At 43.1% G+C, this 288358-nt stretch overlaps 6 protein-coding genes and 1 pseudogene across 10 annotated transcripts; 4 read left to right on the forward strand and 3 right to left on the reverse strand.

The window, feature by feature from the left end:
- Window positions 1-42978: 42978 nt before the first annotated feature.
- Window positions 42979-64709, forward strand: LOC119088230. The gene is made up of 4 exons (XM_037207136.1): window positions 42979-43100; window positions 55878-55931; window positions 63532-63616; window positions 64061-64709. Exons 3-4 carry the CDS (start codon window positions 63609-63611, stop codon window positions 64683-64685), a joined length of 633 nt encoding a protein of 210 aa, XP_037063031.1. The 5' UTR covers window positions 42979-43100; window positions 55878-55931; window positions 63532-63608; the 3' UTR covers window positions 64686-64709.
- Window positions 64615-66939, forward strand: LOC114683296 (histone H2A.Z). Its single transcript, XM_028857532.1, has 5 exons — window positions 64615-64819; window positions 65269-65346; window positions 65638-65751; window positions 66106-66235; window positions 66500-66939. Exons 1-5 carry the CDS (start codon window positions 64817-64819, stop codon window positions 66559-66561), a joined length of 387 nt encoding a protein of 128 aa, XP_028713365.1. The 5' UTR covers window positions 64615-64816; the 3' UTR covers window positions 66562-66939.
- A 1080-nt stretch (window positions 66940-68019) lies between these two features.
- Window positions 68020-110462, forward strand: Dnajb14 (DnaJ heat shock protein family (Hsp40) member B14). Its single transcript, XM_028857542.2, is given in 9 exon segments — window positions 68020-68242; window positions 83330-83501; window positions 91620-91765; window positions 102684-102773; window positions 102776-102868; window positions 104330-104424; window positions 105116-105225; window positions 105687-105859; window positions 109096-110462. Coding segments are annotated over 9 exon segments (1137 nt in total). The 5' UTR covers window positions 68020-68109; the 3' UTR covers window positions 109221-110462.
- Window positions 110463-113464: 3002 nt separating this feature from the next.
- On the reverse strand, window positions 113465-113564 carry LOC114683602 (annotated as a pseudogene).
- A 6206-nt stretch (window positions 113565-119770) lies between these two features.
- On the forward strand, window positions 119771-129571 carry Lamtor3 (late endosomal/lysosomal adaptor, MAPK and MTOR activator 3). Of its 5 annotated transcripts, none has more exons than XM_028857593.2 (7): window positions 119771-119862; window positions 120116-120161; window positions 121264-121298; window positions 126143-126201; window positions 127605-127738; window positions 128186-128249; window positions 128846-129571. In XM_028857593.2, the coding sequence occupies exons 2-7, from the start codon at window positions 120153-120155 to the stop codon at window positions 128917-128919; spliced, it is 375 nt and encodes a 124-aa protein (XP_028713426.1). In that variant the 5' UTR covers window positions 119771-119862; window positions 120116-120152; the 3' UTR covers window positions 128920-129571. The 5 variants fall into 5 exon arrangements, with proteins under 5 accessions (XP_028713426.1, XP_028713406.1, XP_028713388.1 ...); XM_028857573.2 differs by having other exon boundaries at window positions 119793-119884; XM_028857555.2 differs by having other exon boundaries at window positions 119795-119898.
- A 5731-nt stretch (window positions 129572-135302) lies between these two features.
- Window positions 135303-191284, reverse strand: Dapp1 (dual adaptor of phosphotyrosine and 3-phosphoinositides 1). Its single transcript, XM_028857608.2, is given in 10 exon segments — window positions 135303-136062; window positions 144571-144658; window positions 146695-146780; window positions 148472-148534; window positions 149966-150013; window positions 156604-156734; window positions 171307-171391; window positions 171393-171441; window positions 175805-175927; window positions 191039-191284. Coding segments are annotated over 10 exon segments (843 nt in total). The 5' UTR covers window positions 191140-191284; the 3' UTR covers window positions 135303-135993.
- Window positions 191285-212772: 21488 nt separating this feature from the next.
- LOC114683477 (keratin-associated protein 5-4-like) lies at window positions 212773-213708 on the reverse strand. The gene has a single exon (XM_028857804.1). It carries the CDS (start codon window positions 213706-213708, stop codon window positions 212773-212775), a length of 936 nt encoding a protein of 311 aa, XP_028713637.1.
- Window positions 213709-288358: the final 74650 nt, after the last annotated feature.

Consider the following 288358-nt stretch of genomic DNA (forward strand, 5'->3'; position numbering starts at 1 on the left):
CCTAGAATCGTATGTAACACCTGATGCTCTCTTCTCTTTGAAGTAAATCCTAGAACTTTTTTTTTTTCAAGTTCCATAGACCATAAATCTGCCTCTCTGGCAACTATATAACAGTGTATGTTGACATAGTTGCCTGTAGATAGTAATTTTAAATCTTCATTAGTCAAATTATCTGGGCTGGAGATATAGCTCAGTAGCCAAATGCCTGCTTAGACTGTGAGCCTCCTACTTCTATTCTCTGGTTGTTGAGCATACAGACGTATGCTACCATGTCCGGACAAATAATCTTTGATTTTTACATTTATGTGTGTATTTTTCCTTTGTATGCCACAGCATCCATGTGGATGTCAGAGGGCAACTTTTTGAAGTCAGTCCTCTCCTACCACGTGAGAGTTTCAGGAACTGAACTCAGGTCTCCAGGCCAGGAAAACAAGAGCCTTTACCTGCTGAGCCATGGCTCTGGTTTTCCATATCCTTTTATATAGTGATATCTAACATAAGAATGCTAAGATGCAATAAGCCTTAAGGCTAAAGTGGACATGACTTCTTAGTTTAACCATCTTCCTTTTCCAGCTAAACCTACAACTTTCTGAGACTTACAAGATGATGGCCTTCGTTTATAGTCAGAACATAGGTCTTAAATGTCTTGTGGCCTCCCATAGTAAGGGTTGCTTCCATTCCTACAGTTTTATCTTATCACCCTGCACTCCTGATCAGTGCACCTGAGGAAAAGAAGGGGAAGGAAGAAAAGGGAAGGAGGGAGGGAGGGAGGAGGGAGGGAGAAAGGGAGAAGAAACAATTTCCCTAAGTCAGCATGGTGACTCATGCCTGTAATCCCAGGATTTGAGAGACTAAGGTGGGAGGACCTGTGAGGCCAGTTTGGGCGACAGTGAAGAGAGACTCTGCCTCAAAAAACAGAAGGGGAAAATGTTCCCTAAAATCACCTTAAACAATGTAGTGTCAGAAGCCACCAAAATGATAATATGGCTCCTGCCAAGACATGAATGCATGACTCTTGAGAAGCCAGCACCCACACTGGGCACTGCCCTTTCCTTAGGCAACACTCTCTCCTTTAATGCCTGAGATTAAATTTATATTAAAACTGTTTGCTGAGGAACTCCAACTTTGCTTCCTACTGACTCGTCTTGGAATCCTTTAATGTGGCATAGTCGGGTAGTCTCTGAAAAGACTAGGGCTGCAGCAGCCATGACAAAAATGTCATCATGCCTACTCATCTCAGGCTCAGGGAATGTCTTCAGAATATGGGTCTATGGCCATACCACCTTGAATGCACTCCATCTCGTCTGATCTCAGAATATGGTCCGTGGCTGTATGCACACACATGAACCTTGACTCCCTTGCTTTGTGACTATGGGCATAACTCAGCAGAGCACAGAAAGAGAGGAAGTAAGCCACACAGAAAATGGTGCCTGTCAATTGCAGATAGTACATGGGGGCAGGTTCGGGGGGAATGTCATTGCCCTACTTTCCAGGACTCAGCCATACTTCTCTGTTTTCCTACAGTGATGTTAAAGGTCCTTGGGTCATCATGCTGTGAAGCTTGTCTGGAGGAAAAAAAAGCAGAAAAGAGACTGGTGCCAAGAGGGTGGGCAAACAGAAAGTGCACACCATGAGAAAGGCATCCCAGCCAGACTCGGTAGTGGCGCACACCTTTAATCCCAGCACTCAGGAGGCAGAGGCAGGCGGATCTCTGTGAGTTTGAGGCCAGCCTGGTCTACATAGTGAGTTCCAGGAGAGCCAGGGCTATACACAGAGAAACCTTGTCTTGAAAAACAAAGCATCCACATGGCAAGGAGGGTGGGAAAACAGAAAATACCCTGTGACTGGTCTTTCTTTGGACCTCCAACTTCCAAATAATGACTCGGAGACTTCTTAGTAAGTATGAAAGCTTAGCCTTAGCTTAGGTTTGTTCTCAACTAGCCCTTAAAACTCAAGTTAACCCATTTATATTAATTTGTGTTCTGTCACATGGATCGTTACCTCTCCTCAGTACCTTATGTCCAACTTCCTCTGAGTCTCACCAAATCTCCTGCCTTCCCAGATTACTTCCCAGAGTTCCTATTTCTGCCCAGAAGTTCTGTCTATCCTCTACTTCCTAGCTATTGGCCATTCAGCTCTTTATTAAGCCAATCAGAAGGCACCTTAGGCAGCTGAGGTAAGATAGAGACACATCTTCATGGTGTACAAAAAGATGATCCCACAATGGCATGCACCACGATAAAGCATCCCCTAGAAAACCAAGCACAGAGCCAATAAGAAGACGTACCCAATACTGGAAAACATGACTCCTGCATTACCTCATATCTAGACAACAAGCCTCCATCACTGAAAAAGCTTCTCTCAAATGGGCCAGACATGGTGGTACATGCCTGTAAACTCCAGTGCTTGGGAGTTCTAGCCAGGAGGATTAGTGCTTGAAAGCCAGTTTGGACTGCATAATAAAAACCTATCCAAAACAAATTTTCTTCTGAGTTATAACAAATACTTTTTAAGAAATGAATCACCTAATTGTCTTAAACTCACTCTGCAGCTTTTTCAGATATTAATATCATTATTCTCTTCCCTTCAAAGTACACAGGAAATAGAAACACAGGAAGGATCATCTAGGAATTTCAGACTTAGTGACATGTAACCTGATCCTTCGGCACTATTTCTGGTTGCTGAATGTGGGTGTAATGTACCAGGTCTGTTCAAAAGGACCTTCACCTAAGGCGGAATGACCTCATGACCTCTACCTGCACAGTCCAACAGAATAGGTACCCGCATACGAGGCTGTTGAAATGTGGACCTAATTCCACTCACTGACCTTGAACTCACTATGTAGACAAGGTTGCCTTTGAACATGTGGCGATCCTCTTACCTCACTGCCTTGAGTGTTGGAATTATAGGCATATACCATCACTACACCAGGCAGTTCACTTAAAATCCATATGACCTTGTATAGCTAGTAGGTACAAACTATGTACTTATTAGCTATTTTACAATTATATACACATTCATGGTGACTAATTAGGAAAAAAGTGTTGGAAATAAAGATAAAGGAATAAAATTTTACTGTCACCGATAAACAAAAATTCTAACTCAAGAAAAGTACAGGCTCAGTGGGTACAGGCAGCTACCACCAAGCTTGATTACTGGCCTTTGATTCCTGGGACCCATGTGATCCGAGGAGAGACCTGACTTCAGAAAGTTGCCCTCTGACCTGCACAGGTGCACCATAGCACAGGTGCTCCTGTGTGTGCATGCAAATAAATAAAGTGTAATAAAAAAGAAAGCGTGAAAGCAAGATGGCCCGCACCTGTAATCCAGGGCCCAGGAAGCTGAGGCAGGGGAAGTGCAACCATTTCACAGTCAGCAGGACAGACTGCATGGTATATTCCATTTTCCTAGGGCTAAAGAGTGCGATGCTGCCTTAGAAAACAAATACAAAAAAGGGAGGATTGGATGCATAGGCAATTGGCTTAAAAAGAAGTAAGAGTTGTCAAGGAAAACAGAGAAAACAGTTGAGTTTCACAAATGATATAAAACGAGCACTTGAGTTTTCAGAGATTCACAAATGCTGAAGAATAATATAGTTTATAAATAAAATACCATTGATCCTAGAATAGTCTTTCAGAACAGCGGCAACATTTATCCAATATCTTAACGATTCTTTTCTCTCTTGGTCTCTGTCTCTCTGTCTCTCTGTAGCTGAAGTTTTCCTGGTCCTGCCTGGCCCACGGTCGGGACAAATCTCTCTTACCCACCAGTTCCACAGCCACTCAGACCCAAGTAAACACACAGAGGCTTATATTATTTACAAACTCTTTGCCCTAATGGCTCAGGTTTCTTGCTAGCTAGATCGTATGTCTTAAATTAACCCATGATTCTTATTTATGTTTAGTCACGTGTCTTGGTACCTTTCCCAGTTCTGCCTTCACATCTTGCTTCTCATGACAGCAGTGGCTGGCAGCGTCTCCTGACTCAGCCTTCCACTTCCCAGACTTCTCCTCTCTCTTTATCCCGCCTACAATATACTTCCTACGGAGCTACTGGCCAATCAGCATTTTATTTATCAATCAATCAGAGCAACACCTTCACAGCATACAGAGCATGTCCACAGCACTTCCCCTTTTCTTTTTTTTTTTCAAAAAGAAGGTTTTAACTTTAACATAGTAAAATTACATATAACAAAACAATTATCAAGCAAGAATTACAGTTACATTTCTCTCTCCCTCCCTTTCTCTCTCCTTGTAAGGCAGGGACTCATGTAGATCAGACTGACCTCAAACTCTATGTAGCTAGAGGTAACCTTGAGTTTCCTGATGCTATATCTCCCAAATGCTGCATTACAGGTGTGAGGCAGCTTGGCTAGCACAGAAGACTCTTCTATCTTACCTCCTCCCACTCTGCCCCCGTGGCTCTCTGTGTGTGTGTGTACTGAAAACTGAAACAAGGCCTTGTGAGTGCTTCTAATGTGTCTTCCAGTGAACTACCTCCCTGGCTAGGAGGAGCTCTGCTCTGCTATCACTGTTCCATTTTCAGTGATTTTTTTTTATGAAAAAAAAATAGAGGGAATAAAAGCTGTATATGACAGGTGTATTACAACATCACATTGTGCTAGGAGAAAGACCATGTGCTGGTTAGTTTGTCATTGTAACACAAGATAGAGTCATCTGGGAAGAGGAAACCTAAGTTGAAAAGATGCTTCCATAAGACTGGTCTGTAGGCAAGACTGTGGATAGAACATCATCGTGATGGATGATTGGTGGGGTGGCCCAGGCAACTGTGGGTGGTGCCACTCTTGAGCAGGTGGTCCTGGATTCTGTAAGAAAGCAGGCTGAGCAAACCCTGGGGAGCGAGCCAGTAAGCAGCTACCTTCATGGCCTCTGCTTTAGTTCCTGCCTCGAGTTCCTGCCCTGACTCTATGGTGGGCTGCGACTAGGTGTGAAAGCCAATCAAACCCTTTCCTTCCTAAGTTGATTCTGGTTAGAATATTTTCTCCCAGAGATAGAAAGCAAAGTAGGACAGAGGAGCCGTAAAACTGAGCTGAAAGCAAAACGTCAGAAAGTGTTTTCTATGGCCTGTCATAGAAGCTGGTTGTTGTTTGAGACAGGGTCTTATGTATCCTAGGCTGGCCTCAAACTCAATATGTATCCAAGGAAGACCTTAAACTTCTCATCCTCCTGCCTTTACCTTCTGAGGGCTGGTAACTCCCAGCATGCATTGCCAAGCCCAGTTTATGTGATGCTGAAGAGCAAACCCAAGGCTTCACTCACGCAGAAAAGCACTCGGCCAACTGAGCTTCCTTCCCAGCCTACAGGTGACACTTTTTTTTTCTTGGAAATTTTTAAAGATTTATTTATGAGTGTATGAGTGCTTGACTGCATATATCTAAATTCACCATACCTGGGCCTGCTACCTCAGCGATCAGAAGACAGCATTGGATCCCTGGAAACTGGAGTTACAGGCAGCTGTGACCTGCCAAATGAATGTAGGGAACCCAACCCAGGCTGTCTCCCAGAGCACTAAGTGCTCTTAACCACTAAGCCATGTCTCCAGCCCTCATTCTCTTGTTTTTTGTTTGTTGTTGTTGTTATTTTTGTTTTTGTTTTTTTCTGAGACAGGGTTTCTCTGTGTAGTTTTGGTGCCTGTCCTGATTCTCACTCTGTAGACCAGGCTGACTTTGACCTCACCAAGACCCGCCTGGCTCTGTCTCCCAGTACTGGGATTAAAGGCGTGCGCCACCACCCCGGCCTCTCTTGGGTTTTTAAGGCAGCATCTAACTGAAATGCAGTTTGGCTTGGGACGGGTAACAACCCTCTCGCCTCTTCCAAAGAGCTGGGTTTACAGATGTGATATGGTTGGGTTTTATTTCTCAGGTTTTGCTGTTTTCTTCCTCTCCGTAAACTATCTTGTGAGTCAAAAGGAACCACAAATTCTGTTTTTAAAACACATAGAGGGAAATCAGTTTTCGAAAATGTTTTTTGCACCACATCTATGAAAGATGAAAATAATTTTCAAACTGGTTCTTAATCTTATCTTGCCAGAGAGGTACTGGGCTTACAAAATGTCTAGGGCAATGATTCTAAAACTTCAAAGCACACACTAGTCTTCCCAGAACTCGTAACAGTGAGTATGACGCTGTCTCGGGTCTGTTAGAGTCACAGTAGCAGCATTTCAAACAGGGACTCCCCGACTGGTGCAGAAGCTGCTGTGGCATGGCCTAGAGCCCCACAGTCATGACCTCAGCCAAGTGGAGTTAAACCACACCCACAGCGGCTGCTCTGGAGCCACACACATCCCCCTGTACTCTTCACTAGCAAAGGTGCTTCAGCAGCTGACAGGCAGATTTTATCAGGATCCCATTTTAAGCTTCCCTTCCCATTGGAATGCATTCCTGAAACGGCTTTTTCTGCTGGCCGGTGTTTACTTCTATCGACTTCCAGAGCGTGGGTTGAACTGGCTTCCTGTTATGGTCAACCCGGAATCTTTCTTTGCTCAATTAAGTCAATCTGGAACTCAGCATCAATTTTTCAAGTTTGCCAGGAATCCTAAAATATAGCTCCGTTTATAACTTTGAAATTAATGACTGTTTTATCAGTAAGAACTCTAACCATGAATTGAGAAGATAGTTCTGATACATTACTTTTAATAAAGTAATTATAATGGTTATTAGAGATGAGGTCTCGCTGTGGTGCAGGGGATGCCTCAAACTTCTGTGCTCAAGCTATCTTATTGCCTTAGCCGGCACGTAGTAGTGTCTAAAGACACACACTACAGTGTGTAGCTCAATAAAATCCTGATGTTCTGCCTCTTAACCTAGAGTACAACATGTTCCCTGGGTTAAAGGGTACTGGCCCCATTACCTCTCTTCTCCCAATCCTAGCTCATCACGAAACAGAGACGTTCCAAGAATAGATCATTACTTTAGTTTGGTTCCAGTGAGAACACCACAAAATCTGTTAAGCTTGCTGAGACACTTGTAATTCCAGCATTTGGAAGATAGAGGCAGGAAGATCAGGAGTTCAAGGTCATCTTCAACTACTTCATGAGTTGGAACCCAGCCTGCTCACCGAGAGACAAACCAAGCCCAGGTCTTCTGTGAGAAGCCATCCTTCTCCAGCCCCAGCACTAAGGTTTTCTGTCTCGGCATTTCCTGATGTTTTCTCACCTAAACCACTGCATTGTCCGCTCTTCACCTCTCACCACACAGCTCCTGGATAACTCCAAAAGAGATCACAGGAAAACTGGATCCCCTGAACAAAGGAACTGCTTCTCTGTCGTTGGTTGGTTGAGTGTTGTTCTTTGTTCTTATTTTTATTTGTTTTGTGATCTTAAATTTTCTAGCATTCACATCTTAAAAAATTAAAAGTGTCAAGTGACACTGGATGTAGTAACCAAATGTATTTTTGAAATATCATTTGTAATGTGGTTAACGCGAAATTGCTCATACGGTAGATATCTCTGGGTACTGAATCTGATGGCCTCCTTCTGTTTTAAGCCTCCAGCATATCTCATTCCATAATAGGCACTTTCTCCCTTTGAGGAATGGACTCGGTCAGGAAAGCAAATAGCCCAACTCCTTCCCTTGTGAGCCAGAAGTGAGAGCCTTCCATTCCATAACAGCATCTCTCCTCAGCCCCAAGAAGGGTGAGGACCAGGCCCTGAAAAAGCAGGGAGCTGCAAGCAAGAAATAGATAAACTCTTCTCAATAAAGCATTTGTTTTGATTATTTAAAGGGGGGATTGCTTACTGCCATGACCTATAACCCTGTAGATGTCGACATCTCAGCAGCAGGCCCCTCCACCCTGCACCCCCCCTGAAAAATGGCACCAGAAGCATGTAACACCGAGCACTATGATATCCAAGTTGAGCTGAGCTGTGTGACTCAGAAGTGGAAGTTCCGGGAACACAGCCAGGGGGAAAGGAGAGAAACCAGTGTCTCCTGGGCCAGGACCTGCAAAATGAGAAGAGGAGGATGCCTGCTGATACTCTTCAGATAGGCACTAGTACATTCTTTAAAAGAAGCATCCAAAGATGCTTCTGTGGGTGGGTGGGTTGGTGACAGGGTCTCATATAGTCCAGGTTGGCCTAGAATATACTAGGTAGCCAAGGATAACCTTGAACTCCTGTCCTCCTGCCTCTACCTCCCAAGGGCTGCTGGGATTGCAGGCATGCACCACCTATGGAAACAGATGCTTGTGACTTAAATATGCAAACTTCCTGTGTAGGTGATTTGGAGTAGGGGGCGGGAAACATTCAGGGTCTCTAGTCTTTTCACTTACTTGTAGTTACTTAGGCAAGCATTCTTCCTTGATGACGTAACTGGATTGGGCAAGGAGGTATTAGGTGTTGACCAATAGGATCAGCATTGAGCAGAAGCAGAAGGAGAAAAGCAAAAGGGAGTCAGGTGTGCTTGTTTGACCAGCTGCTTGGCTGAGGGGCTATAATCATGGGCTGTTGCAACATCCTTATACAGCCTCAGGGGCTTAGACCAGAAGACACAGACCAAGCAGAAAAGCTGGGGTCAGGTGGGCTGGGCTCTCTTATGGAGAAGCTGCTGCACTCTCCTCCCTTCTCCAAGCTCAGCATGTTTATTATATATAGTTGAACAGGGAGGCAAATAGATTTAGATGATCTTAGTGGGGACAGTCTCTGGAGGGGAGCAGTCTTCAGGCCGTAAACAACCCGGGGTCAGGGGGTAGGGGGTGGGGGAGCCATAGTGCATACTTTCTACAATATTAACATCTGCATATGAGCCAGAGGAAGGCTTTGCCACCCCACTGAGCCTCACCCAGGGTGGAGGAAGGCTTTGCCACCCCACTGAGCCTCACCCAGGGTGGAGGAAGGCTTGCCACTTTCACATGGGTCTGAGGCTAGGGCCCTGGACATGGCCATGTCCATTCAACAGCACACATTTCCTCAGAACTGTATTCACTCAGGGCTTCCTCCACTCCCCCCAGGCTGTGACATCTAGCAGTTTGAACCTGCCACCCTGTTCTCTTCAGAGGCCCTTTCCCACCATGGGAAGCAAGCCTGTCAATGGACTAGTGCCCTCAAACAAGTTCACATTGTCCAGCAGTCAAATCAGCAAGGTCATTATTATTTTCAGAGAAGCAGCAAAATATCTTCTGTGATGTCAGTCCATACTGGGCAATACCTCTCGTGGGACAGCCTTGAAATGCAGCAAGTCTCCTCAGTTCACAGGCAGCTCACAAGCCAATCATCTTGCTCGGGCCAAACTGGCTTTCTGAGAAGGACCTTGTCCTCCTTAGAAACAGAGTGCATTCCACCACTGTGGTGATTGAGTGAGAAACAAGGCCCCATAGGCTCGCGTTTGAGTACTTGGTCTCCAGTTGGTGGAGCTATTTGAGAAGAATTAGGGGTGTGGCCTTGTTGGAGGAGGTGGGTCACAGGGGTTGGGCTTTGAGGTTTCAAAAGACTTGCCATTTCCCAGTGTGCTCTCTGCCTCCTGCTTGCTGGTCAGGATGTGAACTCTCAGCTGCTTCTGCCTTTGCTCCACCGCCATAGACTCCAGCTCTCTGAAACAGTGAGCCAGACTAAACGCTTTCTTCATAATGTGCCTTGGTCATGGCGTTTGGTCACAGGACTAGAAAAGCGACTGGGACCATCACCTTCCCTTTCGGGCATGTTTCCCCTACTCGGAAAGACAAGGATGCCGCTTCTATCCCCAAAACCAAGCTCAGTGGTGCTGTCCTTGACTCTAAGACCAAAAGCTGCAATTGGAAATTAATGATTATTTGTAACCATGTTGCCATGTTTGTGTCAATCTGCTTGAGGGAGCCTGGGAGGCAGTCGTGACATTTGCACGTTGTCGCTTTAGGTTGGGGTGTGTTGGGTGGAGGTGTGCCGTAATTCACCCCACCCCTTAGTCTGCTTCAAGAACACACTATAGGCTCTTACAAGATGTCTGTGTGCCTCCGGTTACACAGCCAAGAGATGTCTTATTTTTATTATGGATTTGGTTGTATAGGGGGTTGCTTTTGTTTTGTTTGAGATAGGGTCTCTTGTAGCCCAGGCTAGTTTTGAACTCGAATGACCATAAACTTCTAATCCTTCTGCATTGTATCATCCCAGCCAGGTTTTTATGTGGAACTGAGTGAGCATTGAACCCAGACCTCTGTGCATGATAAGCTACATCTTCTTGTTTTGTTTGATACGGAATCTAACTATGGAGCCCAGGATGGCCTGAAGCTCCTTATCTTATATAACCTAGGCCGTGGCCTCAAGCTTGTGGCCATACTTCTGCCTCAGCCTCCCAAGTGCTAGGATTACAGATATGTGTCACCATTCCTGGCCTTAGATTTCTGTTTTTGAGACTCCTCAAATCTGATTTCTTTTTTAACTTTTATTTATTTGTTTGTTTGTTTGTTTTTATTTGTTTGAGGCAAGGTCTCGTGTAGCTCAGGTTGGCTAATGGTTGCAGATAAAATAAGAAACAAAATAAATACAATTTCCTGTCCCATTGTCCCATCCATCCTTATTATAATTGGGATGGATGGAGAAATTAGGAAAGACAATATGTAAAAAAGCAGAGCAGAGTTGGGGCTTTGGCTGCATGAGAGAGCACTTTCCGAGCAAGCCAAAGGCCCCGTGTTCAGTCCCCAGCACCAGGAAAGAAAATCAATCATACATAATATTCCAAATAGTAATAAATTTCCCAGCGAAGTTTAAAGATTCCAAAGGCAACAGGGAATCACTCACATTCTCTCTCTCTCTCTCTCTCTCTCTCTCTCTCTCTCTCTCTCTTTTTTTCTCTTTTTTTTTTTTCTCTCTGTCTCTCTGTCTCTGTCTCTCTGTCTCTGTCTCTGTCTCTCTCTCTCTCTGTCTGTCTCACGCATACACACATGTGCACGGCACACTCTCATTACCACATTGTTCTAAGCTAGACCACATGATAAACAACTGATGTCTCCAGCCTCCACTCAGCAGAGGCCCTTGCCTGCCAGCAGACCCGTGAGCCTGGAGTCAGGCCATCCCTCATTCAGACCTTGAGAAGAAACAGCTCCTGAAAACACACTCACGAGGGCGCATGGCCGTGGACCCAGATCCCTAAACGGATAAGATCCAGCATGTTTTATCGGTAGCATTCCCATCTCTGCGGGAACACAGGAGAGGGGGAAGGGCAGAAACTGGACAGCCCCGAGCAAATGGTTGGATGAACGCAGGCCACAGTGTGGAGACGGAGCAGCTGGATCAGCTGTGGAACAAAGCGATAGTGAAGGAGCTGGATTCTGAACGCACCGATGTTTCTGCTATTTGGATGTGGGGCGTGAGAGAAAGGGAGACCGTGCTTTTTTCCCCATCTCTTTTGCGGTTTTATTTCATTCAAGGTGGCAGTCTCTGCAGCAGAGTAATGACCCCTGGGAGACCGAAGGCAGTTTGGTTCAACACAGCGAAGTAGCCAGTGTTGGTTCAAAGCTCAGGAGTCTGACAGCCCCCGCCTCATAGTTTATTTTAGCCATATTGTAAGCACAACACAATTTGGTAAAAACATGCCTGGTGATGATGCACTCAATCCTGTGTACACAACAAAGCATACATAGAGGAATTAAATAAGCTAAATAAAGACTAGGGGTGACTGCATTGAAACTCTTTGTAGAATACATGTGACACCATCCATAAAGATAAGTTCTATAGATTGACTGAGAAAAACAAACTTACCATAGGGTCTGATGGGGAGATTCCAGTGTCGTCTCCACCACACAGATACTGCGTCACCAGGCTATTAACCATGTCTGCTCCCAGTCTTCTGGCTGGATAACAGTTTGTGTATTCCTTCTTTTGAGGAACAACTTTGTGTATATTTAACATTCCAGGTTCCCGTAATGCTTATCTGTGAGCTCAGGACCTCCGTGCCTCCTACAAGTAACTGTAGTGGGTAGCCATTCCAGCTTTGATCTGGAAGTTCCAAGCCCCATTGAGGCTTCAGTAACTGTCACGCCTACGAGGCGAGGCCAAGAGCGGGCCCTGAAGACCCGAAATCCGGATGCATTGCCTTCTCTTGGTTCCTGGACCCTGGACGCTAGAGGGTAGACCCAGCAGAGTTCTCCAGAGAATACCACCGGACTGTACTACATCTTCCCCAGACCCTGCAACCTACCTATCCCTTCATTTGTAAGTTATGCCACTAAATAAACCTCCCTTTTAACTACGTGGAGTGGCCTTAATAATTTCCCCAATAAATAACACCCAATTTATATTTCTTCATCTTGTCTTCTCAGTGTCATGAGACATGTTGACTAAAAGCTAAAAACAATACTATACATCTTGCCTGCTAATAGCTATAACACAGCTGTGAGTCCCGTTAGCTCATTCATGGACTTTGACATACTGGTTGTATTTCTATTTATATATATGACAAGTTAAGTGGATGTAGGGACATAATGCTAGTTTCACTAAAAGAATCTTTATAAAATAGTAACACTCGTAAATAGCATCTTAATAAGGCCCAGCAGATTCTCAGTGTGGAAGGCACTTGCCACCAGGCCTGGTGACCTGAGTTGGACTCCCAGACCCACATGGTAGATGGACAAAAAAGACTCCTGCAGGTTGTCTTTTGATGTCCATGTCTCCATCATGGCATGTAAACTTAGCACCACACACACATTCTCTCTCTCTCTCTCTCTCTCTCTCTCTCTCTCTCTCTCTCTCTCTCTCTCACACACACACACACACACACACACACACACACACACACACACACATATCTTTAAAGACTTATAAAGAAACCATTATCTTGATATATAGTGCACTCCTATAACAGCACTTGGGAGACAGGCAGGATGGTCAAGAGTTCGAGGCCAGCCTGGGCTAAATAGTAATATCTTATCAAAAGAAGGAAGGAGAGAAAAAACAAAAGGAAAAAATGATTATGTTAACAATAACATTGTGTATGTAGATTGATAGGCAAGAGATTTTCTCTAGGTTTATTACTCACAGGACTTCAGTCACCAAAATAAGAAGACTAGGTGTAGCTTTGGCTTGGGGAGAGAGAGCAGGGACCAACGCCTTGGTCTGGACCACACTGGCTCAAAGAATGCAGCAAGACAAGCTGTTGAAATGAGTATCTAGATTTCACAGATGCTGGCACTAAAATTTGGGTTGCCTGAGTAAAGATGATTACATTGCCTCCATGCATATTACATTTCACATATAAAAATTCCCACTTTCCTTTTGAGGAAGGGTCTTGTGGAGCTCAGGCTAGCCTTGAACTTGCTATGTAGCCAGTGACCTTCAACTCTGACCCTCTTGTCCCTACCGCCTATGTGCTGATATAACAGCATTGTGCCACAACACCCAGCTGAATAGATTTTAATTAAGTTTGTAGAGATGGACCTGTAATTCCAGCACCCATGAGATGATAGCATCAGGATCAGGTGTTCAAGCCTAGTCTAAATATAAAGTGAGTTTGAGGCCAGCCTGAATATATAAGACCTTATCTCAATAAATAAATAAATAAATAAATAAATAAATATAAAGCATCTAAAATCCCTTTAACTATCAATCATACAAATCACACAAAGTACAGTTTAGAGATGAAACTGCCCCACGTGTGCTGCTGAAGATTTGCTCCCTAGCTGATGGTACTGTAAGGGATGTGGTGGAGCTTCAGGAAGCAGCCCTGCCTGAAGGATGCAGGCCACTGAGGTCACACTTCTATGAGCGTATGTCTTAGCCCTGGGCCCCTCCTGTCTTCACATCTCTGTCTTTGTTTCTCAGTTAGCATCAAGTAAATAGCCTTCTCCTCTGCATATTCCTGCCACCAAAATGTTCTGCCTCTCCTCGGGCCCAAAGGAATAAAGCCAGCCACACATGGATTGATGCCTCAGAAATGTGAGCCAAAATCATTCTTTCCTTCCTTGAAGTTATTTCTCCCAGTTATTTGTCATGGGAATGAGAAACAAATACACTTGCTGTTTGGGTTCAGGCACCAGGCAGATGATTCCAAAGAATGCGACTACATCAGCAGTATGTTTATGTTCCCTGCTCTCTTCCCTCAGCCCTAGTCCCTTGCTTGTCTCCAAACCAGCCAGGGCTACATAGTAAGATCCCGTGTACAAAACAAACAGCAACCACAACAGAAAAGGGAAGCACAATGAAGATATCCCTGCCACCCACCTCTGGCCTCCACGGATGCACCCTCACTCTCATGTGCTCACACACAAAAACAAAATAGACAAATGAACAAACAAACAAAACCACTTAACTGTAAACAACTCAGAGATATTAATAGGCCATGCAGAGTCAGGGAAGACTCCTAGGTGAAGATAATCCATGTATAATTTGCATAATAGAGTTGTCACATGGAACAGGATCAGACCTGAATTCATCTTCTGCCACTTACCAGCTGTGTGATTTGGGGCAAGTTACTTAAGCCCTAAGCTTTATCTGCCTCATTCACTGAGTGGGGATGATAGAGTCGACACATCCATGGCATCTAGATTTGAAAATCAAGTGTGGTAACACTCAGAGCACTTGGTACAGTGTCAGCCCATGGTGAGTGTGTGTTCCGCTGTCTGTGCTCTCTGTTCAGGACAGCTCCACTCCGAATATGTGCTGAATGCCTAGATTTGCTCAGCCATGGAGGCACACATCTATAATCCTGTACTCTCAGGAGATGGAGGAATGATGACCAGGAATTCAAGGTCATCGTTAGCTGGATGGTGAGATAGAGGCCAGGCTTGGCTACATGAAATGGTAAGTAACAAAAAGAAAGATGGGCTAACAAGATGACTCAGTAGGTAAAGGCACTTGACACCATGGCTGGTAACCTAAATTCAATTACAGAACCCACGTGGTAGAAGGAACAGGCTGACTCCTTTGAGTTGTCCTCTGACCTCCACGCAAGCACTGTGGCATATGAATGCTTGTACACACACACGTGGTGGTATTGTGTTCCCCAAAATATTGTGCACCCTAATAAACGTATCTGGTGTCAGAGACAGAGCAGCCACTAGATACAAAGGCTAGAAAATGGTGGCACTTTAATCCTAGCATTCCAGAGACAGAAATCCCTCTGGATCTCTGTGAGTTCAAGGCCACATTGGAAAGAGCCAGGCATGGTGACTCATGCCTTTAATCCCAGCAAGTGGTGGTAGAAAGCAGAAAGGTATATAAGGCGTGAGGACCAGAAACTAGAAGCATTTGACTGGTTAAGCTTTCAGGCTTCTAGCAGCACAGTTCAGCTGAGAGCCATTGGGATGAGGACACAGAGGCTTCCAGTCTGAGGAAACAGGATCAGCTGAGAAGTTGGTGAGGTGAGGTAGCTGTGGTTTGTTCTGTCTCTCTGACCATCCAGCATTTCACCCCAATAACTGGCCCGGGTTTGATTTTATTAATAAGAACTTTTAAGATTCATGCTACACACACACACACACACACACACACACACACACACACACACACACACACACGGCCGGTCCCCCCCCGCACAAAACAAAACCTAGATTTACTTTTAACATTTGTTACCTTAAACAAATACCCCCACCAAAGAAAAGGGAAGCCTCTGCTCACAGCTCCAATGATTCTTATGTCTTTGGTAGTGAAAATGATTGGTCAACAGATAAGGAAATTGGAAGGACTCCCAAAGCCACGAAAAGAGATTAAATAAAAAGTGTGTGTGTGTGTGTGTGTGTGTGTGTGTGTGTGTGTGTGTGACAAAGTATTGTTCAAATGTAAAATGGTGACTTCTCTTGAGCTGGCTCCTGTCTCCATCCCTCTTCTCTTGATGCCTGTTAATCTCAATGTTCCCAACATCAAACCTCTGACCTTTTTCTTCTTGAGTTGGTATGTTTTCCTCCTGGGATCTCAATTCATATTCTATACAGATGGTAACATGAAGTATCTATTTCAAAAGCATGTCCCTTCAGAGCGTTCGGTTCAAATCCTTACTTGATATCCCTCACAAACTCAAAATTTCCTAAATTAAGTTCGCTCTCCCTTCCCTCCTGACAGAGCCCCTCCTCACCTCCCCCACGTCCAATCGATTCCAAGTCCCAGTCCCTAAATGTCTCTCAGATGTTCACACTTCCTCCCGTCTGTCACAGACCTCGTTTAGACAGAGCTCCTGTCACCTGAATTGCTCAGCAGTCTCTCTGGAGACAGGGTTTTCCATGTCCCCAGGCTGGCCTTGAATTCTCTATATCTGAGAAAGACCTTGAACTCTTGATGCTCTGGACTCTGCCTCCAGAGTACTGAAATTACAAGTGCATACCACCACGCCTGATTTATACCATGCTGGGGTTTGCACCCAGGCCTTTGAAAATTTTAGGCAGGAGTCCCACCAACTGAGCTACATCTCTAACCCCTTAGCAGTCATTTTCTTGTTTACTTATTTATTTATTGTATGTATGCGTGATGTATTGATTATTTGTGTTGTGTATGTTGTGTGTGATATGTTTGGTTGTGTGTGTGTGTGTGTGTGTGTGAGTGGGTTTGTGTGCATGTGTACTCTTGCACGTGTGCAAGTAAACTAATTTTTTTTTTAATACATGCTGATCCTCTGTTTCCTTTCTTTGGGGTGGGGGGTATCAGGTATACAGTGTCCACTAGCCATTAGATAAGAAAAAATGCAAAGAATGTATGTCAGTGAGCACAAGGAACATATAAATCTGACTGCATCTCTAAAAGCCCTGGCTATATTCTAGCTGCCACAGAGCTCAGATAAGCCTGACTTGTATTTTTCCATCTGTTGAGAAAATGCCATCTTGACTTGACCATCACAGAAATTGTGGTGCTTGCTACCTGAGTTTGAGTCCCAGGACCCATATAGACAAACAGGATAATCAGCTTGCAAAAATTGTATATATAATATATATATATATATATATATATATATATATATGTATATATATATATATATTATAAATATACAGTACAGATACAAGCCAAGCCTACTGAGGCATTCCTATGATCCTAAGACACCACAGACTGAGACATGAGAATGGCAAGTTTGAGGCCAGGTTTAACTACATAGATTAAAAAAAAAAAAAAAAAAAAACACATAGAAATAAAATTTCAACCTGTCAACACTCCCTCATGGAAGGGGGATGGGTTCACGTGGCCCCACCCCTTCCTGAAGATTATCTGCTCAGGTTGATGGGAGAGAAACATTTTCTCCAGTGGCACAGCCATCGGTAAGGTACACGGCTACCCGCAAACAAACTCCCACCCATGCTCTGGTAACCAAATCTAAGGAAAAGCTCTGGGCCACACACAAGACACACGAACATGGAAGGAAACTGCTAGTTGCGAAAAGGAAGAGAAATTATGGGACTAGGCGGAGGACAAGAAAGGGTAGGCAATGAGTATAATAAAAATACATCATGTACATGTATGACCATGTCAAAATGAAACACACTATTATGAATAATTAACATGCCGATGAAAGAATTTTTCAGAATGTTTGAGGTTTTTCTTTTGGTAATGTATTATAACCTTGAATGAATCTATCTTCAATACATTTCCCAGAGACTGACAAAAATCCATTTATAAACTCAATTCTGGAGCCCTGTGGGAAACACAATATAGTTCTCATTCTATGTGCCTGGTTTAAAAAATGATGGCACCAGGTGGTGATGGCGCTCAACTTTAATCCCAGCACTCGGAAGGCAGAGACAGGTGGATTTCTGTAAGTTCGAGGCCAGCCTGGGTTACAGAGTGAGTTCCAGGAAAGGCTCCAAAACTACACAGAGAAACCCTGTCTCGAAAAAGCCAAAAAGAAAAGAAAAAGAAAAACAAAACAAAATGATGGCATTCCTAGACCTTGCCCAGGTTTGTCACATGTCCTGGAGTTAAACAATTACCTCCCATTTAATCCTTGGGTCAGACAGGTGCAACTCTGAACTTCCAGGGAAGACTGTGCCAACACTGAGTGTGTCAGTTGCCTGAATTCTTTCTCTCTGCTTCCGAAGACTCCAGAACACCATTGTTCTCTGTAGTTAGACTCTCCACTAGTATGTGTTCACCAAACCAGTTAGTGTTTCTGACCTGGCATGCCCCGCAAGGAGCATATTCTTCTACAGTCCAGGCGCCTTCCATCTTCTCTCCAGGCCCGGGTTTCACTGGCTAGCTGATTTCTCCTCTTTTAATTTAGGGCTGAGGCACAGCAGCTGTCTTTGAATGGTCAGCCCCAGAACAGAGAAAGGAACAGACACCCAGGGAAACAGGAAAGACAAAGAGACCCTTTCCTTAAAACTAACGTTGTCGTTGGCAGTTTTTTATGCTGAACACCCAGCTACAGTCCCAATTTTTTTGTCCTTGGGCTTGATAGAAACAGATCCAGCAGGCTACCTCACCTGAACAGTGAAAGGAAGTCTTGGCCCCAGGCTATTTTAATCAAAGTAATTGTGCTAGCTAGTCTCTATCACATGAACTAGACTGAGCAACCAGAGAAAGCTATGAGTCTAATGGATTCTTGTGAAAGTAGTGAGAACTCTTTCTACATTGTAGTAGTGAATCACAAGATGCCTGCCTCCCGATGCTGGATAGCATGCCCAATTGTAAGGCATTTTCTTAACTAGTGATTGATGCGGGGAGGGCCCAACCCATTGAGGGCAGTGCCATCCCTGGTCTGTTGGTCCTGGGCTCTATAGGAAAGCAGGTTGAGCAAACCATGGGGAGCAAGCCAGTAAGCAGCACCCCTCCATGGCCTCTACATCAGCTCCTGTCTCCAAGTTCCTGCCCGGTTTGAGTTCCTGTCCTGACTTCCTTCATGATGGACTACAATGTAGAAGTGTAAGTCAAATAAACCCTTTTCTCCTCAACTTGCTTTTGATCATAGTGTTTTCTCACAGCAATAGAAACACAAACTAAGAAAGCATGAAATGTGGCTAATTGGCTGTTCTTTAGGGAGGTGTGTGTGAGTGCTGTTGGGCTTGCCTTGGTTTGGTTTTTTGAAACAGGGTCTCACTGTGTAGTCCTGGATGGCCTTGAACTCACAATGTAGCGGGGAATTGAACTTGAGATGACCCTCTCATCTTTGCCTCCTCAGTGCAGGGATTACAGGCGTGTGCTACCATACCTAACTCTTTCTTTTTTAGTGTATGTTATAACTATAACACCACAGAAGGAAGTGCAGGTAAATCAGAGTGTAGTGGCATATACCTGGAATCCCAACACTTGGAAGCAGAAGCAGAAGGATCAGGAGTTTAAGGCCAGCCTCAACTACAGAGCAAGTTTAAGACCAGCTTGAGCTATCTGAAAGCCCATCTGAAACAAACAAACAACAAACAAAAAAAAACCAGCAACAGAAGACGAGTCAGAATAAACCTATGAACACAAGGAAAATGAAACATAACTGGATAAAATATTAATTTATATGCACTTACTTAAACTTCATTAAAAAAGAAACAAACATTATATATGTAATTAAATATGCTATTGAAAGTGTACACATATATAAAACAAGGTAGAGTTGAGATGCTAAGGCACATGATATAAGACCTTTCTATTCAATGTGTGGCTCACACATTGAATAGAAAGGTCTTATAGTGTTGACTTTTACCTGGAGCCGGTTAAAATGGAGCAGCAGGGGCCAGAGAGATGGCTCAGCCGTACAGAAGACCCAAGTTGGGTTCTTAGCACCCATGTCAGGTGACTCAGAACTGCCTCAGCTCCAGCTGCAGGAGATCCCGTGCCTCTGACCACTTGGAACACTAGCACTCATCCCAAGCTGGGTATAGTAGTACATACCTACACTCCTGGCAATCAAGAGATGAAGGCAGGAGGATCAGGGTTCAAATCCCCCTCAGCTAACAGTGGGTGTGATACTAGCTTGGGCTATAGGAGATCCTGTCTCGATGATTTTTAAAAATAAAAGTAGAATGGCTATTCCCACCCTTGACTTACCATGTCGGGATTTACATATTAACAAAACCACTCTGGTGGGGACATCTTAGCACAGTCTGGGGTGAGTTCTAGAATGCATTTATATAGATGTAACCAACCGTCTTATTAAATAAGAAACACAGAGCCAATACAGAGATGAAAGCCAACAGGTCAGAGCAATAGCTAAGAGCTAAAACCTTACCCTTCACTGTCGCTGTGGTCCTACCTCTCTGAAAGAGACCTACTTCCTGTGTCTGTCTTTTTATAGTGTTTCTGTTCTGCCTTATCATTGGTTGTAAACCCAACCACATGACCTCCTAGTCACTGCCTGACTGTACAGACCTCCAGGTCTTCTATAGTTGGTATTGAGATTAAAAGTGTGTGTCTCCATGCTGGCTGTATCCTTGAACACACAGAGATCCGCTTAGCTCTGCCTCCCAAGAGCTGGGATTAAAGGCGTGCACCACCACCGCCCAGCTTCTGCTAAGGCTTGCTATTAGCTCTGACTCCCAGGCATCTTTATTTATTAACATACAAATCACATTTAATTACAAATGAAATGTCACCATACATTTATGTTCTGCTTTCTCCATTTATAAAATGGGCACACTGACACCTGCTTCTTAGGGTACTAAAGATGACATGTCCAAGGCATGTAGAGAGAGATAGTAAGTATCCATAACTGCTAATAAAGACAAGACATAAAATATGCCTTAGGACTCCAAAATTGAATTCTAAGCTCTGGTGCACACACAATTAAATGTAACAGAAGCTATTTTAATCATGGATGCTCATTCACTTTCATGACCATTTCCCTAAATGAAACAGTCATTCAAAAGTGAGTAGTTTTGAAGATTACCAATGCTGATTGGTCCAGTTGGGCAAATCTTCACTTTTGAGGAAGTGGATTTCCTTATCAAGACACAAAGGAAATTCACCCACAGCCTTTCTTAACTAAGTTTTAATTTTTAAGGTATTTACTATGAAAATGAATACATAAGGCTGGAGAGATGGCTCAGTGGTTAAGAGCACACTGAATGCTCCTCTAGAGGACCCGGGTTCAATTCCAGCACCCACAGAGCAGTTAACAACTGTCTATAACTCCAAGATCTGATACCACATAGAGACATACATGCAGGCAAAATACCAATGGAAATAAAAATAAATTAATTTAAAAAAAAGAATACACTTGGATACTCACTAACATGGAATGTCACAAATTAAGTGTAATGATTGCATACTTTTGAGACTTTTTAATTGACAGGTGTTTTTACTTACAAGAAACAGCAAATAATAATAATGGGTCCATGTTATTTTTATCAAAATCTCTATCATTTGATTTTACCAATAAAGACTCAGGAGCCACATGCTGGGATGAAAACCTGCTAGCTCAGAGAGGCAGAGAAAGTACCTCTCTGACCTTCCTCCTCCACTGACATCTCAGAAAGAGAGCTCTCTCCTATACCATCTCAAATAAAACTTCTCCAACCATATGCCCCTCCCGTCTACTTCCTGTGCACCTCTCTGTGTCCTCCTGGCTTCCTCTTTCTCTCTATGGCTATTTCCTATCAACTGGATGCTTGCTCTGCCTCTTGACCTCCTATGGTTGATTTTATTTAATTCTGTTTACAATAGTCAAGCAGAAAGCTCTTTGATTAAAAGTGTGTGCTAGTGCTGAACCACACCACAACTAGAAACAGGTTTTTCCAGTAAAAACACAATCTCAGGGTTCACAGTGTGATCAAATATCCTACAACAGGTTCAGAGCAAGCCATAAAACCCGAAGGCAGTCCTGGGAAGACTCCTGTGTCTGCAGAAAGTTCTCTTGTGTTTATTCTAATGCAGGTGGTGACTGTGTCTTACTCCATTGGTGGGAGTTTGGCCTTACTGTCTGATGTGATTGCCTAATCTTTGAAGATAAGAAAAGTGTGAATATTAAAAGGGTTAAGTCAAGTTTTAGGGGTCAGGCGAACAGGCACATGACAGGATTGGGAAGGTTTGTGGAATAATTCTTCTTGGTGAGCTAGCTACCCTTGATTTAAGAAAATGTTTCTCATATACTAGAAGGTAAGATTTGGAGTTTTTAAACTTCGTCACTGGGTAGCTATGGTTCCTAACTGCCTGGCATTCCTTTTCTCCTTAAGCACACTGGTTTTCCCTTTGGAGACCTGGTCAAGGATTCTCAGTCTGTGACCTTGAGAGGAAGGAAAGAGGTTTACCAAGGGAAACCAGACCCCAGGTCTCCGACCCTCCCTTCATCCCTCCCTCCTGTATCAATGAGTAAGCTCATGGTGGAGTTCTCCCTCTTCCTACCTCAGCCTCCTGAGCACTAGGCTAAGTTGCTTGACAATTAAAGAAGGAGGGGAGGAGGGAGGGAGGGAGGGAGGGAGGGAGGGAGGGAGGGAGATGATGAGCTAGCTCCCCTTAAGCAGTAAGGCCCATGGTATATCCAAAGTAACCACTCACCTACTAGATCCCCTCAGGCCTAGAACACATGTATAGACACCTCATTGGCTGAGCTTCCATGTCCCCGAAAACGAACAATCCTAATAAAGATTTCCTCCATCTCCTCATCCAACTCCAGCCAGAAGACCCATAAAAGGTGCTGGGCAGAGCAGCGCCTATGCATCCCTAATTCCTCTCATTCTCTGACATTTTCCGCTCTTTTCCTTAACAAATCTGTTTGCTCTGATCGCTCCTTGTCTGTGTTTTCTAATTTGGGAATGTGAGACCGCAGACTGGGAAGCCACAGACTCAGGGTGGCCTTGGTGACTGATCACTGACACTCTAACTCCCTGAGTTAAGCTCATCAAGAGCCAAGAAAGGCTCTGTCCTGTCAAAGAACATACTTCACACCCATGCCTGTAATCCCAGCACTCAAGAGGTAGAAGAGGAAGGGCAGAAGTTCAAAGTTTTCCTTAGCTGCAGAGCAAGTTTGATGCCCACCCAGGATATGTGAGACCCCCATCTGAAAAAAAAAAGCAAACAAAAATCTTCAGCCAAAGATAATAAAGCAAAGAGCTGTATAAACCCATTATTGCAATATTTTAGTTAGTCATTCAAAGTGCATAGCACATGTCTGAATGTACCTAGGACACTTTTTATGCCATCAGAAAAACAATCAGATCATTTTACATAAATTCTGTATATTAATATCAGAGACCATCTTAAGTTACCTTGTATTTTCCTTATAGTTCATCAGATATGCCCATACTGATTACCAAAACCATTCCATTTGAAGTATCAATCAGTCTGATTGTTTGATTCCCAATTAAAGATCTAAGAACAACTGGATTCTGATCTCTTCTACCTTGCTATTTTAGGACCTGAGATCTGATCACTTATTTATCTCCTGCATCTAGAAGAGTTGCTGGACTTTGTGGCACAATCCTATAATCTCAGCGCTTGAAGATGGCAGCAGCAGGGTCAGGATCCAAAGCCAGCCTCATCCGCATTGCAAATTTGAGTCCAGCCTCAGCTATGTGAGACCCTGTTCCAAAAAAACAAAACAAAAACAGTTGACATGAGTCAGGGATTTGGGAATCAGCCTTTCTTCTTTGTTCAAGCAGATTTCTAAAACAGTTTTTAAAAAGCCTTCTTAATTCTTCAGTCTTTCAGCACGCTGCCATCGTGTGGTTGTTTTGCCCACTCACACGCAAATCAATGAACCCTGCTTCACCAGGCACTAAGAAGGAGCCCCACTAGACGCTGAGACCAAATAGAAGAAGGGTTCCCATAATTCTTCTAGGTTATGATAGAAATGTGTGTGTAATTTGCTAAATTTGTTATGTATGTATGACTTGCTAAAATGCAAGAAGGAATGTTAAGAAGGAATATGAAGGTACTGGGAATAGAAAGAAGACTTGAATGCCATGTCTGGCCAAAACACTAGAAGAAGGTTGAGACAGGACAATCATCAAGTCAGCCTGAGCTGTATAGGGAGAGCCAGTCTCACTAAAATAATAATAATAGTAGTAGTAGTAATAATAATAATAATAATAATAATAATAATAAATTGCAATGTAATTTAAACAAAGTTTTTCATAAAATACTTACCATGAGTTTTGGGATTTTTGTTCATAAGATAGAATTTTATATATGATTTTGTATATGGTTTCCTGTAAACACAGGTAAACTCAGAGAAATTAAAAGAAGTAAATTTTATCATATTTGTGGGTGTGGCAGAATGGATCTGCATCCCAACACTTGGAAGGCAAAAACAGGAGACCAGAAATCCTCCTCTTCAGTGGCTGCATAGTGGGTTCCAGGTTAGACTGGATAGTGTTCAATAAAAATTAAAAGAGCTGTTGTTTGAGGGCTGACTTCCTGTACTGGGTCCAAGCAGACCAGACAGAAAACCCAAACAGTGTCATTCACATTCCAAGTTGTTTATCCGTGCTCCTGAGACATCAGGATTAGAGAGCTAACAGCCCAATTTCCCAAGCAGGTCTCCATGTCAATCAAGAATTTCCCTCTGTTTACTTCTCACAGAAAGTAGAACCGGATGTCAACCGGTTAGCATTCTCATTGGCCTTAGAAGGAAATCGGCTTCACAACAGCCTGTCCGCTCATCGTTCTCTTTCATTTTCTTCCTGCTTCCTCCAGTCTCTCCCTGTCTATAAAACCAACTTCTGCCAGACAGGCGGAACACGCACTCCAGCTTGTGGAATTCAGTGTTGCCCTATCCCAGAAAGACTCTGCTGTAATTTTGTCCTTGACAGAGTTAAGAGGTCTCAGGTCTGCCCACATTTGGGGATGCTGTCATCTTGGTCCTTGGCCCTGCTTTTTTCCCAGCTAAGAAGCCAGTACAGCCAATGGGATTGTTGGCAGTTTCCTGGGCACCACTACTGCACACTCATTATTTTAGATCACCCACCAGATTAGAGTCATGGTTTGATGGCATCACCCTTCCCCCAAATTCGTATGTTGAAGTCCTAATCTCAAATACCTCAGAGTGTAGCCTTATTTGGGAAAAGGTTCTTTACAGAGGTAATAAAGTTCAAATGAGATCATTAGGATGGGCCCAAATCCAATACAACTGGTGTCTTTACAAAAAGAATAAATTTGGACATAGTGACATTTACAAAGAGAAGATGATATGTAGACACAGAGAAAAGATGCCATCTTCAAGTCCAGGGTAGAGGCCAGAATCAAACCTCCCCCTCACCCGCCCGAGGAACCCATCCATCTCACACTTGATCATGAAATGTCTTGATCTCTAAGATCATAGACTTCTGTTGTTCACTTTCTCCTGAGTCTTAAAAACAATTTTTTTAAATGTATGTGTTTTTCTCTCATGTGTATGGATGTTTTACCAGCATGTATGTCTGTACCCTGTGTGTACACCAGGTGCCCGTGGTGGAGGCCAAAAGAGGGCATGGGATACCCTGGGATTGTAATTACAGTATGAGCCATTGTAAGGGTGTTCAGAACTGAGCTTGGATCCCTGGCAAGAGCAACAGGTGCTCTTAACCACAGAGCCATCACTCCAGCACCAGTTTCTCCCAACTCCTGACTTGTAAGGAGAAACTAAAGCCAAAAAACCAGACACACCCAAAGCCAAAGAACGCAAATACAGCAAAATCAGGTTGTTTCCTCCGTTAACCTTCATCTGTAACTCCAAGTGCTGTGCTATTTCAAGCATTCTCCTCGTCGCCTTCCTCTCCTGAAACAGTCCTTCCTCACGTGCAAGGCACTGCTTCCTCCATACTCCACATCCAGAAGACTCGCAGGGAAGGGAACTCTCCCCCCTTTCTATAGTCTCCGGTAAGGTTTTTCATTGGGGAGAACTCCTTTAGGCTGGCCGCCTGCCTGCAAGTGGAGAACGTGTGAAGTAAGGTGAAGCCCAGTTAAGTTAATGTGCTCTAGCCAAAGCTGCTTTGAGCATACTGATCAGAAACCAGCTCAAGCCAGCTGGGAGAGCTAACACCAGGGGGTGCAGAAGTGCTCTTCTTGGGTTGCGTATGATGCAAGCTTGGGTTTTCTATGACATGGGAACTTGCAGGCAATAATGTTTTCTTTTTCCGCTTTTGCATCTGACAGGACAAAATCTACAAGAAATAGACTGAATCTGTGCAACTGAATCTTTCAAAGCTGTTACAGAGAAATGGAATGGGTAAAGGGTAAACATGTCTCAACCATCTGTTCCTCTTTTTAAAAAGGAGTCAAGATTTTGGCTTAATTCTTTAATAAGAGCGTAAGACATTAATAGAAAGTTAGGGCTCGGGAGAAGGGAAATTATTGTCCCTATATTACTCATAGCATGGGTTAGAATATTGGACTGCGTTCTAGACACCATCGAGGCATAAATAAACAAAGAACCCCTTGGCAGTTGTCAGACCAGCAACGGTGTTGAATACCACTAAGTATAAAGTAATGACAGTGGTTAACTCCTGGGTTACCTGAGAACATTTAGTTGTGGATATTCGAATATTCGGTGTGGCTGGGAGAGACACACTGGCATTCCCTCTCCCCACAGGTCTGGGGCAGGATGTAAAGGAGATTCCTGTGCTTCAGGAAAAAATAATTTATAGAATACAGCTTTCTGTTAGCTAGAAATTGCTTCCTTGGATTCCCTCAGGGAAGATTTGTACAACATAGGTTACATCTTTTTTCTTTTCTTTTTTTTTTTTTAAGACAGGGTTTCATTACATAGCACAGGCTTGCCTGAGACTCACTATGTAAACCAGGCTAGCCTCAGACTCGGGTGTTGACCTGCTCCTGTCTTCTGAGTGCTGGAGTCAAAGGCGTGTGCCACCATGCCCAGCATAGGTTCAGTTCTTTAACAAACAAAGTGTGGGGAGAGTCTGTCACCCCAGAAGAGCTGCTGGACTTTAATGTCGGGCATTTGCAGATAGCAACCTCTTTCACTGCTCACATTGGTAGGGGCTGGAGTTTGCAAAGCTCTTTCTTATGCAGTCTCTTTCCATGCTTCAAGCGTGGCTGCAAAGCAGACCTGGGAAACAACTCTATCAGCAAAGGCCTTGCCAATGATCCTATCAAAATGTTCTCTCCACACCAACTTTAACCAAGTCATTGGTTGCCCTGGAGACCCCGCCCCCTTCGTAATCTCTCTGCTTGTAAAGATTCTAAAGAGCGCCCCAGCGGCCACAAGCCAGCTGTCCCTGCTCCTCCAGCCCCAAGTGAATCCTGAGGTCAGCTTGAGCTCACTGACAGGACTCCAGCACTCTGCGTGCACCTCAGAGGTGTTGCTAGAAAGGAGCATTGTCACTCAGATGTTAAAAACTCTGCAGTAGTAAGATTCCTCTCAATATTTTATGAGAAAATGCCCTATATACTTTGCTTTTAATCCCCAAATCCATCAGTTTCAGCATCGTCCATTTTGACTGCCAATTAGCTGTGTCATAACCAACATTTTTTGTGTTTCCTTTCTCTCTCTCTCTCTCACCCCCCCCCCGTGTGTGTGTGTGTGTGTGTGTGTGTGTGTGTGTGTGTGTGTGTGTTAGTATGTGTGTGCAGTGTATACACACATGTGTTCCGCTCTCTCACTCTCTGCCTTATTCCTTTAAAACCAGATCTATCACAGAAGCTGGAGACTGGTAGCCAGGAAACTTCAGCAATGCTCTTTTCTCCATAAAGTTGGTGAATATTAAAATTAAAGATAATAACAATGATGATGATACTATGGACAGCATAGGGAAAATACCCAATACTGATCACTAGCTTCTCACATGCACTTTCAGGCAAAAACACCTGCACACACATAACCCACACACATGAAAATCCCTTCAATTTAAAATAATTTATTATTAAGATTGTTACTATTTCTGAGAAATAGGTTGAAGGTTATCAAGGCATGAAAGAAACAATCTTTTCCCATAACTGAAAATTAAACTCTCAATAAGCACAAATGCTTAATTCATTTGGACTTTCAAAGTTATGAAGATATAATTTAATGTATGAGTATGGTAGAGGAGGCAGCAAAAGTTATTTGCCAAAATGCATGAAGAAATTTAGAAAGAATATTTCATTTTTTTAAAATTTTTTTAATTTATTTTTTTATTTTTCCGGAGCTGAGTACTAAACCCAGGGCCTTGTGCTTGCTAGGCAAGTGCTCTACCACTGAGCTAAATCCCCAAAACCCCCTTTTTTAAAATTTTTTTAAATTTTTTTTTATTTTCCAGAGCTGAGGACCCAGCCCAGGGCCTTGAACTTTTAAAAATTAATTTGAATTTGAATTATCTATCAAATGTTTTAAATATTTCAAAAAGAAAAGAAAGTATTTAATAAATCACAGCAAATATACACACACTTAAAAATAATAAAAAAATATTTTAAAAAATTATTTCCCACATGGGAAGAAAGAATCAAGTCCTGAAAATAGTCCTTTGACCTCTACAAGTACCCTGTGGCTCTCCAGCATGTACACACACACACACACACACACACACACACACACACACACACACACAAACACACACACACAGAGTAAATAAATAAATGTAATTTTAAAAATACAGCTATTTTGTAACATTGGAAGAATTTTCTGTAGTTAGGGGACCAGTCCTAAACAAGGGTAAGGTCTGTTGGTGCTTACAGAGTTCCACATATTGAAGAGGTGAAATGCCAAGGGTAAGATGGATTTGACTTTGGGTTAGGCCCATAGTACATGGACAGTTATCTGACAGCAACCTCAGTCAAATCTGCAGACCTGGGGTAGGGACCAGACTTAACTGTGGGTAAGACATACAGGCCCACTGTGTGAAAAGTGCCACGGCCACAAGAGCTGCAGACCCAGGCAGGAGACCTGAGCTACACAAGACCATAACTGACCCTTGAAAGGAGACTTCAGATAATGCCTCCAACCTGAAATAACCCCCAGTCCCCCAGAGGGAAGCCAGTAGTTCAGCTCTACTGTGTCTTTTCCTTTACTGAACATGGAAAATGCCACCACTGAAAGAAAAAAGTGGGGGGGAGGGGAGCTGGAGAGATGGCTGAGCAGTTAAGAGCACTTGTTCTTACAGAAGATCATTCTTAACTCCAGCTCCAGAGGATCTGACATCCTTTTTTGATCTCTGTGGGTACCAGGCATGCACATGGCAGGCAGACACACATGTAATCAAAACACCTATATACATAAAATAAGTAAGTACAAAATTATTTTTTAAAAAGGAGAGAGGTTTGAATTTAAACAGAGAAAGAGAATAATTTAATATTTTAAGTTAATAATTTAATCAAGAAACTAACAGCAGCTGAGCAAGTCCCAGAAAAGAGGCTGAAAGAACACGAAAGTCCAAATATAGGGGCGCCACCGCCAACAACTAATCCTGTAGTGATGGCACCTAAGGAAAATGAAGTATAAGAACTTCTAGACAAATAATACGAAAGACTGATACATGTGTTCAAACAATTCCAAGAAGACATGAATATACTCCAAGAAAACAAAAGGAAATAGCTGAATGAAATAAGGAAGCCAATCCAATATGTGAAAATAGAATTCAACAAAGAGATAGGAAGAATTGCTGAAGAAAACCCAAACTGAAATGATTCTGGAAATGAAAGTCTCAATAAGCCAAGGGACTGGATAATGGAGAAAACAGACCATGTAGAATGGGGGTGGAAGATAAAGTACAGGGATTGGTTGGGTCACTTGATAAAGGTCAATGATAAAGTTTTGAAAATATGGATGCACAGAATATGAGAGAGCTCTGTGATACCATGAAGAGAACTAACTTTCAAGTTATGAGCAAGAGAGAGAATAACATAATGAAGGCATAGAGAATATTTTCCTAGGAGAAAAACTTCCAAACCTAAAGAAAGAGATGTTCTTCTGGGCACCAGAGGCCTACAGAAACACAAATAGGACCAGAAAAGAAACTCTTATATTAGAGTTAAAGCACAGACTAAAGAAAGGGTATTAAAAGCTGTAAGAAGGGCCAAGTCACTTGTAAAAACAGACTCATCAGCATAATATCTGCCCCAACCCCCTGCATGTCCTCAAATACTAAAATTGAAGGAAAAATCTAAACTTTCCATGGTGAAGACAGATTAAAGAAATTTATGACCACTAGGACAGTTCTATAGAGAATACTGGAAGAGACACCAGTTTGAAGAGAAGAATTAAAAACACCCAATTATCCACAGGAATAAGTAAAAAATTCCACAACAATTAATCAGAAGAGATCTAAATAGCACCCAAAACAAGAAAAGAACAGATATTAATGCACACTGTTCAATTACTCTTAATATTAATAGTCTCATTCCCCTGATAAAGAGGCAGGATTAGAAGACTGGATCCACCTCATTAATGCCTTCAAAAATCATACCTCACCATCAAAGACAGACGCCCCCTTAGGGTAAAAGGATGGGAAAAGATTAGTGCATCTCTCAAACTTCACCAGAGAATACTCTTTTTGTAGTAGATGACAATCAATACAGAAACACACAACTGGTCAAGGTGCAGAGAATAAGAGCCTGTGGAGCATCCATCTCTAAATGGGATGTCAGTATCATACCTTTCTCCCCAAGGCTCAGGGATCTTTAAGGAAGAGGTAGTAAAAAGGTTATAATAGCCAGAAGGAGTGAGTGTCTGTGGTAAAACAGTATTTACTGGATACCATAGGGCCATTGTGCACATCAACTCACATGGACTGTAGCAGCATGCACAAGACCTGTACAAGATCAAGCTATCCAAAATCCAAGCATGAACAGGGGAAGGCCTCATGAAGTCCCACCCCTACCTGAAAAGCTCTTGGCAATGAATGACAGCCAGGGAAGAGAGTCAGCTTTCTTCAAGGGTATAGTTGATCACTTTAATCCGTGCACAGACAGAGCTACTGGATTCAATGTGTTGGGGGGGGAGGGGCAGGAAGGGGGACACGGGACACAAACATGAAGTTAGAGTTGGATGTGGGGAAATGGTCAGAAGGACAAGGAAGGAATTGGAGGGAAGAATTGGGGTTGGATTTGATCAAAACACACCATATGCACATATGAAATTCTCAGTAAAAATATATATATTATATTATATTTTTATAATATATTTGATATACATGTGTGTGCATTTATTTAATCAATATGGCTATGCTTGATTCCATGAGAAATAATCTAATTTTGAGATTATTCTCTAAAAGTAAAACAACCTATATAAAAGGACAGAACCAATTGTAAGTTCAGCCTTAACTGTTATGAAGTAACATTGTTCCTTACAAAAATGTGCTTGATGGATGTGTGTAGGCCGTAGCCTTTATGGCTCAGAAAATAGCATTCACTGAGAAACATCAAGAACAGGTAAGATAGATACCTGTTTTTCCTGACCTGTGCCACTGACTTATTCTGCTCTGCAGAAGGACTCTCCAATGCAGTGAGTGCTCTGCCAGCAGGATCAGACCTCCTTCCTCCTTAGCATCCATGGTTACCATACATGAGAGTGTCATCGCCCACAGATGTTGCCATCCTCAGCTGACTCTCCACCTGCTGTGATGTCTGTCCCTGCCTGAACTAACAATAAACATTAGCTGTCCCTCAGCTATCCCATCCCTGACAGGATGTTTGATGTAAGCTGTTGTTTTATTGGTCGACAACTTAAAAGGAGAAAAGCAGTCCATGACAGGGGCAGCAAAGAGGTGGAAGGCACTTCTTGGTTGTCTGGAAGCGCAGCAGGGTGGAGCAGGAACAGAAGGGAGCCAGACAAGACAGCCCCCAGGACACACCTCCAACAGGCCCTACCTTCCACAGTCCACCATGTCCCCCTTAGTCTGTTAAAATTTATATTCACTCACCCAACCTTTAGGCCAGAGTTCTCTTTATGTACTTACGTCTCGTATGTTCGAGGATGTTCCTGAGGTGTCGGACTTATTAAAATCAACCATGATAACCAGGTTGTAAGTCTTCACTTGGTGATCCTGAGCTTAATCCTTAGTTTCCTCGATTTCAGCAAATACTTGGGATTTGTTTGATCCAGCCAAAGTTTCCTTTGATGAATCATCTTTCATTATCTAATTCTCCTCCATTACTTTAGCCATCCAGTGTTATAAATCTTCTAATAATCATGTAATATCATTTGCCTTGGTGTTTTATCAGTGCCAGAGAACTAAAATGCGTTCTATCCTATTTCATCTGTGATTATCTATAAGTTGTGTTAAGTGTATAGTGATAAAATATTTATTTAGCATGTTACTCTACCTTTTGTTTATTTGTTATTTTTGAGACAGGAGTCTCACACAGCCTAGGCTTGCTTGTTTGTTTGTTTGTCTGGTGGTGGTGGTGGTGGTGGTGGTGGTAGGAGTTGTTCGTTGACACAAGCTAGAGTCATCTATCAGCGAGGAGGGAACCTTAACTGAGAAAAACACCTCCGTACAATCAGTCTACAGACAGGCCTCTTGGGAATTTTCTTGACTAACAATCGATATGGGACAGCACTGTGGGTGGTGACAGCCACCCTTAGGCAAGTGGTCCTGAGTTGGACAAGAAAGTTGAGCAAGCCATGGGAGCAGGTCAGTAAGCAGCACTTCTTGGTCTCTGGGGCAGTTCTTGCCTCAAGATTTCCGATTTGAGTTCCCTCAATAATGGACTCTAACCTGTAAACCGAAATAAACCCTTTTTAGTCAATGTTTGTTTTTTGGTTTTCACACACCTTTTTATTTTATTTTATTTTATTTTATTTTATTTTATTTTATTTTATTTTATTTTATTTTCCAGAGCTGAGGACCGAACCTAGGGCCTTGCCTTTGCTAGGCAAGTGCTCTACCACTGAGCTAAGTCCCCAACCCCTTTAGTCAATGTTTTATCATAACAATAGAAAGCAAGCCACAACAGGTGCCAAAACCGGAGCCTCCTGCATGCTAGGCAAGCATGCTATCAGTGTGCCATCCCCAGCCCTGATCGGAATTCTCAGTGGATGAAGAGGGAGATCTATTACAGCCCAAAGCTGGCAAAAACTTTCTCTAAAAGCCCAAACAGCAAATCCTTGAGGCTTCATATGATGTATGGTCTCAGTTATTACCAGTTGAAGATACTTTGGCACGATGAGGCCAAAGGCTCAGATCCAACAAGCATCCTGTACAGAGCAGGCTGTGGGCTCTGCAGTAGCCTGAAGGCAAGTTGCTGCCACCAAAATTCATGTTAAGACTTAGGTCACAAAGCAACAGTATTGAGGGAAGCCATTTACAGGAATTGCTACTTTTCTCCTAAAAGTAAGTTCTCATTCTCACAGGACTGGATCAGTTACAAAGTGAAAGAGGCTGTGATAAAAATAATACACGGCTCTCACCAGATATGGCTGCCCAATCACACACGTTGCAGCCTTCCAGAACCATGAGAGTCAAAAGTAAACCTCTTGTCTTTATAAATTAGTCTCTGGAGTTCTGTTATAGCAACAGAAAACAGACTAAGGTGGAGGCATGGCTTGACAGTCCCTATTATAGATAATAAAAGCCAACAGAGATTAGAGAACAAATCCATAAATGCCCATCGCATCGACCAGACAGAGTGCTTAGAAATCAGGCGGAGGGGAGATCTCGGCATACCTGGGCTATAAAACAACATCCTAGGCAGCAGGCACAAACGTGGCAGTGACAGCAAGCAGGTCCTCTAAGCAGCCTCCTCGAAGGAAGAATGCTCTTGGGCCCCAGGAAGAAGAAGAAGCTGGAGGATGTTTAGAGAAAGGTTATAAATCATAGTGACAAATGACCCGCGGTCTTGATGCTCTGCTTGCAATGGAACTTGATGCTCTGCTTGCAATGGAACCTTGCGGGTTATAAAATCCTCCTTACACTGTTGTTTTATTAGAAGTATTAGCAGAGACTAAGGGATCTGCTTGAAGTTTGGCATGAGACAGCTTTTAACATTAACTAAAATATTAAGAATTTCAACAATTTCAGAGATGGGGAAAAGTCCTTAGAAGCAGAGCCGAGTGAGAATCACAGCCCAGCTGCTTCAAGGATATTCTGTGTAGAAGGAAGTTTCTTTGTGTCCCGCCCAGCCCTGCAGTCAGAACAAATCTCTCTTACCTATAGTCTCGCAGCTGCTTATAAAATAATTACTCAGAGGCTTATATTAACTACAAACTGTATGGCCTATGGCTCAAGCTTCTTGCTAGTTGGCTCTTTTATCTTAAATTAACCCATTCCTATTAATCTATATATTGTCATGTGGCCATGGTGTTACTGGTCTGCTGGCATCTTGTTGCTCCTTTGGTGGCAGCTGGCGTCTTCTCCAACTCCACCCTTCTTCTCTCTTTCTCTGCTTTGATTTCCTGCCCAACTAACATGGGGAGATGCAAAAGATCCAGCCATCTGCATAGGGGAACATGCAAAAGCAGCTAATTCCAGCATGTTTGGAACCTGAGTCTGGGCCTGGGCCTGAGCCTGGGCCTGAGCCTGGGCCTGTGGAGTCAGCTGTCTGAACAGGGAAATGTGCAAAAGTGGCTAACTCCTGCAGTTTTTGGAGCCCATAAACCTATGGGGTTTTCTGCAGAGGGGCTGCAACAAAAATTTAGACGACAGGGCAGGAACTTCAGTAATGGTGGGCTGGAGACTCCTGCCACGTCTAGCTCCAGTCTGTGCCAGTGGCTGCAAAGCCACAGGCAAGCAGCCTTTTCATGAATTCTTGCCCCACATTGGGTGCCAGATGTTGCATGAATCATAAATATCCTGCAGCCAGATGTTGGGGTAAATGCTGAAAGATCAGAGGAAACAAGCCACAGCCACTTCTCACCTCACCAACTCCTCAGCCAAAAAGAGAAAATCCTGTCTCCATGAATCCTCAGACTGAATGCCTCTCAGTCCTCAGCCGAAAGGGGCCTCTAGTTCCTGTCTCCTCACACCTTATATGACTTTCTCCACTCAGCCATTTCACTTTTTATCTCAACCTTCCTAGTGCTGGGATTAAAGACATGTGTGCTTCCCAAATACTGGTAGCAAAGGCATGAGATCTCAAGTGCTGGGATTAAAAGGTGTGTGCCACCACTGCCTGATCTCTATGTTTAACTCTGTGGCTGGCTCTGTCCTCTGATCTTCAGGCAAGCTTTATTTCTTAGATACAAATATCACCACAATTCTAGCTTTTACAAACCACCTTATGATTGACACACAAAGAGCTGTAATCCTTAATATACATAATTGAATGAGTTTACACTTGTGAGCCATTACCATAGTCTATGCCTTAAACTTCTGTGGCCTTTTCCTCCTGCTCTGTTGATAAACAGTCATTATTTTTTTTCATTTGTGTTGTTTTCAAAGCCACTCAGACTACATTCTCGAATGTCAACAGCAATGCCAAGAGCCTGCTTCAGATTCTGGAGAGTCCCCTGTGCCTCTGCCTCATCGTTCCCAGTACTCTACACAGCCAGAGATTCTTGTCTTACGACAAATTATAGAAATGATCCCTGTCACAGTCAGCTTCAGCTGCCAACTTGACACAAATCTGGAGTCACTCAGGAAGAGGGAACCTCAGGTAATGAATTGCCCAAGTTCAAACTGGCCCATGGCCAAATTGGTGAGGCATTTTCTTAGCTGCTTGTTGATGTAGGAGGCAAGTGCATCTAGGCTAGACAAGAAAGGAAGCTGAGCAAGCCAGCAAGCAATGTACCTCCGTGGTCTCTGCTTTAGTTCCTGCCTCCAGGTTCCTGTTTGAGTTCTTCCCCTGGCTTCTCTTGATGATAGACTGTAATCTGTAGGCTTGAAATAAATCTTTGCCTTCCCCAGTTGGTTTTGGTCAATGTTTCATCACAGGAACAGAAAGCAAACCAGGATAGGCCCTGAAAATGTGGTCTTTTTTTTTTTTAAGATTAATTTTTATCATGTGTCTCTGTGTGTGCCACATATGTGCAGGTGACCACAGAGTCAAGAAGAAAGCTGTAGCTATTTTGTTGTTGATTTTTAACTCTTCGCTCTTTGGAGGCATGCCACCCAACTCCCAAATAAATACACAGAGACTTCTTCTTACTGATGAGTGTCCAGCCTTAGCTTTGCTTGTTTCTAGCCAGCTTTTCTTAAATTACCCTGAATACCTTTTGCCTCTGGCTTTTACCTTTCTCTATTCTATATTCCTTCCTTTCCTTCTCACTACATGGCTGGTTGTGTGGCTGGGTGCCTAGCCCAGGCTTCCTCCTCTCCTTCCCTTTTTCTTGCTCCTCCCCTTCTCTTCTTCTATTTATTCTCTCTGCCTGCCAGCCCTGCCTGCCCCTTCTCCTGCCTTGCTATTGGCCATTTAGCTCTTTATTAGATCAATTGGGTGTTTTAGACAGGCAAAGTAACACAGCTTCACAGAATTAAACAAATGCAACATAAAAAAATGCAACACATATTTGATCATTAAATGAATATTCCATATCATAAACAAATGTAACACATCTTCAACTAATGTTCCACAACAGAAGGCATCGGATCCCCTGGAGCTAGAGTTACAAGCAGCTGTGAGCCACTCAATATGAATGCTTAGAAATCAACTCTGGTCCTCTAGAAGAACAGAATGCACTCTTAACTACTTGGCCATCTCTCCAGCTCCTGAAAGAATAGTCTGAATCACTGCCATGCTATACTTTGGATCTAAAAAGACCACCTGGAGCCCATGTGCTAAAGGCTTGTTCTCTGGCCTTTGGTGCCCTTAGGTGGTGGAAACTTTGGAAGACTGGTCTAGTTGGAAGTAGTTAGCTCACAAGGAGCATGATAATGAAGGCTATGCTGTTATCTTTACCCCTTTGCTCTGCACACCTCTTGTTTACTTCCCAGCTGCCATGAGGTGAACAACCTCTTCCATCAAACACAGCAATCACTGTGCACTGCCCACACACCAGTCTGACCACCAGAGTCCAATGACCACGGTCTGAGGTCTCTAAAAACATAAGCTAACATAAACCTTTCTTCCACTTATTAGGTTGATTCTGTCAGGTATTTGATACAGCTCACAAAGGTCACTAACAATTTGTTTTCTGTTATAACATAATACCTGAGTGTAGGCAGAAGTCTCTGATCTGCAAGCTGCTCCCAAGTAACCACACAGACAGAGTCTTAAGATTAATTATAAATGCTCAGTCAATAGCTCAGCTGTTACTTTTGGCTTGGTAACTTTTCTCAGTACGGTATGCCCACCTTCCTTCTCTGTGTCTGCTTGCTACTCCTGACTCTGCCCTTCTTCTTCCCAGCATTCTATTTGGCTCTCCCCAACCTTTTCCTGTCCAGCTATTGGCCAGTCAGCTTTTTTATTAAAGCAATCACAGCAACACATATTCACACAATGTAAAGGAATGTTCCACACCTGAGGCTGAGTAATTTACAAAGATAGAAGGTTTGGGCTGGTGAGATGGTTCATCAAGTAAAAGTGCACGCCACTCAGCCCGATGACCTGAGTTTGGTCCCTGAGAGAGTCACACAGTGGTAGGAAAGAACTGACAAGTTGTTCCCTGACCTCGGCAAGTGTACAGATACACACATGCACACCCTGCTCCCCCCCCCCCCCCTACACATACAGATTCTGAATGCATAAATGTAATGTTCAGGACATGTTTCTAGAGACTGTTGCATACAAGAGTGTGCTGTGGCATCTGTAATGGCCTTCTCTTGGAGGTAGAGGAGTGACGGACTTGAGCTGGAGGCCTCACAAAAACGAGACAATGCTACACTTGTCTAGCAATTTCCCCTGCCTCTGCCTCCCCAGTAGCTGGGAGGTCGGGCTTGTGGCACAGTCTTGGCTTTTTGGAGTTCTTTTGGTATTCCGTAATAAGGTAAAGGTTATGAGACGAGAAAGAGCTAGCAGGCTAGCATGAATCTTTGCACCTCTACAACGCTCCCCAACTTGACCAACCTAACCTCATTGACCTCCAAAGGCCCTACCTTCAAAACCCACCACCATAGGAATCTTGGGATTAAATTTCCATCACACAAGCTTTGGGGGGACACACGTAAGCTATAATATGCACCTAACGCTCATGAAATCTATCCTCTTAGCAAAGCATATACTCTTCATTTGTTTTTTATGGCACTGTTACAAGAACTAAATGGTTAGAAAAATCACATGTCACTGTCCTTTTATGAACTAATCAACACAAGAAGAAACAAGATACTTAGGCAGTGCTAAAAACAACTCCATCAGATAGGGAAAGGCTTATTCTTTGCATGGCGCTTTGCAGACCTGAGCATCAAAGGCATTAACTTTCCAAAAATCATAGGCTAACTAAGAGCAGAACCAGAACTGAGGAGCCAAAATTAAATCAGATGCCCAAAGGTTAGTAACCCCACGTGACTCCAACCTTGCGGAGGAAGCCAGTCATTCCTTTTCTTCTGATTGGTCTCTTCATTCCTAAACTGCTGCTGGCAATAATAATGTGACACTCACAGAGTTGCTGTGAAAATAAATGGAGGTGATGCATGTGTCTCTACTCTGCCACACTCAGTTCCTGTCTCCTCTTCCCTTGGCTTTGTTTCACTTTGCTTATTTAAGACAGGGTGTCATGTAGTCCTCAAGCTCACTACATGGCTGAAGATGGCCTTGAATTCTCTGTTTTCCTGTCTCTACCTCTCCAGGATTGCAGGCCTGTACCACCACGCCTAACTCTCAAGTTAATCATTTTTGGAAATTTAGTTTATTATTGGAAGAGCACTTACTATGCATTCTACTTGCTGAACACATTTTTAACTGTACAACACGATCTTGTTGACTAGGGGTAGGATGTTACACAGCACATCTCTACAGCTTATTTAGCTTGCATAACTGAAACTTCAGCAGTTGGCCACTCCCACTACCTCCTCCCAATAGCCACCCAGAACTGGAAAGGGTAAGCCAGGGTCTAGGAGACATGGCTTAGTTGATAAAGTGTTTGCCTCGCAAGTACAGGGACCAGGGTTTGATCGACGGCTACTATGTTTAAAAAAACTTTTTTTAAGTCTGGTATGGTGGTACCATGCTTGCACTCCTGGTGCTGAGGAGACAGAGGCAGATAGGTCTCTAAGGCTCACTAACCATCCAGCCTAGCCGAGTTGGCAAGCTCCAGGCCAGAGAAACAGAGCTGTGTAAGCAAACCAGGAAGATGGGCAGCACTGAATGAAGGACTACAGGTTATATCAGGCATACACACACACACACACACACACACACACACACACACACGCTCATGTGCACACCTGAAGATGCATGAGCAGACAAACATATAACTAAGGAAAGAGAGCCAGAAATATGCTTCAGTGGCCAAGTTACCCAAACCTGACCACATGAGTTAGATGACCCAGGATCCACAAGGTAAATGGTTCTCAAAAGTTGTCTTCTGAACCTCCATCCCTGCACCATGCAGGCATGTACACATGTATGCATGCTCAATAAATAAATGCAATAATTAAAAGAATTTAAAAAGTAAAGGTAGAATTCTATTTCATATGTAACCCTTCCCTGTCTATGAGACAGCGTCTTAATGTGTAGCCTAGACTCTCCTTGGTATGGTGATTTTTTTTCAGCCTCCATCCCCTCTAGTACTGGGACTGCAGGTCTACACCACTTTGCGTGACTCATTTTCTAATTTCCTCGGTTTAATGTCTCAGGTCGGCAACATGATTGCTTTAAGTCCTAGAAAAACTCAAAGACAATTTGGGACTGCCAGGCTGAGTATGTGCACTTTAAGTAGGAAGAGGGAAGCTGGGAGGGAGTCCTGACCCCAGAAGCACTGTACCCAGCAGACGCTAGGTGCCTCATGGAGTTAGTTTGGAGTGCAGCCTTCTAATTGGCCATACACTGAGAAAGCACTGGGAAATTACCTTCTGGGGAATCCCAGCAGCCTCCTTCAAATGCTAATTAGTTACTGGACTCAGTACCTAGTATTCAGATGCAGTACCAGTGGAGAGAAAGCCACGCCTTATTCTTAGAGTCCTGTGGGTGTCTCACCATTAGATCTCATTTCTGGCCAGCTACTCTTGCCCTCCTTTGGAGATTCTCCAATGAGGAGTAAAGTGTTTTACCCTTTACTGACATATATACTTAAAATTCTTCTTTTTTTTCAGGAGATAAAATGCTTCCCCTACTCCCATGATATTGGATTTTAGAGTTAGCAATCATCTTTGAGCCAATTTAGACCCTCCCCCTCTCATAAAATAGGTGAGGTACTATGAACTACAAGGACTATGCTGGGCGATAAGTTTACTTTTGTTTTAATGCATCTAAAAAAAAAAAAAAAAAAAAGGCCACTGTCCTTCCTTCCTCGAAGGAGGAAGATGGTCCACCCGGAGACCTCTGGGGTGACACCATGTAGTTGATGCCACTCTGAAGAAGTAGGAGTTCAAGGGAGGATGAGGGAGTGCCGAACGAGGAAAAAGGGCCGCAGCAAACTCCACCCAGCTGGGACCTCTGAGGCATGCTAGCGATCCATGGCAGTGAAAACATAGGGTGCAGTAGATAAAATGGGTTCTAGTTACTTTTCTCTTGTTGTGATAAAACACTCATCAAAAGCAGCCCGGGAAGGAAAGCTTTGTTTGGCTTACTCTTCCAGGTCACAGTCCATCTTGATGGAATGCGAGCTGAGGAAGTCATGGAGGAATACTGTTGTTAGTGGCTTGCTTGCGGCCAGACTCTTGCTCAGCTAGCTAGCTTGTTTGCCCTCCTCTTCCGTCCTTACCTTCTTTCCTTCTTCCTTTCTCCTCCCTCCCCTTCTTTCTTTCTCTTTCTTCCTTCTGTAAGAGCCAAAGTTACATTTTAAGTTTTAGTTGCTATGCCTTAGAGATCCATGAAACAAAAATGCCTCTGATCCGCAAGCCTCTTGCCCAAGGACAGATAGCTCCTGAAGTGCTGGGGGCTCTGGTTTATGGGAGATAAGAAGTCACACGTTTTTCACTCCCCTGAACAAGTTTGTTTGACCCATCTCTACCGGATGTGCTTGATCACATTGTGGGCGGGAGGTTCACAGGCAGGAAATAGGTCAGGATATGTGCTTGCCCCTGGTTGGATGTATGCTTTCTTATGATTGAACCTGATGGGAAACACAGTGAATTATGGGTTTTCCTTCTTAAGCTGATGCAAACTATGACTCAGGGCCATTTTCCAGGCTCTTGGGTATGGACCTGGCCAGAGTCCATCTACCTGGCCAGTATTTATTTAAAGCTTTCTTCAAATTTGGCTTTAAACTGTGGTACTGGTCTTATTCTCCATCAGTGGAATTAACACTTCCTTCCTTCTTTTCTTCCTTCCTTCCTTCCTTCCTCTCTTTCTTTTTGAGACAGTTTCACTATGTGTCCCCTCAAATTCAAAGAGATAGATACACCTCATCCTCTTCCCTAGTTCTGGGACTGAAAAAATGCACCATGTCTTGCTTAGCTTTCATATACCTGCCTGGGGACAGTGCTGCCCACAGTAGGCTAGGCCCATGTGCATCAATTAATAATTAATAATCAAGACATAATCCAGAGACATGCCCACAAAGTAATATGGTCTAGGGAATTCCTTAATTCAAGCTTTCCTCTCATATGTGTCAAGTTGACAATTAAAGCTAACGAGGACAATGTTATATGAATAAATAAGTGGTTGTATAAAATTTAGGTGAGAAATAGGGTGTGAAAGAAAGTTTCGCCAGGCACAGTGGCGCACGCCTTTAATTGCAGCACTCAGGAAGCAGAGTTAGGCAAATCTGTGTGAGTTAGAGGCCAGCCTGGTCTACAGAGTGAGATCTAGGACAGCCAGGGCTATGTAGAGAGGCTCTGTCTCAAAAAAAAAAAAAACAAAGCAGAAAAGAGAAAGAATTATAAGCTACATAGAATGTGATGAGGTTGCAACATTCTTGCCAAAGATGGAAAACACAGGATGAATAGAAATTGAAAGCCATTTGACAGAGTTAGCATCAAAATCCAAAGAGGCTGAGGGGTGGTCCCAAGTGACTAGATACAACAGAGACGTGCACTCCATGCTTCAGAACTGAATGGATTCTCTCACAGTAAAGTACATGACTAGGACAAATGTCGACACTTGAATGGGGTCTGTGGACTTGACACAGCTCGGAGGGCGGTAACACAGGAGTGCTAACTTCCTGGTGGTGACCCTGTGGCTTAGTTAGGGCAGCGCCTGTGCTTACCTAACATGCACAAGGCTCTAGTTGTGATCTCAGGCACACACACAGAGTTTCCTGATAGACCCGAGCATCTACTTCTTTGCAAAAGTGTGTATATCACTTGTAGTTACAGAATACTGTGTCAGCAAGGTAAGTGCCACAGTCATGCCTATGGCTAAGGAGCCATACTTGACAGTCTGCCCCTCACAATACAACTGAATTTAGCTAGATACAGTACTAGCCAAGCATGTTGTTGACTCTTTGAATTACTATAAAAATTTAGATATTACCTGATAGACAGTACAAATTATGTCACGACAGATAATAATCATAAGCAAACCAACCCATTATAATGTATAAACATGATATGTAAAACCAAGTTTCACTATTAAACCACAGCATCACTTAAGCACTTTTTGCTAAGAGTAGGGATGTAGTTCTGTGGTAGAGCACTTGCCCAGCAAGTATGCAGCCCAGGATTCTACTCCAGTGATAGAAAGAATTTTAAAAAAAGAACCTCACTTAAATTTCTAGATATTATTGCTTCCTCAAAGAGAAATTTGAGCCAATTAAAATTACTTAAATTTTTTGATACTTTCATACATATATTTGATGAATTTTAGTTATCTTTGCCCAATTGCCCTTCTTTTCAGTGACTTCTAGATTGTGTCAAATTGACATAAAACTAGCTAGAACAGTGGGAAAGTACATTTTACTCAACTATTTGTCAATTTTCTACAAGTAAGCATTCAAGAATATAGTGTTGCAAGGTAAGCTCACCAGAGAACACACATGACCACTCTTAAGCCGAATAGAAAGTCTTTATTTGAGCAGGGAACTTGCAAATCATGCAGCCCTGGTCCTCGCAGCTCTTTGACTTTTATGCACAAAAACCATATCCTGGGTGACATGGCAAAAACAGTTATCCAGCAGCAGAACGACAGAAGCCAAAAGGCAAGATTAGTCATTTAGGGACTTTCCTCGGTTCTGAAACTATGGACTTAGGTCTTTGATGGAGTAGATTTTTGTTCCCATTTTGGCAGATGCTGGGGCCTACGTGCTGGGTTCTAAGGTCAGAATGTAACATGGCATCAGTTGTGCTAAGGTCTGAGGGCCCATTACAATCATCTTCTAATGATGTGACCCTTGGCAGGTCCCACACACTCCAGGACAGTTCCTGCTCCCAATACTAAATGGGCAACACAAGTTGGACTCTGTGGACTTTTAAAGGGAGAGGAGGAAGAGGAGAAGCAGCTGTTGTTGTTAGGTAAGTAGGGAGCTGGGGATAGAGAGGGTTGATGTGGGAGAAGTAGGGAGTGAATATGATCAAAATACATTCTGTGAAATCATCAAAGAATTAATAAAAATACAGTTAGAAAGAAGCCAGCACTGCATTTGTCAGCCGATCCAATCATTTCACTGATGAAGATTTGTTAGACACATAACACTTGGTTCTTGTTGACTGACAGGAGAAAAAAGTTTGGTTTTATCTCCAAGATACTTTGTAGTTTTTAAATCATCAATTAAGTAAATGAACTTTTCTTTTTACATTAAAAAAGATTCATTTTTTAAAATAAAAAATTTATTTATTTAGTGTATGTGTATATGTGTGTACCTACCTGAATTCATGTGTATCATGTGTGTATCTGGTGTCCAAGGAGGCTAGAAGAGGGTGCTGGATTCTCTGGAGTTACAGGAGGCTGTGAGTTGCTACAGGGGTTGTTGTGGAACAATCTTTGTACACTGTAAATATCTATTACTCTGAGGAGTCTGGAGCCAGATGCAGAAGAAACAACATGGGAAGTTCATAGATGAGGTAAATGAGCCTCAGAGCAGCACACAGATGAATACAAATGGGTTACTTTAAGTCGTAAGAGCTGGCTGGAGACAAGCCTAAGCTATTATTAATTAATATTAAGTCTCTGTGTGGTTATTTGGGAAGCAGTTGGCAAGACAGAGATGATTGACGGTCCTGATGAAAAAAATCTGCCTACAGTGGGTGCTGTGAAGTGAACTCTGGCCCTCTGCAAGAGTAGCATGTGTTCTAAATGGCTGAGCCTTCTCTCCAGCCTCTTACACTTACTTATGCGTGGGTGTGGGTGGGGTGCACACAGAGATGTGGTTTTTTTCTTCTACTATATAGGTTGCAGAGATCTAACTCAGGTCATCAGGGATGGCAGCAAGTGTCTTTACTCACTAGGCTATCTTTCCATGCCATGAATGAATATCTTTAGAGTGATCAGAGTACTGCCTGTGGCCTCTTTCTCAAAGAGGGTATGTAAAAAGTTCAGGTTTTCCCTTAGTGACTCAAAATTATGTTGTAAGAACAACTTTTCTATTAATGAAGGTTAACTAAGTATCTCAAACAATTTCTTAGAAAGCTGAGCACAAATAAGTAACAACGCTGAGTATTTACTTCAAATTGAAATATAAAATACCAAAAAAGCAGTCCAAACAACAGTTAACATGACCTGGGACTTCTCAGTGTGGGACTTGATTTACCTACAAAATTTTTAAGACATAAAACTGTATTTCATGGGAGCTGGAGAGATGGCTCAGTGGTTAAGAGCACTGACTGTTTTTCCAGGGGATCCAGGTTCAGTTCCCAGTACCCACATGGCAACTCATAGCTGTCTGTAACTCCAGTTCCAGGGGATCCGACTCCCTCACATGGAAATAGATGCAGAAAAAACACCAATGCACATAAAGTAAAAATAAATATAAATAAAAACTGTGTTTTGTGCTGAAATTAATTAAAGTCAACATGGAAAGCTAGGCATGGTGGAACATGCCTTAAATCCTAGCACTTGGGAGGCACAGGCAGGTGGATCTCTATAAGTTTGATGCCAGCCTGGTCTACAAAATGATTTCCAAGACTGTTACATAGAGAAACCTTGCCAAAAAAAGGTCAACAAAGATACTAACTTGCTATATTAAAAATAAGGGACTTCTGGCACTATAACTCATAATTCTAACACCTGGGAGGTAGAGGCAGGAGAATGAGACATCCAAGGCTATCCTTGGCTACACAATGAGTGCCAGGCCAGCCTGGGGTGCTGGAGACCAGAACAAACAAGAAAAGAATGAGGCAGTAAAGTGAGTCATTTTCAGCATTCTCAAGTTATTTCAGGTATATTTTAAAGGAAATTTTGTGTTTAACTACTTGGTTTTATTTTAAAAATGAATGTGGGGTCTGGATAGTTAGCTGAGAGGTTAAGAGCACTTGCTGCTCTTGCTGAGGACCTTGGTGTGGTTCCTAGCACCCACACAGTGGCTGGCAACCATCGGTATCTCCACTTCCAGAGGTCTGACTCCCTCTTCTGACTTCCATGGGCACAAGGCATGTGTGTGGTGCACATACACACATACAATCAGGCAAACATTCATACACATAAAATAAGTGAATGTCAAAGAATTTTTTTAAATCAATGTGAATAATTCTTTACCTGTATAGAATGGAAATTTGTCAGCTCGTCAACACTCATTCAGGGTGGATTTGATTTTGGTTTGGTCTTGTCATTGTTGTTGGTATCTTGTGATTTTATTTGGCATTGGGCAGCTCATATCCACATCCACTGTAGAGTTTTGAACATGGTGATAGGGACATAAGTCACCAAAGCACAGAGCTTGTTTGCTGAATCATGTCCACCATGTTTGTGGGACAAATGCTATCAGAAAGGATATGGAGTAGTCCCCATTCTTTGACCCAAACAGCTTTGTTGCACCTGTTATCAATACACATATCTGAAGTTCCCATTTCCTTTGTGGCAAATTTCCAGACCTCTATGGGGGGCTGCGGGGCATGCTGCCCAAAGCTCACACCACGGGTGTGCCTGTGAAGTCACTATTGCATTCCCAGGAACATCTCACTGATGCCACAGCTGCCATCCTTTCTCTCTCTTTATCTTCTGTGCAGGAGCCATTGTGCAAGTTATGCTACATATTCTTTCTTATTTACTTATTTTTGAGACAGGATCTTACTGTGATGTGCTGTGATATATATATATATATATATATATATATATATTTATATATATATATCCACAGCACATATAAATATATGTGCTCTATATAAATAAAACACTGATGGCCAGTGACCAGGCAGGAAGTATAGGCGGGACAAAGAGAGAGGAGAATTGGGGAAACAGGAAGAAGGAGGAGAGACACTGCAGCCACTGCGAGGACAAGCAACTTGTAAAGACGCCGGTGAGCCACCAGCCACGTGGCAAGGTATAGATTTATAAAAATGGGTTAATTTAAGATATAAGAACAGTTAGCAAGAAGCCTGCCATGGCCATACAATTTGTAAGTAATATAAGCGTCTGAGTGATTATTTTATACATGGATTGTGGGACTATGGGGCTTGGTGGATCCCGGAGAGAAGCCCTCCAGCAACAGTGATGTATCCCAGGTTAGCCTCAACCCCATAGTCGTGCTTCTGTCTCCTGAGTTCTAAGATTACAGATGTGTCCACCACACTTGCCTACTTGTCTTCCACCCATTTTGCTATTTCATCTTGGTATGATGAATGCATTAGGGTTGACAAAGCACTTCCTGTAGTTTATGCAAACATATTTTGCTCAACAGAGGTATTATTCATAGGGTTAATTAAACCAGTGTGTCTTAGCTGAGAAGTGTCAATGTCAAATCTGGGTTGTCCGACTTCAGGTTTCCTCTTTTGTTTCTTACTGCACCAATTCTTCTTGTCTTTCATGGTCTACAATGGTTCCCTATGTGAATGTTTGCACAAGGTTCCTGTGTGTTGTTTTAGTATAGCTCAAGCAAAATAATAGTTGCAACAAATATATTTACACAGATGAATATTAGCTTTTCAAGACAGTTAACCCAGCCTCAAACAATTAAATATCCTTTATGTGGTAAAGCCCAGAGGGGCTGCAAAGCTAGCCTAGCTGGTTTAATTCAGATAATGAGTTTGTTCTTCATAAGAAAAGGAAGAAGGAAAAGGAAGAGGAGGAAGAGGAGGAGGAGGAAGATGATGAGGAGGAGCAGGTGGTGGTGGTCAAGCTAAAATCCAAGAATAAAGTTCTCAAGAAAGGGCAAACTGTGCGACCATGTGGCAGAGCTGGTTTTTTCATCCCTGAACAATACCATCTCCAACAGTTCCACTATCTACCCCTCCATTTTGAACTCCTCTGAAAATTTTAAATCATGAGTATAATACTCAACAATCATCAATATTTTTCCATGTTTTTACTTTTCCTGCACCTAATTTTTTTAAGTTGGTATCTTTGTTTTTTTTTTTAATATAATATTTTAACTAATTCTTTGAAAATGTCATACAATGTATCTTGAGCATACTTGCTCCCGCTGCTCACCCCAATTCTTCCCAGAGTCAACCCTACCTCTCTATCCCTCCACCTCTGTCCTGGCTCGATTTTGTAAACTTGACACAAGCTGGAGTTATCTGGAAGAGGAACCATTATTAAGAAAATGCCTCTATTAGATTGGCCAGTAGACAAGTTTGTATGGGTATTTTCTTGATTAATGATTGATGTGGAAGGGTCCTATCCCTGTGGGCCATGCCATCCCTAGTCAAGTGGGCCTAGGGTATATAAAAAGATAGCTAAGAAATCCATGGGAAGCAAGCCAGTAAGTAATGTCCATCTATGGCTTCTACATCAGCTTCTGTCTCCAGGTTCCAGCCCTGAGTTTTTGACCCAACTCTTTATTCATGATGGACTACAACTTCCCTCCCCAAGTTGCTTTGGGTCATGATGTTTATCATAGTCATAAAAACCTAATGAAGATGACTTCCTTGTCTTCTTTTTTAACAGGTTAGAACATTTTAAAACAAAAATCAAGAAGCTGTTTAATCTCATCTTTAAATATTTTAGTGTATTTTTTTCTTTTTTGTGTTTTTGAGGCACAGTCCTGGTATGGAGCTGGAACTTACAATCTTCTGCTCTCGTCTCCAGAGTGCTAGGTTAACTGCTGTGAGCCACTGGGCACCACGCTATAGATATCGTTAAAAATACAACAAATGCCAGGTGTGCTGGCACACATTTTTAATCCCAGCACTTGGGAGGCAGAAGCAGGTGGATCTCTGTGAGTTCAAGGCCAGCCTGGTCTACATACTGAGTTCCAGATCAACTAGGGCACACAGGGAGACCCTGTTTCAAAAATTAAATAAGTGAATAATTTATTCACTTAAATTATTTATTCACTTAAATCTTTATTCAGAGACAGAAGCTGATGTTTTGTTCTGTCTTTTTAATTTGTGCTGGAGGTTGAACCCAAGATTTCAAGCATGAGGTTTGACTCCTAATAATAACAGAGTTCATAGGTACAAATCTTTCAAAACTACCTTCACATGTTTTATTAGTTGGGAAGGCTAAACACCGTACCACACAAAATCCTAGTGGTCTAACACACGGAAGGGTTGCTCTTCCTGCTTGTGAGATTCCCCTCTCTGAACTCAGTCTCAGAGATGCGCCCTTGTCTGCTGCTGTTTTACTGACTTTCCTTCTTCCAGTGAGAAAACACCCTGACCAAAGCCACTGGGAGAGAAAGGCTTAGTTGGGTTCTGTTCAAGTGTACACAGTCCATCACAGTGAGGAAGGTGGAAAGTTAGGATTGAGCAGCTGAGGGGTCCAGTTTTGTGGCATCCACCATCAGGAAGCAGATTGCTAATATCCTCAGGCCACTTTCTACTTTTTACTGGATCTGAGATCCCAGCTGTGAAATAGTTCCACCCACTTGTAGGGTGGGTCTCACCTCAATTAACATAATCTAGACAATCCCTTACAAACATGCTCAGACTTGTTTCCATGGTAATTCTAAATCCCATCAAGTAGAAAATCAAGACTAACCACCACATCTGCCTCAGAGTCACAGGGGCGGGCGCCAGTCTCAAATACAGAAGGGGGCAGGGAGGCCTGCTTATTTCCTAAAGCTTTGATGTAGAAACAGCACATCAGCATGAGCCAATCACGTGCTGCCCCTCTCTGCAAGGCATAGTCCCCAGGGAATGGTTAGAAAGAGGACAGGTTAACAATGGTTAGTAATGACCTGGTCTCAGCCACTCAGGACTTTCATTATCTACTTCCCATTCTTTGGTCTATTTACACTGGCAATTATGTTCATAACCCACGGAATGATCACCTAAGTGAGAAGGTGCTTTGCCCTGTATTCAAAATCTCCCATGGAAATGTGTGAAACAGACTGAGCCAGAAAGTTTACGACAGACATAATCTTACAAATACATGTATTTGCACACCAGCATTCAAGGACAGTTCAGCTTCTAGGGGTGAGTTTTGGGGAGATTTGGCTTCCCCCCAAAATATGCAGTGTGAATAAAAATGCTTTTCAATAAATATGTAAATGAATAAATATGCCATTTCAAAACCTGCCCCCCAGTCTTACAGGCAACGGAGAGTAGGAGGCCAGTACTTCAGGTCCTAATCGTGTGAAAGTCCAACGACGTTAGAAACGGATCTTAGAGTTTGAACTACTCGTAAACAACATTTGGAAACCAACTTAGTAGAAAACACAACAGGTAGACCCCATTCATTAATTTATAGTTGTATTCAGTATGTGTGGTATGTGTGTGAGTTCAGATGTGTGAGTGGCTCTGGCATTAGTGTGCCACAGCAGCGTGTGAGTGGAGGTCAGAGAATGTGATGGTGTGGATGAAAAGTGCCCTCAGAGTCTAAGGCATTTGGATACTTGGTCCCAGTTGGTGGCACAGTTTGAGTAGGTTTAAGAGGTGTGGTCTTGCTGGAGAAAGTGTGGCACTGAGGGCAGGCTTTAAGAGTAAAAAGCCTCACCCAGGTCTAGTTTTGCTCTGTCTGCTTCCTGCTTGTGGTTGGAGATGTGAGCGCCCAGCAGCCATGCCTGGTCACTTCTCTGTCATGATGGATTCTTATCTCTCTGGAACCATAAGTTCAAATAAACTCTTTCTTCTACAAGTTGCCTTGGGTCATGGAGTTTGATCATAGCAATAGAAAATGATGACTACAGAGAACAACTTTTTGGAGTTGACTTTCTCCCTCCACTGTTCCTGGGGAACTCAGGTCATCAGGTTTGTGCAAGAAGAGCTTTTGCTAGCTGGGCCATCACACCAGCCCCAGGTAGACATTTTGTAAAGTTCTTCAGCCTTGATACATACATAGATGATGCTACTATAAACGCCTTTTTAATTTAATGCTATTGTCCATAATCCCTTTCCTTTATCAGTGTTTGTTGTTGAATTAGATCAGTGGTTCTCAACCTGTGGTGGGTCATGACCCTTCTAAAGATCAAAGGTCCTTTTCACAGGGAATCACCTAAGACCATCAGAAAACACAGATCTTTACATTATGATTCATAATGGTAGCAACATTACAGTTAGGAAGTAGCAACAAAAATAATTTTATGGTTGGGAGTCCCCACAACATGAGGAACTATATTAAAGGGTCACAGCATTAGGGAGGCTGAGGACCACTGCTTTGGATGGTTGTATGCAAAAGTATACATTTATACTATGCATCTCATATACACATACATTGTCTTCAAGTTTTCTGTAATTTACAATGTTAACAGACCAATCCCTTTCTTCAAATGAATAAGGTTTTTACTATGTCACAAAATTGGGGGCTGGAGAGAAGTGAAGAGCACTTGATGCTCTCCCAGAGGACCAAAGCTCAGTTCCCAGCATCCACATCATGTGGTTCACAACTGCCTCTTGCTCCAGCTCTGAGGGATTCAATGTCCTATTCTGGACTCTTCTGGCATCTGCATACATATGGCATACATTCATGCAGATACACACATGTGCACATCAATACAAATAGGAAATAAATCTTTTTAAAAAGTCAAGAATTAATGACATGAAACAAGCACTTCTACATTAGAATGATACAATAGCATGTACTTACCTGGTTTTTCCCACAGTTTATAAAATTTATAAATTTTCAGCATAGTTTGGTGGGAAAATGAATTGTCCCGTGTTTTCGTGTTTTTTGCTTTGGCGGAGAGAAGAGTCTGGCATGGTCTCAAGAGTCCAGGCTGCCCTTGAACTTCATATAGCTAAGGACAGCCTTGAACTCCTGATCCTCCCATTTCCTAAATACTGGGATTGAAGGCATATGCCATTGTGTCCAGCTTTGTTCATTGTTATTTTTGTTTTATTTTTTGAGACAGGGTTTCTCTGTGCATCCCTGGCTGTCCTGGTTCTCACTATGTAGACCAGGTTGGCCTCAAACTCAGAGATGCCTCCCTGCCTCCCAAGTGCTGGGATTAAAGGCATGTGCCATAACTGCCCAGCTCCTTTGTTTTTGTTTTCTGAGGTCTCTCCACATAGCCCTGGATGGACTGGAACTCACTCTGTAGACTAGGCTGGCCTCAAACCCACAGAGATCTGCCTGCCTCTGCCTCTAGAGTGTTGGGATTAAAGATGTGTGCCACCTCACCCATATGTTGTTGTTTTTAAAGATAAGTTTTAGATTCTTTTTTGAGACAGGGTCGCATTGTGTATCCCTGGTTGACCTGGAATTCCCTATATAGATCAGGCTGATGTTGAACTCAGGGATCGTCCTGACTCCTGAGTTTTATAATTAAAAGCATATACCACCAGGCATTTATTTGTTTTAAAAATGTGTGTGTGTGTGTGTGTGTGTGTGTGTGTGTGTGTGTGTGTGTGTGTGTGTACATATCAGTGTAGATATCTTGGAGACTAAAAGAAGACATTGGATCCCCTGGAACAAAACTTACAGGCAGTTGTGAACTGCCCAACATGGGTGCTGAACACTGAACTCCAGTCCTCCAAAAGTGCAACAAACTGTCTTAACCTCTGAGCCAGCCCTCATTGTTTTATTATTAAGATAAGCATGCTGTTTTAAGATAGGATATTAAAAAAGAACAAAGAGACAGTGTAAATTTCCACATCCTGTGGTGAAATATGATAAATGGTCTAGACAGTTCCTGCCTAGAGGAGTTGGACTAATCTATTAATGGAGGAAAAAAATCTCTGCTTCCAGTTAGGATTCTGAGCAGTTGAGGTTTGCTGAAGAAATTAATGACTATTTTTGAAAAATTAGGACAGACACCAGAGGACAATGTAAACAACGTTCCTCTGAAAACTGGCACAGATCTCTTAAAAGTTGTTTAGCTGTATGCTTTGCAGATTTTGTTTACACTGAGAGGGCTGGGCGTGGTAGCATATGCATGCACGCACACGCACACACACACACACACACACACACACACATACACATATACACACACACATCTGTAATCCCAGCAAGTAGAAGGTGTAAGCAGAAGGATCCACAGCTCAAAGTCATCCTTGGGTACTTACCAAGTTGTGGGTCAACCTGGGTTGTATGAGTACTGGGGCTTCAGATGTAAGAAGCAAGTATTCTGCCACCCAGTTGCAGCCCCAGCTTATGGCTTTCCTATTTCTACAGATGGCTTGCTGCTGTGCACACTAGACCAACTGTCAGCTCTATTCTGAAAGGTGGCAGAAACTCTAGAAGGTGGGCTTAACAGGAGAGAGCAGACCACAGGAACAGGTTTTGAGGTTTATGGGCCACCCTTTTATCTCTCTCCTTTCTGATCTGCACCATGCAGTAAGCTGGCCTCGCTGTAAGCTTCCTTGGTGCTTAGCAGCCAAGGCCTCCCTGCCACGACATCACCTCAAGCCATGAGCCATAATGAAACCTCCCTTAAGTAGTTTCTTGTCTGGTGTTTGGTGAGAGCAATGAGAAAAGTATCCAATACACATTTGTGGTGATATTTTATTTGTGCTGAAATGTGATTTTATTTGTATGTTAATAAATAAAGTTTGTCTGAAGATCAGAGGTCAAAGTGAACCAATAAGCAGAGTCAGGCAGTGGTGACACACGTCCTTAGTCCAATCACATGGCAGGCAGAGTCTCTGTGTGGTCAAGGAAACAGCCAAGCATGGTGACAGGAACCTTTAATCCCAGTACCAACCATAGAGATCTGGAGGTCTGTATAGACAGGCAGTGATGAGAAAGTCATGTGGTTGAGTTTAGAGCCAATTAGAAGGCAGAACAGAAAGGCAATAAAAAGACAAGTCAGACAGGAAGAAGCTCTCTCTCTACTGCTGGTGGTAAGCTAAAGTTAGTCGTGGCTATTGCTCTGATCTCTTTCGCTATTTCCTCTGTATTTGGCTCTGTGTTTCTTATTTACTAAGACTGTTTAGAAATTTGTCTGCACACATTATAAAAACTAAGTAATTTGATTGAAATGTTTTTGATCCCTCTCAACTCACTGCTGAAATTTAACCTCTGTGGTAGTTAGATTTTTGACATCTTGACAAAAACTAGAGTGACCTAGGAAAAGGGAGACTCAATTTAGGAACCGCCTTCACTGAACTGGTCTGTGGGCATGCCAATAGGGGTTTTCTTGATTAATGATCGATATGAAAGGACCCATCCCATGACACTCCTAGGCATGTGGTCCTAGGTTGTATAAGAAAGCAAGCTGATCCAGACATGAGGAGTGAGCCAGTAGTCAGCATTCCTCGATGGTCTCTGGGTCAGCTCCTGCCTTGGTTTCCTGCCTTGGCTTCCCTTACGATGCACTGTGACAGGCAAGTAAAGCCACATAAATCCTTTCCTCCCCGGTGTAGGTTTTGACTAGTATTTTATCTCAGCAACAGAAACCAATGGAACAGTCCCCAGTGCAGGAGTGGGAGTGATTGTGTCGTGACGAATCTGTCCTCACAAATACAATCAGGAGCACTTAGGAAAGGTCTTCCCGAGGAAGCTCATCTACTTTCACTTTGTCCACTGGACACAGTGCTCCTTCCTACCAGGGGATGCAGCCTGGTGGTGCCAACTTGGAATTAAGAAGCCTCTATCATCAGATAATTTAACATCCTGGAGTCTTACTGTCATCTTTCCAGCTTCCAGAACTATAAGGAATTGAGAGGAAGACATACGGAGAGAAGTTGGGGGGATGAATATGAGCAAAATGCCACATATATGTATGTGTGTGTGTATATATATATATATATCTGTGTGTGAAAATGTCATAATGAATTTATTGAAAGTCAGCCCTTGATATAGGGGTTTATCAATAAGTAAAAATATAATGGAAATAACCAACTCATTATTTTGTGTACTAACTGAAAATATTAATAAGCACAATTAAATTACTCAATCTCAGGCATTTTTCTGTAGCAGCAAGCAGTGGATGAAGACATCCTATGTCCTAGTCAAGTATGGCGGTGTTCTAGCTGTAATCTCAGGATTTGGGAGACTAAGGCAGGAGGATGTAGATGTAACCAATCGTTTTATTAAAATAAAAAACACAGAGCCAATGTAAAAGAGAAAGCCGAGAGGTCAGAGCTCAGAGATAAAATCTTACCTCCTGCAGTGCTCCTAACTTCCCCGCGAGAGCTACTTCCTGTTTGTCTGTGTTTAAATAGTCTTTCTGTTCTACCTTCTCATTGGTTGTAAACCCAACCACATGACTGCCTCATCACTGCCTGTAAGTACCGCCCTCCAGGTCTTAAAGGCGTATGTCTCCAATACTGGCTGTATCCCTGAACATACAGAAATCTACTAGCTCTTCTAACCACCACACTCTTGCTATGGCTCTAATAGCTCTGACCCAGGCAACTTTATTTATTAACATAAAATTAAAATTACATTTCAGTACAAATAAAATATCACCATAGGAGGATCAAGAGTTCGAGGCCATCTTGGGATACATGAAACCTTATCTCGAAAAACAAACATAGCAGCCGGGCGGTGGTGACGCATGACTTTAATCCCAGAAGCAGAGGCAGAGGCAGGCGGATCTCTGTGAGTTCCAGGACAGGCTCCAAAGCTACATGGAGAAACCCTGTCTTGAAAAAAAAAAAAAAAAAAAAAACAAAAAAACAAAAAACAAACATACCTTATGTCCTGCTGAAAACTGTAAGTTCTAAGGCTGAAGAAGATAGGAAAGCAGACATGGCTCAGAGAATGAACACTGTAGCCATGTGTGTCAGGGTTCTCTAAAGGAACAGACCCAATAGACTGACCATATGTATATGGCTTGGGCTGTGGTCTGAGTAGTGCATCAATGGCTGTCTCCTGACAGAAGGGCCAAGGACCTGGTAGCTCTTCAGCCCTTGATACTGGATGTCTCTCTCGGCAGTCTCGGTCTGGTGCTGGAGTCCCAGGGAGGTCCTAGAGAGCTGTCACATTTCAGTCTGGGGTAGAATCCTAAAGAAGTAGGTTCCAGCCAAGCGGTGGTGGTGCACGCCTTTAATCCCAGCACTTAGGAGGCAGAGGCAGGCAGATCTCAGTGAGTTCGAGGCCAGCCTGGTGTACAGAGTGAGTTCTAGGACTGCCAGGACTGTTACACAGAGAAACCCCGTCTAGGAAAACCAAAAAAAGAAAAAAGAAGAAGAAGTAGGTTGGAATTCTAACTGCTACGAAGGAATGCCTCAGGAACAGGACAGATGAACTTGCCAGTGAGACAGTGAGAGTGAGGGCGAGCAGGCAAAGGCAACCGCTTCCTTCTTCCATGTCCTTTCATGCTGGCTGCCACCAGAAGGTCTGGCCAAGACTTCGGATAGTTCTCCCAACTTCAAATGATCCAGGTTTAGGGTGGGTCTTCCCACCTCAAATAATTCAAGAAAACCCCTCATGATGTGTCGAGGTGCTTGGGTTTTATTTATTTCCAGATATAGTGAAGTTGGCAACCACGATGAACCACTACAGCATGCTTTCAGTGTCCAGGGAGCAAGTTTATCAAAGATGTGACAAGCAACAGTAAAAGGACAAATAGCAGGTAGCAGATAGACAGCAAAGCATCATCAAATCGGGTACTTACAACGTCCATCAGAGATGACTGGGGAAGCCTAGTTGAGACAGCTATGCCAGTGTCTGACTGAGAGAGAATACAGGCAGAGCAGAGCACTCTCTGGATGAGCTTAGGGATTTCCAACCCCACAGGGGTGTTTTTATACCCCTGCACAAACAATGGCAACCTCACCAGAGCTGTTTGCCTTCTGGCTGTTTCCAAGGGCACAATGTTTTCAATAGCCTTAGGTGTTTGCTGTTCTCCTTTCTCTCTGTTACAGCGCCAGGGAGCCAGTCTGCTCCAGGACAAGGGAGACTTGGGGACTACTTGAAGTAAGACACATTTGCTTGTTCTCAGAGTCAGCCCTCAGTAAGAATACACAGCATGTGACAATTTACTAATTTATACTACAAACAGGAAATCTCTACCACACCTACCTTCCAACTGCCACTTCCTCTGACCAACCTGCCCCTCCAGCCACACTAACACAGTTAAACATAGTCTTCAAAAGCACCCCCTACACTTGCTCTGTTCTTTGAACTAGAGATGCCGTCCACCTGGTGTCCCATCAACTCTGTAGTCTGTAACAGCCTTGTCAATATGGTCTTAATGACTGAATCATTGTTTGAAGTTTCCTCCTGGTCTGATGTCCTCAGCTAGACCTCTGACCAGTATGTCCTTTCTCCCAGCTGCTATTGCTTGGCAGAATGCCTGACACAGAACAACTGGCTAACCGTGCCTTGCTGTAGCAAACAGATTGGCGGAGCCAATCTGGTGCTGTCATATATTCCATTGCTAGGGAGTGTTGCGTATCCTATGCTGTAACATATGTCTCTGTATTCCATCTTGATTATATGGAGACAAAAGGAGTCACGAGAACAATCAAAACATGTTGAGAATCTGCAATCATCTCCTTGTTGTTACGTGGGTTTGTTAAATTACCTGGAGAGAGAAGAGTTATAAAATACTAATATAGGCAATTAAGATCTAATTTAAGAAAATAATATCAATGCATACACATATTTCCCTATATCACATAACTCCTAAAGATCAGCATTAATATCTATTCACAATATTAGATAATTAAATATCATGAGAAGGAAACACCATTCACTTTTGTTAAAACAGTAAATGTCCAAAACCTCTGAAACTCTGATATGAATTGTTTACTGAGTTAAAAGAGATGGTAGAGGGGGTTGCAGACTTGGATCAGTAGCTAAATGCGCTGATGGCTTTTCCAGAGGACTGGGGTTCAATTCCCAGCATACACATAGTGGCTAACAACCATCTGTAACTCCAGTGCCCCAGGACTCAGTACCATCTTCTGGCCTTCATGAGCACCAGGCACACACAGGGTACATGAACATACATACAGACAACATTCCCATACACATAGATAAAAATAAAATTAAGAAAACAATAAGTATTAAAAATTAAAAGGATACAATGGAATCCATAGCCTATCAATTTCTTTTCCTGATGTGAAAGTCTGGGTTGAGTAGATTTTGCTGGTTATGTTTACAACTTATGCCCTACATTTGTGAATTAGTGTTGTATCAGGAGTCAGGAGAAGTGTGCTATAAACACATGGCTTTAGTTTTACCACTGAATTAAATGGCTCTCTTAGGACCCAAGGCATCTCTTAATTACGTTTATGTGAGGAATTTGGAAGAGCTATGGCTACTGTGACAAGGATATTAATGTATCAGCGTGTATGTTCTCACCTTAGTAAGCCTTTTCACAATTATGCAGTGTTGGTTTATCTGATTCTGTGAGCTATTTAATAAATGCAAAAACCATGGCTCAAGTACTTTGCTTTCTTGAAGCCATGTAGAATGTAAGTGACTACTTCTTTTATTCTCAGTCAACATTTTGTACATATCACATTGGAATTCAGTTACTAACAGATGAATGAGTCTTAAAGTCCCTCCACCCCATGTCCTATGAGAATCAAGATTCTGACATGAATTTTCTGGTTAGAAATTCTGCCATTGTCTATAAATGTTAATATCCTTTGAAATAGCTTGGAAATCTGTTCCTCTCTGCTTAAAAATACATTTAAAGCAATATGTATTGAGAAATTTAGAATTTCCAAGTGTGACATTATCTCAAATTCTTTCTATGAGAAGCTAAGGACAATGCTGGCCCCGAGAGAAGATAGTAGCTGCTAATGGACTCTGTCTATTAGGAGAAAGCTGTAAAGTCCACAATAGAGGGACCATCTACTTCCTACTGCTTTATATTTTTTTGTGATAAGAGTATTTATTATATTGGTAATTGTGGGGTTGGGACGTAGCTCTGTGTAGAGTCCTTGCCTACCCTGTGGGAGGCCCTAGGTTTGATCCTCAGCACCACACACTACAAAAATTGGTATTGCTTTGAACAATGTACACATGTATACATGTGTTATCATGACCACAACTACAGCAAAGATAACCCCCAAATAGTAACACAGTTGCATCATATCCTTTTCAGCCCAGGAAAGGGACTGGGGAGATCATCACACAAATACAGTGAAAAGAAGATAAACCAATACTGGCTTCTTCTTGGAGAGAAAAGGAAAACTTTTGTTACTGTATTAAACTAATGGGGTTTTAGTTGGGAGGGTGGGTGACCTGGTTGTGCATATTAGTTACTTTCCTGTTGCTGTGATAAAAGACTGTGACCAAAAGCAGCTTAAGAAAGCGTTTACTTTGGCTTACAGTTCCAGAGGGGTGAAAGTCCATCATGGCAGGGAAGTATACCAGCAAGTGACAGGCATGAGTGCAGGGGCAGGAAGTCAAGAGTTCACCTTGTCAAGTGCGAGCATAAAGCAGAGACAGTGGACCCCAGTGACATATTTCCCCCAACAAGGCTGAACTACCTAAACCTCCCCTGACTGCACTACCAAACTGGACCATGTGTTCAATGCCTGAGACTACGAGGGACTGTGCTGGTTAGTTTTACAGCAAATTGACAAAGCTAGAGTCATTTGGGGAAAGGGACTCTAAATTGAGAATATGCCTCCATATGATCTGCCTGTAAGCAAGTCTATAGTGCATATGAGTGACTGATGTGGCAGGGACCAGCTCACTGTGGGTGATGCCAACCCTAGGCTGGTGGTCCTGGTTTCTATAAGAAAGCACATTGAACAAGCCATGGGGAGCAAGCCAGTAAGCAGCACTCCTCCATGGCCTCAGCATCAGCTCCTGCCTCAGGTTCCTGCCTTGAGTCTCTTCCCTGACTTCTTTGGATGACTGACTAAGCTGAAATAAACCCTTTCCTCTCCAAGTTGCCTTTGGTTGTGGTGTTTTATCACAGCAATAGAAACCCTAACTAAAACAGGGACATTTTCATTCAAATCATAATGTCCCACTTCCTGGTCCCCATCAGCTTGTGACAAATCGTTATGTAAAATATGTTTAGTCTAACTTTTAAAGTCCCACAGTCTTTCACGGTCTCAACACAATTTAAAAGTCCAAAGTCTCTTCTAAGACTCAAGGAAATCTCTTTATTGTAACACCCTGTAAAATTAAAAAAACAAATTACATACTTCCAACATATGATAGTACAGAGAACCCTGTAAACTTAAAAAACAAATTACACACTTCCAATATATAATGCTACAGAGTATACATTACCATTCCAAAAGAGAGGAGTAGGGACATTGTGGGGGCTAAAATTATGTTTTAAATTTTAATTACTGTACTTAAGAGATCAAGAAAACCAAAACGCCTCTAACCTGTAAGTCCCAGTTGCCCAAGGACAGATAACTTCCTAGAATGCTGGGGGCTGTTGTTCGTGTAAGATAATAAGCCACGCGTTTTCACTTCTGTAAACAAGGTTGGTTGCTCCAACCACACAGGATGTGCTTCACCACATGTAGGTGGGAGGTATATAGGCAGGAAGTATGTCAGGAAGTATGCTTGCCCCTCATTGGACAAAAGCAGGAAGTATGTAGGCTTGTGGAGTTTGCCTTTATAAGCCCCTGACTAATGTAATTCAAAGCTATACTCTGGGAATCCCAGCTATAGATCTGGCCGGTGTCCATCGTCCTGGACAGTATTTAATAAAGCTTGCTTCAAATTTGGTAAGAAAATTGTGGTAGTGTTCTTATTCTCACCCAGTGGGATTAGCAACATAATGAGGAAATAGTGGCCTGTAGCACAAATCCTGAGGTTTTTATTAAAACTAATTAGGATTCATGCTACACTGGCTCAATGGAAGACCAAACTCAACAGGGCAAATACCAAATTCTGTAGTTCTATTCCTGGTATCAAAGGTTCTGCCCTCCAGCTCTCCTGTCTACAAAACAGCTCTTTCTTGGGCTGGCTCTGCTCCATGGATGCAGTTCTCCTTGGCAGGTGACCCACAGTCCATGTGGCTCTCAGCACTACTGTCTTCCAGGCTCCTACTTTGATGGTCTGTTAAGCTCTACTTATATCATGCAACCACGATGCAAGTAGTCCAAAGTCTCACGGTCTTTTACATTCCTCCACTGACATGGTTATGTTCTTGAGCAGCACCCCATTCTCAGTACCAACTTTTGTATCAGGAACCTTTCTGTTGCTGTGATAAACACCATGACCATGGCAACTTACATGTGATGCTGGAGAGTTTCTCTCCAGATCCCACAAAGCCCCCGCAAGATCCCATAGCCCACTTGTAAAATAAACACACAGATGCTTATATTTATTTAAACTGTTTGGCCTAATGGCTCGGGCTTCTAGCTAGCTGTTCTTATATCTTAAATTAGCCCATTTCTATTCACCTATAAGTTGCCACGTGGCTCGTGGCTTACCAGTATCTTAACATCTTCTCATGGCGACAGCCTCAGCCTTCCACTTCCCAGACCTCTCCTCTCTCTTTGTCCTGCCTATACTTCCTATCTGGCTACTGGCCAATCAGCGTTTTATTTATCAATCAATCATCCACAGCATACATGAGGAGTTTGTTTTGACTTAAGAGTTCCAATGGGCATATCTCTATCAGCATGGAAAGGCACAGAAGCAAATGGCAGGGACGGCAGGAGGAAAAGGTAGACAAGAACTCACATCTTTGTGGTGATATTTGTGCTGAAATGTGATTTTATTTATATGTTAATAAATAGTTTGCCTGGAGATCAGAGGTCATAGCAAGCCAGGAACAGCAGTCAGGCGGTGGTAGCCCATGCCCTTAATGCAATTACATGGCTGGCAGAGTCTCTGTGTGGTCAAGGGTACAGCCAAGCGTGGTGACATGAACCTTTAATCCCAGTACCAACCATAGAGAACTGGAGGTCTGTATAGACAGGCAGTGATGAGGAAGTCATGTGGTTGAGTTTAGAGCCAATTAGAAGGCAGAACAAAAAGGCAATTAAAAACACAAGTCGACAGGAAGAAGGTCTCTCTGGGGAAGTGATGGCAGCAAGGTGGTAATATAAGGTAGTCGTGACTCTCTGATCTCTTCGGGTATTTCCTCTGTATTTGGCTCTGTGTTTCTTTTTTTTTGTTTTTTTTTGTTTTTTGTTTTTTGTTTTTCAAGACAGGGTTTCTCTGTGTAGCTTTGCGCCTTTCCTGGAACTCACTTGGTAGTCCAGGCTGGCCTCGAACTCACAGAGATCCGCCTGGCTCTGCCTCCCAAGTGCTGGGATTAAAGGCGTGCGCCACCACCGCCCGGCGGCTCTGTGTTTCTTATTTACTAGGACTATTTAGAATTTCATCTACACATCTTTAATCGTAGGCACTGTGAACTGGATAGAAGTGGTGTGAAGCTTTGAACCTCAAAGCCTGCAGAGTGGCATACTTCCTCCAGCAAGGCTGCACCACCTATATCTCCCCAAACTTGGGACAAAGTATTTGAATGTCCTAGACTATGAGCAACATTTTTCATTCAACCACACTTTTGGTTGCTGTTTCTACATCAAAAGAAGCAAAACTACTAGTCAGGACAAACAGATTAGGAATATAAGTTACTTTATTTATCCCTCTTCTATTTTTCTATTGCGATGAAGAGACACCATGACCAAAGCAAGTCTTATCAAAGAAAGCATTCAACTTGGGGCTTGCTTACAGTTTCAGGGGCTTAGTCCATGATCACCTAGGCAGCAGGCAGGCAGGCTTGGGGCTATTACAGCCTGATCTGCATGCACACAGGCCAAGAGACTATGGCTGGCATAGTTTTACTTTCCTCAAAGCTCATCCCTAGTCAACACCTCCTCTAACAAGGCCATACCTTCTAATCCTTTCCAAACAGTTCCACTAAGTGGGGACCAACCATTCAAATATATAAGCCTACAGGGCCATTCTCTTTCAAACCACTGAACCTTCCCTACTATCTTTATAGTTGTTTATTAAGCATTTACTATGTGTCAGTCAAGCACATGTTATCATGTACTTTGCATACCCTTTTCCTTAATCTTTAAACAGCTATGTGAAAACAGAACAGATGGTGTAAACTTGAGCTTTCAGAAGTTAATAATCTTTTTGAAAAGCATGGTAGTATGAACCTAGAGGGCAGAGGCAGGGGGATCACAGGAACTCAGCCTGATATATATAGAAGGTCCCAGGCTACCCTAGGCTACAGAATTAAGATAGTGTTTTATTGTTTGTTTGTTTTTTTTTTAACAACAAAAACCAGGTATGACAGTGCACACCTTTAATACCAACACTCCTGAGGCAGAGTCAGGCAGATCTCTGTGAGTTTGATGCCAGCCTGGTCTACAAATGGAGTTACAGGACAGCCAGGGCTGTTACAAAGTGAAACCCTGTCTCAAAAAATTAAAAAAAAAAAATGGGCAGTGGTGGCGCACGCCTTTAATCCCAGCACTCAGGAGGCAGAGGCAGGAGGATCTCTGTGAGTTTGAGGCCCACTTGAGCTACAGAGTGAGATCCAGGAAAGGCGCAAAGCTACACAGAGAAACCCTGTCTCGGAAAAACCAAAAGGGGGGGGGCAGTTGAGGACTAAGATGATATAATGAGGAGGAGGTGTTGCAGAATTCATGTGTACTTGATAGTGAGCTTATTTTCTCTACCACTCTTCAATGAAGAAACAGTAAATTCTTTTAGCTGAATTTTATAGCAAAAAAAAGATTGCCCAGAATTATCTGAGGAATGCAATGATGCTGGCTGTGAGGTAAACATCAAGAAATCTCACCAGAAGCCAAGGTTAACTGCCATTTGGGCTTGGCTCTATAATTTTCTTTCTTTCGTTCTCTGTCAGTGCTGGGCTATAAGTTCCGGGCTAAGCTATTATTGCTCTACCAATGAAATTGCTTTGAGATATTTGGTTGTGGTTTTTTTGTTTTGTTTTTTGAGACAGGGTCTCACTCTGTAACTCTACATGACCTGGAACTCATTGTATAGACCATGCTGTCCTGGAATTCACAAAGATCAGCCTGCCTCTGCCTCCCTAGTGATGGAATTAAGGGTGTGGGCTGCCACCACAGCAGACCAGTCCTTACTCTTTTTGTTTTTTTGGTCCGGGCTGAGGACCGAACCCAGGGCCTCGCACTTCCTAGGCAAGCGCTCTACCACTGAGCTAAATCCCCAACCCCAGTCCTTACTTCTTGAAATAGAATCTGTGTGTAGTTCAAACTGGCCTTCTGCTTGTGATTCTCCTGATGCAGCCTACTAAGTACTGGGATTGCAGGAGATTCGCAGTTTTGTTTTGTTTCTATTGTTATCACGTGATAGCATCATGATAATTCTTTAGTTCCAAATAAGCCTTGGCATCAAAATCGTTGGGAGCCTCTCCTCTAGCATTAATCTCTGAGTACCAGGGGGGCCTCAAATTTCATAAAATCTTTCAAACTGAAGCCCAATATAATGCAGTGTTTATGCTTCAAAATTTTCTTCACATTACTATTCAGTTACATAAAAAGTATAATATACTGTTGAGCTGGCGATATGACTCAATGGGTAAAAAAAGTACTTGCCGAGCAAACTTGACTACCTGTGTTTCCCATGTTCAGGTAGCGAGAGAGAACCCATTCCACAAGCTGTCATCTGATTTCCACAACATCGTCACGGCATGCGCACCTGCATCCACCCACATGACCACGCAAGTCTTTTAAAATTTAAAAGTGTTACATATTACATACTATAAATATGAAAGCTTTAGATCATTATGGTCTCCAAGCCATTAGTGATGTAAACGGGTATTGTCAACGTGCTAACCGCAAGTCTAAGTGGCTGGCTTCAGGACAGTACCGTGCGTACAGTCCCTTTTTTTTTTTTTTTTAAACTTAGCATTTGTAATTGATTACATGAACCATCTGTAACTGCTTGTGAATCATGTTACAGTTACCCCACTGACATTTACCCAACATTTTTCATGTGGCAAAATGTTTAGTGTAAGCAAGCTGACACATAATAGCTTCAATGTTTCAATAAATCAACTTTAGACACTAGGCTATAGGCGCATCCCATTGATGTGGAGTCTCCGCAAAATTATGGCTGATGATTTCATTATAACAACGCTTCATCCTAAGCTTCCTGTGTGTAGACAAAATCAGTCGAAGTGGAGGAAGATGAAAAACAACCTCGGGGTAAGAGTCTACCAGGGAAGTGGTTCGCCAAGTAGAGGCCGACCTGAGCTCCTCTCCCTGGATAAGCCACCTGTCACAAAGGAGGAGCCTGAAGGGACCCCCGATCGGTGGAGGGGAACGGGCCAGGCCGGAGCGAAGCTGCGAGGCCCAGGCTGTCAGCCAGGGGCCAGGCTAGACCGGGAGGGGAGCTCACGTGGTCTCCCGAACACCGCCGGGAGTCGGAGGGGGTGGTGCGGTGGAGAGGAGGCCAGCGCGGCCCTCCCCGGCCGTCCAGCTCCTCCCTCCGGGCACGTGACGCCTGCGTCCGTCCGCCCGCTCGCTCGCTCGCTCGCTCGGTGGCGCAGCGCTCTGTTTCTGCCCTCCCGCCGTGGCGCCCTTCTTCTCCCGGTCCCGTCCCGCCGCCTCCCCCACTCCTCCCCCCGCGCGCCAATCACTGCTCGAGCTCGCGAGCGCCCGCCCCTCCAGCCCGCTCCGCCCGCTCCCATTGGCTGCAGCCTCAAGGACGCGTCCCGAAGGCGGGCGGCCACCATTGGTGGGCCGAGCCAGCCGAGTTCCCGGATGAGGGAACATTCTGCGGTATAAAGGGCGCGAGGAAGGCGGGAGACGGCGCAGTTTGAATCGCGGTACGACGGAGGAGTGGGCGCCGGGATCTCGCTGTGCGTCCGCCTGGCCTCGTCTCTTCCCCTCTTGTCCGATCTGCAGCACGGTCCGAGATGGTAACGTGAGAGTGACGCCGGGCGGCCGCGGGCCGTGGGCTCGGAGCGGGCGGGGCCGCCGTCCCCGGGGCTCGGGGCGAGGCGGCGGCGGGCGGGAGCGTGCGGAGACGGGGTCGGGACGAGCCGAGGGCGGTGTGTTTTTTGTGAGCCCGGAGCCGCCGGGCCGGAGGCGACGGTTGGGTGGCGCGCGCGGGCGCGCGGGCGCGCGGCGCAGCTGGGAGCCGCCGCCGCGGGGGCGCGCCGCCGCCGCGGGCGCGCGGCCGGGGGTCGGCGGGGAGAGGGCGGGGGCGCGCGGCGGGCCCGGGGACCCCGGCGGGCGGGCGGGCGGGCGGGCCTCGGGCGCGCGCCTGCCTCCGGGACGCCGCCGTGGGGGGAGGGGTGCGGCGGCGCCCGGGTAATTCTATCCTCTCCCGTCCCTCCCGGGCTCGCGGGCGTCGGCGGCGCCGCAGGCTGGCGGTAAGGCTGGAAAGGACTCCGGAAAGGCCAAGACAAAGGCGGTTTCCCGCTCGCAGCGAGCCGGCTTGCAGGTAGGTTGCTTGCTGCCGCAGCCGCAGCCGGCTGACCCGGCCTTTATCTTTGCACCCCCTTGCTTGTTTGTCGGCGCCTTGCATGGGTGTTCCAGCTTTGCGTGGGTGATGTGTCGCGACTTGGCCTGCAGAGGCTGAATGTTGGGGTTTGGGGGGGGGGCGCGTCGATCGCGTGTTGCTGCCAGGGCGCGTTGGCGCACCGCCGTCCTTGGCTTTGGCGCGCACATCATCTTTTCATCTTTGAATCTCCTATCTTTGTGCGTTTTTGTTTGTGTGCGCATGAAAATCAAGTTCCCTGTGGGCCGTATTCATCGACACCTGAAATCTAGGACAACCAGCCACGGACGTGTGGGCGCGACCGCCGCTGTGTACAGCGCAGCCATCCTGGAGTACCTCACCGCAGAGGTAAACCGGGAGTACGCCTGTGATCTGGAAAAGGTTTGGGGGGCGGGGGAAAGTGGCGAGAGGGAAGGAGGAAAGTGATGCAAGAAAACTCCCAGGCCCTAAACCCCGCGCGGAGGCCGAGGGAGCGCTAGAGGGAGCTAGTGTTCAGGCGAGGATCCTGCTGAGCCAGAGTTTGCTGCTCTTGCAAAAGCAATTGAGTGGCCCTTCAGTCCTTTGCATAATTTGCATAATTTTGTCATTCAGGTAGTAGGGGGATGACGACAGTTGGTAGATTAAACACCACTGAGGTTTGGCCAGCTTCATGGATCCTGCCCGAAGGGAAGTTGGGAAAGTGATCAGAATTTTGCCTTTTAGGTACTAGAGTTGGCAGGAAATGCATCAAAAGACTTGAAGGTAAAGCGTATTACCCCTCGTCACTTGCAACTTGCTATTCGTGGAGATGAAGAATTGGACTCTCTGATCAAGGCTACAATTGCTGGTGGTGGTATGTTAACACTGAAACTCATTACATTTCCATTAAGACAATTCTTAAATTTTCATTACTTCTAGAAGACGTTTAAGTATATTCTGATAAATCATGGTGGGTTTATGAAATTTGGTTTACATTTACATCACTCAGTTTTTGCTTTTCTATTTGAACGTATGTCTTTTAAAGACCTTTGAATGTTGTAGAGTTGTTCTGATTTATTTCATGTACTGTTTTAAAATGTTTCTACAGAAAGTACAATTAATCCTGTCACTCTCCTAGGTGTCATCCCACACATCCACAAGTCTCTGATTGGGAAGAAAGGACAACAGAAGACTGTCTAAGGATGCCTGGATTCCTTATTATCTCAGGACTCTAAATATTCTTAACAGCTGTCCAGTGTCGGTGATTCCAGTGGACTGTATCTCTGTGAAAAACACAATTTTGCCTTTTTGTAATTCTATTTGAGCAAGTTGGAGGCTTAATTAACCTTCCAACCAACCAAATTTCTGCATTCGAGTCTTAACCATATTTAAGTGTTACTGTGGCTTCAAAGAAGCTATTGATTCTGAAGTAGTGGGTTTTGATTGAGTTGACTGTTTTTAAAAAACTGTTTGGATTTTAATTGTGATGCAGAAGTTATAGTAACAAACATTTGGTTTTGTACAGACATTATTTCCACTCTGGTGGATAAGCTCAATAAAGGTCATATCCCAAAACTAGTTTTAAACTTGCTTAATGAATGTGTCTCCTAGATCTCCTTCAGCTCTCAAGTACATTCTGTGCTTACTAATTAAACAGTTCATCTGTAGATCAACAAGTCATAACCAATTTTGTCATACAATGAACTGTTAAAACTTCCGAAATTTGGCAGAATGGGGAGGGGGCATCCTGTTTACTGTCTTTTGGACAGTTCCAGTTATGTGAGAAAGGCACTGTATCACAATGTGAGACAGCTGGACCGGTAGAGACCCTCAGGGTGTAGCAATGTCCCCACTGATTGGACTTGATGTGGAAGATAATCCTGCTTTAAGTGACCAGACCCTGCTGTTTAGTGTGAAATGCCAGTCAGCACTGTTTTCATAGACTAAGGTAACATGATGAAAACATTGATTGAATACACACCAGGCATGTATGTTCCTTAAGAACTTAGGAAAATGTAGACCTTTATTTACCCCTTTCCCCTTCAAACGGGTAACGCGTACTTGCTGAGGCAAAACAAACACTGGAACAGGAGGTGCTAGGCAGCCTGTACAGGTGAAAAGCGCTTCCTGCTATTAGTTACAGCTGATTGTGAGTTGCCGGAAGAGCTGCATTGTACCTGCGAGGCAGCAGGAGAGATGTGGGTCAGAAGTGCCACTGGGAAGGGCAGGGCAGCGCGGGGTTGGGGGGGGGGGTGGAGGTCGGGGGTTCCACTGCTCCCAATGGCCTGCAGGACCCGGGCAGCGATCGTGCCCCTAACAGGCCTGAGGCCTCTCCAGACCTCCGGGCCCAGAGGCGGGGCCTCGGGTCCTTGGGGATCTAACCGAAAGTGCGGGTCCCCTGTCCCCGCCCCGATGGCGCGGAAGGCGGGCTCCGGGGCCGCGCCTGAGGTTAGGGGCCGGGACCTCGCCCCCCTCCCACCCCGATCGGCCCGCTTCGGCCGGCCCCGGAGTGCGGCAGGCCCGGCAGGGACGCGGCTGGCGCCGCTGCGGCCGCGGGGGGCGGGGAGGCGGCCGTGAGGAGGCGGAGCTGCGAGGCCGCCCGTCGCCCGGCCGCCGCCGCCGCCGCCGCCGCGGTGCCCGCTCCTCCCCGCGCCGTGCCGCGCCGCGCCCCGCCCGGCCGCCTCGCCTCCTCCGCGGCGGGCCCCCCTCGCAGCTGCGCGGCCGCCGACACCCAGGCAGGCGCGAGCCATGGAGGGCAACCGCGACGAGGCGGAGAAATGCGTGCAGATCGCTCGCGAGGCCCTGAGCGCCGGCAACCGCGACAAGGCCCAGCGCTTCCTGCAGAAGGCCGAGAAGCTGTACCCGCTGCCGGCCGCGCGCGGTGAGCCCCGGCCTCCGCCGTGACCCCGGCCCCCCCGCGCCCTCCGCCCCGCGGGCCGCGGCCGCTCCAGCCCTCGGGGACACTGGCGGGGCGCTGCGGGGTGCTGGGTGACGGGTCCCCTCCCCAGATCAGCCTAGGCCCCTCTGAAGTGACAGGAGCGGGACTCCAGTGGCTTATGGGCATCACCATCCCTGGGCTCTGTATGTAGCTGTTCCTTCAGTCTCTTCGAATACCTTAGATGACACTGCTTTTCCCAGGGACAGGGAGAGTCCTTTGCAAGACAGCTCCACTTTTGACAGGGATGGTGAAGTTATTAGTGATTTCGAGTGTCTGGCTTGATAGGACACCGTAAGTACCCGCAAGTTCCGTATGGACTTACCCCACTTTAATTCACCTTATTCATTGTCTAACTCTCTAGGCTTCGAGGTAATACAGTCAACACAACACTCACAAAGCGCCAAGAGTTGTGCCTAGTATTTTAATGACCCTCATTTATTCCTCAGAACAGTCCCATGTACAGGTACAGGATTATTTGACCAGGTTAACCCATGTGCAGAGACTTTGGCAAAAGAGTGAATGAATGAGTGAATGAAAATATTTTGCCCAAGGTCGTACAGTAAGTGGCAAAGTCAGAAGAGTAAGCTGAGTTTTATCTCCAAACGGCCTTTAACTACTGTCGTTTTGCCTTGCGGATGGGATGACATTTTACTGCGGGTTAAAGTATTTCCAGGTTAAGAGAATTAAGAGGAAACTTAATAAACAGGGCCTCTGTTTGTCTTTATTGTTTTCTTACTTCTTTTTACATTGTTGAAGCTTTTTGTTTCTGCTGGTTTTCACTTTATCTTTTTGTTACATTGGATTAGGACAGAAGAAAAGTTCATTTTCATTGTAAAAAGTGCAACATAAAATTTGTTATTCTAATCATTTTTAGGTGTACAATTTAGTAGTGTTAAGTATTTTCACATCGTGCACCACAGGATCTGTACTTTTTTATCTACACCCTGGAAACTGTACCAGTTAAACAGCCCCTTTCCTCTTTCCTCTATTGCCCCTTTCCATAGGTTAGACTAATCAGTATCTGATCTAAGAGAAACCATACAGAATTTGACCCTGTGTGCCTGCCTTATTTCACTTAGTAACTTCAGAGTTCATCTATATTGCAACATTCGACAGATTTCCATTTTAAAAAATGCTAAACAACACTCCACTATTTATACACGTGTGGGCATTGGTGTGAGTGTGCACACTCATATTCACATCACATTTTTTGGGGTAGATACTTATTGTGGGGGGGTGGGGGGGTGGGGGAGTGTTATGTATACATGTGCCATAACACACGCGTGAAGATCAGATGGCGACTTGTGGGGGGGGGGAGGTTCTCTCCCTATACAGTGGAGGGGTTGACACAATCTGAGCCCTCTCACGCTACATCACAGGTTTTTATTCACTCACCTGTCAGTTTGGGTTTCTTCCACTTCTTGTCTATTGTGAATAATGCTCCTGTGAGCATGAGTGTCTACAGCCTATTTTCACTTCTGCATATATACCCAGAAGTGGGATCATTGGGTCATGTATTAATTCTAATTTTGATTTTTGAGGAACTATCACATTGTTTTCCAGAGCGCCTGCACCATTTTGTACACATGCACTGGGTTCCAGTTTCCCAGTGTCTGATACAACAGGACACCCCCAGTTTTTGTTTGTTTTGATAGTGACTCTTCCTTCTAGTGACTATCAGGCGGTACCTCACTGTATATTTCATTGCATTTCCCTGATGATGAATAATGTTGAACAATTTTCATGTGTTTATTTGGCCATTTGTATATTTTTTGGAGAAATGTCTTAAGTTGTTTGTCCAGTTAAAAATCAGACCGTTTTCGTTGATGTGGTTATGGGCTTTTTATATATTTGGAACATTAACTCCTGGACATTTATAGCTTGCATCTTTTCCCTCCTTCTGTAGGTCATCTTTCCTTCCTGTCAGTTGTTGTCATTGGGAGCTCGAGCTTCGTGGAGTCAGTCTCATTGGTCAATTTTTGCTGTTGTCTGGGCTTTTGGTACCATATCCAGGAAATTATTCTTGAATCCCTTCTACTGTGTAGCTCTATTTCAATGAGTTGTCATCTGGTCCTGGAGGAACAATTTTAACATTAAAGAAGTAGATACCCTAGGCAAGGTAACCTGCTTTGCAGGCCTGATTCTTCACCAGCCAGCTTGCACCCTTAGTCAAGGTAGACAGCCTAGTCCTTCCTTTCTCACTCATGCGCAGTGACAGTGTACTGATCCACGCCACTCTGGGGATAAAATGAGCTGATAAAAAGCATCTAATAAATTTTTACTATTCCTCTCCATTTTACAAGTGGAGTCATCTAAGGATCTTTAAAACTAGCCCAGACTTACAGCCGGTCATGCTTCTGACATGCAAACAGCTGGAATGAATCTCCTAAAGGACACTGTAAAAGTACAGCATCATTATTGCTCTGAAAGTCATGAATGTAGGGGAAATGAAGAAATGGAAGAGAGAAAGTCAGGTACAAAGATATTACAAGGATGATGGGTAATTATCAAATGAAGTGGTAGGGTGTAATTGTGGAGTAGTCTAAAAACAGTTCAGATGCAGACTTTGTCTGCCGTCTCCACAACCAGGGACAAGATATTTAGCTATTCTAAGCTTTAATTATATGCGAAATGAAGATGTCATCCCAGAGTTGATGTGACCCAAAATAAAAGCAGTGTGACTGTTCTGTGAAAAATGTCTTTACATAGAGTATTCCCAGGAGATGTTTATGGGAATTAAATAAGAACTCAGGAGAGAGAAACATCTGGAATCTTCATGAAAGACCCTGATAGAGGTTTTGTATAGCAGGAAATTGGAGTTTTTGGGTGATGACTACCAAACAGCTCAGAAGTTGACTGGATGGTCTTTGGATCTGCTTGTACTGAGGCCAAAGAAAACACTGTACTTTCACTTCCATAATTCTTCCATTATGATGAGTGGGGAACCACAAGAATAAATTCTAGTTATACTCCAGGACTTTCATCCTCTTAGAATTTCCTATCAAGTAAGAAGGTATTCTGATAAAACACTTTAATAAACTGACAAGCTTTTTCCTTGAAGAAAAGTTTGATATCGAGATGGATGAAGGATGCTATTGCTTTCCATGTTTTAGTTGAGACTGTTCTTTTCAGTGTGGTTATTGACTAGCACACATTTCAAATGCTCATACTCTGAGTTACATTTGTATATTTGCTTAATGGATATGATTTAGCATTTAGTAGAAGGATACAGTATTACCGTTTTGAGGTTTTATGCACATTGTTTTGTTTTTTTTTAATTTATCTTTATTTTATGTGTGTGAGTGTTTTGCCTACATGGGCCCAAGGATGTCAGAAGAGGGCATCAGATTCTCCGGGACTGAATTTAAGGATAGTTGTGAGCCATTATGTGGGTGCTGAAACCAAACCCAGGTCTTTTGCAAAAGCTACAAGTGCACTTGACCACTGATTTTCATAGTAATTGGGAGATAGTTTGAAGTGTAGATTTTTTTCTTTTCTATTTGCCTTCTTCCCTCCCTCCCTCCTTTCCTTTCTTTTTCTTTCTTTCTTTTTAATGAGACAGATCTCACTCACTGTATCTTTGGCTGGCCTGCAACTCACTATGTAGACCTTGAACTCACAGAGATCCACCTGCTGCTGCCTCCCAAGTGCTGGGATTAAAAGCATGTGTGCACAACCATGTCTGGCAAGTATAGATTTTTCTTTTTCTTTTTTTTTTTTTTTAAGAGAAGAGCATTTTTATTCTTTTCAAGAACATGGTAGCAATTTGAATGAAATGATGGCTTACAACCACAGAAAAGCTCATTCAGTATCTGCTGTAATGAATGAACAGATAAGTTTAAGTGCATGGATAATCTGTACATGCTACCTGCTTAATAACAGTTAATGTAATCCTTTTAGTTTATTTTCAGCCATATGAGAAATGATGAATTTTTTTCTGCCTTTTTTTTTTGTCCTGTTACTTTGTATTTAATACAAAATTGAAAATTGTTTCTCCTTTTGTCTCACCTAAACTGATAAGGCTTTTTAAACATCATGTGTGTCTGAATCATTATACATCCTATTTCCTTTAAGATCATTCTATTCTTTTCCTAATTGGCTTAATTAAAATTCAGTGATGAGAACATTTAAAACAATTATTTCTGTATCATCCAGTTAAGTGTTAGAAAATGACTTTCAAATTTCCATTAGTAGTAAAACTATTTCAGATTGGAGTGCTGAGGAAAGAGCATTGAGTTGATTTTGGGTTTGAATTTATGCTTTCCATATAAATCTCCACTTCTCTTCTAAACAATGAGAGTTTATTTATTCAACAGATATTTATTGGACACATACTTCTCTGTGCCATGGAGCATTTTGGTTTTTTTGTTTGTTTGTTTGTTTTTAATGTTATGTGTTGGGACGTCTTTCCTGTATGTATGTATGTCTGCACCATGTGTGTGCCTGGTGCTCTCAACAGACACTTGTGAGATGAGCCATCTCCCTAGTTCCTGGCAGTATTTTAGGCACTAGGGAGTAAGTAGATAATATGACAAAAATCTTTTTTCCTGGCATTTACATTCTAGAGGAGAATTAAGTATCTGGTGGATATAACTGTGATTTCCATAGTTCCATATTCCTTTTTTTTTTTTTTTACATGGGATCTAGCCTCCAACTCTTAGGTAGCTGAGGATAACCTTTAACTTCTGATCCTCCTGCCTCCACTTTTGCGCTGCTGGGATTATATATGAGCACCACCACACCTGGTTTGTGTGGTTGCTGGGGGTCAAACTTAGAGCTTCATGCATGCTTGGCAAGCACACTACCAAATTAGTCATGCTCCCAGCCCACCTTCCATTTTTGAGCCTCATATTTCTTTTAAAAAATTGTTTACTTATTTAGTTGTGTGAGTTTGCCCATGTGTGGGAGTACACGTGTATGCATGTGTAGAGCAGAAGAGGACTTCTGGAGTTAGAGATGGTTGTGAGCCGCCATTCAGGAGCTGGGAATCGATCTCAGGTTCCCTGGAAGAGCAGCCGGTGCTCCTAAATGTTGAGCCATCTTTCCAGCCCGAAATAAAACTTCCATAGTTACATGTAATGTGTTCTATATTGATACGCCCGCAGATAAAGCATGTCCAAAATTAAATTAACTGTAAAATTTATATAATAATGATTATGACCAATTTTTATCAAAGAATGTAGATGCCTACAAGTGAGAATTGACAACAAGCTCATTTCACCTGTGAAAATGATTATTAGGCCATATATTTATTGCTGTAAAAGGATTCAGCATGTCAACCATAGAATAAAGTTTGTTTGTTTATTTACTTATTTTCTTGTTTGACTTATTTTCTTATTTGAGATAGATAGGGTCTCACTATGTAGCCTTGGCTGCCCTGAAACTTATTTTGTAGATCAGACTGGCCTCGAATTCACAGAGACCCTTCTGCTTCTGCTTGACTCCTCGCCCCCCCCCCATTATCATAGAAGTAGATAATAGTTCTAAATCATTATTTTCTCATAAATGCAATAATTGCTAATATAAAGGTCTTCCTAATTCCATTTTTTTAATTAATAAAACTGGATTTTGAGCTCCAGAGTAGTAGAATTTGTCCCAATTTTTTTAATTAAAAAGATTTATTTGCCGGGTGGCAGTGGTGCCCGCCTTTAATCCCAGCACTCAGGAGTTAGAGCCAGGAGGATCTCTGTGAGTTCAAGGCTAGCCTAGTCTACAGAGTGAGATCCAGGACAGACATTAAAGCTACACAGAGAAACCCTGTCTTGAAAAAACAAGCAAACAACAACAATAACAGATTTATTTACTTACACATGTATATGTGTGCTTGCTTAAGTTTACAAGTCCTGTGTGTGTACTGGAGCCCATGGAGGCCAGAGGGAGTTTCAGATCCCCTGAAACTGGAGTTACAGGCAGTTGTGAGCATCCCCCAGTACAGGTGATTGAGTCCTCTTCCTAAACCCTGTTCTGATTTTTAACTTAGTGGATCCAAGGAGTGTTTAGCGCATGTGTGCGCACATACACACACCCTGCCGTACTGCCATTGTTAGGCAGAGAGCCTATATGCATAGTATTATAGAAAAGTTTTCATTTGTCATCATAACTACTGAAAACCTAAAGCAGCTCCATATAAGCCTATTTTAACACTGTCCCATATCTAACTGTAAATCCAGATGTCTAGCATGCCAGGAACAATTTTTTAGCTAAGAATGAGACAATGAAGAGATAGCCTTTAACTCCATTCATAGAAATTTTGTGGCCTCCTATAAATGTCCAACATATGACCATTTTCATCACTGGCTCCACAACTTTTGAAAGTACTTTCTTCGTTTGTTATTTGAAACATGTCTATAAAGAAATACTCAGTTCATATTGGAAATGTATGCTAAAGGTTTGATTGTTTTCATTGTTTTTCATTTTTTGAGGCAGGGTTTCACCATGTAGCTATGGCTAGCCTGGAACTCAATTGGTAGACTAGTCTGACCTTGAACCACAAAGATCCACCTGCCTTTGCCTCCCAAGCGCTGGGATTAAAGGCATGTGCCACCACTGCCTGGCTAACCCTGTGTTTTATAATCTTGGTTTCTTTTAGTGGAAAATGGTGTTTCAGCATCACAGGACAGGTACTAGGAACACTGCAACTACTAGGTTGTTCATCGTCTGGGGCTCTATTCAAAGCATAGGGTTGGGAAATGCAGCGTGTGTGTGTGTGTGTGTGTGTGTGTGTGTGTGTGTGTGTGTGTGTGTGTTCATCTGTCTGTTTTTGTTTGTTTATTTTTTGAGCCTGACCTGGAACTCACAGATGACTGCCTGCCTCTGTCTCCTGAGAGCTGGGATTAAAGCATGCGCATTATGCTTAGCTAGTATGTTGTCTTTTGTTTGTTTTTCGAGACAGGGTTACTCTGTGTAGTTTTGGTGCCTGTCCTGGATCTCGCAATGTAGCCCAGGCTGGCCTCGAACTCACAGAGATCCACCTGGCTCTGCCTCCCGAGTGCTGGGATTAAAGGCGTGCGCCACCACCGCCCAGCGTGTGTTGTCTTTTTAAAGGTAGTCATCTTATGAGTGTATATCGTTCCTTCCAATTTAAGGTAAACATTCAGTCTTTGCTGAAACGTTTTTTAGCCTGTGTTTCTGTCTTCCTTAGCTGTAGTCCTGGTTCTTGAGATCCCATGGCATCATATTTGCAGAGCTGGGCCTGAGCTTGTGTAAATATGCTCTGTGTTCCCACAATGATGAAACTGCCTAATGACACTGGAGGACATATCCTTATAATTACGTAGTGCTGACTGTAAAATAATGCAAGGCTCTCCTGAATAACATGAACCCCCAAAATGTTTAAGTTAGGGTTCAGGTTTTCATGAATTTTCTTTGCCATAGTCATCCTCTGTTTTACACACACACATACAGTTTGTTTGTTCCCTGAACCAATGGCTGTCCCACTGCTGAACAATTCTGCATATATTTTATAAGATAAAGACATCCACGCATAACCCCATTATAATAATCACATTTAGGCCATTAGTTCATGCATTCATTTAAATTCTGTCAATGAACCCATTGTATCTCATATAAAGATGGGGGCATGTGTTGTGTTTTAACATTTAAAAATGTTTTTATTAATTGATTTTTATATTACACATATTTATATGTGTAAGTCTGTGTGAGTTACACCATGTGTATTGAAGAGCCTTCAGCGGATAGAAGAAAGTGTCAGATCCCCTGGAAATGGAGTTACAGGCAGTTGTGAACAGTCACGTGGGTGCTGGGAATCACACCCAGGCCCTCGGCAAGAGCAGCAGGCACTCCCCACCACTGAACTGCCTCTGCGGCCCTTTTAAACATTTAAAAAAGATTTGTCCTTAGATTTTTGTGTGCATGAGTGTCTTGCCTACTTGAATGTCTGTGCACCGTGTTCATTGGTACCTGCAGAGACCAAAAGGGGGCATCAGCTCCTCTGGAACTGGTGTTATGAATGGTTATTAGCCACCTTATGGGTGCTGGGACCCAAACCCGGGTCCTCTGTAAGAGCACCCTGTGCTCTCAACCACCTAGCCGCCAGCTCTCCAACCCTGTGTTACTTTTTTTTTTTTTGGGGGGGGGAGGCAGGATATTCTGTAAACATCATCATTCTTTTTGTTTCTTGACTTTGGCATTTTTGATGACTGTAGTTAGCTATTTTATAGAATTCCCTGAAAATTGGGTTTGTTTGACATTTTCTCATATCAGTTGTTTTGCAGGAAAACCATAGAAGTGATGTTTTGTTACTTGGTATAACTTATCAAGAGACACATGATTTTGATTCAGCCTTTCCTAGTGAACTCACGTAATCTCCCAGTTCAACTGTTGATTGCCACATTTTTCTACTATAAAGTTGACTGTTCCCCATTGTAATTACAAATATTTTGTGGGAGAAATCATTGAAACTATATAAATATATTCCTTAACAAACTTTCCATCTCTTTGTAGTATACACTGATGTTTGTTTGTTTTTTTTTTGTTTGTTTTTTCCTGAAATAAGTTCTGGTAGTTGTTTAAAAGGGGGTTTTAATTCCAATCACTCTTTCTGCATTTATTAGTTGCCCTTTAGTCTTTCTGTCCTGAATGGATTCATGGATTCCCACTGAACCTCTTATCATCATTTTGGTGCTCGGGTGGTGTCCTTTTAAATCTGGCTCCTAAGTCTTTTTGACATACCTCCATAATTTATTGAACTTCTTTACCTTGTAGCCCAAAAGAGTTTTATATTTCCTGCCCAAAGAAATCAGATCCCCATCATGCCTGACTCCTTTTAGTACAGTGGTATACAGAAACTGAGATAGATGCTAGGTGAGTGCATTGCTGTAGCAGTATCATGTGTCTGCTCCTCTTAGTAGACAGAGCTGGGAAATACATACGTGTGTGTGTGTGTGTGTGTGTGTGTGTGTGTGTATGGTTTGTGTTGGCATTCCATTACAGGTAATGATTATTTTAATTTATATATGTTCTGGTATCTGTAACACACATGTACACGTACTCACCCCTCATCTTCAGTCTGGTGCAACACTGTTCATTCTCACTCTCTTAGCCACTGTTCTGTTGTTGTGAAGAGACACCATGACCATAACAACTCTTTAAGTGAGAACGTTTAACCGGGGACATGCTTACAGTTTCAGAGGCTTAGTCCATTGTCATAAGGGCAGGAAGCATGGCGGCCAGCAGGACAGGCATAGTGCTGGAGAAGTAGCCAAGAGCTCCATACTGACCTGCAGGCAGAGAGAGACACGGGCTTGACATGTCTTTTGAAACCTCAAAGCTCACCCCCAGTGGCACACTTCTTCCAACATGGCCTCACTAATCCTTCTAATCCTTTCAAATGGTGTCACCCCCTGTTGACCAGGCATTCAAATAGATGAGCCTGTGGGGTCATTCTTTTTCAGACCACCACACTCACATTCTTTATTTCCAGGTCACTTGTGTTGTTCACCGAGCAATGTCACCTATTTGTTCATTTGTTGTGTGTCGTCAGTCAGCTCCTCTACCTCATAGATGCAGGCTGTGTCAACCTCAGCCATGTCTTTGGCAGTGACTGCCAGTTTGATCCAAAAAATGTTTCTCGGCCCAAGCCTGTAGCCCTGCAAACCTTAGCTGACAAAAGGATCAGAAGGAATGAGAAACCTCCTAACTTTCTAGCCCACTAGTTCAAGAGTATCTGGAGAGTATGTATAGAATCAGAACACAGTGTTGTTACACACCATCTTCTCTCAACTATAGTTCAGTCTTAATTCTATAAGTATCCATGTGATGGTTGCCACCAGTCCCCATGCCAAGGTATATGTCGTTAGTTTGGATTTCTGAAGCTTGTTTCTTAGTGGGTCACAGGGAGAGTTTGTAGAACTATGTTCCTTAAGTTCTAGAATGCTGAAGAAAGCTTACTTGTGACTCTACTGTTGAAGTTTGGTGTCTGTATTAAGTTACTCTACATGTTACGGGGATAAAATATCCAACAAAAGCAATTTAAGGAAGGGGGTGTATTTTGGCTCACTAGTCTGTGGAATAGCTCATCGTAGCAGAGAAGGCCTGGCTGCCGGAGCTGGAGGTTGCTCGGTCACGTGCTTCTGCTCAGGAAGCAGGGAGAGATGGATGCTGGTGCTCAGCTTGCTTTCCCCTTTTTATGGAGTGAAGGACCTGTGCCCATGGCATGGGACCATGCCGCCCAGATGTAGAGTGACTTTGCCTACCCCAGTTAAGCTCATCTAGAGAATCCCTCACAGACATATCCAAAGGCTTGTCAGTCATCCTAGAGCCTGTCAAGTAGACCACCAAGGTTGACCAGTCAGTAGCTCACACTCCATTTTTGGGGTATACAAGTAGGCTACTCCAAGGTCTTGTGCAAGTGCTAGTGACGGACAAAGTCTGAGGACAGTCTAACTTTTTTCCATTGAAGTCATTTGAGTTTTTGGTGTTTTGTTTTTGTGTGAATACCCAGCTAACTTTACTTGAGTGTATCTCAAGTGTCATTTATTCTTAAGATTTCTGATATTTTATTATGTCATTTAGATGTTTTTGTTTATATGCCAGAAGTCATCTAATTACTGTATGCTTGTTTTATTTCTCGTTATATTTCCTCTGGGATGTCTATTTTCCATGTGTTAGCTTTTCTTCATCTTCAGTATTCGCCACTTTCCTTCAAAATTTTTTATTTTTCAGTTTTGAAATTTTCAACCTTTATATGTCTTATTTCTCTGTATGGTACTATCTGTTGTTTTAAGTAACTTTATTTCTTGTAGCTTGGCCTTTTTTCAGTGACAGGGCTGTGTAGCCCAGGCTGGCCTTGAACTTGAGACCCTCCTGCTGCAGCTGCCGAAGCACTGGTGTTACAGGTGTGCCCTCATGCCCAACTTAGCTGACTTAGTCTTTTCGTTTTAATTATAGTCTCACTGTTAGCGTGGGCTGGCCCAGAACTCACTGTGTAGACCAGGCTGGCCTTGAGCAAGTGCTGATTTTCCTGACTCTGACTCTGCTTTCTGAGTGCCGGCGTTACAGGCCTGTGCTGCTATGCTCAGCCAACCCTGTCTTTTTGGATGGATTTTTACCCCCTTTGATTTCATATTTTTTTAGCGTGTGTGTGTGTGTGTGTGTGTGTGTGTGTGTGTGTGTGTGTACACATGTGTATGAATATGTATATGTTTGTGCATGCCAACTTTATGGAGTTCTGTGGATTCTGGGATTTGAACTCAGGCGGCCAGGCTGGATTGGCAGCATCTGCATCTGCTGAGCCATCCGTCCCTCACTCTACCTGTATTTTCACATCTGTGATCTGGTCAGTGGTTTCTGCATTGCTCCCATGGAGCAGTGTCTCCCCCTTAGCCACTGGCTTGACAAGTCCTGTGGTGCACGCTGATTACCTTCATGGTCACACTCAGTTACTTTCCCATACCAATCCTTTGCATTGCTGGAGCTCTATCATTTTCTTTACTGTTTATTTACTTTACTATTTTATTACTTACTTACATTACTTACTTATGCAATGTTTGTTTATTTAGCTTTTCCAAATATACAGAGATCCTTCCACTTTTATATGTTTAAAGTATGTCACCTAGCTAGGAAGGAATCCCTCACTTGCGCCCTCCCCATTTATCTCTGCAGTTACCCTTTCGTTTGCGGATTTTGTTGTGCCTTTCCCTTTAGTCTGGATTCTGTTCCCTGCAGTTCCCCCCTTAAGTGTGGACCAGGCACTCCTGCGATTATAAGTGGGTAAACCCATCATTTGCACGGATTTTCTCAGCTTTGCCTACAAGACCTCTTGGTTATTTGGTTTCCCTTTTTCTGTTCTGTGAGCTTGGCAAATGCCCATTCACTGTTCTGTGCTTCTCTCACACACTTACTACCCAAACATACATTTTTAGCAGTTCATGCTTCGTTCCTGTCATCATGTAATAGGGGGTTTTGTGCATGAGGTTATGATTTTGGTACTTAATTCTCTTTGGTTTTATTCAAGATTTAAATTTTAAGTTCCTGACATGGTGGTACACTCTGTAATCCCAGCACCAAGGAGCAGAGGCAGGAGGATTTGGGTTTGAAGCCACTTCATCTACATTTGCTTTTTTTATTTTTTTAAGTTTTGCTATTTACATGTTGTGGATCACCACTTGCTACACAGACTGTTCTGATTCCGTTGTGGTTATATTAAATGCAGGCTGAACTCCAGCTGAAAGCTAGCTATATGGTATGTCTTACATTTTTCTTGTTAATAACTAATAGATACTATATCACCTACAATTAGATTATCATAAAGTAGTTTCTTTCTTTGGTGACCTCTTATCTTTTAGCCATGGGAAAAGAATAGTATAAGTAATAGTGTGTTTTTGCAAATTTGCCAACAGCAGTTGGAATTTTTAATATATAACTAAAATTATGTATGTATAGTAGCTTTCTGGATATAATGTGCATACTAAATAATTGACTCATTTAAAGTACACAGTTAAATGGGTTTTAGTGGATTCACAGAATTATACAACTATTGCCATAATTTTGGAACACTTCCCAACCTTGGAGATAAAGCAGTTCTTTGGATGCCTTGTCTTATTTCAGTTTCCTCTGAAATAAGTTTCCTCCACCAATCCCTGCCCTTAAAAACCAGTCTACTTTCTAAGTGTTCGAGTACCTGCTCTGTTCTTGTTTTCTCTCCTTCCCTCTCTCCTTCCTCTGAGTTCCCAGCCTCCCTCCCCACCTCAGTGATCCTGAGATTAAATCAAGGCTAGCTAGGCCAGGGCTCTGCCTATGAGCCACATCTCCAGGCTTTGTGCTTTTCATATGAATGGAATCATGTAGTGTACGGTCTTTGGCGCCTGGCTTCATTGGCTTAGCATAGTGTGTTGTCAGTCATCTGTGTGACAGGCATGTTAATATTTAGTGTCATTTTATTCCAAATAGCATTTCACTGTCTGGATGGTTCATTTTGTGCTAGATATTTGTCTCTACTTTTCATTATTATGCATGATGATTTGTGTTTCTGCTTTCCAGCCTACTTGTAATTTAAGTTACTTTTCTCTTCCTTCTCCCTCCCTCCTTCCCTCCTTCTCTTCCTTTCAAATCAAGGTCCCACTTTGTAGCCCTGGCTGGCCCAGAATTTGCTATGTAGACCAGACTGGCCTCAAACTCACAGAGATCCTCCTGCCTTTACATCCAGAGTGCTAGAATTAAAGGTGTGAACCACTCCCAATTTTAAGTTACATTTTTATAATTGACTTTTTCCTAAAGGTGAGCACAGCTGCTCCTAGATTGTAGTTCATATGACACTAGTTTATTGAGATTTGAAGAAATAACTTTATCATCTAGATATAATGCTATCAATTTTCACTCTTTTGCACTTATAGAAGGAGAGAGAGAGAGAGAGAGAGAAGAGAGAAGAGAGAGAGAGAGAGAGAGAGAGAGCTGAAGATATACCTCAGTGGGTAGGTAGAGTGCTTGCCTCCCATGCAAAAGCTTAAATCCCGAGCACAGCTTAAGTGGCATGGTGTAATTCAAACACTAGGTGGCTGAGGCAGGATTATCAGTTCAAAGTCATCCTTTGTGCAAGTTCTAGGCCAGTTTAGGCTACATCAGTCTCTGTCTCCAAAAACGCAAAACATCAGTTGGATTTCATGTCTCTTAATTCAAGCTGGATAAATTTGAAGTTATCCCATCCTTAGTAATTTGTCAGTTATTGGATTGAGATGTGTTAAAACTACCATTGTGGTGAATTTTTCTGTTTTCTTTTGTCCTTTTGCTAAGTGTAATTATTTACTGATTAATTTTAATTTTTATGGAAAATTTCATAACACACACACACACACACACACACACACACTAATAGCGTGATTAATCATATTGCACCATGTATCTGTAACCACTGAGAATACATTGACCAACCTTACCTCATCATTCCTTCTACCCTACTGTTAATCCGCTTTCTCAGATTATTTCAAGTAAACCGTCAACATTATTGCTGTTTTGTCAGAGTGACTGTGAGCTTCGTGATGTGGGTGCTGGGAGCTGAAACTGGGTCCCCCCCAAGAGCAGCAAGCACTCCTAACTGCTGTGCTCTCTCTCCAGCCTCTTTAAAATGGTTTTATTTTGTATATTTGAAAGAATATTACTGCTCAACTCAAGTTGACAATTGTTTTTTTCTGCTTTAAAGATCGTATTCCAGTGTTCTATGGTTCCTCTTGTTGCTGCTGAAAAATAAACAGAAGTCTAATTTCTGTTTCTTTTGTTGTTGTTGTTTTTGGTTTTTCCAGACAGGATTTCTCTGTGTAGCCCTGGCTGTCCTGGAACTCACTCTGTAGACCACGCTGGCCTCCAATTCAGAAAAATCCGGCTGCCTTTTTATTTTATTTTTTTTATTTTATTTATTTTTTAATAGTCTCATTAACTACTTTGAATGTTATCTTTTGGGGGGTATTCTGCAGTTTCACTGTGTGATAAGCATGTCATAACAATTAGATGATAGTGATTTCTAGTTATTAACTTTACGTATCTTTGAACTCTCCTAAATGACAGTTAATGTTCTATAGACAATTATGTAATTAAAGAATCACCAGTATTTATTATTTGTTTTGTTTTGTTTTTGAGACAGGGTTTCACTGTGTAGCTCTGGCTGGCCTGGAGCTCACAGAGATCTGCCTGCCTCTGTGCCCAAGTACTGGGATTAAAGGCCTGTGCCACCGGGCCCAGCAAGAGGCTGGTTATTTAAAGAAACATTATGGCATTTGAATTGGTGGTTTGTGCCTGTAATCCTGGCACTGGGAAACTTAGGCCGAATTGAGAGTTCAAAGCCAGCGTGGGCCACATAATTCTAGGTCAGCCCAACTGCATAGCAAGATCCTGTCTAAACAAAGGGAAAAACAAAACAATAGCCACCCCACCTCCCACCCCCACCTCGCCCAAAAGGAAAGGAGGGGGAGGCCATGTTAAACCTTTTTAGAAGACAACAGTGTAGTTTGCTTTACTTTATGTGGAGTGGTGTATCTGCGTCCTGATGTAAGTAGGTACGGTTCCCTTTGCTTTCCACAGCATTACTGGAAATAATTATGAAAAATGGAAGCACTGCCGGAAACAGCACACATTGCCGGAAACCTCCAGGGAGCAGCGACCAGAGCAAGCCCACCTGCGCCAAGGACAGCGCACCCAGCAGTGGCGAAGGTGGAAAAGTCTATACCAAAGACCAAGTAGACGGAGTTCTCAGGTAGAGTGAATGGAATTCTGTCTCCTCCCTGATCATTGATTCCCATCGGACCTAACTGATGTTTAATGCCTAAGACAGGTGTTTGAAGCACAGTTTACTAGGAAGGAAATGGAGGTGCAACCTGCGTGTCCTGGGTGTCTATTCTTTGTGAGATTAGTCTGTAAGAAGCCAACTCTCTGGAAGGTTTCACTCTTCCAAATCAACGATAAGCCACAACTGTAAACTAATGATGCCAGCGGTGATTCTGTGCATTGTGTGTATAGTAGTGAAAGACATTTCAAAGAATGAGTTGCTTTGCTGTGATGTATAGCCGGAAATGGGCACGTTTCCTAGGAAACACTTTTTCCCCTTTCATTGCAAGGCTGCCCCTGTGTACAGACACCACAGTGCCCCTCTGTCCCCCTCAGTGATTCCCTCTGCCTTCCGAGCCTCTCCACACACTCCTGCGTGCAGCAGAGTTGGCTGGGGCTGAACAGCCAGAGACTTGGTTTTAGAAATACAGTGTTACTAATTTTATAAATAAAAAAAGGGTTTTCTTGAAAAAAAAAAAAAAAAAGCTAAGCTTTTAGGTATGAAATACTTCAGAATAGATTGTTTTGTTTTTCTGCTGGATGTTAAGGAAAGTGTGCTGATGTTGCTCTTCTGGGCAGCTGGAGTTTACAAGCGATGGGCTCTGAAGATGATGTATCAGAGCTCTCAGGGCGAGTGGTTCCATGGTATTGGGAACTCATGTAAGAAAGCATAGTTGAAGCAGCAGAGTGGGTGAATTCACTACGAGGAAAACCTATTCCCTAGTCAGGGTAAAGCCGTGAAGGAGGACATTTGACTGGTGTGGATGGTCACAAGCATTTCAAAGGCATAAGTGAAGTCACTGACCACTTCATAGTGCTGCACTTGCCAAATTTGACTGAAAGAGTGAGTGAGAGACTCTTTTGGGATTCTTCTGGGGACAAGCTATAAGGAAACAGTATGCTGGAAACTAGATCCTAAAACAAGTTGTGTTTTCCTGCAGGCATTACATTATACTAGAAGAACATTCTCCATAAATCCTTTCTCTTTGGCTTGTATGTGTACATGTACATTACAAACATGCCTGGTGCCTGAGGCCAGAAAAGTGTCTGATCCCCAGGAACTGAAGTTACAGGAGGTTGTTAGTGCTTGGAACGGAACCTAGGTCCTCTGGAGGAGCAGCAAGTACTTTTAACCGCTAAGGCATCTCTTCAGCTCCTCCATGACTTTTCTGATTACAAATTTAATTATATTGTATGTGTTTTTTCTGAGCCCCCTCTCCTAGAATAGAATCACCTATCTGCTTAGAAGGGTCACCAACAAACAACAACAATTGTCAATTTCGGAAAATATTATTCCTGATTTGGTGGTTTTTTGTTGTTTTTTTTTAAATCTATATTTCCTCTCCCCTACCTTGGAGTGTGTGTGTGTGTGTGTGTGTGTGTGTGTGTGTGTGTGTGTGTGTGTTGTCAGACAGACAGACAGAACACAGAGAGAGAACACGTGTGAGAACACACACAAGAGGAACTTAAAGGAATAGATGAGCACTGGTGTGAGTGTGCCTGTGTGCATGCATGTGTATTTGTTTTTGTTCTCTCCAAGGCCAAAGGACGTGCCTTTGGGACGGATGTCTTGAGGATGAAGGAGTGAGCACTGAGAGAGGTGTGCGAGCAGAGATGCTATCAGAGCGGGGCAGGTGGAGACTCGAGGGCCTTCTGTCTGGCGCTTCCGTCAGGGCTGTGAGATTGGAGGAAAGCTGTTGGTGAAGTTGAAAGCTTGAGGAGACTAGTACCAGTGTGGGCCCTGCGCAGATGGGATAGAATGAATGCAGATTTAGCATTGACTGAGGGTCCAGCTATTTACGGTCACAGTTCCTTATGGACAGATGGATTACTGTAGAAGCATTATCTCCTGCATTATAGACTGATTCTCTAAACCAGTAACTCTACTGCATCCTTTAAATTCTATATAATGTAATCATATCTATCTATATAATATAAATTGTATATATAAAGTCCCCTTCTGGGACCAATTATGGAACATTCTTTTAAGTGAAATCCCTAAGTTATTTGAAATGTTTCAGTCAGTCCCTTGTATGTAAGTTGCCTGGTTGTAGAGTATATATAAATATATATTCATAGTAGACTTCATAAATGTGGCTCTAGTGAGGCAGCAGATTAGAGGCCAGAACTTGTACCTTGTCATTTTGTGTTTGGTTTTATTTATACACAAGGGATTTTCCTCAGGAAAGTGCACTGTCTTGATAGAGAAGATGATTATGCAAACAAGTTGCTCAGTAACAGTTTGGCTCAGTGGGGAGAAGCCACGCAATGATGCTGCACCCATTGCGTAAGGGCAGAGTTACAGTAAGACTGAAGAAAAATTGTGTAACTTCGCAAGCGAGCAAGCAGCCTGTGCAGCTAGGCTCTGGGTCTTTGAGTTGAAATAGGTTTTAAAAATAGAGGAAAGTGAATTTCATTTGAAGTTTTTAATACATCATTGTAAAACCATTTTGTATTTTAACATGTCCAGTCAGTGTGCAATCTAGCAGGCAGTGATAGTCAGTGCCTGCCACTGCTGTTCAGCTCTGTCTTACTTGAATAACAGAGACCGGAATTCAGATTTGGTGTAGGCTTCAGTCTCCGCTGTCTTCCTCTGCCCGTTTGTTTGTTTGTTTGTTTGTTTGTTTGTTTAGACCAGCTCATGCTGGATAGCCTAGACTGATCTTGCACTCATGTTCCTTCTGCTTCAGCCTCCCTGCAGAGTGCTGGGATTGCAAGTGCCAGACTATAGTGCCTGGTCCGTTCAGTTTCAGTTCTTTAAATTAGAGGAAGAGGAATTACAGTTGTTAGACACATCAAAGGAACGGTGCCTTGACCCAGAAGTGTTTCCCTAAACACCAGTTAGTTGTGGGGCCTGTTTATTTATTTGAGACAAGGTCTCACATAGCTCAGGCTGGTTTAGAACTCTCTGCAGCTGAAGATGACCCTGATTTCCTGATCTGTCTCTGCCTCCTGAATGCCGGGGTCATAGGTGTTTGCCACCATGCCCAGTTTATGCCATGCTGGAGACTGAACCCAGGGCTTCATGCATGTTAGGCAAGCACTCTACCAACTGAGGTATATCCCCAGCCACTGGAATCAATTGAAATGAACATCTATAACACATTTAAAAAGAGAGCGGGAATTAAAAAATGACTTTCCTCTCCAGCCACTATATTTCCAATCCACCAAAGGAGGCATCAACAGTGGACGAGGCAGGTCTAGTGGGCCTCCCTTTATAATATTTTCTTCCCAGGTAGGTGACAGGGACCCCTGTCTTTTAAAGTTGTTCAGAAAGGAGATTTACTTTGGTTTATGTTTCTGGTCCAGTGGGTGGTGTGCATCTATGTGTGCTTTTCTTGCTGGCAGAGTTCCAAAACAGCACGGGGGAGAATGCACATGTGTGTAAATGACCTGTCCTTTGAAGCTTCTTTTTAAATGTTTGTTTTATTATTAAGGACACAGAAAGTTTGACTCTTTCAGAAAAGAATGAACTAAACACATGGCAAACGCTTATTTCAGCTAGCAACTTTACAGGACCTAGAATCACCCTGGAGACAGACTCATCTGGGCACATCTGTGAGGGATTTTCTAGAGTAGGTTAATTGCGGTGGGCAGATCCTCTCTGTCTGGGCAGTACCCTTCCCCAGGCTGGACTGCATAAGAAGGAGGAGGCTGAGCAGTGAGCAGTCATTGCCCTCTGCTCTTCAGTGTGGTTAGGCTCCGCATCTTCCCTGCTGTGACAGGCTTCCCCACCAGTGTGAGTCAAAATTGCTTTCTAAGCTGCTGTAGTCAGGCATTTGACCACATTAACAAGAAAAATAACACATAGCTGATGAAAAAGCTGTGATGTGAGAAAGTAGGGTGTCTTAATCATTGTTCTGTTGCTATGAAGAGACACCATGACCACAGCAACTCTTTTAAAAGAAAGCATTTAATTGGGGCTGGCTTACAGTTTCAAAGGTTTAGTCCAATGTTTTCATAGTGGGAAACTTTCAGCAGGCAGGCAGACATGGTGCTGGAGAAGGAGCTGAGAGTTCTACATCCAGATCTGCAGGCAGCAGGAAGCAAGACTCTGGGCCTGACTGGAGCATTTGACACCCAAAGCCCACCCCCAGTAATATACTTCTACCAACAAGGCCACACCCACTCCAACAAAGCCACACCTCCTAATCCCTGTCAAGTAGCACTTTTCCCTAATGACCCAGCATTCAAATATATGAGCCTATATGGAGCATTTCTGTTCAGACCACCACATATGGTAAAGAGTATATGATGGAGCACTACTTGAAGTGTGTAATTGTCCTGGCTAGTTGTATGGCCAGCTTGACACAACCGAAAAGAAAGAAGGAATCACAATGGAGGGTTTGCCCAGATAAGATTGGCCTGTGGCCATATCTGTGGGAATCATCTTGACTGTTCATTGGTGTGGGAGAACCTATTGTACTGGTTAGTTTTATGCCAGATTGACACAAGCTAGAGTGATCTAAAAGGAAAGAATCTCATTTGAGAAAATGCATCCATAAAATCCATTTTAAAAACTAGTGACTGATGGGAGAGTCCAGCCCATGGTGGGTGGGGCCATCACTGGACTGATGGTCCTGGGTTCTCTAAGAAAGCGGGCTGAGCAAGTCACGAGGAACAAGGCAGTAAGCAGCCCCCTCCATGGCCTCTGCATCAGTTCCTGCCTCCAGGTTCCTGCCCTGCATGAGTTCCTGCCCTCACTGCTTTTGATGATGAACTGTTAAACGAACTGTGAGTGAAATAAACCCTTTCCTCCCCAACTTTCTTTTGGTCATGGTGTTTCATCACAGCAATAGTTATTCTACCTAAGACACCAGCCTTCGAGGGGCAGTGCCACCCCTGGGCTGGTGGTCTTAGGTTATATTATGAAAGCTGGCTGATGATGAGTAAGCCAGGGTGAGTGAGCTCATAAGCAGTGTTCCTGTGTGGTCTCCGCTTCAGTTCCTGCTCCAGTGCAGGGTTTCCCTCTGTAACAGACTTACCTGGAAGTGTAAGCCAAGATGAACCCTTTCCTCCTCAGGTTCCCTTTGGTCCCGCAGCAGAAAGCAAACTAGAGTGACAATGTGCAGCCAATCCCTGTCTTCACCTGTAGTCGTCATGGACTGCACCTGGTACATAGTGGATGCTCTCCAAAGGACTTCATTTAGACTGTTTGTTGCTTTAAAAATGATAAGCGGTGCTGGTTACCATGCAGTAAGATCATGAGGCACGAGCCACGATAAAACCCAGTATCAGCTTTATTGGGGTTGGGGGAAGCTCATGCAGAAAGCAGAGAGAGAGAGAGAGAGAGAGAGAGAGAGAGAGAGAGAGAGAGAGAGAGAGAGAGAGAGAGAGGAGGAGAGAACAGAGAGGAGAGAGGAGGAGTCTGTGTTTGGCTTTTTAAGGATTCCCATACACATGTGCAGATAGGCTTACAGAGCTACGCCACACATGCGCTGATTGTGTGACTGCCTTGCACACAATGGGCAATCACAAAGCACGTGGATGACGTAAGATGCAAGACCTCTTGCTTAGCTCCTGAACTGCGCATATGCAGTCATACAGCTGGAGTGGCGGCAGAATCCTAACACTGTGGCCTTAGTTAGGGCTTCTGTTGCTATGATAAAGACCACGACAAAAAGCAACCTGCAGAGGAGAGGTTTTATTTTACCTTAGAGCTTTTAGTCCATCGTCCAGGGACCTTAGGATAGGAACTTGGAGACAGGAACTTGATGCAGAAGCCTGGAGGAATGCTTCTTACTGGCTTGCTCCTCATGGCTTGCTCAGCTTGCTTTCTTATAGAACCCAGGACCACCAGCCTAGGGATGGCACCACCCATGGTGAGCTGAGTCCTCCCCACCAGTCATCAATCAAGAAAATGTACCACGGGCTTGCCCACAGGCCGATCTGATGGGGACATTGTCTTGGTTGAGGTTCCCTCTTCTGAAATGACTGTAGCTTGTGTCAAGTTGATATAAAACTATCCAGCACAATTGACCCTTTTTCAACCTAATGCACAAACACATCACTGTGAAGCCATAACTTTTCTTATTGTCCCCAAGATATCATTAATATCAATATCACAACATAAAACACATTCCAAGCTTTAAGTGTCTCAAAATCTTTAAAAATTCAAGCCTTAAAAATTCAGTCTCGGGGCTGGAGAGATGACTCAGAGGTTAAGAGCACTGACTGCTTTTCCAGAGGTCCTGAGTTCAATTCCCAGCAACCACATGGTGGCTTACAACCATCTGTAATGAGATCTGGTGCCCTCTTCTGGCCTGCAGTCATACATGCTGTATACATAATAAATAAATAAATATTTTTAAAAAAATTCAGTCTCTTTAAAATGTCCAAAATCAGCCAGGCATAGTGCTGAATGCCTTTAATCTTAGCACTCTGGAAACAGGGGCAGGCAGATCTCTGTAAGTTTGAGGCTAGCCTGGTCTACATAGAGAGTTCCAGGAAACCAGGCCTACATAGAGAGACCCTATCTCAAAAAATAAAATATCCAAAGTGTCTATAAAAGTTCAAATTCTGGCCGGGTGGTGGTGGCGCACGCCTTTAATCCCAGCACTCGGGAGGCAGAGCCAGGCGGATCTCTGTGAGTTCGAGGCCAGCCTGGGCTACCAAGTGAGTTCCAGGAAAGGCGCAAAGCTACACAGAGAAACCCTGTCTCAAAAAACCAAAAAAAAAAAAAAAAAAAAGTTCAAATTCTGTCAACCGTGGGCTCCTATAAAATAAAAAAAATAAGTTCATTACTTTTCTTATTCCAAAAGGAAAGAATCGAGGCACAGTCAAAATCAGATCAAAGCAAAACCAAAGTCCCTCCCACACTGTAAAGTTCAGAGTCAGGCTTCTGGGACTTACAATCTTGTAGGCTCCAATGAGCTTGCCACGGCACATGTAGGGTGTCTCCTAGACTAAGGCCAGCTCCATGCCACAGCTGCTGCTGTCCTTGGTGATCATCTCCAAGGAAACCAATTTCTGTAACTGTACCCTTTTCCTGTTTCCTCTCATGTACACACTGCATCATGGGTACTTTCATTAGAAAGGGAGAGACAAGGTGCCTGTTGAGTACCAACCACTGTGATGGTAAAAACCTGGCTCAGTTCTTTTTGAATTGGTCTGTGAGGTTTTTTCTTCTTGGGCTCCCCCCTCCCCGCTCTTTCCCTTTTCTCCCCCATCTCTTACCAGTTTTGCCCCTAGTGACTAGCTCTCCCAGTTAGCTTATCTGTGGTCATGCTCTCAAGACACAGAATATGGAACACAACTAAGGTTATAAAATATTGTACAAAGAAATGCACGTTTCCTAAAAAACGAGCCCAGAGCCTCACCCATGCATGCTGTGTGCTCTCTGCCACTGAGCTCCGCTCCCGTCCCTTACATCTGCCTTGGCTTTGGGGATGTCAGGTAATTTGGTTATTGGATGTTGTCATCCTAGAGTTTTCAGTGTTCTCCATTCCCTTCAGTATTTCTCCGCTTTCCTGATGGTTTTCAACACTCCAGACTTCAGTGTATAAACCTTTGTAAAGACAAAGTACATTAAGTAATCTCTAGGAATAGACTGATGAAAATTGGATGTAGCATGTCTTCTTTAATCCCCGTTATTAATTTTGAATGATTTATTAACACAGGACCCTGGGTCTGTTTTAGAGTAACTCATGTAAAATCTCGGTAGCCATGGTGTGGAGTTAGCTTGGCTTGGCTTCGGATGGGAGACCGCGTAGCTTTGCTCCTGTGCTTGGCTAGATCTGCACTGTGCGCTAAGACTTCTTACCGTGTTTACTCCTTAGCTGTGACGTGCTGTCGAGAGTCTCTTCCACTCTAGTTACAGTGAGTGCACTGCCCTTCACCTGCACTCACCATGGGCTATACTTCTGGAGCTTCGATAAACTATGATATGGACATTCTCATGGCTGGAGGAATTGTCTGTTTACCAAAGAGAATGGCACAAACAGCCTCGATAGGTCATCACACCAACAGATATTCCTTATACCATTCTAATAGAGAGTGACATCATGCTCTTGCTTGAAATTTATATCATACCCTTTCTTGTCCACAGCATAAACAAGTGTAAAAATTACTATGAAGTTCTTGGAGTTACAAAAGATGCTGGTGATGAAGATTTGAAAAAAGCTTATAGGAAGCTTGCTTTGAAGTTTCATCCAGACAAAAATCACGCCCCTGGAGCCACGGATGCTTTCAAAAGTAAAGTAACTTGTAAAGCTTCACTAAGGTCTTTTCTAGACTGCACTTACAGTGTTTCACAATGTGGGATTCTGCTTTTCTTCTGGTGCATTTAGAAACCAACTTAGGGATGTCTACAATCCTTTGGAACTTTAGTACTAGCTTCCACTCCCAGCCAAGTCAATGCAGAATGGCTGGTATTTGCAATGCTAAGTAACTTTTCTTTGTAGCATGCGTGCCTTGTAGTTTAGTTTGAGGAGGTAGATTGATGGTGTGCATTCACTTCCAGTGCTGACATCTGGCTCCAAGTCAACTGGAAGTGACAGTTTTAATGAGTTTTTCCTGGACACGGTCTAGAACCAGGATTTCCTAGACAGTCTGTTCTAGGGATGTTGGTATATCTAGGAATGTTTTTATATTTCTATGACACCTGGTCAGGTTTTAGGATGCTAGAGTTTAAACTCAGGGCCATGTACATATTAGACAAGCATTCAGCTGCTGAGATGCATCTCCAGCCCTGGGGTTTATGAGCTCGGATCTTGCTGTGCAACTCAGGTTGGCCTTGAATTTAACAGTCTTCCTGCTTTGCCTCTGAGTGCTGAGGTCACAGGCATGCACAGCCAGGCACAGCACAATTCTCCATTCTTTGTGTGCGTTTCTAGTAATATGATTCCTTTTGTTTCTTCAAAATTGATTTCTTATCTCTAAGTTTTGGTGAGTTTAGTAAGTGTTATATAAAATGTGAATAAATATTAGGTAACTGATTTTGTAATTTTCTACTTTGCATGTTGTAATGAAAGAGACATGACTATCTCTTCTCTCCATTACCCTTCCCTCCTCCTGTTTGCACATCCTTCCTTTAACTTTACCTTTCCAGGGAAGCACTCTGTGGCTTCTTGCTGGCAGATAGAGTTGCTGGCAGTAGGACTCCCGTGCCTTGGCCTTATTATTAAATAAATGAACAATAGCAATAATTTCATGGTTTGTTATGGTTTCATTGTAGCCGTTAATGCGTTATCCATAGTGAAACATGTAACTTGGTGATTGTTGAGTCTTGTGAACTTGATATTCATAGAGCCAGTGTTTTGGTGGTTTCAGTAGCATGCTGGGGTCTTAGAATGGAACAAAGGGAGTACTTGTGTTTTAAATGTTCCAAAAAAGAAGACTTGATTGGTCCTTCATAAAAAAAATACCATTGCTGGGCGGTGGTGGCGCACGCCTTTAATCCCAGCACTTGGGAGGCAGAGGCAGGCAGATCTCTATGAGTTCAAGGCCAACCTCGTCTACAGAGTGAGATCCAGGACAGGCAACAAATCTACAGAGAAACCCTGTCTTGAAAAAGAAAGCAAAAAAAACCCAACTGCTCTTGGGGATTTAGCTCAGTGGTAGAGCGCTTGCCTAGCAAGCGCAAGGCCCTGGGTTCAGTCCTCAGCTCTGGGGGAAAAAAAAAACTTAAAATTGTTTACAATCCAGGCATTGTGGAGCATGCTTATAAACCCCAGCTTTCAGGAGGATCACAAGTTTGAGGCCAGCCTGTTCTACGTAGCAATTTCCAGGTCAGCAGAGCTATGCACTATAAAATTGTCTTTCTTTTCCCATCATAGCCGGAGAGAGAGGTGGGGAGGGGAGGGAGGGTATTTGTTTACAGAACAGTTTTATTTGTTGAAAGAAGTTGCCAAGGACATGCATTTGGGAATTGGTAATGTACTCCAAGGAAAGCATTGCCAAAGCTGTGCTTGTGGAAAAGCACAGCGGAGTTTCCTTAACAGTGGCGTGTTGAAAGTGTGGTGAACTGGGGGCGAGCCAGCGCACCCAGCAGGTAAAGGCACTGCCACCAAGCCTGGCAGCCTGTGTGTGAGTCCGGGACTCATGTGGTGGAAGGAGAGAACTGATTCCCACAGGCCGTCCTATGAGCTGCACACACACAGAAATAAAGGAAATAAAAAGTTAAAAAAAAAAGAAGTGATAGGAAACTGTATTTTAACAGTTCAACATTATGAGTTAAAATGGTTTCATTTAAACATTTTCTTGTGGTCTCATGAGCTCACCAGACTCTGGTGGTTAGTTCCAACCCCATGACCACACAGGTGGCCCTCCTTAAACTCAGTGCTTCACACACAAGAGAGATACAGTGTAGACTTTCCAGAGGAGGAGCATCCAGAGGCCGGGGAGTGTCAGCACTCAGCACGCATTCTACAGGTGTATAAAAGTGTCAGGACCAATTTAATACAATTACAACAGACTTTCTGTTTCAAAAGAGTTAGGAATATTTGTGTGATCCAAATGTTTGCCGTCACCTGGTGTTGTTAATAATCCTTCCTGAACTGGAGAGATGGTGCTGTGGTTCAAGAATGATGCTCTTCCAGAGGACCTAGGTGGAATTACTACCTGTAACTCCAGTTCTAGAGGATCTGACACCCTCTTGTGGTCCTCACAGGCACTGCACCCATGCGGTACCAGCACCCAGGCAAAATACTCACACACAGGAAAGTAAGCAGTAGTGATTCTTCCTGATGCTAAGAATGTTAGGCTTGGCACCAGGCGTGGTAGTGCACACCTAGAATCCCAGCACTCGGGAGGTAGAAGCAGGTGAAACAGGAACAGGAATTCAGGGTCTCCTTGGTTACATAGTGAGTTCAAGGTCAGTCAGAGCTACATGAGAAACTATGTCAAAAATAACAAATAAGCCAAGTGGTGGTGGCACATGCCTTTAATCTCAGCACTCAGCAGGCAGTGGCAGGTAGATTTCTGTGAGTTCGAGGCCACCCTGGTCTACAGAGCAAGATCCAAGACAGGCAGGACTCCACAGAGAAACCCTGTCTCAAAAAAAAAAAAATACAAAAATTAAAAAAGAAAGAAAGAATAATAAACAAACATGGAGAAATGGCTTAGTGGTTAAGAGCACTGGCTACTCTTCCAAAAGACCCAGGTTCGAGTCCTAGATCTTGTATGATGGTTCATAACCCATATGCCGTCTATAACTTCAGTCTTATGGTACCTGTCGCCCTCTTCTGGCTCCTGTGAGCACCAGTCATGCACAAGGTGCGCAGATACATGCAGGCAAGACACTTAGACACGTAAAATAAAAGTAACTTTAAAACAAACAAAAAAGAGCATTAGGCTGTCTGTCGCTGTGGTGCTGTAGCAGGGTGGTAGAATGTTTGCCTCGTGTGCACAAGGCCTTGTATTTGGTCTCTAGTCACACACACACACACACACACACACACACACACACACGCACATGCATACACACGCACGAACGCACGCGCGCGCGCACACACGCGCGCACACACACCCTCAAAACCCTGAAGGATGTTAAACTGGTTTCTCCCACTTGTGCGTCAAGGTCATGTGAGCATTATTGGTCTTATAAAAACACTAAGAGTATAGGTGCTTGTATTGCAGTAGTTGCCGTGGCCCTTTTGAAGCAGCCCACAGCACCAATGTCCCAGCCAAAGCCAGCCATGCACTCAGTGGGGTCTCAACAATGGTTTTAAAGGTTGAATGTTATATATTCATGGGTTAATGCCCTGCTTTGTAAAGAGAAATGATACTGACTGATCAGCATGCTGGGAGATGATGCTCTCCAGGGAGAGGCTCACTTAGCCAGTATATGGGGTTATCTATACATCAGGACGCCAACTCACTAGCTCAGGCAAGATCAGGATTGGGAGTGACAGAAACTCCAAACTGTCACCCACAGATTTTCAGTGAGCAAATGGAATTAGCTGGCTTGCAGCCATGGCAGGCTTCATTCCTGTGCACTTCCTGAATATCTGATTGTATTCTTCACCAGTCTCCCGTTTGGAGATATCACACTGTTTCTCCTAAGCAGAGGCAATGTTTTATTGTTTTCTTCTTTGTAAAAAAAAAAATCTCCATTTATTTATTTATTTGTGTGTGTGTGTGTGTGTGTGTGTTTGCACCCACATGCCTGCACATGTGTTCAAGTGTGCTCACATTAGTATGTGGATATCAGAGGACGGTTTTCAGCAATGGATTCCCTCCTTGCACCATGTGAGTCCTGGGATTGTGGCAGATGCCTTTACGTGCTGAGCCATCTCACTGGCCTCCACCTCGGTCTTCTAAATGAAAACTAAAGTAGAGTTTGATCACATTGAGACTTTTTTTTAGCAAGTGGAAATCATTTGCATTTGATTTTCCTCATGAATAGAAAAATAAATATGTTTAGATTAGGGACTTAAGTTAAATGTTACATTTGTGTTTTTGTAAGGCAAACAAATGCTCCTAAGGACAGTAGACTAAATGTGGCTCTTTTGTTTTTCCACGAAACTTGTTCAGTTTACCAAAGCAGAGAAATATTTACTGTGCAGGAGAGCTTTCACAACACACCTAAACGTGTTTTTACAGACTATTCTAGCGCCAGGGATTCCCTCTGTTCTCTCTGACATGAATACCATTAAAGCATAGCCGGACTTGAGTCGGGGGTAGCTCAGTGGTGCTTGTCTCTCATTCACAAAGCCTTTAGTTCATTATCCGCTGTCACCGACAAACAAGCAAAACACAACACAACACAACCCCACCAACCGAGTGCAGATTATCTTCAAAGACAGAGGTATGTCAGAGATTATTTGAATGCACTGTTACATCGTCAGCATATATATGAGTGTCATAGCAGAGGGCATTAGCTGTTTGTTTCATAAATAATTATGATCATGTGCTCTGACTAGTGCTAGGTTTGGTAGTTTAATATTAACATTGTAGACTCAAGAGCAAGTCTTTCAGAACGAAGAAGTTAGTTCTACCTTTGGGACTTTTTCTTATCTTAAGTGAGGGATTTGAGGTCCTCTCATCCCCACAGAATTTGTAACTCATAAAAGGGAGATTTGCTTCACACAGAACATTCGCAGCGTAGTGAAGCCTAAGATCTGGCAAGCATTTTGTTGTTTTTCATTTCTGTTTTTTTTTTCCTTTTTGTTTTCATTTAATGTTCATTAAAATTTTTGTGAGACCATACTTCATGCCGCATATCTATAATATCAGCACTTGGGTGATAGAGACAAGAGGGTCAGGAATTCAAGGTCACCCTCAGACACACACGGGCCGGCCTAGGTCACACGAGGCCTGTCTTAACCACGTCTTCTCCCACGAAGTGAAATAATCATGGGGCTAGCATCATCCTTGTTTCATAAAGGAGAAAATGGAAACTTAGAGAGATTGACTTATTCCATTTCTCCCAGGAGACTGACAGTAATTAAATACCCAAACAGAAAAGGATGACTGAGGAAAAGTCAGAAAGACGAACAATGCTGGGCCTGTTGTGAAAACTGTGATCACAGGTCCTTGAGAGACTAAGGCAGGGGGGTCTGCAGAATGCAGAATGCGTCCAAGGCAGCTTGAGTAACTTATTGAGAGCCCCCACCCCCTTTATATTGTTAAAGAACGGGGTATAGAGCTAATTGTTCAGTACCTAGCTAGCATTTATGAGTAATCTATCCCCAGTACCATAAAAGAGAAAAGAAGATGAAAAAGGAAGAATCGTTAGGATGAGAGTCATTGGAGAATCATTCATGTTGTAGGTGAGAACTGTTTGATTTTTATGGTTAGAGAAGAGAGGCAGGGTAAAGGCTTGGATGTGAGAATGAGGCAGAGTAGTGTAAACACCAGTGGCCTTTTGGATAGAGTAGATAATTATGTTTTTATTCCTCACATGAGGCAGATGACAAGCTTGAACGTTATACAATGAACAGGTCAAGTGGGCATAGGAAGACTGAAAGGTGGTGAGAAGATCTGGGAACACAGTACTCGGGACTTGGGAGCAGTGTGGCGGGGACACCTGAGTGTCTGGTAGATCTGTCCTTACATAGTCCAGATTAGTGATGGGGGACTTAGCAACCCCCAAACACCGAGAAATACGGAAGGAAAAAGAGTAATAACTGTTCCATAGTGTTCAAATACTACAGAAGAAACTGGCCGCACAGTGACCCATACTAGACCACCGCCCTTTCCATGAGGTAACAGATGTTCTAATCCTCTTAAGGGACAGTGACAGAGGAGGAGTTGAGGGCTTCACTTTCCTTCCTTCCTCTCTTGCTCCCTCCCTCCCTCCCTTCCTTCCTTTTTTTTTTTTTAACTATTTATTTATTACGTGTAAGTGTTTTGCCTTTGTGTATGTATGTGCACCACGTACGTGCCTGGTGTCCTCATCAGATCCCTGGAACTCACTTAGAGATGGTTGTGAGCTACCGTGTGGGTGCTGGGAACTGAGCCCAGGTCCTCTGTAAGAACAAGTGCTCTTCACTGCTGCACCTCCTCTCCAGCCTCAGTTTCCATTCATGCTGCACAGTCTCTTTTACCTTTCCCACCCTTCCGCAGTGTCAGTGGGGTGATGTGGGGGCCGCACCCCTGCTTCTCTAGAGGTGAACAGCCGTCCTCCTTCCCACTGGAGTGGCGTATTAGTTACTTTCACACAAGCTTGACCAAATAACTTAAGGGGAGGCAAGATTTATTGGCGTATATGGCTTAAGAAGTGTGTAGAGTCTGTCGTGAAGGGAAAGTGCATGGCATGCCAAGGCTGCTCACATAACGGTAGCTAGAAAGCAAAGAAAAGAGGTAGGAAGCCAGGATAAGATACAGCTCCAAGGCATGACTCACATGGGGCCCCACCTCCTACCTCAGCACCTACCAATAGTATCAACGCGTGACTCCGTCAGAGGCTAATCTATGCATTCAGTCAGAGCCTTCATGTAGTTGTGGAAGGTCAGCACAGACATTGGTGTGCTTTACCAGTCCCCTAGGCAGTTTTCAGTCCAATCACATTGGCAGTTTAGGTTCACCATCACAAGGGGAATTAGAGATGGCATGGTGACCACCATCCAGAAGGACCAAAGCTCATGGTGTCAGTAAAACCCCATGGAAAGCAGCCATGAGGCACCCTTTTCTTTCTAGTCAGGAGATAACTATAGTCCTAATATGAGTCTGGAGACCCCATGTCTTCCCAGTATTAGTGAGGAGCTCCCCACACCCTCACCTACTGTGGATGATTGATTAATAAATAAAACGCTGATTGGCCAGTAGCCAGGCAGGAAGTATAGGTGGGACAAAGAGGGAGGAGAATTCTGGGAAGTGGAAGGCTGAGGCAGAGAGACACTGCCAGCTGCTGTGATGAGAAACAAGATGTAAGATACCAGTAAGCCACAAGCCACGTGGCAAGGTATAGATGAATAGAAATGGGTTAATTTAAGGTAGAAGAACTAGATAGCAAGAAGCCTGCCATGGCCATACAGTTTATAAGTAATATAAGTGTCTGAGTGATCATTTTATAAGTGGGCTGTGGGACTGTGGGGGCTTGGCCGGAACTGGAGAGAGACTCTCCAGCTGCACTCACCTCACGTCCTCAGAGTCTGAGGGGGAAGGGACCTGGATGTTTTTCCTGCCTGAAAGCAGTGAGGTAGTGTCCCCTCACCACTGGAAGAAGTTAAAGTGTGATGTTCAAGACTCAGAGCCTCACAATAGACAAACAACAGCAGTGCACTTGGAAATCTCTTGTTCCAAGAACCAGGACTCCCATGGAACTTTGAAACTCAGTCTGTTAGACACCCACATGGAGAGGACAGAAAAGTCAGAGCTGCTTAGCTAAGATGTTACTGTAGCAATGATACAGATGTTCTGAAGAAGGCTTGTAAGTGAGCTAAAAACAAACAAGATCAGGAAAGAAATACAGAATCTGAACAAAGTGGAAATTCATTATCAAAAGTAATGATCTGAAATGCCTCCTAATGAATGAAGGAAAGAAAAGGCAGAATGGGTAAAGAATGGACGAACTGTAAAACAGAATGTGATAGAGAATGTGATGGAGAGCTGAAGAAGAGGCCTCAAAGAACATGAAGCTGTAACAGAAGATCTAATACTCAAGTCAGCGGGGCTCTGAGAATGGGAGAGACAGGGCTGAAAGTGCTAACAATCAAAGTTTGGAGACTTCTCAAACTTGACCAAAAAATGCAAGGTTTTATACATGAGAAACTGAATGATCCCTAAGCAGTTAAAGCAAAAGAAATCTACAGCAGAGACATCACAGTTAACCTTCTGGAGATTGAGATACAGAGTTGTCCTCTGACTTCCATGTGTGCACATCACACGCACACGCACACGCACACACACACACAACAAAATAAGTTTAAAAAATTTAAGACATAAAAGTAGAAATGGGACCAGTTGGGAAGAAAAAAGGATTAGTGGGAGTGGGTGGGGACAAGAGGAAGTGGGTAGGGACAAGAGGAAGTGGGTGGGGACAAGAGGGGGTGGGTGGGGACAAGAGGGGGTGGGTGGGACAAGAGGGAGTGGGTGGCTAATGGGGATGGATGTGATCAAAATACATTATGTTTACACATATGGAAATGTCACAGTGAAACCCATTATTATTTATAGTTAATGGATGCTAATAAAAGCTTTTAAAATTATTTAAAAAGTTGTGAAGGGGCTGGGGAGGGGACTCAGTAAGTGCCCTGAGTTAGATCCCTGGCGCCCATGTTAAGCATGGATGGCAGCACACTCTCAGAATCCCTGCTGGGTCCCTATGCCTACTGGTGTTGAGTCCAGCTTACATGGGAGCTCAGGTCAGGGAGACTATCTCAGAATCTAAGATGGACTGTAGCTGAGAAACAACGCCCAAAGGTTATCGTCTGGCCTTTACACAGATGCAGACACAGATGCTTGCACATGCACAGATCCATCCATCCATGTGCCACACAACACACACACACACACACACACACACACACACACACACGTGCACACACACACACACACACACACACACGTGCACACGCACACGCGTGCGGAGTGACATGTTGCTGAAGATGACTTGCACATGGCAAAGGCCCATGAAAAGATTTCAGCATCATTAGCCACTAGAGAAATGCAGAGTGAAGCCAATATCCGGTAGTGCTGTGCACCTATCATAATGGCTCTCACGGAAAAGTGCACTGGCTCCCTTTAAAGGCTCTGGGTACAGAGAATGGATTATTCATGCATTGCTGAGGAGAAGTAAAATGAGAATCATTTTGCAGAACAGCTTTGGAAGTTGATCAAAAAACTAATTCTAAGCTATCATACAATTGAGCAATGCACTCCTGGCGTTTATCCCAGAGCATTGAATATTTACATCTATCCATAAGCCTGTAGTAAAGGCATATAGGAGCTTTAGTGTAATAGCCCAAACTAGAAAGAGCCCAGCTGTCATTGAGGGGACGGGGAGTTGAGCCAACAGTGCTATAGCTACACCATGGAGTACTATGTAGTACTAAAAATGAACACACTTCTGACATGCAACTAGCTGGATCTGTCTGGATACTGTGCTCATTGGAAGGAGCCAGTTCTAAAGAGTTTCACTTATATGAAGAAGTCTTATTTTTATATTGTGTTATTTATACAACATATATAGATATAGATATATTTGTGTGACAGTCTTTACATATAACCCAGGCTGGCTTTGAACTCATGGTCCCACTGTCTCAGTTTCTCACATGCTGACATTATAGGCATGCATCCCCAATTGGGCCTTCAACATCCTCCAAATGATAAAATTAGAGAAATGGCCAATGTTCAGTAGTTATCAGGGATTGAAGAGAGGCAGGATGAGCAGGAATTGGATGTGGCTATAAAGAGGCCCCCTTAGTGCCAGTGAGATGGTTCAGCTAGTATGAAGGTGCTTGCCATGCAAACCCAGTAACCCAAGTTCCATTCCCAGAACCCACAGAAAGGAGCTCAGAAAGATCCGACTTGATCAGGTTGTAGCCATGGCCTACGTGTCCACAGCACACACCATGCACACACACAAAGTGAAGAATTAGAGTACTTGAAAGATGTCTATAGAATGTTCTATGTTTATTGACTTAATGTCAGTACTCCATTTAGGATATTTTGCTATAATTGATAAGATATTATAACTAGGAGAAATTAGGAAAAAGGTGTAGAGGATCGCTATTTCATATTTTAAAACTGTGTGTGAATCTATAATTACCACAAAGTAAAAATTAATTGAAAGGTCTTTTTATGTGCAAAAAATGACAGTGAGGTAGAAATGACCTTTATAAAGTTTTGAACACCAAAATAAAATTTATATTTAATTCTCTAAATAACAAGATGCTGCAAGCATTCCTGATTTTTGCACATGTACTAACTAAATGAGTGAATAGTTCAAGGCTAGCCTGGGCTATATTGTGAGACCCAGCTACAAAACTAAACACAACAGCAACAGCACGTAAGACTTTCTGCTGGACCCTTGAGCACTGTAACAGGCACAGACAGTCCCTCCTCTCACATGGGCTTCCTATGTAAGGAAAATAAGTTGATCAGAAATAAAATGGGTGGCAGTGTGCAAAACGAAGACGGAGATTTCCATCAGAAATGGCTTGGAGTAGTAGATACGCATATTATGCTCAGTGTTTGACCTCAAACAATTTACTTAGCAAGTGAGCCTTGGAAGGTGGAAATACTAACCAGCAAAGTGCAGAAATAGTAGGTTCTCAATACATGATGGATACCACTTCCATTGTTTTGAACGGTCTTGTTTGTAAGGGTGGCCTTGGACTTTTAATCCTCCTGCCTTAGCTTCCCAAGTGCTGGGATTAAAATTATGTGCCCTCCATCTGTGATGTGTGGGTTGAACAACCTTGAATGGCTCAGCTTGAGAACTCGAATTGGGGATGGGGCTTTAGAGGCCATGGTGCAATGGTGCGGGGAGATAAATGGGAATTCCTTTGTTTCCAAGGCAGTGGGAAGATTTGGCTAGCACTCAAAGCTTTATTGAGAGATAACATGATGTTGCAAAATATACATATAACACTGAAAAATAGTTACTGTTTTGTGATTTTTCTCAGTTGGTTTCAACTCATATTTGAGTTGATGATGCTGAATGTGGGAGAATTTTCTACTGACTAAAGACATTGCTTTCCAATGCTACTACTTGCTTTTTTAGAGATTGGAAATGCTTATGCAGTTTTAAGCAATCCAGAGAAACGAAAACAGTATGACCTCACAGGCAATGAAGAGCAAGCTTGTAATCACCAAACAATGGCAGGTTCAACTTCCACCGAGGCTGTGAAGCTGACATAACACCAGAGGACCTGTTCAACATCTTCTTCGGTGGTGGATTCCCTTCAGGTATTCCGAGTTCATTCTATTTCCTCAGCTAAACTTCCTAAAGATCTCCAGCGTTCTCATCTGGGCTTTGTTCTGTTTTAAGACAGAGTTTCACTCTAGTCTGGAACTCACTGTGAAACCTGGGCTAATCTCTAATTTACAGCAACCCTCCTGCGTCTCTTTCCCAAGTGTTGGGGTTACAGGTTTGAGCATGAGGATCTCCCCTGCTTTTTTCTACAGTGTTGGCTTCCTATCAAAGGAGGGATAACATTAAGGGTTGCCATTGTTACTAAGTCCGTCTTTTTCCTAAAGAATAATTATAAGAGTTGAAGAGTGCAGATGACTTGTCTTATAAAAAACTGATGAAAAGGAGTCTAGGCGGGAGAGCCAGAGGCAGCATTGTGACGGTTACTATTAGGGGAAGCATCTGGTACCCGGGCTGAGTGATTGACATATGTGCCCTAGACTGTTAATGCCAATGTGTGTAAAAATCTTCATCTGCATTTTCACTCAAGTAGTAGACAGTCTGATTAATACATAAACTTTCTAGGTGCCTTTTTATTATGTTACAGTAGGAGCAACCACTTAAACAAGGCTGACAGGAAATGTAGTTTTCCACTAAATGAGTAGATCTTGCAGTGCTGGCATAAGTAGTATAAACTCATGTTTTCACTCACTGCGAGTTGTTTGTGTGGAGATACATTTAAGAGTAGTTTCTTTAAGCTCCAGGCTTGTTTATGGCATTGACTTAAGGTACTGAGTAAAATGTCCCATTCAAAATGAGAATTTGACCCCAGAGCATTTCTTAGTATCATAGAGAAAGACAGTTATCATTGAAGGACATTTTTGCAGAGCATCCCTGAGTTGTAAAAATACAAGTGAATGATCAAAACTTTAATCTGTGTTTGACAAAATAGAATATATTACCTCTGAGAAAAGTTACTAAAACTAAGAATTTTGACTGGAAATATGTTGGGAACAGTCAGAAATCTTTGAAGCGATAATTTTCTCCTTAATAGTTAATTTGCAGTTTTCTGTTAGTTAAAACATGGTTTATTTTGTCAACAACAGCCGTTTCTGCTTCTTCACCCCAATTGAAAACAAATTGAATGTCCATCTGTGATCGCTTATACTTTAATATGTTAGCATTTAAAAACATTCATTGTTAAGCTCTTTGGATTTCCAGATGTGTTTGATTTTTTTAAGTGCAGCAATCAGAATTTTCAGAATAAAGACCTAAGGTTTGTAGGAACAATCACCAACAATGATGGCCCTTCATGTATGTAGCATTATTGAGGAACTCTTATCCACATCTTCACAAAGAAATTTAGAAAGTTGGGTATGGTAGCTCATATCTGATTTGGAAGGTGGAGGCACGATCAGGCAGTAAACATTCATTGCCCAAAACAAACAGCCATTAATTTTGTTACTTTTTTAAAAAAAAAAAAACTTGTTAATTTAACCTTGTTTTGAATTTTCTAGGTAGTGTACACTCATTTTCAAATGGCCGGGCTGCTTACAGCCATCAACATCAGCACCGACACAGTGGACACGAAAGAGAAGAAGAAAGAGCAGATGTATGTTTATAATGTGATTGTAAATCTCAAAATGACAAATTCTAGTTCAGGAAAGCAATTAGAATTGACTAAAAATAGGGCAAGTTGTTTTAAGAAATAATGAGTTTTCTCTTAGCAAGTGTTCAAAAGAGACTCAGAAGTCCTGGGAGAATAATGTAGGTGCAGGAGTAGAGGTCAGGGTCAGGGTGGTGGCAGTGTGGTCCTTCTGATATTGCAGAATTCTGACAAAGGTGTATCTCTAGTTTGCATGTTCTGAAGGTGGTTTCTTTTTATCAGTCCTGAAAGATTTAGAAATGATGCTGCAAAACCTTAGAAGTACCTTTGCCTTTGCTTGGCTCTAATGCAGGCATGCCTGATGGCCTGTACTAATAATGAAGCTCTTTGTGTGGAAAGCTGAACTAGACAGGAAGAGGCCTGAGCCCAGCTCCGGCATGGATGGACTCCCCTGCTAAACCCAGGTGTCTCGGTGTGTGACAGGAGGGGCTTCCTTATCTCTAAAACGAGGTCAGAGGAGTTGTGCTGCCCTGGGGAGTTTGGATTTTAGAGATTATAACAGGAAGTTGAGTTTATTCAGCAGGTGTGAAGGGACTGCCCTAGATGGCCACAGACGTCCTTTGTACCTGTAAGAATGTATGGCAACCACTGGATTCTGACAGTCATGCGACACTGTTGTTCTCTCATCTCTTTATAGGGAGGGTTTTCTGTGTTTATCCAGCTGATGCCCATTATTGTATTGATCCTCGTGTCCTTGTTAAGCCAGTTGATGGTCTCGAACCCTCCTTACTCTTTATATCCCAGATCGTAAGTAGCTAAGTGAAATTTTACAAAATTTAGTTGTTGCTGTTTCTTTTCTTCCCTTGAAGGGTCCTTTGATGCTTTTAAGTGCCAACTCTTTTACAAGAAAATCTCTAATTTTAAAAATAGTTAACATAAGTAGTCCACTATGAGTAAGGACAAAAGTGCTATGTTTGAATTTGAATTTATTGTAGTTAATTCATTGATATGAAAGACAAAAAGGGAAAGGGGAAATAATTGGTCTTAGGCTCCTGTCAAAAGGTGGGCAATGACTTAATTAAGTGATGGGAAGATGAAGGAAGCTTCACCAAAAACAGTGTACTCTGTTTTTGAAAAGTGGTTTGAAGCAGTTTTCACGAATGTAACTAATGCTGATGTTAACTTTAAATTACTTTTATTTTTGCTTCTTGATTTGCATATTAGGATGTAGCCTTAATTAAAAGAATGATTATGTATCTCTTTTGCAGTGGATCAGGACAAACTATTAAAATGCAGACAGAAAACTTGGGCGTCGTTTATTACGTCAGTAAGGACTTTAAAAGCGAATATAAAGGAACACTATTACAGAAGGTAGAAAAGAGTGTGGAAGAGGATTATGTGACTAATATTCGAAATAACTGTTGGAAAGAAAGGCAGCAAAGTAAGTCTATCAAATATTCTTAACAGTTTAGAAAATGTTTTAGAGTCTTTGGAATTATTGTTGTAGATTTTGCTACTTAAGAAGGGAAATTCCCTGGTTTATAATTGGAACCCAGTACATGACTGAGCAGTCAGCCCTCACCCATGGATTCAGTCAGTTGTCAATCAAAACTGTGCAGAAAAAGAGCAGCTGCATCTGTCCTGGACGTGTGCCAGTGTTTCTTGTCATTGTTCTCGAAGCCATCCACTGTAACAACTGTTTGCATGACATCTCCACCGAATTAGGCAACCTTAGTAAGATGGAGGCAACAGACACAGGAGCATATGTGTAGGGTATGCAAACACAGATGTTTTGTGTAAGAGACTTAAACATCCTTGTATCTTAGCATCTGGAACCTAGCATCAATCTAACATGTCTATTGTGGGTTGATTGTAATGATTTTTATACATGCAGCAAAACATAAAAATTGGCACAGTGTAAGAACTTACTAAATGGTTCTTGTCTTACTGTGTTTTTTTGTTGTTGAGTAGATAGCCTTACACTATGCTTCTTCCAATCACACATTATCTAGAGGACCAAGTTACTTGCTAAACTAGTTGCCTTATCATCATAACATATTATTCAGTAAGCATTTAACATAGTAACTTGTACCAGTCAGTGTTAAGTCTTATTTAGTATTTAGTTATGGTTTATTTTTGTTAGCATATGTCTTAGTTAGGGTTTCTATTGCTGTTAAGAGACATCATGACCATAGCAACTCCTATAAAGAAAACATTTAATTGGGGCTGGCAACAGGTTCAGAGGTTTAGTGCATTATCACCTTGGCAGTAAGCATGGTGGCATGCAGGCAGACATGGTGCTGGAGAGGTAGCTGAGAGTTCTACATCCAAATTGGCAGGCAGTAGGAAGAGAGAGTGACACTGGGCCTGGCTTGAACACTTGAAACCTCAAAGGCCACCTCCAGTGACACACTTCCCCAACAAGGCCACACCTCCACCAGCAAGGCCACACCTCCTAATTGTGCCACTCCTTGTGAGCCTTTGGGGGCCATTTTCATTCAAACCACCACAGCATATATTAATTATGTATAATACTGGGTCTCACTGTGACATTTAATGCATGTATATAAAGTATTTTGATCATATTCACCTCCCATTACCAACCTTGTTCTCCTCACACTCCTGCTGATCCCTCCCTCTTTTCTTCCCAGTTAATCCTCCTGTGTTCCTCTCTCTCTCTCTCTCTCTCTCTCTCTCTCTCTCTCTCTCTCTCTCTCTCTCTCTCTCTCTCTCTCGTGTGTGGGTATTTACAGAAACTTGGACATCTTAGCAGTGGTTCTGTAACACCACTGAAGAGAATCTTATTCTCCCTCAGCAACCATTAACTGCAAATAGCCCCTCCTGGAGGGGTAGGGTCTTATGATGCTCTCCCCCTACCAACTGTTAACTGGGTATAGCTCCTCAGAGAGGGGTGGGGCTTCCCTCTCCCTCCATGCAAAAATACTGATGGACCCAATGTTGTGCAGATCTCGGAGACAACAGCTACTGTGAGTTCATGAGAGCATCAGTGATATCATGCCTGGTGACATTGTTCCACAGCCCTCCAACCTTTCTAGCTCTTCATTCCTTCTATTCTCCCTGAGCTTCAGAGAGGATGATAGAAATGCCCTGTGGTGGGCTAAGTCTTCAGCAGTCACTTAGGCTCACTATTTTGATCATTTATGAGTCCATAGTAACCACCACCCATTGCAAGTAGGAGCTTTCTTTTCAAAGTTGATGGCATGTTAGTCACTGGGTGTAAACAAGTGTTTAAAGACAAGTTTGTTGTATCCATTTAGCAAAACAACAGCATAGCTTCTCCAGTTGGGCCTATGATCTCGCAGCCACAGGTTTTTTTTTACCAGGTTTACATTCCAGATGTGAATTCTTTCCTGTGGAGTAGACCTCAACTCCAATCAGAAAGTGGTTAGTTACCCCGTAACAACCATGGCACTATTGTATGATGAGCACATACTGCCTAGTGGATTAGCGGAGCAGTACCCAGCATCTACAGCTGAATAAGACTGTTCCTAATAATTCTCCATCAGCTTGTATAGCTCCTTTTGTCATTATGAAAGGTATCTGGGAAGGAGGAGGCTTCCAGCTCAATTATAGTTTGATTCACCTATGACCAAACCATGTAATATGTTCAGCTGTAGGGTCTTATCATCTAGCAGAATTATGGTTATTTTTTCAGGTTGTGTGGAGGCAGTATTTGCATATATGTGGAGGAATGCTGTATGTTCCAGTATTTCCCCATGTGTGAAAGCACACACAATGCTGGCACTTAGGGTGCTGATGCAGAAGAACCACAAGTTTGAGGCCAGCTGGGGCTATGTAATGAAACCTATTCTCATGAAGAAAAAGAAAGCGGTGGCGGCGGCAGAAGAGGGGGAGGAGGAGTTTGCTTTAATTGTGTTCTTTTGGGGGGAGGTGAGACACAGTTTCTCTGTGTAGCCCTGGCAGCTCTTCATCTATGGACCAAGCTGGCCTCAAACTCAGAGGTCTATCTGCCTCTGCCTCCTGAGTGCTAGGATTAAAGGCATGTTCCACCACCACCACCACCACCACCACCACCACCACCACCGACTTAAGTTGTACTCTCAACTGTTGGAATTATCACAAACCACAACCGACGGAGCCTGGTGCAGTCCTGGCTTTCAGGAGATGTTTTAGAAAAGGCTGAGGGGTTATTCCGGAGCAGTGCCTTAGCCGCTGGCGCAGGGGTGAAGGGGAAGGGCTCTGGGAGGAGAGGGCGGCTCCAACCTTATTTCTTGTTGGTGCTGGTTCTGTGAGCTAAGCTCAAAGTGAAGTTACATAAAGAAAAAGCCTGATGGGTGTGGTGGCGCACGCCTTTAATCATAGCACTCAGAGGCAAAGGCAGGAGGATCTTCGAGTTCAAGGCCAGCTTGGTCTACATAGTGAGCTGTAGGGAAGCCAGGTCTGTGTAGAAGACCCTGTCCAAAAAAAATTTTTAAAAGAAAAAGTCCAAGTGAAATGGTTTATAGGAATTATTCTTTCTTTCTTTCTCTTTCTTTCTTTCTTTCTTTCTTTCTTTCTTTCTTTCTTTCTTTCTTTCTTTCTTGTCAGTTCAGAAAAATATTTATGTATAGATATAAACTTCTCAAAAGTGGTTTTTAAATTGAAGCAGCTGAGGTGATGTCACTTGTTATTAACTAGCGAACCTTTTGTGTACAGAAACAGATATGCAGTATGCAGCAAAGGTGTACCGTGACGAGCGGCTGCGGAGGAAGGCGGATGCTCTAAGCATGGACAACTGCAAGGAACTTGAGCGACTGACCAGTCTCTACAAGGGGGGATGAGCGGGGTCCCGCCGCTCCTTCCCATGTACTCTGTCTTTTCTGTAAATTTCATGTCGCCGTGAAGCCGAAGAGGATTTGATTAAAGACTAAGCTGAGTAGTTGATTTCTGAAATTTCGGACTGTTAATGATCTACTGGCTCATTTCAATAGTAAGAACTGAAAACTAAATATTTTAGTATGCTTCCGCAATTACTTTCACTTTAAAATCTTACATGATTCCTTATGATGTCTGGAGAGGATTGTCACACCTGTAGCAATTGCCAGTTTTAGTGATTCTCCATTATTCCTTTGCCATGTAAATATTTTTAGAATGATTTTGTGTATATAGGAGCGCTTGCCTTTTATTTAAATTATTTTAGTGTTTAGCTCCATGAGACACTTCGTTTAGACTGATGGAATAAATGTCTATGACACAGCCACATTTCCCATTAGGTGACTGGGTATGTGGAGTTGAAACAATGAATTTTTTTCAAAAAGGAAAAACAAAACTTTATGTAAAATCTGATATCAGTGTAGAAGGAATTGGCATTTTTAATATTGTTCTTGTATTCCAGAATCTGTAATGAGATAAATGATCTGGTGTATACTATCAGTATGCTCTTTAGTCTTATGAATTGCTAAGCCATACATAGGAACAAAATGCTATAAGATAGATTTTAAAGAAAATATGACGATAAATATTATGCTAAATGAGTTTTCAATGGTAAGTTGCAATTTTTCCATTTACAATTTCGGTAATTAAAAGTTAGCCCCAAATGTTCATTAATGTGTCTTTCAAGGCTACTGAAGTTTATGAAGCAAAAGATGAACTTTCTTCCCGTGGAAATTCAGTTTCATGGAGATGACTGAAGCAGGACCTCAAAGCAAATGAATTCTTCTACAAATAAGTAATAAGAACACAATGACCACTAATACCCAGCTTCGTGCCTTTACAAATGTGGCTGGCTTACTTGATGGAGCATTATCTGTTGGGCCACACACAGCCCTGAGCAGCAGCTAGAGCAGTGATTGACAAAGTCGGCATCGGCATTCTGAGTAAGCTCCACTGACCACCAGGCAACTCATCAGCTCTTTAGAATGAACTCCTCCTCCTAACAAAATCTGTGACATATGGCGGGAAAACAGAGCTGGGGTTTGAAGCTTTGGTGCTTACTGGGTTTGAGTTGATCTCTGGTCTTGGGTGTCTCAGTGGTAGTCATGGCTTACTGGTTTTGCTACATACAGTTAAAGAATTGCAAATTACATTTACATTCTCGTAGTTCGTTGTCGCCCCCCCATCCCTTGCTCAAGAACGAGACTGTTAGGTAGAGTGGCTTTGTGCTTTTGCTTAAGGATTCTTTTCTAAATATTGCTCATTTATGTCCTCTGTTGAATTTTCTTTAAAATGGTCTCTTGTATTCTGTTGTCAGATTCTTCAGTAGAAATACCTGATTATAATAGTGGGTTAAATTACACACATTGTTTTAGGAGTCTGGACAACCCAACCATGTCTAGAAACACGACCTTTAAAAATAGGAGTGCTACAGAGAAAGGAAAGGTTCATTTTAAAGTTTTCACATAATACATTTAATGTGAAACTATTAACATGCTGCATATCTAGTCATCTTCAGTAAAAACCCTTTCCTCGCTGTCTAAACATATTTTGTTACTCTCTAGAGAGAACCTTGACTTTCCTAGATTCTGAGGAATAACTTCAAAGGACCACGCTCCGCGGTGACTGCTTCTACCTCTTGTGTCTGTGTTGGTCAGTTTTAGTTGCCTCTTGCTTGGATTCTTCTGCATGCTCCCACGAAGGCGGAGGGCTTGGTATAGGAATCACTGCTCTTTACTTGGAACAAACCTGGGGTTGAGTTTCACACCAGTGTCACCCTCACAATCCCAGGGCACTCTGGGCCTCGTTCCCACAGCCTTCCGAGTTCTGAGCTGCTTCCTTCAGCAACCTTCCTGTCTGACAGTTAGCCTGAATTAGTGCTGTTTCGTTCATGTGAATGCTTGTCTAAGGTTGCACGCCTCTACATAGTTGTTTGTATTTCTACTTCTCTCTCATTACAATCTTCTCCAGCTGTCATTTCAGCGTTCAGTTGCACATTTCTGAATCGCACCGAACCATTATTACCCCTTTAAGTTCTCTGCATTTCCGTCACCGCGGATCTTGTTCTCTGGTACAAGATGATGAGTCTTAGTGTGTCTCTTCCCAGAGTCCTCTGGTCCTCAAGGAGGCCGCCATGCCGCTTTAGTGATGCTTTAGTGCTTGCTCATTGGGTCACTTTCTTTTTTTATTTTGAGTCTCACTGTGTAGCCCTGGCTGGCTGGAACTCAGTATAGACCAGGCTGGCCTGGAACGCAGAGATTGGCCTGCACCCCACCCTACCCATGCTGGGATTAATGGCATATGCTCCCACACCTGGTAGTAAAGTGGGGTGGGTTTTTTGTTTGTTTTTTGTTTTTTGGTTTTTTTGTTTGTTTTTTTTTTTGTTTTTTTTTTTAAGAGAGTTTCTCTGTGTTACCCTGCCTGCTCTGTAGACTAGGCTGGCCTCGAACTCACAGAGATCTGTCTGTCTCTGATTCCTGAGTGCTGGGATTAAAGGTGTGCATGTGCACCACCACCCAGCTATAACGTGTATTTTCATTCAGAGGAAACATACTTTTTCATTTCCCATGAAGATCATGAATCTCCTGTTTAATTAAACATAGACATTGAAATATCCGTTTCAAATCTCTAGTTTTTAAACTGTGACAACTACATTTTTAAGTTTCTTGTTCATGTAAGTCCTCTGCTCTTCTAAGAGTGTTATAAATCCAATGCACTGTTTTAAGTCTTCTTTTTTTTCTGTATTTTATCTAAAGAATGACATGTTATCACACCGTTTCAACTCAGTAACTTTCCTTAGTTGTTCCCTCTCATCTCCAGCCAGATTTGCACCGATCAGCCCAGTCTGCTCAGCATTCCCCCTTGCCCTGTTAGCACGGCCTTTAGCTTAGAACAGTCAACTCCAGGCTCTGTAAGTGACTCAGCCTCTGGTCATTCCTGTGATTCTTGCAACTGTTTGAAATTGTTTTATTATACATTTTATTTATTCTTATATTTATAGTGTGTGTGTGTGTGTGTGTGTGTGTGTGTGTGTGTGTGTGTACGTGTGCCAAGGCGCACATGTAGAGGTTAGAGAACAACTTGTAGGAGTTAGTTTTCCTTTTATACCTTGTTCAGTTCTGTGCATTGAACTGGAGTCTTCAGACTTGTTCGGGAAGTACTCTACTGCTGAGCCGTCTCGCCAGCCCTCACATTCTGTTTTATATCTTCATTCCATAGGTAGTGTCTTCAGAGAGACTTCACCTCTTTGTTATATAGCTCTTTATCCCTGGTAACTATGTTGAATTTTTTTCACTTTCTCCCTTCTTTTTTCAAAAACTGTTTTATTAGCACATATTAATTACATATGACAATGGGTTTCATTGTGACATTTTCATACACACGTGTATAATCCAGTCCATCATCTTCACCTCCTGTGACCCTCTCTTGTTCCCTCCTACTCCACTGATCCTCTTCCCTTCAGTCTTTTTGGGTTGGTGGTGATGATGATGATGATTACGACGACGACCCAAAAAGTTTTCCTTACGGTTGAATGTAGGGCATAGGTGAAGAGTTATTGACAGGAACACAGGCACATTACCAGTCCTGCAACCCTGAAGAAAATGTCTCCCTCCCTCATCAACCACTAACTGCCTAGAGATGCTCACGGTGGGGTGCAGCCTTGTGATTTGGATGGGCCCAACCTTATAGAGACCATGTGCAGAATCACAGTGTGATGACTGTCATGGCCAGAAAGCAGTGTTCCCAACTTCACCACTTCTTGCATCATTTCCACCCCTGGTCTGTGCTGTTCTCTGCGCCTCAGAGTGAGTAATGTCGCTCGCTGTCCCACTCAGCCTCAGTGGTCATGTCTTCCCATTACTGTGACCATTATGAGCTCCAAAGTCACTTCTGCCCATCCCAAAAATAAGTTTCTCTGACAAAAGCCGGCTGTAGCACTCACCTACGGGCACAAAACATAACAACCAGTTTGTCATCTTTTTATTTGAACGGAAATCTGCAATTGCAAAGGTCTGTCTCCACTTTCACGTGGTCTGTGATCCTCATGGTTTTACATTTGCTGGTCTTGATGTTCACTGGTCTTATTTCCCACTTTTTCTTTAGAATAGTTCACTGTGCCTATTTTTAGTTGCTAGTTGCCTCTTATTGGATTAAAAAATATAGAAACTTCATGAATTTCGTGTCATCCTTGCACAGGGGCCATGTGAATCTCTGTATTGTTCCGCTGTTAGTGCATTGCTGCAGAATGAGCATACATCATAGAATTTTAAGTTATTTTCTTGAGCCTGTAGAATAAATCACTTAAAATCACTGTAGCATTCTAATTAACTTTGAAAGCTCACATCTATCAAGAAATTTGTAGAAACTGGAGTGAAAGTTTTTAAGCTATTTTTCCAGTTTTATTAGGAAATTTACATTAATATGATCGATAGTTACATGAGCCAAACCTACGTAAATCCCACCGTTACAGGATGGAGAAGATAGGTGAGGTTATCAGACTGAGAGAAACTAACACAGCATAGAGTTGCACATGGCTTTGGACAGTATTGTTTCAGGTTTGTTGCTGCATCCCATCACATTTATGACATTTATGGGTTAGATTAAACAAAACTTGGAAGTAGCTGTGGGCATGGTTGGCTGAGTGCCAGGTATCTTAAGCTATGTATAAAGTATGTAAGTAAAGACTGAATTCTTAATGATGCCTGTATTGTGGAAAGAACTAGTTAGTGGCTTTGAATTTAATTTCATGTGTATTTGGATGACTTGAACTGAAAGATTTTTGTGTTTGCTACCTACTCTTATGATGCAAATCCCAGTATTTTCCTGTCTTATAGCTACATGAAGTTTCTTACTTTCATTGATCACTTTCATCTTCACCCAGCAGCTCTTTACCTTTGCATACTAATTAGGTTTCTAAATAAGTTTTTGGAAGTTTGGGAACAGTAGTTATATTTATTAGTAATTGACGTTTTATCCCTTTAGACACAGAGAAGCACATGCGCACACACACACACACACACACACTTTGGGAGGAAAGAAAACAGCACTTTTCCTCCTTTTGAGTCTCTTCTTCCTGAATACACTGACATTAGTTATTTAGTCATCCTGAAATCTTAGAATTTTTTTTTTAATCAAATAGGTTAATGGAACACAGAGAAATTTCAAGTTTTCCATCTAATAAGTGAAAACAATATTTTGAGACCTGATTGCATTTGAGTGCATAATCATTTCATAACCACTACATGCTTATTTATGATTTTCAAATAATCAGTAAGGAAAATCAAGGTCCTTACAGTATAAAGGGTGTGTGTGTGTGTGTGTGTGTGTGTGTGTGTGTGTGTGTACACGCGCGTGCATGCGCACACGCACCAGTGTGTGTAAGTACTCTGTTTTGTGTCAGCTCAGGTGTTTCCAAGAACAGGAATGTGGAGTGCTAGCCCTTAACTTCAAATGCACTTTTATGCTTAATTTTTCTTGCTGTTTAAACTTTTACACTGATATGTAAAATAAAATGAGTTTTTACTCTCCTTATCTTTATTAGTAATATTGGAAATGAAGCTATTTAGCACATGGTACAGTTGTTGCTGCGTTCTGAAATACTTAATTTTAAAAACTCCCACTTTTTAAAGCAGTAAACTATTGATTGGTGAGCCAGAGGGCCACATGACCATCTTTTCAATCTGACAGGTGTTGTAACCAAGGACCAAATAGTTTAAGGAGGAATGAGTGTCTCTGCTTAGCTTCTCCACGTGATGCTCGAGCTTAGTCCTGAATGTCTTGCTAGCCATCTGTTTATTGAGTGAGGCAAACTGAAAAGAAACCCATAAAATTTTTTATTATCTGTATAGAATAATTATGAAAATGAATTTTGATCATGAGATAGCTAAAAATCCTTGTTTAGTAGCCATATCAGAGTCGATAAAATCCTTAAAATTCTCTGTAAACCAATGAAAATAAAAGAATAGCCTGACAATAACCTCCATGTTTTGTTTTTTTCTAAAATCCACTTTTCCATTACAAACAGAAGTCAGGCATGGTAGCTCACACATGTTGTCCCAACACTTAGGAGACCAAGTGAGGCAGGGGGATTATAGATTTGAGGCTAGCCTGGATACCTTGTAAGACTGTCTCAACTGCAATAAAAAACGAAAACAAAAGCAGATAGAACCAGGTTATTCAAGCAATTCTTGCGCAACCTTTAATAATCTGGCAGGCTTCACAGTCCTGAATCCAGGTTCCCATTTCAATTTCAATCCTCTAACACAGACACTTTCATACCGATGGCAACATTTCTTCCTCAGAGCAGTTACTCAAAAGTGCTCCTTATATTAAGGATTATGTGACGACATTTTTGTAAATGCCCCCATGTAACTTTTTCCTATTATGTGATTCTTTTTCAATTAATTTGATCTTCTGCTGGTGTAGGGGCCAATAGTTTTGTGAATATTCTGTGGATGTGTCCATGTATAAGTGTATATATATATATATATAAATGTATATATTTTCCAGCTAATACCTCAGATATGTGATTGTTTAATAAATACCATACTGTTTGCACAGAGCAGGGCTTCCATTAGCAGTAGGTACTCTTGTTTCAAAGTTTGACCATTAGTCAGTAGAATTGCATTGGTGTGAAATCTTTCAGTTGATTTCCACGTTTTAATGCAGATTTCCTATTACAAGGCCCGTGTGTCAAGTAAAATTGTATCTTTCCGAGTCTGGTAATCCAGAAGTGGTTCTTGAAGTGTCCTGGTTTAATAAGTTATTAAAACTTGGGGTGACTGGTTGCTGAGATATTTAGTAACTGTATAAAGGCAATAGACACCTGCTGGAAATGCCGGCAAGTCTTGCTGGTTTCATCCCAAGATTCTACTTAGCCTTTCAATGGCACCGTTAACATCGGAAGGACTTTTGAGTGACACTATAGCATTTTAATCATTACCTTCAAAATGAATTGTTTCTGAGTTGGGAGACAACAGTAAGGAAGAAACAACTGGAGTTTATAGTTTATTTATATTCAAATGTGAGTCATTTCTGCCTTGTTTTTGGTCTTTAGATTGCTGTGTGAGACTTTCCATTCAAAGTTTTAGTTTGTTTGTTTTTAAAGCTGCAGGTAATTTCCAAGGTGTGATACAGATTTTCAGGTCTGGTGACATTTTAATGGAAGCCTTGTGTTAGTAAAATGAAGTGCTATTGGTAAAGGAGATCTTCATAGTGCATTCAAGATCACATAATTAGGTTTAAAAGTAAAAGGTCTGATTTGTAAAAATTTAATGTTATATCAGACTTATATAAGATTTCCTGTGAGAACTCTTAAGCTGCTTTTGATTTTTAATGAATGTTGTAATGAATGATTTATGAATTTTTGTCTTTCAGTCTCTGTAATTTATCTCAACATATTAATAAAAAGGGATGTTCTCACCATAAAAGGCTTGTCTTCATTATATTTTATCCTTTTGTTTTTTTGAGACAGTCTTACTCTGTAGCTCTTGCCATCCTGGAACTCACTATGTAGACCAATCTGGCCTCACACTCACAGAGATCCACATTCCTCTGCCTCCCAAGTGCTGGGATCAAAGGCATGTGCCACCATGCCTGGCATATTTTATACTCCTTATATGGCTCATTCTTTCATTCATTTAACCATTCAGTAAATGTATGAATCCCTGCCATGTCACAGATAGTGAGCTAAGAGATTTGAGAATTAGTCACTGATCAAGAAAAAGCTCAGTGTCAATTTAATCAAGAAAATATTATTGTCAAGGAAATAAATCTAGTTTTCATTTTGATACATGTGAGAGGATCACAAAGTACAATGAGAACATTTATCTAGAATACCTAAACTATTCTGGAAAGGTCCAGGAAGATTTCACTGAGAAAGTAAACTTAGGTTAAAACCCAAAAGATGAAAAAAGAGTGAGGTGAAATACTAGAGAAAAACATGCCGTGTGAGCCAACTGATGTTATCATGAAAATGTTAGGATTCGCAGCCGCTGAAGCTGCTTGCGCGCGATCGAGCCAGTCAACATTCTAGCAGGGAGTTCTAGAATGGGGAGGGGTTCATGGGCCCTACCCATAACTCAGGAGCTATGGGCAGTTGATGGCTTCTGAGAGGGGGAGTGCCCGTTTTCTTTAGCAGTGGTCCCTGGTAGGTTGACCACGCTCTATTGACCAGTCCCACAGGCCCAGGAGTACAGGAGCAGCGCAAACTGCACTTGATGGATTATTGGGGGATGGGGGAGGACACAAAGTTTGGAGGGTACAGATATGGGGGTGGACCTACGAGGCGTTCGAGAGAGGAATCGGGGGTGAACGTTATCAAATTACATTGTATGACATTCTCAAAGAATAAAAGCATTAAAACCTTATGAAAAATAAAAATAAACTTGTGTGATGATTTAGTATAAGAATTCCCAAGTATTTGAAAGACTTAAAATAGGGTCCTAATCTTCAGAAGACGATATAGAAATCATGGCGATGGTATTGCACCTCAAGTCAGTTGTCAAAAAACTTAGGTTTTTAAGGAGGGAATCAAGTGTCAGATTTGGGTTTTTAGAGTTTCTATTTGAAGGCTGCATCAATATATTCCTAGCAACTTGTTGAGCAGCTGGTAATGTGTATGCTTTTAGCAGTTTTGTTTGCTATTATTAAGTGAGTAGTGGTGTAGCTTGGGTCTTCAGTCTCTCCCAATGGTTTATACATGAAGGCCTTGATCACTTGTCCCCCAGCATGCCCACATCTTGATGTGCCGACACCAAGTAATGGAGCCAGTCAGTCACGGAAAGAAACTTCTAATGCTGAGTCAAAGCTAAGTTGACTACTAGACTGGTAATAAACTGATTAATGCAGATGGATATTGATTTAGTCTCATTGAACAGAAGTAAGGGCTTCAATCAAGAACTGAAAGATGAACGTGCAAAAGTCATTGTTAGAGAAAACAGGGTGCAAAGAAGAGGTCAACAAATATGACTGCGGACTGAGAGTCATGATTCCAGTGCAACGAGAAGGAGAAGCAGGCTCATGGGCGTTTTGAGAGCTTCTGAGTTGGAGCAGAGAGTGAGACAGGAAAGAAGAGTTTCAGCTTTCAGTAAGCAAGAGAAAATGAAGACAGAACATTTGAAAAGTGTAGGTTCAGAACAAATTCATTGTGGAATGAGTAAAACTGCAAAATAATAATATTATAATAAAAATAAAAATGCCATCACTTGAAGAATCAGGAGACCAGAGAGATTGGGAACCTGAATCCTGTTATGCAGTATCCCACAGGTATGAAATTGGGCTGGGTGTGTTGACCAGCCCTCTATTTAGACCCAGCACTCTGGACAAAGGCAGGTAGATTTCTGTGAGGTTGAGGCCATTTTGGTCTACATAGCAAATTCTATGCCAGCCAGATATACAATGAGACCCTATCTCATAATAATAATTTTTAATTGACGTATTTCAATAATGAAAAGGGGAAGTGACTTTTAAGAATGTCCCTTTCAATTTCTCATGTCACTTGTAACAATCTAATGACTAGGAGGGGGTCATTTGTTGAGCTGAGTAGTTAACAGTTCCATCCTCTCACACAACTGTAGATAATACATTTACAACATTTCCACTATGTCTTTAAGTGTTCACGCCCCTGCTTTTAGGGACTGGAAACGAAGGTTAGGTATGTGTTCCCATACATCTTACTTGTTTTCAAGGTACACTACTGTTAAGAATACACGAGGTAAGAGAAAATCTGAAGCAAAAGCCATCAACTTCAAATTTCCTGAGAAGATCAGGCAGTCGGCCACTGGGTCGTGACTTTGATCCCAGGCGATTTCCATTTGTCTCTGGGTTTCTACAGAAGTCCATTAAGCTAACCTTAGTGCAGTCCTTTACCACAAAGAATGACCAAAGCGTCAATAGTGAGAAACATTGGGCCGAAGCAATTGGAGAGTCCTCCTTTTTGCTAGCATTTTAGTCTTCCCCATACTGTAGGCTTTCTTGAATGTACAAACACCAGACCAAAGAAACCGTTTTTAGAAGACACAACCAATGCAGATTCAGAGCCAAAGAGGCAGCCCAGTATGTGCATGTTTAAAACAGACTTGACAAACATGAGCCCACCGCCCACGGCTCCTGCATGGACTCTAGGTGAAAACTCAAGTGAAGAGCACGCGGGAAACCGGCGAGTCATGAAAATGGGGTCATCTAGGGACCTGGGACTTCTAACAAGTAGGCTATCCAGTTCGTGCTCCTCAAATGTCTTCATTCATCAGGGAAGATTTAAGATAATTGGCCTGGAAAGGCTATGTATGCATACTCTGCAGAGGAACCTCTTCCACAGAAGGTGTGTTGGGTGGAAACGAGGGCGCAGTGACCTCGGGTGCAAGCCCCGCGGCTCTTGGCGCAGCGCGCAGGCGCAGTTTCCGCCAGGCCTCCCCGGAACTTCCGAATCGTCGGTAGCGGAGGAGGGTGTAGCAAGTTCTTCCTGGAGCACCGCGGAGGTCACGAGTCATGTGACAGAGGCTTGACAGGCGGCTTCCGAGAAGCGACTGAGCTGCGGGGACACCCGGGCAGGTCGCCCCAGGCTGGAGCGCGCGTGGGTCTGCAGAGGTCGCCCCGTCTCTCGGCGCGGGGACAGGGTGGGTGGGCGGAGGGGGGCTGTCGGGGCTGGCCACCCGGCGGGGTTGAAGGACCCCCTGACTCCTGGACGGAGCCCCAGAACTGCGGCGCCTCGCCGGCCTCGGGCGAGGGTGGATCTTGTGATGCTGGGTCTGGGGAGGGTCCCTAAGCCCGGGGTGCTGGAGAGTCACCGAAGTTTCTCTTCCAGGCGTGGAGATTGATCCTGCGGGAGAAAGGGGTTCATCATGGCGGATGTGAGTTGACACCCCTTCCCAATCGAAAGGGGATGTGGGAGGTTTGCATGAGGCGTGGTGAGAGGTAGAAATTTGTTTCGTCCTTAGCCCCGCCCCTCTTCCCGGATCTGCTGTAGGGGATTGATAGGAGAGTGGACTTGCGGGGTCCTGAGTTTCTATCAGGAATGGTTGTGGTGGGCCACTAAGGTGCCTTAGACTGAGAAAACTGTATTCGTCCCACCTCCCAATCCTATTGAATCCTACAAGAACTCCGTGTAGTTAACATTTGAAGTTCTAAAGGATGATTTCCTGCCTTTCCTGTCAGTACCTGTTCCATAGGACAGTGCTCTGATTCCTTTCCCACTAAGTGCTCGTGATGTCTCTAAGTTCATTGTTGAAATCTAAAAGGATTTCTAACGGGTGCCCCTTTTGCAACCTATGTTCCGTTTTTGTGTGTGTGTTTAAGACGGGAGCACAAGTAAGTTCGTGGTGACATGAATAAGATACTCGTTCAGGTTTGGAGATGAAGGTTCAAAACAGCACACATTTAGGGTGGAGCTCATAATTGATACTTGAATTGTCAGTGAATGTTTCCAGATGAGTTTGTAATGAGACAAGATCACCTTCTGTTCTCTTAGTCTGAACTATGTTCCATGTTAAATACATCACATTGTCATTAGCTTTGGTCAAGAAACAGAATACTAGAGTAGTTTATCTAACTTAGTCTGGGTCATTAAAAAACAGTCATGGAAAATCTGTATGGACATGGGAAGAAGTTTATAGACTGTACCCAAGTGAATACAGTATTATCAGGATGTAAATGATGAAACACGTGATCTTGTTTTACAGCAAATATATATTTGTGTTTCCCTACTCCAGGTACACTAACATACACACCTTACTAAAATTTTATAGCATTCTTATGATGTAGGGTCTGTGATTATCCCTGTATACATATAATGAAACTGAGGCCTAGAAAAAAGGTTAGTTAACCTCTTCCAAGTTATACAAGTAAAAGATGAAACACCAATTAAAAATGATTTCACGTTCTTTAAAGGGGGATGTGGACAGGGCTAAAAAAAGTATATCATAATATGATTTTTAAAAAATTATTCTCTTTCAGGATCTAAAGCGATTCCTGTACAAAAAGTTGCCAAGGTAAGAAAATACTAATTTGTTAATGAATACATCCTGTAACATTAATCTTACAAAGTATTCTGTTTCACCTTTTTAGATTAGTATTTTATGTGTCATGGTAGTTATTTCCCACACTTAAATTCATAACTAACCCCAACTATCATGTGTAGTGACTTGAGTTTATGGATAGATAACATAAAGTTAGAGCTGTCACATGACTTGTTCAATAGGAAATAGTGCTAGAGCCAGAACTTAGGTTTCTTGCCACTTTCAAGTTTTTTAAAACACACTATGATAGTTGTTTATTGGAATATAGTTTAAAGTTCTTAGGTAAATTTAAGAAAAAAATTAAGAAGTTGCCATTATGTTTAATGTTATTATTAGGACCTGGTTGCTGAGTCACAATAGTCCAAAAATACTAGGCTCAGACAAGGGTTCATACTTAAAACCTCAGCCTGCCTCTGTCTCCACACTGGGCTTTTGATGTGCCGATGTACAAAGGCCTAGGTGTTAAGGTGACACACTTCTGTTTACGTAGTTTACTAATCCAGAGGCCTTTCTCACTTGAACTCATTAAAAGTCGCCTTAGTTTAGTGTTTTAAAAAAAAGTTGACGAGCGTCCCTTTTGTCTGCACTCACAACTGTTAACAAGTAACTCACAGTTTGTGGTCGTCCAGGATGGGACAGGAGGAGGGAAAAGAGTGGCTTTAGTCCTGGTTTTCACATTCCAGAACAAAACAGTCAGGTTGGACTGAACGATCTTTGAGATAGTCTAGCAGAATACTCTATGAAACCCTTTTTCTTATCTCCCAATCTAAAGTATGAGTGGTTGGGTGTGTGTGGATATCAGTTATCTCTGTAGGGTGGAAAAATGAACGTTCCTTTGGACTCTTGAGTTTTTGATGTGTTCGCATATTAGCTTATGCTTTACTCTGATTACAAATCATTGCAAATTAATGGCAGTGTGTTCTGGTTTTGATTTATATATTGTATTTTTCTTATGTATTCATGAAGGAAATACTGTTGGTATGTTAAAGTGGGAAATCTTTAAATTAATTTTAATTTTCTTCCTCTGAATAAAATGGCAAATTACAGAGACTAGCTGCAGGTCCTTTTTCACACAAATGGGCATGACGGCATTTACAGCTTCGCACACTAATGCATGACAGCAGAAACAGTGGTACAGGCTAAAGCCATGAAGGGGAACTTCAGTGAACAGTGCGGGAAATAATAGGTGCTTTGTGACCTTATTACTTTTCAAAACTTTAAATCTTTTCTTACTGTTGCTTACAAATGTTTTTGGGAATACGGACTGTCCTCATTTGCTTTAATTGTTGTGATGAAACACTAAGAGGAACATGGGGAGGAAGGGTTTATCTCATCTTACAGATTATAGTTCATCATGAAAAGTCAGGGCAGGAACTGAAGCAGAAGCCATGGAAGAATGCTCCTTATTCATGGCTTGCTCAGATTGCTTTTTTATACAACTCAGCACCACCTGCCCTGGGGTGGTACCGCCCTCATCAGCCATCAATCAAGAAAATGCCCTGCACTTAACCTACAGGCCAGTCCAATGCAGGAGGCATGCTTTTAGTTGAGCATCCCTCTTCCCAGATGACTACCTTGACAAAAAACTAACCAGTACACAGACAAATTCACTAACTAGTATTTGCTTAGTGTACCAAAACATTAAAATCAATGTGAAAGTGAGCTGGTCGTGGTGGATAGGCCTGTAATCCCTGCATTTGGAAGGTGACGGAAGTTGAGATTGTCTCAACCACAAGGATGCTTAGATGGCTCAGCAGGTGAAGGTGCTTGCTGTAAAGCCTGATGTGGGTGTTGTGACATGAACAGTTGAAGTATAGAACTAACCCCTACATATTGACTTCTGACCACATGCTTGCATGCATACAATAAATAAAAATATTGAAATGGCGGCTAAAAAGCGAAAGAAACCTTGAGTGTTTTTATCAAGAGTCGTTTCAAGGTGTCTTTCTTTCATTTGCCTGCAGACCAGGAACAGGCATCTTTTCTGTTCTGCGCCTCCCCTCAGATCAGCTCTCCATCTGTCCCGCTTTGGGTGTCCCGTGCTGTGGAATCCCTGAGCTTCCCTTTGGTGTGTTTGTTGCGATGTTTTCATCCAACTGCTTTCCTTATTCATGTCAGCAAGTTCGCCTCCACTGGGAACCCTGGCTTCCTAGCTGAGCAGCTTTCATGGTTGGAAGTAAATGTTTGTTTTCTTTTTGAATTCTGACAATTTACCTTTTAACTAAACAGAAATCACTATATGGTAAGGTTCTTACAAGAGATTTATACAATTTAAGAATATCGTAAAGGGCTGGGAATGTGTCTCAGTGATAGAATATTTGTCTCGAACTCAAAAGGCCCCGGGTTCAATCTGCAGCACTTCCAACGGGGCAGAAGAGTATCTGCCATAGCACAGTGGCAGGGAAGGGATTCATGGCACCCTTTTCAGAAGGACTGAGTCCACTTTGATTCATATTTGCAGATCATTTCTTGAAAACAGGCTTATTATACCTTAACGAACAGAAAGAACAAGGAAACAATAGGGTTGTGAACACTTGGATTTGTTGCTAGAAGCGTGGGTTTGGTGGGGTTCATGCATTTTTGTTGTGTTTGTTTACTTTTTAAATTGTATTTATGTGTGTGGATGTTTTATGTGTATATATGTCTGCGCACCATATACATGGCTGGTGTCTGGAGGTCAGGGAGGATGTCAGGTCACCTGGGACTGGAGTTACAGATGGTTGTGAGCTGACATGTGAATGCTGGGAATTGAACCTGAGTTTTTTAAAACCCAATCCTCTCAACCACTGAGCCATCTCTCCAGCTTCCTGGGTTCATGATTTTTAACTGCTTTATTTCTGTACTTCTCAACAAAGTCAGACCAGTTCCAGGTATCAATAAAATACGTTTTTAATTCTCTGTTAAATCTTGCTCTTGGGTTTGTATTTTAAAATCTAGTTGCCCCCCCCCACACACACACACACATCTCAGGCTTTCCATGTTTTAAAACAGCCAGTGACAGCCAGGTGGCCATGGTGCACGCCTTTAATCCCAGCACTTGGGGGGCGGAGGCAGGCGGATCTCTGTGAATTAGAGGCCAGCCTGGTCTACAGAGCGAGATCCAGGACATGCACCGAAACTACACAGAGAAACCCTGTCTCTAAACAAAACAAACAAACAAACAAAAAACAGCCAGTGTTTCATAATTATATGAAAAACTGGTTGGTGCCTTTTGTAGGAGGATTGCTGGGGGTGGGGGTGGGGGGTGAGGACTGTAAGGAGCTGAGTCCAGGGCTTTATGTGTGCTCTGCAAACACTCAGCCACACCATCGGCCCCAGTCTTCTGTCCTTAATACTAATGGAATATTTAGAAAGAAGGTAGTTGTTTTAGTAAGCTTTAGATTTTTGCCCATTAATAAAATTTACTTCTTATGAATGTGTCTGTTGATGGCCCAACAATTATTTACTAAAATCTATTCAGATCACTCTTGATCTGATGTGTGCAGAAGCAGAAGAACTTCTCGGTTTGTGACCTCTAAAAAGGACTTCTAAAAAGGAGTGCTTTAAGAATGTAGCTGTTCTACATTCTTAGGCTTGTGTCTCTGTGGATTTGTAATCCATTAAGAAGAATACCCTACTTTTTTTACCTCCTCTCTTCATGCATTAGCTATTGTGGAAATTCATTACTGTGGAAATTAGAAAAACCTGTGGTGTTCAGATTTTTCCAAACATTTTAAATAACATAGTAAGCACCTGTCCTTTGAAGAATAATTTATTTATTTCTATTTTATGAACATTGGTGTTTTGTCTGCATGTGTGTCTGTGTGAGGGTGTCGGATCTCCTGGAACAGGAGGTCCAAACAGTTGTTGTGAGCTACCGTGTGGGTGCTGGGAATTGAACGTGGGTCCTCTGGAACAGTAACCAGTGTTCTCAACCGCTGCAGCGTTTCTCCAGCGCTGAGCATCTGTCTTTGAATTTGATGTTTTCTGAGTAGACAGTCTGTTCATACAGTTCAGGATTCAGAAGCTTCCTCTGCCTGTCGGGCAGTCATGTAGTTCTGCGGCTAGAAGCATCTGCTGACAGAGGCATTTGTGTACTTACAAACAGACACAGGTATGAGTGCACACGTGTACATGCTTGTGTGTAGGCAATACACAACACACACAAGGCTTGCTTACACATTGTGTTACATAGTTTGTTGCTTCAGTTACATTTTGCAAAGCGAGTTTCTTTTTCACTTGAGACTATAACTTTGAGGGGCTGGAGAGATGGTTCAGTAATTAAGAGCACTTGCTGCTCTTGCAGAGGATGGAGTCCGGTTCAGTTCCCAACACCCTCACTGGTGTCTCACAACTGCCTGTAGCTCCAGTTCCAGGGAATTTGATGTTCTCTTCTGCCTTTGGAAGGAACCTTCATGCGTGTGGTAGATATACGGGTAGGCACAGAAATTTAAATAAAAAAAAATCAATGAGAATATGCAGCTCAGTGGGTAAAGACTTAATGTGCAAGTGTAAAGACCCAAGTCTGGGTCCTCAGAACTTGCCTGAAGTCAGTGTTCCTGTAGAGAAATGGGAGAATCCCCGGAAGGTCATGGCCAGCTAGTCTGGCATGTGCCATGGAGGACAAGAGACCTGGGGCTGTCATCTTACCTCCACGTGCACACTGTGTCATTTTCTCTGTGTGTGTCTCTCTCTCTCTTTCTCTGTGTCTCTCTGGCTCTCTTTCTCACACACACACACACACACACACACACACACTTGAGAATTATCATGAGTCTGAGGTACGTATTTGTAGAAATCGCAATGATTTTGTAATACTGAACTCTGTTTTCTTGTAGCGTTGAAGGGCTCCATGCGATCGTTGTATCAGATAGAGATGGGGTGCCTGTTATTAAAGGTAAAACTGAGAACTTCATGCATATGGCGTGTTGACTTTTGACAAAAAAAGTTTTTATTAAATAATTAAAAATATATAAAGCTTATCTCAATAAATTTGAAAGACTTAGTTTTTTGAGCAAGTATATGCTTTTGTCTGTTGGAGACTAGGTATGGAACCTGTAGTGAGTTACACGTCAGCTGGACCATGTTAACATCTAAAATTGCTGCATGCATTTACCATAGGCCCAGTTTTTTATTGAAGATGCTTATGATATAATGCAAACCATTAAATATATCTTCAGTACTGGAAGAGAGTTGTGCAAGCAGACGGGCAGTCAGTCCCTGAACCACATCACTAGTTCAGCCTGATGGCTTTTTAATCTTAAGTGGATTTTTGCTTCTTTACTAGAGATACATTTTTTAAAAGCTTTAGTATCATAATTACTTTATTAATTCTTGAGAACTTGATGCATGCATACAAGTGTTGGGTTTTTTTTAATCATATCCACCCAACATGATTTTGACTGATTGTCAGCTTTTTTTTTTTTTTTTAACATGCATTTGCTGTAACAAAGTGAGTGTGAACTCAGATTGTTTACTCTTTGTATCTTCTGGCATGATCAAAGTAGATGTTGCTAGTTTCACATACCAAAGATTAAAGATTAAACAATATCTTATGCATTTGGTTTACAATTTCTTTTCCACATGAGGACAAACATATCAGATTAAAGATTAAAAGATTAAAGAGTAAAACATGCTTTAGAAGTCACCTGGTTAGTTCTTCCATTTTATACATTAACACAATCAAGTACAGAGAGGACTTTGAGAGGACATTGAGTTGGTGACAGTTGGTGACAGGACATGATAAGAATCCATTGTCGACTTGTCACCTACCGCACAGCATGGGTGGCGATGGGCAGGTCACCTGCTTTTTCTTACCTCCATAAAGAGGTCTCAGGGGATTCTCCAGCCCTAATGTTCCTACACAGAGCTCTGTGAAATCTGAAGCTACACACTTAATTTGTGCAGCTAACACTAGTCCGACCTTTAATGAGTGAGAGGAACATGAAGCAGGCAGCCAATTGTAAAGCTGTGAGCTTGTATGAGAGACCATGCTTTTGGTGGTTTTATGGGAGCGAACAATTTTGTAGATTTTTCCATTTTAGTCTAGCATATTCTCAGAATATTCACTTTATTGCATGTAAGTCAGCATATCTTCCCTGAATTATGATTACTGAACTTGTGATTAAGTAATTTTTCCCACCTGAATTCATGAGACCCAGGTAGCAGTAGTAGTAAGGTTTTCAACACTATAAATGTACCTTTGTGCCCAGGCTTTATGGGTTTAAGCTTTTTTGAAAATTGCTGTTAAACTCTTCCCACCATACTCTGCATAATTTTTATTAATTACTCATCCCCTAGTGGCTAACGACAGTGCTCCAGAGCATGCCCTGAGGCCTGGCTTCTTATCCACTTTTGCCCTCGCAACAGACCAAGGCAGCAAACTCGGACTTTCAAAAAATAAAAGTATCATCTGTTACTATAATACCTACCAGGTTGGTATATTCAGTATATAGCTACCAAATGCTTACTAGTTTCACCTATCATTTTTATATCTTTTGTATAAACTGTTTTTAGTACAAGTCTAAATTTTAGTATGAGGGAGATAGAATTTTTAAAAAAAAATTAGCCTTCAAAGTACTTATGTTAAAACTAGTCTATTTGATGTTTTCATATCAGGAAATGATTATTATGGAAAAATACTTAAAACTTTAACAATAAAGAGCTTGTTATCCTATGAAGTGTGTGTTAGATCACTTTTAACTCCAGTAGATGGTGCCGTTAGCTTACACAGCTCTGATGCCTCAACACAGTTCCTCTGTTGTGACAGGTAAAGACTTGCCTTGAAAGTTCATAATCAGCTGTTTAAATTGATGTTTCAACTGAATCTTAACTGTGTTTTCACCATGCAACACACTATTTAGATCTTATTTTCCTTTTAGGTGGTTCAGTTCAATCGTTTGCCTCTGGTGGTGAGTTTCATAGCCAGCAGTAATGCCAACACAGGTATGTTAGCAGTCCTGCGGGTGCAGATTTTACTTCCTCATGGGACTGTGCTGTAGCCGGCACGGTGGCACATGCCGCATGGTAGACTCGGAATGACAGCCACATAGTGAGAAACCCTGCATTTGTGGTTCGGCCCTGCCGTCACTTTCCCTTAAACTTGATTCCTAGTTCCGCGTAGTCCCACGCCCGCATAATGGGGCCTTTTCCATCTTACAGGGTCGTTTTCAGATGCAGATGAGATGGCGTAAGAGATTGGGTTTTTTGCAATAGAGGCTAGTCAGTTCAGTGTTGCATTTTGTGTGCTATTTGTTGCTCACGTTAAAACAGCCTACAAAAATGAAAGGTTACAGAACAGAAACAGAGTACATCTTGGATGCTAACAATGACTTAGTTTTATAGACCCATCAGTTAAATTGCAGTTTCAAGATTGTAAATGCTTGTACACAAGTTGAGAATGATTGAGATTTAGAGATAGTTTCTTTTCTGTCGGCTGTAGTGAAATACCCCACAAAAACAACATGAGGAGAAAGGGTTTATTTCAGCTCAGAGTTCATAAGAAACATTTTCTAACATCTCATTTTTTAAATCTCTTTTAGGACTCATTGTCAGCCTCGAAAAGGAACTGGCTCCGTTGTTTGAAGAACTGATAAAAGTTGTGGAAGTGTCTTAATCTAACAGTGGTTTTTGTGTTCCTTGTCTTCATTGCAAAAACACTGTACCAGTCCAGCAATCGTTAGACCACAGTAATACTTGTATCTATGTATTCAAAGGGCCGCTTTTCCACCTGACACTAAAGAAGAGCCTACAGCTATAATTTATAGACAGATCAATTGTTATATTTATGTGTATAAAGTCTTTTCTTACTTAGTGAGATCCGGGAACGCCACAACAATGGTTTATTCTAGTGCAGCTCCCATGGAGTTAGTGTGGACGCCTGCTAACGAGTGCTCTTCTCTGCAGTGCATGGGGATCAGGGAGGAACATTGACGCTCTTGAGCCAGCACGCACACCTGCTGTACAGTGCTCCTCTGCACACGCCACACAGACCCTTCTACTGAGAAGAAGAATGAGGACATACTTTTCTTAAGATTGTATTTTATCTCTTTGCATTGAGTGTGAGGAAGATGAATGGCTTAGTAAAAATAATAAAGTAAGTACAATCACTAACTTTCCTCTGTACATGATCTCAGTGTAGATGAGTATTACTAATGGATTTGATTCTTCTTCGAGGGTGCTGCTCTTCAGTGAGAACGAAAATCACTGCTTCTGATTTCTCTTCTCTTTCTGTAACAGTGCTTTAATGATTGTGTTCTCTGTACATTGGAAATGCCATGTGACTGAGTTCTTCTCCACTATCAGTATGTATATAAAAATGACAGTATAGCCACTTTTTCATACACAAATATAAATAAAATAGTATTTTTAAAAATACAGAATGAGCTTTGTATAGGCCTCTTTTTTCAGGCTTTCAAAACTGTAATGGACTTAATTAATTCTGGCCTTCAGCCACATGAATAAGCAGTGAATGCTTCTTGTAGGGATTGTATTGGAGATTATTTTACCTAGTATAAACTGTCAAAAAAGCCTCATCCAGGAGCGTGACTGAATCACCAGGAAAGAGGTTCTATCTGCTTGGTATGCCTGAGAGGTCCAGGAGTGGATCAGCCCTTCAAGTGGCTCTGCTCATCAGTCCGTCGCCGGGTGATTCAGTACACAGGCACTGCTGTGTGCCAGTCTCCAGAGCACAGCTGTGGACACGCTGTTGGCGTGGAATGTCTGCGCTGGGGACGGCCCCCACTCCTCCCGGGAAGTCAGTGTCAGTGCTGTCCCTGGATTATAACTGGGTGCTGCAGGGGAGTCTCTGCTCAGGGAATGTGTGGATACAGTCATGATCATTTGTAAAATCAGGAGGTGGGAATTGCTGTGCCCAGATCATAACCCCCAGAGAGACCACCAAGGACGAGCGTACCAGAATGCAAAAGCAAGGTTTATCTGTTACAAGTCATGACAGGGAACTCATCTCAAGCCATCTCAAGTGAGGCAGAGAAGAGTTATTCTCTCTTGGGGAAGTTAGTTTTTATAGGCAAAACCCATAAAATTTCTTAGAGGGGAGGGGGTTAGTACGGGTCCATCCTTGATTGGTCCAGTTTTTCCCGGGCCTGGACTCTATCTTATTCTAGCTTATCTGTTTGCCATGTCAGGAGTTTTACAACTCCTCTCCGGAGAGGTGCATCTTGTGGTTAATTGGTTACCATCAGACATCCTGACTCTGTTCTTTTGTTCCTGGGGCTGGCGCCATCATTTCTGGGGACTTGAAACTGGCCTGGGTCTATCTATATTGAGATATCTTTGTCTAAGGCCCCCTTTTTGAGACAATAGAGTGAGGGTCTTGTGCCCAGATCACGTCCCCAAAGCCACCACTGGAGACTTTAGGTACAGAATGCAAAAGTAAGGTGTTTTCTAAGTTTACAAGCCTCCAGGGAGGCTCTTCCAAATCTCTCACTCACAGCAGGGAGGTTGGAAGGAGCTCTCCCCTTTCTTTGTGAGGCTAGTTCTTAAAGGCACAGACCATATAATTTATTTTAACCCGCCTCCCTTTTTAGTCTTTTGGTCGAATATCCTGACTGTGTTTTCCAAAGTCCCTGTAGCAGATACATCCACCTGGGGAAAAGGGGTCTAAGTTCTTATCTACACTTAGGAATCCTGGTTTAAGCTTCTCTTTGTCTGTAGGGGGTAGAGTGGGGGGTTTTACTGAGGTATCACAGGAATGGCTAAATATTCTTTTGTAAAGGTAACATAAAACTAGAATAACTTAAAATTCCACCTGTTAGTGTTGTGTGTGCAGACACATGCATACATGTGTGGCAGTCAGGACAACTCAGGAGTCTGTTCTCTCCTGCGTAAGTCTGGGGATCAAACTCAAATTGGCCACACTCATACACAATAACAATAAGTAAAAATTTAAAATACTTCAAGCAACAAAATAAAATGAGGCTGCTTGGGGAGAAAGTCCTCAAGCGGATCTGTGGGGTTTATGTGTATGTGTGTTCATTATAAGGAACTGGCGCAAGAAGCTGGGAAGTGCAACTCTGGGGTGTGCCCGGAGATGGAGACCATCTCCCCTCAGGGCTTTTTCCTCCTGCTGTAGAGATTTTTCAGCTGATTGGATGAGTCCTCCCCAGACTCTGTTAACTAAACACTTGCATCCCAAAGCCTGCTAGCCTCATATAGATTCCTTCCCAACTGGGCTCTCCCTCTTTTGCCTGCCAGACAGCTGTACCTGTGCTACTCAGAACGTGGCCCACAGCCCAGGCTGTTCTATACTGCTAGAAAATACAGAAATTGGCACTTAAAAACTTGCCTCTCCCTAGCACCAAAAAAAAAAAAAACAAATAAAAAAACTACACTAATCTGATGTCTGCTGAATCTGATATTTAAAGTGGGATTTATAATTTCACTTCATTTTATTATTTATGTGTTATGTGGAGGGGGGGCTAGGTATGTGTATGGGTGCCTGTAGAGGCCAGAAGAAGCATTGGAGTTTACAAATGGTTGTGAACTCCCTGATGTGGGTGCTAGGAACCTCTCTCTGGTCCTCTCCAGCCCCCTTAAGTCATTTTTAATGACTTTTCCAGAATCACTGTCTATGATAGGTCAGAAATGTGTCAAAAAGGAAAACTGGTCCTCCAGCACAGGGGGTGAGCAACTCTGCTTGAAGTCATGGCTAGACAGCTCCAAGCTTGGCTCCACCCTGGCCCTCCACTGTATGAGTTCCTTGGTGACGGTCTGAAGTGTGGAAGGATGGGCCAGGAGGGTCTTATGTCCTCTACCACAGTCTTCATGTTCTCTCTGCCTGAGCAGGCGCACATCTTCAGAGTCGGGGAGGCTAATGCGCTGCTGCATGACACCTGAGTAGGCGTGAGCAGGAAAAGGGGGTGGAGCGTGTGGGGGGGTTGTGATGGGACACACACCTCACAGTGTTCTGATACCCAGGGCCTCTGAAGCAGGGGGCAGCTTCTCCAGCTACACTAGTCTTCCTTTGCCAAGGGGAGAGTTTACTGTCCTAGTAGGAATATGTATTGGAGAAATTATTTTGGCCACTCCACGTAGTTAAAAGGATATTTATTTAATGGTGTAACTCACAAATTAAGTAATGGGTAGGTCGCAGGGTCTGGGGAAGGTGTAACGCAGTCCAGCGGTGTTCTCCGGAGCTCTGTACAGTCAAACTGCACCGGTCAGCTTCCGGGCACCGAGAGAGCGCCAGAGAGAGCGCTGGCCATCAGCTCTCGGGTCCCCGGCGCTCCCTCGCCCGCTGGTAGGGTGACAGTTGCCAGAGTCTCAATGGGGGTTGGAACTTCCAGATCCAAGCTGGAATGGCTACCCAATACAAATATGTGGAATAAGATGTCCCCAGAAGGAATCTTGACAACTGCTAACATTTGGCTGTGTCTTTTTTAGGGGAACTTGGAGAGACATGCTTCACTCACCTTTCTCCCCCATTCCCCTGCTCTGATCTGCTATCTACACATAACACCCTCCCTTCTGGTATTTTGGATTTGGGGAACTAGCTAAGAGACCCCCCCACCGGGTTCTTCTCTGGAGGTAAAAGCATGATGGTCTCCCCAAACAACCAAAAGCAGACAAAGCCTGTGACCTGGTCCTAGGCAAGTGGGGGTGTGTCGTAGTTCCCCCATTTCAGTTCCCTCTGACATGGTCTAATGCCCTGCCCACTCTCCTACACTGCTTTGCAGACCCCTCACAGTATTGGCTACTATATATGGTCATGTATGTATTTATTGCCTTTTCCATATTCAACTAAATCCCTGAGGAATTCGGATGTTTCCTAAGCTTCCAGTCTTGTGTGCCTCCTGCTCTAATTGAAGTATCATTGCTATTTATGATATTAATCAGTTGTATCTGAGTTTTAAAAGTGTGTGGGAATCTTTCTGGAGAAAGCGCTCCCACAGTAATGTGAGTGGAAGAGAGGCAACATCACAGGTGGACCACGGCCAGGCCAGCTCCTGGAAGGCTTCCATCCTGGGTGCAGCTTATATTCCCATTTTCCACTCTAAACCACAAGGTGGGTGGCCAAGCAAGAGTTTACAGACGCTTCTGGTGGCAGTCAGCATGTTGTTAAGGGCAACCACCCATTGGTTCAGCTGTTTCTCCAGGTCACCCTGTTCCAGGTGGGCAGGTGAAGTCGAGCTTGGCAAAGAGGCAGCGTAAGCAGTGCCTTGAGTGGATCACTAATGTATCAGTGGCTGCTGATTGCTCTTTTCTACCTTACTCTACTCCGAAAGCAATAAAAATGTTATGAGAACAAAATTAGACAAGTACAACAAAATCATGCACTTTTTATTTAATAAACAGAGCCAAAGGATATAAATAAAATTTTACAGAAGGTAAAAAGAATATTTAACATGTGAAGAGACTTGTTTCTAAGGAAACGAAACCATAGCTCTCAAGGAAAGGCCATTGTTACTCCGTACTTACAAACTTGACAGTACGTTTTATCTGGACACTGCTTTATTCCATAGAACACAAACATAACAAATTAAATGCCCCTTCTTGCAGTAAGGAGTCTACCACTGATCCACAACCTGGCTCCAAAAACCCTCTTGAAAAAACAATTTCTGAGTCTCAGCTGTTGAAACAACAGAAAAAAAAATTTAACGAGGTACTACGAATGAATCTTGACACCAACTTGAGAAATGCCAAATATACCTTGTGGGAATGTCCTTGAAGGCATTCTGGAGGGGAGGGGCTGACCTAATGACAGGTGTAATCCATTTATTTCATCCAAATGGGTCAGAATTTGAACAGGCTGCTAGGACGTGGCAGAATGTGGAAGATGGGGCCTGGTTGGAAGTATGCCACTCAGAATGGCATATGGAGTCTCCATCTTGCCTCCTCTCTTTCCTGTTACTGCCCTGCTCTGCTTCCTGCCTGCTATGATGTGAGCAGCTGTACCATACCCTGAGCACAGTGAGCTGAAACATCTAGAGCCATGAAGTAAAGTAAATCACTCGTGTAAACTGTTTGCTCAGGTATCTTGGTCACATTGACGAAAGTGCTAACCACTGTCTCCTTCTACTGCAAGAACAGTTCTTCCAGCAGCCCAGCACCAGTTCTCGGCACGTCGCCCGTTTGTGTCCCTTCTAACTTCCATCTTTAAAAGCCACATCAGCAATGATAATAGAAGTTTGAATCTATTCATGACCTCTGAACACGAGCATGTCATTCCAATTCAATCCTCGTATTGCTGTTTGCAACGGTTATGTGACAGCAGATGCCCTTTAGTAGCCTTGGGGTGCTTCCCAGGGCTCCTCTCATACAGCTGATCTGGAGAGAGACGGAGGGCACCCTTTATAGAGAAGTCTCAACTAATGTGAAAAAATGGCAGTTAAAGATAACTTAGTGCTTATAAGTGTGTTATATTTGCAATGATAACCATTAAACTAAAGGTCACCCACTGTTTATCATCCTTCTCCAATGTGCATCTTCTTGCTGTTTAAAACATCCTCACCCTTTATTAGACATTAATTTACTTTTTTCCTGACTAGTTACCCACAAGACATGTAGTTCTTACAGTTTATCATTAGAAGTAAAGGATGCACTGGATTTGTAAGCTTTTAAAAAGCACTTATTGTGTGTATATGTATGACGTGGGGCACATATGCTGACATGCACGTAGAGGTCAGAGAACAGCTTTGTGGAGCTGGTTCTCTGCTTCCACGTCTATGAGAGTTTTGGGGATCCCACTCAGGTTGTCGAGTGTGGCGTGGCAAATGCTAAGACGGCTTACTAAGCCACCTCACCAGCCTCATTTCTAAGCCTTTTGAAAGGAAAAATAAATATGATGAACATTTTTTAAGTTTTAGTTTTGAAAACTTTTTGTTTGTTTGTTTGTTTGTTTTGAGACAGGTTTTCTCTGTAGTTTTGTGCCTTTCCTGGAACTCACTCTGTAGACCAGGCTGGCCTCGAACTCACAGAGATCCGCCTGCCTCTGCCTCCCGAGTGCTGGGATGAAAGGCGTGTGCCACCACCGCCCGGCTTGAAAACTTTTTAAATGATCTTTTTCATTATGTGCGTGTGTGTGAGTATGCGTACCTGTGTGCAGGTGCCCAAGGTCATCAGGGGCATCTGTTCCTTCTGAAGCTGGAGGTAGAGGTGTTCGTGAGCCACTTGGTCTGGGATCCTAGAAACTGAACTCAGGTTCTCTGCAAAAGCAGACGCACTTCTAATGGCTGGGCCACCTCTCCAGCCCTATCTGTGGTTTTTGTATATAAACAAAGCCAAACCGGCCCCTCCTTTGGAAGTCCTGGGTGTTTATTGTCTTAATTCGCTTCCTAGAGGAGCAGCCAGAGACCCCAACATCCTGCTGTTTAAGTCAAGTTGTGCGGACAGTGACTTGAGGCAGGACGCCAGGCAGCTGAAGCCACCAAGCCTGAGCCTGGTGAGAGCACGCAAACTTCATCCTGCACCGGGTTCTGAGAGCGGCCCCACCCGGAAGTGGGAGGTAGGCAGTTTCCATCAGCCGGGCGGGCGGGCGCTGCTTCCACCGTCTTGAGCAGATGGCTGGTCCTGCCAGCTGTCAGCCATGAATCAGCAAACCACATTCAGCTCCCCACCACGGTCTACTTTGTGTTTGTTTTCCGAGGAAATCCTTTAATGACCTTTCCTCTGAAGCCTGCCGCAGATCAGAGCACCTGGGACATTCCACCTTGCCCGAGCCAAGAAAGTTCTATTTGAAGATGAATGACCGAGATCGCACAGTGTCTTCTCCTTGGTCCAGCTGTTTTCTTAGTTTTGACTATAATAGAACATAGGTACTTCTCTTATTCATAGAACATAGATACATCTATTACTGAGTCATTCTGAGATACTGACTCTGAAATAGTAAGGAAGACATGCTGAGCAGTAAAGGAGACTGTGGGGCGTTTACCCACCACCCCCACAGCTTCCCAGAGTTTTCTTGAGTGCGAGCAGCAGGAAATATTAGATAGAAGGATTTATAGCGGAGAATCTTGTGGAGATAAACAGATAGAAAATAAAGGATAGCCTCGAGAGGGCCTGGAACCTATTCCAACGGGCCCGGACTGTCTCTGGTCCAGGGTTTTTATAGAGACGCCAAGGGGTGGAGCAAAAGACCTCCTCCCCCAGCACAGCCAAGTGCAGGCCATCTCAGACACCTGCACTCAGGCCCGTGGTCCTGATCATCCTCTATTCGGACCTGCTGGGTAAAGCCACGAGGAACCCCAGAACGGGCTCCCACAGGTCCCCCTTCTTAATATATAAAAAAATAACTATTAATGGCTTACAGCAATCTCCATAGCTGTTACACCTCCCAGTATGGGAGTAGAGGATGATATAAATGGCATTTCTCTTTTGAATTAGGTCCAAGGTGACCACAGCAGTCTTAGCTGCCTCAAGCCCTTTCTAAACCAAAAACTCTTAAGGCGACTACAAACTTAAAGAATCCCTTAGCTTCATCATTACCATTAACAGGTTAACATAAATATTGCTATACATAGTCACAATTCTCTCAATCTTACAACTCAAAGCAAACTCTTAACAGAACCATTAGAATTAGCATATATGGTGCTATATATAGTTAACAATTTTCTCCGTCTTACAACTTTAACTCAGTCATTTGATTCTTGTTAACAGAACATAGGAAAAACTTCGATGTATTCACATCAACTTAAACATTTCCTCAACTCCACAAACCAGGGTGCATTAATATCAATAGGTTTCTGCGAACATAATTCAATCTCATAGCTCCTCCTTTTCTTTATAATTTTTAAACAAAAACTCAAACCTAGTTAGAGGAACCCAAACTTATACAATTCCTACAAACCCATATTGAAAAGCAATATTTTCGATCTAACCATTAACACTTTGAAAACTTAGCAAAACATCCAAAAGCAGTTTCTTAATAAAACTCTTTACACACTTTAAAAGTAGTCTCTTAGTATACCCCATTTGCATTTCTTACTAACAAAACATGACATTAATCCACTCAAACAACAATATTAAATAGACTAAGGAATATTAACTCTCCCTTTTCTTTATAATTTTAAGCAAAATCTCAAACCTAGTTAGAAAACCCAAACTTTTCTGTTTAAACAGTTCCATTTGTAACACAAAACCAGTTCCATAAGTAATTCCATTTTTACATAAACAGTTCCACAAAACAATTCATAAATCACCAGTTAATAAAGCATATATGCATACACAAAATTGCATCTTGATTCTAAGTAGAAATACATTTCTTCATTTAAACAGTTCCATTTTTAACCCAATTCCAGAAAACATTCCTAGGTCATTACTATAAGTAAGCTCAAAATTGTCCCATTGCAATGAAATCTCTATTGTTATTTCATTTAAGTACCAAAATTCAAATGATAAATATTGGTACTAGCCTTCCAAATTTGAAGAAATCCATAACCAAAATGTTTTTGTAATTTTATCTCATTTTAAGTTCAAAAAGTTCAAACAAGAAAAATTCTGGTATCAGGCTTTCACTTCCAAATATGAAGAGACGTTTTTCAACCAAAACTTTTTGCAGTTAATAATTTTTGTTCAAACAAGCGTCTCTGCAACTTTTGTTCTCACAGACAGACCTTTTTAGTTATAGTAATACTTTAAACCGCACCATTTTTGCTGTTAGCTCAGGTTTTTCTGTGCTGCTTTGATATTCCACGGATCCCAGCCGCGGATGCCTTGTGCTGGTTCTGGCGTCCGCCATTCTTAGCTTCTTAGCGGCTTCTGGAGCTTTTGAAACCATTCAGACTGCCTACTTTGCAGTCTACTAGGACACTACTCTGTGTCTCAGGTGTTTTCACCATATACATTAAGATAGACTCACACTTAACATTTACACTTTACAAACCCACATAACATGTGCTTAAGCATAAACTCACTCAACATTACACATTTTTACAAACTCATATATAACATATTAACATCTACTTATTTATACTTTAAGGAAACTATAGAACTACTTTAGCAAATATATTTCTTATTAATTCTTATATACTTATATTCATTCCATCTTATTTCTTATTTAAACTTACATTTACAACTAGCATCTTACAAGCTTATTACTACATGTCTTAAGACTACCTTAGATACTTCTTACAAGCTTATATTCTTAAAGGAACTCTATAGATCTATTTTACAAACTTATATAGGCTACCATTAGCATATATCTAACTTAGCAAACACCTAAAGATTTCTTAACACAGATCTAACAAGACAGAATTTTTACAAACTCACATATCTTATTTTCGTCTTTCTACTTCTTACTCTTAATTATTATCACCATCTCTATCAGAAAGATTCTCTTAACTAGACAGGAAGTACGTACATCATTTCTAAAGTTTACAGTTTATAGTTAGCTTTGTTATAAAGCACTGGGATTTAGTGAGTGTTGTCATTATAGAGTTGTGATACTTGTTGCTAGGGGATTGTAACATTCTCAGGACAAAGCCACACCCCAAAGTTGTGAGTGGGCCTTTTCGAACCGGCAGAGATGCACTGTCAGCGTAAACGGTTTTTAACTAGAGGCTGTCCCTTCACCCAAATTCATAATAGCTCCCCTAAGAACTTCAACTCAAACAAACGTTTCTATCACAGCAGTACTTTTGGTTTGTTCTACTGAAAAACTTCACTTCACGCTGAGGGTGAAATTACCGTATTTAGCTTCTGTAAAGCTCTTCGCCAAAACTGCACAGCTATTAGGTGGTATTTTAAGGATTTTAAAGTGACTTGTTTGCTCTTATAGGTAGCTTTTTGTCATCCAACTACCGTAAAAACTTTGCACAGCTATTAGGGTAAATAAGGCATTTTACCAAGGGAGCCCCAAACCGCGAAGCACCTAGTTCCGTATCCTTTCAATTTTTCATTGGAACTGACACTTAAACTCTTAAACAATTTTCCTCCTTATTCTTTTAAAAGCTGTATTTTAAGTTTACCATGAAAGTATTTTGAGCTGACAAAAGTGTTTCAGGGCAATGTCGCCATCTTTAGCGGAAAAACTACCTTTCCCAGAATGCATTTCCCTTATATCAGTCCATAATAATATCAGTCCCTTATATCAGTCCCTTATATCATTTCCCATATTTCTTATTGGGTTTGAGAGTCAACTGGTTCTCTTTTACCAGACTTGCTTACAAATTCTTGCCTGGGAGGTTTGAACAAAGTTTTTGCTTTTGCAACGGGAGATTTGAACAAGCATTTTACATTTTCAGCTATGGCACATTGGGAGATTTCTATTCTCTCCTCAGCTGGCTTTAACAGGTGTTTCAACTTCATCAGACACTGGCCCCCGAATCAGAACCACACCTGCCTCGTTAGCCGCATTGAGGCTGGCATTTCTGATAGCAACTTTCCTCGGGGCTTGTGTTGTTAGCCAGTCAGTGAAAAACAAGATCATTTACAACATAGCTTTTCCATAGCTCCTTCAGAGATTTTCTCCCACTGATCTTATTCTCATTTTGCTTGTTCCTTCCCCCCCAGATGCAGAGCTTCAGGTATCTGTCTGCGGCTCTGTACCTCTGCTAGCTGCCTTTGGAGGTAGGGCTTTTTTTCTCCCCCGAATCTGCCTCAAATTCTAGCAGCTTTGTCAGGTCATGCATTTTCTGGGGAGGATTATGTCCCTTCTCTGTTTCTTCAGAGTCTTTCTCCCAGACAGTTCCCAGTTTGGTCTCAGTTTATCCCCTCTACCCCAGAAACAGTTTCCGACACTACAGTGGCGGCTTTCCCTGCTACTGAAGGTAGGGGCTTTTTGTCCGTTTGTTTTCGGGGTCTGTGTGGTTTGCGTACAGACTGAAAATCTAACAAGGGAGGTTTTTGCCATCTCTAAACTCCCATTAGGACAGGTGTTTTGCCTCATCAGGCCTTCACCTGGCCCAGTCCCCCAGTGGGTTGCGTTTGCTTGTCTGGGTGCTCAAGGACAGAGCTTATGCCAGAGGCAATCACCCCTCAGGGCTACACTCCCTCATCTCAGGGAGTCAGTTGAAACAAAGCTTTTCTCAAAGAGATGCTTTCTCTGACAGAAAAGAAAGCTTTACTCCTGGATAGTTCTGTTCTGCCCTGGCTGGGCTCTTTCCCCAGACAGCGTTCTGACTCAGCAGCACGACTGCTTCAGACACAGTTCAGCTTTACTGTTTTCCCAGAAAGGTCCTTTCTCTGATAGGAAAGCTTTTCTCAGATTTCTTTTTGCAGCTGTGGACCTATCAACCCGGGACTTGTAGGAAAGCAGATAACTGTGCCTTCCCACCGGCTTTAGCTTTGTTTGTTCATTAGCAATCTTCCCCTGGGTCCTGCACCTTCCTGCCTCAGCTCTGTGCTCCAGGAAGTTTACAACTGCAGGAACCCTAGTATCCCGAAATGCACTCCAACTCAGAGATGCTGGCCAGTCGCCTCTGGGTTTTTGGTCAGAAGCGAGGATACAATGCTAACAGTTTGCATTGCTTCAGGGGATCTTTGCAATAGGACGATTAGGAGCACCTTTTCATTCTGAAATGCTCACTCAAACAAAACCCTTGATGCCTCAGCTTGGCTGTAACTGAAAAGCTTGGCTTTTTTGCTTTTCTCAGGTAAAGTTTCCTGCCTTTGGGCTCTCTGTAGCTCTTCACCCTTGCTCTCCCCAAGCGTTTCCCTCAGGGTACTCTGACCCACTGTCTTTTACTAGCTTGAAGAGACAGAGCTTAGAAGAGGTTTTTAGAAACTTGTTCCAGCCTCCTGCAATGCAGGGAGGATTTTTAAAGCTTGAAAGAACTTAGAGGTTTTGCTGTCTTAAGTTTGTTGTTTTCCCTTAGAGCTAATCACAGGTGGTCCCCATACTAATATCTTCAGGTGATTCTAATTTTTGTCTCTCACAGAAGGACAATTTAGTTTTTAAGTTTAAGAGCTTTTGAGAAAGATTAAGGCTTTAGAGAGATTTTCCCCCCAAATTTTCCAAGAAAGCTTTACAGTTTAAGAGAAAGATTTTTTCCCCCAGGAGAAAGACCAACTTTTCCCAAAACTTCCCAACTTTAAACTTTGACTTCTTACACCCCCATTTTTGCCTCAGGGAGAAAATACTTTCTCCTGCGGCTTGGATTTGGCATTTCAGCTGTCCCCAGGTCAAAAGCTTCCATAGGAAACTTTTTCTTCCCCATAAGCTCAGAGAAGAGCTTTTTTACTACCCGTAAAGCCCAAAGAAAGATTTTTTCCCCCAGTTTGCTTTCAAAGCCCCCAAAGTTAGAAAATTGAAGAGTTTTTCTGTCTAGTTGCCTTACTTATTTTTCCTACACAATCTTACACTTCTAAGTTTTTCCTAAACTATATTACTACCCTATACCTTATACTTATTTTTCACAGATAGAAATTGAGAAAGGGATAGAAGATAGAAAATTTTGACAGAAGAGAATTTCGCTGCAGCATCGGACATCCTTCCAGTCCGCTTTCCTTTTCTCTCGAGGATAAAACCCCTGCCTCACCAAAAAATATATATAAAATATATTTTTTTTTTTCATAACACCGGCATGCCTTTCCACTGGCAGGGCTGACTCAGCACTTTCACCAAAAACTCTGTATTAAAACTATTGTTTTCCTTTATCTTTAGTCCCTATTACTTTGTCTTAAGTCCCTGTTCATTTGTCTTTAGTCCCCCCTTTTTTGTCCCTTTTTTTCTTTAGTCCCTTTTTCCTTTTTCTTTAGTCCCTTTTTTTCTTTAGTCCTTTTTTTCTTTAGTCCCTTTTTTCTTTAGTCCTTTTTTTTAGTCCTTTTTTTCTTTAGTCCCTGTTCACGGCGCCATTCTGTGGGGCGTTTACCCACCACCCCCACAGCTTCCCAGAGTTTTCTTGAGTGCGAGCAGCAGGAAATATTAGATAGAAGGATTTATAGCGGAGAATCTTGTGGAGATAAACAGATAGAAAATAAAGGATAGCCTCGAGAGGGCCTGGAACCTATTCCAATGGGCCCGGACTGTCTCTGGTCCAGGGTTTTTATAGGGACGCCAAGGGGTGGAGCAAAAGACCTCCTCCCCCAGCACAGCCAAGTGCAGGCCATCTCAGACACCTGCACTCAGGCCCGTGGTCCTGATCATCCTCTATGCGGACCTGCTGGGTAAAGCCACGAGGAACCCCAGAACGGGCTCCCACAGGAGACATGCTGCTATAAATTACCACACCTCTACCAAGTTTTAATGTTGGTTTGGTTGGTTGGTTGGTTGGTTGGTTGGTTGGTTGGCTGGTTAGTTTGGATTTTCGAGACAGGGTTTTCTCTGTGTAGTTTTGGTGCCTGTCCTGGATCTTGCTCTGTAGACCAGGCTGGCCTTGAACTCACAGAGATCTGCCTGCCTCTGCCTCCTGAGTGCTGGTAGACATGCCTCCCTGCCTAATGTTTGTTTTTAATTTTCGCTGCAGACATAGTGGAATGGCTGCTACAATGTTGCACTTTGGGAATCGATCTGATACTTTCCCAGGAAAGCGCAGACACAGCACAGTCTAATCGAAAGGAAGATTCAGGTCTACAGTTGTGAACTTTGAAAGATGCTGATAATATACTGTTCTTAAAGACCCAGTCGGCCAGGGAGAAGTCTGAAAATATACATTTGAACTACTTTTAAATTTAAATTTTCTATAATAATTATGTGTCATTCTTATAATAACAAAATACATGGAATTAGAAATGGAGTCATTTTCAGCCCAGGTTGGCCATGACAAAGCATTCCTCACTCAGAATCAGCACAGAAGCAGTCTCAAAATGGGCACTGTATTAACTTGGATTTCAAACCAAAAAGACAAAAACCAAAACACATGGATGCTCAGCAGTGTTCACAGCTGCCCCCGCCCCACACACACACACCAGGGAGGACTGTTCCTATCACTGAGCTATAAGTCTGGCTTTAAGGATATCCATTTTCAGACCTATAGATACAATAACCACACACACACACACACACACACACACACACACACACACACACACACACCACATTGATTAAGAAAAAGGTGCTTTGCCTTTGAATACACCATAGGTTTCAAGATAGTAAGTATGTAAAGGCTTGTTCCCAAGGGTGGTGGATTGATAGGATCAAGCCTTTAAAAGAAAGGACTCACTAGGAGGTCCTTATGTTGCTGGCACACTGCCACTGGAAGGGAGTACTGCCCTGGAGAGAGTTCTAGAAGTTTGAGCTTGACCCACGCCCCCTCAACCCCACTTGATCTCTGGCTTCCTGTTTGGAAGTGTGAGGTTCCCGTCCTCCACATATCCCTGTCTTCATGTTCCCAAGGTCTTCCTCAGAAGCTGAGCTGATGTGAGTGCTGTGCCCTTGAACCTCGAGCACTGTGAACCTCCTTTTATTTCATAAGTAGCTTGCCTCATGCATTTCATGAAAGAAATAAAAACCAGACTAACATATAATCTCACTACCATGGAATAATCCTTTTGTACACTGTGAGGATTTGTCACTCTGATGGCTTAATAAAGGGCTAAACAACCAATAGCTAGGCAGGTAGAAGCTAGGCGGGGAAGAAGGAGGCGGAGTCACCAGCCAGACACAGCGGAAGTGTGAGATGAACATGCAGTGCCAAAAAAGGTACCACCATGTGATAGAGTGTAGATAAGAAGTATGGGCTAATTTAAGATGTAAGAGCTAGTTAGCAACAAGCCTAAGCCATAGCAGCCGAGCACTTTAGTCTCTGTGTGGTTATTTGGGAGCCAGCTGGCAAGACAGAACAGACCAGTGATCCCAATGAAAAATTCTGCCAACATATTAATTACACTTACAGGAAATTTTAGAAAACTTGTACTTGGCTATCAACTCTATAATGTACGTGGTGAAAAATGTAAGGATTGGTGAATTATTTTAACTGTCTTCCCTTTGGGAAGTACATAGCAGGAATAAAAAACGCCTTTGGTGCTTGATACACAATGTGCAGTTTACACTGAGAACCAAGGTCCTCCCCAAGCTCCCTCCTTGACAACTGAAAGGCTTTCCAAGTTGAAGCATATGTCAACGTCCCTCTCTGAGACCTTCCAATCCCAATATTCTCTTCTAGAGAAAATGGGGCTGACCAACACACCTCGCAGGAAGACTGCCAGCAGCTACGACTAAAGGCTACGCTGAAGTCCAAGGACAACGCCACCCTTCCTTCTTACAGCCTCCTCTTTCCTTTAGTACCCCTTAAGCAAGCACAGATTATTCCACAGAGATGCAAACAGACTTCCCTTTGATTCCAGGGCCTGCTCTGACAACTGCAGTATACCTGACGCCACCGACATGTTAGTTATCAAGACTAGACACCTGGGGACTTTTAAAACTCACCAGCTTCCATCGCAGTATTTTGATCCACTCATCAGCTTCAACTCCTGTCTTTGCACAGAGATAAAATGTCCTGAATGGAAACACTAGGCTGGTGAAAGTAAAGAAAGAACGGGTGATAGTCGTCAGTATGGCTAGTTGCAAATATCCTGGTTGAATAGCATGAGCGCCTCCAGGGGAAGAAGAACTGATGAGGGCTCGCGTAGTTATCAGGACGACTTTGAAGAATCGGTGCACACAGAGCAGTTCCTGTAGCAATGGCAGAAATGCCTAGGAAGTTTTAGGTTTGTGTTATTACAGGCGAGATTTGTATTCTCGCAGGAGATTTCACAGAAGAAGTGTGTGTCCAGGTCACACCCACCTCCTTTGTTCTGCATGCCTTCTGGGGAATATAAGTCTATTCAGCCGAACCCCACAGTGGTCCAGAGCCTGTCCGTGGCTTAAAGGACAAGCCAGGCAGATAAGAGGGTTTGCTGAAAGAACTCAGTTGTACTGGCTGCTTTAAAGAGGGCAACACTTCCTCCAGGAGATACAAAGACTACGTAGGAAAAGGGGACCAAAAACACCTCAGTTCGCTATTTCACCCATTTCTTCCCATGACTTAATCTCTGTCATAAAGAAAATGAACCTTTCTTTCAGCACAAAAGATTGGGTAGATGTTTGATAAGTCTTCATTTTGCTGCCTCTGATTATTTAGTCAAAATTATTTGAGCGATAAAGTTAACCCTAACATATCTTGGTTATTCTTTCTATCCTCACAATCAAGACACAAGTACTATTTTTTTCCTATCTGTATTTTTTTTTTCATGTATGCTAGGCTGACCTCAAACTTGCTATGTAGCGGAGAATGACCTTGAATTCCTGATCCTCCTGCCTTGAGCTGAAATTCAGGCACATCGTGTAGCTATCAGGCCTGTGGGTGGGTGAGTGGGTGAGTAGATAGGGCTGGAGAGGGAGGGATGCTGACATTGTACACATTGTACACTATGCTAAGTGTTAAACTCGTTTCTGGACTCGGCATTGATACTCCTGGGGGAGACATTGTGAGTTGCTCTACAAATTCACACAAATTTCCCTTTCTTCTTGTAAACAGAAGCCCGGGCAATAAATTCTAATTAGTTTAAGCCAGTTACGATTATGATGATGTTGTGGTAATTTATGTTGCAGCCAATGAGTCATGCAGAAGCTTCACAGGGCAAGGTTTCCAGGGAAACATTGGCTTTCCTGAGACAAAGGGCCAGGCATGGCTGATACATCTTTCGTCATGTCTGTGAAAACATGAGAGCCGAAAGTGGCCCCTGGATCTGAAGGAGCCAGCTGGAGGAAAGTTAAGAGGATGATAAAGACCATGGGTGAGACCTTGTCACAGTACACCTGCCTCTCAAGTTCTTGTTACTCAAGAAAAACAAACGTTTGCTAGATCATAGGGCAGGTATTAAAAAGATGCCCAGCACTGGTCGATACTGTACATTGTTCACTTTCTCAGGTGTAATAACAAAATTAAGTTCTATATATACTGTCTTTATTTTCAGGGGGTATGTGATCAGAATGCTGTATCTTGGCAACTTTCTTTCAACTGGTTCAGGAAAAGAAGTGATGAAGAAAATCCGGCAAGTTTTTAATGCTCTGAGGTTAGACAGAGAAAAGTTGACATCTTGCAGTCTTGATAAGTTTGAGAAACTTTCAGACAAAAGTTGGTAGAGAAGAAAACATGCCTTCCTTTATCAAGATGCTTTCTGTATCAGAAGTGTTTCATAGTGCGCTGATTGTATCAGAGCAAAACCTGTCAGCCAGACACTGCCCTAACAATACAGATCAACCATCATTGGAGCTGGCTAAAGGATAATTAAACTTGAGAGGAAAATCTCCAGGGAGGAAGTTGTGTTGAGACGTGAATGACTGAATGTGTTCTAGCTGTGTAGTGAACAGCCTGAACCTAGCCAACCTGCCTCTTTGTGGAAGCCACTGTAGACCAGGCGTGTGTCCTCTGCACTGGAGGCGCTAACACGCTAACCTTGGGTTAGGTTCACGTCCCTCTGATCCAGACATGTACACGTTAAGACAGGTAGCTTTTTACTGCTTGGCTTAAAGACTTTTAGAAACATTTCCTTTATGAAAGTAACTTACCAGAAACAGTTGACTTTTTCCTGTGAGTAATCAAATTGAACAGCTGAGCACTCCCTTAGGTCTAGGATCCGAATTGGTTCTGGTGACTGGGGAAAGAAAAGCAAACTATGTCATAAGAATAAACAGACATGTGTGAACATCCCTCACTCCTTTACAAGGTTTCTGCTGCATACAACTGTCGATTTCCTTTCATGAAGACGATGGAGGATGTGAAAGCCTGACAAAGGGAACTAGCCTTTCACAGACTAAGCAATGGGAAGACATTGCTGGGCTGCACAGATGGCTCAGTGGTTAGGAGGGTGACCTGCTCTTACAGAGGATCTGTGTTCGATGCCCAGCACCCACATCAGGCAGCTCAAAACTGCCTGTAACTCCAGTACCAAAAGTCTCCTTGCCTTAGGGTGGTACCAATACTCAAGTGCACATACGCAAAAAACAGACACATACTCAGACGCATAACTTAAAATAAAAATATATCTTTTTTTAAAAAGAGGTTGCTTTTGTCAATTTACATCAGACAGAGATAGATTTTTAATACATGGAAAGGAGTTATATTTTCTCCCATCTGCTGTGGGATGGTCTGTATGTCAAATGCTCTGATTGGTCAATAAATAAAACACTGATTGGCCAGTGGCCAGGCAGGAAGTATAGGTGGGACTAACAGAGATGAGAAAGGAGGGAACAGGAAGACAGAGGGAGACACTGCCAGTCACCGCCATGACAAGAAGTATGTGAAGACGCCGGTAAGCCACCAGCCACGTGGCAAGGTATAGATGTATGGAAATGGGTTAATTTAAGCTATAAGAACAGTTAGCAAGAAGCCTACCACGGCCATATGCTGTGGGATGGTCTGTATGTCAAATTGTTCTGATTGGTCAATAAATAAAACACTGATTGGCCAGTGGCCAGGCAGGAAGTAGGTGGGACAAGGAGAGAGGAGAGTTCTGGGAAGCAGAAGGCTGAGGCAGAGAGACAGCCGCCGCCACGACCAGCAGCATGTGAAGACGCCGGTAAGCCACCAGCCACAAGGCAAGGTATAGATGTATGGAAATGGATTAATTTAAGCTATAAGAACAGTTAGCAAGAAGCCTGCCATGGCCATACAGTTTGTAAGCAATATAAGTCTCTGTGTTTACTTGGTCGGGTCTGAGCGGCTGTGGGACTGGCAGGTGATAGAGATTTGTCCTGACTTTGGGCAAGGCAGGAAAACTCTAGTTATACCCATCCTTTTTATAAACTTCTACTTCTGCAGAAAATTTGTATACAAAAAGGAAGGAGAATCATTTTAAGTTGGCATGATAAAATGGACCCAAGCAATGGATATGCTATTAATAAAAGGAGAAATTGCTTCATAGGGACAGTTAATAAAGTATGGCAAGGGAAGAATTCCATTGCCCCAAACAGAGGAGCCGTGTGCTCCAGAGAGGGGACAGCTGTGCTGACCTGAAAGGCTTCTGGAGGCAAACCACAGAGTCAGGGCTGATCGGGGACCAAGTGCGACACCTTGGCTTGGGAGATGGCTCAGTAGGTAGAGATGCTCGTGGACAAATCCAGCCCAGTGACCAGAGATTGATTCCCAGGAGCCACATTTTGGGAGGAGAGAAACAACTCCCACAGCTCGTCCTCTGACTCCAAGCACACTCTGTGGCAAGTGTGCCCCACCCCCACTATAAACACAAACTGAAAAGGCTCGGGTCTCTGGACTCTGTTTCGGAGGGTGCTGGGGACCTTACAGAACTGATGACTAAGTGGAGCAGGGCACTGATGTCATTCTCACCATCTGGTCTTTGAAATATTTCAGTTCATTCCTTTGCAAAGTGAACCATCTTGTTTTCCAGGTCTGAGGGGGAAAAAATATAAGTTTTGAGTACAGAATGTAATATCTAAACTTGATAGTTTATTTTCATTTTAAAAGTATATAAAAGACAAGATAAAAATAAGCCTAAAATATTTTTATCTATCACTTTTGAGAAAAATTTCAAAATAGCTATTAAAAATGATGATTCTGTGTTCTAAGATCACAATAGAAATACCACTAGCTTATTTAAATGAATAATGCAGCTGTTGTAAACATTCAAGGTGATTTCTAACAAGCCACTCAAGTTTCTATTTTATTGACACTATAATAAAAAAATAGATATCAGTTTTGAGAACCTACTGTGAGCTATATCCCCACACCAGAAATTTACATATATATTCATGTATACTCTTGAAATTTTATTTTTATATATAATATATATTTAGTTAAATATATGATAACTAGCACATACATATAAAGCAATGTCATCTATTATTATTATCATTATTATTGCTATTATTTCACAAATAAGCCAGCTGAGATTTAGGAACCTTTAGCCACATGACACTGAATCTCTCCTGAAGAGCCATGGACTCACAATGAAAACTTGCTGCTTCCTTCCTATATCCTAACAAAGTGCCCATCTGTCTCAGTTGGCAATGCACCCACTCAACAGAGACAATAGAAGATTCAGGAACAAACATTCAGGTCAGGCATGGTTGTGCACACCTGTAATCCTAACCCTAAGGGCTCTGAGGAGTAAGGTTGTACATCTGAGGTCATCCCGGGCTGTGAGTGAGACCCTATCTGAATACAAAACAAACAAACCCATAAACAGGCTACAAATGTGAATGTCTCCCACCCTCAGGGAGAATCCAGCCTAGTGAGGACATGGATAACTGCATGATTAGGATAGAGTCAAGCAGCTTGGTTCACAGGAGAAGGGGTAAGACCCTGACCCCTGAAATAGGCAAGGGCCAACACAGCATGAGTGGAGCCGATATGCTGAATGATGGTGGCCATGGCACATGAGAATTTAACAGAACTTTAAAGGTAGAATTTCAGACAGGGAGCAGTCAGGCGCTCTGACTTACAAAGATCTAAATTATGTTTACTTTGGCATGTTATAAAATATTTTTTAAGCACCAGTGATGTATTTGGCCTACCTTTCAGTGAGCATTGTATATAAATTTGACTTTTATGTTAAAAACAAAAAGACCAGAAATGTTCAAGAGTTAATTTACCCGCTTTGTTCTTAACCCTTCTACTGAGCATGCTCCATCCACATGCTTCCTTTTTAATATGGACTGCAGGTTACTCTTACACAGGGCTTGGACAGAGAACCGTCAAGTCAAAATATATGTGGCTTAAAATAAATTTATAATATCCTTTAAAAAATCTGTCAATTTTAAGAGATGAGTCTATGGTGTGTTGTCTTTCCTGTGGTGGCCTGAGCAAACCACACTCCCTTACCTTTACCAGGCCGCCCTGCTTGGTGAGGTAGCCTTCTTTGGTGCCGAGCTGCAAAAGAAAAAGGCCAGAATGAAGCCCAGAGTTGTCATGTTTGGCCTTGTGTTCCTGTCCTATGTTATCTTCCTGTCCTAAGGGACGAGCTCTTACTCCAGGCAAGCTGCAGGCTTGCCCCTCTGCCCTGCTCTAGGAAGAACATGCTTGCTGCTGATCTTTACCTGGTCCTCTCTCATTCTTCACCTAGCTCTTAAAACTCTCCCAGGTGCTGTGGGAGACATTTCTCGGACTGGATTATCTGATGTATTCCATATCAACAGACATTGCTGGAAAGGCTCTCTATTACCTCAAGTTCGTGATTTGAAAATAATTAGCCACAGGTATTTGTCAGTGCACATTGTGAACAGCAGCAGCTTGGATTGCTGTAGGAATCCTAGTGTATAAGCACTCATATGTAATGGGTGCTCCATACTACAATTGGCCTTCAGCCTCTGTATCAATCAGCTCTGCACTCTTGGGTTCACAAACCATGGACTGAATCATTTGAAAAGAGCACTGAGTCTGTATTGAACATGTACGGATTATTTTACTTATCATCCTCCAAACAAATAGCCTATTAACCATTTACCTGGTATTTAGATTACACTGGTGTGATAAGAAGTATCTGATTTGAAGTACAGGAAGGATGCATACAGTTTATGCAAATACTGTGCCACTTTATAGAAGGGTCTTAGATGTCTAAGGACACTGGCTCCTATGTGGGGTCTTGGAAATACTGACAGCTACTGAGAGATTATTACATTTGGGACAGAATATTAAGAAAAGTAAAAGAATTTCTTTATTCCAGGGCTTTGTCTTTTAAAGTTTTAAGAACTAAGAAGCAGAATTATCAACATTTGTTTTATTACAGTCTTCCTCCTCCTACATGTTCTTCTCCACTCCAAAGCCATCTCATGAGACTCACATCCCATGAAGAAGATATTCAGAAGTGTAAATGTATTTATACTTCATCTATTCAAAATGGGATTTGAATTACAAATGAATCATTTGTTTTAATCTATGTTTCATGAGTTCAAAAGTAACAGCAGAACTTAGCATCTATGAATTATGAATGGAAGGGAAATCTACATAGGCCCGGGACCCTAACCTTCATAATCCCATAACCTTCTGAACAAACTGAATTCCTGGGAGGTTATTTTGTTCTAATGTGCTCTTGTAATATATCTTTCTTTATAGAAAAGAAAACAAATAAGAACTGGGAAATGACTTTGTTGATGTCAGGGTTCTTTTTATGGGAGTTTCCAGAATGTTCTTTCCTGAGGTGAATTCTTCCTACCAAATAGAAAGAGGAACCACCAAAGTTCAAAGAACCAGAGAGGAGAAATAGCCCAGAGCCACTTCTGGAATTCTGATGGCAGAGAAGTCAAGATGAACTTCCTAACTGTGCATTTCAGCAATGTTAATCAATATTGCCAAGTCTGATATCACATAATCACTGTGATTTATTTTGATGTTGAAGAAATTAAACTGAGGGGCTGGAGAGATGGCTCAGTGGTTAAAAGCACTTGTTGCTTTTCCAGAGGACCTGGGTTCAATTCCCAGTACCCACATAGTAATCACAGCCACCCACAACTCCAATTCAAGGGGACCCAATGCCCTTTTTGGCCTCTGAGGGCACCAGGCATGCAGATAGTGTAAGATATACATTCAGGCAAAACACAAACAGCATACACTTAAAATTTTTTAAAAATTGAAAATTTTTAAAAAGTAATTAAACTAAGTTAATTATTAAGAAAACTTTTAAAAATTGTCATTTTGGGTTGCTACGGGTAATAAAGAGATAAAATGATTAAGGGTAAAATGTTTTGTAAAGGATCCTGATAAAATTAGCCACTGAATTCAATCTAAGAAATAATGCTACTCACTCAATATTACCTCTATCTAATTAATATACTAATGTCTAGTTTTTTTTCTGTGGTCTTGGTAAGTGAAATGCTGAAGATAGAAAGGCTGAGAATATAATCTGACCCAGAGTTTCCAGATATGAGAGCTAAAAATAATCTTACGGCAGACTTATCCTTAAACCTGATATGATCCGTAGCAGAGAAGATGTTTGAAACAGCTCCAGGTTAGGAACTGTTCAACAGTAAAGGATTAGCCAAACTGCCTCCCTCACCATTCTCAGATGGAAAGGGTGTGTGGACATTCGTGCACCTTGGCACAGAGTGGTGGAGCCCAAGCAGGGAACAGGGAGAATTCACACCGACAGTGATGCTGGCTGTGGGAGCAGCAGCTTGGTGTGGGTGGTGACGCTGGGTGGATGAGGGCTTCTTTCCAAACAGGTGAAGGTGGCAGACAGTGCGGCTTCACAGAGAAATCAGTAAAGTAGATGTCTGCAGTGACAGGAGGGTGGCAGTGGCCTGGAACTGAGCCGTGAGTGAGCAGGAATTCTGGGTAAGGGGATGGGCAGCAGGAGTGGCGGCCGGAGATTGCTTACACTCTTGTTGATCAGCAAATTTCACGAAGCCAATCTGAGTCCGAAACTTGAAATACATTGATTCCTGGAATCTAACTACATTCAGCCTATCATCATGTTGTCTTTATACCTTATCTTGAAGGTGACCAGTTCGTGTCCTAAGAGGGCTCCTTGCCCCTAACTTAGCAGCAAGTCCATTGAACACTTAGTAGTTAGGGGTCTCTTTCAAAATGTGAAGACTTAAATTATGTGACTAACGCTGTCAGCCTTTCTCAACACCCCGAACAAAGCCTCTGCCTTGGACAGTGAAGGCTTTCAGAGCATGTGAAGGAGGTAGCTGGCATTTAGCCATGATGATTCCTCACGCACTGCAAGACACTTAGCTTGCCTCAACCTTCCTACTCCTGGGAAGCAACTCCATCTGGTTCTCTGGTGCCTTGGTGTCTCAGATTCAGTCCGGCTCACTCCTTCCAGCATGGCTGACCTTGTTGGTCCTTAAAGGCCCTCAAAGGAATTCCTGCCTCAGAGAACTTGTGTTATTTTCTATCTACTTTATCTGCCTACTCTATCTTGTTACTTCTTAAATGTGAATTGTTCCTTCCTTTTTTTTAAAAAAAGAGATTTTTATTTGTTGCCAACTTCATATACACACATAACATATTTTCTCATTCCTTTAAATGACATTTCTGTTCAAACATTACTACTTTCTCAGAGAGGTTGCCCTGTCTTCCCCTTAACCATTAGGTATTATAATATTATGTTGACTATCTATCGTCTGTGACCTGCACTAAAATTGAGCTCAATGGGGTGGGTCTTTGCCTAGTTACTGCAAAAATCACAATGCTTAAAGCTGGTGGGCACATAAAAGAGTTGTTTAACAAATGAATTAATTAAATTTAATCTTACCTCAGGAACCTAAGGCTTTGCTGTTTACAATACATGAATAATAATTTCCCTAAATACAGTTGACAAAGGATGTTAAGTAATTTTATGTAAGTGCCTGCATTTTGGGGAAATGGGGCTGCTTTCATTTTTACTTCAAGCAAGTTCTTCTTCTAGGAGTATGATGTAATGTTCTTTCTCCACAGACAGGGCTCGGACAGGAACTGAATTCTCAAAAGAGAAAACAGAAGTGTGGACACCTCAGAGCTTGCATTGGGAGACAGAGGTGCCACATCAGATGGCCATTTGGGACAATTAGTAAACAAAGAGCCATTGTGTTCAGTAGAGGACAAGAATTCCAATCCAACCAGAACTCTTCCCTCAACCATGCCAATCCAGAATTCCGTAAGCAAAGAGTGACGAGGTATGGTTCAGGATCTATGAAAAGGTCTTTATTGTTTTGGTTGGTATCGTTACATAATAAATTTCACGGGCCTCTCATTATATAATGTGTGTTCCTTGTTGACCAAGCACTAAACACTTTAAACTTCCCTCCTGTGTTACAATGTCTACATACTTGGGCAGGTGAACTCTCTGACACATGGAGGAAGCCAACAGAAAGTAATATGACTTCCATAATTAGCTCTAAGGAGTCCTAGTCTGCCCTGCTAAGACCAAAACTACCGATTACATATTGGCTGATTCTTGCTACTGATAAAAGATACTTGTAGATCAGAGTTTCACTGATCATTGATCTTCAGAAGTCTAGCAGGGTCCAAGAGGGGAAGGTGGACATGGTTTCTCACCCTTAACCAAGAAACTACCTGTAGCTGATACCTGCTGCAAAGGAAAAATTCATTTTCTTCAATGGCATCTAACTGATCACACTTCAAGGTATACCTAATGCCTGGGGAGTAGTTGGCCAACACAAAGCGAACTCACTGGAATTTTTGTAGACTTTTTGTCTCAATTTGCTTTTAGGGGGCATTTTTTGTTTTGTTGGTATTTTGCTTGTATATTTTGGGTTTTGTTTTTGTGGTACATTTCTTGGTTCTTGTTTGTTTCTTAAAGAGAGAAAGGGCATGGATTGGGTGGGTAGGAGATGGGGAAGATCTGGGATGAGTTGGGGGAGGGGAAGTGTGGTCGGAATATAGTGTATACATTTTTTTCTCAATAACAAAAGAAGTCTAGCAGAGGAGAATGTGGAGTTAAGCAGCCAGTTGATAGAGAGGTGGTTTTGTGATGGGTAGAGAGCTAAGGATGGGGAAAGAGGAAATTGAAGCGAACTGCCTGGCTAGAAAATAGAAAACAAGAACTGAGCAGACTGTAGGTGTTGGTCTGGTCTCCGGTCCCCTCTGACTCTGGAATATGCGTCACTCACTGTGCTTTCCTGGATTTCTCCAGTTCTAACATCTGAGGCTTCTTTCGCTCCTTAACAAAGTCCCCTCCTCCTGCGTGCACACGGCGCGCGTGTGCGCGCGCACACACCATCTTTCTTAACCAATTTTTGAGGATTGTAGGAAAATGGTAAAAATAAGGCATACCATTAACTATTCAGGTTACAAAAACACAAGCAATTATTTCTGTGTATATACTGCACATGTGTGCATGCATGTGTGCACGTACATGCTACAGCATGTACATGGAGGTCAAAGTGCAACCTTGAGTATCTTCTCCTTCCTTAGAGACATACACCGGGCCAGCTGGACTTGAGGCTTCCAGAGGCTCCCTTGCCTCCGCCTCTTATCTTCTCACAGGGACAAGGACGTGTGTGTTACTGAGTCTTGCTTCACATAGCCGTGGGGATCTGAACCCAGGTCCTCAGGTTGTGTGGCTGGTGCTTTACCCACTGACTCAAGTCCAGTCCTTCTTCCTTTTCTATTGGCAAAGCATCATGCTTCATAGTCTGGCTAGCCTCAAATTTAATCTCCCTGGTGTTGGAATTACCAGACCATACCATCACACCCAATGTGGTATGTAGAAGGAAGCCTTTTTTGGCATCAGAATAGGGGGAAAAAATCACTTCAGGGATAGGAAGGCTGCATCTGTTTTAATATGGTTGGTCGCTGAATAACTAACTGCAAGTGGCTGTTTTCCAAGTGTAGGATTGGTTCCTGGTGTTTTATTCGGGCACTGCCATTTTTATCATCTGCAAAAATGGAGATTTCTCCTACTAGAAGTATTCAGCATTCCAGGAAGAGAAAGCAAGTAGAACTGTGAGGATGAGGAAAGAAGGGGTGTCTAGGAGGAACCTACAGACTGTGGCTCACAGAACATGCATGAACGGACTCTGGGAACAATGAGTGATTCTGTAACACTCATGCTAAAGGGGGGGTTGGCTCATGCTGCAAACAAGTAAGAATACTTTCTCTTGGTGGGTGCCAGTCAGTGAAGAATGAAGGCTAGAAAAATAGCACCCCAAGTTTTGTTTTTCGGTACATCAAAAAATATGTAGGGTTTCTCTATGTAGTCCTGTCCCTCCTGGAACTCACTCTTGTAGACCAGGTTGGCCTTGAACTCAGAGATCTGCCTGCCTCTGTCTCTTGAGTGCTGGGATTAAAGGTGTGGACCACAATGCCCAGATGCACCCCAAGTTTTATGGTGAAGCTGGAGAAGGCTTTTCTTTCATGGATGGTTGAATTGCAAAAGAAATTGTTTTTCTGAGTTGGAAGCAGCTTGTCAAAGGGTGACTGCCTAGTGAACTCCATGAGCCCCTGGTGAATCTATTCCACCACGAACGTTTGGCCCTTTAAAGGGACATTTCAATGATGTTTTCTAAGTTTTTTAAATCCTATCACTATGGCACCCCCCCTCCCGCCGTGTGTGTGTGTGTGTGTGTGTGTGTGTGTGTGTTCTGCTGGTGATGGAACCCAGGACCTCACAATACCAGGCAAGTACTAAAACACGGAGCGAACACTCAGCCAAAGCATTTGTGGGGTTGGTTTTTGTTTGTTTTTTAATTTTTCCTTAGGCCAGATGAACTGAATTATAGGCTTCAAATATTATATTACTTTCCAAGTTTTTATATCCCCCACTAGAATATACTGTTTGTTGTTTGTTTGCTTTTCAAGAGAGGACAGGGCCCTACAAGACAACTCTGGCTGACAAGGAACTCTCTGTTTAGCCTGGGGTTGAACTCATAGCAACTCTCAAGTTCCCGACTCCCACGAGCTGGGATTATGACTGTGGCACTAGGCTGGCTCCAAGCTAGACTGTTTCTGTGAGCCCACGAACTCGTTCTTGCTGCATTCGATGGCATTCAGTGAGGGGCACGGTGGGTACTTACAGAAGGTGCGGTGGGCACGAGGTCGTTTTCTGTTCTTCCCGTCTGCATGGCCGTGTGGACCCGGACTGATTCATAAATGGAAGGCTCTTCCACTATTCTTGGATAGGGATGTTTCAAAACAATCAGAGTCCCTGAATGAAAACAGAAATATACATCTGTGCATACATATACATATAATCCAGTATGATCCCTAGGGAAGATCCAAATGTCAGCTAGGTAACTGGCTGGATTGTAAAGCCTATTTATTTATTTGTTTGTGTATTTGTTTGTTTATTTAGTCTGTGTGTATGTGTGTCATAGGTGGAGGTCAGAGGACAATTTTTGGAGTGGGTTTTCTTCTTCCTCCATGGGACTCCAGGGGTAAAACCCACGTCGCCGGGCTTGGGAAGCAAGTGCTCTCTCAGCTGAACCATCCTACCACCCCCTCTATTGTTATACACATGTGCTTACTCATCTTCTCAGCACTGGGGAGTGACGACTTCACACAAGGCACGTAATTTGGGTGCAGAGAGATATGACATGATGTAGATGAGTAACCACTGCAGTCATTTAAATGAACAGGGGGATGAGATCCATAGAGTAATGAGGACCAAGTGGGAGATTCAGCAAGGCTTTCACAAGAAGCTTGATGGTTGAGCTAGACCTTTAGCAATAACCAGAAGTGAACTTTAACAAAGCCGTGCAGACGAAGCAGAAAGCCCAGGGCCCCGGGAAAGGTCTATGCTATTGCCCTTACCGCATAGCAGCATTGAAACAAACGTCACCAGTCAGTGGGCCTCCCAGCCCTCTCCCCATGTTCTCCCAGCACCCTAAGGAAGCCTGGGACTTGGCTGGGTATGGCATGAGCAGATGGAAGCTTGCTTGCAATTGCTTCCACTTCCATCCTGAAGAGGGGGCCAGGCAGAAAGGAGACTCAGCCCAGACAAGGAGGCCCTGGGAACATCATTCAGAGGCTCTGAAAACTTCTGATTCAGCATTCTGACATTTCCCATTCTGTACACTTCCCTAACTGATCAGTCAATCAGAAACTAGAAACTTTGACTACAAAGGAAGCCGGAGTCTTCTTCTTTTTCTCTACTGCAATGGCTTCTTGCTAATATTCTGGGGTGGGGGTGGGATTGTTAAAGATCACACCGAAGGTCTTGGATGTGCTAGGCAAGAGCTCTCTCTACCTCCGACCTCCTTCTTGCTTTTTATTTTAACGAGGTCTTTTCTACAGCAGCTCTATTCAGGACTAGACAAGACCCGAAGGTAATAAGTAACTCAGTCACTAGGTGATTTGCTTTGTTCTGTGCCAAATACTTGTGTTGGCCATGGGGCCACCACAGCAGACCCGGGGTACCTGCCCTTACTATGACAGTCAAGACTGAGGGACCAGAAGCACAAGGTCAATACATTTCTGGTGCAAGATGCATTATGAACAAATGAATAAAGAAGGGCAGGGGACAGAAGGTGGGGGGGGGGTGACAGTCTCTATAGGTGGTCATCGTTGAAATGATGAGTTCAAAAAACTGTAGAAAGGATAGACATCAAATTGGGGCAAAAGAGGAGCAAATAGTGACAGCAGCATTCCTCCTTGGTGGTGCAAAGGCCCGGAATGTTAATGATAACTGTACCCTCCAAAACACTGTCCAGTGCTTGTATAGACATGAGTGACTGTCAAATCAGACACCCTGGCCGCCACACAGTGTGTGTGTGTGGGGGGGCAGGGTAGAAAAGACAAAGGAAGGGTCTCTGATGCTGCTTTGGAGAAGTTGAGCATCGGCCCCTCTGTGTATCCCATTCACATCAGTAGCCCCGGGCTCACAATGACAAATGGCTGGGCGGTTATCAGAGGGCACAGTCCTGCTCTTGCACGATGTCTGTGCTTTTTCTTCTCTTCTTTTTTTAATCACTGGGACCCTTTCTGAGAATCCATCAGTCACATGTGGGGCACGAGTCAGAACGAAAGCACAGGCATCTAAACCAAGAGCAGCCTTTGAGCAGGCTCGGGCGCTGTGCAAGCACTGCTCACCTCTGTAGATGCTGGGTGAGCTCAGCGCTGGTGTCCTGTCGCCAAGAAACACCTCCACCGGTATGCCAGGCAGCCAGTCTGGCACTGTGGAAAGATCCCTGGACTCAGCAGCAAAGGCCAGGCTGGGCTGCCCCTCCCCTGCCTCTCTCTACCTGCTGCCCCTCCCCGCCGCCCTCTGTACCTGCTGCCCTCCCCCGCCCTCTGTACTGCTGCCCCGCCCCGCCCCTCTGTACCTGCTGCCCCGCCCCGCCCCTCTGTACCTGCTGCCCCCCCCCGCCCCTCTGTACCTGCTGCCCCGCCCCCGCCCCTCTGTACCTGCTGCCCCGCCCCCGCCCCTCTGTACCTGCTGCCCGCCCCCGCCCTCTGTACCTGCTGACCTAGTGCAGGCCCTCTGTGCTTTTGTTCTTCCCCTGACTAGTGCAAACAGCTACACTTCCTCTACCAGGCTGAGCTGTGCACCAGATAAAGGGTGTTTGCAGAAAGATTACAAAACAGATATTATTCTTTGATAAAGAACATTTTAAAATCCTTAAATGAAACTTTAATGACTAAATTTTTGAGAACTTGGATTTTTTTTTTTTTTTTTTTTTTTTTTTTTTTTTTTTTTTTTTTTTTTTTCGAGACAGGGTTTCTCTGTGTAGCTTTGCGCTTTCTGAATCACTTGTACCAGCTGTGAATCAAGATCGCTCTCTGTCCGAGTGTGGATAAAGGCGTGTGCCACCACCGCCCGGCTGGATTTTTTAAAAAAGATTTTATTCGTGTGTGTGTGTGTGTGTGTGTGTGTGTGTGTGTCTGTCTGTTCATCTGCATTTGTGTGCTTGTGCATGCTGATGTCTGCAGAGGTCAGAGTGTGTCAGATCCCCTGGAGTTGGAGTTACAGGCAGCTCAGCTGCCTGAAATGGGTGCTTGGAACCAAACTCTGGCCCTCGGCAAGGGGAGCAAGCACTTTTAACTGCTGGGCCATCTCTCCGGCCTCACACTCTATCTAAGTCCTCTTTGAATTACTCACTCCCTCTTTCTCTTTCTCTGCCCTTCATGTGTGTGCATGCATGTACATGTGCACACGCTCTAGTGTACATGCATGCGTGTGTGTATGTGTGCACTAATTGGATTCACTTCATTTAGTTCCTCTTTTGGAAAGAAGGCTCAGCCACTTCAGTAGAAGCTATTTCCTGGCTTCACAAACACTGCTGGAGGCCCATTTTTGAGAAGCGTGGGGCTAGGCCCCTGCGGACACGTCCATCACTGACAGCCTCAGACTGGCTGTGACTACTGAGCTGGCTCCCTTTGCTCTCTTGTTCAGCTTGTCCTTGCATTCTGGGCGCATGTTCTAAAGCATTTCCTCTCCCCCCCTGTACGCCAGTGTTTTTTAATTTAGCCAGCTAGAGATGCCCAACTCATAACTTCCACCCAAAGCCCGAGACAGTGCCTTCACTCTACAGGAAAGACACTCTGGGTTGGTGAGCTTAGACACAGGGACCACAGGACTTGGTTAGAAGAGTCAGATGAAGAGGGATGGGGAGGCAGGTGCATGTGGAGAGGCGGGGTGGGCTGGGGGAGGGGCGTGGCAGAGGACCGAGAGGGAAGCAGATCAGAAACTGCCTGTCCTGGCCACTTGGTTCCAAGTTTCACTTCAGTTTCTGAACCTCATGAAGGTTGCTTCCTGCCACAGATATGAAGCCTGGCTTCAGACGTGCTCAGCAGAGGTGCATTTTTCAGATGATCAGAGCTGGACCATCATAGGCATTCTAGTTTGATGGACTGATGGGTAATGGAGTTTCTGTGACAGTTTCTGTGACCTCTATAACTCCATACCCATTACCATGATTGTGTTAAGAGACTCCTATAGATAGAATTCTAGATGAACTCTAGATAAAACTCAGAAAAAAGACAGGAATGGCCTCAGGTATTGTTTTGGAAACTTTCATTTTCATATTTATTGTACTCAAGTTAGCTTGTTAGGTCTCCCAGATGGACCATAAAGTGTTTGAGACAAAGAATGGTTTTGGAGGGGCCTAGAGCAGTGACTTAGTGGTTAAGAGCACTTATTGCTCCTGCAGAGGACCTGGGCTCAGTTCCCAGAACATACATACATGGTGGCTCATAGTCATCTGTAGCTCTAGTTCCAGGGGATCTAATGACCTCTTCTGATCTCTGTGGGCATCAGGCACACTTGTGGTGTAGGCATTCATGCAGGCCAAACACTCACACACAGAAAATAATAATTTTTAAGGGATGATATCTAACTCACCTCTCTATTTTATCAGTGGTTAACAGTGTCCACCTGGTGATTGGCACTCAATCCATACTTATTAAATAAATATATGAGATAATAGGCACCCACGTTTTGTTTCTACCACTCTGGGGTTCAGAAAACAACTTTGCAATTGTCGGTGCTCTTAACCACTGAGCCATCTCTCCAGTCCATAACTTTGCAATTGTCAACATGTGTTCTTCTGTCCCTGCCAGTGGGATGTGGCTTTTTAGGGGTGTGTGTGGGGTGGTCTTAAATGAATAGTCCAGTTCTTCTTCCTATCTACCTTGGAGCTTGCTTGACATACTTTAGCCAACATTCATTTCCAACTCTAGCAGCTTTACTACCCCATGTTTAGCCTCCCAGGGAGAAACACACTAAGAAAAGGCCAGTAGGCTAGTTAGCTAGGGCAGTAGATTCTATTTAAATGTCCAAGCCAAGTCAGATCACTTAGTTTGGATTGGTCCCTTGATTCTACCACACATACGAGTACACTAGCGTTTAAAATCTGAGGAGACATTGTAGTGGGTAGCAGTTCCAGCTTTGACCTGGAAGTACCACCCTCTTTGAGGGTGTGTGTCATGCCTACAAGGCGGAGCCGAGAGAGGACCTCTGAAAACCCAAGATCCGGATGGGGAGCTCTCTCGGCTCCGCCTTGTAGGCGTGACAGATCACAAACCCTCAAAGTGGGTGGTACTTCCAGGTCAAAGCTGGACCGGCTACCCACTACAAGACATTACAAACATTTGATGGACACATCTGTCATTAATTGTTTCCTGCTAGACCAAAGAACTCACAGCTCTTGCCGTGAATCTGACGGAATTAATGGCCACCAAGGGGTTTAGTGAATGAGTCATAATGGTGAACGCTTGTGTCAAGAATTATTCTGAGAGTCTTTTACATCTGAAGTCATTCTGTCTTCACAAGGAGGCAGCAAAGAATGAACTGGCAGTTTTAGTTGATGATGAAACCAAGGTCAAAGCTCGAAGAGGGGGTATAACGTGCCTGAGGACACGGGGTTGTCAAATGTCAGAAGCTAGCGCGGAATGGGCAATCTGTGTGTGGGTCTGCCCATCACGCCACAGTTACTCCCGGCCTCCGGTGTCGTTGCCGTGGGAATCTCTGCTGTGTGCCAAACGCTCTCAATTGTGGGCAAGAGTTGGCATGTATAAATCAAGGTTTGAAGAAATGGATTCGTCTGGAGGCAGCTGGAGGAATGGGGATGTGGGTATTTGCTATCTTTTTCTCATTGGGTCTGTTTGGTCATTTGTAAAGGAGAAATTAAATGGTCCCAAGATACCTTCCATTTCTAACTGCCTGGAAAGCTTTGTAACGGATGCATGTCCTGCTCTCCGTAACTATGACATTTCCTTGAAGGACTTTGTCTCCAGTCTCCTTTCATTCTTGCTTCCCATTTCCCTCTCCAAAACACCTTTACTCATCTTTCCGTTTGTGTTTACCTCATGCAGTTACTCAGGAAGCTTGATGTCCTTCCTCAAAAGACGTACAGTTCAGGCCTACTATTTTGGGATGCTTTCTGGGCAGCTTTTTTTTCATGCGTTAATATTTTATTCTCTAGTGCAAGTTTGAATGAGATGGCCAGTGGGATGGCTCAATGGGGAAGGTACTTGCTGCCAAACCTGGTGACCTGAGTGAGTTTCATACTGGGCCCCACATGGTGGAAAGAGAACTGACTCCAGAAAGTTCTCCCCTGACTTCTGCGTGTGCATTGAAAATAAATAAGTAAAAAGTAAAGTAAATGTGATAAAAAAAAAACTTAAACATCTTTCAAATGGCATTTCACTTAAATACAGTGCAAATAGCCACAAAACAGAAGGCAGAAGTTGAAACCGATCCACCTTCTTTAGAACAATAGGTCTCCATCATGTAGCAAGCCTGGAAAGTACCTGTTCCTTACAAGGCTTAGCTTGAACTCCAATGTCAGCTCTGAGGGTTAGGGTCAGATGCACCTAAGTAACTTAAAACCTCTGGTTTTTATTTCCTCATCTGAAAATGAGGTCACTACATGTGTTCTGTGGGAAGCTGGGAAGATTAAATAATTTGATATGTGTGAAAACCCCTGAGCCGAATACCTGGAACCTGTAAACAGTCCACAGTGTGGGTTCACACCCCCCCATGCCTTTTTATTTGCAAACACACCTCATTGACTAACTATAAAACAGTAATGTCTGGCCAGCATGAATGGAGGAAGTGACATCTGGCTGTGATTTGGCAAAATTCCAAGTTGTCCATTAAGTTCCTTCCAGAGATAGCACACACAATTTTTAAACTCTTATGTTCATTACGCTTCAAGCACTGCCTGGGGGAAGACAGCTGGCACCACAAATGAATAATAAGAACTGTAACTGCTACCAAAAGCCTGGGCAACCCCACATCAAAGCAAAAGACAGAAGTGGAAATGTGACATTTGGGAAAGAACCATACAGGGTCTCTACACTGCACCGATTGGGGAAGTCACAAACAGGGACCTGACGTGGAACATGGTGCATGTTTTCCTATGTGGGTTCGATGATTAAAGTTACCTTGAATTATTCAAAACAAATAAATGTATAATGATAGTTTTCACTGGAAGCTATTTAAGTATGAGAAAAGGCCATTTTTTGTTTTACTAATACTTGGATACTTCAGTATAAATATAAATATTTTATCTAAATTTTATCTACATTTTTGTGACTGTGCACGAAACTTAGCTAATTAGAGGAAGACTCAGTAAAAATTAGTTATATTGTATATTATATTAACTATACTAAAGCTGTTTTTCAAACACTCGAGTCTAGTGCGTGCTGTATAGAAGGAATAGATATCATCCATGACAAATGAAAGGCAGATTCTGGATATAGTCACCACCAGGTAGATACAGAACACAGAAGCATAAGTCTGTATTATGCTTTGGATAAATTTTGCTGGTTAGAATTGTCAGGAGTGCTTGAGTACTGTGAGGTATCCCTCACTCTCTCACCCGCCACCTCTCTACCCACCCCACCCCATGCACACTCATGGCATGCTGAGAAAATGACTGGCATTATTCTTTCAGGTTCTGGGATACATTAGGAAACAAAACTTACAACAACCCTGTCTTCATGAGCTTATGCTAATATGTAGAATAAGATCATTTAAAACAAGCGAGTAATAAAAATTGTACAACTATCAAATACGTTGGAGGAGAAGCTAGTGAGTCCATTGCATAGCTCTACTATGGACTTAGGAATGATAGGTTTTTGAGGATTAGAAACATCTTTAGAGTGTTCATGGATGTTGACACAAAGAACTTGAATGAATATAAACGCTAATGGAGATGCCAGGAAGTTAGAATTCTAGAGTCCACACAGTTGGCGGGATGTTAGGTGTGATTCAGGGAGCCCGTGTTCTTCAGATTAAAGCACAAATTCTAAATGCTTAAGGAATAGAGAACAGGGATAAAGAAGAAAACAGGCACTTAAAATGTGTCCCTTTGGACCAATACCTTCGCACATCTTTAAGACAGGTTTTCTTGTGACCTGCAACCGAGTATTCAGGTATCATCTACTGAAGCTGTTTACCATTGTAGTGCACAAATATGAGGTTTGTGTTGTTTTATTTGGCTCATCCTGTTGCCCTCAGAGGTAGCAGTATTCCCACCAGTGTTGCCTCCCTCTTGGGTATTGTGCATGTTCAGCAAGCACTGAACCTCTGAACTATAGACCCAGACACACACACACACACACACACACACACACACACACACACACACACACACACACCGCCTTTAACTTTAGTATTATTTTTTAAATTTGAGATCGTATCTTGCTAAGTTTCCCAGTCTGGCCTTGAACTTGAGATTTTCCTGCCTCAGTCTCCTGATTTGGTAAAATTACAGGCCTGTTCCACTAAGCCAAGCAAAAAGTCTCTTTATAAATGCATGCTTGCTCTTGAGGCTGAGGATGTTGTAGAGGTAAGAACGTGGCTGGTAGTGGGACATGACCAGAATGGATCCGAACACTCTGTCTGAGGACAACCCAGGACCCAGCTGCCAATCCTGTGAAACCTGACAACTTGGAGGTGTTGGTGAGATTGCCCTACTAAACAACCTGCTCAGCTGAGATCCATTCAGGAGAGGATTCAGAATCCTACAGTCTGCAGTCTGAGGAAACCAGATCAGCTGAGGAGTTGACGAATGAGCAAAACATGACCTGAAAACACAAAAGAAGGCACTGCCCAGCCACTGAACCAGATCACCAGAATCATAAGCCTACACTACACCAACTGGGAATAGGTAAGCCCCCATCTCTGGACTGGCATATCAGGTCTCTAGCCCCTAGGTCCTACCCATTGGAGTCCCAGGGACCAGACAGCTACCTTTTCCTGCTCCCCCATCAAAAAACAAAACAAAAACAAAAAACAACAACAAACAAACAAAAAACCAAAAACCGACCCCTACAAACCTAAAAACCACTGAAACCATAAGCACATCCTCCACCAACTGGGAACAACTGCTCCCTGAGACAGAACCGACTAACACTGATTGGACTAACCTGCTCCCGAAGAAACAGAGCCCAACAGCACCGATTTAACCAAGAACTCCTAGCAGACCAAGACTAACAATTAGAACAAGAGAGACACCTTCAGACACAGACACCGCCTGCACTGAACGGAGGAAGAGATGAATAGACACCAGTGCAAAAATACAGGCAACAACATAAAGACCTATATGACAACATCAGAACCTAGTGATTCTACACCTGCAAGACCTGTGCATACCAAGGCAAAAGAAACAGAAGAAATCAATCCTAAAAATGACTTCAAGAAGATGATAGAGGCCCTTAAAGAGGAAATGAAAAACTCCCTTAAAGAGGAAATAAAAAATTCTGTTAAAGAAATGGAAGAAAAAACAAACAAAAAATTGGAAGAAATCAAAGAAAGCCAAGAAAAAGTAATTAAACAGATGAAGGAAACAATTCAAGATTTGAAAATTGAAACTGAGATAATAAAGAAAACACAAACTGAGGGAATGCTGGAAATAGAAATCCTGTCTAAACGAACAGGAACTACAGAAGTAAGCATAACCAACCAAATGCAAGAGATGGAACAGAGAATCTCTGACACTGAAGATACAATAGAGAAAATAGATTCATCAGTCAAAGAACACACTAGACAAAAAAGTCGTAACACAAAACATCCAAGAAATTTGGGGCACCATGAAAAGACCAAACCTAAGAATTATAGGGATAGAAGAAGGAGAAGAATACCAACTCAAAGGCACAGAAAATATATTCAACAAAATCATAGAAGAAAACTTTCCTAAGCTAAAGAAAGAAATACCTATGAAGATACAAGAAGCTTACAGAATGCCAAATAGGCTAGATCCAAAAAAAAAAGTCCCCTTGCCACATAATAATCAAAAAACTAAACATACAGAACAAAGGAAAAATATTAAGAGCTGCTGTGGGATGGTCTGTATGTCAAATACTCTGACTGGTCAATAAATAAAACACTGATTGGCCAGTGGCCAGGCAGGAAGTATAGGTGGGACTCACAGAGAGGAGAACAGAGAAAACAGGAAGGCAGAGGGAGTCACTGCCAGCCACCACCATGACAAGCAGCATGTGAAGATGCCAGTAAGCCACGAGCCACGTGGCAAGGTATAGATTTATGGAAATGAATTAATTTAAGCTATAAGAACAGTTAGCAAGAAGCCTGCCATGGTCATATAGTTTGTAAGCAATATAAGTCTCTGTGTTTACTTGGTTGGGTCTGAGCAGCTGTGGGACTGGCGGGTGACAAAGATTTGTCCTGACTGTGGGCAAGGCAGTAAAACTCAAGCTACAAAGAGCCGCAAAGGAAAAAGACCAAGTAACATATAAAGGCAGACCCATCAGAATAACACCATACTTCTCAATAGAGACTATAAAAACCAGAAGGTCTTGGACAAATGTTATGCAGACACTAAGAGACCACGGATGCCAACAAAGACTATTATACCCAGCAAAACTCTCAATCACCACAGATGGAGTAAACAAAATATTCCATGATAAAACCAGATTTAAACAATACCTATCCACAAATCCAGCCCTACAGAAAGCACTAGAAGGAAAAATCCAACCTAAAGAACCTAAACACACCCAAGAAAACTCGGGCAATAGATAATTCCACACCAACAAATACCCAAGAAGGAAAATGCAACACTACCACAAAAAAATAACAGGAATTAACAATCACTGGTCATTAATATCCATCAATATCAATTATCTCAACTCACCTATAAAAAGACACAGACTAACAGAATGGATAAGAAAACAGGATCCATCCTTCTGCTGCATACAAGAAACACACCTTAACTTCAAAGACACACACTACCTCAGAGTAAAGGGCTGGGAAAAGGCTTTCCAATCAAATGGACCTAAGAAGCAAGCTTGTGTAGCTATCCTATTATCTAATAAAATAGACTTCAAACTATAAATGCATGCTGTTAGGCACTGCAGGGCAAAGCTGGGCCTGGGACTAAATAACAGCAGTGACCTAAAATACTGAATTTTACTTCTGATTTTGGAAGACTGAGAGAAAAGAATTCTGGAAAGGCCTCATTCAATGGGCAAGCAAGTAGTTTTTCTGTGCTCCTCTTCAAACCTTGAGAAGTTTGTCTCAGAGTCTCCTGATCACTCAGAGTTAATATCAGATGCTAATACATACTTTGCTTTATTTTTTGGGAGTGGGCCTTGCCATTCAGCCCATGCGGATTTGGAATTTGGGATTGTAGGCGTGTACCACCATCTGTGCCCACCAGGAGCCAATACATAAGTGAACAAGAAGAAAAGGTCTATTTTTAGAAGGTGGCATCCTGCTTTCCATTCACCACCCGTCATGGCCACAGTGGTGACTCTGTGACTTTCACAGCCTTTCCAGGCTTAACAGTCATCGTGACTTCAGCACATGATCTTGTTCCCCGGAAGCCTGTTCCTCCCACTGAGGACAGATTAGAACACTCAAGCGTCATGAGTTGTGTCCCTTGGACAAGCCTTGGTGGCTTTGCCTTCATCTGGTGGGGACAGATAAGCAAGGAGAATGAATGTATTCTAACTCAGGGTTCTCATCCATCAGCTCAATCAAGCTCCAAGGACAGCAAATTGTTTATCAGACAGTGGATAGAAGAGAGGACAGCCAGAAGACGGGATAACAATCTTAGTTTCCTAGAATGGGTAAAACGTGAGCCATAGTAATGATGCCCAGAAAATTCTAACTTTGGAGAAACCATGCTATAAAGTCTAATTATAAATCCCAACATATTAATCATATACACACACTCCACTTTAGAGCCAGGGTCTTGTTTTGCAATCCAGGCTGCCCTCTACCTTGCTGTGTAGGCCAGGCTCACCTTGAACTTGTGATCCTCTTGCCTTAGCCTCTCAAGTGCCAGAATTACAAGTACCACTACACTTGGCCATGAGATTCCTCTAGTCAGGATCACGTATTTATAGGGAGGCTGTATGTTGCTCCAAACACAGTGTGAAGGTGAACCTACTGTGCTGGGAAAGAGTCAGTCAAAACACCCGGCATTCACCTCGCTCTTCGCCTGCCTTGATCTGCCCGGGGGCAGGACGATGTGCCCCTTTCCCTAATTTTAAGGAAGTCCAGTAATGAGAACAGAGAACCACAAAGAGATTTAAATAGTGTCTAGAAGTTTACATGACAAAACTGACTTTGCTTGGGGAGAATGTGGGCAGACAATGATTATGGTTTTGACGGCTACAGGATTCCTCATAAATATCCATTACGTCAGGTATTCATTTCCTCACACACCTACACTTCAGATTAAAAAGCACAAATTCTAAATTAACAAATATGGAGAGAGACAAAAGAGAGGGAGTGGAAATGAAAACCAGGCTTTAAGACACCCTGCTCCATTTCTAGAGACCAAGAATTGAATACAATCCAGTGCAGGGTTGAACATAGACAGGGACTAAAGCTGAGGGCAGGGACTAGAGAAACTGAAATGCTTGCTCAGGTCAAGGTAGCCATGGAAATGAATATCCCCACATACATTTATTTATGAGGACAAGTGCTGCTTAAAGATGGAAGGAATTGTCAGGGCTGACCCTGAGGACTTCCACCAGGAAAAAGACGGATTTAAAGCTGAAGGTTCAAGTTCAGAATATTCTACCATAAACCTGGTATTTTCAGTATAAAGAGAAGCAACTGTTTTGTGGTTTCTGTGTGTTTTTCATCCATGCTAGACACTGATTCATCCTGGGGTCTGTCCCTGCGACATAAACGGCAAAAGCAGGAACCGGTGGTGGCCGCTCTTCCCTCCACACTGGTGAGCAGAGAGACCACTCAGGAGTTTACCGGGAAAAGTGATACGTACGAATTCATGGCCATTGGCTATGTGACTAAGTTTCTCATGCTATAGGCCCTTGGAGTTTTTCCCACTGTTGATAAATCGAGATTTTTTCATCATTTAGAGTTAAATAAAGCTGGAATTCTAAACCATAAATTTGGAGGCAATCTTTTACTTAATTTCTTTATAGATTATAGACAAACAAGTTAGATAATTCAAGTGCCAGCATAATGTGTGCTTGAGTGTGGATAGAGAGTGTCCTTCAAAGGCCCATATACTAAAAGCATGGCCCCCTGCTTGGCCTTATAAGAAGGTGGAACCAGTGTGAAAAAGTTAGGTCATTGGTGGTATGAGGTCAATGGGACTCAGCCACTTGCTTCCTGGTTATGAGCTGAGTGGCTCTCCCTGCTGTGTGTTCCCATCATGGTGACAATGGGTTAAGGCATCATGGACTAAAACCTCTACAGCCATCAGACAGATAAACCTTCCCTACGTACACGTCTATTTAGCTCAGGTATTAGTATTTGTTACATGAATGGAATGCTGGCTGTGCTGGGAAAATTATATATATATAGTTTTTCAAGTCATAGGAAAGTACAATCCTAAAACTTTGTAAGAAACCCAGGTAACAGATATGGGCCTTTATTGCTCATAAAAAAAATGCTTTCTAACCAATCATTTTCAATATTGAATATTTGGTAGCTGTGGGCATTTCATGTGAAATTTATCTTTCAAAATGCTTCAAATTAAGTTCTCTGGGTCTCACCTACAAGCAAAAAAAAAATGTTTCTAAACATATTGGTTTCATGTCACAGGCACACTTTCCTATCAGTGTCCATGCCTAAAATGATAAGAAACAAACAAACAAAAAAAACCTTTCCTGACTTATGTTTTCTTTACTGTATATATTATAAAATAGAACATTCTAAAGAAATTTTGCCTAGATAAGGTCTCACTATATGGCTCTGAGTGTCCTGGAACTATGTGGACCAGACTGGCTTCAAACTCATGAATGATCTTCCTGCCTATGTGAGCTTTTAATATACCATGAACAATTTAATACACTTTAAGAAGATATGTACTTTGTAGAATGTACCTTGCTTTCACGAAGATTGTGCTAAAATCCTAACATTTACATCTTAAAAATATTTATTTTTATTTATGTATATGTGTGTGCACTTGCTTGTATGAGCACCACATGCATGCACATGTCCACGAGGCTCGGAGAGAGTGTTGGATCCCCTGGAACTGAAGCTACTGACCATTGTGAGCTGTCTGATGAGGGTTCTTGGAACCAACCCAGGTCTTCCACAAGAACAGCAAGTGCTGTTGTTTCTAAACATGGCAATTTCCTATCACAGACATAAGATTAAAGAGTAACAAGTATGAAATTGGTTGAAATAGACTTCGGTTTATTCTTCTTTCTAGAACAATATTTCAAAGGTCAAGTTCATAATTTATACTATGGTTTGAATATAAGTTGTCTTCTTCAAAACTAATGTTAGGCTTAATTTCCATTGTGATATTTAAACAGGAGGACAAGATCAAACTTTTAGAGGTGATTTGGGCTTAATCTCAATCATGAAATATCAGTCTATTGTATTGTTAATGGATCAGTGGGCTAATGGGTTGTACCAAGAATGGGTTTGTTACATTGATGTTGTCTTGAGCTTGGTGTGGCAGTACATGTGTATCATTTCATCACTGGTGATGCTGAGGCAGAAGGACCACATGTTCCAGGCAAGCTTGGGCTGCGGTGAGGGCTTGGTCTTTGATGTATTTATCCCTGTCTCTCACTATGCAATGTTGTTAGGCCCAGCAGAAGTCACCAGGTTCCAAGCAAATTCTCGTGCAGAGATATGAACTATAATACCCTTCTTTGGTTTCCAAGACAGGAATTCTCTCTGTAGTTTTGGTGCCTGTCCTGGATCTTGCTCTGTAGACCAGGCTGGCCTTGAATTCACAGAAATCTGCCTAGCTCTGCCTCCCAAGTGCTGGGATTAAAGGCATGTGCCACTGCCACCTGGCTTATAATACCCTTCTTAAATCAATCACACATCCCAGATATTTGTTAATAGCAACAACCGGACGAAGATGACTTACCTGTCTCGCTTCCAATCAAAGGCTGATTTGCAAAGTGCTTGACAAAATCCTTTAAAGTTGAATATTCATTGAAGCCAAATTTAAAATGAATACCCAGTGTATTCGACGTGAAAGTGTTTGACAGAGTCTTTGGCTCTGAAAGAAAAAAAAGTGTTTAATGTTATTTAACAAATGATGGTTCTTTTTGAAGGCAGATAAAGAGAGCAACGGGCTGGCATCCCCATCAACCGATGAGAGTGTGGAACACACAGCCATCAAAATCACTGAGGGTTTAAGGCTATCACTCCTTTCTTTTGGAAGACAATGCTCTCAGCTTGTCACTCTCCCAGAAGGGATGAGATGGTTCCCCCATCTTCTCTTGGACCGACCACAAGGTTTCTTGAACATTAATGTTCGTAAAGGGTGTGGATTCAGGTAGAAGTGACAGAAATGATGTCTGTCCTTGGCACCCCTTGTCTGGGAGTCAGTCAGAAGTCTGCTTCCGTCAGTGAGTTATGTCCCCCTAGTCTTCTCTCCCCTTACCTGTGTGATTATCTACTGGATAAAATGTCACCTTTCTAAGGCTGTCATTTTCGACGTTATTTTTTAAATGAGAAGTATTACATAAGATCTCTCTCCCCTCACTTTATTTGTCCCATTCTATCTCCCTAGCCTCACCTCCCACTGTGTCATCTACACCCCAACTTTAGAATGCATCAGAGTCAACTGTAAGGTTTGTTAAAACCCCCAGACAAAGACTGAACATGTGGAAGGGAGTTCCTCCCTCAGAATGTAGGTCCTAAGGGGTTGTCAGTGGATGCTGCTGTCAGGGGAGCCACCTTCAGGACCCCTGCCCATCAGGAGCTGCTGCTCTTCTAGGAGTTATTTCCCCCTTTGCTCCTGACCTCCAGTTATTCCTCTCACCTTCCCCTTGGTCTCCAATGGTAGAAACTCCCGCTGCCATTGAGTTTCTCACTATCCATTGAGTTTTCCTGTAAATTACACTTTCTCACCCAGTCTCCCATGATAATTCTGGCTCATATTGAGTGCAATTTTACTTCTCAATCACTCAAACACTTAGCCTGCCTTCTTTTATGCTATTACTGCCCTCTACTTTGTAGCAAGATTTGGAGCTTATGGGTGCTATGTGTCTGTACTTCTTGCCAACAAGGTCTTTGAACTAAGATGGCTGGTACAGAATGCATGATTCCAAATATCTGTTATTAAGGGAATGAACAAATAAATGAATAAAAAATAATCGTGCCTTTAAACAACTGGCCTGTGGATTCTGTCACCTCTGCTGGTAGTCCCCTCCCCCCCAAGTGTTACTAAATATTTGTAGTGAAAAACCAATGGTTTATATTTTAATTTTTCAGGAAGATGAAATAAATGCATGCAGTCTATCCATGAATTATCAGATGAGTCCCATCTGTGATCCAGTAATCCTACATGCTTATTTAAGATATCTGGGAGGAGCCGCAGTGCAGCACCCTCACATGCAGGCTACCCGTCTTACTCCCCCATTTGCTGTCGGTAAGAGAAAGCAGGATCTTTCCCCACTGAAACAGCATTCCATCTTGGATTAGCAGTTTTGGCATCCCTATTCTTTATTCTTTTTCTTTGTGTAAATGTGCACGTCTTCTCATGTGTGCCTAAACACACGTGTGCGCATATTTGTGGAAGCCAGGGGTTAACCTCAAGTGTCATTTCTCACGAGTTTTCTTTTTCTTTTCTTTTCTTTTTTTTTTTTTTTTTTTTTTTTTTTTTTTTTTTTTTTTTTTTTTTTTTTTTTTGGTTTTTCGAGACAGGGTTTCTCGGTGTAGCTTTGCACCTTTCCTGGAACTCGCTTTGGAGACCAGGCTGGCCTCGAACTCACAGAGATCCGCCTGCCTCTGCCTCCCGAGTGCTGGGATTAAAGGCGTGCGCCACCACCACCCGGCACTTCTCACGAGTTTTCTAACTGGATTTTTTGAGGCAAGGTCTCTCACTGAACCTGGGGTTAATGGATTCAGCAAGGCTGGCTGTGGCCAGTGAGCCCCAGGGATACTTCCGGTGTCTTCCTCCCTAGTTCTGGGATCATAAGCACATACTAACATGCTCCGTTTTTACATGGGTGCTGGGGGTCTAACTCAGTTATTCTTTTTGCATAGACTTAGCTATTACTGACCGAGCTATTACTCTAGCCTCTAGTCCTGTTATTTAGAAAATTTATTATGAAAACTTGCCAGAGTAACATCAAAATATTAGTAGATACACCCCTGCCCCTGGCTGCCTAAATTGTCCCTCATCCTCTACCTATCTCTGCCTCTCCCCTTCAAATCGGCACATAGATTCACTGCCAGGGAATGGAAGGTATGACAGGCAGCATTCATAGATGCCCCAAACCTAAGCCCATGGAGTGCATATCCCTGTTCCAATTATCCAGGTAAAGAGATTTTGTGGATCATTACATCTTTAAAAATAGGAAGATTCTCTGTGTGGGCCTGACCTCTTCACATGAGCTCTGTGAAACAGAATTCTCTGTGTCCACAGAAGAGGACATCAGAGAGATATGCTCTGGCTGCCAGAAAGGCAGCCAACATTCACACTGTGTACCGTCCACGCGGGCCACATAACACGATCTGAAGTGGTACCTGTCAGTTACACTGGTCCTTGAGTTGCACTAGGAGCCCCAGGACCCCAGGGATACCACAACAAAGAAACAAAAGAAAAGCATAACAGGCAAGGAGGACGTGATGACGAGACGCTGAGTTCCAGACAGGAGCCCCAGCTGCAGCCAACGTCTCTATTTCAGGCTGGTAGAATTTGAATAGAGAATCCACCCATGCTAGGCCTGGACTTTAATATATGCAGGAACAGTAGCACGATCCATTTATGTTGTTTTAAGCTGCTATATTTTCTGGTCATTTGTTATGTAGCATAGAAAATGAACACTGAAGGTTCCAAGTCTAAAGAGAGGAAAAGCAATGTTAATTCTTTGCTCTTGAGCTCACAGAAGCTTGTCAACAGTTGTTTAGGGAAATAGTTTTTGTGTGTGTTAATTTGTATGTGTGCATGCACAAATGTTCACATGTCTACAGGCACACTTGTATGTGTGCAAGTTCATGTGCATGTCTGTGGATGTGGATGTGGAGACCGGAGGCCAACCTTGGTTACTGCTCCAGACACCGTCCACCTCTGGTCGAGAACTCACGAGTAGACTGGCTAACCAGTAAGCAGTGTCTGTTTCCACAGCGATGGGATTGATAATGTACACTGCCATACCTGATTTCCTGACTCCTCCCTCCCTCCATTCCTTCCGTCCTTTCTTTTTTCTTTAGGTTTTGGGGCCCACACTCAGGTTCTCATGCTTTCAAGGAATGCACTTTATCAACTAAACTGTCTCTGCAACCTGGGAAATACTTTCTTGTTTTCTGATGCAGTTTCATTCCCAGTCAGAGAGAGGGGAGGAAGAGAGGGAGACAGAGAGATAAGGGGATTCAAAATCAAAACCCCAAACCAAATAAACCAAAATGGCTTCAGTGGCTGGAAAGGAGATCCCAACAGCATCAGGGTTACAGCTACTGCCATCCAGAGAGTTCAGGGAAGCCAGGGTCCCACAGGGAGGGGAGAAGCGGAGGACCATCCTGGCTTGAGGGACTTCGCTGTGAAGGAACTCGTGACTTCCTCCAAGGGTTCTGGGATTTGTGGTGGTGCTGCTGCAGTCATACAATGGCTGTTATTAGTGGAAAACTTTTAGAGACTTTGCGTGCATACCCAGCAAAAGCTGCAAGAACCCAAGAAAATATGCTGCTTGCCACTAGAAGCCAGATTACCAGGGTGGGGCTGAAGACTGTCAGCCAGGTGCACTAACTCAGAGGAACTAGATTAATTCACCACTTGGGGAAATGGAATCCATAGAAAAAATGTGAAGTTTCACATTGTCTACTCGAGTCTGTGACTATGAGAACTCATGGTTACAAATCATTCTGGCTTTTCCAGGCAAGAAAGGAATAGCAAAAAGGAGCCCAGTCCCGAAACTCGGGCGACAGTGCTGTTTTTACTGTTGATTGAGTCAAGCCAGACAGCCCACCGCTTCGAGTTTCAGGGTCTTCATGTGTCCAGTGACAGGTTGAGATGAAATAATTCCCAAGTTTTCCTGCTAGTGAATGGAACAAGGAAGGTGCGTGCGTGTGTGTGTGTGTGTGTGTGTGTGTGTGTGTCGTGTGTGTGTGTCTGTGTTCCTGTACGTGCAAGATCTATGAGATCTTGAAGCTTGAGTTACGGGCCATTGTGAACTGCCTGGCATGGATGCTAGGAACTAAACTTGAGTCCTTTTCAAGAGTCCAGTGCTCTCAACCATTGAGCCATCTCTCCAGCCCTGGGAAGATTTCTTTAAGGTCTTACTATTCAGAGTCTGAAATCCTTTAATCTGGTGACTCAACAGGAATCAGGGAGTGTTTGCTCTCTGGCGGTGTGAGTGCTGTAAAGTAAACAAGTGACAGATGGGACTGAACTCTACAAGTCCTTAAGCACCTACCTCACCGAGAGAGAATAGAGTCCGGCCTGCTCATTGCTGTCTCTTAGCAGGTAGCTCCCATCACGTCCATTGGAGAGGAGAAGAGCCTCAGCTGCATGGCGTGTGAGGTTGCCATGATACCACCTAGGAAGAACAGAAGAGTACTTTCCTTCGGAATGAGCCATGAGTAACCCTTCTCTGGAGTTTCCTCTCAGAGATTAAGTAGCAATCTTTTCCATCTTAAGGATGCCAGAGACCCAGCTCTCGGTCCCAGCATGAACACAAGGAAGCCCCTGGATGAGTGTGAGGGATGGAAGTGGTCCTTAGCAGTGTGATAGAGGCTGGTTAAGTTCTGACAGCTCCTACCTCCTAACCTCCAGTTCTTAAGAATGTGACTGACCCTATTGGGAGAGAAGTGAAAATGGGGCAAGTCAGATGGGCTCAGTCCAGTGTGGCTGGAATCCTCCTGTAAAAAGGAGAGCTGGAGGAGAGATTTCCATACGGGAAGGAGAATGCTGTGTGACCAGGAAGGAGCCAGCCTCAGTTTTGAACTTCTAGCCCTCAACGCTGTGAAGCAGACAATTACTCTTTGCAAACCACCCGTTGTAAGCCAGCAAACCAATAGTGTTGTTTAAAAAGCCCAAGCTAAAATAGTCATAACAGAGGCCCAAGAGATGGCCCCGTGGTTAAGTACTTGCCACACAAGCACGCGGACCAGAGTTTGTCTGTAATTATCGCCTGGGAAGACAGAGTGAGGGGATCTCCAGAGCAAGTTTGCTCACAAGACTAGCCATACCCACAAGCTCTGGGGTTGATTGAGAGACGCTGCCTCAAACGGGTAAGGCGGAAGAGCTATGGAGAATGACTCCCAACATCAAGTAGGCCTCCTTATTCCCATGTACTCCTCCCCAACATAAACCTGTGTTCACACACATGCAGGCATGCGTACACACACACAAACGTGACCATGGAAAAAGAAGTAAAAATAAAAGAACAGCCATAGGAGCATTGGCCAGTTTCCCTTCCTTCTGTCCTCTGTCACTCTTTCCCAAGTGCAGGACAGTTTCACCGGGAGAAACCAAACTGCCCTACAGTCCATGGTCATGAGAAAAATGAAGCTGGGCATGAAGAACCCTGGTGTTTCAAAGTGAGCATTGGCCTGTCAAGTCAAACACTGCTTCAAGTTGACGAATATCTGAGGAGCTGGGAAAGTCCCAAGAGGATTCAGATTGATCTTTTCATGTGCTTGTGTTTTTAATTGATCTTTGTGGTTTAAAAAAGGTAATACGTGTATGTGGTTGAAAGAAGACAGTAAGAAAAACAAAGCCCTTTTCTTATCCTTGAGCCTCAGTTTCCCTGTTTCTTTCTCCTGGAGACAGTTTACCACATCACTGCTGTGGGATGGTCTGTATGTCAAATTGCTCTGATTGGTCAATAAATAAAATACTGATTGGCCAGTGGCCAGGCAGAAAGTAGGTGGGACAAGGAGAGAGGAGAATTCTGGGAAGCGGAAAGCTGAGGCGGAGAGACACTGCCAGCTGTCGCCATGACCAGCAGCATGTGAAGACACCGGTAAGGTACCAACCACGTGGCAAGATATAGATTTATGGAAATGGACTAATTTAAGATATAAGAACAGTTAGCAAGAAGCCTGCCATGGCCATACAGTTTGTAAGCAATATAAGTCTCTGTGTTTACTTGGTTGGATCTGAGCGGCTGTGGGACTGGAGGGTGACAAAGATTTGTCCTGACTGTGGGCAAGGCAGGAAAACTCTAGCTACACATCCCTGTGTATCCTCAGAGATAGTCTATGATGTTAGCTAGCATTCGACTCTGGCCCTCAATCACCACTCCCTAATCTACAGGGATAAGAACACTCTGGGCCATGGCTCTGCACCTTGGACCTTTCTCCTATCCACTGGTCCTTCACTTGGTCTTTAAGTATGTCATGTGGCCGTGCAGTGTGGTAACGGGTGGAGTCACGTTGCCTGGATCCCAAACGAAGCAAGACCTTGGGCAATTGGTTTCCCCAGTGTGAACTTCAGCTCTGTTATATCCAAAGCCAGAGTAACAATAGCTGTGCATCACAGGCCAGCCGTGAGAACTGCTCACGTTAACACCGTGAAATGCAGCAGTACTCAGTAGGTTAGTCATGGTCACAAAGCAGTGAGATTCACTCGGCTATACCTAGCACATGCTCCGCTGTGTTATACTTTCCATATTCTAATTTGTAGCATTTCTATTAACTTCAGATAACAGAAAGCAAGGTACTAGAAGCAGATGCCAACTGCAGGGATGCAACTGGAGATGGTGAGGCAGAGATGGCCAGTCATTCAGATAATGCCACATGCTGAGATAAATGGTGTTAAGGAGGCATCTGAAGGAACATCTTTTTGTCAACAGCACAGGCATCCGTTGTGATGTGGCTGTGGCATGAAGTGTCAGCCTGATCAGTGAAGAGCAAACGTGAGATTGTGGAAGGAAGTTGCTATGTACATCTTCCAGTCACTGAAAGCGCCTGGAATGTATTCCGTTCTCTGTCTGTCCATCACCTTCAACTTCTCTTTCTATCACAGGCTCTTGTTTCCTTTGTCACCCAGAGCCCTCATCTCCTCTGAGTATCTTTTAAGTTTTGCATTTTGAGTTCCATCTAAAAGCTAAGTCCCGATGCGCCAAACGGAGCAGCACCGTGTTTGCCTGGTCTTGCTGTGGGTCACACACAAGGTGGCCTACGCTTGCTCTGGTCTCTTCAGACTTGCATGAGGGAGCTCACACAGAGCCTGCTGTGGAAAATAGCTCCCCATTGTCATTTTTCTCTGTGAAACCTAATACTTTTAGAATGAAGTGCAGTAAGAAACCAGATGTTAGGAGAAAACACAAACTAATGAGCATCCATCTTGGACCCAAGCATGTGGGGAGCAGAGCGAGCATGCTGTGAGAAGACACCATGCTTTCACTGGAATTTCTTCCTCAGTGGCTCCAGCTCCTCCAACTGCTTTAGTTTAGGAACTGTGTGGTCACCTGCCAGTAGAAACTTCAGGTTGTCACGTGTCAAGATGGTGAGTCACAACACCCAGAGAGAAAAACCTTCTTTTCATATATTGAGATGTTATCTTCTGATACACATTTTTTTCCCAATTCCTTAACTTTTGTAAAAAGTGAATGAGCCACAAGCTTTACTAAATTATATATCACTAATAGGCCTGACATTCTCCTAACCGCTGGTCGTATAAGCCTATTCAGTTTAGAATAAGGCTTATTTTCCTACTTCAAGTCTTAGTCTTACTTTCTCTAAAGAAACAAGGTCAAGAAGCTACCATTGACCACAGTGTTTTAGAAGCAATGTGTGCCTTTTATCCCTACAACTTATACATTTACATAGTTGTGTCTCAAGGTCAACGGCATGAACAGAGCATAGACGAATCAGACTTGAACAGCACATTCGTACTGGGGTTGTAAGAATATCAGAGCTGGCAGTTGACCTTGAAGGAAACAGCAGTGTTATCTCTTCCATGAGACAGTAGCAAATTAGGAAACACCCACCCACTAAATAGTTTTCATAGCTGCCTCTCAGCAAGGTGCAGGAAATAAACGCAACCACAGAGAACACAGGCAGGCTGGATCCAGAAAGTTCATCTTCAATTCAGCCCCTCCTGCTTTCATCCCTGAGCCTTTTCAGGCTAGAACCTTCTAGGAGACTGCTCCAGCATGCTGAAGACACCAAGGTGTTTTGTCCCTTATTATTTCAATTTGTGGGCCTAAGTTTATGTCTCATTTATGCTCTGTCTTTGAAGAACAGGATTTAAAACTTTTGAAATAACACATGATATGTATCATTGCACGTACACACACACACACACACACACACACACACACACACACACACACACATATATGTTAAAGCACACCCAAGCCAGGTGGTGTGAGGCAGGTAGGTCTCTGTGAGTTCAAGGACAGCCTGGTCTACAGAGTGAGTTCTAGGACAGCCAAGGCTACACAATGAAACCCTTTTTTAAAAAACTATAAAATAAAGCACATCCCAAAAGGAAATTTTACAAGAAAAAAAATTTATCCTTCTATATGCTATTTACTTCAATATTTTTTAAAAGATTTATTTATTATACTTCAATATTTTTTATATTTATTTTGAACAAATATTTATCTAAACCACTAAATTCACTACCAGACCACTAATGAGTTGTTTGGAAATCAATACAGAGCCTTGCTACTCAAAATATGGGCTAACCAAATCTTCACCCCCTGAGATCTTTCTAAAAATATATAAAAATCATGTTCCTCAGGCCCCTGACCTGTTGAGGTTCAAGTGATTTGTACTGAGAACTTGAGAAACATGAATGTGAAAGACCTTTGATCCTAAGAAGTTTCATTCACTTTTGGAGCCCTAATGGCTTGCGTTTGATGTTTGGCATCAGGAGAAAAGAGAAAGGCAAAGTACTACATGGGTTTCAATAAGGAAAGTCAAGAAGGATCTACAGGTTAGCACAGTCCGAAAATCCCACACGGCTGATGTCTTAATGTTGTATGGTACTGGATCTCATGGAAAGTAGGAAAGATCCAGGGAAGCTTCATGAAGGAAGATGATCATGGTCTGGGCTTAAGAACGGATATCTGCTCTATTTGGTGGTAAGAGAAAGGACATCTCAAGAGGAAAGCACTCAAGCAAAGACATTGGGGTCAGTTTATGTCTGGCACATATGCACAGCAGAATGCCTAGCTGAAGCACAGGGTCCGTGTTGGGGAGGAATGCAAAATAGTATTAGAAAAACTGCTGGTGTGCATACTCATTTAAGGTATATATTTTCCCTTTTCCTCCCTCCCACCTCCCTTCCTGGCAATACTGGGGTTTGAACCCAGAGCCTTGTACATGTTAGGTAAGTATTCTACTATTAAACACCCTCAGCCCTAGAGTATTGATTTCTTGGTGAGGAAATTTCTTATCAACCCATGCCTATGGATTATTAATATATTTAGTCACATCCTGCCTTCCTGGCAAACAGCAGTGACCTGGAACTTGGATTCTGTCTAGAGTTATAAAGGGACACACATTTGAACCAAAAGCAGGAATAGAAAACCCTGATTATAGGAAAATAGATAAAAGGCTCTGGAGTTGAACAGCTAGCATAAGTACTCAACAATTTTCTTTCTTGTGTTTCAAAATTGTTTCCACTCTTGAACGACAGTGACACCCACTGAGGTCCTGAGACCCCAAACAACAAATGTGTAAAGTTGTATCACTCTCCTTCTCTAAAGCCAAGGCACAGATCTGTGGTGGAACCCACAGTTTGGCTTCACATTCCCTGTGAATGTGAAAACATGAGAGGCCTCCAGTGGGCTTTCCCAATCCAAGCTGTCTTCACTTGGGTTGATCTGACCTTTGCTCCTGAGTTGTCCCATTGAATCGCTTGGGCGTTGATTTCATTTGTGTTCATTTGTACATAGAGTCAGTGCTGGAAGCTTCAACCATATGAAAGGTAAAGCTCTTGGCCTCTTTCTGTCATCAGAAAGTGTCAGCGCAGGATAAAGACGTCTCTTATTTAGCTCAAGAGCTCTTGGTGCTGTAGCTGGTATTACAGTCAGGCTATACCCAAGACAAGATGGTCTTGCCTATAGAAGCATGTGAATGCACACACCCACAGGGTTGAATTTAACTTCTCAAGTAGAGAGAGGCAAGCAGAAGCTATACACAGGGTTGAGGAAGTTCAAAAACAGCTCAGGTAGGCGCAGCACACTGTCGGGGGAGGCTGAGTCTCCCCACGGTCTTTCCAGCAGGGAGTTTCCGGTGATGGAATCAGCATGGCTGGGACTTTCCACGTCACTGCTCTAAATGTCCCACTTGTATATCCTACTAGCAGAGCTAAATGACGAGGCTGGTTGTCCCAGGCTTTAGGAAACAGACATGGGTGACAGCAGAGGCAATGCAAATACCTAGCAACTAAGCCACAGGATCAACCTGTTGTTGGAGGATGGGGAATGAGACTGGAAGTTCCGGGAGATGGAAACACAGAGACAGATAGAGGAAGAGGTGCAGAGACTGAGAGTCATAGGAGTCAAAGAGGCAGAGATGCAGCAGGGCATGGTGTGCAAGCCAGTAATCCCAGCATGGGAGCGAGGCAGGAGGATTAGGAGTTCAAGGCCAGGCTAGGTTACATAGTTAACCCAAATCTCAAAAGACGAAGGAAAAAAATGAATGAAAAAAAAGGAGGGGGTGGCTTCTCTCATCAGGACCACCTCCAAGTGGAATCGAAGCAGGAAGAGATTGAAGAAAGGGAGAAAGAGGAAGGGAGGGGCAGAGAAGGAGATGAGAGCACTCGTTCCCACGGCTCACACAACCAGGCAGAGGTATGTGTGTTGTGCACAGTCAGGAACATTAAGTAGTAAGTGACCTGGAGACACGTGGACAGCTACCCAGTCATCTAGACGACAGAGGTGGAGAACACAGCAGTCACACAAAGAGAAACTCACAGCGCAGAGCCTGCGACAGATTCACAGGTATTGGGAGCAGCTGAAGGACACAGACACTAACTGGAGAGAGGGGTGGACATTGCATCCCATCACTGCAAGTTCCTTGTGTTTGGTCCCCAAGGCATCTGGCCGTGTTAGAGCATCTTTCTCCAAAGGGTGTGACACAGGAAATGCTTAGTGTGCACTGGGAGAAACGTTCTGTGGGTAGGAACTTGAAGATGCCTAGACTGACTCGTCAGGGATCCCAAACCCACGGTTCCCTCAGAAGGCTCTGTCTCTGAGGGAAATTAAGTTGATTGTGTACTTCCTCTGATCACTGGTGCGTTCCTCAGAAAGCGCTGGTTCACGGTTAGCTGTTTTAGGACTATGCTTGCCAGTGGCAACCTACTCTTGTGGGTGTGGGAAAGAGCCCTCAACCTCAAGGAATGTTATGGGCAGGTAGGTCCTTATTCCATCTCTTCTCCTGCATGGTTCCAACTGTATTGGTTTAGTTCACCAAGAAAACACCTTGGATGGAAGAGGACAAGTAAGTAGGGTATGACATCACTAGACTGAAGTCAGCAGCCTTGAGTTCTAGTCTTGGCTTTGAGTCGACAAACGCTGATCCACCAGTTCTTTGAAAGCGCATATGGAAAAGGCAAATGAATGGCCTACAGTCCTGCTCCCAAAGGGCTCCCCTCTAAAAGGAGGGGTGAAGTATGCTGTGGGATGTTCTGTATGTTAAATGTGTTGCTCTGATTGGTTAATAAATAAAACACTAATTGGCCAGTAGCCAGGCAGGAAGTATAGGTGGGACAAGGAGGGAGGAGAATTCTGGGAAGGGGAAGGCTGAATCAGAGAGACACTTCCAGCTGCCATAATGAGAAGCAGATATTAAGATACTGGTAAGCCACGAGCCACATGGCAACTTATAGATTAATAGAAATGGGTTGATTTAAGATATAAGAACAGTTAGCAAGAAGCCTGCCACGGCCATACAGTTTGTAAGCAATATAAGTCTCTGTGTGTTTACTCGGTTGGGTCTGAGCAGCTGCAGGATCAGTGGGTGAGAGAGATTTGTCCTGACCGTGGGCCAGGCAGGACCAGGAAAACTCTAGCTACAGAAGAAGGTGACCTAACCCCTGAACACAATAGCGCTGACACCTGCAAAGTGTCAACTCTCAACCCAAAATGTGAAAGGCACAAGTGTGAATCAGAACAATAGGAACAGTAATCCAAACCCAGGCGGCTTTAGAAATATACAGCCCTCAAACAAACAAAAGAAGAAAGTAGAAGATATGTGTGAGTCGGAAAGCAGCCATCTTAACTCTTCTTTCCCTCTTAATAAAGGATCTCTCTGTGAAAACAGGTATTAGTGTGCAGTTTGTGCCTAGCCCAGGGTCCAGGAGGAAGCCTCCATTGTTTGGAGGTCTCCTTCCATCATGATATGTCAGGCCTATATAATTCCATGTGTGTCTCCAAAACACAGCATTCTTTCATGTAATTCTCATGCCAATATAAAATAAATGGCTACATGCATGCGTTTTAAAGGTGCAAATCTTTTAGAGTACAGATAACTTAGTCAGACACTAGGTGGTAGGGCTTGGGGTGGGTGGCGGTGAGGGGGTATCTGCTGCAGAGCAGCTGAAGGAGAGCAAGGGGGCGGTGCTAAGACCAAGCTGGGCTCCAGGCAAGTGCATAGCAGGGAGCAGGAGCCAGCTGGTGAAAAGATTACTATCTGAGCCGGGAATCAAGCCAGGGTTTAAAAAGCAAACTCATGGAGCTGGTTCTGAAAGTGAAATTCTACAGCAGCCAGGTGGTTGCTTTGCTAGAGCAAGCCAGACTGAATGCTGATCTCCAGGAGGAGCCTGGGATGTCTTAGCGCTCCAGTCAGTCTTGTCTGCTTTACCTCTTTACTCATGACCCCCCCATCCTCTCCCACCCCCACCCCTATAAAGTGCTATATTTTTTTATTCAGCTGACAAACATCATCCAGGGCCACACTGTGTCCTCGCAGAGACGGGCAGTGTAAAGCCCTCAGCCCACGTCGCTGCGTGTTCTGGCACAGGGTGCACTTTGCTTCTGCACAGGCCAGGCTTTCCTTCCATATCCTCCCAGCCTCACACATCGTCCTCCCTCATTCAATAGATGGATCCAAAGAATGCAGCAAAGCAGCCCCTCCCAATGTGAGGAACCTGTGGGGCAGCGTTCCAAATCTGTAAGTGGAAGGAAATCGCCCATGGGAGGAAAAGAAGAACAGAGCTCAAGAGGAAACTAGCTGGAGCCCAAACGTCCCAGACAGTTCACTGCTTACACAGCCAAACAGCCACGGCTGAACCGCCTTCCACTTTTAGAATTCAAGATTTCAGAAGAGTTCACAGAAGAATGAGCCCTGTCACTCTTCTGGGTGTCACAAAATCTCTGTTGACACTTCTGACTTGATAATGTTCTTAGCCTGTTCTGTTTTTGTTTGTTTGTTTTTGTTTTTCCTAGCCCAGGAAATTGAACATACACAGAGCTTAGTAAGGTTCTGGCTCGTTGGGATATTGGCCTGTCCATATGACCTATCTATTGTGAAGTAGGGAAGGAGTGACACCTTTTATAGTAAGTTGTGCTGATTTCTGGCAATTCTAGAACTTTCTTTTCCCTTTAGTCCACATGTGCACCAAAAAGTGTACCCTGCTAGTGAAAAGGCAGAAGTTTGAGAAAAATTAGGAAGTTGTCTTTGTGGTCAAGCATGTGGGTTTTGTAAACCCGGGCACTTTCTCACGTAGGTAACACCAGCGATATGTGAAGCAACTGAGTTCCTACAGGCAAAGGCCGAGAGACTGTTGTGAGTGGGGAGCCTGCAAGAATGAATGGTCGCCATTATTGTTTAGTTGGTGGCTCAGCAAGGCAGCAGTGCACGGTGGGAGTCCATTAGCTGTGGCTAATCCCCTGCTCACCTCCTCAGCCCCACTGACCGGGTCAGTACCCTCGGCTTTGAAAGTCCCCACCTCTACCTACAAAGGAATGCCTGACACTTGCCTGATCCTGCACTGTGAGCGTCATGAAAGCTCAGTGCAGCAATGTCTGAGATTGGTACAGTGTTGGTGCATAGTAGGTCTGCATGGCTAATGCCTGTCACAAAAGAGAAGCTACCTGGCTTGTAACATAAGCATGTGCATTGGACCTAGACATTTCTGGAACTTTAGCCAGTTGGATGGCTCAGGTCCTGAGACTCCTTACATGTGAAGCTGGAATAAGTGTGTTCAGGGAGGCCAGAGTGAGAGCCTGCAAAGTGGCTGCCTGGTAATGTATTTATCATCATGTATTTCCTGGGCCAGCAAGCTGCCAGCCAAGGGTCAGTCCTGCCAACCATTCATTTTGTGTGGACTGAGAGCCAAGGATGGCTGAACAGTTTGAAATGGTTAGGGGAAAGTGTGTGTGTGTGTGTGTGTGTGTGTGTGTGTGTGTGTGTGTGTGAGAGAGAGAGAGAGAGAGAGAGAGAGAGAGAGAGAGAGAGAGAGAGAGAGAATTGAATATAAAACCCACGTGTCGCTGTCCATAGCCAATGTTTGGTTTGAGCACTATCAAGGTGTGTGTGTGTGTGTGTGTGTGTGTGTGTGTGTGTGTGTGTGGTGTTTCTTAGGTTTGTTTAGTGCAACAGTCACACATATGAGTAGTTGTAGTGAAGTCGTGAAGCCAAAATTATGTGTCACCTGTACCTCTACTAAAAAGCTGACCTTCTGGTTGTTGCTGTGTTTTTTGCCAGTCTCTGACTTTCTCTTACATGTGAGAGACAACAATGGTTCTGTTTTCCTCCTCCCTTCCTTTTTAAAGACAGGGCCTTGCTAGCTCAGGCTGGCCTCAAACTCCCAAATCCTCCTGCCTCAGCATCCCAGGTGCTGGGTACTCACATGTACTCCCCACTTTGCAAATCAAGTATTGTTAAGGACAGGGGAATTCTCATTAAAAAAAAAATACCTATTAAAATGACAGGTCTCGAAGAGAACGTATCTGTGTGTGCAAACATTTATTTTTAAAGAATCAGATCTTTAGGCTGGGCGTTGGTGGCGCACGCCTTTAATCCTAGCACTCGGGAGGCAGAGCCAGGCAGATCTCTGTGAGTTCCAGGCCAGCCTGGGCTACCAAGTGAGTTCCAGGAAAGGCGCAAAGAAACCCTGTCTTGAAAAACAAAACAAAACAAAAAAATCAGATTTTTGCGTTTGCTTTAAGTTACTCTGGAAAGGACCACTGTATAGGCCGACTTCAGACTGAAATCAGCCAACTCCCAGGTCTGAGTCTTAATGCTTGTGTAATTGCCTGAGGCTAGGGAGTAGTGGCCATGAAATCTCTGAGGAGAAGGGATGGAGCATTCCTGGCTGCTTGAAGCAGGAATTCCAGGGACTCTTAGAAAGAACACAACAGAAGGCCTCTCCTCTTTCTTTCACCAGTAGGATTGGGGGCATTTCTATCTTTAAATTTCCAGACAAGGTTCCATAGGGAAGCTTAGTCTACCTCCATCTTAACCTCTGCGGAGGCTTTCATGTTGTCAGCAGAGGTTGCCATGCCAACAGCTGTCCTTCCTGGGTCACCTTCCTTTGATAGCCGGATCTGTCTACCTTATTATCAATTAAAAGCTCTGAGACTCATCTGGAGATTTGCCTTAGACCTGTCTTCTTTGAACCTTACGCAAAAGACCCAGAGTCCTCCCCACCCTTTCCGCCTGTGCCTGTGTGTCCTGGTGGACATGAAGTGTGACCTGGCTGCTCCTCTATCCAGGCTCTCCGGAGGAGGGTCTGTGGTTGGGTTATAATCCCTTATCAAATAAGACCTGCAAAACTGGACCCGAGGCTCACCCAACACCACCCCCTGCCCTGCGAGTTCCGACAGTGCTGTGGTGCTGGGCCCTGGGCCTTGTTGGGGTGTGGACATGGGGAGTTGTAGCGGGGTGGCCTGAGTGCTGAGCTTCTTAGTGCCTGACCCACCCGCACCTCTCGGTTTGAAAAGCAGACGAGTGGACCTAGCTGGTCGCACAGAGCCTTGCTCACTCCCTGGGCCTGCCCTGTTCCTGCACAAACAGAGCTTTGTCTCGCCCAGCCTCCGGGGCTCACTGAGGCACTGAAGAGGAAAGTAAGTGCCTTTGACTGGCACTCTAATGGAGCTGAGAGGCTCCATGGGGTCCGAGTCTCTCCTAGAGACTATGCAGCCAGTGTTCTGCGAAAGTCCTGGGTGTGCTGGCGGGGCCAGGGGTGGGGTTGCTGCAGTTCTGGATTCAATTCGCAGTATTTACATATTCCAGAGCCTGAAGCAAAATAGGGACCAAAGAACCAAGGTTAATCCCCGACCCCTTTCTAGGTGTGTGTGCCTCCACTAAATTATCTCTTTACATCTATATAATACACAAGGCCCCTATGTTAATATTCTGACCCGCCCCTTGAAATCCCACCCCTTGGGGCCACCCTGCATCGTGAAGTAAAAGACTCATTCATCTCTTCCCATTTTTCTCTCTCTCTCTCTCTGTCTTTCTCTCTCTCTCTCCATTCCCACAAGGTGTGCATTCCTCCACTTTCTCTCTCTTCTCTTTCTTCCTTGTCTCCCTCTTTCCTATCTTTCTCTTCACCTCTCTATCATAATAAACTCTCCCTGTGGAAGCAGCGCCTGGGTGTGAATGACTTTCCACACTGCCACCCCCTCTCACTCGTGGGATACCCTGGGGGCTCCCCACTCGTGCAAATTCCTGGTTTCATCCCTGGCACCGCACAAAACAAACAACAACAACAACAACAAAAACATCTAACGACTGAAATAGCCCATTGAAATAATTTTAAAATTCAGGTCATCAAACCTAGACATCTTTTACCTCTCGATTACAAAGTGAATCATTTTTAAGAAGTGGAGCTTTGAAAAAACTGGATTATTCTGGAGGCTTGGTACAGATCATGCATCACCAAAGTGGATTAAAGGTTCAAAGACTGAGTTTCAGTTATCCTCAGAATTCAGCCAGAGGCAACAGGTCCTTGCCAAGCTTCTTCCCTTATCTCTTATGAGAAGCCTATCACTGGTGTGCCGCGTGCCAGGGGCAAGGGTTGGCTTCTGCTAGTGATTAAATAGTCAGTGTTGCAGGATGGAGCATAAATCACCAGCAATTTTATTTGTTTATTGGGAGAGAAAAATAGCTCCAACTGGCCAGTGTCTGGAAATACAGCAGTTCTAGAAATCAAGGCTTTCTTTGTTCCCCACACAGGTAGACCATTGGTTATGTTTACATGAACTGTGTTCCTTACTGGATTCCAAGGAGTTGAAAACCTGCTAACATTGACTCTAGTGGCAATCACACCCTTAAAGTTGAAATGGGTGAATTCATATGTGAAATGCACCTCAGTGGAGTTATTAGCCACAAGGTCCCAAACTCCCAAACAGAATGCCAGAACTTATTAGTGATTTTAAGATTTAGGGGCATGCCTACCAGAATTAAAATAAATGATAAAACTGTGCTTAACACTTCAGAGAATATACATTGTGACCTTGATTCTCAATTCCAGTCCTGCTTTAGAGACTTGTAGAGGAAGGAAACGTTCACCCAAGAGACAGACGTTTTTTGTGCCATGCACGGCCTGGGCACCAAGAATTGAAACCAAACAAAGGCTGGAGAAGTGATTGAGTTGGTAGAGTTCATGCCCCGAATACTGGAAGCCCTGCATAAACTGAGGTGCAGGTGCTATACACCTGTAATCCCAGCCCTTGGGAAGCGGAGTCAGGAAGACCAAGAAACTCAAGTCATCCTCAGTTACCTCAAATTGGAAGCTGCTACATGAGACCTTGTGTCAGACATAAAGGCAAGAATAAAAAAAAAAATAACCAAATAAAAATGCCCCTGTCTGTCTTGTGCACAGAGAAGGTTGAGACCCATGCTCTAGAACAGTTTCTTCTACTAAAGTTTGCATTGTTCCTGAAATCAAACTCTTGACATTCAAGAAAAAGTCCAGGTCTTCTGAAATTGAGAAGTCTGGACCCAAATGCAGCACTTCCTTTGGGCCCTCCGGACTTAATATCAGGTGTGTACTCTTTGCCCAGGGAGGGAAGGCCGTGGTTCACCTGCAGTGGCATCATTCTGTCCCGAAATCTGCATCAGTGCCGGCCCAGATGCACAGTCAGGTTTCAATTGTGTCCTCTGTGTGTGCTCAGAGTGCTGAAGCGTAGATCCTGCCTTTAGGATTTGTTTAATTAAAGAGACAGCGTTAAATGTTTTCTGGGTATGACTTCTCCTTTGAGGTCTCTTCCTTCAGTGAGCCAAGGGGGCAGAAAATAGCTGTAATGCCTTATGAGCTGGTCAGCAAGGCTGCAGCTGCGCTGCGTGCCTCTAAGCCGGTTTGGATACCCTCAGAGGAGCCCTTACCTCTTCTCTTTCAGATTCAAAGGGAGGCACAAAGAGATTCTGGGACTCTGAAGGCCACATAAGGAACTTCCTTTATTGAAAATCCTAGCTGTCAAGTCTGGTTTGCCAAATGAGGGCGCAGGTCTCAGCTGAGGCCTTAGCTTTGACTCTAAGGAGTTATTGAGAGCTATTTTTAGAATTTTTATTAGTTCATTATTATTGTAGGTGTACAGTGTGTGTGTGTGTGTGTGTTCTGTGTGTGGTGTGTGTGTGTGTGTGTGTGTGTGTGTGTGTGTGTGTGTGTGAATGAGAATGTGGGTCCCTGCCTGCCACATCACTCCTGTGGAGGTCAGAGGACAACTCTGTGAAGTCGGCTCTCTCTTTCCACCGCATGGTTCCAGGGAAAGAACTCGGGTTATCAGGCTTAGCCTCAAGCACCTCTATTTACGTGCTGAGCCAGCCGAGTGCTGTGAGAAGTTTTACAGTAGCGTAATACAGAAAGATACAATCTGTGCAGGGTAGACAGCGATTTCAACCCATCTTCAGAGGAGGGTGGAGCCTCGGGCAGGTGCAGCTCAGCTTTGTTACTTCACTGATGTGGCTGATAAGGACAGGGTTTAAACCCTTTGGTGCTCGCTTTTGTCCTTCGCAAGATGACAGCAGGTCTTATGTCATCGGCGATGAGGAATTCCAGCTGCTTACATAGACAGCAAGTCCAGCTTCCCCTCTCCTGGGAAGCACAGTGTGGGGGCGCCCCATCCTCTCTGAGTAGCCCTTGCTTCTCGACTAACTGTCCTGATGAGCAGTGTGTCGTGGGGCTCCCTCCCTTCTGATGGTCTCACCCAACCTAAACTTACCTACCTATCCATATCGGAACTGCCGCTCCCTTGTTCTTGGACTGTGGCCATCTAAAAGGCTGTGTTGCCTTTACCCCTGTCTCTACACGTCTATGCAAGAGCTCACAAGTGCCATGTCAATAGGAAGAACCATATAAACTAGATTGCCGCACAAACTTCCTTCTTTAGAAAAAAAAATCCCTTTTGCTCAGAGCACTGTATTCTGTGGAACCAGCGGCGCTCGAACTCTTCACCTCACGTCACTGATAAACCAGAACACCATCAAAGGAACCGGGCATTTCTGCTCACACATCCCACCTTCTCCACCTGCTGCCCCAGTTGTTCAAGGATGCCCAACAGTGGGTTTTTGTCTCATTTTCTCAATCTCAGCGTTTTCACTTCTAGAAATACAACTTAAACTTACACTCTTACAATGAATCAGCACCCCCTCCCCAAAAGGAAACTCCCACAAATCAACAGAATAACCAGGAAGAAGATGGGGGGGGCAGAGGGGAGAGACATACTGGAAACACTCGCGAATCGAAGCAAACGTGGACATGGAGTGGCAAGTCACACTCACTAAGAAAGCGCTCTTACCCCAAGTCCTGGAGCAGATCTGCTCCTCCATCCGACTGACCCCACAGCTCTGAGGGATCCTCGGTGCTCATGTTCCTGCCCAGAAGTTCTGCTCTGCCCATCCGTCCCTTTGCTTCTGCCTGTTGACCCCCTGGCAGGTGCTGGAGAGAGAGAGATGGTCTCCAGTGCGGGACACACTGCTCCTCAGTGAGACAGGAGCCTGCTGTGGCTGAGGCTCTGACTAGCTAGGAAGTGAAACTCGGTTGCTCCTCCCACTGACACTGCCACCCTGGGCCTGAGGCACAGGCAGGGTTGTTCTGTCAGTCAGGAAGTGTGTAAACTCGGCAGCACCTCTGACACCCACGGTGCATCGCCAGGTCAGTTTTTGCCAAAGGAACTAGAAAGACCACCCACCTAGGGTTGGACTATTGGTTCAAACTCTCTGTAGGAGGCCAACTGTAGCTTCTCCCTGGTCCTGTTTGCCCATAGTTTGTGTGCCCACACCCACCTCATACAACAGCACAAGGAACACCAAGGAAACTTCTACATCAAAAACATTTTTTCAGCGGGTTAAAAGAAAGTAGAGCTAAAGAAATAAAAGGGGGAAGGAAGGAAGGAAGGAAGGAAGGAAGGAAGGAAGGAAGGAAGGAAGCCAGGCAGTGGTTTGTACGTGTCTTTAATCCAACACTCGGGAGGCAGAGGCAGGTGGATCTCTGAGTTCTCAGCCAGCCTGTTCTGCAGAGTGAATTCCAGGACAGCCTGGGCTACACAGAGAAACCCTGTCTCGAAAATAAAAAAATTAGAGTCAAACAAGCAGTCTCACTGCTCCTGGTTTGTTTTGGGGATCGTCTCAGGGTTTCTTTCCAATATCCCCTTGAGGCTTAGGTTGGGGGACAGTTACTGTTTCTCTTACGGAAGAAGGACTGGCGGCTGAGGCTGCCACAAGCATGCCCAAAGCCCTGGGTTCCATCCCCAGCACCACAGAAAATCCTGTCACCTAGCACTCAGGAGGTAGAGGCAGAAAGATCAGAATTTGGAGGCTATCCTCATCCATATGTTGAATTTGAGGCCAGCCTGGGCTATGAGAGTCCCTGTTTCAAAACAAAAACAAAAATAAACAAACAAGGGGAAGGATTGAGTGAGAAGGAGAAGTTATAAAATAGCAGCTGACTTCCGTCTACCCCGGGTTCACGCTAGCGCTCACTGGGCTGATGTATGCTGGAGATGCAGTGGTATCTGGACTCTTAATACGGGGAGAATTCCATCTGCCTGGAAGTGCAGCTGTGGGTGGATAAAGAACCTTTCTCAGCATGTACCTCCTCCATTATCTTCCGATGAACTGGGGTTCACCAGGGGGCTATTGCATGTGTTACCATAAGGAACTTGCTAGAAGGAAGACCTGCCCGAGCATGCTCTACAGTGGGGTGTAGACTGTAGCCAGAAGCTGCTCATTTCGCCTCAGGAATCTTCCTCTCATTTCTGCTTCCCAGGGGTTCCTGAGGCCCTGGCTTCCTCTGCTTGCCACTGAGAAATTCCACAGTTCCCAGGGACAGAACGGGGGAGATCAGCTCTGATTGCACTCACATAACTGAGCATCCAGGAGCAGCCACGGTGTTTTTGGATAGAGGATTTTGTAGGCCAGGGAGGGAGCAGTGTGCACTGGGCCGAGGAAACAGGACAGCCAGGACAACAGATTGCCTGCTCCCTTCTGCTAGTTATTATGCGGCACGATGTTATCCATTAAGCGGCACTGTTTACCTACCATACGATAAAAGCCACAAGGCACAACAAAACCCACTGTAAGAGTTTATTAAGAGAAAGACAGAGGGGAATATGCTTAGGCCTATGGAAGATTATGCATGGAGGGAGAGGAAGAAGAAGAGGGGGGAGGAGTATGTGACCTACTTTTTATGGGTTCCCACCCCCCACCCCACCCCTGCATATGTACACATGGGTTTATGTTGGTATGCCACACATGCGCATAGATTACGTGATCACACAGCGCACAGATTACTAGGACGGAAAGCCCTGGAATGACTAAACATCTTGCCTGGCTACTGGACAGCACACCAGCAGTCAGGTAGCTGGGGGAGTGGCCAGGAATTCCAACACCTTCCTGCAGCCCTTTGTTCAGTGTTTGACTGTCTTCTCCATTCATTCCCATTTTAGCACATCCTGGGGTTTTCATTTTTCCTATTTTTTTTTTATCTTTTTTTTTGGGGGGGGAGTAACAACCTAAGAGGACTCCTTCCTCCTTCTCACCTTCCTGGCCTCCCTCCTTATCTTGTTCCCCATCTATTGTGTCTCCTTTGATCACAGCCTTCCCCCTCTTCACTCCCTCTCCCCAGGCATCCTACCTTTCTAGCCCTGCTCTCTGATCTACACATCCAGCCTTGTTCTGCACTCTCTGCCACAATTAAGAGCTGGTGCTTACAAAATGCTGGGAAGTGCACAGACGTATTTAACAGCATATTTTGCATTAGATCATTAGATGTTACTTTTATCTTATTTATCTTTTTTAAATTTTATTTATTTATTTATTTTGGTTTTTTGAGACAGAGTTTCTCTGTGTAGTCATGACTGTCCCAGAACTCACTCTGTAGACCAGGCTGGCCTCGAACTCACAGAGATCCACCTGCCTCTGCCTCCCAAGTGCTGGGATTAAAGGCTTGAGCCACCACTGCCCTGCTGTCTTATATATCTTAATTTATTGTTTTATGCATATATGTCTTTGTCTGCTCTTATGCTTGTATGTGCACCGTGTGTGTATGCCCGGTGCCCATAGAAATTGGAAGAGGGCATCCAATTCCCTGGAACTGGAGGAACTGTAGTTACAGGAAGCTGTGAGTCGCAACATGGAGGCTGAGAAGAAGTCATGACCACCTGTGAAAGCAGTAAGTGCTACTAAGCCATCTCTCTCCAATTCTTGCTTTTTTTTTTTTTTTTAAATTAAGGAACCTACATTTTGCTTTCAAATACCCTCTCAAGGTATGTATAAATAAAGCAGTTTGAACAATTTTGGACTACCTTATTTTTCACTGATTTCTTTCCCTTTGGCTATGCTGGGGACTAAACTCATGCATTCTAGGTAAGCATTCTACCAATGATTTACATCTGGAATCATCGTGTGTGTGTGTGTGTGTGTGTGTGTGTGTGTGTGTGTGTGTGTGTGTGTGTGTGTGTGTGTGTGTGTGTGTGTGTGTGTGACATCAAGTATCTTTCTTGATTGCTCACCATTTCATTAGTTAGGCAAGGTCTCCCTCTGAACTAGGTTAGTCTAACCAGCCAGCTTGCCTTTAAGACCGTTGTCTCTGCCTTCTGAGTGCTGGGGTTGCAGGCAGCTTCCACATCTGCCTGGATTTCAGCTGAGTCCTGGAATCTGAACTCTGGTCCTCACGCTCACATAGTAGGTGCTTTACCCTTTGTACCATCTGCTCATCCCTCTGACTATCTTTTCAGAAACATTTTATTGATCAAAATCTGGTAAGCCTTTCTTTAAATTATCACATTAACATCATGACTGCTGTTATAAACAATAAATGAGAGCACACTAATTTGTCCAAATTTTAATTTCATTAGAAGTTGGGTGTGGTGGTAATCTAATTGTACTGAAATATTATTTTGATTGTATGTTAATAAATAAAGTTGTCCAGGGGTCAGAGCTATTAGAGCCATAGCTAGAGTGTGGCAGTGGTGACACACGCCTTTAATCCCATAGATATCTGTGTGCTCAGGGATATAGCCAGCATTGGAGACATATGCCTTTAAGACCTAGGGGGCTGTACATTCAGACAGTGACGAGGCAGTCATGTGTTTGGGTTTACAACCAATGAGAAGGCAGAACAACATACTATAAAAAAAAGAACAGACAGGAAGTAGCTCTCTTTCGTGAAGCTGGGACAGCAGGAAGAAGGGTGAGATTTAGCTCTGAGCTCTGACCTCTCGGCTTTCTCTTTTACATTGTTTCTGTGTTTCTTATTTAATAAGACGGTTGGATACATCAACATCTGGCGCCCAACGTGACAAGAATCCATTAAAAACCGCTTGGCTTGGCGGCAGGTCCGCTTTCCCGCAAGGGCGACAGACCCGGCGGTTGGCGTCCTAGTCCAAGCGCCAGCTTCCTAGTCCGAGCGGCGGCCCCCTAGTCCTTGGCCTCAGGCCGGACTAACTGAGCTGCTTGCTTAAAGCCTGCTTGCTTAAAGCCGGTGCTACAAACAACTCAGACCTGCCCTGCCGAACAGGGCCCTGCCTGTAAAGCCAACGCACGTGGTCGGAGCTTAAGGAAGTCAGACCCAAGCCTTGACTCGGCACAAGAGGGAACATGTGGCTGCATTTAAACTTTAGCCAGCTACGCTTTCTTGTTCTCTCTCTCTCTCTCTCTCTCTCTCTCTCTCTCTCTCTCTTTCTCTTTGGATTTACACCTGGGACACTAGGTGGCTGTTTTGAAAATCCCCTCGGATTTCTACTGTTCTACGCAGATTTGGTAAGTCATAATATATCAGATATTTTAAAGGAAACTATCTAAAAGAGAGTTTTTTCCACATTAAGAAAAAATGGGTTTTATGTGTACATTGGAAGAAAATTGGTTTTTGTTCGAAATTTTAGGCAGTCTGGCAATGGAACAACTATATAATATTAGTATTGGTGGAATTATGCACCTTATCACTATACTAATCCACATTTTAATATTTAAAAAGATAGTCAATTTAAGTGCCAGGATAACAGCTTTAGAAGAACTTGTTAAACCTGTAAAAATTCAGACAGAAGAAATTAACAGTGAAGTTGTTTCAAGTCGGGATCATAAGGTTGCAGAAAGAAAGCCTGTTTTCACACAGTCACCCTTAATTTATCCTGTAACCGTACAGCAGATGCCTGATCAAATGGCTACACAAAATAATTGGGCTCCAATTGAAATGTTGGATTTAAAAAGGTTTAAGGAGGCAATAGTATCTTATGGCATGCATTCCCCATATGTAAAGCAAATGTTAAACTCTTGGTCAACATATAATAGGATAGTACCACAGGACTGGCGGGACCTTGCACAAGGTGTTCTGGAACCCAGCCAGAGACTTCAATTTCTGACTTGGTTTAAGGAGGAGGCTAAAAACATAGAAAAACAATGGAGGGATAAAGGAATACAAGTTTGCCAGGATCAGCTTATGGGCGAAGGCCAAAATGCTTTAGCACAAACACAATGTTTATATGATGTCCAAACCCTAATTTTATGTCGAACGGCAGCCTTGAATGCATGGGACAGAGTTGAGGAACCAGGAAAAAATCTGAGTCATTTACAAAGGTGATGCAAGGCCCAAAAGAGTCTTTTACAGATTTTTTACAAAGACTGGCTTCAGCAGTAAAGAGAATGGTCTTGGATTCAGAAGCTAGTAAGGCAATAATTGAATCTTTGGCCTTTGAGAATGCGAATGCAGCATGCAAAAGAATAATCAGGCCATTAAGGGCAAGATCTGCACCTATGGAAGATTGGATTAGAGAAACAATTAATGTTGAAGCTGATGAGCATGATGATACATGGGTAGGAGAAGTAATTTCAAAAGGTTTGAGGAGTGTTAGATGTTTTGGATGTGGAAAGCAAGGACATTTGAAAAGGGACTGTAGACAGGTCATTCCCAGAAACAATGTTTCTTCAAGGAACAACGGCAACAGAATGCCCCTTCCTTCTGGAGTATGCAGAAGGTGTGGTAAGGGAAAACACTGGACCAACGAATGTAGATCAACAAAGGACAGACAGGGTAATCCTTTGCCTCAGTCTTCGGGAAACTCCCAGAGGGGCCTCAGGCAGGCCCCCAGTGCAAATCCAGTTCAAACCTTTCCTGCAGCCATAGAGGAAATGCCTGCTCTGAGAGCGATTAAATAACCAAATGCCTATTGGAATAAATCATGCTGGTCAGGATGATGAAACAGAGAGAATAGAAAATTCAGGAGAAAACATAAAGAAAATTTTTTGGCAAACTTCTATTAATGAACAAAGACCAAAATTAACGATAAAAATAAATGGTGTTTTGTTGTCTGGTCTGGTAGACACAGGTGCGGACGTTACCATAATTGCACCAGAATTTTGGCATCCAACTTGGCCTCTTCAGGAGGTAAACGTTCAACTGTTAGGAATTGGGACATTATCTCAGGTGAAACAGAGTGCAAGATGGCTCAAATGTATAGGTCCAGAAGGACAGAGAGGAAAATTAAAACCATATGTGGCTAACATAACTATGAACCTGTGGGGTCGAGACTTGTTGCAACAATGGAATACTCAGATTAACATCCCTCCAATCTCAGAAACAAATCATAAACTAGCACATGTTACTGAGAGAAATATTAGAAGATATTGTTCTAATGAGTGGTCACCAGCCATCCATATTATACAAGAACAGGGCACAATAACTGATGATCTTCCAAAGACACCAACAGCTCTACCTTTAAAATGGTTAACAGACAAGCCTGTATGGGTCCAACAATGGCCTTTAACAACAGAGAAACTCCAGGCTTTAGAAGAGCTGGTAGAAGAACAGTTAAATGCTCAGCATATTGAAGAATCAACCAGCCCTTGGAATTCTCCTGTATTTGTTATTAAAAGGAAATCTGGTAAATGGAGAATGGTAACAGACCTTAGAGCATTTAACAAAGTAATTCAGCCTATGGGCTCTCTGCAATCTGGGATGCCTTTGCCTACTCTGTTACCAAAAGGATGGCCTCTCATAGTTATTGATTTAAAAGACTGTTTCTTTTCAATACCCTTACAAGAAAAAGACAAAGAAATATTTGCTTTTACAGTGCCTACTTATAATAATTCTCAACCGGTTAAAAGATTTCAATGGAGGGTCCTCCCACAGGGAATGTTGAATAGCCCAACTCTGTGCCAATACTTTGTACAACAGCCATTGGAAGTGATACGTAAAAAATTTCGTAAATCTATAATTTATCATTATATGGACGATATTTTACTAGCTGACTCAAATGCAGATACTTTAGAAATAATGTTTGAAGAAGTAAAGAAAATTTTGCCTTGCTGAGGATTACAAATTGCTCCTGAAAAGATACAAAGAGGAGACTTCTATTAATTATTTAGGATATAAAATAGAGCTACAAAAAATTAGACCCCAAAAGGTGCAAATTTGGAGAGATAGACTACAGACTCTTAATGACTTTCAAAGATTATTTGGAGATATTTCTCATCTACAAACTATTGTTGGGGTAAAAAATGATGAACTGACTAATTGTTCAAAACCTTAGAAGGTGACAAGGACTTAAATAGTCCAAGAGAATTATCACCTGAAGCTGAGAAAGAATTAGCCTTGGTAGAAAAGAAAGTGCATGAAGGACACGTGGATCGTATTGATCCAAAGCTGGATTGCATTTTGGTTATCTTACCTTCTAGGCGTTCTCCTACTGGAATATTAATGCAGAGGGAAGATATTATATTGGAATGGATATTTTTACCAAATAAACCAAATAAAAAATTAAAAACTTATGTGGAAAAAATCTCTGACTTGATTTACAAAGGAAAATTGAGACTTCGTCAATTAGCAGGCATAGACCCAGCAGAAATTGTCGTACCATTAACTAAGGAGGACATTGAAAAATTATGGACAGAAAGTGAACCTTGGCAAAGAGCTTGCAGTAATTTATTGGGGAAATTAACAGCAAATATCCCAAAAGCAATAGAATTGATCTTATAAAGAGAGCTGAATGAATCTTGCCTCAAATTGTACGGCAAAAACCCATATCTGGAGTTCGTACATTTTATACAGATGCCAACAAAGAAGGAAAGGCAGGTTACAAATCAGAAAATTTAAGTAAAGTGGTTCAAAGTCCGTATAATTCAGTTCAAAAATCAGAATTGTATGCTATTCTGTTGGTATTAATGGATTTTTCAGAACCTCTCAACATAGTAACTGACTCTCAGTATGCTGAAAGAGTGGTGTTACATATTGAGACTGCAGAATTTATCCCTGATGCTTCAGAATTAACTTCACTATTTATTCAATTACAAGATACAATCAGGAAAAGGAATCATCCTTTATATATAACTCACATTCGATCCCATACTGGTCTGCCAGGCCCTCTAGCACAAGGCAATGATGAGATTGATAAATTATTGATAGGAAATGTGCTGGAAGCCTCAGAATTTCATAAAAAAACATCACGTCAATAGTAAAGGTTTAAAAAAGGATTTTTCCATAACCTGGCAACAAGCCAAAGAAATAGTAAAGAAATGTCCTACTTGTTCCTTCTACAATCAGACGCCATTACCAGCAGGATGTAACCCAAAGGGTACTCAGAGAAATGAAATCTGGCAGATGGACGTGTTTCACTTTGCAGAATTTGGAAAACTGAAATATGTACACCACACCATTGATACTTTTTCAGGATTTCAATGGGCAACTGCTTTGAGTTCTGAAAAGGCTGATTCTGCAATCACTCATTTGCTAGAAGTTATGGCCATCATGGGTATACCTGCACAAATCAAAACTGACAATGCTCCATCATACGTCTCTGTTAAAATGAAACAGTTTTTTGCTTATTACAATATAAAGCATATTATAGGCATACCACATAATCCTACAGGTCAAGCAGTTATAGAAAGATCAAACAGAACTCTAAAGGATATGCTAAATAAACAGAAATGGGTAACAAAAACTCCCAGAAATAGACTGCATAATGCTCTTCTAACTTTGAATTTTCTGAATGTCAATGAGAAAGGAACAACAGCTGCAGAGAGACATTGGATAATAGAAAAAACTACAGAATTAAATCAGCCTATATACTTTAAGGATGTGCTGACCTCAGAATGGAAACCAGGGTATGTATTACATTGGGGACGAGGTTTTGCTTTTGTTTCTACAGGAGAAGATAAGCTGTGGGTACCATCAAAATTGATAAAGGTTCGATTTGAACAAGAGAGACCTCTTAATTAGAGGAGGTGATAGTTCATCAACCAGCATGAACATCCAATTTAAACTAACTTGTATCAATAACACATGCCTTTTCATTTAATCAGATAATAACTTGCCAAAAAGGAACATCCCCAAAATTAGTCTTGGGGAAAGGTTTTTGTTTTTGTCTTTTAGGAGAATGAAGGTTAAGGAATCTGAAGAACACTGGACAAATGAGACAACTGAAGAAAAGTGACAAATCATCTATCCCAAGAAACAGAGTGAAACGGTGTAAGGGTATATATTATCTAAAAAATTTTTATGTCTTCCTAAATGTTTGTTTCTGCTTTTCTCTAAAGATTTAACACTATTGGTTTTCTAATAGTCCCAGTTCAATTAAAATTTAAAGCTGACTTTGGAGTTGGAGAATGGCTCTCTCCTTCTTTAAAATCAAGCTTGTTGTTAAAAGGAAAATGCAAACTCCCTGTATCATGCCAGAATAAAGAGCCATCTTCTGCTATGGTACAGGACAAAAGCAAAATTAATTAAGGGACTATTCTATTACTAATCTCAACTCTTTGATTCTATTCTGATTCTTTAAACTTTTCTCAAAGTATAAATTTTATATCAAAATTTACAAGATTAATATATATATATATACATTTTAAACTTTGTTAAGATATGAATGGTCATATAGAGTACTAACTAATTCTAGAAAAAAGGCTAGCTGCATATATATGTTTTTGTGTTCGAGTCTCTTATCAGTTTTCTGCAGGAAATCACAGCCAGTCTAACATCAACTGAAGTCTCCAGAAAGAAGATGGGGCCCCACAACAACAACAATTCCACGTGGACAATAATAATATCATTAAGCTGACAAACATCATCCACAGATCAGCTTTGAACTACAAGGTGCTCAGAGCAAATTTGAGATGACTAGCTGAGATGATCCAGTCTCAAAGACTACTTGAATAAGGACTTGAGATAAACCCTGAACTTTGGCATTATACACAGACTGGATAATGAAGGATATAGTTACCTCTCCTAGAATTTGACAATTAACCTAAAATTTTTCTTTCAGGATAAAGAAAACTTTGCCCATACCCAGCAGGAAGCAATTTTAAGAATACGACGCCCACATTCCCAAAGAGGTGGTGTGGGGCGGGTGGTTTTTTGGTCTTTTTAATGGGTTTTGGGTCTGGGATAATTTTCAGTATTTAGGGGGGTTGGTTACAAGTTATTGTCAAGGGTTAGGAAAAAGGCTAAGCAAAGGAGATTAGATTTAAGGTTCTTGTTTAAAAAAAAAAGAAAAAAAAGAAAGAAAAGAAAAAGACAATTACTAGTTTTAAATACTTTACATTGGATTGAATTGTTTTATATTGTATACAAATTTGAAACTGATATTGTTAGAAAATGCTATATGTATATTTCTAATTGCATTTATACCATTCATTTAACAATGTAATGCAAATTTCTGATCCTTGAATGTTATTATTACCAACTATTAGGATATAAAGAAATGAAAGTTAGTAGTTAGACATTACAATAGAACTTTTAGTCATATTAGATATGTTTTAAAAATTGAGCAGAGATGTTTTAGACAGGTCATCTTCAAACCCTTCAGAGATCTACAGAATATGGCATTTAAAATGTTTTAATAACTTAGAAAATTTTTCTTTTTTGAGACATGTCGGCTCCTGGCAGTACTAATCTACTTCAGAGAAAATATGGGCATCGAAGAAACTGCATATGGAGTCAACTTTCATTTTGGCAAAAGTTAGCCACTGGACAACAAAGTATCCTCGAATCAACAGGACAAAATGGACAGACAGATCACGAAACAAGGGACTACTGATTCTTGCCAAAACAAGTGTGGTTATGGCTTTATCAAAAGGCATCTTCTGAGGCCAGGACAATATGGCCCCATCCCTGAAGTGGCCTTCGCATCCGGAAAAGGTACGATGCCCTTTTCTTCGAAGGCAGCTTAACAGGCAGAGGGCCGATGGATTCTGTTGTACAATGGAACAGCAGCTGAAAGCTCATGCCTCTCAAAAGTAGACTGGCATTTAATAGAGGGATGTGGAGAAGAAGGGGATGCTGAAATGAAGCCATATATACACAGCCAAGAAGAATGGACAGCTGAATTTAAATACTGTCAACAATTTCCAGAATTTAAAATCCTGAATCATGACAGGACACTAGTGGAATTCAGGTGTTTCTGGTACGTGGACTGCTCTCACCCAATGTGAGGTTGAACTGTTGACCTTGTGTACATACATCCTACTTCACAAATGAGTCTGTCAGATACACTAAGCCTATAGGCTGAAGATGATGCCCCAACACTACGGAGAAACCTCAGGTGACTGCCCAGGCAGCTGGCTGTTTCTGTCAACTCACAAATTTTTTGGAAGTTGCTTGCATGCACTTCCTGTTTTTTATTTTTGTTAGCTAATTATTCCCTTCTTGGGTCTCTGAGGGAGTTGAAGATTAGTTAGTTATGGTTGAAGATTAGTTAGCTATAGTTGAAAATTAATTAGGATAGAAAGTACATTAGATACATCTTGGAATTACCAAAATAGGATAGATAATGGAATTATTTTCTCTGATTTGTCAAATACCTGTTTAGGTATTTATTACTTGTATATATTGTATATAGTTATTGTACTTTTGTATATAGTTTTTCTTTTGTTAGTTATAACCTTTTGCTTTTTTTCTTTTTATTAAAATAGAAAAGGGGAAATGTGGTGGTAATCTAATTGTACTGAAATATTATTTTGATTGTATGTTAATAAATAAAGTTGTCCGGGGTCAGAGCTATTAGAGCCATAGCAAGAGTGTGGCGGTGGTGACACACGCCTTTAATCCCATAGATATCTGTGTGTTCAGGGATATAGCCAGCATTGGAGACATATGCCTTTAAGACCTAGGGGGCTGTACATTCAGACGGTGACGAGGCAGTCATGTGTTTGGGTTTACAACCAATGAGAAGGCAGAACAACATACTATAAAAAAAAGAACAGACAGGAAGTAGGTCTCTTTCGTGAAGCTGGGACAGCAGGAGGAAGGGTGAGATTTTAGCTCTGAGCTCTGACCTCTCGGCTTTCTCTTTTACATTGTTTCTGTGTTTCTTATTTAATAAGACGGTTGGATACATCAACAGTTGGTTGTGGCAGGGTGGTGGTGGCACAAGACTTTAATCCCAGCACTCAGGAGGCAGAGGCAGGCAGATCTCTGAGTTCAAGGCCAGCCTGGTCTACAGAGTGAGTACCAGGACATCTGGGACTACACAGAGAAACCCTGTCTCAACAAAACAAAATATCAAACAAACAAACAAACAAAAAAGAAGTTGGGTGTGGTGGCATGCATCTGTAACTCCGGAGTTTGAAACTAACTTGTACTGCATATGGAATTCCAGGCCAATGTGGGCTACAGAATGAGACATTATTGTGAAACCTCAGTAAACCTCCCCCCCCCACCACTCTATCCCCTACAGACAAAGAGGAGCTTAAACCAGGATTCCTAAGTGTAGATAAGAACTTAGACCCTTTTTCCCCAGGTGGCGTTATCAGCTACTGAGACTTAAAAAAACACAGAGTCAGGATATTCGACCATCTGACAGAAGCTAAGTGGTCATAAAACATCCCAAACTTCCCGAACCCTGGAGACAGCTCATAAAACTCCTAAACACGGTTGCTGAACAAACGAGAAATAAAGATAACATGAAAGACTGAAAAAGAGAACTGATATGTACCAAAGAAAGGGAGGCGGGTTGTAGGAAATGAATTATGTGATCTGTGTCTTTAAGAACTAACCTCCCATTTCCTTGTCCATTGTATATAGGAGGGATACTGATTTTTTTGAGTTGATCTTGTATCCTGCTATGTTGCTGAAGATGCTAGATGTGGAACAAGGATGACTGGACTGCTACTCACATCACCAGTGAGGCTACCTGGAAAATGGAACCCCAAGAAAGGCACAGAGAAATGGATGAGATCTACATGAACAGCCTGGACATGAGTGGGAGCAATGAAGGGCGACGGTCGAGGGAAAGAGAGCGGGAGATCCTAGCTGGATCAAGAAAAGAGAGGGAGAACAAGGAATAGGAGACCATGGTAAATGAAGACCACATGAGAAGGGGAGGAAGCAGAGAGCTAGGGAGGCCCACGGAGATCCACAAGATACCCCCGCAAAAGACTGCTGGCAATGGTCGAGAGACAGCCGGGACTGACCTACTCTGGTGATGGGATGGCCAAACACCCTGATAGTTGTGCCATAAACCCCATCCAAGGACCGAGGAATCTGGATGCAGACATCCACGGCTAGGCCCTTGGTGGAGCGCTGGGAGTCTAATTAGTGAGAAAGAGGAGGGTTTATATGAGCGAGAATTGTTGAAGCCAAAGTTGGATAAAGCACAGGGACAAATAACCAAATGAATGGAAGCACAGGAACTATGAACCAAAGGCTGAGGGGCCCCCAACTGGATCAGGCCCTCTGAATGGGTGAGACAGTCATTTGGCTTGATCTGTTTGGGAGGCAGCTGTGCAGTGGTGCCGGGCCCTGGGCTCGTTGCATGAGTTGGCTGTTTGAATCCTGGGACTTATGTAGGGATGCTTGGCTCGGTCTGGGAGGGGGGACTGGACCTGCCTGGACTGAATCTATCAGGTCGATCCCGGTCCTCGGGGAGACCTTGATCTGGAGGAGGTGGGGATGGGGGGTGGGCTGGGGGGAGGGGGAGGGGGCGGGAGGAGGGCGGGAGGGGGAGAGCAGGGGAATCTGTGGCTATTATGTGGAACTGAATGGTGTTGTAAAATAAAAAAAAAATAAAAAAATTAAAAAAAAGAACTAATCTCCCTGCTCCGCGTGAGAGATTTGGAACGAGCCCCCCTGCCAAGGCTTGTAAACTTCATTGAATAAACCTTGCTATTGAATTCTGTACCTAAAGTCTCTGGTGGCTTCTTTGGGGACATGATCTGGGCATAACAATTATCTCAAACAAACAAACAAAATCCCAAATATAAAAATGTGCTTCATTAGAAGAAAGACATCTAGGCCGGGTGGTGGTGGTGCACACCTTTAATCCCAACACTCAGGCGGCAGAGACAGGTGAATCTCTGTGAGTTCGAGGCCAGCCTGGTCTACAAAGTGAGTTCCAGGGCAGGCTCCAAAAAAAGCTACACAGAGAAACTCTGTCTCAAAAAACCAAAACCAAACCAACCAACCAAACAACAACAACAAAAAAAAAAAAAAAAAAAAATAGAAGAAAGACATCTAACACTTGACACTCTTCTAATGTGAAGGGATCTCTCTGAAATTGACCTCATTGGTTTCAGTCTCAGCAAACTGCCCTGGTCCACTCAACATGGCCTTTATTGTTCCTGATGTTAACGCATGTTCTCTTTTTACAATAAATTCATGCCCATCAGAAGATATTAATTTGACATACGTGGCGTCAGGGTCTTCACAGCCACCGCAGGATTTCTCCTCTCCATCCATTATGTTCTTATAAAATTCTACTTGATCCCACAGGAATTTTAGTAGTTTCCCCCGTGGGTTCCGGGGCACAGAAGGGAATTACTTCCATCTCTCTTGTCACAGCCACTTTCTGCAACGTGCAGGAGATCGTGCAGGAGATCAGTACTGGGCAAGGAGAAGACGTCTGCAAATAACTTCCTCATTTTCTTATCTATTTATCTTTTCAGGAAGCTCAGAGATCACAGCATCTGTTTTTCATCTAGTCCTGACAAGCCATCAACAGAGAGAATGGTCCTCTGAGTTCCTCTGGTGCTGTTTGTTGTTAAACATGGCCTCCTTATCTCCAGGTCTCAGTGCAGACGGGAGATACAGGATTTGCTCAGGATTCCTGCGGACGGGAGATACAGGATTTGCTCAGGATTACTGAGGACCCAAGTTACCATGGCTAAGGGTTGAGGTGCCTCATGTTAGTGAGCCTTTTGCTGCTATGACAAACCATCTGAACAAACATATGGAAGAAAAGATTTAGTCCACGGTCAGCTGGCGCCATTACTGGGGCCTGGGGTGAAGGGGACACTGAGGCCTGGGGTGAGGCGGACACTGTGGCAGTGGGCATATGTAGAGGAATTTTAGTGCATGCAGCTGGAATGTAAGAGAAGGAGGAAGAAGGACCAAGGCATACCCTTCAAAGACACCCCTCCAGTGACCTCAGCTATGAGGGAGGCGCCACTTTCCTTAATCCACCACCTTCTCATCATCCATCCATTTTGAATCCATCAGCGGACTAAACTACCTCTGGCATCACCGCATAGACCACACATGGGTGTGTTTTTAGTAATTTCAGTGTCTCCAATTCCAATCAAGTTGACAGTCAAGACTAACCATCATGAGCCCGCCCTCTGTTTCCACCTGCCTGTCCTCCCCATTCATGAACAGGATAGTCTTCATTTCACACTAAGCTGAGGGCTAGAGACATAACTGCCAATCATTTTTCACTGCAGGCCGGTTTCCCAGAGTGAGGTCCACCATAGCTCCTCCAAATTCTGAGGGCAAGCTCTGTGCTGCCGCTGAAATATGAACTGATGAATTTTACTTCAGATCAGTTCTGTGAGCTCCACTACAACAGTAAATGATCTCAAAGGCCGAGTCAATTTATGCTGTAAGTTATCTGCACTCTATTTCATTTTATTCTCTTGTCTATATAAGCAGCCCCAGGTTCTATATTAGATAAGACTGTTATGAATTATTGTGGTGGGGGGACCCCAAGGGTATCCCGCACGTGCAGGGAAACATGCTGGGCAGATGCAGCAGCAGGCTGGGCAGATGCACGCCAGGTGGGCACAATGGCCACAACGGTGGCCAGCAATTCACAACCTAGATGCTGCATCCATGTGGAGAGTTTATTATAATAGAGAGATGAAGAGAAAGAGAGGAAAGAGAGACACAGAGAGAAAGAGAGAGAAGGAGAGAGAGAGAGGGAGGGGGATTGAGAGTGCACATCTTGTGGGAGGAAAACCAGAAGAAAGAAGGGAAGGGGAGGAGTTTTTCCTGAGAATGAGGCTTTTACAACAGGGTGCAGGGTGGAGCCAAGGGGCATCCTGTATCTCCTCCAAGAAGACGGATGTCCACAGAAGATCTTCCACCCGGAAGCTTATGGCAAGGCTGGCCATGGAGCGAAAAGCTGAGATCCTGCCCAGACTGTGAATAAGAGGGACAACAGGATTGGTTGTCCTCTCTGCCAAGACAGGTTTGAGGACCTCCCACCAAAATTTCTATTTCACAGAAATTCTGTCAGATCTTCTGGGCTTATCAGCTGAACAAATGCTGTCTTTGGGGCCTCTGTCCCCCAACAACCACAGAGAGGCTTGGGATTGCTGCCTAAGGTAACTGGAAAACTGTCTTACTTCTTAAATTTATCCTTCTCAGATCTGATGATGTTTGATAACTAGGGTATCAGTTTAACAGTCCCAATCCCAAGAGTATATATACATATATATGCTCTCCAATTACAGACAAGCATGCCTTATTCACAGACTTCATGGTACAGGATAGACCAGTTTCAGATATAACTCCAGAGGTTCAGAGTTTTAATACTAATAAATGCAGCTTTGACAATCTGATAGAACATTGACTACAAAGAGTCCTTAAATGGATTTTCAACCCTTTTGCCATGATGTCTTTTTTCCAGCTATCTTACAGATACCTACAGGCTCCTGGGAAAAGTTTTGTTACTGCATCAAGAAATCTGGTCTGATGAAAACTAACAATTTCCAGAGCTCATTTCTGACCCCTGTAGCTTGAGTTTTTCTGCCTTGCCCACAGTCAGGACAAATCTTTGTCACCCGCCAGTCCCACAGCCACTCAGACCCAACCAAGTAAACACAGAGACTTTTATTGCTTACAAACTGTATGGCCATGGCAGGCTTCTTGCTAACTGTGCTTATAGCTTAAATTAATCCATTTCCATAAATCTATACCTTGCCACGTGGCTGGTGGCTTACCGGCATCTTCACATGCTGCTGGTCATGGCTGCGGCTGACAGTGTCTCTCCGCCTCCCCTTCTGCTTCCCAGAATTCTCCTCTCTCCTTATCCCACCTACTTCCTGCCTGGCCACTGGCCAACCAGTGTTTTATTTATTGACCAATCAGAGCAATTTGACATATAGACTGTCCCACAGCACTTCCCCTTTCTTTTTTTTAAAAGGAAGGTTTTAACTTTTACACATCTCCAAAGTCAGCTTGGTATATTTGGGAATTTGGGCGTAGCTTCTCTTACTACTTCCTGCTGGAGGGGGGCACTGTATCTTATGGGGACACAAAGAAAATTTTAGGATCATGGAGTAGTCCGTGAGACTGTATCATCTGAGCCAGTTGCCTTGAAACGATTCTAGATGTTGGATCATCTGGGCCATGGTGTCATCGGAGACCTTTCAGGTGGTCTTGGCTGGTCAAACTTGATGTATCTTAATCTGGAACAAATCCATAGCCTCTGGCTTTCTGAGGAAGCAAAAGCAGAGCCTCTTTTCCAAAGCAATATATCCTTACATCCAAATTTTGAAGTTAAGGTACCTTTAAAATACACATTTTGGCATAACTCAACAGCTTTTGCAATCAAATGTTTCTCTTCAGTTACGAATATCAAAGAGAACATAATCCAGATTCTCTGTGTGGTAGTCATCTTTATGTGGCTTATTTTTTATATTAGCTTGAGCCTATTGCTTTTAATTGAGGCCTATTGCAGCCTTTTAAGCCTGAAACGGCACTGTGGCTGCTGACTCTGCCCACTTCAGCTTCCCAACATGGCGGTGGTACGTTTTCCGCCAGCTCTGGGAGCCATCAATTTTCAGAAATAGTGGGTCTATGCTTCTTATCAAAGCAGCGTGTAGCCCAGAAACCTCTTTTTGTTTTGTACTAGCAAAAGCTAAATCCACCATGCAGCTTAATGTGCCACTTGCAGAGGCCTCATTCCCGCCATACTGCAGGTCAAGCGCACACGCCAGGAACCCGCCAGTAACTCAAACCGGCAGCTGCTGCTCATATGAGAGAGACAATTAGGGAGCTGTTTTTAGCTCCGTTTTAGAATCTTTTCTCAGGTTTTAGGTAGAAACTTTTGCCAACACGTTGGGCGCCATTTGTAGCTTGAGTTTTTCTGCCTTGCCCACAGTCAGGACAAATCTTTGTCACCCGCCAGTCCCACAGCCGCTCAGACCCAACCAAGTAAACACAGAGACTTATATTGCATACAAACTGTATGGCCGTGGCAGGCTTCTTGCTAACTGTTCTTATAGCTTAAATTAATCCATTTCCATAAATCTATACCTTGCCACGTGGCTGGTGGCTTACCGGCATCTTCACATGCTGCTGGTCATGGCTGCGGCTGGCAGTGTCTCTCCGCCTCCCCTTCTGCTTCCCAGAATTCTCCTCTCTCCTTGTCCCACCTACTTCCTGCCTGGCCACTGGCCAACCAGTGTTTTATTTATTGACCAATCAGAGCAATTTGACATATAGACCGTCCCACAGCAGACCCCACCTATTTTTTGAGCATATTTTGCAGATTCATTGTTCCCTCCTGATCTCCGAAGAAACAGCAGATGCCATGGCTTCTGTGCTCCTGATTTGGCATATCAGTTTTCCCCCCAGCTCCTGGAACAACATGGCTGCAACCTGCCTCCTTAGCTCCCTCAAAGAACGTTCCTGAGATCTTCCACTGTGTGTGACTCCTGGCTTCCCCCCTCCCCACCTCCCCCCTTGCCAGCTTGAAGTAGCCTGGGGAATACAGCATCCTTGTTCCCTCACGGACTCCCATAACTCACCTCTTTTTATAATAATCAAAACAGAGGAATACTAATATTCTGATCTGCCCCTTGAAATCCCACCCCTTGGCACCGCCCTGTGTCCTGACATAAAAGCTTCATTCTAAGGAAAACCTCCTCCCCTTCCTCTCTCTCTCTCTTCTGGTTTTCCTCCCACAAGGTGCATCCTCTCTCTCTCTCTCTCTCTCTCTCTCTCTCTCTCTCTCTCTCTCTCTCTTTCTCTCTCTCTCTCTTGCCTATCTTTCTCTTCGTCTCTGTATTATAATAAACTCTCCATGTGGGTGCAGTGTCTGGGTTGTGAATTACTGGCTACCACTGCCGCCATGCCCACATGGCATGCATCTGCCCAGCATGTTTCCCTGCATGTGTGGGACACTCTCGGGGGTCCCCCCACATAATAATTCATAACAGAGACCACCTAGACATGATTATAACCCTCCCGACTCAAGGTATAAAATTTACCCTAAACACTTCCTCTCCCAAGAAATCAGGAAACTGGGAATAGAATGACTTTCCTAAAAAATGAGATGGATATATATAAACTCTGGATTTAATCTCTCCAGTATGTCCTTTAGAAGAAGTGTAATGGATTGAGTACATCTGGGGGTGCCCAGATTCACATGTTGAATACCTAACCACCAGGGTGGGAGCTCTAGGTAGCATGGCATTTGGGGTTGATTAAGATCCCATTTTAATCTTTATGAACACATCCCATCTTTATGAACACAATCAGTGATCTTATTAAAAGGACCCCAGGAAACAGCCTTGTCCTCTCTACCACATGAGGCTATAGTGAGACATCAAACCACAACTTTGAAAAGGGGCCTCACCAGAATCTAAGTATACTGACACATACTGGAGTTGGATCTGCAGCCTCTGGACTATGGCAAAGAAATGTGTTATTTATGAGCTACTTGGTTGACAGGACTTTGTTAGAGCAGCCCAAACTCATAAGGACATATGGTTCATGGGGGGACTTAGAATACTGAAAACAGAATCCCAGAAGACCCACCGTGTGGACTCCCAGGCTTTCAATAAGTATTTCGTGAAGGTTACTTTTAGTCACCGAGGAAAAAAAGACAGACAAGTGGACATCCAGCTAGGTGAGCGCTTGAGTCTCTAGGGGTCACCACTGGTCACATGCCTCTGCTCGCCAGGCCACCCGACTGCTGGCTGACCATTCTCTCATTTCTCGTGGGGGTGACTTTGCTTGCTTTAGGTCAGTTTTTCTTCTCCTAATCTATTCAGCCTGTGTCATGCTGAGTTATCCTTGATCTCCAAATGTGCTGTGGTGCTTGTTTGGTACTATCGAGAGTGGAAGTCTACCGTCAATGGTTTTTAAGATCCCTCATCATTTAGTGGCTGTGTGTCAAGTTTATATAGTCAATGATCTGTCTATATGGGTGTTTTTATTCAAACACTTCAAAAGTCCAGAGTCCAATGTGATTTCTGAGACCAACAGCAACCTCTTAACTGTGAGCCCTTGTAAAATGAAGGGGAACAGTTGCATACTTCCAGTACATCATAGCATGGAGTAAACATTCCTATTCCCAAGGGATATAGACAAAAGCAGCATACAAACAAAAATCAGACCAAAACCAAGCAGAGACAAAAACAAAACCCCGAAGCTCCATATCTCTGGGACTCATGATGACATCATGTGTGCTCCAATGACTCTTGTTTCCTGAAACAAATGTGGCCCCTGTCTTGGGCCATCTCCACTCAGTGCCTGCAGCTTTGCTTGGTGAACCTTTCATGTTTCTGTCATCTCCAGCACTCTAGAGCCTCCACTGAATTTTGTGCCTCACCTTCATAGCTTCAAAGGTCTCTCAGAGTCTCTTTATAGGGAATCCAACACAACCACACATCATCTGGCTTCATGGCTTTTTGGAATCACAAGCCTACATGATCCCTTAATTGTTGAATTTTGCATGATTTCAAAACAAGCACCACAAAAAGGATACTGCATTCTGCTTCCAGCTTGAGATGCAACCTAGTCCCTTTTGATGACAGATGTAATAGCTCTGTGTGCCTGTCTGTTTGAACTTGGTAAAACACTTCCCTAGGCAATCACCTTCCATCAGTGAACCCTGAAGTGTGTATCTTTTAAAGTGCTTTCTTTCACACAAATTGTATTGTTGTACCCTGGGGTTCTCCATGTGTGGAATTTTGCCCTTGAAGTATCTTTCCTATTGGCGCAGTACCAAGTCCACAGATCTTCTCTGATGGTGCCAACAATGACAAATACTTTGTCTGTAGCCAATTTGTCTATAACTTTAAACACATACTTCTTTTTCACACCATCTACTCGATGTTCATATCTTTTGCTCTCTCTCAATCAGAAATTTGACTAAGAGTAGTGAGTAGTGACATGCCATAATGTGGACACTATGCTTTCTTGAATTTCCACCAAACAAATTAGCTTAATTTTGAATTTGGTCTTATTTAAGTTTTCAGATCTGGGAGAAGTCAGCCAGGTCTTTTCCCAGCATAGCCTGGTTCCTGATAGATTCCTGGTTTCGTTCCAAAACCTCATAAGCTTAATCTTTCCTGCCTGTGTTTCAGTTGGCATTCTTGTGTAGTGGGTAGCCACTCCAGCTTTGATCTGGAAATTCCAACCCCCACTGAGGCTTCCATAACTGTCACGCCTACGAGGCGGGGCCAAGGGAGGCGCCTAGAGACCCAAGATCTGGATGGGCCAGCGCTCTCTCTGTTCCTGGACCCTTGACGGTGGTGGTTGACTGAGCAGAGCTCCAGAGAACACCGCTGGACTTTGATACACCTTCCCCAGACCCCGCGACCTACCTTTCCCTTTTTTGTAAGTTACCCACTAAATAAATCTTCCTTTTGACTACGTGGAGTGGCCATAATAATTTCACCAATATTCTTGTGTTCTGAACTCCACCAGACAGACCCATTGTAAGCTCTACATTCTAGGTCCTCTTTCTCCCTCATCTCCAGACATTTCTGCATTCTCTCAGCAAAAGACTTTTCCCAAAGTCTAAGAACCACATGGTCAGCTTTAGCCAAAATTGTTACCCTCATTTTCAATATCAACTTTCCTTATTTGGTACAATGTTCATTGCTGTGACCAAATGCCAGCCAAGAAGCACCTTGAGGGCAGAAGCATGTGTCCTGGCTCACAGTTTGAGAGGATACAGTGAATGATGGTGGGGAAGGCATAGCCGCAGGTGGGTGCGCAGCCGCAGGAGCACAGCCACGGGAGCACAGCCACGGGAGCAGAGCCACGGGAGCACAGCCGCAGGTGGGTGCGCAGCTGCGGGAGCACAGCCGCAGGAGCACAGCCGCAGGAGCACAGCCGCGGGAGCACAGCCGCAGGAGCACAGCCGCGGGAGCACAGCCGCGGGAGCACAGCCATGGGAGCACAGCCACGGGAGCACAGCCGCGGGAGCACTGCCGCGGGAGCACAGCCGCAGGTGGGTGCGCAGCCGCGGGAGCACAGCCGCGGGAGCACAGCCGCAGGTGGGAGCACAGCCGCGGGAGCACAGCCGCGGGAGCACAGCCGCAGGTGGGAGCATAGCCGCGGGAGCACAGCCGCGGGAGCACAGCCGCAGGTGGGTGCGCAGCCGCGGGAGCACAGCCGCGGGAGCACAGCCGCAGGTGGGAGCACAGCCGCGGGAGCACAGCCGCAGGTGGGAGCACAGCCGCGGGAGCACAGCCGCGGGAGCACAGCCGCAGGTGGGAGCACAGCCGCGGGAGCACAGCCGCGGGAGCACAGCCGCAGGTGGGAAGCCGCGGGAGCACAGCCGCGGGAGCACAGCCGCAGGTGGGAGCACAGCCGCGGGAGCACAGCCGCGGGAGCACAGCCGCAGGTGGGAGCACAGCCGCGGGAGCACAGCCGCAGGTGGGTGCGCAGCCGCGGGAGCACAGCCTCGGGAGCACAGCCTCGGGAGCGCAGCCTCGGGAGCGAAGCCTCGGGAGCGCAGCCGCGGGAGCGCAGCCGCGGGAGCACAGCCGCGGGAGCGCACGTCTGGGACTCCTTGCTGCTCCACATCTTGGTACAACAGGACTCAGAGAGATCAAGGGCAATTTTAAGCAGAGATAGTTTTGCTGACTGTCTTAGTCCATCAGTCACACCTGTGTATGTCTAAATGGCAACTTCAGCCAGAGACTCTAAAATCTCATGCAAAATAAAGAGTGGGTCTAAATAGGCCAAGAGCAGGAAGTTGGAGGAGGTTGGAGAACGGTGTCTCCAGTTGTCCCACTGTGTCTGGGAGACCGCTTCCCTGTAGTTACCCACCGCCTCTGATTCCTCTGCTGCTGTACCCCCTCTGAGCCTTGGGATACAGATGTCCCATTTAGGGCTGGACCTTCTGCAGTCACTTATTCTCTGCATGTAGAGCAGCTGTGGGTCTCTCTGTTAACCACCACCTACTGCTAATAGAAGCGTCTCACGGCAGCTGCACATATACATTCACTGTGGTGTGACAGCTTGTGCTAGTGCAAACAGACCCAAATCGCAACCCGGAGAGGGAAGTGGGCACAGAGTCCCACTCCTAGACAAGGAGCTAAGGCAGTTGGTAGCTGCTAGGAGAGGAAGCATCGATTTTCTTTAACACTGTGTCTGTCCCCTGGTGAGTTGACGATGTTCCAGTGGAAGACCACACACTCAAGAATATATGGGCATGGGCTGGAGAGATGGCTCAGTGGTTGGGAGCACCGACTGCTCTTCCAGAGGACCCAGGTTCAATTCCCAGCACCCACATGGCAGCTCACACTTATGTGTAACTCCAGGATCCAACCCCCTCACACAGAAATACACTTCAGGCAAAACACCAATGTAAATAAAATAAAAATAAATAATTTTTTTAAAAAAAGAATATATGGCCAGTACATATCGGACTTCATGGGGGAAGAAAAGTGGGGCTACAGAGTTGGGAGAACCTGGGAGGGGCTAGGGGAGCAGGTGAATATTATGAAAACATCGTATATGAAGACTTCAAAGAACTAACCATTCTTAAAGAGAGGGCTATGATTCCATATTGCTGCAGTATTCACAACAGTAAAGTTATGAAGCCAAAATAGGTGTCCAACAGCAAAGGAAAACATATTTTACATATACAATACAGTACATAAGAAGAATGCAATTATATCATTTGTGGGAGAATGGAGACAGGCAGGACAGCTGGAGACAATTCTATGACGTGAATTAAGCCAGTCTCTGAAAGACAGATATTATGTCGTGTCTCTCATCTGTGGTTTCTAGATTTCATATAGTCACATAAATTATGCACGTGTATTTTAGATGAAAGCAAATCCAAAATTGTATAGGGGAAATAAAGAGGACTCATAGGAGCAGGGTGAGAAGGGAGGGTGGGAAATAACGCAAGTGTAAATGTGCTCAACATATAGTATATACTCATAAGAAATTCTGAAATAATTATATTAGAATATATGTATATATATGTATATATTTGAATTATGCCTCCAAACTTTTCTCTACCCCAGCGTAATACAGGTCATTTATGAGAGGTTGTCTAGTGTTAATTGTTATTATCACCTTTCTTCTTCTCCATGGCAGATGATAATTAACATCGGCTTTATTTTAATCCAGTAAAAGAGTGTTCATTTGCTCATATCGGCCTCTTCTTGTGTTTAGAAAGTCCTTCCCCTACACCACTACTTCCCCTACACTTTCTCATTTGTCAAGTACCTGCATAAGTTTTGTCTTTTCCTGTAGATTTGAATGGGTTGTCTAGCTCTACCCTCTACTGACTAGATTATGTGAATTTCCTGGTGGCTAACCTTCCTTTCTGCTGGAACATACCTTGCATATCTCTGCTACAACATCATTTTGCTACTATGTGAGAGGAAACATACTTTTTTTTTTTCTTGATCTATTGGTTAGACAAAGAAAATGTTTAGGGGCGAGTTTGTTTCTTGTGACTTTTAAAAAACAAATATTCAGAGTTACTTACGTCCCTTTGTATCCATGCACAGCATATACATACTGCAGGGGTGGTTGTCTGTGCGTCACCCCGGAAGCACCGCCCCTAGGAGGCTGCAGGTAACTGCTAGGTACCTGCCCCACCTGGGGCGTGGCCGAGACAGGGACCCCTTAAGACCAGAGATGCGTACATGCACGCTCTCTCTTGGCTACCTCGTGATCCTGGATGTTGGATGTTGGATGGCAGACCAAGTCAGAGTACTCCAGAGAACTGCGTTGGACTGCACCTCACTTCTCCTGGATCCCTTAACCGATCCCTTTGCTTGCTGTAAGTTTACCCAGAATAAACCCTTTCTGACTATCAGCTAAACTACGCGGAATGGCCTCATTAATTTCCTCTATAACATACTTCATGTCGATGCTCAGGATCATTTGTATTTAACACACCTCCTATCACAGTAGGTGCACATGACCTTAGACAGCAGTGTTCCTACAGCATTCCAGCCATCAGAAGGCCCATGTGGCCGAGGGGTAAGAAGAGCACGGCACTCTCCATGGCCCCTGATTTCCTAGAACCGCGGAGCAGCTTTCCAACACGGATCATTAGGCTCCTTCTGCCAAGCTTTCCCTGCGCCGCTCACTTTACCACTTTAAGACCCGGTGTCCTGAAATATGCTCACCTCTGCATTTGGGGGTTAGTGTGACAGGTGCTGTTCGTGCTGATGAAGCGAGACGCCATCTGCATGGAAAGGTCGTGCTTAATCATCTCGGCACTGATTTCTGAACAGTGAAAGCACGGGCTGAAATGAAACCCCTAACTTTCCAGTTAATGTATTCAGGCAGCAAAAGCAGCCGCTGACTCAACACAACGAGACCGAGTCAGCTGAGTTCCATTGGCCGCCGTGGACCTTAGCCTTCCATTGCTCTGTCTTCTTCGTTGACCTTCATCTATTAATTAATAGATGCCAGTGGCAATGAGCAAAAGTGAGTGCAGCAACTGGCCAGCTGTGGCACTGTGAGACTTTTGGCTTCCTAGAGGCATCAGCACAAACTTAAACATGAATATGGGTCAACTTTAAAATTCCCAGTGGCCGCAAGAGTGAGGAGACAGCTCGGCCAAGATGTCTGAACACTCAGGGGTTGGAGTTCAGAAGTGACTGGGAACCCATTCAACAACAGGGAAACCATGCCTGGTGCTGGAAACCTAGCCAACCAACTACCTGGCACTAATGAAGTCATGGGTCTTGGAAGGGAACCTACCACTGCCACTTTGCCAAGCCAGCACGAGCCCCGACCACATTCTGAACATTTGCTCTATTTTTTTTTTTTTTTTTTTTTTTTTTTTTTTTTTTTTTTTTTTGGTTTTTTTGAGATAGGGTTTCTCTGTGTAGCTTTGCTTTGCGCCTTTCCTGGAACTCACTTGGTAGCCCAGGCTGACCTCGAACTCGCAGAGATCCGCCTGGCTCTGCCTCCCGAGTGCTGTGATTTAAGCGTGGGCCACCACCGCCCGGCATGAACATTTGCTCTTATATCAATAGGCACATACAGTCCTCACACCTCATCAAAGAAACTTCTCTTTGCAACAACAGACAGTCTGTTAGAGAAAACCACAACTGACCAAAATGCAGAGTGGTGGTACTTAGTCCCAATGGATACATCTACAACACAACTCCTGGACTTAAGGTCAGGGGTAATAGCAGAGCAGGGTGGGGGTGGGTGGGTGGGTTGGCAGAATGATTGGAAAAGGCAGAGAAGTAGGAACTTTGCTGTGAGAGCATCTCCTAGAAATGTCAGAGAAGCTACTCCAGGAAGACTCACCTACGGCTGCCTGGACATGACCGGAACAAGGACAACACCACTAGACATGCTAACATGGGAGGGAGAAAGCTTCCGAGGCTCAAACCTAACACAGGAATGCTGAGAGCCGGAGAAATAGTCATCCCCAGGGAAGAGCATCCAATAGGTTATTCAAAACTGAGTGGTCAGCCCTGAAAACACATATACAAGTAACATTATATGGACTTAGCAGCTGTATTTGTATCTTTAGGAACACACACACACACACACACACACACACACACACACACACATGCACACGTGCACGCGTGCACACACACATATACACACATATGCACACACACACGTATAACAGCAATTAAAGAGGCCAAGAATTTGAGAGGAAGCAAGGAGTAGACAAATGGGAGGGGCTGGGAAGAAAAGGGAGAAAATGATGTAATTATATTAAAAATCTCAAAAATAAAAATATTATAACAAAAAATGAATGGGAGGGGTCTTAGAACTTCCAGAGAGCATCATGGAAGATACAGAAGCTTGGGAACATGAAGATATTCGTGGCTCCGCTCTGCCAGGCTGAGGATGGGCTTGGCATGTTGTCTGTTGCCTTAGACCACTGCTCTCTCCTTACTAACTCCAGGGATTCAAAACCCAGCAAACGATAGTGCTGTTCTTAAAATTACAAAGTATTTACTGAGCTAACATTAAGTCATTGGGAAGGACAGACCTTAGCAATATGATTTTGTACTACCTTAACTCACTAAAGGTCCTCATATAACTTTCTTTGAAATTGGACCAAAAAAAAAAAAAACGTATTTCTTACAATAACCCTGGAAGCTATGACAGTTGGCATTGCAGAAAACAGAACTACTCTCGCCACCCAGCGGTGGCCTTCGTTGTTTATGGATGAGCCTTGCAGGGACAAAGTACCCAGACTCCTACAAGGACTCAAGTGGGCCCCCTGTGCTGAGGATATCTTGCCACTAGGTGGCAGTCATACTGTACTGGGTCTGTTTTATGAGTTTAGCTCTCCTGTTGCTTTACGCGCGCGCACACACACACACAACACACACACATCTTTTTACATTATCATTAAAGTAGTGGAATCGAATATTTTTATCCCATGGTATTATCACATTCATGGAAGATACTAAACTACACTTTTAAAAACGATTCGCATAGACTGTATAACCTATCTTGTCAAGTTTTACATGGTTTAAGTCTTAATTCTACTTTCCACTGAATGCTTTGTAGTTTTCTGTTTGTTTTTGTTTGTTTGTTGTTTGTTTTCCAAGACAGGGTTGCTCTGTGTAGCTCAGGCTGTCCTGGAACTCACTTGGTAGACCAGGCTGGTCTGGAACTCAGAGATCTGCCTGCCTCTGCCTCTTGAGCTCTGGGATAAAAGGAATGAACTTCCACTTCCTGGCTTGTTTGTTTTATAATTGTCAAGAAAGAATCTTAGGTTGCTCAGCCGATCTTCGAACTCCATAGATAGCAGAGAACTTCTGCCCCTCAACTGGCTGGGATTACAGGCTTCTGCTATCACACCCAGTTTACAAAAACTCAGGGCTTGGTGCTAGGCAAACACTTCATCAACTGAGCTAAAACCTTGAGATTGCTACCAAAAAGGTGTAAATGGGCAAAAAGTGATTGGAATGGAAAGCTTCCATTTTATTCCTAAAACATGTTTTCCCCACAAATGAACTATACTTTTAGGGCTTAAGTTTGTTCGTTTGTTTTTTTTGTTTTTGTTTTTGTTTTTTGTTTGTTTGTTTGTTTGTTTGTTTGTTTTTTAGCCTATTTAGTTAAAATACAGATTTTCTTAATATTTCCCTTTTTTTCATTTAAAATAATGACCTGAATGTATCTATAAAACTACTGGAGCAGTAGCCTATCATTTAATGGTAAAAACAACTTTAGGGTTCTCAGAATTACAACGGAAACAGTTTGCAATAGTTTCCTGCAGGGAAAATGATTTGGCTACAGAGAGGTGGCAGGTGGATCAAAGAGAAGAATTATGAGGAACTAGAAGACGTTTCCAGAAAAAGTAAAGAGAGGAGGAGGGAAGCCGAGGAGGGCACAGACTAAGATGGAGAAACCGATGGCTGAGACCTGGTGGGATGAAAGCAGAAATATCGAACTTGGCCCCGAAGGGAACCCGAGAATCTGAAGGCTTCAGAGGGACAGGATGTATGTGCTTAGAAGACCCTGGGAGTGGGCAATTTGGAGTTGGCACACTGGAAACAAATCCAAGGGCTAGAGCTGGTGTCTCTTGGGGTAGTCACTAACCTGAAATATCCCCACCAGAGGCCCTGGAATCTTCTTCTAACAGCTACCCCTAGTGAGTCTCATGTTCTGCAAAGATTGAGTACCACCCGATAAGCCAATGCCAGAGTCTGCAGATCAAGATGGTGTGGTGTTGGCTTCATGGTTCCTGGAGAAATGATTTATACTGTGAGCTTATGTCAAGTCAAAATGCCTCAGGACCTAATCAGCTTTAAGGCTGGTATCCATCAACATTCCTAAACAAAAAAGGTCTCTGCTATCTCTTGGACCGTGTGTGTATGTGTGTGTGTGTGTGTGTGTGTGTGTGTGTGTGTGTGTCTGTGTCTGTGTGTGTATATGTGTGTGTGTCTGTGTCTGTGTGTATATGTGTATGTGTGTGTATATGTGTGTGTCTGTGTGTGTGTGTGTGTCTGTGTCTGTGTGTATATGTGTATGTATGTGTATGTGTGTGTCTGTGTCTGTGTGTGTGTGTGTGTGTGTGTGTGTGTGTGTGTGTGTGTGTGTTGGTAGTCAGGGGACTGCATAGGGAAAGGGTTAAGTCTCAAACACTAGGACAAATGGCTGAGTTGCCATTTTAACATATCAAAGCAGTTCTGGCTACCATGTTCTCCCAGCATCCCTCAGTTCCCATCTATTACAGGGTACGGCTGGCATACCCCACCCCCTACCTTCGGGGCTGTCCTTCCCCCAAGGCTCTTCCCTATATGATCCAGCCATTTTGGTTACCCTTGTTGTACCTTTGCCTTCCTGCTGCTGTACCTGGTTACCCTCCCCCACTCCTTCCCCCCCCCTCACTTAGCTCAGGGTTGTGTCTACTCCGAATGTCCCTGCCTCTGGCTATGCTCTCCCTTTTCTCTACAATAAACTTTCTCCTCCACCATACCTAGGAACAGTCATCCTTTCCTTTTTCTTTTTCTTTTTTCTTTTTTCATTCAGAAAGAAAGGGAAACTTTCAAAAAGACCGAGAGCAGCTTTTCCTGCTCTGATGGTGGCAGCAGAGGGATCTTGTGGTCCCTTGCCTCTGTGCATCCTGGCTGCAGCGCCTGCCAGGGAATGACAGCAGTGGGGTCTGGTAGTTTCCATGGAAAGTGCCCATGTGCTTTCTTTCAGCAAGGCCTTCTAGGGCTATGGAGGAGCCTTGTTCACACTGGTGATCTTGGGCCCCGGGGTGGGATCCCACGAGTAGGATCTTGAACTTTGCAGATTTAGCATTTACACCTCCGCAAACCCAGTGTGACAGACACAGCAAAAGAGAACGGAGTAGAAGCTCCTTCCAGGGAATGACCAGGAGGCCTCGGGGGCAGTTAATCTCACAGGGGAACACACAAGGCTTCAGGGCCAGTGGTAGGTAGATGCCTGGCCTTAGTGACTTCGTCTACCTTACTCTCCAGGGAGATTTTATGTCTTGGAAGGAGACAGCACTATTATGCTTATCAGTGCTATTTCTAAGTGATCCTGATGTCTTCAGCCTTCTGAGTTCATCTTTTCTTTAATAATTCACAATAATAATCCCAGGTTCTCCTAATCCATGTGGTCTGGCTAATGACATGCCAGGGAGATTCCTATGAATCCTGAAGGCTTGTGCTCCCATGGTTAATGTTTTCTCAACTTCTTACTGCCACTGAAATGTAGGTGTTGGAGCCAGCCCATGAGGTGATTCTCTTCTCCACACTGTCTACCTTAGACTCTGCAGGGTCCCTCTAAACTCAGCCTTCTCGTGAAAGTATTGAGTGCTGTGGAACAATCCTTTTCCACACTATGTATATGTATTACTCTCATCGGTTAATAAAATGAGGATTGGCCAGTAGCCAGGCAGGAAGTATAGGCAGGGCCACCAAACTAAGGATAATAGGAAGGAGAATGGTGAAGTCAGGAGACACCAGCCAGCTGCTGAACAAGCAGGACATGTAAAAAATGAGGTAACAAGCCATGAGTCATGTGGCAAAACATAAATAGAAATATAGGTTAATTTAAGTGTAAGATTTAGCTAGTAAAAAGCCTGAGCTATCAGCCAAGCATTTATAATTCATATTCAGCCTCTGAGTCAGGGATTTGTAACCAGGCAGTCAGGACAGAAAATATCCATTTACAATTGAGGGAACAGAATTTTACCAGCAGTTTGGCCTTAGGACATGGCAGCCAGTTCATATGGTAGTGTGGGCATAGCTTAGAGAGCTTAGGAAAAGCTTTACCACTGAGTGGTAGGTTCTGGGCTGAATTTCTCCAATTCCCCTGCAGCTCATTGCCAGGTGAGCAGTTTGCCCTGTGCTCACTACTTCCTCCACCTGCTCAGCATCCTTTCCGTCTTTCTCTCACGGTCTGCTCTCCAGCTTTGCGGGGCCACTTGGAGGGACAGGGTCTTGCCTGAAAGGGAGGCCAGCATTTACAACCGTGGAGCACATGCAAAGAGTTCCGAGGGGTAGCACTCCAGCCAGAAGTACAAGGTGGAAAGGACCCTCTTGGGCTGTGGGTAGTTGGAGGCTGTGTCTGCAGCAGCATTAACACTCCTACCACCTGAGAGGGCCTTTCTCCCTCAAGAACAGAACAACAGCTAGAGCCCCAGCTAGTGGAGCAGCAGGCAGAGGCCCAAATAACGGGGAGAAACTCCTATGGAAACTCCTAGACACATACAGACATGGGGATGCCCACCTGGCAGATGGACGGCTTGGATCCAGCAATCTCAGAAGCAAAATCTGTACAATGACTTTCCTGGGACCACCAAACTAATGTGTCCTGTGGGCTATTCAGGTGAAGTTACTAAAGAGGAGAAGGGGGTCCCAAATTCTCTCAGGCTCTCTTAGTGTGCAGAAATGATAGATCATCTTACCAGCGTGCAAACCAAAGATGAATAACTACCCCAGGTTGTCGTCACAGCATCTTATACTTTAAAGACTAATGTTCACGCACTTCACCAGGGATGTTGTTGGAATAAATTCTGATTGAATGGGTGAGGCCCCCGGTGATGCTGGTGTTTTAGCAGGGTAGTCCTTCACAGCCCCTGTATTTCCAAACAAAGGCAAAGCATAGATACCTGAGAAAAGACAGGTCTTCACTCCCGAGGCTGTAACTCAAGGTAGACTGTGGAAGCGGTAGTAGGAGAAAAGGGTACAACCCTAAGGATGCTCAGTGGATGGCAGGAATTTATTTCATCCTGGTTGGACCAGCTCAGCAACAACATGTGTGAATGGGGTCCCTGCTGTGGGGCTCTTCTTTCTAAGTAGCTGGCTCCTTTGTGTAGCTCCCTGACCAGGCTGTGAACCCCCCCCCCCCCCATGCTCACAGTGGTATAAGGAGAGACTTAACCTTTTAATCACAGAATGAAAGGGTTGGACCATTTTCAGAGATTGGGATGGGGGAACTCATGGGGGAGCCCCTTTGGTGGCTCTAACCAGTTTAGAGGGGCAGCTAGAAGAGTTTTCATCCACGCCTCCATTTTCCTTTGTCAAGTCTTCCAAGCACTAGGAAAGAAAAAAACACAGCTCTCAAGGGGACAAGAGGAAGTTCATACTGAAAATAAAAAAAAAAAAAAAAAAAAAAAAAAAAAAAAAGAAAGCATAATCCATGTAGCTAGAGTTTTCCTGCCTTGCCCACAGTCAGGACAAATCTTTGTCACCCGCCAGTCCCACAGCCGCTCAGACCCAACCAAGTAAACACAGAGACTTATATTGCTTACAAACTGTATGGCCGTGGCAGGCTTCTTGTTATCTGTTCTTATAGCTTAAATTAATCCATTTCCATAAATCTATACCTTGCCACGTGGCTGGTGGCTTACCGTCGACTTCACATGCTGCTGGTCATGGTGGCAGCTGGCAGTGTCTCTCTGCCTCAGCCTTCTGCTTCCCAGAATTCTCCTCTCTCCTTGTCCCACCTACTTCCTGCCTGGCAACCTACTTCCTGCCTGGTCACTGGCCATCAGTGTTTTATTTATTGACCAATCAGAGCAACAGATTTGACATACAGGCCATCCCACAGCACTTCCCCTTTTCTTTTTTTAAAAAGGAAGGTTTTAACTTTTACACATCTCCAAAGCCAGACCTGTGGGCGCCATGGGCCCTGGCCCCGGACTGGGAGTGGCTGTGGCCTTGCTTGCTTGACCTTGATCAGATGTCCTCCCTATTCAGATTCCCTGCCGGTATCCACCCTTCTGAATGCTTAAGGGAAGTTCCTTGTGTCCTCCCTATTCAGATTCCCTGCCGGTATCCACCCTTCTGAATGCTTAAGGGAAGTTCCTTGTTGTGTATCCTGCATTTTGGGCGTTAACTACTTAGATGCAAGAATATAGAACATTGGGTCTGGAATGGACATTGACAGGAACTTTGCTCTGGGTTCTCATTTGTGCTGTAAGCTGTACGTATTTATTTTTCCTCTTTAATCGGATTCGAATCATCTACGATGACCGTGTCTTTGTTCTTTTTTTATGCAGCCTTGTCGGCATGGGACGGTAATGCGGGTTACTAAAATCAGATGCTTTTAATCATTGTAAAATATCAGAGAGGCGGGTTACAGCAAAATGGAGAACCGTCTGTGGTGGGCCTTAGATGGGATGACACTCTCAGCATTTGGGTTGGTGTCTGTTAATGCGTTCCAGTGAAAAACCAAGGCTCTGTGTGTACATCCCAAATGATTGGCCTACTGGGCACAGAGCCTCCAGGTTTAGGTACAGAGGACAATGTGTGGCTGTTAAGAGGTCTAAAGATGACGTAAGATAATTTGACTCTGGACTTGCAACATTCCAAACTCTCCACAATTATCGAAGTTCAGTCTGAAGGTTCAACAGAAAAAGCTAGGAACTTTGGTTCATAGCATCCAAAGGCAAGTCTGTCTTCTTGTGGCATTCATCAGTGGCTTCCGCTGAGCCTAGACCCACAGCCCTGGGCTGTCTGATCCTTGCCTCGAACGTAGAACACAGCTCTTCACTTCCCTCTGGAGAGCCGGGATTATGATTAGGAGCTCCAAAGCAAATAAAACAAAATGCAGGTCACGCAAGACTGCCCACCCAGCCTCGGAAGACCCAAAAATACCAGAGGTTCACCATGTTAAAAGAGTTTTAAGAGGAAAATATGGAGGGACAGACTTGAATTGAAACAAAAATGGAATGGAAGAATGGCCTGAAAGGTGTGTGTGGATCATGCTCCTGCCTTTGCAGGAATTTAATGGTGGAGAGTGAACTTGGCCCAGAGCAGGGAGAGCTATCTTGACTCAGATCTGCTATTTTTATTTTATTTTATTTTACGTTCTTCAACTGGTGGCTGGAAAACTCAATCTGAAGGCTTTGTGAGAAATCTCTTAGCAATTCGAGAGTCTGTGTTCCATAGCTCCCTGAATACCGCACACTTGCTGAATTAGGTTAGACACACAGGATATTCCACCCCCACGTGCCACTCTGGGATATTGATTAATTTGAGTTAAAGGCTCCTGACAACCAGCAAATTGAAGAGGGCCTGCCTAGCCCCACTTTGTCTTCCTAAAAGCATATGTAAGCCCTCTCCTTGTAGCACAAAGAAAGATGCTCTTAAAACCTGAAGCCAGTATTGCAGGAGTGGAAGACCTGCCTGCAGTGTCGAGAATAACCTAGGACAGAAGCAGAGAAAGACCGGAAGCCTCCCCGCTGAGCTACATTTTACTAACAGGACATTAGCAAAACCATGATACACAGATGTTATATAACCGCCCTGTAAAAGGTCACCATCCCGTGACACAGGGCTTTGGGGGTTTTCCCCTCCGCTTACTAGCCTGCTCCTAGTTGTGGGAGGTTTTCCCTTAGCACAGTTTCTATTTCTAAGCATGTGACCCTGGCATAATCCTTTGTCCAGGGACACAAGAGTCTGGAATGGGCCACCCTTGGTACTCAGAACCAAGCATCTCGTTCTTTTTTTTTTCTTTACTTCTCTTTTTTGAACACTAATCCAAAGCCTAAGCACGCTTTCCCGGGAACTCTGGGCTTCCTCACTGTTTCTCTGAAGACCTGCCCTTTCTACACCTGCTTGCTGAGCTCTATGCTTAACTTAAAAGGCTTTCTGTCTTCTCCTTCCTCATGGCAGCTGCCTAAATTTATAGTTTGCCTGCCCTTTGGCTTTTCTCTCAAACTCGAATAAAATGATCCCTGTGCTTCCTCCTGAGTCAGCTTTTAAATTCTTTTATAAATGTACTTAAGAACTCACAAAAGGAATGCTAGATTCCTTGATAACAACGGGGGAGTTGAGGCCAAGAGAAATCTGTATTCCAGCTATTGTTAAAGGAACCTGAAGCTGGCTGCCTTCGCCTGAGCCCTTTGTCTGGACATACTAGGTAATTTACCGCTCACATCAAACTCACTGCACACATCTTTGGCCCTCGCTGCTTCTTTTGGCTACATCTTTGTTGTGAAGGGTCCTGTGTGTGTGTAAAAGACGTGAATAGCATATTTCTTTTTTCTCCTGTTATGCTTTTTTTTTTCTTTTCTTTTTTTTTTTTTTTTGGTTTTTCAAGACAGGGTTTCTCTGTGTAGCTTTGCGCCTTTCCTGGGACTCACTTGGTAGTCCAGGCTGGCCTCGAACTCACAGAGATCCGCCTGGCTCTGCCTCCCGAGTGCTGGGATTAAAGGCGTGCGCCACCACCGCCCCGCCTGTTATGCTTTTTCTAAGTTTCTAAGGAAACTTACCTCCCCTACACAGGTGGTGGAAGGGAAACAGATGGCCACTGCCTTTGAGGAAAATATGGAAGACCACAGACGAACACAAATTGTGGCAGTGTGTCAGAGCTGGACTCCAGTGACAGCAACAAAGTCACCTGAATTCACTCACCTGCGGTGAAGAAGATGCATTTGACTTTAAATCAAGAGTTAAACAAATGGAAATGTAGAGGCTATTTAGAATGTCAATTAGGAATAGGATCATCCCTCTACACTTCTGGTAGTCAATAAAGGAAGTTATTCTCTGTGACTTGTGTCACAGGATGGCTGCTCTTCCCTCTCCCCTAAGTGGTACTTAAAGATTGAACCCAGTGGCCCCTGAATGCTTGGCAAGTACCACTGAACCATACACCTTCAACCCTTTTACTTATTTTTTAAATGTTGAGACAGGGCTTCACTGAGTTGCCCTGGCTGGTATTGAAAACACCTTGTAGCCCAAAGTGTTAGATCCCTATTGAGAAACCTCCAGAGATCACCAAGGAGCTGGTTTCTGATGCAAGCACACAAGGGTCTCTTTATTGTCAGGTTTGAACCTGGGCCACCGACCTATGCTCTGAAGCAGTGGATGGAGGGAAATGCGGTAGCCCAGGTCTTGGGTTGGAATGTTTTAAAGGAAAAAACACAAGCCAAGGATTACATGCCTTGGTGGTTTTTGGGATTGGGTAGAAGGGATATGGGGCAAGGTAATTTTTTGAAACTATTGGTCTAGACCTTCGGCATGAAACTGCATTTGAAGCTATTGGGTTAGGCTTTTGGAGGGGGAACCACAACCTCTGACAGGATTATCTGGATATCTTCAAGGGCCATAAATTGCAGACAGAATGTCTGCAGGAGCTTCTGGATCTTGTTAAACTTTACTGCCCTGTATCTGTTTGAGTTGTCACAGCACATTCCTAAGATTCTTTCTGGAACTGAGTACAGCAGGTGGTCTAAGATGGTGGCCCTTCCCTAAGATGGAGCCTGTAAAGTCAAGTCTAGCCCTGTACAAAAGTAGTTTTTCAATTTGCAATACTCCTGCCTCAGTTTTCCAAGTAGCTAGGATTTATAGGCCTGAGCTACCTGGCCCAGCTACTGATTTTTATAAAACTAACAGTCCCTAGTAACCTATATCTGATACTCTATATCGAATTGTTTGGCCAAAGCATTTCATATGCACTGAGGGTGACTGTTATCACCTGAATCATTCAAGATGATTACTTAGATGCTAAAATTCCTTAGAGGTCCACTCAGTGGTGGTCACTTGCCACGCCCTTCGTTAGCCCTTTGAACCATGCCCTCATCTGGTCATCCCTGCATCTGCATGGGAAGGGTTCCATGCTGGCTATCACAGGTGGAGCTCCCCGTGACTGGAGACAGGACCCCTCTTGCCTACAGGCTGGATTCTCTTCCCGTGAATGGTACAAGCACCACCAGAGAACTCAGCCCACCCCGCACCTGTGGGCAAGGAGAACCACAGCAAGGCAAACGCATTGCTCGGGGCTTTATGAAATACAGTGACTATTGTAAAGAAAAAACAACTCAACAGGCCCTGGTAAGCAATCTTCTAAGAAAGAAAACCAATTTGCATAATCACTCCTGAGCCACTCATAGACTGCACCTCAACTTCCCACAAATAACTTCCTCTCTGCCACCCCTCCCCACACCACCTTTTCTCAGCCTGAATTTAAAATGACTGTACAATCAACACTAGCAGTTAGACTCATTAATCATTTATTTTTGGAAAAGAGTTCAAAGAACCATGCGGCCCACCTGTGGCAGTGAAGCCTCCTAGAGTTCTCTGTTAGTCACAGAGCCTGGGCCCCAGCACTGGCTGTCAATCAGCTTGGTAGCTATATTTAGCCCAACTCAAGGTTCTCCCCAGCAGTTGAGCCCCAGGCCACATTTTCGTTTCCCGAGCTTGCACATGAGCTGACCCTTTTCCTTGGGGGCCTGTCTTGTGAACCTGGCTCTGGCATTGCTCTGTAAGGGAATTTCAGAGAGCAGCGTCATTTGATCCTGGGGACTCTCCTCCAGACCATCTATAGAATGGATTAGTTCATGGACACCTGCCAGGAAGAAGCTGGCTTCCTGGAGATGAGTGTGGAAATCCACAATACTGTGTAGCCAGAGTCTTCCAGCCTCAGGGCGATGGGAGGCAGCATGGACGAGGGACATTTCTTTAGTGATGTGCAGCCTGTAGGTGTTGTCTATTTCAGACAAGATAACAAGAGAGACCATCTGTCAGGAATGAGCTGGCTTGGGGAAGGAAGAATAACTTGAGATATTGACCAACACTCTCGTATGGATGTGGTCTTTATACTCTTCTTTAATGCCACATAGACTTGGAGTCAAAGAAATGTGTGTCCGAGGAAGGCATAATTACCTGAAATTATTCCCATTTATGGTAACAAAGCAGGATGGAAAGGCAGGGAAAATTATGGGGAGATAGGAAAGGAAGGGAGTCCCTCACTCCGGAGTCCTTTGAAGCCCCTCACCAGCTGGGAATCAAGAATTACAGCACAATTATTGACAACGGCTGTGAAGGATGCAGACAAAGAGACATTTTTTGTATAGCGATATATATATATCGTTTTTTGAGACAGGGTTTCTCTGTGTAGCTTTGTGCCTTTCCTGGAACTCACTTGGTAGCCCAGGCTGGCCTCGAACTCACAGAGATCCGCCTGGCTCTGCCTCCCGAGTGCTGGGATTAAAGGCGTGCGCCACCACCGCCCGGCTGTATAGCGATATTTTTAAAGAAGACTATGAAAACCGCAGTGAGTTAAGCGTAAGGCTAAGCGCATGTGGCCTTTCTCCTTTCTCAGCCACAAACCTGCAATTTTCTAAGCATCTCATCAGAAACCCCAGTTACAGTAAAAGATGCGTCCTAACCGCTTGTGCAACCCTTGTGGTGCAAGGTTGTGTGTGATCCGATTGTAATCCACCAAGGTGCCCCAGAGCCACCCTGCAACCTCTTATCAGAAATAGGACGGAGGAGGTTTTGTTAATCCCACTGGGTAGGAACAGATCACTACCACAATTTTGAGCCACATTTGAAGCAAGCTTTAATTAAATACTGTCCAAGACGATGGACTCTGGCCAGGTCCATCCCTTAGTTCCCAGAAAATGGTGATGAGTCACATTTTGCTGAGGTTTATAAAGGCACAGCCATAAGGCCACCATATTTCCCATGGGGTCCAATCAGAGGCAAGCATACATCCTGACATACTTCCTGCCTATGTTCCTCCCACCTACATGCAATCAGGGGAAACATACATCCGGACACATCCTGCCTACACACCTCTCACCTGTGTGTGATCAGCACATCCGGTGCAGCTGAGTCCACCAAACTTGTTTAGGGGAGTGGGAACATGCAGCTTGTTCTCTTAAATGAGCATCAGCCTCCAGCATGCCAGAAAGTATCTGTTCTTGGGCAAGGAGCTTAGAGACTAGAGGGAGTTTTGTTTTATGGATTTCTTAGGCACAGTAATTAAACTTAAAACGTAACTTTGGCTCTCAAGGTTTCTTAATAACCCTTGAGTTTTAATTTGAATACCCCCCAAAACTGCTCTATTAGCTATTGTTAAGACACTTAAGTGAAACTGCTTGGCAAAGCCCACATGGAGGCTCATAGGTGGGCCTGACCTTCCCTGAGTGTCTTTTTATTTTTAATAAACATCCACTCAGACTCAGTCCGGCTCCTCCTGAAATTCTTCTCTGTAGTGATGTTAAGGAGTTAAGGATCAGGCTTTACCTGAGTGGAGGCCCCTAAGAGCTCACGGACAGGCAGGCCCTTAGGCCGCTGGTGCAGTTCCGAGTTTGGCCCCTCTCGACTTGCCACAGACAGTAAGAAAACAAGGATATGGCTTTCCTAGAGAATGTGGCAAGTTTCTTCTTTCAGAGTTCCCATGTTCTGAATGTTCGGTTTTAAGACCAAATATATCGACAAAAGTTAGACTTGTGGAAATATCTTGTTACATATTTGTTAATTTATTTTGTAAGAGAAACACTCACAAAAAACCTCCTGTCTTGGCTTTGTGAAAACTACTTAAAAATCAAATAAAAGAAATTGTAAATTTACTCAAGTGTATTTTTCCTTTCCAGTGAGTTTTTCTTCTTCCTTAAACTATAAGGTAAGGAAATATACAAGAATCCAGAACTGTTTGGAGGTAAACATAGTCTCTTGTGTGGCAACGTATGCAAGTGCTATGAGTCGAGGCACATGTCAGATGTCTGATGCACCAGCTCAGGAATCCAAGCAAAGGCAAACATTCACCCCAAAGTATCAATGGTTCAACACATTGTTGAACATGTTTGTTTTATTTTGAACAAACATAAAAATTCCACAGCTGGGTATCAAATCTACTTTATATTTTTGTTTTTGTCACTCAAGAATGTTTTATCAAACTGTTTAACATTCAGTAAAAGCAAAGTCTACTACTACCTAATGTATTCAAGATCACTATATGCCAAGCAAAATCACAATAGTAATTCTAACTATTTTAATCTTGGAGCAGTTTTAACCAGAAAATAGTTAATAGCATACAAGCAATTATTCTGGAAGTGAATGAAGATGTTAACTTCAGAGGAATCTGGAACTCTTCATCAGATTTTCCACATAACCATTTTCTTCTGGCCACCTTCAGCCAGCTGTTTTACTGAGGGCTGTCTTGCTCTTCTGTCCCCCAGGAAAACATATGGACACTTGGTTCAGTGATGTGTTGCTCCCCCAGGTCACAGTGATAGCCGCACTTCCCACACTCTGTAGACTCTTCATGAGTCTTAGGATTGGACCCAATCAAGATCAACCTGTTTGTGATGGGCAATTTGTGAGTTAATGAAGTTCAACTCCTGGGTGTGTCTGTGGTGTTTTTCCAGAGCCAATTAGATCATATGAGTTCTGACCTAGTAAAGAGTGAATTTTTGGTGATTCATATGGTATCATTATTAGAAGCCAGGTTAGAAGAAGCATAGCAATTAGGATATGTCTCCAGGGCCATATCTTGTCCTGGCTACTTCTTGTGTGATGTTGCGGTAACACCCGCATTACGGATACCTGTTGACCATGTCCGAGCGAGGGGCTGCGGATTAAAAAATAAGAGACAAAAGACAGCGGATCATTCGCCTCAGCAGAATGCCGAAATGCCAAATGCCGTTTATTGAAAGAGGGAGGAAACCTTAAATAGAGGTTTACAGCACAATGGAGGATCCCCGGAGGGCAGAAGTTCGCTACCAAACATTTTTGCATCTAAGCTGTTAACGCCCAATATGCAGGATACGCAAACAAGGAACTTCCCTTAAGCATTCAGAAGGGTGGATACCGGCAGGGAATTATCATAGGGAGGACATTTGGTCAAGGTTGGCAAGCAGGCAATGGCTTTACTCAATATGGGAGGAGACCAGGGCCCTACAGTGTGACACTTTTCTCTGCTTCCTGTCCACGAAGAAGTAAAAAATGCCTTCCCAAGTGCTCTTACCATGATGTTCTGCCCAAGCAACTATGGGCTAAACCCTTGAAAACCATGAGCCAAGACAAACTCACCTTCTCCTAAACTGGTTTTGTAAGATATTTTGGTCATAGTAATTAAAAAGTAATTAACAATCTACTAAAACACACCAAATACAGGTGTCATTGTAAATAAGGGCCATTGTAACTGAAATAAAAATAAATGCAATCCCACCTCAGCCATCAGGTGAGACTTATCTCACCTTTAAAAGGCAAGATTGTGGCCTTCAGGACTCAGTTGTATAACACAAACACACACACATTATATAAATATAAATATAATATATACATATATTAATTAATTAATACATACATTGCATTATATTTACATAGTGTGTGTGTGTGTCTATAAAACATATAACACATTATCAAAGACTATTGGGGTTCAGCCCCTCAATAGTCTTCTGCTGGAGTTCCAGAAGAGATGCTACCAGTGGCAGATCAATTAACCTGAGGGATACTCGAATAAATCCACATACATGAAATTCTTTAGTCTATTCACTTTATTCTTCTGAGTCGATTCTCTCTTTACACAGTTTCTGTTGTGCTCTCTTATCTCCTTTCTTGCCTGATATCTCTCTATATTTTTATGCTGTTCCTTCTATGTGCTATCTTAATTCCTTCATCTAGTTCTGCCCCGTCTAGGTTCTCATCCATCTAGTTCTTTCCCATCTTAGCTCATCTCTTTATTCTTCTAAGTTCTTTCTCTCATATTTCTCCAACTAGTTCTTTCCCATCTCCTTAGTTCTTTCCCATCTCCTTACACTTCCCATCTCCTTCTTTCTCATCTTGTTCTTCCCCACCTGGCTCTTCCTCATCTTCCATTTCATTCTTCTAGTTCTCTCCTCTAGTCCTCCAATCTTGTTCTCCTCAAGTCTCTGAGGTTTACAGTTATTTATCCATACAATAGCAATGCTCTGACTAAGGCAAGGTCACCAGGCTTGAATTCCCTCAGGGTCAAAAGGAGGGGCAATAAGATCCACACGAAAGAGCAGTAATTGTCAGCCATCAACTGCAACCCAAAAGGGAAGTGGCTAATGGGGAAATGAATCAACTGAGGGCTAAATTCAGTTAACAGATCTGAGAAAGGGAATGTATGCGCTCAAACTATTTCTTAGAAGTGTTAGGTAAAGTGTTAGGAGTCTATCAGTGATGAGTGACAATAAAACTGCCTTATTTGCCTTTGGCTCCTTATCTGTCCAAGCTATCTTGGCTGCCACCATTTTCTGGCAGGGTAGGGGAGTGCACTCAGTGGCTGGGCAACCTGAGTAATAGCTTGATGTTCCTATAAAAGTAGAAACCCTTTAGGTCTGAGTTAATTTTTAAAGGTAGATCTAAAACTAGAGATAAGACTTTATCTTATCTCTAAATAATAACATCCACCAGGCCTTCTCAAAGAGATAGTCTGGATGCTTAAGTCTGTTCTTTGAAAGTCTGGGAGGTATCTCAGATAAGATACTTTCATTCAGAGAAGGTCCTGGCCGGATGTTGCTAATGATGATACTTACAGAAAGGCCTGAAATTGGGGATCTTGACTGTGTCTATTGTTAGCACAGTTGGAGAAAGTTATACAAATACTTTAATTGTATAGGGGAAATTAAATGAATGATCGAACATACTGTTCTTAGGAATGGACAAGCTTCAGTAGCACGTGAGAAATTCATAGCACGCTAATATTCAAAAGCTAATATCACCAAGACTCCTTAAGCCTTGGCTTTATCTTCTGGAAAGGCTCTTGGCTTCTTCCAGGTATAGGTCTGTCATAGCTAGCCAAATTCCTCCTTCATATGTCTGCGTCCCACAGCAACACATCACTGTGCTGATGTTTTCTAGAAGGATTTGACCTTGGAGGATATTTTTCATCTTCTTGTCCCTAATTTTCATCTTCTTAACCCTAGTTAGAAAGATTCTCTATAATGAGAAACAATGTTAAATTTACCCAAAATATAACTTTCCAAATCAATAAATTATAAGAATCACTTGTCAAATGCTGTGGGAGGACATCAGGTGGGCATCTCTAATCGGTGACAGATGAGCTCTCATTGGTGACCTCCACAGAGTTCAGCACCAACTGTGTCCTCCATGGTCATCTAGGTTTCATGACCCATTTCTCCTTGTTGCTTTTGTGACTTTGTCAGGAAGTGTCCTTAGCCCCTTCCCAGTGACTAGGCTTGAGGTCAGAGTCCAGTCTGAGTTTACTGATAGCTGGTTCTGCTCTAGGAAGATCTAGATTTGAAAGTGCCCCTTTCCAGATTAGTGGGTGAGCTGCAGTCGCTGTCCCACAGTGTGGGGTGTGCATAAACACTGTGAAAGATAGCACACACCCACAGTCCTAAGTGGCAACATGGAGCATTCTTCTGCTTTTTTCACTGTGGCTCACACACTTAATTGATCTCCCTAACTATTCTCATTGCTTCTGAAGCAGGCACAATTCCTATCATATCATGCCAAGAACATGGAGACTTTTGATCTTAACCAGTTTAAAAAAAAAAAACCATTAAGTTTATTATTCGTATCTCTAGCAGCAGACCTCAAAGTAACTCAGAACCTTGATTAACTCCTTACTATTTATACATAGGAGACAAAGTCTAACCTTAGTTTGGCCCTCATCGTCTGGCTTCAACCTACTCCTCCCCCTCCACCAGTGCTAGGGATTGAATTTAGGACCTTACACATACTAGACAAACACTTTACTACTGAGCTATAGTCTGAGCCTTCAGCTTTTAAAAATGTTTCCTTTTTATATTTTTAATATAAATATAAATGTGCATTGGTGTTTTGCTTGCATGTATATCTGTATGTGGGTATCAGATCTCCTGGACCTGGAGTTACAGTTACAGTGAGCTGCCATGTGGGTGCTGGGAATTGAACCAGGGTCCTCTGAAAGAGTAGCCAGTGCTCTTAACTTCTGAGCCATCTCTCCAGCCCCTTATTTTAAAAAAATTTATTTATTCTTTGACAATTTCATACACACACACACACACAGTGCAACTTTATTATATTCATCCTAACTTCACCCTTCCACTATGCCAGAGACCCTCAAGATGTTCCCTTCCTACCTTCATGCTGCCACCCCTTCCTCCTCCTCTTCTTCCTCTTCCTCCATGTTCTCCTTCTTCTTCATAATCCCCTTAGTCCATTTCGTGCTGCCTGCATGAGAACAGGCAACTTCATAGGGGCAACACCACAGAAGAATGATCCCTCCCAACAGCTGTCAGCTTCTAAGCTGGGGTGGAGCTTCGTAAGCCCCTCCCCCTTCCACCCTGGAATGATGACTGACTTGATTTTATGTCGTTAACGAGAGCTGCTGTGAGTTCATAGTGTAATGGGCATGCCATGTCTAGAAAACAGCACTTAATAGTACTTTTCCTCATTCTCCAGTTCCTATGTTCTTTCTTCTGTGATGGTCCCTGATCCTTGGGTAGGTTATTATAGACATCTCATTTTGGAGTGAACACTCAGCACTCACTTACTCTTAGTACTTTCACCATTTGTGAGTCTCTCTGTATTAACCACTATCTACTGCAAAAAAGAAGCTTTTTGACCACAGTGAGAGCAGCACACATCTGAGTAGAAACGTAAAATTCTCTAGAAGGCAGTTTGACAAGATGTCCATTTAGCAAACAACAGCAGTAGGTTCCCGTCTAGGGCCTATGACCTGCATATCTATGGGCGTTTGTCCAAGTTTACAGCAGCAGGCATGAATTCTCTCTAGTACAGCAGGCCTCAAATAGAACCAGAAGGCAGTGGTTACTGCCACAACAGTCATGCCACGATTGCAGCCATAGGCAAACTTTGCCCGGCAGGTCAGTATTGTATCTGTCATGGCCGTTTGAGTTCAGAAAAACATGATCAGAAAAGCATGTAAATTAACACCAGTAAGCACACACTAAATATTAACAGAGCAGCCATTTCCCAGAACTTCCTCAGGACAGACCAATTTAAACACAATTGCCTGGCACATACAGTAGATTATATCTGGGTTAGCACAAAAGCAAGACAGAAGGCCATATCCAGATTCAGGGTCCACCGAGGACAGCACGCCGCATATCCTCTCACCGGATTGAGTTCTATAGCCATGTTCTGACATCCAACTCGAATAAACTTGTCTTATAAATTAAATGCAAATATTTGTCACAGGAGGCATGACATCACATCCAAGAACCATCTAGAGAACAAAATGCACCTGAGGTAAAAGGCCCTCTTGCCTTTTTCCTGGAGCCTCTGTCACAGTTCCCCCAGGCTTTGTACACCATGCATCATTCTTTTGACCATGTTCTGACAGTGTCACTCAGGGAACAGTGATAGTCAAGACAGCGAGTGTCTTCCCTCCCTGCCGCAGCCTGCACAGCATCTTCCGCACTGTGAAAGCTAGCTGCTAGGGGAAAAACGTTCCCAGTCAGTTCCAGCTTGACTTCTGTATGCCCTGCCAGAGGGTCTTGTGTCTTTAACTCAGCCTATTTTTAAAAAAACTCACTTTGGCCAGGGGAGGGAGGGCAGTGGCACACACGTTTAATCCAACACTTGGGAGGCAGAGCCAGGGGGATCTCTGTGAGTTCCAGACCAGCCTGGTCTACACAGTGAGATCAAGGATGGGCACCAAAACTACACAGAGAAGTCCTTTCTCAAAAAACAAAATCAACAAACAAACAAACAAACACCCCCCCCACTTTGCATTATAGTTTCTCAAAGCATATGGTTCTCATCCAAATAGGCTGTACATTTTATATTCTTATGTCTTTACTTATTTATAATCTTTTATCTTGGAACATTTATCTTTCCAGCAAAAAAGAATATTGTCTGTTTTTTGATGTGTTATATTCTCACTGCTCCATGATCCTTTGGGTACAAAATGTCAGCCTTAGACGTAGCCATCAACTATGACAGCTAATTAGGTACAGATGTCCCCAAAAGCCATTTGGAAAGAAGGTGATCTTGGGCCTGCTGCATGCACACTAATCCCCAGGGCTGTGGAGGAGTATAGTGTCGTTTTCATTCAGTTTGACTAGCAGTAGCTTTGTTTAGACACCTGCTCCTCTCCAGCAACCAAAGGTAACTGATATCTATGTGCTTGTACGTGCCCAGACAGACGTCCAGTTCCAAACAGTCAGCTAAAATTATCTTTCTTGAGCCGTCTATTTGAATCTGACATTTGCTCATTTCTTTTCTTCAAAATGTGCTGGAGAAACCAAGAGCCTGCTCATCACAAGTCCAAGACTTGGGTCTCCACATAGACTCTTAGCAAAGATACGTTTAGGGCTTTGGGACTTCCAGAACCCCACAGTGGCTCCACATAGTCTCCTAGCAGAAATACATTTAGGGCTTGGGGGCTTTCAGAACCCCACAGTGGCCAGGCAAAACATATTTGGGAGGAAGGGAAGATTGAAGGCTAAAAATTTTATCCCCCATGAAGAAGCCCCAGGGAGAGCTGTCCATGCTGCCTCTTGCCTGTCATGCCCTCCTTCTTCTCTCTCCACACAATCTTACTCACTTTTGCCGCGTTAAGATACTGCTCCCATTTCACTACGCCTCGGTTTATGCACATCATACTATCTCTTTTTTTCCAAATTGCCTCTGCGCTTCTCATCAGTGACACCCACTTAGGCTTTTTTTTTTTTCTTCTCACCCTTTGAAGACAGTAACTTCACTTTCCTGGACAGGAGGCAAGACTTTCAAAAGCATTATGCATCTGTTTTTGCCTCCCAGCATGGCCCCACTTGGTAAGTACATCCTAGCTGATTGGAAGGCACAGAAAACAAGTTGGAGCATACAATGTAATGAAGGTTAATGACGAGACAGTGTCTGGATGCCCTAGATTCTTAAAACAGCTTCAGATACTAAACACCAGACCAAACTACTGCTTAGAAAGTTTTCTCCTTGATGACTGAAAGTATCACAACAGTGAACTTACATTCACAATAGCTTCAGGAATTTATAGGCAGTTTCTAACAACATGACTATTATGCATAGAATCTCAGGCAAAGGGACTTGGGGGTATATGTTGTTTTAATCCTGTTAGTCACAGGGAGAGGAAGGCAGTAACCAGAAAAACTCTTCAAAAGGGACAGATTAGCCCAGTGGCCAGCTAGGGACACGCTGTGACAGAAGAAGCTAGAAGCTGTGGCTAGCCCCTTTGCTTACTTAAAATCATTTGAGAATTATGTGTGTGTGTGTATGTGTATCTTTTATACTAAATATATATATGTGTGTGTGTGTGTATCTTTTATACCATATATATATATATGTGTGTGTGTGTGTTTTTTTTTTATATATTTGTTTGTGTGTGTGTGTGTGTGTGTGTGTATCTTTTATATCAAATTTAAAGTATGGTTGACTTCAGATGTTAGGATCTATTATTGCCTGTTTTTTTTTAGCATCCCTTTAACCTGTGTGGGTTTAGTATTGCTAGAGATTTCTTTTGCAGTAGCCAGAACACACCTGTAAGAAATCAGGCCACAGGGAACTTCCGTTATCCGTTCATCTGTGATAAAACCAAGGAAGACGGTCATCACAATGCAAATTATATCAAGTGACAGTAGAATTATGGAATAAGATAATTTTATTGATGGGAGAAACTGTGATTGTGTGTGAAGGGAACATCGGATCAACAAAAAGCCAGGATTTACTCAATTTTTATCAAATTTATTATACTAAAAAGAGGGATAATTAAGAACCATTGACAAATATGAAGAAAAAAGAGTTATTCTTTTCCAAAACTGATTAAGGGTTTATTTTGTATTCTTCCTCCCTCCCTCCCTCCCTTCTCTTCTCTTCTCTTCTCTCTTCTCTCTCTTCTCTTCTCTCCTCTCCTCTCCTCTCCTCTCTCTTTTCTTTCTTTCTTTCTTTCTTTCTTTCTTTCTTTCTTTCTTTCTTTCTTTCTTTCTTTCTTTCTTTCTTTCTTTCTTTCTTTCTTTCTTTCTTTCTATGGTCTCATGTATTCCAGGCTGGCTTCCAACTTGCTGTGAAGCTGAGGATGACCTTGAACCTCCGATCTCCGGGCTCCACCTCCTCCGTACTGAATCTCAGGCCTGCACCACAATGCCTTGTTTATGGGATGCTGGGGATTGAACCAGCGCTTTGCGGACGTTTGGTGAGCACTTTACCCACTAAGTAAACCCCTAGTTCTGACTAGGGGTTTTACGTATTGTACACACTGTTCATATTGTACATAATGTTCAACGTGGTTTGATTAGTGAGCAGCACCAGTAAAATTAACCAGTGAAGTTTACACTACAGGGTGCTCTAAACCTGTGGAAAGGAAAGACAAAGTTAATAGAACCAAGTCTTTTCATTTAGGAGGAAGGAAGAGCTCTAACTAGTTTTAACTGAAGAGTGGGGACCATGAAGACTCTGTCACTGTGCAAACCCCACTGTTTCATTTTGGCGATGAAAATGTATTACTGTCTCATGTGTACACATAATATTTCAGGGCTTCTGTCAGGCAGGACCTTAGTGGTGATCAACAGCAGGAAGCAGGTCCGTCTGGCCTTGAATGCAGAGGATCAGTAATTATAGACCTGAGGCATTGGCCCAAGTAGACGCAGAGAAGCCTTTGAGGTTTTCAGTAGACTCAGAGACAATGGTAGGAACATTCTGAACCAGAAGAGAAACAGTTTGAGCATGGTGTGGGGTTGTTCTATTGTGGTGCATTTTGAGCCATAGGAAGTAATGTTGAGTAAGACAAAATGTGTGGGACCGTAACAGCCCTGACTCAGATCACTTCTCTCATTAGCTCATCTCAGTGCTGCACTTTCTACCCTGCTCTCCCGCGTTGCTGACTTTGAAATGGAGGCTATAGACAGACTTCATATAGATCTGGGTGTGTGCACAGCCTTTCAAATATCCAGACACTTGAAAGTTGAATTCCTTTTTTACAGTAGTGAACAGTATCATAAATGTATATATCACCATATACATGTATATGGACATATATATGTCCATATCATATATATATATAACAAACTGTAAACAAAAGGTAACAGAGGCATGTAGACATTTTCCAAGGATTCCTGTGTAGTCTGTATCTGAGATATTGTATGAAAGTGCTTTGTGTGGTATTATCAGCTGCTATTCGCCTTCTGCTTTGCATCACCAGGAACGGTATTGATTAGAATGCCTGGGGTCACAGAAGCTATTCTGACTCCTGGGCATCTTTATTTCCCATATGAGATCTATAGGGGAAAACATAGGTTTCTATAGTTTCCTCTCTCCTGCTTTTCCAAGATGGGAGAGGTTTTATCTGTCTGTCTGTCTGCCTGTCTAGACGTCTTCCTATCTATCTATCTATCTATCTATCTATCTATCTATCTATCTACCTACCTACCTACTTATTTAAAAACCTCTGTGACCCGACATTTCCCTTTTTGGCTGGTCTCTGTCTTAGGAATTTTTCTTGTTGCTGTCATAAAGCATCCCACCTAACAGCAACTTAAGGAGGGGATGATTTTGGCTCACAGTTCAAGGGTGCACTCTATCATGGCCGGGACGCCAAGGTGGCAGGAACTTGAGGGATTGGTGACATTGCATCCACAGTCAGGAAGCAGGGAGTAATGAATACTTGTGCTCAATCAGCTTTCTTCTTTTCATGTAGTCCAGAATCCAAATCCAGAGAATGGTGCTGCTCAGTTTTATGATGGGTTTTCTTATCTTAATTAACCTAATCAAGACAATTCTCCTCAGGCACAAGCAGATGCTAACCCAATCTAAATCACTCCTGGATGTGTTTAGAAACTTGAGTCCAGATTCTGTCAGGTTGACAATCAGCCACGATCACAATCACATTTTAGGCTCCCTGTTCTCATGGTCTCACTTCAGTCATCAGACTGGGGTTCATCTCTGACCTCAGCCTGGCTAGTACACACTGTAGCCCTCAGCGTCTCTCTCTGTTTCCTCTCTCCAAGGTTAAATACTCTTTCTATCACAATACCATTTGCTATGGGTATCAATGCTGATTGGCCAGTAGCCAGGCAGGAAGTATAGGCGGGACAAGCAGAGAAGAGAATTCTGGAACAGGAAGGCTGAGGCAGAGAGACGCTACCATGAGAAGATGTTAAAATACTGGTAAGCCACGAGCCACGTGGCAACTTATAGATTAGTAGAAATGGGTTGATTTAAGATATAAGAACAGTTAGCAAGAAGCCTGCCAAGGCCATACAGTTTATAAGAAATATAAGTCTCTGTGTGTTTACTTGGTTGGGTCTGAGCAGCTGTGGGACTGGCGGGTGAGAGAGATTTGTCCTGACCGTGGGCCAGGCAGAACTGGAGAAAACTCTAACAACAACCATTTTTCACCCCAGCTTCTGACAGATCCAGAAGAAGACAAAATCCCAGGGTTTATTTATTTCGCTTTTATGACTATGAACTTGTAGATTCCGCCCCTCCCCCCCACCACCACAAGAACCTATGGGGTTGTTGGATGCCAAGCACATTGGAGATAAACACGATCTCCTCAACCCTACACAGACAATAGCGGTCTTTACATTCGAGTAAAATGAATTAGGTGTTGGAAACTGGATACTGCAACACTGAAAGTATTTTTGAAAAATGTTCATTGCAAAGCTATAAGAACAGTGGGTGGTGTGGTTCTGATGCAGAAGTAGGAAAGAGCAGTTGGAAAATGCGGATGTGTGAAGGGAGGGGTGTGAGAAGATTCTTAAGGCAACTAAATCAAAAGGAAGGGAGGGAGGAGAGGAAGAGAGAAAGAGAGATACTATACTACTACTCACAAAAAAGCATTGCCATGAGACCAGCAGAATTTGGAAGTGGGAGCATGCATGCATAGGAAACTGGGGCATATTCAATGAAAATGAGGCAAAGAGAAGCTTTTTGCTTGTTTGTGTTTTGTTTTAAAAGATCTTGTTATGTATCTCAGCTGGCTTTGAACACAAGATCCTCTTTTCTTAGCATCCCGAGCCCAGGATAGAAGCCATGCAATATAAGCAAAGTTTTTAAAGACAAAAATGAGGATTACATTAGCCATTACACATACATTGTGTGTGTGTGTGTGTGTGTGTGTGTGTGTGTGTGTGTGTGTGTGTGTTTGAATTAGTGTGGCTGCACGTGTGTGGGTATACGTACGGAGACCTGAGCTCGATTTTGGTTGTCTGTCCTCATCACTCTTGCACCTTATGTACTAAGGCAAGTGCTCCCAGTCAAACACAGCTCACTAACATGGCTAGTCTTGACGCTCTGCTTCTCCCAATTGAGCCACTCCCCAGCCCCATGGGATCATTTTGAAATAATGATTTTTTTTTTTGATACATAATCAGTAACAAAAGTAGCATCCATTGGAGGATGACGGGACTGTTGCTGGGCAGATAACCCTGTAGAAATACTTTTGGTACAAGATTGAGGTAGCTTCCATGCAAGTTCTGACAGACCCTTTCCTGATAGCTATTACCAGGAAAAGGCATCTAAGAACACTTCCTTCCCAATCTTCAGTTTCATTTTCTTTTTAAAAGTACGATTGACACAAGTAACTCCATTTTTTTTTGTTTGTTTTTTTTTTTTTTTTTTTTTTCTTTTTTTTTTCTTTTTTTTTTTTTTTTTTTGAGACAGGGTTTCTCTGTGTAGTGTTGGTGCCTGTCTCCTAGATTTCACTCTGTAGACCAGACTGGCCTGAAACTCAGAGATCTACCTGGCTCTGCCTCCCGGAGTGCTGGGATTAAAGGTGTGCACCACCGCCACCTGGCTCCAAGTGACTCCATTTTGATGCCCACAACCTCCATGCCTTTTCTTGAGTTTAACAAAGATGTTTTTCTCCTTATGTTGTTTCAACATGCCTGACGTGATGCTGAGAATATAATTTGCATCCTAGTGCCAAGCTGGCAGTGGAGCCCGACAAATGACCAGTTGAGAGACAGGAGGACCTCAGGAATGACTTCTAAGAAATGATCATGTGGTGGAGAAATGGAGACTGGAAGATGTTGTGGATGATTACTGTGAGTGGCTGGCATCCCACACAGCAAGGAAGGTGTAGGATAATGGCTGATTGTCAAGTGTTTGCCACCTGCTGGGTGCAGGCTAAGTGCTTTCCACACATGGTTTCATACAATGCATCTATTTATAGTAGCACCATGAGAGGCCCTGAGGGCAACAGAGTTCTGAGATGTCATGGCCTCCTCAGTCTCTGCCCCCCCCCCAATTCTGTGTTATTTTTGTCTAACTCTACAAAGCAGAACCTGAGTCTGACTTTGAACCAACAGAATGGGGGCAGAGATGACAGGATGGCACTCTGTGCCAGGAGTCTCCTGGTCTTCTTTTCTTTAAGACTTGCTTCTGTGAGAACCATTCCAGAGTCAGGCTCTGAGGCAGCCACAGGAGTCGGCCTGGTCCAGGCAGGTGTCCTGCAGATTGTAAGAGTGAGTGCTGATGAGGGAGGGGCTCATTAGCCCTTTTCCTCCTTTGCCCATGATAAAATAGAGAAGGAAGACAAGCAGAATGCCGCTAGCAGAGGTTACTTAGTAAAGCCTTGAGCACCAGCTCTGGTTCTTTTTGTTTTGGATGTGTTGTATGAATATTGCTATAGCTTGTAGGTATGGTGGGATATTTGTCTCCTGGCTGCCTGTAATAAAAGATGCCTAAACTCCAGGGGCATCCTCTGAATTCACTCTAGTACTTCAACACACTACCCTGAGGTTATTGAAGCCTAAGATTTACATCACACTCATGTTTAGTTGACAAGAGCTAGAGACTTCCTGTGGACCTCGGGAGTGGTGATGTTAGAGAAATGTGTGTGGCTCGGACCTGCTTGTGTCAGAGGTTGAAAGTCAAAGAATTTAGTAAAGTTCTCTCTCTCTCTCTCTCTCTCTCTCTCTCTCTCTCTCTCTCTCTCTCTCTCTCCCCCCTCCTCTGTCTCTTTAAGCCCATTCTTGTATTCTGTCTCAGTAATCCTTGTTTATTTCTATAATGACATTTAGCACAATCAAAATAATAGTTCGTTTCCTATTGTCCCATGGTTGGTGTCTGTTTCCTTCGTCATTGGTCATGATAAGCACAAGTAACACACACACACACACACACACACACAACACACACAACACGAGAAGCTTAGCAAACACCGTACTTGCCGGACGAATACATTAAAGTCCTATGCTTCATACAAGTCAAAAACTAAAGAGTAGCAGAAACGTGCCTTTGGGATTTCAGGTGTGTGCTCAGGAAACAGACATTCTTAAGCAGCAGAAGTCTTCAGAGCACCCACGACCTACTGCTGTCTATGGGTGCTGAAGCGCTCTGGACTGTAGCAGGCTTCTGACTGGATGGGGAGAGGCTGGATGAAAGGGAGCAACCACACTGGTCTCTAGATGCTCTGAACCAAAGATGCTTGGAGGAAAACAAGTGGAAAAAATAAGGCAAGTGACAACTGTGTGTGGGCAGTTATCGCTTCAGTTAATAGAAAGGCAGCGGCATGATGAGGATCCGGAGGAAACACTGTTAGGATATGACCCACTTTGCAAAGAGAAGACTCTAGTAGGTGAAAGGAAAGCAATAAAACCTTGAGGCTATTCCAGTTACGGGAAATGGTTGTCATGGTATGAAATGCCATGGCAATTGGTCAGTGTACAAATACTATATATCAAAGCACTTTGGTGTTGCACTTTGCATATCTAAATGCTTGTTTTAATAGCAATCTGAAGTGCTGGACAAAAGAAAAATCTTACAAGTACTATGTGAATGTAAGTGCTTTTTCTCTTATGATCCTAGCATCAAGGAAGGCTGATGACAAGCGCAGATGTCATTTGGAGAGCAGAAAAGCTGGAGGAAGCAAGCTGTCAGAGGTTCTTTTCCTCCACAGAACATTGCACACAGAAACTGGCAGACACTCAAGAGTGGGCTTGCTCTGCAGAAGGACTCAGGACAAGGCTCTCCTTGTGGACATTTTTTTTTCTTGACTCTTCATCCTAGCAATCAACTTTTATATCTTACTGTGTAGTTCTTTTTTAGATCTACCTTTTAATTAATCAAGGAACAGTTTATCTTTATGGGGCTATTGAAGAGCCCCAAGGACACGACAACTGTTTAATTAAAAAATGCAGGATGCTAAAAATCAACCACAAATTTGAGTTAAGCCTTCCGTACAGTTTTCTTTGCCATACTTAAAATCAACATGCATAACTATAAAATGGAACAAGTTATTCCCACAAAGCGATGATGGGTAGGTTAAATGGTTTATTAGTCACTTTTCTCTTCTGTGATAAAACACCATGATCAAGGCAACCTACCAGAAAAAAACAAAAAACTCATTTAACTAGGTTTATGGTTTCAGGGGATTAGAGTCCATGATGTTGGAACAAAGGCAGGGTGGCAGAAGCAGCCATCTTGATCTGCAAGCAGGAGGAAGGAAAAGCTAACTCAAACTGGTATGAGTCTTTTGAAGCTTCAAAACCCTTGTCCAGTGACACATTTTTAGCAAGGCCATATCTCCTAATGCTCCCCCAAACAGCCAGCAACTGAAGATCAAATATTAAAACATAGGAACCTATGGAGGCCATCTTCATTCAAACCACCACATTCCATTCCTTGGCTCCCATAGGTTCAGGATATAACAATGCAAATTAAACTCAGTCCAACTTCAAAAGTCCCCATCATCTTTGATAGTCTCAGCACAGTTTAAAAGTCCAAGTCTCTTCTGAGACTCAAGGCAATCTCTTAATTATAACCTTCTATAAAATAAAAAAGCAGATTATATACTTCCAATGTACAGTCACATAGATTATATATTACTATTACAAAAGGAGGCAAAGGGAGCAGAGTGAGGAAGTACTGAACCAAAACAAGACTGAAAACCAGGAGGGCAAACACCAAACCTTGCAGCTCCACTTCTGATATCAAAGAGCTGACTGAGATGGCTCTATCCCTCCAGGTTTTCTGATTGCAAGATACATTTTTCTTTTGGGCAGGTTCCATTCTTCGTATGCAGGTGTCCTTGGCAGATATCCCAAGGTTCTGGCACCTCTAACATTAGAGGATCTCCAATTCAAGCCAGGCTTCACTTTTGCCTCTTCTCACATTGGGGTTCTCAAGGTCTCTTGCCCTCTCAGGGCCTTGATGTAGGGACTGCGCTTCCACACATTGTCTGGCCTCAGCAGCTCTTCTTGACGGTGGAGGAAGATTCTGCAACCCTTTACTCATGTACGTTTCATGAGTCTGAAGACAGATCCACGTGTATGACACTGCAAAGTTTGGAGCCTTCTTGGCCTCTCTTGAGCCATATTTGTAGAAGCTTTCATTTATTGTTGCTTTTAGGAGCAGAAAATTCTTCAGGCATTTCTTTCACAAGCTGGAAGCTTAGCTGGGCGGGGTCTTGCCCTGGAGTACCAATCCCTTTATTCCATCACAGATCAGACTCTAATCTCTTATGCTTTCAGAACAAGCCACAGCTCCAGCCTTAAATTTCCTGATCCCCCTTTCTCTTAAACTGCACATTTGTATTTCCTTTTGCCCCACTTGCTTTTTTCATTGTAGACTACATTTTCCTTAGAGTCAGCATAAGAGTGATTGCTAATAACCACTCGATGGAGTCAATATTAGTCTGTCTTGAAATATCTGCCAAAGAAATTAGTTCATTACTTTACAATTAGCCTCAGGCAAGTTCTTAGGACAAGGGTAGGAAGCAGCCAAGTTCTTTGCCAAAATTATCACAAGAACAGACTCCAGAGTAGCTGCTAACAGTGTTCCTTTCTAAAACACACCTTTCCAGCCCCCCCATGGCCCATTAATATCTGTTTACAGCATTCAAACACTTCTCTAGTCTATTCCAAAGTCTTCCACCACCCTCCAAAAAACCTACATGGTTGTAGGGTTCCTCAAAGCAATAGCTTACTTCCTGGCACCAACTTCTGAGTTGGTTACTTTTCTGTTACTGTGACAAAACATGACCAAGGTACCTTTTAGAAGGAAGAGTTTCTTTCAGCTTATAGTTCCAGAGGGATAAGAGTCCATGATTGCAGAGCAGAGGTAGCTGGTGATGCGTGGCTAGAGTAGCAACTGAGAGCTCATATTTTGATCCACAACCAGGAAGGAGAGAACACACTGTGAAGTGACAGATGAGTCTGGATCAAGGCTTGGATCTTGATCTTTTTTGTGTAAAGGACCAAAGAGTGCATATTCACATTCTGTGACTCACACAAGTCCTGTCACAGTTCTTTTTTTTTTTTTTTTTTTTTTTTTTTTTTTTTTTTTTTTTTTTTTTTTTTTTTTTTTTTTTTTTTTTTTTTTTTTTTTTTTTTTTTTTTTTTTTTTTTTTTTTTTTTTTTTTTTTTTTTTTTTTTTTTTTTTTTTTTTTTTTTTTTTTTTTTTTTTTTTTATACAAGTTCCACATTTGTCACAAGTCTGCTCTCCATGACAGCAGCAGTAAATAATAGAAAAGATCATGTGTTTCATAGCTTTTTTTTTTTTTTTTTTTTTTTTTTTTTTTTTTTTTTTTTTTTTTTTTTCTTTTTTTTTTTTTTTTTTTTTTTTTTTTTTTTTTTTTTTTTTTTTTTTTTTTTTTTTTTTTTTTTTTTTTTTTTTTTTTTTTTTTTTTTTTTTTTTTTTTTTTTTTTTTTTTTTTTTTTTTTTTTTTTTTTTTTTTTTTTTTTTTTTTTTTTTTTTTTTTTTTTTTTTTTTTTTTTTTTTTTTTTTTTTTTTTTTTTTTTTTTTTTTTTTTTTTTTTTTTTTTTTTTTTTTTTTTTTTTTTTTTTTTTTTTTTTTTTTTTTTTTTTTTTTTTTTATCTTTCCAGACAGCAGCAAAAGTGAGTAAGTAGAAGACAGTGCAAATCAGAGCTGGATGCTCCCACCACTCGATCTCGGTCACCCGATATGGTTCTTCATTGGTTTTCCATCCGTGCCAGATGAAGCCCAAGTTCCTCACACTGGAATCAGTGCCACAGTGTCCACAATCACCCTCACTGTTTACATAGATAGGATACAGCTACTGTTCATCTCACGGGTGGGAATAAGACCTCTACCACAATCTGAGTCAAATGTGAAGCAAGCTTGATTTTACTAGGGTGCACCCACGAGCTGGCTGGAGACTGCCTCCTAAGTCATGTTAAAGAGAGCTGCCCCAAACACATTTCTTGGGCCCCTTTTGAGGAGTAAAATCACGAGTAGTTGCAAAGCAGGTTTGCAGAAGAGGGGCAACAGGGCGAAAAGGAAATACAGAAAAATCTCAAAACAAAACAAAACAAAAACCAAACCTACCGTGTGGTCACCAAGTGATTAGGGAGGACCAAGAAGGGTGAAAATAGTCATAAAACCGAGTTAGGGTCATGGATTGGGGTAGGTCAGGCTCCAGGAAGCAGACTTAAAAACAGCAACTCAGCTCTCACAGTAAATGGAAACTTATTTTAACAATACAGCATAGTGGCTCCTGCCTTGGAAATGGAGTTAGGTAGGTTCCTCACTATGTCTACAGGCTAAGATGATTGGATCTAATAATATTTCACGGTTAAGTGAAAGCTTCTCTGGCCTCACCTGTAGGCACATCCTCTGGCAGGCATGAATCGTTAATCTAATTAACCTTTATCGATAAAAAATCAGAGTCAGATATTAGGGTACAAACCCAAACGATTAGAGAAGCGGGGAGCAGCCACCTGTTGCCTCTGTCTCTTCTGTCCCTTTGTCCAAAAGGGCCAAGAGCCTCTCTCAGTCCTGCCTTACTACCACTTCCTGTCTCCTCTCTGGCTACAGTCCTCCAAACCTCTATGGTTAATTTTGGTCAGCAGTGGCTAGCTCTACCCTCTGACCCCAAGCAAGTTTTATTTGTCAGAAGACAATCAAAATATCACACAACACAGGCATAGACAATCTGTGGCTGTACTTAGCTGAGGATAGTGGTTCAACACAAAATAATAAACTCAGACACTTATTTTTAAAATCATGAATTTTTTGGTAACTTGGTTGCATTGTTTTCAAGTGTGAACTTCATAGTTGACAATGTTATCTGACCAAAAGGTAGATGTAGTAAATCATACCTTATATGTAGGGGAAAGCTTCTTGGCTGGAATTCAGATCCCTAAACTTATCACTGGCCTGATGATTTTCTGCTCATCTTTTCTTTATTATGATGTTCTTCAGTCTTTCTTGCTCATGGAACTGCTAATCTCCACCCACTCCACTGCAAACTCACAGAACTTGGATCATATCTTATTAAGCTGTATTAAAGTATCTTTTTTCTGCTGACATAAAACACTTAATTTATTGAACTAAACTCAGTGGATTGAAACTATGAAGCTTTGAAAATATTGTTAAGTATTAAACTGTTTTTGGTTTTCATAGGCACAGCTGAATCCCAGAACTTTAGGGAGATTTGAGCCTGATCAATTATCGTTGTTAATAATATGATTGAAATGAAGATTATTAAATAAACAGTTTGAGAATAAAGAAAGAAACGAAGATAATAATTTTTGTCACAATAGTTCTATCACAGTAAATAATGATGTATGTAAAGAATTTCTGGAGTTGTATCATGGGAGAAAAAAATTATATAAAAATATTAATATAAATATTACAAACTTTCATTTGCAAGTTTTCACAATATGCAAAAATTGCTTTCTCCTGAATCTTTTCAACATAAGTATTTTCATAGATGAAGAAGAGAGATTTCACCCTCATTCCTACCCAACCAACCAAAAGAAAGACATGAGAAAATTGTAAGCAATCGGTATTTAGATTTTTAAAAAATTCTTGGGGATGAGGATCTGGCTCATTTGGTAGAGTGCCCACCCACCATGCATAAAGCCATGGGTTTGCACTTCAACAAATAAAAACCCATAGGCCATGCTTCCCCATGATCAGTGGTCTATAGCTCATGAAGTGGAGGCAGGAAGATCAAGAGTTCAAGACCATCCTCGGCTACATAGAAAGTTCGAGTCTGGCTTGGAATATATGAGACACTGTCTAAAAAAATTCCCAATGATATTTATAGCAACCCAGCTATAAAACTTTCTATGGTAGAAGAACAGACATTTATAGTCAGCTGCTGAGCGATGTGGTGGAACTTACTCCTGCAAGGATAGAATGTGCCCAACAGAGCACATGTTAGTGGAGAGTCACCAAGTCTGCTGACAAGCAATGGCTTCTAGCTGATTACAGATTGCATGGGGCTCCCAGAAAAGACAGCCAGAGAGGAAGACAGAGAGCACTGTCATCTTGGGGGCCAAGTCCCATCATACTTCAGACCAGGAGACAGCTCCACATAGTTTATAAACAGCAATAGCGGCAACAGGATGGCAAGCTTAACTGAGGTGGTCAATGTGGGGCACCTCACCTTGATGCTGTGCCTGTGGAGGGCTGTTACAAACCAAGCCTTGCTGTGGCTTTCTCCTCTTTCCTTGAAATGATAAACACAACTATAGACCATCTTTCTCCCCAGTTGTGTGCTGAGAGCTACCCAAGAACACTGAGGACACCATGCATCACTGTTCTGTTGGGTGGTGAGGGTGAGGAGTGGGGTGGTGGTGGTGGTGGTCCTGGTCTGATTGTTGGGGCTGTGTGGGGAGGATGTGGCCAGGAGGTCATGACTTTCTCATGATCAGTGGCTTACAGTGAATGCAGTGTTTTTTCTCTTTCCTTTTTCGTGGTTTCAGAGTTGTATGCCTCGTCACAGGAATCACAGTGATCTCCCTAAATTCAATTGTATGTTTTATACACTTCTTTCCATATCTGTGTGGGACTCAAACATCTTGGTTTTCGCTTTATGTTCACATGGAGTTCTTCATGCACTTGTCACACTATCTTTTTTAGTTTTTATTCCTTGTTATTGGGCTGATAGCTAATGGCTATCTCTAGGCTTTGATCATGAATGAACTTTTTTCTAGGTTTTTTTTTCCCTTCCCATCTGTTCTTTGCTTACCCCAATGGGGGTGATGACGATGTGTATTGTTTAGTAACCATTTACGAAGCATTTATTCTATGCCCCTCCCACAGTGATAAACTGACCTGTGATATTCATTTACTGGCATTGGATTTTTATTCTCATGTGAGTCACTGTTCTGTGAATTATGGTCCTCATCTTTTAGACAAGCTGATGGTGAGACAATACGACTTCATTGGTACAAGTTGGGATGAGCAAAGCTGATCCTCCAGCGGTGTTATGTTGAACCTGAAGCTCAACCCCCTCCTCCTGACAGTTTATGCTGCATGTGGTTTCATGAGGTTCTCCACCGTCGTTTCTTTGAATTCTTCTTACTGTGTGGAATTCGTTCACTTTTATTTCAATGTATCATGTATATTAGACAAATGCTATGGTATGGTTCTCCTAAATTTGCCTTTCTGTTCCAAGACATCCAGAGTTTAAAAACACTTAGTATTCCCAGAGTATTCTCAGCATATTTCCTTTGGGCCTTTAGAGAAAAACAAAGTATCTGGTAACTTTCTCCAAACTCTCCATGATTTAGATCTTTTCTATATTTCTGAAGGCTGACTCTATAATTCCGAAGTTTGTGCTATTCCCTACTCATATAATCTTTATGCCACAGAAATACCATTTTTTTTAATGTCCATGAACTGACCTCCCATTTCACGTCTCTGACTGATTCAGTACAGAAAGCTTTGGGTTCTTCTCACTAGATTATCATGAGGGACACTTAGGACTCCTTTTCTGGGACTCAAAATGTGATTTTACCATGATGTTCTGAGAACAGGCATCTTGAAGAAATAATGTTTTAAAATGTCTTCATCTCTATGTCAGGAAGAGCTTGGGCTTGTCAATTAATTAAATCAAAAGCTTTAATTAAGGAAAGTCCAGACCCACCAGAAAGAAGGGGGCTGCCCTACAAGAGAACACATTAGCTACTTTTCTTTTTACATCAACAAAATCCCTGAGAAAAACAACTCAAAGAAGGACAAGATTATTTTCGCTCCCAGTTTCACGACAGTGGCAGGAGCTTGAGGCAGCTGGTCACATGCAGCAGCCAGTCAGGAATGCGAGAGGGGTAAACGCTTAGCTCCCTCTCTCCTTTCAGTGAGGCCCGTGAATCATGCCACCTACACTTAGGGTGGGTTGTCCTGCCTTAACTAACCTGATCTAGAGAAATCCCTTAGAGCTAGCCCCAGAGGTGATTCCTGACCTGGTCTGTCACAGGAAGAGGGGCGAATTCAGATGGTGACAGGAAGAAAGGCCATCAGGAGAAGCCGATGCACTGGAGCATGCAGAAGGAAGGTCTCAAAGCAGTCGCCATCCCTTCAGGAATCAACAAATGGGCTGCTTCAGTGCACCTCTAGAAAGCTGCTGGAACCGTGACTGCAAGAGCTCCCTGAGATCTGAAAAAGGTTTCCTTACCACCACATCCATGGAGTCACATAGTCACAATCCGAAGAGAGGAGATGACAGTGCCTGTGAGTCCACATTATCACGGATAGAGAGAGCTCTTGGCATCTCCCTGAAATACCAGTTCTCTCTGTCTTCTCTCTTCACTTATTCCCTCCCTGACTCTTCACCCCCTCCCTCTTCCTCCCTTTCCCTCCCTCTTCTCTTCCTCTTTCCTCCCCTTCTTCCCTCTCCCTCTCCTCCTTCCCTCTCTTCTGTGGCTTTGACACACAGTATTCATGGGACCTTGAGTATATACCATTTGTAAAATGAAGGCATCCTTATACCTACTTTTTGACTTGCTTTGAATCAAATAAGATGCATATAAATGCTTAGCAGTTTATCTGGCACACTGCACGTATTTTATCTAAGTTTATATTTGAATGAAGCATGACTCACATTTAGGAAAGCATGTGTCATAAACATTCAGCAGATATGTGTTCTCTTCTTGTTTTATTTTTTTAATTTAATTATTTGTTTATGATTTTTCAAGACAGGATTTCTCTGTGTGACCCTAGATGTCCTGGAACTCACTCTGCAGAACAAGCTGGCCTTGAACTCAGAGAGATCCGCCTGCCACTGCCTCCCGAGTGCTGGGATTAAAGGCGTGCGCCACAGCCTCCTGTCTCTTGTTTTAACACAATATGAAGTAAGAGGTTTCACTGGCACCTTTCATTCTCACACAAATATCATAGCTTGTACTTCTTTGCTCCCCTTTGCTTTCTCTCCTCACACACCCCTACACTGCCTTCTCTCCTCACACACCCCTACACTGCCTTCTCTCCTCCACACACCCCCCCCCCTCCACCCCTACACTGCCTTCTCTCCTCCACACACCCCTACACTGCCTTCTCTCCTCCACACACCCTACACTGCCTTCTCTCCTCCACACCCCTACACTGCCTTCTCTCCTCCACATACCCCCCCCCCCCCCCCCCCTACACTGTCTTCTCTCCTCACATACCCCTACACTGTCTTCTCTCCTCACACACCCCTACACTGCCTTCTCTCCTCACACCCCCCTACACTGTCTTCTCTCCTCACATACCCCTACACTGTCTTCTCTCCTCCACACCCCTACACTGTCTTCTCTCCTCACACACTCCTACACTGCCTTCTCTCCTCCACATTACCCTACACTGCCTTCTCTCCTCACACCCCCTACACTGTCTTCTCTCCTCACACACCCCTACACTGTCTTCTCTCCTCACACACCCCTACACTGTCTTCTCTCCTCACACACCCCTACACTGCCTTCTCTCCTCCACATTCCCCTACACTGCCTTCTCTCCTCACACACCCCTACACTGCCTTCTCTCCTCACACACCCCTACACTGTCTTCTCTCCTCACACACTCCTACACTGCCTTCTCTCCTCCACACTCCTTCCTTCTAGGCCTCTTCTTCCGCCAAATTCATCTCCCGTTCCGGTTTCAAGTCACATATATCCCATTACTCTATCTTGCCCTCCTCTTGGCCTTGTGCCCTCCCCTCAGAGCCCCTTTGTTAAGGGCTCATTTTCCATTACGTCACTGTGTGGAGGTGGGCAGTACTCATGCGCGTGTCTGTGGAAGAACTGACTTTGCCCATCTTCTAGTGTTAGGCATTTACAGCCCCCGCCCCCAGTTTCCATTGTTACAAATAGTTATAACAAATATTCTTATAGGTATATATTTAAGATTGCGTGTGTGTATGTGTGTGTGTGTGTGTGTGTGTGTGTGTGTGCGTGTGTGCGTGTGCGCATGGGCATGCGTGCATGCCCATGCACACATGCTCGCTTGCTGGTTCACATGTGCCATGGCAGATTCATGGAGATCAGAGAAGAAAGAACTGGTTCTCTCTTTCCGCTGTGGGTTCCAGAGACGGAGCTTGGGTTTTCAGACCGTGAGACGAGCGCTGTCCCACACCGAGCCGTCTTGCTGGTCCAAATAGACGCGCCTTTGCAGCAAGTCAGCTCGTTTTTTCCTCTTAACTTTCAAGATGCTCTGTTTGTCCATCACAGGACACGTTTTAACACCTTGAATTCATGTTTTTAAATTGTTCCCTAGGGAGACTGAACACGACACCGAGGTAGGTGTCTTTTGACATTTAGAAAACATGTCTGTGTGTCTCCTTCACCTCTCTCAGCAGTGACATGATTCCCAGCAAGGTTCAGTCCTGTGAATTAGAGAAGCCGAGCCTGGACCAAAAAGCCTGACATTTGCTTTTCTAGACCGTGAAATCTGAGAGAAGCTGGGAAGGAGGTTCTCATTTTACCTCTGTCTTCATGACTGATGGCTGACTGTCATGATTTCCATAACCACAAACCCTGTCCTTTCTTTGGAAAGCATTTTACTTGGTTCTAATTTGGAAGATCTTTTTAATTGGCTGATACCCTTACATCACTACTTTATATCCCTAGCTGAAAATGACATTAAAAAAAATCCATTGCCCTGAGAATCCCTCCGGTCTTGAGATTAGTTCCCACCCCCGAGGGGATCATCACTGCTGCGACTTCCTTGGGGATTACTCACAGGAGCAGAACAGTCACTCTCTGCATGGAAAGACCGAGAGCCTGGGCCACGGAACTTAATTTAGAAACAACCTGCAGACGCCAGTTAGCGACCAATGAAGGTTAACTGGGCCCTCCCCGGAGACCATTGTCCTGGCCTATCTACAGCAGCAAAGACTTCCTTTTACATCCGTTACACCCAGGGGACCAGAAAGGGGAATAAAGACCAAGGAAGAAGACAGTCAGCCCTCTTGCTGCGTCCCTGCTGCCCTACTTAGAAAGAGAGCAACACGGACACTTTCTCTGATAGGCGTTTATGACCGCCTCTCTAGATTAGAGCTCCACGCTATGGTAATTACCATCCACAGTTAATTCAGCTGTCCTGTATCAATGCAGGAGCATAGTGAGCTGTAAACCAACGATAGTAAATTGGGCATTTGTTTAGATGTTTTAAGTAAATTCCTATATTAATTTTTTTTATGGTTTATGAAGTGGCACAATAGTATTAACATTAAAAAAATCTGCGTGTGAGTATGTGACGTATGTGTGTGCACATGTGCACAATCACAGGTGTGAGTAGGGGTGCACATATGCTGCCAACTAAGAGTGTGGGGAGGTCAGAGGGCAACCTTGGGCGTGGCTCCTTACCTTCCCCCTTGTTTGAGACATGGTCTTTTGTTGTTGACTACTGTGTTTGCCAAGCTGCTTGCTTTCAAGCTTCTGGGGATTCTCTGTCATAACCTCCCGTCTTGCCTCTGGACTACTGGGATTACAGACGCGCATTGCTACTGCATCCAATTTGATATAGCTTCTGGGTATTTAAACTCAGGTCCCCACTCCTGAATGGCAAGCACTTTCCCATTGACACATATCCCCAGCTACACTATTAACATTCTTTTTTTTTTTTTTTTTTTTTGGTTTTTCGAGACAGGGTTTCTCTGTGTAGCTTTGCGCCTTTCCTGGAACTCACTCTGTAGACCGGGCTGGCCTCGAACTCACAGATCTCCGCCTGCCTCTGCCTCCCGAGTGCTGGGATTAAAGGCGTGCGCCACCACTGCCCTGCCACTATTAACATTTTTAAAAAATCTGGTTAAAGTATCTCTGATGGACTCAGTTCATTTATGTTAGAAAAGTTCATGTCTCTCATAAGAGCTTAACATCTAGGATAAAAGAGAAAAACACACAGAACTAGAGTAAAGCAGATAGTGGTAGCTACAACTGGAAACATATAGCCTGTGGATGAAGTAATTTTAGAGAGACAATACCCAGAAGGAGAGTTTGCTATAGGGAGAGGAGCTCCAAATAGGTATGTAGCTGTTGAGACAAAAAGTGATGCATGCACAGACTTTGTTGACTACCCAAGGGAGGCCTTACCCCCTCTGAGGAGTGGGGGTGGGGTGGGGGGTGGTAGGAGGGTGGAAGAAGGGGAGGAAGGGGGAACTGAGGATGTTATGTAAAATGAAAAAAAATTAAATGAGAGCGTGTTTCAAACTGCTCACTTATGAAAGGCCGTGTGATGGTGGTGGGATGCTGTGGTGGTTTGAGTGAGAATGGCCTCCATAGGCTCACATATTTGAATGCTTGGTCTTCAGTTGGCGGAACTGTTTGGGAAGGATTAGGAGGTGTGGCCTTGTTAGAGGAGGTCTGTCACTGGGGGCAGACTTTGAGATTTCAAAAGCCCATACCATAGTTCTTTCTTTGCCTCAGGCTTATGGATCAAGGTGTGAGCATTCAGCCCAGTGCTTAGCTGTGGATCTCTGTATCTGCTTCCATCAGTTACTGAATAGAGAATCTCTGATAACAAATAGGGTAGTCACCAATCTGATTACAGGAGATGGCCAGTTCAAGCTCCCTTTCCACTATTGCTAGGAGTTTTAGCTGGGGTTATCCTTGTGAAGTCTGAAGATAGGGAGGAGGGATTGTACAAGCAGGGGAGAGGTCATGATGGGGGAACCCACAGAGATAGTTGAGCTGAGCTCATGGGAGTTCATGGTCTCTGGACCAACAGTTAGGGAGCCTCCATGGGACTGACCTAGGCCCTCTGCATGTGTGTGGCAGTTGTGTAGCTTGGTATCTTTGTAAGGTTCCTAGCAGTGAGATCAGGACCTGTCCCTGGCACTTAGCTGGCTTTTAGGAACCTGTTTCCCATGCTGGATTACCTTACCCAGACTTGACTCAAGGGGAGGAGCTTGGTCCTGCCTCAACTTGATGTGCCATGCTTTGTTCAAGCCTATGGGAGACCTTATCCTTTCTGAATGGAAACAGAGGAAGGTGGTAGATGGGAAACAAAAGAGGTGGGCCAGGAGGGAGGGTAAAGGGATGGGAAACTACCATCAGTATGTAAAATAAATGAAAAAAATGTTATTTAAATAAAATAAAATAAAATAAAAAACAAAAAGGCTGTGAGCATTCACTTACTGCTCCTGCTCCATACCTACATGCCTGCTTCCAGGCTTCCTGCCGTGATGGTCATGGGCTCTAATCCTTAGGACTTGTGAACCCCAAATAAAACTCTTTCTTCTATAAGTTGCCTTTGTCATGGTGTCTTATCACTAGAACAAAAAGGTAATTAAGGCAGAAGTTGGTGCCAGAGGGTGGATTATTGTGACAGGCAGACCTGGTCTTGCTGGGTGTTTTGTTTTGTTTTTAGGAATGTGGAAGACTTTGGAGGTTTGGATTAGGAAAGCAAATTGGACTCTGTGAGCAAGTCTTGATGGGCCTTCCTAGTAGGAACTTGAATAACTGTGGTGCTGAGAGCAATGTGGACTATGCAGGCCAGCTCAGGTGGTTTCACATGGAAACAGTATCAGCAACTACGCTAGAGACTTCTTGTAATATTTTGGCAAAGAATGTGGTTGCTTTTTACCCTTGTCCAAAGAATCTGCCTGAGGTCAAAGTCAAAAGTTTTGGATTATTTTGTTAGCAGAGGAGATTTTAAGACAGCCTAATATTGACTCTGTCATATGGTTATTAGTAATCACTCGCATACAATGGGAATGAGCAAGCATAAGAAAAAGATACAAAATGTAGAGTTTGTGGAGAAAAGAGCACCAAGAAATGTAATGTTGGAGTCAAGTTTTTCGTTAAAAGAGATAAAGAAAGAGCTGATGTAAAACAGCATAAGTGAAGTACTGCCTTCAGGGCAAGATCTCACCCAACTAAATCTAAAATTTAGGAAATGAAAAGTTCTGAGAGATTTTCTGGTCCTAAAAAGTAAACCAAGCAATGTGTATTCCAATGTAATTCAAGGAGGAGCCAGGCTCCATCTAAAGCAGCCAGTGAAACTTGGCAGTGTTGGCCATGTGGTTCTGGCTTTAGAGTCATGAGAATACAGGGTAAAAGGCTGTGAAATCTTTCACCAAGAAAAACGAAAGTTACTGAGGCCGTACATGTGACAGTGTTGTCCCTACATGGAGGCTTAGAGAGACCATTGCATGAAGCTGTGAAAGACTATGTGAACTTTTGAAGTTGGACAAAATGCATTTTGACTATGATATGGCCAGGAGTCTATAGGGTCCAGGGAGTGGAATGAGATAATATGAGTGAGAATGTCATCATAGGCTCATAGATTTGAATGCTTCGTTCCTTGTTGGAACTGCTTGGGAAGTATTAAGAGGTATGGTTTTCTTAGAAAAGGTGTGTCATTGGGGGTGGTCTGTGAAATGTCAAGAGCTCATGCCATCCCCAATTAGCTCTTTCTTTGACTCATGCTTGTAGATAACATGTAAACTCTCAGCTGTGGCTCCAGTGCTATACCTGCTTCCTACTGACGCACTCCCACCATAATGGTCTAACTCTCTGGAACCATGAGCCCAAAATTAAACTCTTTCTTTTACAAGTTGCCTTAGTCATGATGTCTTATGCCACTGATAAAAACATAACTAAGACAGAAGTAGTTAAGAAGACATACAAGCCCAAACATGGGCATATAGAATGTCAGCTTTGTTAGGTCCCTGAGTCTGAGATTGCTCACAGCTTCTGCATTTGATTAGAGGCACAAACAACTCCAGAATCACGGTGAAGTGACCTGAGTGAGATCACACAGTTGGTTAAGGAGCAGAATAAATGTAACACGTGAGCTATAACTGTAGCTGGAGAGCTTTTCTCTCTGGGTCCCATTAAGTCCCGCCAGTCACAGAGCCTACTTATAAAATAAATACACAGACGCTTACATATTTAAACTGCTTGGCCATTGGCTCAGGTCTATCATTGTCTAGCTCTTACTCTTATATTTAGCCCATTTCTATTAATCTATACTTTGCCACATGGCTCATGGCTTACTGGTACCTTACATCTTCTTTGTCCTGGCGGCAGCTGTAGGCAGTGTCCCTCTCCTTCCTGTTCTCTCCATGAGCCACAGTAAACCCTTCCACACCTGAGTTTCTTTTGTATGGTATTTGTCAGAGAAATGAGTAAGTTAATATCAACCCATTCCCCAGAATTAACCAATATTTACTCTTCTCAAATTTTAGATGCTTGTTAGTTTTCTGCATTGTGGAAATGGAATTATAAGACATGGTCTCCTTTCTGCATGGCTTCTTCTATTTGATATATTCACTGTTGTTTCTGTATAAGAGTCCATTGCCTGCAGTCTACAACTTATCTATTGTACTGCTAATGGACATTTGGACAATCTTCCAGGTTTGGGGACATGCAGACATTTTGTTGCAATGACATAGCTAAATCCAAGGATGTTCCTGAGATGAAGCATCTCAGCTACAATAGAATACTAAATGCTCCCTGGAGTACTTGAACTGACTTATACTTCAACTTGTTATTTTCTACAACCTTGCCAGCCCTTGGTATTGTCTGTTACGTTTTAGTCATGATAAATGTGGTAGTACGTATCATGATTCTAATTGTTTCCTAAAGAATAAGAAATTGTAGTTCTTTTCACATGTTTATTAACCATTTATATACTGGTAGGAAGTACCAATGTATAATTTTTTTAATTGAAATTAAAAATTTTTTAAATTAAAAAATTTGGGATTGTTTTAAAGTTCTGCCATGGAACTAGAAGGCAGTCACTTTGAAAGTTGGTTCCAATAGAGGTCGTTTGATTTTGGTTTCTTTTCCACTGACTGAAGATGTCAGAAGGCTATTGGGTACAGTCACATTTGTCTCAAGCAAAGCTATCTACTCAGCATGATTTTCCTTTAATTTCCTTAGCTTGATCTGCTGGTTTTTGTCCACCACTTCTCTGTGTTATCCACTCTTATTCTCTATTCTGGGGATTGGAGGATAGAACAGAAACAAGTAATTTAAAGCATCATTTTTAGGTTTCTCTGTGTACTTCGTTCATATGATCCCATTTGTGAGTTTTAGTGTGCAAAGGTAGACTTAGAGCTTCAGTCAGTATAAGAAAGAAAGAGAATGTAACCAGGCTGGGGAGAACTCAGCAGGTAAGAGCGCTTTCTGCTCCTACAGAAGATCCAAGTTTGTTTCCTAGAACCCATATTAGGTGGATCCAATGCCCTATTCTGGCCTCCACAGGCACCAGCATGCACAAGGCATACATATATACAGACTTTATGTGTTTATACACACATAAACACGTAAATAAAAAATAAAGATAAGCTGAGAGAGAGAGAGAGAGAAGAGAGAGAGAGAGAGAGAGAGAGAGAGAGAGACCTTGACTGAATTGAGAATGAGATGAGTCCTGGATCAGGAAGCAGAAAGAACTCCGCTGTGGTGGTTTGAGGGAAATGGCCCCCAAAGGGAGTGACACTATTAGGAGGTGTGGCTTTGTTGGAGGTGTGGCTTTGTTGGAGGTGTGGCTTTGTTGGAGGTGTGGCTTGTTGGAAGACATGTGTTACTGTGGAGGTGGGCTTTGAGGTATTATGTATGTTCAAGCCACACCCAGTATCTCAGACCACTTCCTGTTGCCTGCAAACCAAGTTGTAGGTAGGACTCAACTACTTTTCCAGCACCCCATCTGCCTGCACAGCACCATGTCGCACCATGATAATTACAGACTACACAATGAAAGGTAAGTCACCAAACTGAATGTTTTCCTTTACAAGAGTTGCTATGCTCATGGTGTCTCCTCACAGCAACAGAAACCCTAAGATATCAGCTCTGTACAAATATGTGTGGGGAGGAATAGGAGTCATGTGGGAAAGATTCATAGACTACTGGTATATGAACTAGTAGGAAGTTCCCATTGGAAGAATATGAGAAAGTTTTCTTTAGAAAGGCTTACTTTTTATTTTCTGGGGGAGAAAATATACTTCCCTAAGTCAAATCAATATACCACAATGTAATAGGATGTTGTAGCCCTTTCCCCCCAATTTATTTACTTTTCATTTCCCCCTTTTTCTTTTTCTTTAATCTTCTCTTATACAATACATCCTGACTGTAGCCTCACCTACCTCCCCTCCCCCTCAGATCCACTGCTCCTCCATTTCCCTTCTGAAAAGAGTAGGCCTCCCAGTGATATCAACTGAACATGGCATAACAAGATGCAATAAGACTAGGCATAAACCCTCATATCAAGGCTGAATGAGGCAACCCAGTAGGAGGAAGAGTCCCACAAACAGGCAAAAGAGTCAGACGCCCCCACTTCTACTGTTATGAGTCCAACAAAAATGCCAAGCTAAACAATCACAGCATGTATGGAAAGGGCCCAGCACAGACCCATGCACGCTCCATGGTTGCCACTTCAGTCTCTGTGAGCCCCTATGAGCCCTGCTTAGTTGATTCTGTGGACTGTGTTTTTGTAGAGTCTTTAACTTTTCTGGCTCCTACAATCCTTCCTCCCACTCTTCTGTGGGATACTGAGAGCAGTTGGCTGTGAGTCTCTGTATCTATTCCCACCAGTTGCTGCAAGAAGCCTCTATGATGATGATTGGGCTATCTATGGGTATAGCAGAATATTATTAAGAATCATTTTATTGACTTTTTTTTGTCAGTCATGTTTGATTTTACCCTAGGCCTCTGAGCCATCCAGCTTCCAGATCCTGGCCATCCAGGCAGTGTCAGACATGGACTCTCTCTCTCTCATGGCTTGGGCCTCAAGTTAGACCAGTCATTGATTGTCCACTCTCACAAGCTTTGAGCTACCATTGCCCCACACATTTTGCAGGCTGGACAGGTTGTGGGTCAAAGGTTTGTGGCTGGGTTGGTGTACTAGTTCCTCCACTGGGATCTTAGTTCATGCTCCATATCCTCCATTAATAGGAGTCCTCACTAGGGTAACATAACTGAACCCTATTTTTAAATTGTATTGTTTGGTTTGTTGATGTCTAGTTTCTTGAGTTCTGTGTATATTTTGGATATTATCCCTTTATCAAATGTAGGGTTAGTGAAAATCTTTCCCAATGCTATAGGCTGCCATTTTGTCCTATTGATGGTGTTCTTTGCCCTACTAAAGCTTTTCATTTTCACTAAGTCCCATTTATTAATTGCCCATCTTAGTGCTTGCAATATCAGTGTTCTGTTTAGGAAGTTGTCTTCTGTGCCAAAGCATTCAAGGCTATTTCCTGCTTTTTCTTCTCTTCAGTATGTCTGGTTCTATGTTAAGGTCTTTGATCTATTTGAACTTGAGTTTTTTGCAGGGTGATACATATGGATCTATTTGCATTCTTCTACATGCAAACATCCAATTAGACCAGCACCATTTGTTGAAGATGCTTTCTTTTTCCCATTATGTCTTTCTGGTTTCTTTATTAAAAATCAGGTATCCATAGGTGTGTGGTTTTATGTCTGGGTCTTCAATTTGATATCTTTGAACAATGTGTCTGTTTTTATGCCAATACCATACATACAGTTTTAATTACTATAACTCTATAGTACAGTTTGAAATCAGGGATGGTGATACCTCCAGAAGTTCTTTTATTGTACAGGATTGTTTTAGCTATCCTGGGCTTTTTGTTTTTCACATGAAGTTGAGTATTGTTCTTTAAAAGTCTGTAAAGAATTATGTTGTAATTTTGATGGCGATTGTGTTGAATCTGTAGATGACTTTTGGTAGGATGGCCATTTTTTACTATGTTAATTCTACTGGTCCATGAACAGGGGAGATCTTCCATCTTCTGATATCTTCTCCCATTTCTTTATTTAAAGACTGGAAGTTTTCATCATACAAGTCTTTCACTTGCTTGGTTAGAGTTACCCCAAGATAGTTTATATTGTTTGTGGCTATTGTGAAGGATGTTGTTTCTCTGATTTCTTTCTTAGTCTCTTTGTCATTTGTATATAGGAAGGATACTGATTTTTTTAAGTTAATCTTGCATCCAGCCACATTGCTGAGGGTGTTTATCAACTGTAGGAGTTCCCTGGTAGAATTTTTGGGGTTGCTTATGTAAAGTATCAAATCATATGTGAATAATGATACTTTGATTTATTCCTTTACCATTTGTATCCCCTTGATCTCCTATAGTTGTCTTATTACTCTAGCTAAAACTTCAAGTAGTATATTGAATAGATATGGAGAGAGTGGGCAGCCTTGTTTTGTTCCTGATTTTAGTGAAATTACTTTGAGTTTCTCTCTATTTAATTTGATTTTGGCTATAGGCTTGCTGTAAATTGCCTTTATTATTTTTAGGTATGTCCTTTGCACTCCTAATTTCTCTGATACTTTTATCATGAAGGGGTGTTGGTTTTTGTCAAAGATTATTTTTTACATCTAGAGAAATGATTATGTGTTGTCTTTCTTTTTCTTTCTTTCTTTCTTTCTTTCTTCCTTCCTCCCTTCCTTCCTTCCTTTCTTTTGTTTATTTGGTGGATTACATTGACAGATTTTCATATGTTGAACCATCCTTGTATCTCTGGGACAAAGCCTATTTGATTTTGGTGGGTAATCTTTTTGATGTATTCTTGTATTTGGTCTGAAAGTATTTTGTTGATTATTTTTAGCATCTATGTTCATAAGGGAAATTGGTCTGTAGTTCTCTTTCTTTGTTGAGTCTTTGTGTATTTGGGTATCAGGGTGACTATGACCACACAAAATGAATTTGGCAATTTCCACAATTCCCTCAGCTTGTGTTTTCTATTGCTGCCATAAGGACCAGCCTTCAGCAGCACAGGGATTGAGGGGGATTCACAGAGTCAGTGAACTAATCACTCAATTTGACTTTTCTATCTGAGGGAGTAAAACTTAATTCTCTGGGGCCAGCAGAAAAGGGAAATACACACACACACACACACACACACACACACACACACACACACACACACATCTCTAACATGTCAGGATCTCACCTAGGATACTGATGAATGGCAAGCCTGCAGCAGGTCAGAGAAACTAAAGAGGAGATGCAGAGCAGGACAGACAAACAGACACATGGGGACTTTTCTGAGGGCCAAAGCTTAGTTCTTCATTTTATTATTCTTACAGTTGCTTGTTCTACCCTATTCCTTTTTGTTCTGTTCTTCTACTCTGATGTTTCCTTCGGTCTATTTTTAATTTTTTTTCCTTACAGCTTATGCACTACAGCAAAATATCTCAAGCAGTATAAAATTACAATATGGTAATATTCTATTTTTAAGTGAATGATTATGAGAAGAAGTAAAAAACAACATGTTTTCTATATCCTTTACATGATTAAACATTATTATAGGTGAATAATATACTTAAACATGCATTATAGGTGAATAACAAGTTGTGGTTATATTTTGTTTGTGATCTAACAAATAAAGCTTGCCTGGAGATCAGAATGTGGAGCTAAGCCACTAGTGAGCCATAGAGACCAGGCAGTGGTGGCACACACCTTTAATCCCAGCACTAGGGAAGTGGAGACAGGGATTGATATGGCTGGCGGAGAGGAGAATATAAGGAGGTAGGAGACAGGAGCTCAGCTTCCTTTTGACTGAGGATTTTGTAGAGATAAGAACTAGTGGCTGGCTGCTCTGCTTCTCTGATCTTTCAGCTTTCACCCTGATATCTGACTCTGGGTTTTTATTTTTAAGACCAATTAGGATTCATGCTACAAGTTGTTCCAAGAACCCACATACTTTATACCCAATAAATTGTTATAGATAACAATGTAAGCAAGCAAGATATTTTTCTCAGTCATTTCTTTTGCTGGCAGGTTGCATTTTGCAGTTACAAAGAAAGGTCCAATCACTTTATTATTTATCTCAAAGGTAATCTTGAAAGAAATCTTAAAATAATTACAAATCTAAACTTTTATATATGAAAAACAAGCAGTCAGCTCTACTTTAAATCCTCATGGTGTATACCTACTCATCAACAGTTTTTTATATCAGGAAGCTGAGGGTAGAAATGGGTATAAGGAATTAATCATCATCCTTGATCACCAACCCATCCTAACAAGACAAGTACATCAGCCAGCAATACCCAGGCTGCATTGTTCCTGCTTCCCTGATTTCAATGAGTCCCTTGTTCAACTATTAAAAGTATGCCTTTATAAACTTTAAATTGTTCCCCAAGATTTTCTACCTCAAAGCCATTAACAGAAACATCTTAATCTAACCTTAAGTCATTAGTTAAAGCTTTGTTTTAGCTATGATACACACTGAAACTCATGAACACATCCCCCAATGTTAAGATTTTGAAAATTTGAGCTATCTTAGCTTCTGGGACTCAATTGTTTTTCTTAATTATTAACCCGAGCCACAGTCTATACAGCTCCTCAAGAGAAGCTCATAAGTCTTAGATATGTGACAGTTTCTTGTTCTTATTTTCTATCTTCCGCAGTCCCTGCTTTATCAGGGGTGGGGCAGCACCATATCCTGCCTTTACCTATATTAATTTTCTCACTAACCTCTATCATAATCCCTTACTGTATTTATTAAAAACCCTAAACCATCAAAATTCTATTTAAGCTAACACTATTATTGTGTAAAATTACTGCTTCAGTTAAACAGTACAGCTTTAAATGAAGTCATCTATATAATAATCCACATGTAAAAATGCCCAGTAGAATAGGATATTTCCATGAGATAATCACACTACATTAAAGGCAGTGGGGATCCTCCCCACACCCATTCACACCATTCTGGGTACCAGAGAAAAATGGCAGCAGCAAACATGTAAAAACATAGCAGTAGCAACTGGAGCCGAAGCCCTCAGGGTCTTGCTATCTAAGATTCACCCATCAGTGCCTTGCATTATCTGATCTCTTGAAGTCAATTGCCACCGGCTGCTCCTCCTACATGGCCACTGGCAGTTTTCTTTATTGCTTCTATTTCCATCATCAGGCCCTGAACATGTTTATTAGTTTCCTTAAACTATTAGGTTTTGTTTCCCCTTAGTTTTCCCTAAGTGATTTACTCGTTTTTTTCCCAATTTTTTGTTTGTCTTTTTCTCAATTTCCTTTAAGGGATTTATTCACTTCTTCTTTAAGGGTCTCTATCATTTTCATAAAGTTGGTTTTGAGGGTTTTTTTTTTCTTGTTCTTCACTTGTGTTGGAATATTCAGGACTTGCTGCAGTAGGATAGCTGGGTTCTTGTGGCACCACATTGCCCTGGCTGCTGTTGATTGCATTCTTACTCTGGCATCCAGGTATCTGGGTTTGTGGTGATTATAGGTCTAGGTGCCAATTTCTGGTTTGTCTTTATTGGATGGGTATTTTGTTCCTTGGTTTCTGTTTCCTCTCTGGTCTCCTGTCTTGTGTGGCCTGTGGTTTAGCAGAGGGTCTCCACTAGATTTGAGGGATTTTATGGTGGCCAGCATGGTAGCTAGTTCAGCAGGGAGTGTCCATCTCAGAGGGAGCTGGGATATAATGAGGAGTGGAGGGGTGACTGGAGATAGGGTGGGTGGTGTATCTGGTCTTCTGAAAGGTAAGGCCTGTGGTTGGGCGAGGGGTTTCTGCCCAAGGGAGCAGCAAGAGTTGGGGGGGGGTAATTTGGGCAGCGGGTGACTGCCAGAGGACTGAGAGGGTGCTTATAGGCTCCATTTTTCCCCTTAGAAAATTTCTATAGTGTCTTTGTAGTGTTTCTTTATGCAAATGTAAACTAAAATAAATGTACAGGATACTTTTTCACATTACCAAATATTCTAATAGTGATATCTAATATTCAACTTACATTTTTTGAGCTATAAAATAAATCCTTAAAGTTTTGTGAAATCTGCTTCATATAGCAGTATTGTATAGTGTGTGTGTGTGTGTGTGTGTGTGTGTGTGTGTGTGTGTGTGTATGAAAGGGATTGAGTTGGCAGTTTATAAAATGATAGTATCTGTGGGATAAAGAGAGAATCAATGTGCTAACAGCAGAAGCAAAATAAGGCCAGATGTGGGTATGAGTGTTTAAATCCACCAGGAAACAGATATCTTGGGAGGATGCTGGATTTCCCACACAGTTTGTATTAGATGTTGGTACGAATTTTCTTTAGCCCTGAAGGACAATGTGACATCAGTTGATATCTGAATTACACACTACTGCCTTCAACTATCAATAATCCTCAATTAATTATTAACTGACATACTGGGACTTGAAGATAAAGTCTCCCCACTGTCAGACTGAGGAGCTTAGCTCTTTTCTGAAGGCAAATGACAGTCATTAAAGGCTTCTGGAAATGGAAAATGTCACAAACAACTGCATTCACAGAAGTTATCCGTTGCTGAAAAACACATTATCTCAAGATTTAGCAGCTTCAACAAGCATTTGTTTCTGAAGGGCAGGATTTGGGTATGGCTACTGGTGGGACTCAGCTCTTCAAGGACCACCAGGTTGGGAGCCTCAGGTTGTCAGTGGCCATTTGCCAGAGGCCTTCCTCGGCTCCTGGCCATGGAGCCTTCCACAGTGCAATTTCTCATCTGGCATCTGGCCTTGAGCAGACAAGTAGGAAAGCTGAGTCTTGTCTTGCCTTCTAGAGGTGACATTCCATTACACATTGTCTATTTCAGTAATTTCAAGTGGGTTGCTGTGGTGCTCCATGCTCAAGAGGATGGATTTCCACAAGGGTTAAATATGAGCAGATAGGCATCATTGCAGGCTGTTTCAGAGATTCTTACAACCTAGCAGGCTTGAAGCAATGAGGTCTTGCAGCAGGTAGTTCCTTTGTGCAGGGATCTAAAGAGATGTCATGGAGATGAAGACAGCATTAGGGTGGCCAGGATGAGCAAACAGATGGGGAAGATGAACAGAAGAAATGAGCCAAGCTTGGTGGATCGAGATGATTGTCCGGGGAGTTATAGGACAGGAAACTGTGTGTGTGTGTGTGTGTGTGTGTGTGTGTGTGTGTGTGTGTCTAAATTCTGGAGAATCATCAAATAATAAAAAGAGGTTTTTTAGTAGACAACAATACAGGATCAGGAAAGAAAAAACTCTTTGGGCTATTACCTTGTGGCAGGTGATATGGGAACGAGCGTATGCAGACTGGGTTAAGACAGACCTAAGTTCAAATAACACCTCATGTCCTGAAAGCCCTGCTCATGGTAAGTCGACCCCAAGTCTCAGTTCCTCTTCTGTGAATGTGGAAGCTAATTCATTTGTCTCCTATTGTTTTTAGGGTCACACCTGACAACCTAGTTAAAAATTCCTAGAGTAGAGTCCATGCTTGTTGTTGTTTTTGCTCCTTTTCTCTTTAGGAGGCCCACCACCCAGCTCCTAAATAAAGCACACACAAAGGCTTATTCTCACTTATAAATGTCTGGCCTTAGCTTGGCTTATTTCCAGCCAGCTTTTCTTAACTTAAAATCATTCCATCTGTCTTTTGCCTCAGTACCTTTCCTTTTCTATTCCTGGGCACCTTTCTTTGTTTCTTACTCCATGGCTGGCCCTTGAAGTCCTCCTCCTCTGGCTCTTTCTTTCTCCTCCCAGATGTTTCCTTCTATATATTCTTCCTGCCTGCCAGCCCTGCTCATCTTTTTTCCTGCCTTGCTATTGGCCGTTCAGTTCTTTATTAGACCATCAGGTGTTTTAGACAGGCAAACTAACACAGCTTTACAGAGTTAAACAAATGCAACATAAACAAAATCATACAATCATATTCTACAACACATGCTCTTACATAGTCTCAAAAGTATGAAAGTATCTTTTGCCAGTCTCACTCTATAACCATCAAATAACCCCACTGTATCATATCACTATATTTACTTCAACAACTGCCATAAAGGTTTCATCTACGTGTCTTTAGAGTCAAAATCATTTTATATGCATAAGTTACTATCTTAATTGTGTCACTCAAATATCCCCCAAAGTAAGGGCACCTAAACCTTTAGATGTACATGTTACTAACTACTCCTCTGTTCAAAATTAATACATTGCATTTTTTTTTCTTTCTCCTGTCTTCCACTCTTGTCTGGCTCCAATTCTCTAGATAGGGCTTATTTTTTTATTTTTATTTTTTTTGCATACAAACTGTATGGCCGTGGCAGGCTTCTTGCTAACTGTCCTTATAGTTTAAATTAATCAATTTCCATAAATATATACCTTGCCACGTGGCTGGTGGCTTACCGGCATCTTCACATGCTGCTGGTCATGGTGGCCACTGGCAGTATCTCTCTGCCTCAGCCTTCCGCTTTCCAGAATTCTCTTCTCTCCTTGTCCCACCTACTTCCTGCCTGGCCACTGGCCAATCAGTGTTTTATTTATTGCCCAATCAGAGCAATTTGACATACAGACCATCCCACAGCACTTCCCCTTTTCTTTTTTTAAAAAGGAAGATTTTAACTTTTACACATCTCCAAAGTCAGCTTGGTATATTTGGGAATTTGGGCGTAGCTTCTCTTTACTACTTCCTGCTGGAGGGGAGCGCTGTATCTTATGGGGACACAAAGAAAATTTTAGGATCATGGAGTAGTCCGTGAGACTGTATCGTCTGAGCCAGTTGCCTTGAAACGATTTTGGATGTTGGATCATCTGGGCCATGGTGTCATCGGAGACCTATCTTTCAGGTGGTCTTGGCTGGTCAAACCTGATGTATCTTAATCTGGAACAAATCCATAGCCTCTGGCTTTCTGTAGAAACAAAAGCAGAGCCTCTTTTCCAAAGCAACATATCCTTATAGTCAAATTTTGAAGTCAAGGGACCTTTAAAATATACATTTTTGGCATAACTCAACAGCTTTTGTAATCAAATGTTTCTCTTCAGTTACGAATATCAAAGAGAACATAATCCAGATTCTCTGTATGGTAGCTATCTTTATGTGGCTTATGTTTTATATTACCTTGAGCCTATTGTTTTAAACTGCAGCCTTCTGAGCCTGAAACAGCGCTGTGGCTGCTGGCTCCTCCCACTTCAGCTTCCCAACATGGCGGTGTTACGTTTTCTGCCAGCTCTGGGAGCCATCCTGGGTCTATGCTTTTATCAAAGCAACGTGTAGCCCAGAAACCTCTTTTTTTGTTTTGTACTAGCAAAGGCTAAATCCACCACGCAGCTTAATGTGTCATTTGTAGAGGCCTCATTCCCGCCATACTGCAGGTTGAGCACACACGCCAGGAACCCACCATAGTAGTTCAAACACGCAGACTGTCATTAGCTTGAGAGAAACAACTAGGAACTGTTTTTAGATCTGTTTTTAGAATCTTTTTTTTAGGTTTTAGGTGGAAACTCTTGGCAACACTTTGGGCGCCATTTGTAGCTAGAGTTTTCTGCCTTGTCCACAGTCAGGACAAATCTTTGTCACCCGCCAGTCCCACAGCCACTCAGACCCAACCAAGTAAACACAGAGACTTATATTGCATACAAACTGTATGGCCGTGGCAGGCTTCTTGCTAACTGTTCTTATATCTTAAATTAATCCATTTCCATAAATCTATACCTTGCCACGTGGCTGGTGGCTTACCGGCATCTTTACATGCTGCTGGTCATGGCGGTGGCTGGCAGTGTCTCTCTCGATAGGGCTTATTTTAATATTTACTTTTACTTAACCAGGTGGTGGTGGCACACGCCTTTTATCCCAGCACTGGGAAGCAGAGCCAGGAGGATCTCTGTGAGTTCAAGGCCAGCCTGAACTAAGTAAGTTCCAGGAAAGGCTCAATGCTACACTATTGATGTAACCAACCGTCTTATTAAATAAGAAACACAGAAACAATGTAAAAGAGAAAGCCGAGAGGTCAGAGCTCAGAGCTAAAATCTCACCCTTCCTCCTGCTGTCCCAGCTTCGAGAAAAGAGACCTACTTCCTGTCGGTTCGTTTTTTTATAGTATGTCGTTCTGCCTTCTCATTGGTTGTAAACCCAAACACATGACTGCCTCGTCACTGTCTGAATGTACAGCCCCCTAGGTCTTAAAGGCATATGTCTCCAATGCTGACTGTATCCTGAACACACAGAATTTATGGATAAAGCGTGTGCACCACCGCCACACTCTTGCTATGCTCTAATAGCTCTGACCCCAGACAACTTATTATTAACATTCAATCAAAATAATATTTCAGTACAATTAGATTACCACCACACTACACAGAGAAACCCTGTCTTGAAACCCCGCCCCCAAAATAAAATAAAATAAAATAAAATAAATTTTACTTTTACTGTATAGAAAGATAGAGTGGCAATAAAAAGAAAGGCTAACTTACATTTGGAGATCTGAGTTTTAATGCTAACTTGCTTTATTTGTTCCTAGTCATGAAAACTATCTTTTGGCTCCCAGCTTCCTCATTCTGAGAAACGGGTATCGACTCCTACTTTATATTCCTGTATTGAAAATGATAGCAATGGAAGTTGCCATCATTCTTATCTTCCCTGTAGACATGGGAAGTTGCAAAGGAGAGGCCCATACCTTGCCATTGAGTCTCCTGACCCGAGAGCAGGAGTGTACTGTGATAACTCAGCACAGCCCACTGACCAGCATGAAGGGTGGAGCAGATGGATGGGGTCCAACCAGCAGTCATTTTAAATATCAGCCTCCAGGTGCCCACAGCCAATCTTGTAGATTCAGGTAGATGACTACAGTCCCCGAAGACTCTATTACTGCACCTTCATTAGTGATACTAAGACAAAATGACCAGTGTGTTGGCTAGTTTTATGTCAACTTGACTCAGGCTAGATTCATCTGAAAGGAAGGAACCTCAATTAAGAAAATGCCTCCATAAGATCCAACTGAAGGCTGATGCGGGGAGGGCTCAGCTCATGGTGGGTGGTACTATCCCTGGGCTGGTGTTCCTGGGTTCCTTAAGAAAGCAGGCTGAGCAAGCAATAAGAAGCTATCAGAAAACAGCACTTCTCCATGGCCTTTGCCTCCAGGTTCCTGCCCTGTTTGAGTTCCTGTCCTGACTGCCTTCAGTGATGGTCAACAATGTAGAAATGTAATGCAATAACCTTTTTTTTTTTTTTTTTTCACAGTAGAACTGACTCTCCATGCTTTGCTCCGTTCCTGCCCTGTTTGAGTTCCTGTCCTGACTGCCTTCAGTGATGGTCAACAATGTAGAAATGTAAGCAAATAAACCCTTTCCTCCCTAACTTGATTTTGGTCATGGAGTTTCATCACAGCAGTAGAAACTCTGACTAAGGCTGAAACTAAGCTACTTCCTATGCAAACTGAGATAAATGTTCATTGTTATCATACATTACTACTTTTAGAAATTCACTAGCTGGCCTCATTTCACAGTGAGAACACTATAAACACTCAACTGACCATGAAAGTACAGTCTTAACAGGATGACAAATGTTGCCTAGCATGTGAAGCCTAACATGTTTAACAGTATGGTAACTAAACATCATGTATGCATATATGCACAACCAAAATTGTCCCTGCCATTTCTCATGTCTTCTACTTGAAACAAATGGTGATTCTTTGAAGAATAATACATATGACAAAACAAAGTGAAAATGGACTCCAAAAGACACAGACATTGTATCCACATATAGCTTTCTAGATGCAATGCTAATTCTGCATCTCAACCTGAAGAAAAAGAATGACAGGAAGACATAAGTATAATTATCAAGAAATGTCTATGTGAGGAAAGATACTACAATTTTTCAACAGGTAGGATAAAGACCAAAAGGAAATATAACATCAGTCTTAAATATTCTGTCCAATATGTCCAGGTTAAGGTAGAATTCATCTGATGTCACTGTAAATGCTACTATCCTTAGCAAAATGATACCTGTGGATGTCTGTTGACATAGATTTTAAAAAAAGTATCCACACTACATACGGATTATTAAAAAAAAAGTATCCACACTATAAAATGAACAGCAGCAGGCACGTTCATTGAAAACCACCAACTCAAATGACCTGACCTTGGTTTTGAGCCTTCAATACCCACTCACAGCCTTTGCTATAAATGATAGACATCTGGGATCTACCAGGCCCTGCATCCTGCTACTTCTCTAACTCCTCCCCCTCCCCTCCCCCTCCCCCTCCCCCTTCCCCTTCCCTTTCCTCCCAGCAGTCTTCCATCTTCCCTGTCCCTGGCTTTAGTTTGTAGTTCCTCACCTCCTGGAAAGGACCTCACTGAGAATCCCTTCAAAAGCATCTGACACAAATTGAATGCTTTTCTAGTTTTCTTTCTTTTTTTGTGATAAAACACTCTGATCCAAAGCAACTTTCAGAAGAAAGGGTTTATTTGGTTTCTAGGTCAGAATCCATCTCTGAGGGAAGTAAGCGCAGGAGCTCAAGGCAGAACCTGGAGGCAGGAGCTGTTCCAGGAGCCCTGCCTGTGTGCTGGCTACTCTGGCTCTCTACTAGCTGCCCAGGCCATTAGCCTGTGGCGCTGCCCACAGTGGGCTGCCCTCTTACACCAATTCATAATCATTACAATCCCTCTCAGACACGCTCACAGGCCAATGTGATCTAGGCAATTTTTCAATTGAGGCTCTCATCTCAGATGACTCTAGGAGGTGTCAAGTTGACAATTCAGGCTAACTAGGACAAACACTAGTTTATCATGTAGTTGATTCCTTTTCAGCAATGATCATTTTCTGAAATTAGGTGCCTTTTCCTTACTTGCTTGTTATGTGTTTACACCACTAATCTATACATTTCAAATATCTCGTTCCTCACCATACTCCCAATGCTTATCACAGCACTTGATATTTATTATAATAACTAGTGGTAGTATCATTTTGAGTATGTAATAACACAAACTAAACAACTGAATGGCTGGATATTTCTTGGGCAATTTCTATAACCAATAAACAATACCATTTCACCCACTCTTCTCTTCTCCTTTGCTCTTCCCTCACCCAGTTTATCTCTTGACTTCTCTGTGGCTTCAACTATCTAAAGTTGAAGTTTCACCCACAGCTTCATACACACAGAGTGAGGCAAGCATATCTTGTTCTCAGTTCCTCACCAATGGATGGGTTGACGCTGATTGCAAATAGCTTTTTCTCTGCAGTGAGCATGCCTTTTCTATTCAGCATATTTAGCTCCATGTCCTTCTTCGAAGTGTAATCAGTGGACAGTGGGAAGTGTTGATTGAGTGAAGCAAAGTGCCATGCTTGGCAGCACTATTTATAGCACTTTTGAGAACTGAGATGCACAGGAGTCAGACTCACCCCACCTGAGGACCTGAGACGTGCTAGCCGGAAGCTAGGAGCTCCTGCCTGCACTGGCACCACTGTCTTGGGACCAGTACTCACTGGCTTGTTTTCCATTTCATTTCCCCAAAGTAAAGGTTGGTGTGACCCTCACAAAACCCAACAATTGAATCATTGGATTCCCATGAGTTAGATTTAGCTTGATAAATTCTCATTTCATTACTACATACCAGGTGGTAGCTCATGAAACTTATCATATGCTTTTATATTAAAAAGGATATTTAAAATGCATTCATACTATTTCCATATATAAATTTTTTGCATAATGATGAGATAATAGAATGTGAGCATGCCAACTGAGGCAGCTTTGACATTTAAGACTCAAGAAAATAAATACAAGGAGTAGATCTTATGTGTTAATGAAACACAACCTTCCAGAGAGTTCTAAAAGTACCCTTGGTTTAATGGACTTCAGGTTTTGGTAATAGAGTTTGTTAATCAATTATCAATGGTGAAATGGAGTAACTATAACAATGTAATGTCCACAGATCTGAAGCCTAATGTCTGAAAACCAAAAAGGTTTTCTGTTTGCCCTTGCAAAACCTAACTTGTCAACAAAATCCATCCTCATGATTCAAGGCTGCTAGTAATCTTTATTTTTCTGTCTGAGTATGAATGACTATGCACTTTTTCTATGGAATTATTAATGTGTCTGATTTGTTGGAGTTAGATTCAGGAACATGTGGGATTTATGATCCCAGTGTTCTCCAATGGGTGTCACATAAGCACACACGAATATTTCTGTTGGAAGGTATCGAAAGGCAATACAGCCCAACCTCTTCATTTTATGAATGCCTACTCTGTCCAGAAAAGTATAATGATCTTCCAAAGGCCTTACTACTCAGTTGGTAGCAAAGACAGAAATAGTCTCAGTCCCATGGTACTCAAGCTCCGGCTTCTCCTAGAAGCCTTTCACCCTCTCTGCCTCTTCCTACCTTCCACATCAACCATGCCATATCCACCACAAGGTCAGTTACCATAGGACTTTCCTCTGGCTTGTTAGGAACCATTACTAATCCAACAAAGCAACATCCTTGGCCTTCATCTTCCATTTGAACTCATCCTTTGGTCAGTGTCACTAAGCAATTCTCAGAATATGTATTAGCTTTCCACAGGTATGGTGATATTTTATTTGTACTGAAATGTAATTTTATTTGTATGTTAATAAATAAAGTTGCCTGGGGGTCAGAGCTATTAGCAAACCATAGCAGAAACTGGGCGGTGGTGGTGCATGCCTTTAATCCCAGCACTTGGTAGGCAGAGCTAGGTGGATCTCTATGTGTTCAAGAACACAGCCAGCATTGGAGACACACGCCTTTAATCTCAATACCAACCATAGAAGACCTGGAAGTCTGTACAGACAGGCAGTGACGAGGTGGTCATGTGGTTGAGTTTACAACCAATGAGAAGGCAGAACAGAAAGTCTTTATAAAGACAAACACACAGGAAGTAGCTCTCTTTCGGAGAGGTAGGACCACCACGAGAGGAAGGGTAAGGTTTTTAGCTTTTAGCTATTGCTCTGACCTCTTGGCTTTCTGCTTTGCATTGGTTCTGTGTTTCTTATTGAATAAGACTGTTACTTCTACACACAGGAATTGACGGGATTTCTTCTGTGAGCTCACTGTGGTGAAAAGACCAAATCATCAGTTTTCAACTGAGGGAGCATTGTCCTTCAGGGAAGAGTTGGTTAGAGATGAATTCACATGTCATAGGCTGAGGTGAGCTACTGACATGTGAAGGGCAGAGGGCAGAGGGCAGAGGGCAGAGGGCAGAGGGCAGAGGGCAGAGGCTCTACCAAAGATAAGCTGTGCAGAAACAAGCCTACCCCGAAGTGGTCAATAGTGCTAGCCTAAAAAACCCAGGACTAAACACAGACCACTGTCCTTTTCTTCAGAGGCTCTGTGTTCTCATTCATGACATCTGGAAGAACACTTCCCTCAGAAGGCTGAAGACTTAGAGCCAAGAGACCAAAGCTCAGGCCCCACACTAACAACTTCAGTGTGACCTTTGGGAAATCACTTAAGTATTCGGAGCCTCAGCTTATCTGAGACAGGGTGGTTGATAATTAGTCCGACTCTTCCACTGTGCTTCAGTGAGTGTCAAATGAGAGAGTGAAATACTTTGAGACCTGCAAAGCATTATATAAATGCAAAGCAACAGCACTACCATCCTTTGTAGACCTGCCCTTTACCAAATGTAGTCATTTATCAACATCCACCCTCATCTCACCAAACAACAGGTCATCCTCGGGTGGCCCAAGTTAGGAAGCGATGTGATCTTTAATTCTTTAATTTATTTTTTATTTCTGTCACTCTCCAGTCATTGAGCACCGGGGTTGTCTACACCCTCTTTTTAAAAGTAGTTCAATGCAAGAATAGAAACCCAACCCAGCATGGTCTCACCCAATGATCTAAAGTCAGATTGGATGCAGAAACACAAGCTAATAATGCAACAATCTTTCATTATGCTGCATCCTGTTCTAACTCTCCTTCCACCCTTCCCTGGGATCCCCTTGTTCTTTGGGAGGAAACTGCTTCCTTGACCTTTGCTAACAGGTACTGGATTCCTGACCACCTCTGCATTTGATGTAAACAGACTCAGGGCCAGATGGATGTGTGGGTATCAACTGAGGCCCAGTGGAAGAGCTCAGATGATTGCTTTCCCAGAGTTCCTCCAGTTCCTCAAGTCCCAACCTAGACTGTGGCCCCTTGGAGCATTTTCTATGAAAACATGAGCTGCTTCACTAACTTAGGGATGTCTACCAGAGATGTGGGGAGGACCACAGTGCAGGACTTTGTGGGGACTATTCCTGCTTCATCCACACTCATCCATTTGTATCAAAAGATGTATTGTTGCTGGAGGGCTTCTCTCCAGGTTCCCCAAGCCTCGCAGTCCTACAATCCATGTATAAAATAATCACTCAGACGCTTATATCTCTTACAAACTGTATGGCCATGGCAGGCTTCTTGCTAACTGTTCTTATATCTTAAATTAACCCATTTCTATAAATCTATACCTTGCCACATCGCTTGTGGCTTACCGGCATCTTTACATGCTGCTTGTCCTGGCGGTGGCTGCAGTGTCCCTCCCCTTCTTCCTGTTTCCCCAATTCTCTCCTCTCTCCTTGTCCTGCCTATACTTCCTGTCTGGTCACTGGCCATCAGTGTTTTATTTATATAGAATGATATCCACAGCAATGTATTATGCTTTAAGTAGAGGACACTCTGTTTTTAAAATTATCCTCACTCTACAATATAGACCAGTCCAGTGCATGCACACACACACACACACACACACACACACACACACACACACACACATTTGAACCTTTTCTTTTTTTTTTTTAAAGGAACAAGATCTTACTACAGGGCCCAGAATGGTCTTGAACTCACAATCCTCCTGCCTCGGCTTCCCAAATACTGGGATTGCAGGTAAGACCACCCAGCATATATATGTAGATTTATACACACAATTTAAAAGCATATCTCATCTGGTATGTTAAATAGCATTCACCACTTGGCAGGGAAAAATGGTCTCTGCATAGATTGAATAGTTTTATAGATTCTTATTGCTCTGGTTTGAACTTGTATCCAACGTTCATATGCTGGAAATATAATCCCCAATTCATGCCGTTAGGGGTGGGGCCTTTAAGTATTGATTACATACTAAGGTCTCTGCTCTATGAGTGAACTGCTTTCTTGGTGGGGTGAATTAGTTTTCATGTGGAAGTGGGCTGCTGTTGGAAGAATGTGTTTGGTCCCATCCCTTAGGCCTCTTTCTCACTTGTGTTTTCTCTTGGCCCTTCGCCTTCCATGGGAGTGGTTGCCTAAGGAGAAGCCTGTCAAGTGCATGTTCCTCTACCTAAACTTCCCAGCCTCTAAGAACTTTCCAGAACTAAGAAGTAAGTCACTGTTCTTTAAAATGTACCCAGTCTTAGGCATTCTGTTTTAGCAGTACGAAATGAATGAAGAAATACATATTGAAAAAGAAAAAGTAAACAACTCCTTTCAAATTGATCAATACAAACTAGTTCATAAAAATGCATGCAGATTTAAAATCCATAATCTCTTCATTGCTTACAACATACAGTTCTCTTACTATGATTTAATGAAGTATGTAAATAAATATGGCTAGTGATTTATTTTATTTTCTTTACACCTATGTTTTGATCTCTAGTGTAATATAATGTCTGTCTGTCTGTCTGCCTCCCCTCTCCTGCCTCTGTCTCTATGTGTGTGTCTGTGGTGTTATGGATGGAACTCAGGTTCTCATGCAGAGTAGGTCAGGGCTCCCTACCTCTGAGCTATTCCTCTAGCCCCAGTCTGCATATTCCTACTTTATTTTCATCATTGAGCAAGAGAGAACATGGCTGTGTGCCCTGATAAGGCTCATCTACCAGGCTTATCATTGTACAGATCCAGACTATATACTTCCAACATTAGATTGGCTTTCTTTTTCCCAGCCATGTGTATCATTGTTTTAAAAAAAAGTTTTCAGTATATGAAAAAGTCTCCTTGTTATGGGAACAATGGGGGGGTGGGGACAGAAACAAGGAAATTAGGTAGACAGATCTCGTTTCATAAATTATACAGACACCCAAGTTCCTTGTACACTCTGAACTCCAACACAAAATAAACTAGATCATCCTAATGGATGCTTCTGTCATGCCTTGGCCTTCACAGCCCACACTTCCAAATTTCACTGCCCTTGGGAGTCAGCGTTTACTGCTTTGTCCCGATGACACCGAGTGACATCTTTTACTCTGAAGTCACACACAAGAATGAACTGCACCCCTTTAACTATTCCGATAGACTTTGGGTTTTCTAGGAAAACCTCTTTCGAATGCACAAAAATCCTGCATCTTCTGTTCTTTCTTTCACTGAGCTCCATCTAATGGCAACCTCAAACCCTTCAGCAGCTAGGGAGAGTAACTGCTTCAGGTGATTCTCGAGGGTGTCGAGGGTGTCGAGGGTGCTGAGCCAGCTCTCTCTGCAGCAGGAGGGAGCTTCAGGATTTCTCGCTTGCTGATTCCGGGTTATACCACCCCAACTAACTTCATTTCTGCGTACAGAGAAAACTCAAAGAGAAAACCCGTGCTTTGACTTAAACACACTGCAAAACACCACATCCCTGTGTACCTGCTCCAGGCTGCATTTGTCAGGGACTGGAGCCATCTGGCTCTTCTCTGTGTCAGTCAGACAAGCAAATAGCTGTGAGAATGATGAGGGTGAAAGGCCCGGGGCAGCAGCCCCTTGCTGCACTGCTTTATAACCCTGAAGTGATGCAGAGGTGTCCAGAAAGACACCCTGCAGTGGACATGCATTTCCAGAGGGAAATACCAAGAGACAAGTCATAATGGCTCATTAGTTACTCGGCTTCTCTGTGTAGACAAACCCAGAGTAGCTGCGTGGAGGCTGTCATTCAGTCGCTGCTGGCTGCACGCTCTGCTGAGTCACTGGCCTTGGCAAGATGCATTGGCTGAGACCCGGTAGGCAGGTGATGAGCAGAGAAAACACAGCTCTGTACACCACCCAGCTGCTCTTTAACCCGCGTCCCTCTCAGAAGACTCATATTTTTATTTTTGTCCTTCCCCTCAGGTGATGGACAGAGTAAAGCCTTCTAAACCAAGTTGTTCCCTAAACAGAGTCCACCTCATAAAACCCAGCTTTCAGTTTACTGCATCTTTCTATTGCTTCTTGATGAATATGTATTTTCAAGTTGTGTGCGTGTGCGTGTGCGTGCATGCATGTGTGCGTGTGCGTGTGTGCGTGTGTGTGCGTGTGTGTGTGTGTGTGTGTGTGTGTGTGTGTGTGCACTCACCTGTGCATGCTAACACACTCCTGAGCAAACCTGACATAGTGCTGGTGTGCGGGTCTAAGGACAGCCGTCAGAAGTCAGTTCTCTCCTCCCAGGGTAGGATCCGAGGGATGAACTCACGGCACCAGGCTTGTGCAGCAAGCACTTTTATCTCCTCAGCCGTCTCGCAGGCTCTCAGTTCTGTTTCTTATATCCGAGCCTGTATTGTAAGCACATTTATTCAGAAATGTCAGAACTTCAAAATGTATGCCCTGCAGTATCTGATCTTTAAAGAGGTAATTAAGTTAAATGAGGTCACTCAGGTAGAGCTAATCTAATGTGACTTGCAGCCTTTCAGGGCAGGATTAAGACACAGACAGGATGCATAGAAGATAACATGAACAAAGAAAATACACCCACCTAAGGCAGGCAACGGCAGACAGAGCAGATACCAGGGAGAAGGCGAGGCTTTGTTTCTTCCTTTCCTCCCACGTGCCCAGCAGAAAGACATATGTGAGTGTGTGGGGATGGGGGTGGGGGTGCGGTGGAGCACATCCTCCCACACCCACCACACCCCTGCCCTCCGTCAACACTACTTTGGAATCATAATCCAGTACCAGAAATGACATAATTCAGAATAAATGAGCAGGATCAATCCCAGGCACTGGGTCCCACATCTGTGACAGAGCATCACACTAGGTTACCCTTGTACTCGGATGAACTCAGCTGCCAATTGAGGTGGGCTCCTTCAGGAAGCTTCACCAACTCCCACCGTGTGTTTTTACATCAACTTACCCAATCGGAAAGGTCTTCTACCAGGAGTGAGCTAATAAGCATTTCCGCTGAAAGGCTGCGAAAGGGGGATCAACAGTTCCGGAAGCAGCTGTCTGACAAAGTTCCAGAACACCCCTCAGAGCAGCTGGAGGTCCCGTTATTGTCCCTTTGTTCTTCGGCTGGAGTCGCTTCCTATAGAGGAGTGCCTGGCTATATTTGCCCAGGACCTATGCTGGCGTCTCTGCTCTTCAGGCAAAGAGGAATGATGACCACAATACCTTAAACACAAGAGATGTTCTGAGGGCAAGGACACCCAGAGGGAGGGAGCAGAAAGATGCAGGCTTAGGGCTGGAGAAGAAGTGGTTCTGTCGGTATGGTGCTTGTCCAGTCTGTGGGAAACCGTGGGTTCAGTCCTCAGCCTTGCCCAAATGAAGCGTGGTGGTATGTGTACCTGAAATCCTAGCACTCAGGAGGTGGAGGTAGGATAGTCAGAAGTTCAAGGTCATCCTTACTACATAGCAAGTTTGAGGCTACCCTAGGCTACAGGGCTCTTTCTCTCTCTTTCTGTTTCTCACAAAAGCAATTGTATATCTTTATTTCAATTCCTTTAGCATCATCTCTTCTCTTACTTAAGCTACAAAGATATTTACTATCTTCTCTACTGACTGGTTTGGCTCTTGTCTATAACGTGCTTCTTAACAAGGACATTCTTACCCTGGACCACCTCCTCCTGCAGCGGCAGAATGGCATTAGATGTGGCATCTGAAGGAAACTGGGATCTGTGTTCTCAGGCTAAAATTGTGTTGTCTCGCCTCTAAGTATCAGGGTGTTATTTAGGAGGAGTGTGACAACATGGGGAAGAGACTCTTAAATGCCCCTTCTGGACCCCGTCACAGAACACAGGCTCCAGTAGGATATTCCTCAGCATACAAGCTCTCTCACAGCAAACACCTCACACCTAATGGCGATAATATGGGCCCATAATCCTCTTCCTTCCCTAAAACAGAGGACGTTTTATTTCCTCAGTTCTTTCTGTTCATCCACCCGCTGGTCTAGAAATAAAGGCTCAGGATATGATACATCAACATTCAAGGCCTGGCATTGCTCAGACAGATGACAGCCACACTTCAGCCACAAGTGGCCTTGCCTATGTTGTATGACCAGAGAGTCACTCAGCTGCAAGGGACAGGGAGCTAAATCAACACTGACTAAAATTCACGGATGCTCTATCTCAGAACCCCTCCGTTTGTGTTGAATTGCCCACAGTAGTGTCACTTTGCAAAACTGTCAAGCCCTCCCCAACTCGGGTAGAGTGTAGACAGTTGTGAGTTTTAGATAAGCTTATTATAATAGTGAACGGAACTACGAATGAAGTTGGGAGAAAGGATCTGGTAGGTGATTGCTACAGTGCCGGTGGTTATTGTGCTTAGCAGACAGCAAATGGCAGTGAATGAGGCCCTCAGTGCTAGGACAGCACAAGGTCAAAAATCACAGCACTATTCCCAGTGGCAAACCCCTTTCTAGTGTAATTCATATAGGCAACAGAGTAAGCAGAGCTAAGAAAAAATCCTGCGCAGGGGGATAAGCCAACTAAGCCAATCACTGCTTTAACTGCCACCACCCCATACACACACACACACACACACACACACACACACACACACACACACACACACCCCTTTAATCCTTGTCTTGCTCTATGAAATAGAGAAAGAGGAGGAAACATCAGGGGTAAGGTCTTTAACACACTTCCAACTCTAACAACAGCATGGTAGCTTTCAGAGTTGAAAGATGAGGCTTTGCTCTTTCCTTACAAATGTTCATGAATCTCACAGACAAGCACCCCTGTGTTCCACATCGCTCACCATTTCTGTTCCTGCTTAGGGAATTATCCTGCAAAGAGTGTGTCAGCCACTGCCACTGTCTCTATGTAGCTTTCTTCAGGACCTTGATTACAGACCAGTCTTCATATAATAGAGATGCTCAAGAGTGTTTTTGTCTTCAGTGAAACTTAGGCAGTTCAACTCGGTGAGGATGGTCACACATCAGCTGTTTGTAGTGACAATGCTGGACTCTAGGAATACAGGTGACCTCAAGGATCTTCGGGGATTTGGCTCCAAGACTCCCTTCCAAAATCTTTCATTGTACAAGACCCTTATATAAAATGATGTAGGAAGCTGGGAAGCTGTTGTGAACAACCCACACAGGCCCATATCCTTTAAGTCATCTCTGAATGTCTTAAAATATCTAATACACAATGAAAGTAGTCATGACTGTATTGTGTAAGAGTCAGCACGTGTTCAGTACAGGTGTAACTTTCCCCCCAACATTTTTGATTCATGGTTGTTTGAATCTTTGGATGCAAAACCTTTGGGCACAAAGACCCAATTTTATAGAGTGGGTTCAAAACCATACTTTAAGGGGTCATTCTATAGTTCTTTATAGAAAGGACTCATACATGGATTCTCACCTCTGGAAGTTTATAATCCGGGACTGAGAGACATTTCTGATAGGGTGAGTGTTCTCACAGGTGTGTGAGCATGGTGCTGTTGGATACTTGCAGAACTGAATCCACCCGGAGAAGCATTCCAACACTGCCAGAGGGACCTGGGGTGGAAACAAGGCATCAACAAGTAAATGAAAGTGGTTGAAAGTAGTGTCCTTTACACTTGATTTGCATTAAGACAATAACTTTAGCACCAGGTAAGAAAGAGATGCAGCCAACCACAAAAGTCCCTGTTGGAGAGGACAGACAGCAAGCTTTAATTAAAAATCACCCTTTGGAGGAAGTTCCTAAAAGTGGTTGAGTTCTAGGTCCCAGACACATGCCTGCCACTGTGTCTTAAGGAGCACAGAAAGTACTGGTAGGGATTCAGAAGATGATGCACCTTTGGAAAGTCTAGTTCTGCAGGCCCCTTCCATCCTCCTCACCCTTTGGTGGAGAAGGTTGAGAGTCACATGCAGCTTCCACACTCACCTTGCTAACTGTGGGTTGGGAACTGCCTTTCCGTCCTCGGAGATTTCCCTCTCCACAGGGCTTCTCAGATGAGAGCTCCGTCTAAATGATTTCAAAATATCTTTTAAATGAACTTTTAAAATGAAATCAGTAATGTAGGTATTCTCTGCAGTCACACAAACATGCCCAGATGTTTATGAAATTCAAATTTGCAAAGTTGGAAAAGAAGGAAACAAACAAACAAGCAAAGCCTTTGACAAAAATCTCCAAATTGAAGTTTTCCCCCTGGAGACAACAGCTGCTTCATACAGGTAAGAAGCAATTCATGGCCCTGCCAAGCCCCACTTGAATTCCCCTCCTTCCAGTCTGAATCAGAAATGGGGAGAGTCGTATGGAGGGTGATGTTGCTGAATGCAGATGCCCTTAGTCTGTCAAGGCACAAGGCACGGAGTTAGACAACTGAATGGGAAGGGAAATGATGGCACCCCGAGGAGCTAGACCTCTCACCCCATGCTCTGTGCTGCTCTTCATATCTCAAGCTTCTGCTGATTTCAATGTATCATGTTTTTCTTTTTCTTCGTCAGCTCTCAGGTGCGCATTCCACGTGAGAGACTCTCCTGGTCAGCTCTGCCTTGACAGGAGCGTTTGCCAACTCATGGCATCTCTGCTGGAGGTTGCTTTGTTTCAGTAGCAGAGGCAGCTGAGTCTGTTTTATTTTGATTTTTCTCTGGCAGTGCGTTTTGCCTTTTCCCAGGAAATGTGCAAAGCCAGGCTGATGACTGATGCTGCATACGCAGGAGCTCAACTCTTCTCTAGGAATGCAGGAGCCAGATGACCTTCAGCTCTCCGAACCAGGCAAGCATTTGCATGTAGCCTGTACTCAACGAAAGGACCTTGCAGTACACCAAGCTGTAATCGCAGCCTTGACCTTTCAATGGGAACCAGCTATCTGCGCTATCTGCCCCTTAGCTTGTAGTACTTTGTCTAAAACTGAGCTCATACAGCAGATGTGACAGATTCGGGACAACAGCCTCCCCTGGCCCTCTTATTAGCAGATTCTTAGATGAAGAAGTGCTCCCCCTCCCCCGGTGTGGCCGCTAATGAGCAGGGACTCAGCACCCAAGATTCTTAACTATAGCTAAGGGCTACGGTGCAATTGGAGCTGGAAATGACAGATGTGGAAGCAGATTCACTTCTAAGAGGTGTCTTTCCTGCCTGGCTGCCTAGGAGGCTGGTCTACTTTCTTTCATAGAGTAGATGGATAACTTTCTGAAATGTCTCTTTCGTCATTAATTGAAATTAAGAATCGGATACTTGGGAATTTAAATCTTCCAAATGAATGATTTGAAGACTTCGATGTATCAACACAATGTATCTTGAAGTCACTTTAGAAACCTAGTTCATTCACATATTATATTTCCTTGTTACAAAGAAGGGATCTTAAACACAAACATTTGATGTGACATTTCCTTGTTTATGTATGAGAAGCTGATATAGATCAAATGAACCCATTAACTGATGTCCCATTGCTCCTCAATCCCAAGCTGTTTCTTAACTAAATTACAATGTTCCCATCAGTGGGCAGTAGAGCTGCCCTGCAGGATCTGCAGGACATGGATTTTGAGCACTTTAGATACCAAAACCTGTGGATGCCCAAGTTCCTTATATAAAACGGCTATAAATGATGTGTATATAAACTATGTACACCCTCCTGTATGCTTTAAATCACCCCTGGACTACCTAAATAACTAGCATATTGTAAACGCTATGTAAATAATCATTATACTATACCATTTAGGAAAAACTGGCAAGAAAAAAGTCTGTACATATTCAGTACAGATATAATTTTCTATTCATGATTGATTGGATCCAAAAACATGAGACCCAGTAAACACAGGGTCCAGGACATATTAGTGTAGTGCAAATTCCAATTGGTCTTAATAATAGACAACCAAAGTCAGATATCGGGGTAAATGCTGAAAGATCAAAGAAGTAAAGGAGTTAGCCACGGCCACCCTTTACCTCCACACTCCTCAGACTGAAAGGAGCCAAGCTATTGTCTCCTCCTGCCTTATATTCCTCTCTCTGCCCAGCCATATCTCTTCCTGCCTCCTGTCTATACAGACCTCCAGACCTCTATGGTTAACTAATGGCTCCTCCACCCTCTGATCTTCAGGCAAGCTTTACTTGTTAGAACACAAACAAAATATCACCACCTATTAGATTGCTGAGACTACAATAACAAAACACCATAGGAATTTAAACAACTAAAATTCATTTTCTCGTAGTTCTAAAAGCTGAAAGTCTAAAATCAAGGCCTCAGCCAGATTAGTTGCTTTTTGTTTTGTTTTCTCTTTGTTTTTCCTGAAATCTCTCTTTTTAAAAAATTTATTAAATTGTAGATACTGTGGATTTTTGCTTGTCTGTTTGTTTTTGTGACTACCACTTCTCAATAAGGCCATCAAATTATGAAATCATCAATGGGTCATCCATTGATTAAATCATTATGATCCAATCACTTCCCCAAAGCACCAGTTTTGAATAAATCTTTAACACATGAATTTTGAGAGGTTTCATAGCCATACCATAATAGATACTAAGATTTGTTTTATTCTCAACATAAGCTGGCTTCCTCACTGGCTTTTCAAAATTAGTATCAGGACTGCATCTTACCATTATTTATTTGGTTTTAATCACGGACACCCAGCTAGCACTGTTTCAAATCACTATCCATTTTTTCCCAATAGTGAGAATCAGGAATCTTGTCTTTTCCTTTGGAAAGAGTGAAGTCCAATCTTGGTTTTCCATTATTCCATTATTCCTTGGGTCTTATTTCATTTTCAGAACAGAAAGATCCCCATGTCTTACAAACTCATGGAAGCCTCTCCATCATTGTCTTAGGTTCCACAGGATGGCTGACCCCCAGAAAAACTCTGAGATGTTAGCTTATTATTTAATATGAACAAGATTCTTTTACACCTACTATAAATGCAGCAGACATGGCTCCCCACCCCCAACACCCCGCCGGAGGAAGAGTCAGTGACAGATGTATCCAAAGTATCAATTACTCCTTAAGATTAATCTTGGAACAATCCCACAGTCTCTAATTTAAAAGTGGCATGCTTGCTCCACAAAAAACACACTAGCATCAGTTTAAAAACTGCTTACCATGTAAAAGGGGAGACCAGTATATGGAGACTGTTTAAATCATATCAGCATTCCAAAAAATAAGATGCGATTTCAGAGGAGACCTAATCTTTAGATTAGATGTCTGGCACCCAGCATTGGTGTCATCTAGACTTTAAAAGTCACCAGGTACAGTAGGACTTTATCCACCATAAATATGCTAGACACTACTAAATTAGAAAACACATCTATAGTTTCTTATATTGGGCTTTTTTTTTTTAAAATCAAAGAAAGCCCTGTATTGCTATATTATTTATTAAGCAAGAGGAGAGGATGCACGTTCTGATGAGTCACCCAGCAGGCAGGCCGGTCAGAAGTCATCCTGTGTTCACCAGTGCCAGCGGTGGCAGGTGTTCTTGCCAGAGGGCAGCCATGGACACTTGTGCAAGCTCACTATTAACCACGCAAGTGCCAAGGACATGTGTGTCTTCTAATGAATAAGTCCATCTGTCGTCCTCTGATCTCTGTTCCAGTATCTGGAAGCTGCATGGTCACACAACCAGAATATTTTGGTTCAACCCTAAAAATAATGTCTTTTCTCTGCTGAAGTGGTGAATTCACTTCTTGAGAAACATTATGGTGTGAAGCAGATGAAGGAACAACCCCCCACCGCACCCCCACCCCCGGGGCTCAGACATGACGGAGAGTTCAGCTGTCCGCTGCTTCTCCTTCTTCAAGGGTGGGAGGATGTAGAGGATGAGGTTCAATTTTTAACGTATTTATTCAGGAAATCTAGGTCTATTTGTTGAAAAGATTAGCTTTTGTTGATTATAGAAAGCCAACTAATTCTGAATGTGTGGGCCTAGTTTTTAACACTTTAATCCACCCTATCCCTTTTTCTCTGCAGTAACGAGAATGCCATTTCTTTTAGTTCCTACACACTTTCACTCTAAGTCTTCACATCATAGAATGCATCCAAGTTGTTCAGCCTATGAAATCATGATGCGAACTATACAAAACTGTCCTAGTGTTTGGATTAATTAGGATTATGTTCCATAATTAATCCTAATTTAGTCCATTGAAAGAGCTGAAATCTTAGTGACTTATATTTGCTGACCTGTGAGGTTACCTTATTGAACCTTCTACACCTCTCAATTCTCTTAAATCTTTTTAATTTTGTTTTAGTCACCTTTACGGTTTTTGGTTTAGAGGTTATTGCTTGACTTTTATTAAATTTATTCAGAAGTATTTTATTTAAAATATTTTCCAAATGTTTTCTGCAAGTACATAAACATAACAATAGAGCTGAGGAAAGAGGGTAGTCATTAAAGTTCCTGCCAGACAAGTGGGAAGAAGACCTCAGAGCCCAGGTTAAAATAAATCCGGGAATGGTGGCAGGCACTTGTCACACCAACGCCAGGGACGCAGAAACGGGTGGGTCCCTCGGGCTCACTGGCCAACCTAATCTACTTAGTGAGCTCCAGGCCAGTGAGAGGCGCTCTCAACAAAACAGGATGGGCACCTGAGGAAGGACAGCCTGGTCTCCACAGGTACCTGCACATACATGGACAAACATGCACCTAGCCCCACAAAAATAAAATCAGGTGTTTAAAAACAGGATTTATTTTTGTTTTTGTGTATGTGTATATGGCATGTGTGTGAAGGTGTGTGTGAGGGCCAGAAGAAGGTACC

This window comes from Peromyscus leucopus, chromosome 6 (assembly GCF_004664715.2).
Source record: "Peromyscus leucopus breed LL Stock chromosome 6, UCI_PerLeu_2.1, whole genome shotgun sequence".
NCBI lineage: Eukaryota > Metazoa > Chordata > Mammalia > Rodentia > Cricetidae > Peromyscus > Peromyscus leucopus.

Excerpts from the sequence above, each read along its gene's own strand:
- LOC114683296 (XM_028857532.1), top strand. Across the intron at positions 65,347-65,637 it reads CGCAGCGAGCCGGCTTGCAG|TTCCCTGTGGGCCGTATTCA; the intron begins GTAGGTTGCTTG and ends ATGAAAATCAAG. Across the intron at positions 65,752-66,105 it reads TGGAGTACCTCACCGCAGAG|GTACTAGAGTTGGCAGGAAA; the intron begins GTAAACCGGGAG and ends TTTGCCTTTTAG.
- LOC114683477 (XM_028857804.1), bottom strand. The coding sequence starts at position 213,708 with ATGTGGAGCAGCAAGGAGTCCCAGACGTGCGCTCCCGCGGCTGTGCTC.
- Lamtor3 (XM_028857593.2), top strand. Across the intron at positions 126,202-127,604 it reads TGGGGTGCCTGTTATTAAAG|TGGCTAACGACAGTGCTCCA; the intron begins GTAAAACTGAGA and ends CTCATCCCCTAG. Across the intron at positions 128,250-128,845 it reads CAGCAGTAATGCCAACACAG|GACTCATTGTCAGCCTCGAA; the intron begins GTATGTTAGCAG and ends AATCTCTTTTAG.